Source organism: Diabrotica virgifera, chromosome 4, assembly GCF_917563875.1.
Source record: "Diabrotica virgifera virgifera chromosome 4, PGI_DIABVI_V3a".
NCBI classification, from domain to species: domain Eukaryota; kingdom Metazoa; phylum Arthropoda; class Insecta; order Coleoptera; family Chrysomelidae; genus Diabrotica; species Diabrotica virgifera.
This window is the reverse complement of record NC_065446.1, coordinates 212,875,126-213,135,050: the sequence shown is the minus strand read 5'-3', so window position 1 is coordinate 213,135,050 and position 259,925 is coordinate 212,875,126. Positions and strand designations below refer to the sequence as shown.

Below are 259,925 nucleotides of genomic sequence, written 5' to 3'. Positions count from 1 at the left end.
ATTAATGGTTCCTTTGAAAGAGGTAAATTCCCAGAGTGCCTAAAGATAGCCATTATTATTCCTCTTCATAAGGGTGGTGAAAAATCTAATGCTTGCAAGTATAGACCTATTGATTTACTACCGGCACTCTCCAAAATTATCGAGAGATTCATAAAATCCCGATGTATGTCCTTTCTCATTGATAACAACATCCTATCACAAAATGAGTTCGGCATTTTAACTAATAAATATACCACTGATGCCATGTTTTCTGTGCTTCATGAGGTTTACCAAGCACTAAACAATAATCAGTATCCTGCCACTCTTTTCTGTGACTATGCCAAAGCTTTTGATTGTGTACATCACGACGTTTTGATTAAAAAACTAAATCTCTATGGAATTCGAGATATATCTTTGAATTAGTTCCAATTTTATTTGAATAATAAGAAACAACTAGTTAGAGCAAATGATGATGACTCTAGTCGCAAAAATATAGTATCTGGAGCACCAGAAGGTTCAGTATTGGGTCCTCTACTGTTCCTTATCTTTATAAATACATCACTAATTTAAAAATTTATTGGAAAATTTTTCTTTTTGCTGATGATACCAGTATCACTTGGAGCAACTCAACTATTGCATCTCTTCATGAAACTATAACTTCTGATTTGCTTACGAAAAAAGCCTGGTCTGACTCTAATTTACTCTCTTTTAACGAGGATAAGACAGTAGCATTTTCCTATAAAAGTGTTCTTGAAACCCCGCTTGTTAATAACAGCCAGATATCTACCGTTGATTCTGTAAAATTTCCTGGTATTTTTTTAGACAGCAACCTTAAATGGTCTCTTCATATCGATTTGTTAAGTAAAAAACTCGACTCAGCCTGCTATGCTATAAGATCTGTTTTGAAAGAACTCAATTTAGCATCTTCTAAACTAACATATTTTCCTTGCTCGAGTCTCATCTTTGATATGGTCTTCCTTTTTGGGGTTCTGGTACAGCTACCCAACTAGATGTTATTTTAAATTATAAAAAAGAGCAATAAGGTACCTGTTTGGCCTCAGAAGAACAACACCTTGCAGAAATTACTTCAAAGATCACGGAATTTTAACCCTTTCATCTTTATATATTTCAGAAACTGTTTGTTTAATTCGTAAACACATGCATGTCTTTCCAGCAAGGCCTCATCATGACTACTCCACCAGAAATTCAACTTTTGATGTCTATTTACCGATCCCGTCATCGGAGTTAGTAAAGAAATCTATATTATATTCCGCAAAACAACTATACAACCATCTCCCTTTACAACTCAAATCTGCAACAGCTTTCCCCAAGTTCCGTAAAATGACAAAAGCTCATCTATCTAAAAGACCATATTATTTAGTAGAAGAGTTTCTTAATGACTAACTAAGAAATTACAGTAATGTAAAAGTAACCAAACTTATTTATATTTGGGTGTCACATGCAGCAGCTTAAACTTATTAGTTCCTATGTCTGTATTTTACTTTGTTGTATGTTCACTTTGCAATTTTTTTTAATTTTTGCAATATATCGCTTTTGTTTTTTTTCTATACTTTATTAACTTGAAATTTTTTTTATATTGACGATTTATCAAATTTCAGAAAATTGTATTTGTTATTGTTATTGTTATTATTTTTTTTTCTGACTTTATGTTAAGTTTTATCCATAAAATTTGTAAAATTTTTAGTGACAATAAAGCATTTATATTCTATTATATTCTATACAGGGCGTTTCATTAATAATTGTCCATATAATAACTGGAGAAACCTTAGCACAAAATACGAAGATTACAACTAAAACACTTTAATAAAATATGGTTCCTTGCTGAGTTACAGGGTGTTTTATTTAAAAATTTAAAAATTATTTTTGCTCAGCATTTTAAAACTATTTGACGTGTCCTTTTCATACTTAGCAGAAAGTGCGACTACTATACACCCTACTAAATTATGATAAACAAACGTTTCGAGCTACTACCAGAGACGTACGACAGCGGATAGTGAATGGATGACCCTTCTCAAATTCTACGCCACTGGAGGAATTACTATTTTAGTACCATTTTTAGATTCTCCCATACTTTCTACGTAAATAATATACTCCTCATTGGTAACGATAAAGTCATTAGTTTTCGAGATATTTGAAGTTAAATATGAAACGTCACAGTTATTTTGATTAATTTTTTATATGATTCATATGATTAAAATTTAAAAATTGTTTGTACCTAGTATTTTAAAACTATTTGGCGTATCCTTATCATACTTGGCAGAAGGTGTAGGTACTGTACACCCTACTAAATTAAGATAAATAAACGTTTCTATCTACTACCAGAGGCGTACGACAGGGGATAGTGGCTGGTTGACCCTTCCCAAATCCTACGCCACTGACGAAATTGTTATTTTAGTGTAATTTTTAAAGTTATACTCCTTTACGCGCGATATGAGGGTGAATTTTTATATGTTAAAACCTACGATCCCGGCGCATGCGCATTATAACTTTGTTCTGATTGGATGTTCGAAGGACATGTCAAAAATTATCAAATATGGCAGCTGTAGCGCAGCTGTGGTTTGGACGGTTGACGGTTTGGTTATGTACGGTTGTTGCGTTTTAAAATTTGTGGGAAGAGAACCAACAAAAGTTAGTTAATAGTTATACTGCCTTTTTAAATAGTTTTCATATTATATTTTTGAAGTTATACTTCAAAATGTTTTAATTTATGGTGTGGAAAGAATATATTAGTGTTTTTAAATATATTTTTCTACAAACGTGTTAAAAATGCAATTTTTAGGACTCCATAGGAGCGTTAAAAATGCTACTTTAAGGCACTAGTGCTTTAAAATTTTTAAGGCACTGCAGTTAAAAGTGAATTATCAAATTGTGAAGCGTCAAAATATTTATATTTCATTTATTAACATTAATATTAATAATACAACTCGCGCAATTTGAAAAAGGTGGTTTAAAAGGTTTTTTGTTATAATTTTGTGTCTTTGGATTTGTCTTCCTTGGGCGTAAAATAATAAAATATCTATTTTTATATTTCACTTGTTACCGTGATGTATAATTATGTATATCTGAAAGGTAACTAGCATGCGGCTTGATGGCCTTGTTGGTAGAGCATTGGACCAGAGATCAAAAAATAGCGAGATTGCGGGTTCAAATCCCGGACGATTCATAGTTTTCTCTTTTTTTTTTAATATTTGGCATTTCATTTTTGGTAATTATTGTTAATTTTTTGTATTGTAACTGTTAAGTAGGTATATTTATTTCGTTGAGATTATATTATAATAGAAGTATAACTTCTTACGTGCGTACAAAGTACACACACATTCTTTTTTAATTTTTCAATACTTTTTATGTAAATAATATATTCTTCATTCGTAACGATAAAACGATTAGTTGTCGAGATATTTGAAATTAAAAATGACGCGACACAATACATTAATCAAAATAACCGTGTCGTTTCATTTTTAACTTCAAAGATCTCGAAAACTAATGACTTTATTGTTACGAATGAAGAGTATATTATTTTCATAGAAAGTATTTGAGAATCCAAAAATTGAACTAAAATTGCAATTCCGCCAGTGGCGTAGAATTTGGAAAGGGTCAACCATCCACTTTCCCCCGTCGTACGCCTCTGGTAATAGACAGAAACGTTTGTTTAACATTACTTAGTAGCTTGTACAGTACCTATACTTCCTGCCAAGTATTAAAGTGATACGTCGAATAGTTTTAAAATGCTGAGCAATAATAATTTTTAAATTTTTAGATAAAACACCCTGTAACTCAGAAAGGAACCACATTTTATTTAAGTGTTTTAGGTTAAATCTTCGTATTTTGTGCTCTAGTTACTATATGGACAATTATTAATGAAACACGCTGTGTAAAACATCCAAAGTAGCCAACATATTATAATATGTAACAGACTTCAGACCATGTCCTGACATCAAATCACGAAGATGAAGAAAAAGAGCATTTCTGTAAAGAAATTAATATAACGTAATCGTAACGGACAATCTTCCTTTTGGCGTCATAACCCTGGATAGGTCTTTGCCTATCTGGCTATGTTCTTCCATGCAGATCTGTCTTGTGCCCTTCTCCCCCGTTGTCTTATATTTATGGTTTTCAGGTTCGTCTTCCACGTCATCCAACCATCTGGTTCTGGGCCTTCCTTTTTTTTTCGCCTTCCTACCGGCTTCCATTATAATATTTTCTTTGTCGTTTTTGGATCTCCTTGTCGCTGAAATTGTCCCAGACATGACAGTCTTTGACTTTTCACAAATCTTATCACAATATCGTACCCTTAAGTCAGTTCATTCACCTCGTCTTTTCTCCTGATTCTCCATGTGCCGTCTTTCGCTGGGTCTAGGACATTTCGCCGTCGCCGTTTCGCCGTCGCCATTTCGCCGTCGCCGTTTCGCCGTCGAGCCATTTCGCCGTCGCCGTTCCGCCGTCGAGCCATTTCGCCGTCGCCATTACGTTGTTAGCATTCGTACTTATAATTTCGGGATGATCATTACTTGTATATAACAGCTTCAGGCTTCAAACAGAATTAGGAGTGGACCACCCTACAATATGGAAATTTATCGACAGCCTCCGTAAGATGCAGAAGGGTAGGGACGTTCACTATGAACAATTAGTTGCTGGGAATCTGCCACCCTTGAAAAAGAAAATATATAGGGACGCGGATGAGCGAATTTTAAAATTAGTCCGAAACTTCAATGCCGATGGAGATATTTTAGAATATCTTAGAGGACTTGCCCATAATTATGAAATGTAACTTTTTAAATATTTTTAATAATGTAGATATTTTATTTTTCAGATGAAAACAATGTATAGTTGAATAAGAAAATATGACTTGGTTTTACTAGCAACATCAGCATTATATTTACACTGACATTTAGTATAAAAAAAAGTTAGTATGTTATCACGTTTTTGCGACATTTAGTATAAAAAAAGTTAGTATGTTTTCACGTTCTTTTAAACCTAACCAATGCCGGGATGGCGACAGTGAACTGGCTCGACGGCGAAACGGCCGACGGCGAAGTGGCTCGACGGCGAAACGCAGACGGCGAAATGGCGACGGTGAAACGTCCCAGTCCGTCTTTCGCTTCCACCGGGCCATACAATTTTCTTAGTATCTTTCTCTCGAATGTCCTTGAGTTGAGCTTCATCTGTTTTTGTCATTACCCAGGTTTCACCACCATAGGTTAATACAGGTCTAATCAATCTTCTGTCGAAAGTCATTTTGGCTCTGTTGTCTAATAATTTCGATATCATCAACCTTTTATTAGCATAGTATGTACGATTCCCACTGGATATACGTGCATTAATTTCGCTACGTACTTACGCAATTTTTCCAAATGATTTCTGTGCCCAAATATGTGATGGCATCCACACGTTCAATCATTGCGATATTATTTTCATTGTCAGGTGTTCTTTTGATAGGCATGTACATTGTTTTCATTTCGTTTGTTTTAAGCCCTCTTTTTTGTGCTTCAGGATAAATTTCCTTGAACTTTTTCATTAGTCGTGCCCTGCATCTACTAATAATAGCAACATCGTCTGCATATGCAGTAATTTGTACTATTTCGGTATTTATATAACCGGTTACATTGGTTTTTCTGATGACTGCCTCAAAAACTAGGTTGAACAGCATGGTTGAAAGTACGTCTTCCTCTCTCACGTCCATGTTGATGTCAAACAGGGGAGACATTTCTCCATCTACCCTAAATGCGGCTTTTGAAACCTTCAACGTCATTTTTAGCATGAGGCTGATATATTTTTTGGTATGCCTAGATTACTAAGGTCTTCCAGCATTTTGTCTCTTTTCACACTATCAAAAGCGTGTTTAAATTCTATATACATATTATATAGTTGTATATTGTATTCATATTGTTCTCACATATGGATCAGAGGCATGGATGCTAACTAGAACAGATGAATCCACCTTATCGGCTTTTGAAAGAAAGGTGCTATGCAAGATATTCGGAGCAGTTTGTGAGAACGGAATATGAAGGCGTAGATATAACTTTGAACTGCAGAATATCTACAAGCATACGTTGGTGGAAAAGGTATTATCACTCTAATTAAGCGAAACCGCCTGCAGTGGGCAGGACCTGTAGCCCGGGCCCGTGAATCGAACATGATAAAAAATATTCTAACAGCTCAACCCGTGGGAATGAGAGGACGGGGTAGACCAAAGTTGAGGTGGATGGACATGGTAACACAAGATGCCGCGAAGATCAGAGTCGGCAACTGGAAAATGCAAGCAAGGGACAGAACAGAATGGCGTAGAAAGCTTGAGCTTGAGAAAGAATGAAATAAATGAGGCCTATAGAATCAAAACCTGCTAGATCCATGTTTTAAGATTGTGTCAGGAGGCTAAAAAAACATTAAAAATGTCAATTTTCTAAATAGTTTCCGGAATTTCTCAATCAAAGGGGCATCAATAAATATCATAAAATTGTACACTAGTTTGTCATTTTCCTGAATGCCCCTTACATCTTCAGAAATTTGTATTTTAATTATGATTTAGCAGAAAGGAAAATTTAGGATTTAGCAGGTTTTGATTCTGATGGGCTCAAATATATATGGTACAAAACTGACATAACGTACTGAACTAATAAACAAAGATTTAAACCTTCAAATCCTGAATAAAATTTAACACATATGTACTATAATATCAGTAGCAAAAAGAGGAAATGGTAGAAATTTAAAAGACAACTACTATGCTACTATCATGACAGAAAACTACTACCGAAAAACACCGAAAAATAGTAAACCATGTTGGATCTGACGATAGGTACACCAGATAAAACAGTGGACAAAATAAAAAAAAACGCAATAAACTCTGCAATAAAAAGCTCCAGGTTAAGAATGATTAGTAGTAAAAATGAGAAAGTACGGAAGACACAGTTCAAATATATTATATTAATTCAGTGGTATGCCAAAAGCAGATATGTCCATTTCTGGTACTTTTCAGGAGAGCAAATTCAAATTTCCGCGACGGCCATAAAGTTATAGTTTTTTCTTTTATGCCAACTCACATAAATAGCTGTATAAACATTAAACTCAAAACCAAATATGATATAATTGATGGATTCGACCGTTACTTTTTAAGTTAAAAGCCCTTTTGTGTTCTGCTATCCGTTTGTCAAAGGTTCTGCAAGTTTGACCGATGTAAGTTTTCGGACAGTCACCACAATTTAGTTTGTACACACCACTCTGTAGTTGCTTTCTCTTTCGGCTTTTATTGTTCTTAATATATTTGCTTAAGTTATTGTTAGTTCTGAAAGCTGGTGTTATTCCTTTCTTTTTTATGTATCTGGCTGTTTTTGTTGTTATCTTGCCAGTATATGTGAGAGAGCAGAAGGCACTGGTACTAATACTAAGGTACTAATTTCAGGGCTTTCTTATGGAGTTTTTGGTTTAAAATTTTGTTAACTGTTTGTTCGTTATAGCCATTGTTTGCTGCTATTTGTTTAATGATGTTTAGTTCTATCTCGAAGTTATTTTTTGTCATGGGAATTTCTGTCAGTCTATGTAACCTACTCATACTGACACAACCATACACAATTCATCATTCCATCCTACACAACACAAATTAGCAGCCTGTCATAGCATGATACAGATAGCAGAACACAAAAGGGCTTTCAACAATAGAAAGACAGACACTTCTACATACGCACTTCACCTTCTAAATCATAATCATTCTTTCAATGAAGAGTTTCAAATTCTGCATATTCAAAATAAAGGCCTTTAGCTATCTTTTTTAGAATCTATGGAAATTAATAAATTGAAAAATACAGATATAATTCTGAATGACCAACTCGAGACAAACAGCTCCCCACTCCTCAACCTCTTCAATTAAATACTTAAAAAGGCAAACACATTGTAAACTATATCACTTGGGAAAGGCACTCTGCCGAAACTGCTGTAGTCACTTAGTTGTAATAAACTTTGTGGAAGTATAGAAAACAAACGTTTTCAGTGTTTTATTGTTAGACAAATATGATATTTCTAAAACTGTGATTTCATGGACATTGTGGACATTTGAATTTGCTCTTCTGAAAAATATCAAAAGTGGACATATCAGCTTTTGGCAAAGGGCCACTCAATTAAACATTCATAGTTCAGGACAAAACTATAAATTAAAAAAGGTATTAATATCTGTTTTTAAGTGTGCGTCTCAGAGACTCACGTCGTGACCATTTTCTACGTCTGTCATTACATAATTTACAATGGATGAATAATAGATCGAAGGAAGCGGAGGCCCGAACCGAAGACAATCTTCATGGCGAATAAAAAAAAGTGAGAAGCTGCACCGGTTTTAACTCACAATCACCAATACGCCAGAGAATAAGGCAAAAATATACCATGTTCAGGACACTTAAGCAGCCAGGTTGCAAATGGGTTTTTTGGGTACTATATACCTGATACATATTATTATAAATACCAAAATGCCCGTCACAGTTTGGACGAGAATTTTAGTTATTAACAAATAAGTGCCAGAAATGGCAGTTTTTTCCTTTAAATCGCTACAGGTAAAAATAGGGTAATTAAATATCTTATTTGTAGTATCTTTCTTTTATTAGATGAGCATTTGGTCTGATCATTTGTTGCTTCGGATATTTCAAAATAAAACTAAAATTTCGAAAATAAAAATTTTGCTATAACTTTTGAGAAATTGACCTTAAGACATTCATATTGCATGAAAAGTTGACTAAAACTGTCCATATAAGGCACAAGTTTTTTTAAGATAATTCGTCAACTAGTTTAAATTTTATTCAATCTGTTTATCCCAATGTTTGCCACTTCCCACCAATGTTTATCCCAATCCCATTGTTTATCCCATTTGTTTTTGCAATGTATTCAAAAAATAATAGTGATATAGCAATTCTGTGGAAACCAGATGAAAGAAAAATTAAACGTATTTAAAAAAAAAATCATTAAAAAGTCATTTTTATCACACCAAAAACATTTTACGAAAGAAGACTCATTTTTTTGCTTATAAACAATTTGAATAACTTTGTTAATATTGACTGTAGACTAAAAATACTTTGAGATTTGAAAAGCTGGTATTTTTACACGAATTTTCAAAAAAAAACTTTTTGCCTAGGTTAATTACGGTCAAAGTTATCTACTTTTTTTATTTATTTCACAGCTACTTTGTTTAGAACATTTAAGCAACCTAACTTAGCGCTATTTTGAAGTTGAAGATAATAAAGGTTGAAGAAAAATAAAATCCTTTATAAAAGATATATATTTAAAATCCCTAAAAAGGGCTACATCACAGAACTAGTTTTCGATTGGTTGACCAATCATCATCAGTGCTTACGTGAAATTTACATGCTAACCACCAAGATATATTTTTTACAAAAATATGTGGGTCATAGCCCTTTACAAGTGATCCGTCAAGGAAACATCGGTTAAAAATGCTAACTTAAGCATGGATGTTAGAAATATTTCGTTAATACGCTACAGGTAACATCTGAGCTATGGTTTGACTTGTTCACATAGTGACAGTATGGCAGCAAGTGACCTACTGTGACATACAAGTGCGATACTGTCACTATGTGAACAAGTCAAACCATAGCTCAGATGTTACCTGGAGCGTATTAACGAAATATTTCTAACATTCATACTTAAGTTAGTATTTTTAACCGATGTTTCCTTGACGGATCACTTGTAAAGGGCTTTGACGCACATATTTTTGTAAAACTATATCTTGGTGGTTAGCATGCAAATTTCACATAAGCACTGATGATGATTGGTCAACCAATCGAAAACTAGTTCTGTGATGTAGCCCTTTTTAGGGATATTAAATATATACCTTTTATAAAGGATTTTATTGTTTTTTGTATTACATGTTATACAGCCAACTGCAGGAAAACTTTTCCTTGTGGATTTTTAAAGGTATATACAGTGGAACCTCGATAACTCGGATTAATCGGGACCGCGGCCGATCCGGGTTATCAAAAATCCGGGTTAGCCGGAGAATATGGTAAAAATTAATTAAATACGGTATACTTGTAGATAAACTCCGTTAGAATTGAAATAACATGAAATATATATAAATATGCACAGTACCTACACATCTAAATTATTAAAAACACGCAAATATAAACGTAAGCAAACGGAAGCGAACAATACAAGACTGTACTACACACAATACAGTCACCACAATCGGAACGATGTTATGTTATTTAAGAACAGTGAAAACTAACGACCATTGTTTAAAAATAATTTTTTTAAGAGTCTTTTAGTGTTTTTTAAGCAATGCTTAATAAAACTTAATAAAATAAAACTAAAATTTCGAAAATAAAAATTTTGCTATAACTTTTGAGAAATTGACCTTAAGACATTCATATTGCATGAAAAGTTGACTAAAACTGTCCATATAAGGCACAAGTTTTTTAAGATAATTCGTCAACTAGTTTAAATTTTATTCAATTTGTTTATCCCAATGTTTGCCACTTCCCACCAATGTTTATCCCAATCCCATTGTTTATCCCATTTGTTTTTGCAATGTATTCAAAAAATAATAGTGATATAGCAATTCTGTGGAAACCAGATGAAAGAAAAATTACCAGATATTTTCAACGTATTTAAAAAAAAATCATTAAAAAGTCATTTTTATCACACCAAAAACATTTTACTAAAGAAGACTCATTTTTTTGCTTATAAACAATTTGAATAACTTTGTTAAGGTTGGCAACGTTGCTTGGCTAGATAAACAAGTTCGGAAATTTACTGTGAATAAATCGCGAAAATTCTTAAAACTGAGGTGAAAATAAAATTTAAACACCACACTAATTCGTTTCTAAGGACAACAGCGAAGTGTACAATCAAAATTCGGAGTGAAACAAACATTTTTAAGTAAATAAAACCTGCAGAGCCAGTGCTGGTCAAAAAAACAAGGTTAGCTATAGATAAACAAAACAATCAATTATTGCATTTCATAAGAAGGCAACTGCTAAACAATTTTTGGCGGTGTTGCCAAATCTGAAAAAAGCACTGAGAAATAGGGAAGAAAGAAATAAATACCCTTTTAAATAGGCCAGTCTAAGAAGGGCAAAAATCTCCGCGAGGTTGAATCGGATTTTTGCACTTACCGCGGACAGCCAAATTATACGTGTGTAAAAAATATATTTAGTATATCAAATAGTAACAATCAAATAGTAACAATCGAATAGTAACAACATGGAAGAATTCATAAAAGATTTGCGAGAAAAGTTGGACAGAATGGAAACAAGGGATACGAGGATAGAGCAAAAATTGGATGGAACCCAAGAAGAGCTTAAAGAATTAAGAAATCAAAACCAGGAGCTGAAAAGAGAAAATATGCTACTAAAGCAAGAAATTAGTGAAATAAGAGCAGAAAATAAACAAATGAAAGCTGAAATTAAAGAAGTGCGAGAAGAAATGGAAACGCTAAGCAAACTAAAATTTAAGGAGGCAGTGCCAAAAAGACTAAGCGACCTAGAGGATAGAACGGAAAGAGAGGAGAAAAAGAAAATTGAGAAAAACGTAATAGTCAGGGGAATTAAAATAGGAGAAGAAAATGTAAAAGAAGATCTAGAAAATTTACTAAAAATAAAACTCAACGTTGAAGCTAAAATAGAACAAACAGGTAATGAAATAGAACAAACAAAATGGAACAAAAGAAAATCCTCAAAGGTACAAAAATATTTATCGACGAACAAAGAACCTATGAAGAACGAAGAAAACACAGGCAAGTAAAGAAAAGAGCAGAGGTGGAAAAGGAAGCAGGGAAGAAAGTGAAGATGGGCTTCAAAAAATTGTGGATAGACGATCAACTTTGGGAATGGAATAACATAATAAAAGACTTAAAGCTGAAGTGTACTGGAAACAACAGAGAAAATCCAAAAAACTGAAAGAATCAAACCAAAGGATAGTGGAAACACACCCGGCTAAGGAAATGGATAATGATAATAATAAAACAATGTACAAGAAAAAGAGGAATAAAATTAACATGAATAAAAGAGCTAAACCCATTAAAATTGGATCATGGAATATCCAGACAATGCTAAAAGTAGGGAAAATGCAGGAAATTGCTTTAGAAATGGAAAAATACGAACTAGAAATACTAGCACTACAGGAGATACGATGGAAAAATGAAGGAACAGTTAAGAAGAAAAAATTTACTATGTATTACTCAGGAGAAGACAAACAGGGGAAAAATGGAACAGCTTTTATGGTGAGCAAAAGAATGAGAGAAAAAGTTATACATTTCAAAGCTATTAATGGAAGAATCTCCTACATCAGAATCGAAAATAAACAAGCCAATATATCTTTAGTTAACTGCTACGCACCTACCGAGGAAGCAGACCAACAAGATAAAATGGAATTCTATCAACTTTTAGAAGAAACCTGCGAAAATATTCCTAGGAACGATATCTTAATAATACTGGGAGATTTTAACGCGCAAGTGGGAAAAGAGAGTTACAACCAAAATGTAGCAGGTAAAGAAACGATCCACAATGTCACAAACGATAACGGGGCAAAAGTTTGCAATCTGGCAGCAGCAACAAATACCTACATCGTCAGTACGAAATTTATTCATAAAAGGGAACACAAGATAACCTGGATGTTACCAGGGAGATCAGATGGCAACCAAATAGATCATGTTTTGATTTCGAAAAAATGGACAAAGATAATACAAGATGTGAGATCCTTTAGAGGAGCAAACGCTGACACTGACCACATACTCTTAATAGCCAAAATGAAGATGAAAATCATCAAAGCTAATAATAAAGTAAGAAAAAGAAGGAAGTGGAACTTAACCAAATTAAAAGTGCAACAAACAAAACAAGAGTATTCAGAGGAATTAGTACAAAAACTAAAGAGGTACGATGGCACGAACGTAGAAGAGGAATGGAAAAATATACAAATGAGCATCATAGAGGCTGCGAAGCAAACCATAGGACCTCAAGAAAATAAAAAAACTAAAGAATGGTTTGACGAAGAATGTCGATACCAAAGTCAACTGAAAACGCTGGCACGAAACAAATGGCTTGAAAATAGCGGACAAGAGGAAAGAGAACAATACCAGAAAGAAAAGAGAGAAGCGGCCAAACTTTATAAAATAAATAAAGAGACATGGATCTCAGATCAGATGCAAGAGATTGAAACAAACAATAGAGACAACAAAAAATTGTTTGAATATATAAAACAACAATATAATGGTAACAAAGTGACAAGCAAAATAAGCGAGAAAGATTGGGAAAATCACTTTAAAGGTATAAATACAAGCAACCAAGCAATCGACACAGAAGAAGAAGATATAACAGATAACCGAGATGAAGAAGAAGATGCACCTACCTACCAAGAATTTATAGAAGTAGTAAAACAACTAAAATCTGACAAAACTCCAGGACCAGATGAGATTAACAATGAACTTATTGCAAATGGAGGAGATGACCTTCTAAACCGTATATATAAATTAATGGTCAGTATATGGGAAAAGGAATACATGCCTGAAGAATGGAAGAAAGGACTCATTATACCAGTTTTTAAAAAAGGAGACCCAACGCTTTGCAGCAATTATAGAGCAATTACGCTATTAAATACAACATATAAGATCATGACAACAATTATAAGAAATCGGCTAACCAGATACACAGAAAAAAACTTAGGATCATATCAACAGGGATTTAGAAAAGGGAGATCAACGATTGATGCAATCCACGTTTTAACGCAAACAATCGAAAAAAGTTACGAACATGGCATAGAATTGCACATATTGTTTATTGATTTCCAGCAGGCTTTCGACAGCATCTACAGAAAACAGCTATTAAAAGAAATGAAAAATATGAATATACCTGCAAAATTAATAAGATTGACCAGAATGACAATGATGGACACAACAGCAAAGGTCAAAACAGTGGATGGTGAAACGAAGAATATCAACATAGAACACGGGGTAAGACAAGGTGACAGCCTATCGACAACGCTCTTTAATATAGCCTTGGAGGGAGTAATTAAAAACACAGGACTAACAAAAAAGACAATAATCCAAAGTTCTACACAAATAATAGGGTATGCAGACGACCTAGGGTTGATAGCCCGTGACAAGAGAAGTCTAGAAGATGCACTGCTAACATTGACAAGAGAGGCAAAAATCAGGGGGTTAATAATTAATCAGAAAAAAACAAAATACTTAATAAGTACGAGAAATCAAGACCAAGTAAATAGAATAAAAGAGATAAGAATAAGTGATAATGTATTCCAAAGGGTTGACTGCTTTAAATACTTAGGAGTGATAGTAGATGGTCAAAACAGAAGAAGCATAGAGATAAATGAAAGAGTTAAAGCAGGGAATAGGGCATTCTGGAAATACCACAAGTTACTTAAAGATAAAAACCTAAGCAAGAAAACAAAGACAAAGATATATAGAGCGGCAATTAGACCAGTCATCACTTATGGAGCAGAAGCAATGTGCCTTACAAAAAAAGATGAAGAAAAACTGAGAATAATAGAAAGAAAAATTATTAGAAGAATACATGGCCCAATCAAAATAGATCAAGGAGAAATACGAATTCTGATGAATCACGAAATAAGAAATCTAATGGAAGGAGAAGATATAGTGAGATTCATTAAAGCACAAAGGCTAAAATGGTTTGGCCACATCCAACGAAGAGAAGCAGATGCACTAATTAGGCAGATAACAAATTGGACGCCAGTAATATAAACAGACCTAGAGGAAGACCGAAAATAAGATGGGAAGACCAACTGCGAGAGGATATATCCAATATGGAAATTACAGGCTGGAGAGAAAAAATACAGAATAGGAAAGAATGGAAACAGATTACAGAAAAAGCAAAAAAACACGAAAATCTATAAAGGATAATGAAGAGGAATTATGCGGACCAATCCACCGCATGAAATGGATTAAAAGAGCTCATGAACCTGAGCGACCTATACTCTATACTAGAGTGACCGGTCTATATATATATATATAGAATCAAAACCTGCTAGATCCATGTTTTAAGATTGTGTCAGGAGGCTAAAAAAATATTAAAAATGTCAATTTTCTAAATAGTTTCCGGAATTTCTCAATCAAAGGGGCATCAATAAATATCATAAAATTGTACACTAGTTTGTCATTTTCCTGAATGCCCTTTACATCTTCAGAAATTTGTATTTTAATTATGATTTACCAGAAAGGAAAATTTAGGATTTAGCAGGTTTTGATTCTGATGGGCTCAAATATAATTGGTACAAAACTGACATAACGTACTGAACTAATAAACAAAGATTTAAACCTTCAAATCCTGAATAAAATTTAACAAATATGTACTATAATATCGGTAGCAAAAAGAGGAAATGGTAGAAATTTAAAAGAAAACTACTATGCTACTATCATGACAGAAAACTACTACCGAAAAACACCGAAAAATAGTAAACCATGTTGGATCTGACGATAGGTACACCAGATAAAACAGTGGACAAAATAAAAAAAAAACGCAATAAACTCTGCAATAAAAAGCTCCAGGTTAAGAAAGATTAGTAGTAAAAATAAAAAAAGTACGGAAGACACAGTTCAAATATATTATATTAATTCAGTGGTATGCCAAAAGCAGATATGTCCATTTCTGGTACTTTTCAGGAGAGCAAATTCAAATTTCCGCGACGGCCATAAAGTTATAGTTTTTTCTTTTATACCAACTAACATAAATAGCTGTATAAACATTAAACTCAAAACCAAATATGATATAATTGATGGATTCGACCGTTACTTTTTAAGTTAAAAGCCCTTTTGTGTTCTGCTATCCGTTTGTCAAAGGTTCTGCCAGTTTGACCGATGTAAGTTTTCGGACAGTCACCACAATTTAGTTTGTACACACCACTCTGTAGTTGCTTTCTCTTTCGGCTTTTATTGTTCTTAATATATTTGCTTAAGTTGTTGTTAGTTCTGAAAGCTGGTGTTATTCCTTTCTTTTTTATGTATCTGGCTGTTTTTGTTGTTATCTTGCCAGTATATGTGAGAGAGCAGAAGGCACTGGTACAAATACTAAGGTACTAATTTCAGGGCTTTCTTATGGAGTTTTTGGTTTAAAATTTTGTTAACTGTTTGTTCGTTATAGCCATTGTTTGCTGCTATTTGTTTAATGATGTTTAGTTCTATCTCGAAGTTATTTTTTGTCATGGGAATTTCTGTCAGTCTATGTAACCTACCCATACTGACACAACCATACACAATTCATCATTCCATCCTACACAACACAAATTAGCAGCCTGTCATAGCATGATACAGATAGCAGAACACAAAAGGGCTTTCAACAATAGAAACACAGACACTTCTACATACGCACTTCACCTTCTAAATCATAATCATTCTTTCAATGAAGAGTTTCAAATTCTGCATATTCAAAATAAAGGCCTTTAGCTATCTTTTTTAGAATATATGGAAATTAATAAATTGAAAAATACAGATATAATTCTGAATGACCAACTCGAGACAAACAGCTCCCCACTCCTCAACCTCTTCAATTAAATACTTAAAAAGGCAAACACATTGTAAACTATATCACTTGAGAAAGGCACTCTGCCGAAACTGCTGTAGTCACTTAGTTGTAATAAACTTTGTGGAAGTATAGAAAACAAACGTTTTCAGTGTTTTATTGTTAGACAAATATGATATTTCTAAAACTGTGATTTCATGGACATTGTGGACATTTGAATTTGCTCTTCTGAAAAATATCAAAAGTGGACATATCAGCTTTTGGCAAAGGGCCACTCAATTAAACATTCATAGTTCAGGACAAAACTATAAATTAAAAAAGGTATTAATATCTGTTTTTAAGTGTGCGTCTCAGAGACTCATGTCGTGACCATTTTCTACGTCTGTCATTACATAATTTACAATGGATGAATAATAGATCGAAGGAAGCGGAGGCCCGAGCCGAAGACAATCTTCATGGCGAATAAAAAAAAGTGAGAAGCTGCACCGGTTTTAACTCACAATCACCAATACGCCAGAGAATAAGGCAAAAATATACCATGTTCAGGACACTTAAGCAGCCAGGTTGCAAATGGGTTTTTTGGGTACTATATACCTGATACATATTATTATAAATACCAAAATGCCCGTCACAGTTTGGACGAGAATTTTAGTTATTAACAAATAAGTGCCAGAAATGGCAGTTTTTTCCTTTAAATCGCTACAGGTAAAAATAGGGTAATTAAATATCTTATTTGTAGTATCTTTCTTTTATTAGATGAGCAAAGGTTTAAAATGGCAGTTTTGAATTTTGGTCTGATCATTTGTTGCTTCGGATATTTCAAAATAAAACTAAAATTTCGAAAATAAAAATTTTGCTATAACTTTTGAGAAATTGACCTTAAGACATTCATATTGCATGAAAAGTTGACTAAAACTGTCCATATAAGGCACAAGTTTTTTTAAGATAATTCGTCAACTAGTTTAAATTTTATTCAATCTGTTTATCCCAATGTTTGCCACTTCCCACCAATGTTTATCCCAATCCCATTGTTTATCCCATTTGTTTTTGCAATGTATTCAAAAAATAATAGTGATATAGCAATTCTGTGGAAACCAGATGAAAGAAAAATTAAACGTATTTAAAAAAAAATCATTAAAAAGTCATTTTTATCACACCAAAAACATTTTACTAAAGAAGACTCATTTTTTTGCTTATAAACAATTTGAATAACTTTGTTAATATTGACTGTAGACTAAAAATACTTTGAGATTTGAAAAGCTGGTATTTTTACACGAATTTTCAAAAAAAAACTTTTTGCCTAGGTTAATTACGGTCAAAGTTATCTACTTTTTTTATTTATTTCACAGCTACTTTGTTTAGAACATTTAAGCAACCTAACTTAGCGCTATTTTGAAGTTGAAGATAATAAAGGTTGAAGAAAAATAAAATCCTTTATAAAAGATATATATTTAAAATCCCTAAAAAGGGCTACATCACAGAACTAGTTTTCGATTGGTTGACCAATCATCATCAGTGCTTACGTGAAATTTACATGCTAACCACCAAGATATATTTTTTACAAAAATATGTGGGTCATAGCCCTTTACAAGTGATCCGTCAAGGAAACATCGGTTAAAAATGCTAACTTAAGCATGGATGTTAGAAATATTTCGTTAATACGCTACAGGTAACATCTGAGCTATGGTTTGACTTGTTCACATAGTGACAGTATGGCAGCAAGTGACCTACTGTGACATACAAGTGCGATACTGTCACTATGTGAACAAGTCAAACCATAGCTCAGATGTTACCTGGAGCGTATTAACGAAATATTTCTAACATCCATACTTAAGTTAGTATTTTTAACCGATGTTTCCTTGACGGATCACTTGTAAAGGGCTTTGACGCACATATTTTTGTAAAACTATATCTTGGTGGTTAGCATGCAAATTTCACATAAGCACTGATGATGATTGGTCAACCAATCGAAAACTAGTTCTGTGATGTAGCCCTTTTTAGGGATATTAAATATATACCTTTTATAAAGGATTTTATTGTTTTTTGTATTACATGTTATACAGCCAACTGCAGGAAAACTTTTCCTTGTGGATTTTTAAAGGTATATACAGTGGAACCTCGATAACTCGGATTAATCGGGACCGCGGCCGATCCGGGTTATCAAAAATCCGGGTTAGCCGGAGAATATGGTAAAAATTAATTAAATACGGTATACTTGTAGATAAACTCCGTTAGAATTGAAATAACATGAAATATATATAAATATGCACAGTACCTACACATCTAAATTATTAAAAACACGCAAATATAAACGTAAGCAAACGGAAGCGAACAATACAAGACTGTACTACACACAATACAGTCACCACAATCGGAACGATGTTATGTTATTTAAGAACAGTGAAAACTAACGACCATTGTTTAAAAATAATTTTTTTAAGAGTCTTTTAGTGTTTTTTAAGCAATGCTAAGGCAGTTTTAAATAAATATGTAAAGGAATACTACAGACAGGTGCGTGTGGTTTCTGCCAGCGTGTGCCATGAGTCATTTTTACTATCGTATAGTTCATATACACAAATACAAATTATCTCTCAAATATTATATTACATACATTTTTATTGTTAAAATGTTTATCTGATTATTAACTATTTTGATGGGAAATAAGCCACAATTAAATTGAAAAACAATTTTATTAACGTTTCTACGCCCAAATCGGGTGTCGTTGTCAAAATACAAATGTACTGAAAATCAAAATGTTTATCTGATGAAAATCGGTCCGGGTTAACCGGACTTCCGGGTTATCGGGGGCCGACTTATCGGGGTTCCACTGTAGTTTATGTGTAAAAGTTTAAGTAAACTTTGATTTTCAACAAGTGGTTAATAAAGCTTTAAAAATAACATCCTCACGAAATCGATTCGTGGTCGGTGGAGGGGAATTATTAAAAGTCGTACACTCAAAAAATGAAATTGAAATTTTGATATTTTTTTTATTTTGTATGTACTTACTTGTAGTCTTGTAGAGTACGTTATGTACACATGTCCCCACCTAACATTACAAAATTTTAGGGGGAACCCCCCTTATCACTCAAGGATATGAAAAATAGATTACGACCGATTTTAAGACCTACCGAATATACATAATATATAATTTTATAAACATCGGGTAAGCGGTCTCGGAGGAGCATGGCAACTAACACTGTGGCAGGAGAATTTTATAGACATGAATATATAGATGGCTATTAAAGAATAGGGGTGGTGATAGAAGAGTAAAAATTAAGAGTTGTATGTATTTTTTAATTATACACCATATTAAATTAAAGTAGACAATTTTGTCAAAAAAAATAAAAAAATATATATCAGGGTATGACAGATTATTATGTCATACATAAAATATGTATGATTATACATTAATATATGGGTACGAAATAATTTATAAATATTCATATAATTATAATTATAATTTATGGGATTAAAACTATTCTCAGTCCTACAGGATATACGTGTAAAATTTCATAAAAATCGGTCAAGCCGTTTAGGAGGAGTATGGTAACTAACACTGTTACAGGAGAATTTTATGTATGTAGAAGTAAACAAATGAAATAGAGAATGCGGAAAAATCCCCTTAGGAATAATTCACACATCCACTACTTCGGGCTGGGAAAATTTTTGAATAGAATCAAAGATCCAAACACCAGTTCTTAGAAATGTGTTTCGACCTCTTCAAACTCTCTGGGCTCATCAGTGAAGATGAGAGGTTGAATATCTTCAGACACATTCCAATCAAAAAACAACATTCGAGACCTAGACATAGCAGGAGCGTAAATCTACGTACGAGTGGTCGTCCAAACCAGTAACTTTGGATCTTTTGATCACTGAGTGTGTTTCAAAGATATACATCTTTTATGTAGAAGTAACTGTGAATTAAATAATAAAAGTGGCTAACTTTGACCGCAATAAACCTAGACAAAATTTTTTTTTGAAAATTCATTTTCCAAAATACCAGTTTTTGAAATGCCAAAATAGATTTACTCTACAGTCAATATTAACAAAGATATTAAAATTGTTTTTAAGCCAAAAATGACTCTACTTTAGTAAAATGTTTTCGGAATGACAAAAATATCTTAGCGTTAATTTTTTTAAATATTTTGAAAACATAAGTGTCCTTCGTTCATGCAGTTTCTACAGAATTGTTGTATCATTTTTATTTTCTGAACAATAACATTGCAAAAAAAAGCTCTTTGGAAAAACAAATTGAATAAAATTTAAACTAATCGACGGGGATTGTAGTCTGCGGTAGTTGGGACTAGTTCCCTCCTCCTGCGGATTGCAAACCCACGGGGGGTTGACCACGACCCATCTGGCGCGTCCCAATGGCTGATAGGGTGAGCCAGTGAGAGGGGGAGGTGCGACATGAAGTTCCGGACTTGTCGGAGAGCATGACGCTCCTCGCACACTCGCTGGTAAGATTGCTAAATAATGTGGGCTTCCACAGAATAGGCACCGCGGATCATGTGGTAGCACAGTTTAGGGGAGGCAGCTGACCTGTGCTTTGAGAGGATGAATGACGAGGACCCGTGTGTCGCGGGAGGAAGGACCTGGTATCAGCCCAAATCGTGCGACACATGAGCCCTTCCATGAGAGAGTGAATGACTGCTATCATACCGTGCCTGGCAGACGGGTGGTTGTTGAGGAAATGTTTGCCAGGTGTGGGGGCTTGCCTTAACCGGCCGGCCAAGTGGAAGGTAACCACAATAAAAATCCCCTCAAGCTAAGGTGGAACAGCATAAGCCGAAGGTTTGGCGTAGTAGAGGATGCTCCTACGGGACTTAGGGGTTGCTAAGCCGCTATTATGCGAACTCCGGGAAATGGGCGAATCCCTGGTTTTATTAGCCTTCCTGTGTTAATGCGGGGCTCTGGCACAGGTGACCAAAACTTCCCTAGCTACTCGTGGGATAAAACATGGACCAACAAAAACAAAATAAAAAAAAAGAGGCTGGAGTGATCTCGGACTCGGACGAGTCCTCCAGCTCAAGCACTGTCGTGGACACAATAGAACACGACAGTGAAGCATCAGCGGGAACTCAAGGAACCGCTGATACAATCACGACAGGGGCTGAAAGAATGGACCTGTCAGACAAAAAACGTTTGTCTGGGGCTCAGAAGAGGAAACAGACAAAGGAAAGAAAAATGGCAGAAGGGACGTGGGAACAACGAGCACGGAAAAGGATGCAGAGGAAAGAGGGCTCTTCTAGACCTGCTATCGGGACAGACAAAGGACCCGATAAAGAAAGTAAGAAGAGACCCCGAGAGTACTCTGCTACACCACCCCAGGTCTCCAAAAAGACGAAGCAGGCTCCCAGACCTGCTGACTCTTATACAGAGGCCGCACAAAGACTCAGGATGGCGATCGTAGATCGACGACATCCGGAGGTAACACTGGATCAGGCTCAAGCTGACCTGATCCAGAGTAGGATTGCGGATGCAATGGATGAAGCTCCTTCGGGGAGCAGTAATCCACTGCAGTTCGCCAGAACTATCTTTAGCGGAGGCGTCTTATGGATTACCCCCGCTAATGAACACACCAAAAACTGGCTGGTAGGTGCAGTGGAACGGCTGGGCCGTTTGTGGGAGAACGCGGATTTGACGGCTGTCGAATCCAAAGATCTTCCCAAAAGACCCAAAGTTCTTGTGTTTATACCAGGCCAGACACAAGAAGAGGGAGTTATCCGAACACGACTGGGGCAACAGAACCCAGAATTAAGAGTGGGAGGGTGGCTCCTTCTAAACAAAAAAGTAGAGAAGGAAGGAGTACTCCTGGCCTTCTCTATAGACGAAGTGTCCTTCAGGGCCCTCGAGAGGAACCGTTTCCGAGCTTATTACAGACTCGGAATGGTCATCTTTAGAGTCCTTGGAGCAAAAGATGGAGGGGAGAATCAGAATCCTTCAAATTAACTTGCAGCACAGTAAGGCTGCTTCGGCTGCCCTTACGGCTGCAAAAAGGGAATTCGATGTGGCCCTTATTCAGGAACCCTGGGTGAACAGGGGAAATATTATGGGGTTAGGGGGAGTTGGAGGGGAACTCATATATGACAGAACCTCCGAGGTCCCTCGAACCTGCATTATTATCAAAAAGAAATTTAACATACTGCCGTTAACAAATTTTTGTTTTAGAGACTTGACGGCAGTCAAGATAAGGCCGGGGAAGGGAAGGGCGTCAAGAGCGATTACGCTCGCATCGGCGTACCTTCCATATGATGCACCTGGTTCTCCTCCAACTAAGGAAGTGGAGCAGCTGGTAAGAGACTGCAGGAGATCCAGAACCCAGCTGATCATCGGCTGTGATGCTAATGCACATCATACAACGTGGGGAAGTACGAACACGAATGTAAGAGGTGAATCTATACTCGAATTTGTCATGGAAAACGAGCTGAACATAATAAATTCAGGTAATAAACCGACTTTTGTGACTAGGGCTCGAAAGGAGGTCATAGACATAACGATAGCCACCAACTACGTTAGCAATAAAATTACAAATTGGCGTGTGTCTGATGATGCGAGTTGCTCGGATCACAGACACATACAATTTGAAGTAGGGGAAAAAACATGTACCCTAGAAACCTATCGTAACCCTAGGAAAACTAACTGGGAGGCTTATAAAGCAGACCTGGAATATAGTTTAAAACAGACTAAGGATACGATAAGAAATACAACAGACCTCGAAATGGTTGTGGAGCAGCTGCAAGACACAATCATCTCGGCGTATAATGACAACTGTCCTTCAATCAATAAGGAATCCAACAGGAAAGTGCCCTGGTGGAATGAGGGACTTAAAGAATTAAGAAGGAAAGTTCGTAAAAAATTCAACAACGCAATGAACAAGAATATCAGTTGGGATGAATACAGAAAGGCCCTAACTGAGTACAATAAAACTCTGAGGAAGCAGAAAAGAGAATCATGGAGAAGGTACTGTGAGGATATAGAAAGAACTCCAGAATACGCCAGACTCCATAAGATTCTCTCAAAAGGACCTCAGAGCCCGATATATACTCTCCAAACAGAAAACGGAGAGTACACAGAAAGAGGGGAAGGAACTATTAGAGAACTGCTGAAAGTCCACTTCCCCGGTTCCCAAGTTACAGACTTAACTTTGGAGAACTGCCAGAAATCAGAACTAGATACCCCTCTGTGGGCATCCAAGGAGAAATGGCAGGCAGCAAAGAAAGTAGTAACTGGGGAAAAAGTAAAATGGGCACTACACTCATTCGAACCTTATAAATCGCCAGGATTAGATGGGATTTATCCAGTACTGTTGCAGAAGGGATCCGACCTTCTGGCAAATAGAATATGTACAGTGCTTCGGAGCAGTTTGGCTCTAGGATATATTCCAAAGGCATGGAGAATGATCAGAGTAACTTTTATACCAAAACCTGGAAAAACTGGACAGGATGGGGCAAAGTCTCTGAGACCAATAAGTCTTATGTCTTTTCTGCTTAAGACGCTAGAAAAACTGCTAGATAGGCATATACGGGATGGCGTATTGGAAAACAGACCGATACATAAGAACCAGTATGCATATAGAGCAGGAATGTCAACAGAGACAGCATTACATCAGCTTGTAGAAAAAGCTGAATATGCTCTCAAGCACAAAGAGGTACTATTAGCGACCTTTTTGGACATAGAAGGAGCGTTCAATAACATATCCTTAGAAACAATCTCAAGAGCATCGAGGAGAAAAGGGATCGATGAAATTTGTTGCAAGTGGATAGACCACATGCTACAACAGAGACTCGTATATACGTCCATTCTAGGGGAGAGCATTATCGCCCAGGTCCGACGAGGGTGTCCGCAGGGAGGTGTTCTGTCCCCGCTAATATGGAACCTTGTCATGGACGATTTGCTTGAGTCCCTGGAATTGAACGGCCATGAAACCCTGGGCTATGCAGACGACTTGGTAGTCCTTGTTCAGGGAAAATTCCAAAACATAGTAAGGGAACGCATGCAACAGGCCCTTAATATTGTCACCAAATGGACTGAGGAAGAAGGGCTGAGAGTCAGTCCTTCCAAAACAGTCACAATTGCGTTCACCAGAAGAAGGAAGCTGGAGGACTTAGGGCCTCTGATCCTTAATGGTGAACAATTGGAGCTGTCTAAAGAGGTAAAGTATCTAGGGGTTATACTGGACCCAGAACTTACCTGGAACCGACAGCTTGAAAGAGTAATTAAAAGAGCGGAGGCGACATTAATGCTGACCAGACGCACACATGGAAAAACATGGGGACTCTGTCCGAAAATGGCGTACTGGACATATACAACGATAGTGAGACCCATGATAACATATGCATCCTTGGTATGGTGGACAAAGATGCAGCAAAGAACCGCTATAAACAAGATAAGCAGGATACAAAGACTTGCATGCTTGGGAATAACGGGAGCAATAAAAACAACACCGACGGCGGCACTGGAAACCCTGTTAGACCTACCCCCTCTTGATATATTTATCAAAGGGGAAGCGAGGATGGGAGCATACAGGCTGCAAGGAAAACCAAGGGATAAATACGAGAACCTTGGCCATAATCAGATTTGGAACTATGGTGGGGTAAGTATATCTGATACATACACTGACCACATGGTACCAAAATACACATTTAATAGGAACTTCGGAATAGAAATCAATGACCGAAGGGAATGGAACAGCATCAGTAGCAAAATCAGAGGATCGATCTGGTATACAGACGGATCAAAAACCGATGAAGGCACTGGAGCCGGTATTTTTAGTGAAACAGAGAATGTAGGACTCAGTTTCTCACTAGGAACATACACAACTGTGTTTCAAGCGGAAATGTACGCAATTCTGCAGTGTGTCGCAATGAACAACTTGAGGGCCTATGAAAATAGACGGATCAATATACTCACAGACAGCCAAGCATCACTGAAGGCACTAATGAGCCCGAAAGTGACGTCAAGGCTGGTATGGGAATGCCGGCAAGAACTGGAAGAACTGGCCGAAAGAAATAGTGTAACTCTATTCTGGGTGCCAGGACACACCGGGATAGACGGTAATGAGAAAGCAGATGAGCTGGCAAGGAACGGTTCATCAACTTTATATTTTGGCCCAGAACCTACTCTAGGAGTACCTAAAACAATAATTAGGGGACAAGTCAGGGAATGGGTCAAAAACAAACACAAAGAATACTGGGGGAACGTACCTGGTCAGCGACACGGGAGGCCCTTAATAAGGGAACCCTCAAAACGGAGAGCTGAGGAACTAATAAAATTACATAGGAGTCAGCTCCGCATAATTTCAGGTCTTCTCACGGGTCACTGTGCCCTAAAAGGACACCTGAATAGAATTGGGCTGTACGAAGGGAACCTTAACTGCAGACTGTGCAATAGGGGAACTGAAACAGCACATCATGTACTGTACGAGTGTGAGGCTTTGGATCACAAAAGGCAGGCTATTTATGGACAACCAAAATTAAGTCCAGCAGAATATGCCACCCAACCCATGCTAGGGATGTACAATTTGGTACGTGGAACCAAGCTTGTGGATTGGGTGACATAAAAGGTAGGATGGTTGGCACAATAAGCCCATGAGGCTGCAGTGCCATCGGAGACATATGTCAGACGACCTCCAAAAAAAAAAAAAAAAAAAAAAAAAAACTAATCGACGAATGGTCTTGAAATTGTTTAAGCATGATATGTACTGGTTGTATCAACTTTTCATGCAATGTCAAAGTCCTAAGTTTCTTTTTCGCAAAAGTTATAGCAAATTTTTAATTTTTGAAATTTTAGATTTATTTTGCAATTAGCGAAGCAACAAATGATCGGACCAAAATTCAAGAACTGCCATTTTAAACCTTTGCTCATCTGCTAAAAGATGAATACTCCAAATTAGATATTTATTTACCCTATGTTTACCTGCAGCGATTTAAATGAAAAAACTGCCCTTTTTGACTCTTATTTGTTAATAACTAAAATTCTCGTCCGAAATGTGAGGGGCATTTTTGTATTCATAATGTATTAGGTAAATAGTACCCAAAAATCCATTTGCAATCTGGTTGCTCAAGTGTCCCGATAAAAACCTTATTTCTCTGGACTATAAAGGATAGCTAAAACTGGGAACTTTTCAGAATTCTTAGCGCTTTCTATATTAAAATATGGAGACATGAGTACGACCAAGTAGTACTATACGGTATTTCTTCAAACATATCGTTTTTTAAATAGTAAGATACAAAAAAAAGCACATGTCTAATATAAATAAATATGTATATAATATGGTAGATAACGCTGTATTTTAATAATTTTATTAGATGGCAAATAACTTTGATAGAGATTAAGAATTTTATTAGATGCAATTAAAAAACATTGATAATGGTACATCGAAAGAAATTATATAAAGACAATTCCGAAATTAAGTCAGTATGCTGAGAGATGCATCTCATAGCCTCATTTGTTCTTCTAGTTGGGTTAACCCTTTCGGGGGTCCATGCCGAGTTAATAGCTGTTATACAGGTATTTATTTTTGATGTAGTCTAATTTAAAATGACATAATTTTTTAACAAAGATATTCTTTTAAGAGACATGATTTAGTCATCATAAATAAGTTCGTAGTAATAATATTTTGAGGTGAAATTAAATACTTGAATCATCATAAAGGTCTTTCATTCCAGATGAAATGTTTGCCGCTCTTATTTAGAGCTCTCTGATTCGCTTATTACAGTAAATCACTTTTCATTTTTCTTGTGTATTGTCAAAGCTTGTTGTGTGACATTACTAACATTTTCTTTCACTCATTTAGATATGTGCATAGCTCCCTCCGGTTTCTCGGTTTCGGGATTTTGATATCCCTCATGACTTAGTCCTCCCATCCCTTTCTGGATCTTTCCCTTGATTCTTCAGTTTCTGGCTTTCATCTGGTGACCTTCCTAATCAGTAAGTCCCAGCGATCTTAGTCACCTCGACTTAATAAATCTAACTATATTCTCTTTCTTCATTATGTTTATTAGTTAATGGTTCATTTTTCTTCTCATTTCTCAGTTTTCCATGCTTATCGAGCCGGCAATTATTCTGAGGATTTGCCATTCGAATATTCCTAAATTGTCTTCATTTTTATCTGTGTTATTATTTCAAGTGCGTATGTAACTATTGGTCTGATCGCAACTATGTATATTTTTAGTTTTGTGTTTCTGAATGAGGTCTTGCTCTTCGTTAGCATAAGATGATATCTTCAGTATGTTTTGCTTCCTGCTATCTCAGAGTTCTCTTATTTTTTACTTCCAATTATTCAAGTTGATGAACTTTTTCAAAAGTGTAGTATTTATCTTGATTTCTCTCTTGTAGTTATCTTCTACTCCACATAGAGCAGAGCAGATATATTTTGTTTTTCCTTCTGTAATTTCTAGACCTCTTTTCCTTGCTTCATTTACCAGGATTGACAGCTTCTTTTAATCTTTCGTTGCCTCTTCCCATAAAAATATGTCATCTGCATATGCTACTGTTTGTTTTGAGAAGTAGTCTATAGTTCCTTTAGTTCCGCTGGCCTTGACTGTTTCTTCTACTGCTATGTTTAATTGTGTGGTTGACAGGGAATTGCCTTGTCGCACTCCTGTTTCTATTGCCATTAATTTTGTGCTACCTTCTTCTGTTCGTACTTGAGCTGGAGATCCATTCATAGTCATTTTTATATCAGTTTAGCTTTACCGGTATATCTTGATTTTTTCATTTCAATAAATAATCTATTTCTTATTAAGTTTATAATGCCCTTTAAGACCGATTTTTTTACCCAACATTTCGGAGCTTCATTAGTTGCAATACTTACAAGTTTATAGCAGACATATAAGAAGTGTGCACTATTGAATCTAATACATTTTTAATACCAACACTGCGGCTTTACTCTTAAAGTGCCCTATTGTGGCTCATTCCTAGGTTAAACATGTCCCTTCAGCCCAGTTTTTCTAACAAAGTCTATTGTGGTCTTTAGTGACACTTAGTTGCAGTTGTATGGCTCTAGTTCATAATGATTAAAAGTACCGATGCTTCTCTTATCGAACTCTGGACAGTTTCACAGTACGTGTTAGGCTGTCTCCTTATGAGCCTCACAGGATCTACAATAGGGTGGTTCGAAAAAAAATTTGTTTTCTTATTTCCGATCGCTATAGTGCGCAAAGGTTGCCATTGGTATAGACTTGAAAAAAGCACTAATTATTATTTTTTTATTAATTTGTCTTCCGGTCGCGCAATGCCATCGAAGTTAGCAAAAATTGTGAATAACCTTAATTTTTCAAATTTTTTTTAAACGGGCCAGATGGTTTTAATTGCGTTCCTATACCATGAATTAACTACTAAAAGTATGTAAAATCAATATAAATGCCCTTATTTTACATTTGTTTCATATGTTCCGGTCGCGCAACGTAATACAAAATGAGTAAAATTAGTAGTTTTTGCAAAATTTCAAAGTTTGACTGTTTAGTACAATTTAATCATACGACTTTTAGAGATGCTATAGTTTAATTCAATTACAATAATATATTTAAAATCCAAGCATCTAAGATACATTTTGATATTCAAGTGGAATTAGCTCGCGCAGCTTCGTCAAAAACAGCAGACTACCGAGAGGCGAGGCGAAAGTGACGAATGCCAGCGAATCTCGCGCAGCCACAAATAGCGATACATGTGGGAAGGCCTCTACAATGGAGTATTTGTCTTCTCCATTACAACGAACTGCCATTCCGCCACCTTTTTTAACACTTAGATGTAAATACAACAGGCACTATAGGATATCCGGACCGAGTGGAAAGGCCCTACCCGAGTGTGAAAGACTACCATTTGTTGTTGATTTTAATCGTTGGCATCGCTGAGCGGTGCAATATTTTGGTTCTAATATAGCCGTCTCTGGAACTGTGTCCACACACTTTACTTGAAGCTACGGTCACTAGTTTAACGCACCTTTCAACTGCCTGTGTATGGCGTGGCAAAGTATCTATACTCATAACAGGCTTGAAGTCATTGCTCACATACTCTTTTATCTCTTCATTAGTCAATGTTCTTAGCAGTAGAGGGGAGTCAGTGTACTGGTGTTCCATTTGATAATTTCGTAATACTATTTAGCTTCAAAGTTTAAGTTTGGTGGTTTAAAGATTCTGATAGAGTCACTTTCAGATATTGCTTGCTTTTCCTTCATGATACGCCTAAAGCCCAACTCTAGGATATGGTTTCTGTCATGAGTTACCATAGCCAAAAGTAAATTTTCGGGATGGGCAAAGTAAGCATTCCGAAACGGGATCAACAACTTGAAGAAGCTCTTCTGGTAGGTACCTTGAATATTCAATGATTTTGTAATCATGTCTAGGCCCATCTGTGAATTTGTGGTTTATTTTTGTGGCAAACCACATAGGCATATTATAACATTTGAGAATGAATGTGACAATCTCAGATTTTCAGAAGGGTTGGATACACTGATGTATAAATGCTAAACTCAGTTTGCAGTAGTAAGCCATCTTGAATGTGACGTTGGGATAGGATCACATACCCACTGATACGTCTTCTGAACAATGTCCTGACTTGATGACTTCTGATATCTCAAGCAAGTACAATTATTGCTGCTTGCTAAAAATACGCTTGTCAACTTTTGGAATCTCACAATCAATAGGATTAAAATCAATAAATGGTAGTCTTTCACAATCAGGTAGGGCGTTTCCAATTGATCCGGAATATCCTATTGGGACTGTTGTATTTTCATCTAAGTGTTGAAAAAGAAAAAGGTGGTGGAATGGCAGTTCGTTGTAATGGAGAAGACAAATACTCAATTGTAGAGGTATTCCTACATGTATCTTTATTTGTGGCAGCGCGCGCTTCGCTGGCATTCGTCACTTTCGCCTCGTCTCTCGGTAGTCTGCTGTTTTTGACGAAGCTGCGCGAGCGAATTCCACCTGAATATCAAAATTTATCTTATATGCTTGGATTTTAAATATATTAATTTAATTAAATTAAACTATACCATCTCTAAAAGTCGTGTGATTAAATTGTACGAAACAGTCAAATTTTGAAATTTTGCAAAAACTACTAATTTTACTCATTTTGTATTATGTTGCGCGACCGGAAGATATGAAACAAATGTATAATAAGTGCATTTATATTGATTTTACATACTTTTAGTAGTTAATTCATGGTATAGGAACGCAATTAAAACCATCTGACCTGTTAAAAAAATATATGAAATATTAAGGTTTTTCACAATTTTTGTCGCATTGCGCGACCGGAAGACAAATTAATAAAAAAATAATAATTAGTGCTTTTTTCAAGTCTATACCAATGGCAACTTTTGCGCACTACAGCGATCTGAAATAAAAAAAAAAGTTTTTTTCGAACCACCCTAATCTACAATTCGCACGTTCCTTCAGTCTCATTTTGATCATGTAGCCCGATCAATGAACAAAATTTTTTCGAAAACCTCAAAAAAAATAAAGGAAGGATGAAAATCTGGCAATTGGTAGTTGAAATTGTCTATTATTATATAAGAAAAAGTTTAAAATTCTTCATCCCCTCCATTTTACAAACATTAGGAAATACGGGGTGAAAAATATTTTGTCGGGTGTGAAAAAACTAATGTTCAAAATAAGTCAGGAATTGGATAAAATGACTAATTCTAAGCATTTTTTGTTCTATAAAGTTTTTTCACTAAGTCAATACTTTTCGAGTTATTTGCGAGTGAATACGTTCATTTTTAACAAAAATAAAACATGTTTTTGGGTGGTTTTTCACAGATAAATCAAAAAGTAATAAGTATTTTAGCGAAAAATATTCTTAGTAAAAATATAGCTAATAAAAACATGAAAAAAATGGTGTATGGATGAAGACTGTATACTTGTATACTCAGCAGAAGCAGAGTTGTAGCTAATGAAATGTAGGTTCTTATTCGTCAAATTCCAAATTGAATATTTCAACGTGAAATAACCAAAAACGACGCACTTTTCTGGGAAAACTCATTACAACTTTTTTAAAGTGTTTAAAAAAAGGTTTATTCTTATTTAAAAAAACTTCTAACATTAAAAGTAAGTGAGCTACGCTCAAAATATTGTTGGCTCCTTTTATTTTTTGGCAAAAAATCGGGAAAATCACCCCCTACTTAGCTTCCCAAATAAAATTAATCATTACCGCTTTACAAGTTACTTTATTAGGTATGTATTATTTATATGATTTATAAGTTTCATTGGTCCAACGTGCTCATTTTTGAAAAAAATTGGTTTTAAAATAAAAAATTTTTTTATTTAGAAAAAAATTTCCAATTTTTTCCAAGTTAACTTAAAAATTATTAGTAATACCAAAAATCTCAAGGAGTAAAAATGTACGTTTTGCTTTTCTGAATATTTTGGGTGTTTTTGTTTTCTTCTTAGAGAAAAATTGGTTATGCTATGGCTGTTCAAAATTGGCCTATACTCGTGATTAGTTACTCGTTCAAGCTATTTTAACTACAGCCTTTAAAAAAAAGCACTTTAAACTGATGAAACTTACAGATCATATAAAGAATACATAATCAAAGTAACTTGTGAAGCGATAATGATTAAATTTATTTGGGATGCTAGTTAGAGGGTGATTTTCGTGATTCTTTTTACCAAAAAATGAGAGGGACCAACAATATTTTGAGCTAAATTCACTTACTTTTAATGCTAGACCTTTTTTGAAAAACAAAAATAAACCTTTTTTTAAACACTTTAAAAAAGTTGTAATGAATTTACCCCGAAAAGTGCTTCGTTTTTTGGTTATTTCACATTGAAATATTCGATTTGAAATTTGACGAAGAAGAACCTTCTTTTCATTAGCTACAACTCTGCTTCTATTAGGTCTACAGACTTCATGCCTAAACCTTTTTTTTTCAATTTTTTATAAGCTATATTTTTGCTAAGAATATTTTTTTCGATAAAATACTGAACTTTTGAGGTATTTGCGAAAAACCGTCCAAAAACATGTTTTTCTTGTTAAAAATGAACATATTCACTCGCAAATAACTGGAAAAGTATTGACTTTGTGAAAAAATTCTATAGAACAAAAGTTGTTTAGAATTAGTCATTTTATCCAATTCCGGACTTATTTTGAATGTATACTTTTCACCCTCGAGAAGGGGGTATCCCTCCATTTTTGTAAAATGGAGGGGATGTAGAATTGTAAACTTTTTCTTACATAATAATAGACAATTTCAACTACATATTTCCAAATTTTCATCCTACCTTTATTTTTTTGGGGTCAGATTGTTCTTTGATCGGGCTAATGTGGCCTATGAGACAACTGTGTCCTGTTAGAAAACCTACGATAATTCGCAGATCATATATATTTATATCTAGTATAAAGCCTTCGAATATTTGAGACTGTGCTTCTTCTTACGCCAACGACATGGTCTAAGAATGTTCCTTTTTTAGGTCCTTTCGCAAGAAAGTTACATTTTTTCTCCAACAACAACATGTACCCAGAGCCCCCAGAGTAAACTAAGTTTGTGAGCCCATTATGGAAAAATCGTAACATCAATTGTATCACTTCTGGCGATTGTACACTGTTTCTTGTTTTTATACAACTTTATCTCCTTGTTGCATGGAACACGATATCTGGCTTACATTGAAGTCCCTTGTCCAATTTATTTTAAACAATGTATTTAATCAACTGTAACGCATAACTTTATCATGTTTGTTTATAACCTAAAAAGCGACATAAGAATAGAATAGTAAAATATGACTGTCTAAAATGACGTAACTGCAAAAAGCCAAATTTCCCAGGAGAACAAAAACGATTTTTAAAAATATTATTTAAAATAGGGATTAAATGAGAAGTAGTCGTCCAGGAGCATTGGTATGGCGTTTATTATTACAATGAATGCTTTTATTTTTATCCCTAATGGTTCAAATTTCATTATCTTAATTTACTTCCCCCATTTCATCCCTTTGTGTAGTTGCGTCATTCTTCATCTAAAAGTTTTTAAATATTTATATAGTGATTAAATAAAGAGTAACCGTCCGGAGTTTAATTTATCCTTACAATGATGGCCTTTAGTTTTGTCCCCATTGGTTCGAATTTCATTATTTCAATTTAATCTCCCCATTTTCAACCCCATCTACAGTTGCGTCATTCTTGATCTGAAAATTTTTCTGTACAAAAACTACTACTATTTATAAATACTTATTATGCCGTTTATTCTTACAGAGTTTATTCTTACAGATATTTTTATTCCTATTGGTCCGAATTTCATTACCTTAATTTAGTGATTCCCATTTTTAACCCTATTTAAAGTTGCGTCATTCTTTATCTGAAACAAGGTCTAAAATAGTACGTATTTCAATAACGACGCAACTATCCTGTGGTGGCTCACCACATAGCTATAGTTCTGGCGCTTTTGTGTCATCTGTGTACAGTATTTTAGAAGTTAATTACGCAATAAACAGGAATTGACAAAATTTGCAGTTACGTCATTCTTATTCCGGACCGGTGATATAATAATTAATACGATCAAATAGATTTTTAGGCATGGACAACGTACACCCATAAATTTTTACCCTAACGACCCTTATAAAGACCCGTCATACTGGGGAGGACTAGCTGGTGGACAACTAACAAATGTATGTATAATTTTAATAAAAAAAATATACGTGATACACCTACGTCTCATTTAAATGATCGATAACTAAATAATTATGTTCTTAGATACATTTAATAAAGGCTATCATATAAAGATGATAGATGAAATTTTTCAATCTTAAAAGCAACATTAATAATATTGAAAATATTAAAAATATTACTAAAAGATTTTTAAATTGAAAAACTTATTGGTACATTTTCCTGGTGACACCTCCAAGGCTTCTACAATTTGCAAGCCAAATGGATGCTGCAGTGAAGACAAAGGGAAGGAATTCTACATTGTGCAATTCACATCCCCGTCTGCAGCTTGGTAAAGTTCTAACGGAAAATGCACCTAGTTACTCTACGGAGTAATACGAATATAAAATAAAAATGTATACCATTTTTATTATTCAGTTGCAATGCGAAGGCAAAACAATCTTACTTTTCAATTATTAGAATGCGGAGTGCAATCCAGCTCTCTGAATGGCGATTTTCGATTCTTATTGGAATCCCACCGGAGAGAGCGCAGGCTTGTTCTGCTATCATATAAATTTCGTTATTCCGTGTTGTGCGAAACAAAGCAGCATTGGTATCTTGCTTCTTGCCTTTTCTATTATCTCTCTGGTGTCTGGTATTCAATATCTGCTCACACCTTCCTTTTCCTAATAGTACAAATCTGCACTGTTCTTTGGCTATCTCTGAAAGTAGAAAGCACTTTACTCGTTCATTTATTTAACTGCTGCATACAATTAGTGATATTTTTTTATGGATAGGTATCGTCCGTACCACTCACCAGGCCATTAACCTTCAGATGACAAACCTTTTTTTGTTACACGAATGACCAACGGGTGTCAAAAATGACCCCAGTCAACAAATGACAAAAAAATTAAGTTGTTTTTAGAAATAAAATAATGTGTTCATAATTTTAATATTACTATTGTATCAATAAATGATAAATACACAATAGTAAAACAATATCTTAATTATAGGGCAGACAATGAGGGTATTTGGCTCCGAATTGCATCATACTACATCGATTTACTTGATATTTTCACAGTAAGTAGGGAATAGCTCAAGAAACAAAGTCTACCCCATGCCGATGTGCGCTTTTTTCTTGGGGGTGGTTCCCACCCCTTCTCGGGGGTGAAAAATGTTTTGGTTAAAATAGCCACGGAAAAGGCTAAAAAACCTAATTTTAAGCAAAAACTCTTTTATGATTATCTTTTGAAAACTCAATATTTTTGAGTTATTCGTGGTTGAAAATTGGCAATTTTCATTGAAAAATGACACCTTTTCTGACAGATTTTTGCGAATACCTTAAAAACTATGCATCTAATAAAAACACTATATAAAATATTTCTGTAGATTATAAAAAAAAGAGATTCGTTCATTCATAAATCTTCTAGTTAAAATACAAAGAGGGATATGGTAGGTAATAAGAGTTTGTTTTTTTGCTGCAGGCTCAAATCGGTATGTTCAACTTGAAATATAAGAGAAACTGTCGATTTTAGGTGTATAATGATACTAATAACTTTTGTAGTGCTTGAAAAGACCTTTAAAATGAGCAATATTAACTAAGCGGGATATTCTGCAAAAAAGTTAATGACTAAAGTATTTTAAGTAGAAATGAGCAGTGTATTTAACTCCTCATCCATCAGAATTTAAATACATCGTTTTCCTGCTCCAATACTTTTTACTATAGTGTTACTTCTGTGTTCAAAAAGTTGGGCTGGATTAAAATGAATTGTTTTTGAAAAAAAAATAAAATCAACTTATAGAGCGCCTTTTTAAATTTTCTTAAAAATCTTCTTTTTCCTCCATGTAACTCGAAAAAGATAAGAGATGCGAAAAAAGATACCACACAGAAATGTAGGGTATTTTCAGATACAAAATTTCCTTTTGATTTTCATGACTGTATCTCTTATCATTTTCAAGTTACATGTAGAAAAAGGAAGATTTTTAAGAAAGTTTAAAAACGCGCTCTATAATTTGATCTTTTTTTTAAACCATCCATTTTAAACCCGTCCAACTTTTTGACATAGAAATAACACTATAATAAAAGATATTGTAGAAGGAAAACCATGCATTTACATTTTGGTGGATGGGGGTTAAAATTACTTCTCATTTTTTCTTAAAATACATTAGTTATCAATTTTGTTTGCAGCATATCTCGCTTAGTTTTAATGTAATAGACCTTTAATATACATAGCTCATTTTAGAGGTCTTTTTAAGCACTACAAAACGTGTTAGTACCACTATAAACCTAAAATCGACCGTGTCGCTGTTATTTCAAGTTTAATACACCAATTTGAGAATGTAGCAAAAAACAACAAAGTATTTTCACCTACCATATCTCGTTTTGTGTTATAACTAAGAAGATCTATGAAGACAAGTGTCTCTTTGTTTTTTATAACCTACAAAAATGTTTAATATCGTTTTTTTAGTTAGATGCATAGTTTTCAAGGTATTCGCAAAAAACCGTTCGAAAAAGTTTCAATTAAAATGGCCAATTTTTAACCACGAATATCTCAAAAAGTATTGAGTTTTCAAAAAAAAATTATAGAAGAGTTTTTGTTTAGAATTAGGTTCTCTAGCGAAATCCGTGACAATTTTAACCAAAAAATTTTCCACCCCTAAAAAGGGGTGAGAACCACCCCCAAGATAAAAGCACACATCGGCATAGGGTAGTCTTTGAATTAGAAGATAAGAAGAGGCTAGGCCCAAAATTTCATTAAAGTCCATGCAGTAGGATAGAATTCGGAGGTAATATCCTATTCTTGATCCCGTTGACTGGCGTATTACAACTGAATAAAAACAAGAATCATAGTTCTGAACTTCGAATGTTTCGTACATACAATTTCACATAATAGAACTCTATTTACTTATAGCCCAGTAAATGAACGGGAAATTCGGATATACCGTGTAATTTTCAGGGGCAACTCCGAATTGCATAAAAATTTGGATTTAGGTTCTGCTTACCCTCCACTTCAAAGTTGAAATTGTGCCGTTGGTTGCTTTTACTTGGAGGGTGATAGTCACCCCTTCTCGGGGGTGAAAAAACATACGTTCAAGATAAGACAGGAAATGGATAAATTGACTGATTTTATGCAACTTTTGTTCTATAGAGCTTTTTACGTAATTCAATACTTTTCGAGTTATTTGCCATTGAAAATGTTGATTTTTCGACAAAAAAACTAGGTTTTCGGACGGTTTTTCGCAAATAACTCAAAAAGTAAATATTTTATCGAAAAAAATATCCTTAGTAAAAGTATAGCTTATAAAAAACCGAAAAAAAATGTGTATCAATAAAGTTTATCAATCAAATAAAAACAAAGTTCTAGCTCATGAAAAATACGTTCTTATTCATCTAATTCCAAATCGAATATGTCGAGGTGAAATCACCGAAAAATTAAGCACTTTTCGGGAAAAACCCATTTAGATTTTTTTAAAGTGTTTATAAATTTTTTTTTTAATTGTTAACAAAAGTTTTAGCATTAAAAATAAGCGAGTTACGCTCAAAATAAAGTTGGCCGTCTTTTTTTTTGTAAAAAATCATGAAAATCTCGCCGTGTTTAGCTCCCCAAATGAAATTAGTCGCTACCGTTTTACAAACAATTTACTTACCTATCTATTTTTTTATATGATCTGTCAGTCTCACCTGTTTAAAGAGTTTATTTTTGAAAGGGATATAATTGAGAAAGCTAAGAAAGGTCACTAATCACGAGTGTATGCAAATTTTGAACAGCCATATCTTAACCAATTTTTGTCTTACAGAGAAAGAGAATGAAACTGGCATATTTATAATATCAAACCTACATTTTTTTACTCTTTAAGATTTTTTTATCGCTAATACTTTTTGAGTTATTTTGAAAAAATGAAATTTTTCAAAAATTTTTAGAAAATTTTTTTTTAATATAAAATTAAATGTTTTCAAAAATAAGCACTTCAAACCAATCAAACTTACAGATCATATAAACAATATACATACAGTTAAAATAGATGGTAAAGCTAAACGATTAATTTCATTTAGGGTGCTAAATAGAGGGAGTTTTTCAACATTTTTTTTTACCAAAAAAAGGATAAACTTTTTTTTTCAGTGTAACTCGTTTATTTTTGATGCTGTAAACTTTTGTAAACAACAAATATTAAGCTTTTTCTCGATACTTTAAAAATGTTAATAAGTTTTTCCCAAAAACGCTTCTTTCTTCGGTGATTTCGCGTTGAATTATTCGATTTGGGATTAGATGAATAAGAACGTATTTTTCATGAGCTACAACTTTGCTTCTACTCAATTTGTAGACTTTACTGGTACACCATTTTTTTCATTTTTTTATAGGCTACTCTTTTGCTGAAAATATTTTTTTCGATAAAATATTTACTTTTTGAGTTATTTGGGATAAACGGACTGAAAACGTAGTTTATTTGTCGAAAAATCAACATTTTAAATCGCGAATAACTCGAAAAGTACTGACTAACGTAAAAAACTTTATAGAACAAAAGGTGTTTAAAATAAGTCAATTTATCTATTTCCGGCCTTATTTTAAACACGCGTTTTTCACACCCTGAGAAGGGGTAAATATCACCCCCCAAGTAAAAGCAACCAACGGCACAAATTCAACTTTGAAGTGGAGGGTAAGTAGAACCTAAATCCAATTTTTCATGCAATTCGGAGTTGCCCCTGGAAATTACACTCCAAAACGGTCATTTATTGGGCTATTAATATAAAATTGGAACTTGAAAGGACAAGGGAGATCGTCTTTGACCCCAAATCCAGAAAAAATCTTTTTTTCATAAAATATAGGGAATTTTTTTTATTACAAAATATGGTGATATTAATTTATTAAATAAAAACATGCATTGTGGTCAACATTTACCCCCCTTGGTCATCCGAAGGTTAACCTCTTATGCATAGCATGTTCCACATATCGAGTATAACATAATAATTTATGCCAATTTCGTCCAGTAAAATACAGTAAAATTCTCGTGTGGCAGTGATTCCATAGTGAGGAAAACCAGGAAAAACCTCATGATACTATCCCGCCATATACGCCAGTCAATGGGAACAAGAAGAGGATATTACCTCCGAATTCTGTCTTACTGCATGGATTTTAATGAAATTTTGGGCCTAGCCTCTACTTATCTCCTAATTCAAAGTCTACCCTATGTCGATGTGAGCTTTTATCTTGGGGGTGCCCACCCCTTCTTATGGGTGGAAAAATTTTTGGTTAAAATTACCACGGAATTCGCTAGAGATCCTAATTGTAAGCAAAACCTGTTCTATAATATTTTTTGGAAACTCAATACTTTTTGAGATATTCGTGGTTTAACATTGGCCATTTTCATTGAAACCTAATAGCTTTTCGAACGGTTTTTTGCGAATATCTCAAAAACTATGCATCTAACTAAAACACCTCTTTTAACATTTTTGTAGGTTATAAAAAAAACAAAGAGACACTTGCATTCATAAATCTTCTAGTTATAATACAAAAAGAGATCTGGTAGGTGAAAATATTTTGTTTTTTGGTACAATCTTAAATTGCTGTGTTCAACTTGAAATAACAGAGACGGTTGATTTTAGATGTATAATGATACCAATACCTTTTGTAGTGCTTGAAAAGACCTTTAAAATGAACTACATTAAAGGTCCATTACATTAAAACTAAGCGAGATATGCTGCAAAAAAAATTGATAACTAATGTATTTTAAGAAAAAATGAGAAGTAATTTTAACCCCCATCCACCAAAATATAAATGCGTGGATTTACTTCTGAAATACCTTTTACTAAAGTGTTATTTCTATGTTCAAAAAGTTGGACGGGTTTAAAATGAATGGTATTTGAAAAAAAAGATCAAATTATAGAGCGCATTTTTAAGTTTTCTTAAGAATCTTCCTTTTTCTCCATGTAACTTAAAAATGACAAGAGATATAGTAATGAAATATTAAAAGGAAATTTTTATCTGAAAAAGCCCTACATTTTTGTGTGGTATCTTTTTTTCGTATCTCTTATCTTTTTCGAGTTACATGGAGGAAAAGGAAGATTTTTAAAAAAATTTAAAAATGCGGTCTATAATTTGATCTTAGTTTTTTGAAAAACCATTCATTTTAATCCAGTCCAACTTTTTGAACATAGAAATAACACTATAGTAAAAAGTTTTGGAGAAGGAAAATTATGTATTTAAATTCTGATGGATGGGGGTTTAAATAAACTTATCATTTTTTCTTAAAATACATTAGTTGATCCAAAAGATGGCATAACCCAGACATCCAAAGTGAAAGTTATCCTTCAACACCAAATTGTTCTATATGGTCCACACAATGTCCAGAAAAAAGTCACACCATTTTGAGTGTCGGGTTTTGGGGGGGAGAGGGGGGAGAAATCGGTAAATTCGTAGTTTTTTACGTTTTTTGTCAATATTTCTTAAACTATGCGGTTTAGCATGAACAACCTTCTATACAAAATTGTTTTACATTAAATTTGAAATAAAAAGGGCCCTACGCATAATCTTTCTAAAATGCATGGTTCCAAAGTTACGGAGGTAGTATTATAGTATAACTGGTCAAAAAAAGGCCTAACACAAACATCCAAAGTAAAAGTTTTCCTCCAACACCAAATTGTTCTGTATCGTCCACATATTGTGCAGAAAAAAGTTACACCATTTTGAGCGTCCGGTTTGGGGGCAGATGGGGGAGAAGTCGGTAAATTAGCAGTTTTTTTACGTTTTTCGTCAATATTTCTAAAACTATCCTTTAGCGTAAACAATGTTCTATACAGAAATGTTCTACATAAAAGTTAAAACAAAAAATCTTGTATACATAATTGTCATAACATCAACGGTTCCAGAGTTACGGAGGTGAAATATCGAGGTTTTCAGACATCCAAAGTGAAAGTTATCTTCCAACACCAAATTGTTCTATATGGTCCATATAATGTTCAGAAAAAAGTCACACCGGACGCTCAAAATGGTGTAACTTTTTACTAAACAATATGTGGACCATATAGAACAATTTGGTGTTGAAGGAAAACTTTTACTTTGGATGTCTGAGTTAGGCCTTTTTTTGGACCAATTATACTATACTACCTCCGTAACTTTGGAACCCTTCATTTTGGAAGGGTTATGCATAGGGCCTTTTTATTTCAAATTTAATGTAGAACAATTTTGTACAGAAGGTTGTTCATGCTAAACCGCATAGTTTTAAAAATATTGATGAAAAAAATAAAAAACTAAGAATTTACAGATTTCTTCCCCTCTCCCCCCCTCCCCAAACTCGACGCTCAAAATGGTGTGACTTTTTTGTGAACATTATATGGAACATATAGAACAATTTGGTGTTGGAGGATAACTTTCACTTTGGATGTCTGGGTTTGGGTCTAACTATACCATACTATTAGTCATCAATTTTTTTACAGAATATCTCGCTTAGTTTGAATGTAATTGACATTTAGTGTAGCCCATTTTAAAGGTCTTTTCAAGAACTACAAAAGTTATTAGTATCATTATACAGCTAAAATCGACAGTTTCTCTGTTATTTCAAGTTGAATATACCAATTTGAGCATGCAGCAAAAAAACAAACTTTTCTTACTTACCATATCCCTCTTTGTATTTTAACTAGAAGATTTAAAAAGGAAAGAATCTCTTTGTTTTTTTATAACCTACAGAAATATTTTAAATAGCTTTTTTTGTTAGATGCATAGTTTCGTGGTATTCGCAAAAATCAGTGCGAAAAGGTGTCATGTTGCAATGAATATGGCCAATTTTCAACCACGAATAACTCAAAAAGTATTGAGTTTTCAAGAAATAATTATAAAACAGTTTTTGCTTAAAATTAGGTTCTCTAGCCTTTTCCGTGGTTATTTTAACCAAAACATTTATTACCCCCGAGAAGGGGTGGGAACCACCCCCAAGATAAAAGCGGACATCGTCATAGGGTAGACTTTGTTTCTTGAGCTATTCCCTACTTACTATGAAAATATCAAGTAAATCGATGTAGTAGGATGGAATTCGGAGCCAAATACCCTCATTGACTACCCTAATAGTAAGTATTTGGTTTTATGTTAAGTTAATTCTGAAATTTAATACTAAACCATGATTGTATATGTATGTTATTTTAAAATATAAATAATGTATCCTCGATGTCGATAAGTAATTGACTTACTGATCGTGGTAATTTCTTTCTATCAATTTTCTCTGTTAATATTTATAGGTAACCACATCCTACTGCATTCTGCCGAGAAATTTGCTACACAATGGATTTCATTTAACATTGTTAGAACCGCTTCTTTATTTTCTTTTTTTTTATTTGTTTCTTTCAGAAATAGTTATACTTGAATCTTTCCACCGAACTCTAAGTTCATTGTCCCATGCGAGTTTATATATTTGAGATCTATAAAATTCTCTATTTTTTAAACAAGACTAATGTTCACTTATTCTAACGTTTAATGGTCTTGATGTTATACCTAAATAAAATTGTTCGCATTCATATGGTATTTTATAAAATATTATCAAGAAAGAACAAAGAACGAAGAATTGTATTTATAAGATACGTTGTAACTGTGAACATTTAAAAGGAGAAAAATAAAAGAAGCGGCTCTAATTATGTTAAATGAAACCAACTGTGTCTCAAGTTCCTTGGCAGAATACAGTAGGATGTGGTTATCCATATTAAAAGAGGAAATCAATAGAAGGAAAATATTACGATTAGTAAGTCCATACCATATCGAGGAAACCTCATTTATATTTTTTAAAATAACACACAGACTATAAAATAAGAGTTTGGTGTTAATTTTGAGAGTATGAATGTAAGACCAAATACTTACCATATTCTGATAGTATCATGAGGTTTTTTCCTGGTTTCTGCTCGTGATTTACTATGGAACCACTAACACGAGAATTCTTCATGTATTCAAATCTTTCAATAAAGTCGTCCATGGGACGCAAATCATAAATATTGGCAATATTATTTTAAAGTCTTCTGCTTTAAAAGGTATAATTATGTCTGAACAATTGTCAATGTGAATTACTCAGATAAAACTAAATTATTAGAAAAATGTTTTTACAAAGCAACAAAAACAAAATTTATTTAAAATATGTTTTGTATTTTGATAACGATCTTCGAAGTGGAAGTTGAAATGCTAAATAAATCAACTTCAAATTTTAATTGTGGCTTTATGACCTAATAAAACTAAACAATTCACAAATGTCGATTTTAATTTATTTACTAAATGTAATTTTTTGGTTGCGCGTCTAATTTTTTTTGTTGTACATATTTGTTTGAAATTATGACTACTTTTGTTTATGTACCTTTTTAAAATAGAATACCCTATATTAAGGGGAACGGAGCAAAATGCAAAATTTTGACGCATGTCAAAATTTTCAATGTGTTTTAAATGTATTAATTTTTTTCGAATCCTGAGAAAACTAATAAATATTTTTGAAAAATTTAAACGCAGAATGAAAGACGACATTATTAGCGAGGGCCGAAAGTCCCTGAAAACTTCTACAATCTTTAATATACATATTCTTCTATAAGTTACAGGGCTGAAAATAAAAGAGAATATTTAGTGTGATATTTAATTGCAAATATTTCATTAAAAAAAACTTTTTATTTATTCTAAGGGATTTTTGACCATCGGTAATAAAGTTGTCTTTCATTCTTTATTTACATTTTTCAAAAATACTTATTAGTTTTCTCAGGATTCGAAAAAAATTAATAGGTTTAAAGTCCGACTGGTATATTATTTGAGAAATAATGATATGATTTGGAAGTCAGTTAAGTATGATATAATGCCCTAGGGCGTTATTTTGAAAAATACTGTCAAATTGACAAATAACAACCTAAGTTAAACTATGGTTACCACAATTACGTTACGACTAACGCTGGTAAATATACTTATTTGAAAACTAATTAATAAAAAATCCATTCAAATTTTTTGCATATAAAGAATAATTTAGTCGGACATTAAACGTTGAAGGCAGCACGGGTATTATAAATAATAACACTTCGGTCAACGTATTTCCCTCGGGCCAAAGGCCCTCGGTAAATACACAATTGACTTCACGCGTTATCATCCTTATAATACCCTTGGTACCTTAATAACTATAAAACACATTGAAAATTTTGACATACCTCAAAATTGTGCATTTTGCTCCGTTTCTCGTAAAGAAATGAATTATCCTTTTAGAGACAAACTTAACAATAATAAATATTGCTTACCTATCCTACTCCAATTATTTTATGAAATATTAATAAGAAATATGAGAATTATGTAATATAAAATACCCAGAACAGAGGATTAATCAAACAACTCTCAGTAGAGTAATTAAGAAATTTGATACAAGTGGAAGCGTCAGAGCTTTACCTACATCAGAACAGCCACGGACGATGAGCGGAAATGATCGTCAGAATGTTATGTGAAGTGTTGTTGAACACCCTCATGCCACCGTTCAGTCTTTAGGTAACAACAATTTTGAATTTTCAAAATGTGCAGTTCACAAAACTCACCAGAAAACGAATCGTTTTATAAACAAGACCCTGTTTGTTTAACCTTAAGATGACCAAGGGGGTAAAATTTGACCCAAATGTATGTTTTTATTTATTAAATTCAGACATATTTTCAATTTCAAACTCATTATTTTTTTATGTGACTTTAATATCATTCTAGATACCCTCATAATTCGTAATTAAAAAATTCCCTATATTTTACGAAAAAAAAATATTTTCAGAATTTGGGGTCAAAGACGAACTCCCTTGGTCTTCCATGTTCCAATTTTATATTAAGTAAATACGGTCTATAATGTGGAATTGTTTGTAAGAAACGTTCCCATATTAAAAATCATTAATTATGACGTCATATACTGTATTGGGTGTGTCGAGACTTGCCCCGGCGCAAATTGATCCTAAGCCAGACACAACCTGCGTCGGCAGACTGCGTAGACCGTTCTGCGCATCCTACTATCAGTTCATGCGTTCGCAGGTCGAGCTTGGGAAGGCCTGTCGTCAACGTACAGTTTTCTGGGCCTTGAGACGGGTGACTCACCGCCAGATTTATATTTTTACGTGTTTTTGTTTGAGAGATGGAACTATCTGAAATGAATAAGCGGCGATATATTTTACACTATCTTGAATGAATAACATTTTATTGCTCTGTTGTATCAATCAGCACTACTCTACAAGTTTTGGTTTATTCGTTTTAATATTTTATTGCAATAGTAGGGAATATAATATATCTAAAAAAATTGTTTAGTATGTATTTCTAAATCCACACAATCATTGGAAAATGATTAATGGTAAAAAATATCTATTAATGACACTGTTATCGACAAAGTCGATCAATTTTAAACTTGTCATCATATATTTATTAGACTTTTGTTTATCGTTAAAAATTAAATGATGGCTGTGAATTGTATTTTTTGTGTTATTTAATATTTTAGCAAAAACATAATCAGCAAAAATCTTATTTAAAACATGCGAACCGTTTTTGCAATTACAATCAATGCAGTGTTTAACTTGTGCTTGTTATTATAAAGGTATGTCGAAATAGAATACTCAGTGTAAGATATCTTTTTATGCACCCGCTTATGATAAAATTCGATGTTTTCAAAAGTCATACCGCTACGACTACTAGGGACGTGTAATATATTTTTAAAACGTTACTAGTTACATGTACGGAACTACCGTTTTTTAGTTGCCTACTCAATTCAATACAAGGATCAGATAGATCAGTATTTTGTAATCAGTATTTGTACTCAGTACCTACCACTGAGAACCGGTATCAATAGTAACCGTTACACGTTTGCACTTATTTTGCCCGTCTCTATTCGTTACGGCGACAGCCGACGGTCGGGTTAGCTTGTGTTCAATATGCGGCACGCTAGAAAAATAACTGCACAGGTCACCCGTCCCACCGGCGCAGGTTGTGACTCGCTTAGGTTCAATATGCGCCGGGGCTTATTTCATGTAATTATTGACGAATCTCACAGATGCTAGAATCGTACTTAGCCATAGGTGAAAAGCTGGTGGAATTAAACTAATTAGTAATTTAGTATATTTGATTTTTACACAATATGTTAACATGTAGGTATTTTTTATAAAGGGGAATAAAATTAAAAAGTAAACAATATTGTTGATTAAATTTATAAATATGGAAACATTAAAAATGACACAAAACTATCCATTAATTGTGTTTTTATCTCCTTCTCTAGGTGCTGTCTCCGCTTCAAAAGTTGGCAGTCATCAGAGCGATCTTTATTTTTGAAACCGCGGCTCTAAATAATTCATTGTTATTACATCCAAACCAGTTCCTAAGGTTCTTCAGCCATGAGTTACGTCTCCTTACTATAGATCTTTTTCTTGCATAATGACCTGGAGTATTAGATATACAACTCTCATCACATGTCCCATATATCTCAGTTTTCTTCTTATTTGTTAGTTCTTCTCGTTCCTTATGCGTAAGTCTCATTACCTCCACGTTGGCTATTCTATCTACTCATGAGATATTTAGCACTCTTCGGTACATCTCAAATGTCTCTAGTCTCCTCACGCCAATGACTAACTTTTAACGAACTAAATTCTAAACCAAAACACAAAAAAATGCACAAAGAAGTTGTGAAACACAAGGGAAGTCGAATTCGAAATTTCAAAATGACAGGTACACAAAATACTGACCTGAATAATAACCGTCACTTGACTCTTTGACACTTCTAAAAAATGGCCAAAATGAACGAAGTTTTCGTCAAATGTTCGTAATACGTGTATTTGATTGGCTAGAAAAAACGCGCATTCTAAATATCAACGAATCAAACGTAGGTTAGGAATAGACATCTTATGTATATAACCATTGTAATGCTGCATTATTTTTGTGTTTAATCACGGAGCTACCGCTTTTTCCGTCTCATCTAGCTTAATGCATTAGAGAGAAATCGAAAAACTGTGACGCACTGAAAAATGATCATGAGAACAAGAATATATTTTAAAATCTCTTTAGTTCTATGTTCAGAATGGCGATCCCTGTTTTTGTTCAGTTGTAATTAGAATATGTTTTACTAATGTTTATGTATCATATATTGATACAGTAACACTAAAATTACTAATACATTATTTTATTTCTTAAAACAACTTTATTTTTTGTCAATTGTAATTTTTGACTGGGGGTCATTTTTGACCCCCGTTGGTCAACAAAAAAAGGTTGGTCATCGGAAGGTTAAACAGAACAGTAGATAATAAACAAAATAAAGAGTGATTCATTTACAGGTGTTTTTTTTTCAAAAAGAAAAAACAATGAAAAAAATGAACTTTAATTGAAAACTTTTATTGTCATACAAAAGAACCATTCTTTACCGTGGCTGCGGTTAAGATGGTTCATTCTGAAGTTCCAATTCTCGATGACTCGTTCGTGCATTTCGATTGGTATTTGACCAATGAGTCGAGTAATAGTGGCCCCTAATGCTTCAGTCGTAGCCGGTTTATTCATATAAATTTTGGGCTGCCTTACGTAGTCCCAAGGGAAAACGTCTACGCAGGTGCACTCAAAAAAATTTAGTTCGTAATATTGATTAAAAGTGATTATTGAAGAGTATTTCGTTGTAACAACAATTTAATTTTTTGTTTCAACGAACTTTTAGACATTGACGAATGTATTTGGTTATTGTCACAATGATTGAATAATAATTGTGAAAATAACTAGAGTACATTAATCAATAACACTCAATTTATTCAGCCAATAACTTACTTTCGTATATTTAATAAATAATGTTAATTCTGACTTTGATTTCGTAGATGACAAGCAATTACCTTGGTTTATCGTGAAAACGTACAGATTTCGTTAAAACAATGTTCAAATGTTGTTAATATAGAGTAATAAATGATTATTGTATATATGTAAACTGATTAATGTGACAACGAATGCATTAATCAATCTACAACTGCATTTAGTAACCACAATCAATGCGTTCATGGTGACAATAACCGTAGTTTTTAAGACAATAAATGTTTTGCTTGACCATTTGAAATGTAACGGATTTTCCTTATCGTGATACCCCTAGCTTTTCTGTGTTACCATTGTTTAAAAAATAATTCTTTGTTAAACAATGCTGTTACTCTGCCGAAATGCAGAATAATAATTTCATTTCGTTTCCAAGTGTAGTGCGTAGTAGAAGGAAGTTTTCGTGTGTCTATTATCGTGAAATTTCGGTCGAATTCTTTATAAATTTTTCTCGAATTCTGAGAAAACTAATTAGTATTTTTGAAAATTTAAACGCAGAATAAAATATAACAGTATTATCGAGGGTTTGAAGTCCCTGAGAACTTCTATAATGATTATTTTAATAAGTCACAGGGGTGAAAAAGAGAAAATTTAGTATGATTTTTAATTTCAAATATACCATTCAAAAGAAACTTTTTGTTTATTCTAAGGGACTTTCAGCCCTCGATAATAATGTATGTAATCTTTTATTCTGCGTTTAAATTTTTCAAAAATACTTATTAGTTTTCTCAGGATTCCAAAATAATGAACGCGTTTAAAAAGAATTCGATCAAAATTTTGCACCTGCGCTCTCAAAAAGGATTAAAGTGATATACATTTTTGGAATTACTATTTCAAACGCTTTTAAATAATGTACTTTCCTATTAAAAAAAAAGAATGTGTGTGTACTTTGTACGCACGTAAGAAGTTATACTTCTATTACATATTATGTGATATTAACAAAATTGATATAATGTACTTTAAACAGTTTATTTATATTTTATTTAAATATTAAACTAATTTTAATACTTACTACTTTCCAAAAAATTTTATTAACACAATACCAAAAATTTAAAAAAAATAAAAGAATAAAACGCACACAAACACATTGAAAAATGCCACAAAGAAAAAATGATTTCTGAACGATAATAATTGTTGGCAAAAATTTTAAATACGCATTTTCTGAAAAAAAAATTATATAATAAATATACTTACAATCATAAAATGCATAAAAAAATTAAAAAAAAAACTTGCATCGGGATTCGAACCCGCGAGTTTGGGGACGCTTTGATTTGTAATCGAAGCCTAGACTCACTCATCCAATTACTCATTATTTGTCATGTGGAAAAATAGGGCAACTGAACGTTTAATGTTTGACAGTTATTCTGAATTTAAATCAAATTATGTAGTTTGATTTTTGTGGAAGAAAATATTAAAATATAACAAAACAGTAAGAAAACAATGTATTAGATGAAGATTGGTAGAACTTTTGTTGGTAATCAAATTAAGCATGTAAATCAAAGCATTACCTACTAGATAAATAAATCTACGCCAAAAAATCATAATTTAATAATAAAAATCGGACTTAATTTCGAATTTCTCTCTAAAATCCCCATTCTTGAGAAAATAAATTTATTCCAACCTAATCCAAATGTATAATTACAATATGATTATAATAAAAACCACTTACCAAATTAGAATGAGTTTTCCTTTTCCAAAATAGTGCAAAAGTCCAAAAATATATATGAAAACTATTTAAAAAGGCAGTATAACTATTAACTAACTTTTGTTTGTTATTTCTTTTCACACAAATTTCAAAACGCAACAACCATAAATAATCAAACCACAGCTTTGCCACAGCCGACATATTGAATAATTTTTGACATGTCATTTGAACATCCAATCAGAACAAAGTTATAATGCGCATTCCTCCGGATCGTAGGTTTTAACATATAAAAATTCACCCTCATATCGCGCGTAAAGAAGTATAACTTCAAAAATCAAAGTTATGCCTGTCACCTGAAGAGGATCGTGTAAAGTTCGAAACATTGATGTTATAATATACTTTGATTATTTTAAAAATCGACCAGTTCGAGCGATTTGCTTATGTGCTAAAAATAAATAAGTTAATAAGTGGGGGAGTGTAACACTTATTTCAGCACACTGTATAAGTGAAATCATAATATGATTTCTCATATTATGAGAAATCACACAGTGGTTCATTAGGTTATTAGGTAAATCATTAGGTTTAGGATAAAAAAGGGGGATTTAAAAAATTATTACATATTAATCAATACCATACATGGGGCTAATGCATTCAGTAATTATTAATATAAAATACGTTCATAGTAGGAATGAACGAAACTGATTGTAAGAATGAATATAATTGCTTGTAAGAATAACCGTATCTATTGTGGGAATGAACGGAATTAATTGTTAGAATAAACGCAAATAATTGTACAAATAAACGAAATACGTTAGAAGAAATAACACTGCTATTGACACAACGAATAGTTTTCGTCGGCAATTAACGACGTTGTTGTTTCAATGAATAATGTTCGTTGACTCAATGAACAGAGTTATTAATATCAAAAAAGTGATACTATGGTATACATAATGAATGTTCATTCATTCAATAAACGTAATACATTGGCTTAACTAACGAAAATAATGAATTGATAAACATCGCTTTGTTGTTCCAATAAAACCAAGAATTGGACAAATTTTAAGTATTGCGTTTGTTGTCTTAATTAACATTTCTATTGATATTACGTACCTTTTTCGTTGAGTGTGTGATGTCACAGGATAATGGCGGCTAATTCACTGGTACAAAGCGTAAAATAAATTGCTCACCAAATTTTTTTCGCAATAAAGCCATGCTTTCATGGTCTGTATGGCAATTGGCGCCATATTTTTGGAACCCAATGTCGTTGAAACTACGAGCTTTAATTTCTGGCACCAAATAGTCCGTTACGTTATCATGGCGCAATAATGGTCTCCACTCACAGTAACATTTTGGTCTGCCTCTGTTTTAAAGACATAAAATGAACCGGCGATTCCACAGGCCCATAAACCATACCAAACAGTTATTTTTTCTGAATGTAATGGCAACTCCTGAACCCCTTCAGGTTGCTCATCAACCCAGATACGGGCTTTTTGTTTATTCACGTCCCTATTAAGCCAAAATGGGCCTTGTCGGAAAACAATTTTTTTTTTCGAAAACAGTGCAATCTTCTGCAAGTTTATCAAGAGCACTTCGACTGAAACAGTGACGACTCCGAAGGTCCATCGGCCTTAAATATTGCACTAATTGAATTTTTTAGGCTTTTAAACAAAGATCCTTACGTAATGTACGCCATATAAGTTGTTGCATACGACAAACCAAGCTGTTGGGAAAGGCGACGAATCAATTCTTCGTTATTTTTGCGTAAATCATCCGCTACCGCCGCTATGTTTTCTTCAGTACGTGCAGAATGTGGTCTAATTGGTCGCGTGTTTTCCAGTTAAGAAAGCGGGGTGTCAAACTTACTGATAGTGTAGCGAATTGTGCGTACGATCGGCATATCATGTGGACTATAAGTTGGTCTAAGCGCACGATACACGCTGACGTTGTGCCGAGCTAACTCTTTCCAGGATGAAATGTCAAACAATACATGAATAAAAATGCAACTTCATGTGATACGATTCATGCATAATCTCCTATCAAATCTCCACCAAAAAAAGTACCTCTAACTACACCCTTTCCATCCGTTTGGAGTCGGAAAATCTACATGGCTTCAAGAAGGTCATAAACAAATACCAAAAATTTGCTGAACTAGTAATACTGAAAATCGGATAGTAGATCCTCTTCAATTTTTCACATGCGAAAAACAATAATACGATGTCTATTCGTAAAATAAGTTTCCCATGAATTTTAAATATAGACAAATTTATCCACAGAGAACGGCAGTTCTCACCAGTGGCGCACAACACCCCTACATGCGACACTATATATACACGAAATTTTCGATTTTCTAAACCTGACTGAATCGAAAATTGGGCCAAATCCCATCTTAAAGTTTAGGAAAAGACTCGTCCATTCATATGTCAAACATCAATTTTGGTCCAAGGGTGTGGATTTTACGGCCCTTCCCATTTAAAGCCTCTTTTTCGTTCTCGTCCCCAAAACTCCCAAAAATTTTAAAAATTTATGCCCGACCTTTGCGGTTTCTGATAGCACAGATAATTACCTTTCCAACGCATGTTTAATTTTGAAAATCGGTTATACCATTCAAAAGTTATCGAGCTCAGAAATATGACTCAATTTTTATTTAAAAAATGGAAAATGTTTGTGGATATGTATGTATGTATGTATGTATGTATGTATGTATGTATGTATGTATGTATGTGTGTGGAAAAGTTACCCCGATCTGAATTTTTTTTCTGTGTTTCAAGAGGGTGTGAGGGCCGATTCAGAACCGGTCTCATTTTTGACTTCTGACTACCCTTAAGCCAGCCAGAGGGCTAGGTAGATACAAAATAGCATATTTTTGGGGCGTATATATCTTAGGTTCAAGGAAAGACAGGAAAACCGCAAATACACCAAATCAATAGGGTTGAGTTAAGCTTTCAAATAGCGCCTAAGCGATCAAGCTGAGACATACACACTGCTCACCATAGCCAAAAAACTGAAAAATTAAACTTTGAAAATTTTGGTTTTTCGACAATTACTCAAAATTTCAACCTACGAATTGCGCCAATAACTAAGCCTTTGTAGAAGGACTCAGGACGCGTCTAACGGTGTATACCTCATATCTGGGAAAATTCGAATTTTTAAGTTATATGCTTCATAAGTACGATCAAATCTATTTCTTATGGGAAAAACGGTTTTTCAAGCTCAATAATTCCTGTAATACGTTCAGTTATCGATATTGGATGCATCAGATACTACTTGTCAATACGTTTCAAATTCATGTCTAGTGATTAACATCAGGTAAGCCGTTCAGAGCTTATAGAGCTCCAAATATATAATTAGTCCAGGAACTGAAATTTTTCACTTCGCAATTTTTACAGATTTGCTTAAAAATTTGACAATAAGTAGTGGATAGTCCAAAGATCAAAATCTATATGATGCAGAAAGACGCTTTTACCATGGGGTGGTTGCCACCTCATCTCGAGGGTGGAAATTTTTTATTATATTTTGACCGCAAATGCTGGTAAAAACATTAATTATAAGCAAAAAATGTTCACTATACATTTTCTTGATAAAATTAATAATTTTCGATTTAGTGGTTATCGAAGCTGTTAGTTTTATATCGAAAAAATTACCAGAGAACGGCAGCTCTCGCCAGTGGCGCAGAAATACACCCCCTACACGCGACACTATTATATACACGAAATTTTCAATTTTCTAAATCTGACTGAATTGAAAATTGTGCCAACTCCCATCTTCAAGTTCAGAAAAAGACTCACCCATTCATATGCCAACCATCCACTTTGGTCCAAAGGTGTCGATTTTACGGCCCTTCCTATTTAGGGTCTGTTTTTCGTTCTGGTCCCCAAAACTCCCAAAATCTTCGAAAATTTAAGTCCGACCTTTGCGGCTTCTAACAGTACTGATCATTACCTTTCCAACGCATGTCTAATTTTGAAAATCGGTTATACCGTTCAAAAGTTATAGAGCTTAGAAATGTGACTCAATTTTTATTTAAAAAGGGGAAAATGTTTGTGGATATGTATGTATGTGTGTTTGAAAGTTAAACCGATTTGATATTTTTTCTCTGTGTTTGAAGAGGGGGTCAGGGCCGATTTAGAACCGGTGTAGTTTGTGACTTTTGACCACCCATAAGCCAGCTATAGGACTTGGTAAGTACAAAACGGCATATTTTTTGGGGGTATATATATATTCGGATCAAGAAGAGGCAGGAGAACCGCAAATACATCAAATCAATAGAGTTGACTTAAGCTTTCAAGTGGTGTCTAAGCAGTCAGGATCAGACATACATACGGCTCAGTATAGCCGAAAAACTGAAAAACTAAACTTTGAAAATTTTGGTTTTTCGATAATTACTCAACATTTTAACCTAGGAATGGCGCCAATAACTTAGCGTTTGTAGAAGGACTCAAGAAAAATCTAACGGTGTATACCTTATATCCGGTAAAGTTCGAATTTTTAGGTTATAGGCTTCATAAGTATGATAGAATCTATTTCCTGTGGGAAAAACGGTTTCTCAAGCTCAATCATTCCTGTAATAGCTTCAGTTATCATACTTGACCTTAGATCCATCAGATACTACTGGTCAATACGTTTCAAACTCATGTTTACTGATCAAAATCGGTTAAGCCGTTTAGAAGTTATTAAGCTACAAAAGTATAATCCAATTAACGATTATTCCCGAAATGGTTTATGTAGTTGTAGTGGTTACGACGCTAAATTTGATCTGGCAACAGGCAATCCGACTTCATTTACCGACCATCTCAATATTTTTGTTTCAATCTATTTCGAATAGAAAAAAGTGTAGTGTACATTCGATGGAAACTAGATCATTTGGGATATAATGCAACAAAGGTGACCATTTATAAAGCTTGACGTGTAATAGGGGAACATTGCATTCAACTTCATACATTAAATTTATAAATAACTTTGAAAAACTCCTGATACAAGAATTAAAAACCGCTAAACGCCGTAAAAATGAGTGGCGCATAAAATATTCCAGCTACAAAAGATCTGATATGAAAATTACGTGGCGCGAAAATGTATTTTCATTTTGATGCAAAACAAAATTCTAGTTTTATTTTAAAAGATTTTTCCATAATATTTGCTAAATTTGAAGTAAACGCGCCACAAAAGGGTTTCAAAATTCAAACTGTATCAAAGTTACTCCTTTGTGGCGCGTTTACTTCAAATTTAGCAAATATTATGGAAAAATCTTTTAAAATAAAACTAGAATTTTGTTTTGCATCAAAATGAAAATACATTTTCGCGCCACGTAATTTTCATATCAGATCTTTTGTAGCTGGAATATTTTATGCGCCACTCATTTTTACGGCGTTTAGCGGTTTTTTATTCTTGTTTGTGTTCTACACATCAGTGTTATATATCATTTTAAAACATAAAACTACCGCTATTTTTGTACTTTTGCCAACAATGCTCCAACTTTTCTCTCCCCATGGTATAGAATTCTACCGCCAATCCTTTAAGGAATCGCGTAAGCTCTACGTTGATTTCATCAGCGGTACTAATAGACCGGCCAGTATCGTCGCCCCCGCTAGCGAAATTATTCCGATTCGATTTTTTTGCACAAACTTACTCAAAAAGAGGTCCTTATAACATGTTCACAGGGTGCCGGGCGGTGCCGTGGTCGAAAAATTATTTAAACAATTTTTTTTAAACAAATTCACAAAAATAATTTTTTTATTTCGAGCAAAATTTTTTTAGATAATTTGGCTTATTCTGAGCAAAAAAGGTATGTTTTAATTTTTTTCTAAAATTGATTGTTGTCGAGTTCTATGCGATTAAAAATTTAAAAAATGCGAAAATGGCCATTTTCAATGTCTAATAACTCGAGTAAACATTATTATTATGAAATTCAAAAAGTGACGAAATCAAGTTTCAAACCCCTTCTTCAAGGTTCTGAAGAGATTTTTGTCATTATTTTATTACAAAGCTGTTATTTTTAATTATTAACAATTAGCGCTATAGTCCAGGATGTATCCGTCGCCCCCGTTAGTGAAATTATTCCGATCCCATTTTTTTACAGAAACTTACTCAAAACGAAGTCCTTATAACATATCCACAGGTTGCCGGGCGGTGCCGTGTTCGAAAAATTGTTTAAACAATTTTTTTAATAAATTCACAAAAATAATTTTTTATTGCGAACGATTTTTTTATTATTCTGAGCAAAAAAGGTTTCTTGTGATTTTTCTCTAAAATTGAATGTTGTCGAGTTATATGGCCGTTTTCGCATTTTTCAAATTATAAATCGCGTATAATTCGACAACAATCAATTTAAAAAAATATCACAAGAGACATTTTTTTTCTCAGAATATCCCAAATTATCTAACAAAAATTTGTTCGAAGCGAAAAAATTATTTTTGTGAGTTTGTTTAAAAAAAATTGTTTAAACAATTTTTCGACCACGTCACCGCCCGGTACTCTGTGAATATGTTATAAGGACCTCGTTTTGATAAGTTTCTTCAAAAAAATGGAATCAGAATAATTTCACGAGGGCGACGATAAATTCTGGACTATAGTGCTAATTGTTAATAATTAAAAATAACAGCTTTCTACTAAAATAATGACAAAAATCTCTTCAGGACCTTGAAGAAGGGATTTGTAACTTAATTTGGTGACTTTTTGAATTTCATAATAATAATGTCTAATCGAGTTATTAACCCGCGAGTAGTCGCGCGGTGAGATAGAATCTCAATTTTTATCCTTTTTCGCGATAACCTGATGAAACATTTTGCAATTTTGAAAAAATTTCGTAAGTGTCTCGAGGAAGGGTGTAGTAATGTGTAGGAATTTTTTTTTCTTCTTCTTCTTTTTGTGGAATTTATGGCTTTGGGGAGAGCCAATTAGCTTTAACCCGCGAGTAGTCGCGCCGTTAGATAGAATCTCACATTTCATCCTTTTTCGTAATACAGTAAAACCTGTCAGTAACGACCACTAAAAGTGAAAGAACTATTGACCGATATAGAAAGGTGGCCGCTATTGCCAGTTTTTGTAGTCTATGTACATATAATTATTTTGGGAAATTTTTAAACTGGCCGTTAGGACAGGTGGCCGATGTTGGCAGGTGGCCGTTAACACAGGTTTTACTGTACAGTAAAATTTGTCAGTAACGGCCACTAAAAATGAAAGAACTATTGGCCGATATAGAAAGGTGGACGGTATTGCCAGTGTTTGTAGTCTACATAAATATAATTGGTTTGGGAAATTTTTAAACTGGCCGTTAGGACAGATGGCCGATGTTAGCAGGTGGCCGTTACCACAGGTTTTTTTAATAAAATTGTTAGAAATATATTTTCAATATAAAAAGTAGATGAAAATAGTACAAAATAAAAATTTGTTTTAAATTCGTATTTTGAGATAGAATCTCACACGCGACTATCGACGTTACAGAAGTGAGCGCGACTACTCCCGGGTTAAGCCTTAAAAATGGCCATTTTCGCATTTTTCAAATTTTTAGTCGCATATAACTCGACAAAAATCAATTTTAGAAAAAAATGACAAGAGACCTTTTTTGCTCAGAATAAGCCAATTTATCTAAAAAACTTTTGTTCGAAATAAAAAAATTATTTTTGTGAATTTGTTTAAAAAAAAATTGTTTAAACAATTTTTCGACCACGGCACCGCCCGGCACCCTGTTGATATGTTATAAGGACCTCTTTTTGAGTAAGTTTTTGCAAAATAATCGAATCGGAATAATTTCGCTAGCGGGGGCGACGATACTGCCTGGTCTATAAAGCGTAAGCCACCCAAGTCTTCCTTTAATTTTGGGAATAAGTAATGATCACTTGGTGCTAGGTCCAGATGGTAGGGGATGGGGAACGAAAGTTTAGCGAAAATCTCTCAGCAGTTGTTCAGTTTGATGCCGAGAGATGTTATGGAGCAGCCTGAGACCACTGGACAATCGTCCTCGCCGTTGGTTCTGAATTGCACGTTAGTGTTGTTCCATGAAGCAAAAAATTTCTTAACAGTAGGCCTTTCCTGTTCAAAAAGACGTTTGTCATCACGTTCCCACATACTGCATTTGTTTACACTCCTTCGGCTTCGGCAAAGTTGAGTGGGTTCATTCACGTAATTTTTGCTTGATATCGGGGGTAAACTGAAATACTCTTGTTTCATGTAACAACGGTATAAAAATTATTCCTTGCTGTCTTCAGATTGTTGCAACAACTACTGGGCGCACTCAACACGTTGCTGTTTGTGATTTTATGTAAGAAATCGCGGTACCCTCCGTGCATAAACTTTGTGAAAGTCTTCTTCTTCACGTGCCACTCTTAGCGGAGATTGGAAATCATCATGCCCACTGCGACTTTGTTAGCAGCGCGCCTAAAAATTCAATCGAACTACACCCTGACAATTCACGTAGATTTGGAAGCCATGATATTTTTCTTCTTCCCACACTTCCTTTGCCCTGCATGTGATAGTCTAATTTTTGTTAATATCTCATGAATTGTCGTGTAGGAAGTCGCAGACCAAGTCATTATTGGTAAACCTCCGATCTTCGAGCAATATTCTTTTAACTTTCTCGACAAATTCGTCTGAAACTGAAAGTCTTCCGCTCCGATCTTAATCGTTAATTCGGCCTTCACTGAATTCTTTAAACCATTTGCGGACATTCAAAACAGATATGCACTTTTCCTGATAAACTTCGATTAACTGTTTTTCAATGTGCCTCCTTTTCAATGTCATTCGATCGTCTTTGTGGTCTTCCCACTGATCGTTTTTCTATTGGGGAACCGTCTCTAGCCGTCCTTACTACTCTATTTGTCGCCATTCGGCTTATGTGGTCGTTCCATTGTACTCTTCTGTTTTTCACCCAGTTATTAATGTTGCCCACCTTGCATCTCCGTCATATATCTGCATTTCTAGCTCTCTCCCATAGTGTCTTACCATCAACTTTTCGACGTGTTTTCATCTCTGCTGTTTCTAGCATCCTTTTTGTCCTTTCTGTATCAGGTATATGTCATTATTGGTCTCAGGACTGTTTTATAAATTCTGCCTTTCACTTCTTTTCTGATATTTTTATTTCTTTATGTTGTTTCATTCAGGCAACCTGCGGCTCTGTTTGCTTTATTCACCTGATATTCCACTTCTGTTTCGAGCTTTCCGTAGCTAGACAGTGTGATGCCTAGATTTTTAAACTTCATGACTTTTTCTATTATCACTGACCCTCCAACTCTAATCTACACCTTATTATCTATTAATTATCTATTAATTGGGTCAGTTAGTTCTTCATCTAATTTTGCTTATATTGTATTCTGTTAGATATTTTCGATCGTTTTATTTATTACTAGAGGTACCTCTCTCGCGTAAAATAAATGGATAACGTCATTTAATTTGACCCTGTCAAGTGTCTGTTTAAGGTCCACGAAACATAAGTATGCAGGTTTGTTTTATTCTAACGATTTCTCTTGAACCTGCCTCATTAGAAATATAGCGTCAGTGCATGATTTTTACGACCTAAAACCTTGTTGTTGGTCTGCTAATATTATAATTTTATTCAGTTTGTTTGTTATCAGAGGACAAAGAAAAGAGATGAACGAACTAATAAAAACGAAACATATTCAGAAGGAAATTGGGCATACTATTTTCGATCTCTGTTTGCTAAAGGTGACAATAACGAACCACCAACATTTGAACTGAACACCAACGAAAAAATAAACATTGAAGAGGCAGAGGTAACGGAAGCATTAAGGAAATTAAAAAATAGAAAATTACCAGGAGAGGCCAGAATATCGAATTAACTCCTAAAGTACGGAGGTCAAGATCTGACCAAACAACTATTAAAATTAATCCAAAAAATAATAGAATAAAACAGAATACTAAAAGAATGGAGATCAAGCATCCTAATACCTTTCTTCTAAAAGGGAAAAAATCGGACCCGGAGAATTACAGAGGAATAATTGGGTTATTAAACACAACACTAATATAACGCCCAAAGTGATAACAAACAAACTAAATAAAAAAAGTTGAATGTCAATGGGTTAAATCCATTTTGCATTTATACAACGCATCACGGCACGAGTTTCTCATCTGGCGGTAACAGTGACAGGGAGCTTTACCTTAGAAGGCTGCTAGGCCGATACTGAGCAATGTACCAAGGCGAAAGATGTTCGGCGAAAAAGAGGGGGAATTGATTTGTAAGGCAGTGTTGCCACATTTCTCCCAGCACGTCGCATTCTTTCTGAGCGGCTTCAAATAAAACAAAATATGTCAGATAATAACAACATTCACAAAATGCAAGAAAAGAAGAAAGAATATGAAACTATTAGGTCATATAAGTTGAGAAATACAGAGAATTCTGAGAAGTACCAGATGTAGCATAGTATAGTTGATCCAAAAGATGGCATAACCCAGACATCCAAAGTGAAAGTTATCCTTTAACACCAAATTGTTCTATATCGTCCACACAATATCCAGAAAAAAGTCACACCATTTTGAGCGTCGGGTTTGGGGGAGAGAGGGGGGAGAAATCGGTAAATTCGTAGTTTTTTAGGTTTTTCGTCAATATTTCTAAAACTATGCGGTTTAGCATGAACAACTTTCTATACAAAATTGTTCATTAAATTTGAAATAAAAAAGGCCCTATGCATAATCTTTCTAAAATGCATGGTTCCAAAGTTACGGAGGTAGTATAGTATAACTGGTCCAAAAAAAGGCCTAACCCAAACATCCAAAGTAAAAGGTTTCCTCCAACAGCACATTGTTCTGTATGGTCCACATATTGTTCAGTAAAAAGTTACACCATTGCATTGAGAGTCCGGTTTGGGGGGCAGATGAGGGAGAAGTCGGTAAATTAGTAGTTTTTTATGTTTTTCGTCAATATTTCTAAAACTATGCTTTAGCGTAAACAATGTTATATACAAAAATGTTCTACATGAAATTTAAAACAAAAAATCTTGTATACATAATTGTTATAACATCAACGGTTCCAGAGATACGGGGGGTGAAAAGTGTTCTCGATACTTTTTGTATTTTTTTGGGCAATGTATGGTATAACTATACCAAAAACCCAAACATCCAAAGTGAAAGTTATCCTCCAACACCAAATTGTTCTATATGGTCCACATAATGTTCAGAAAAAAGTCACACCATTTTGAGCGTCGGGTTTGGGGGGGGAAGGGGGGAGAAATCGGTAAATATAAAAAGTATCGAAAACCTCCACATTTCACCCTCCGTAACTCTGGAACCGTTGATTTTATAACAATTATGTATACAACCTTTTTTGTTTTAAATTTTATGTAGAACATTTTTCTATAGAACATTCTTTACGCTAAAGCATAGTTTTAGAAATATTGACGAAAAACTTAAAGAAACTACTTATTTACCGACTTCTCCCCCATGTCCCCCCCAAACCGGACGCTCAAAATGGTGTGACTTTTTTTTTAACATTATGTGGACCATATAGAACAATTTGGTGCTGGAGGATAACTTTCACTTTGGATGTTTGGGTTAGGCCTTTTTTTGGACCAATTATACTATACTACCTCCGTAACTTTGGAACCGTTCATTTTACAAGGGTTATGCATAGGGCCTTTTTATTTCAAATTTAATGTAGAACAATTTCGTATAGAGGGTTGTTCATGCTAAACCGCATAGTTTTAGAAATGTTGACGAAAAACCTAAAAAACTACGAATTTACAGATTTCTCCCCCTCTCCCCCCCCCCAAACCCGACGCTCAAAATGGAGTGACTTTTTTCTGAACATTATATGGACCATATAGAACAATTTGGTGTTGGAGGATAACTTTCACTTTGGATGTCTGGGTTTGGGTCTAACTATACCATGCTAATGATCGTAAATCAAAAACTAGAAAATACTAAAGAAAATAGAGAGGGTCAAAACGCTGAACAATTATGGAACTACTTCAAAGAGATAATACTAAATACAGCGACAGAAGTATGCGGAACAAGTAAAAAGAGCGATATAAGAAAGCAAATTGCATGGTGGAATAAATAAATATAACAATGGGATAAATAAATATAACAACAAATTAAAAGAAAGAAAAATGTTTGGAAAATATACTTACAAAACAAAACACCAGAAAAATATGAAGAATATAAAAAACATAGGAGACTAGTAAAAGAACTGGTTACAAAGGCAAAGAAGGACAAATGGAGAGAATTTAAAGAAAATATGGAAAAAACAGTAAAGAGAACCAAAAACTGTTTTATGGAGTATTAAAATCAATGAGAAAAGGAAAAAAACAAGAAACAAAAAACATAAAGAGTAAAACTGGCGAAATTCTTACAAAAGCAAATGGAATAATGAACAGATGGAGAGAATATTTCCAAGAGATGCTATAAACTCACTGCTATTAAGAAGAAAACAATGTAGAGAACCAGAGAATAGAAGTAGACAATGTAGACCCTATAACCATAAATGAACTGCAAGAAGTTATTGCAGAAATGAAAAACGGAAAGCACCAGGGTATGACAGAATAACCAGTGAAATGATAAAAAAAATGGGACAAAATGCAAGAGAGCTATTATTAAAAATATTTAATTCAGTTTGAAGAGAAGAACAGATACCTATGGACTGGCAGAAGGCAGAGATAGTGCCGATTTATAAAAAGGGCAATAGAACAGATTACAACAATTACAGAGGAATAACACTGTTAAGCACAGCCATGAAAATATATGAAAAAATACTGAACAAAGAAATAATCGGAAAAATTTACAGCACATTAGAGGAATCACAAAGCGGTTTCAGAAAAGGCAGAAGCACCCAGGATCATATATTTACAATCAAACAAATAATAGAAAAATAGCAGCAACAGGAGAAAAAGGTGTATATGGCTTACATAGATCTTGAAAAGGCTTTTGACACGGTACCAACGCAAAAATTATGGGAAATATTAGAGAAGAGAGGCATAAGTAACAAAATAATAAGGGTAATTTAGAACATTCACAACAACAATGCGAATTATATCATCAGCCAAAACAGAACATCAAAACCATTTACTACGAACGAGGGACTGAGACAAGGAGGAGGATTAAGTCCAACACTATTTATAATTTACATGGATGAGATAATTAAAAACTGTAAAGTAAAAGTGAAAAAAATGCATGTGGGTTATGGAAATTTAACCCTGGAAGATCACACCTATTTTTTTTTACATAAACCTCACACATGGGTGTCAGATACCCAATGATTTTTTGTGAAGAAATAAAAAAAAAGTAAATATTTTATGATTTCCAGAGACTCTCTAATCACTATTGAATACATACTAATAATTAAATCACTAATTTTATTTTCTCTCTCTTAATTATTGTAGTAACACAAAAGTACAAAATATTAAAAATACCTAAAAATAATTAAAAAATATTTTTTAAAAAACCGGAAACATAATTCAAAATATTTTAATTTAATTTAACAACAAAATGGTCTTTCTAACTAAAATATAACACCTTTTGATTATAGAACTCATATTCATTCTTAGCCAGGTATTTCAGTTTCACTCATTTTAGTAACTACACTCATAAGACAGTGTGGCTCTATGCTCCATGCATTATGCTTTATAGCAAGCCGAGCATGCACGCTTAGCTTTTCCATCTTTGCCTTTGCAGAAATAACACCTAGTTTTCTTTACTAAATTTGTGGGATGTTGTGTTGTTAGGTCATTAACTTGATGTTGTTCTGAAGCTATTTTTTTGTGGCATTTTTACAATTTTAACTATTTAGAATGGGAAATAAGCCACAATATTATTAAAAAATGATTTTTATTAACGTTTCGACGCCCAAATCGGGTGCCGTTGTCAAAATACAAAATACTATTAATATTAACAAAAATGTTGTTGCTTAGTAAAAAAATTCTTCTAATAATTTATTTAATTTGACTCATTTATATCGGCAATTCAGATACATATGATACATTTTAAAGTAGAAGACTTTAAAATGATATTGCCAATATTTATGAGTTGCGTTCCTGGGACGACTTTACTGAAAGATAGTTCATTCGATTACATGAAATCAACCCCAACTCAAGAATATCCGTCACAAAAAATCATAGCATGTGATCTGTCTTTAAAAAGACGACCACATGCAATGGTGACATTAAAATTCTCGCGTTAGAGATCTCATAGTAAATCACGAGGGAAAACCAGGAAAAACCTCGTGATACTATCCCGACATCGTAAGTATTTGGTCTTACATTTAATTTACTCTCAAAATTAATACCAAATTCTGACTTTACTATAATTTTGTTTAAATTATAAATAATATCAATAATACATGGGTATATAAGTAATACTAAAATATAAAATATGTACTAACTCGACTATTGACTTACTAATTGTGGTATTTTCTTTCTATTGACTTCCTCTTTCAGTATGGGTATCCACATCCTACTGCATTCCACCGAGGAATTTGCGACACAATTGGTTTCGTTTAGCATAATTAGAGCCGCTTCTTTGATTTTTCTCTTTTTACTATCTGTTTCTTTCAGGACTATACTTGAATCTCTCCACTGAACTCTATGTTCATTATCCCATGCGTGTTGACATATTTGAGATCTATCAAATTCTCTATTTTTAATATAAGATTGATGTTCACTTATTCTAACGTTTAATGGTCTTGATGTTTCACCTATATAAAACTGTTCGCATTCACAAGGTATTTTATAAATACAATTCTTTGTCCTTTCTTGTTCATTGTTAGGTTTAGTTTTAGATAGAATAGATCTCAATGTGTTGGTTGTTTTGAATGTTGTTGAAATGTTGAATTTATTTCCTATTGTTTTAAGTTTCTCGGATAGTCCTTTTATGTATGGTATTGATATTTTCCTCGTATTATTTCTTGTGAATGTTGTAGGATCCCGTTCTATGTTGTTCTGTTCCATTCGATCCAATCTTGACAATTCCTTATTTATAAACGATAAAGGATAATCATTTTTTAATAAAACAGATGTTAAGAATTGTTTTTCTTCTAAAAAGGAATTTTCGTTAGAACAAGTAATTTTGGCTCTATCATATAAGGATTTTATGATTCCCTTTTTAACGTTGATGTTGTGATTTGATTTGTAATTGAGATATCTGTTGGTATGTGTTGGTTTTCTATACACTTGAGTCTCATATCCAGTATCCTTCTTTAAGACTAAAACATCGAGGAAAGGCAGGGTGTTATTATATTCCTTTTCCATTGTAAATTTTATTGTCTCTTCTTGATCGTTTATAATATTCAGGAATGTATCCAACAATTCTGATCTATGAGGCCATATTGAAAACACATCATCTACATATCTCCACCATACAGTGGGTTTTTAAATTTTGTTTAGAAATGATATTAGTATCGAAATCCTCCATAAATATATTAGCCAATAATGGAGATAAAGAGGAGCCCATTGCTAGACCAAAATTTTGTTTATAAAATTCATTATTTAGTTGAAAATAGGTATTATTAGTACATAATGTCAATAACTCCATTATAGCTGATATATTTAGTTTTGTCCTAGTTGTCAATGTATCATCATTCTCTAATTTCGTTTTGATTATGTTTAAAGTTTTATCTAATGGCACATTTGTAAATAAACTGTTTATGTCAAAACTTACTAAAATATTATTTGGATTAAACTCAATAGTTGATAATTTGTTTACAAAATGTTTTGTATTTTTTATAAATGTGTCATCATTATTAGCAAATGGTTTTATAATGTTTAATAAAAATTTTGATAGTTCACTACAAGGAGAACTGATGGTACTACAAATGGGTCTAAGTGGTATGTTCGCTTTATGAATTTTCGGTACTCCATAAAAATGTGGTGACTTACTGTAATGAGGTGTAATTAATTTTCTTTGATAGTATGTTAGATCATTTTTAAATTTGAATAAAGTTCTATAGATTTTGTTTTCCAGTGTTTTCGTTGGATCCTTCGTTAATTTGGTATAAGGTCCATTTGTAATTAGATCTGTAATTTTGTCCTCGTATTGTATTTTATCCATTATTACAGTTGCATTTCCTTTATCTGCTGGTAGGATCGTTATGGAGTCATCATTTTTTAAAGTTTTTAAAGCTTTAATTTCCTCTTTACTGATGTTCTGTTCAATTTGATTTGTCTTTTCCAATTCAAATTTACATAGTACCCTATACTGTTCTTTTTCATGAGTTGGTAAACACTGTGATATTTTTTCCACTGAACTAATTATGTCTAATTTTGGAATAGATGGATGAGTAACAGCATAGTTTAAACCCTTTGACAATACCAAATTCTCCGTTGCATTTAACTGTCTATTTGATAGATTGACAACTGTCGCTAATATGTCATTATTTCTATTTAGGTTATCAAAAGTATGTATACTATTTTGTTCTAAAAGAATATTAAATTTATTTAAATGTATATTTCTTTGTTTCTGATATGAATTTTGATAAATTATGTGTAAACTAAAAATAATTCGATCAAAATCAGAATTTGATATCATTCCGAAAAGCAAATCTTTAATACTTACGATGTCTTGTTCAATAAAAAATAAATTTGACCTGTGAAATTGTAACCTTTCCCGGATCATTGACAAACTGGCTCTATGTAGAATATTTTGGAGTCTTATATAATACACAATTAGTAAGTCAATAGTCGAGTTAGTACATATTTTATATTTTAGTATTACTTATATACCCATGTATTATTGATATTATTTATAATTTAAACAAAATTATAGTAAAGTCAGAATTTGGTATTAATTTTGAGAGTAAATTAAATGTAAGACCAAATACTTACGATGTCGGGATAGTATCACGAGGTTTTTCCTGGTTTTCCCTCGTGATTTACTATGAGATCTCTAACGCGAGAATTTTAATGTCACCATTGCATGTGGTCGTCTTTTTAAAGACAGATCACATGCTATGATTTTTTGTGACGGATATTCTTGAGTTGGGGTTGATTTCATGTAATCGAATGAACTATCTTTCAGTAAAGTCGTCCCAGGAACGCAACTCATAAATATTGGCAATATCATTTTAAAGTCTTCTACTTTAAAATGTATCATATGTATCTGAATTGCCGATATAAATGAGTCAAATTAAATAAATTATTAGAAGAATTTTTTTACTAAGCAACAACATTTTTGTTAATATTAATAGTATTTTGTATTTTGACAACGGCACCCGATTTGGGCGTCGAAACGTTAATAAAAATCATTTTTTAATAATATTGTGGCTTATTTCCCATTCTAAATAGTTAAAAAAGTCATTAACTTGAACGCACACTTGATCGCAAACCTCACACATGGGTGCTACATACCCTAGCCTGTATTCAATAAATTCTCGTGATTGGAAATATTGCTCAAATGAGACCGCAACTACACACCCATCCTTGGCAGACTAGAGACTGAATTTACATAAAGCAGCATTACCATTGAAATGCAGCTGCGCAAGCTACATGCAGTTAAGTGTGGCGATGGGTATCTCACACCCAGGTGTGAGCTTCCAGGGTTAAGAAGAGTAGACATTTCAGAAGGAGCATTCGCCGATGACGTCGTCATATTGGCCGAAAATGAGAAACAACTACAAAGCAATATAGGAATATGGAATGAAACACTAAAAAAATATGGAATGACAATAAAAATAAAACAAAAGTTATGGTCATGGGGGAAAAAGAAGAAGCAGAAAAGATAAACATAAAAGTAGAAGTAAATATAGAACAATCACGAACATTCCAATACTTAGGAGTAGAATTAGAGGACAACGGAAAACAGGAAACAGAAATTAATAACAGAATTCAAAAAACAATGAACCTATACAATGAGCAATAAATTCATAAATAAAAAATAAATAACACGAAAAACAAAAATTTATGTGATCAAGTCAATATATAGACATGTATTAACATTTGGTTGCGAGTCATGGGTACTAACAGAACGACAAAAGAGTAAAATACAGGCAGTAGAAATGAAATACCTTCGAGACGAGTTCGAGGAGTTACCAAAAGGGATAGACTACGATACACTCAAATAAGAGAAGATTTGGAAATCGAGTCAACGTTAGAATTTATAGAGAGAAGGCAACTCAGTTGGTGGGGTCATCTTCAGAGAATGGATCAGACAAAACCGGTGAAAGAAATTTGGCAGGCAAAAACGCAAAGAAGAAATAATAAAGGTAGACCACGACATACATAGGATAGAACACTAGGCAAAATATTCGAGAAAAGGGGAACAACGTGGATAAAAACAAGGACACTGGCTAGAAATAAGAAGGAGTGGGTCAAATTTGTGCAATATAAATGTATAGCAGTTACTAGTTAAATTTAAGATTAAGTTGTTTTTGTATTGTATTATAATGTAACATAATGTAATGTATTGTCGCCTTACATCACTATGTGGTAAATAGTTATTTTCCTAACAAGTGCAGAAAGTCATTCTTCCCGCTTCAACTCCCGCTTCGCGTCGTTCGGCAAACTGCAGTCGCGTGCGGAAAAGAGACTTTCTGCAAGAGTTAGGAACAATATTTTTTCTAAGACTCTTTAAAAAATTACCAAATTTTAATCAATTAAATTAATTAATATGAAAATACATACACAATTTAATTCTTTGACAAGGTTGTCAAAACCAAACTTTCAATGTAATTAGTTAGCATGACGACGATCTTGGTTTTCATGACGATGATTCAAAACGACTGTTATTGTCTACCGATTTGACTTTCGAATATTATGTCAACATAATTTTATTTCATCGAATTGTCGCGTTAATTTCATTAAAACAGGAACATAATAAGATATATTTGAAATAAATTAGTAAATAATATCTAAATATTAGTTTATTGCATGTATTATAATTACTTTAAGGCCATATTAACATATCTAAATTAACACGCGTGTGGAAAAGTAAAAAACGCGTGCGGAAAAGTGAAACTTTCTAAACTAAAATGCGTCCGCGAAAGTAGACATTTTTGCACATTCGTAGAAAAAAGGTTTTTTGAAAATATATATTTTTATATATACAGTATGTCCCTGTAAGTTGTATCCATATGGAAAACTTTTTTATTATTAATTTTACGAAAAAAAGTTATTCTTTTTAAAAAGCTCTGCATGATCCAAAACCTGCGATTAAACCACCAAATGTCAAATTTTTTGAATATTATACGAGGTATGTCAAAAAGTTTGAATTTCTCTCAAGAATAAAGTAGCTTTATTTTTCACAATATTGAAAATTGCTGTTATGAAAAGTTGTTTGGAATTAAAAGCTGTATTCTAGTATGCAATTACATCCTTCTAATTGAAAACATTTTTTTTTTGAAAAATTATGGATAACTAACATTATTTTCAGTTATTTTAATTCAGATAACTCTTTTATTAGTAATTTTACGAAAAAAAGTAATTCTTAATAAAAAGTTCTACATGGTCTAAAATCTAAAATACAACCATCTTTTGTCAAATTTTATCAATTTTATACGAGGTATGTCAAAAAATATGAATTTCGCTCAAGAGTAAAATACGTTTATTTTTCACAATATCGAAAATTGTCATTACGAAAAGTTATTTAGAATTAAAAACTATGTTTCAGTATGTAATTATATCCTTCTAATTGAAATATTCTGAACTATAAAGGTACTTTACTTTTGATCTAAATTTATCTTTTTTGACATACCTCGTATAAAATTGATCAAATTTGATATAAGATTTCTGTATTTTAAGGTTTAGACCATCCAGAACTTTCTATTAAGAATCACTTTTTTTCGTAAAATTAATAATAAATGAGTTATCAGAATTGAAATAACTGAAAAAATAATGATAGTTATCCATAATTTCTCAAAAAAAAATTTTTTTCAATTAGAAGGATGTAATTGCATATTAGAATATAAATTTGATTCCAAACAACTTTTCATAATAGCAATTTCCAATATTACGAAAAATAAAGCTATTTTACTCTTGAGTGAAATTCAAACTTTTTGATATACCTCGTATAATATTCAAAAACTTTGATATTTGATGGTTAAATCTTAGGTTTTGGACCATGCAGAGCTTTTTATAAAGAATAACTTTTTTTCGTAAAATTAATAATAAAAAAGTTTTCCATATGGATACAACTTACAGGGACATACTGTATATATTTTGCATTTATACAACGCATCACGGCACGGGTTTCTCATCTGGCGGTAACAGTGACCGAGAGCTTTATCTTAGAAGGCTGCTAGACCAGGAAATGATGGTATAAATGGAGAATTGATAAAAAAAGGAGGAAACGTTTTACATCAAAAATTGTATGACATTATTCTCAGAGTATGGCAACAGCAGAAAATGCCTAGAGAATGGAATGGAATTGTTATAATACCCATACATAAGAAGGGAAATAAAGAGCAATTCCGAAACTACAAAGGCATATCGCTTATTAGTACAGCGTATAAGATTCTATCAATTATCTTACTAAAGAGAGTCACTCCTTATTCGGAAGATATTCTAGGCGACTACCAATGCGGCTTTCGAAGTGGAAGGTCAACAATAGATCAAATATTTACCATCCGACAAATATTAGAAAAAAAAACTGGGAATTCAACCGAGATGTACACCAAATCTTCGTAGATTTCCAGCAAGCATATGACTCGATAAAAAGAAGCAGACTATGGCTAGCAATGCTAGAAATGGGAATACCAAGAAAATTAGTGCAGCTCACTCAAATATGCGTGGCAGACTCATATGCACAGGTAAAGATAGGAAACAGAACATCGATGCCATTTAGTATAACATCAGGGCTTAGACAAGGAGACTCTTTATCACCATTGCTATTCAATTTGGCTTTAGAATACGCAATAAGTAAAATATCGTCTGAACTAACAGGATGATTCGCAAATCGAGGATCAAAACTATTGTTGGCCTTTGCCGATGATCTAGATGCAGTCGCTCATTCTACAAGAGACGTAAGAGAGGTGTTTTCACAGCTCGAGGAGGAAACAGGTAACCTGGACCTTCGAATAAATGAAGAGAAGACGAAATATATGCTGGTGACCAAAAATCCAAGACCAAGAGTTAGGCAGAACGTAACTATTAATGACCACAACTTTGAAGTAGTAAAAGAGTTTAAATGTCTGGGAGCAGTAATCACAGAGGACAATCACATAGAAAAAGAGGTCTCAGCAAGAATAGCTGCGGGAAATAGAGCATTATACTCCCTATCATCATTATTAAGATCTAAGCTGCTGAAAAGACAATCTAAATTAAGACTGTACATGTCAATTATTCGCCCAGTTGTTACATATGGGAGTGAAACATGGACTCTACATCAGCGAGAAATAAATAAATTGCTGATATTTGAAAGGAAAGTCCTCAGAATGATATTTGGTCCTCAAAGAGATGAATTGACAGGAGAGTGGAGAAGGCGCCGCAATGCTGAATTGGTGACTCTATATGGTACTGAAAACATCGTTAGACATATAAAAGCTAATCGGATAAGATGGGCAGGTCATGTAGTAAGATCAGAGGAAGACAGAGTGCTAAAGACAGTGTTCTTCGAGAGACCAGACGGTAGAAGATCAGTGGGCCGTCCCAGAAAAAGATGGAAGGATGATGTTGAAACCGATCTATCTAGGATTGGGGTACAACAATGGCAAATCGAAGCGCAAGATCGCAGACGATGGAGGGCCATAGTGGATGCGGCGAAAACTCACCCCGAGTTGTAAAGCCAGTCAAGAAGAAGAATTGAATTGTTGCTAAAATATTCGTTCAATTTTCACCAGCTTCTGGAACTATAATTCAAACCAAGGAGGCTTTTAAGTCACCAAATTATTTAATTATTGGTGGATAATTAGTTATCTAAAACTTTATTTGAAAATTAAAGATTTTGTTGAGAAAACCCGGATTTTCCGAGGAAACTTTTCATCGGATCAGATCGGAAAAAACATTTCTCTATGCAGAATTTAATTGCGGTGAATTTTTATTTGAGTATTTTTGTTGTAAAGTTAAAATCTTCGGAGTTATAGAGCAATAATTGAAAAAAACACGATTTTCGGGCGCCATTTTGTTTATAAAAAAAGTAGCACATTATATGCGGACTTTGCATACCTATATTATTAATATATACAGTCATAACATTCGATTCCAGCAATAAAATTGCTGGTAAATAACTTTCCCCAAAAATGGCCTATTCTCCGATAATGAGCTCAGACTAATATTAAAAAACTGAGAAAGTTTCGGTATGAAAAATAATACATTTTAGTATTGATATATTTTTTTCAAATTTCTTTTAGTTTTCAAGTAATTTTGAAAAAATGGAAAACATTTATAAAATATCAAAAAATAATTTAATACTAAATTGAAATTTTTTCCATACCTAAGCACTTTACTGGTTAAAATCTCAGAACACGTAGTTAGTTTATAAATAAACCTAATTGAGTATGGAATAATGTTAATTTTTATTTTTGTGGAAAATTCACCAATTTAAGTAATTATCCTTTTGTTCTTTCAACGACATAATCGTTTTGTTTTTGTAATAACTCGGTCATTTTTTATCCAAATCACTCTTATATTAGCTCCTTTTAAAGGTATTAGTAAAATCTTTAAAAATGTTTCCATAATTTTTTTCTAAAAATCTCTATTTTTTTCGTTATTTAATGATAAAATGTTTGATTCAAGGTTAATTCGAAAAAATCCCGATTTTATGTAGGCTGTAACTTAGGTTGTGTTATTGCTATAATAATTAAAAAAACAGCACTTCATTCATTAATTTAAAAGGTTTATTTTTGACTGTAATGACTTTTTCGTAAAAATGCATCATTTTAGAGTTATTTTTAAAAATCCACTCAAAAACATGCATTTTTCATGTAGGAAATCATCAATTTCGATCGTGAATAACTTCCTAAATATCAATTTACCGAAAAAGTCGTATAGAAGATTTTTTACTCAAATTGAAATATCTATCAATTTCCGAGGTTATTTTGAGGTTAAATATTTCCACCCCCGAGAAGGGGTGGTACCCATCCCCAGAGCAAAAGAACACATCGGCACAATATCACTCTTTTTCTTTGACATATTATGTATATGCATGCCAAATTTCAAGTCAATCCAAGCGGTTCTTTAAAATTTACCGCAAAAACCGTCAAAGAATGTACTACGTATAATATTTTATTTTTTATCTTTTCTTGTTTCCCAATTGGCTTATTTGGTTATTTGAAATCAATTAATTTTTTTATTTTTAGGAAGGAAAAAGAATGCATATGAAATTAGGTCAATACACAAGAAGTAGATATGCAAACTTTATACCCCAAAAGTACGACCCATCTTTTTTCTATGCACAAACAACAGACGTAGATCGTACTCACATGTCCGCACAGAGTAACGTTTATGGTTTATTCCCTGTAACAACAAATGACCAACGGTGGGAAAATAAAATCAATTGGCAGCCTATACCTATTCATCCTGCAAATAATATTGTTTTGTCTAATTTCGTGTATCCACCAAACTGTCCAGCATTCACGACGGAAATGCAAGCGGTACTGGCTAGCCAAGAGTTTACAACGTACGACTCAGAAAATGCTGGCCTATATGCCTACTTAACCAAACACAGTGGAATGAATATAACGGATGTTACAACCGCATTTGACATATGGGATTGTGTAAAAACTGAAGACAATGTTGGATTCAGTTTACCAGCTTGGACCAAATCTATATATCCCGAGCCTCTTCGGACCACGATTGGAAAATTTTTTGAAGTTTTTACATACACGACTAACATGAAACGAATTAGTAAGTGTACAATAAAATCTCCTCTATCTTTTTCTCTCTCCTTTTTTGTATTTCTCTATAGGTATGCTCTCGAGGGATACCCTAGGTTTTCTATTTTTTTGTTTATATGTACATATATGGTTAAAATATTTCAATATTTCAGGATTTAGTGTTCATCAGTATTCATTCATCAGTTTTTCATCACGAAAAGCATGTCACAAAGAGATGGAGAAAGTATTTTGACAGTTTATTAAATGAAGAATTTGACAGACAGCCTGTGGAGTTAACCCGCGGGTGGTCGCTATATGAGATTTTCTCTCACGGTTTCAGAAAATTGCGCACAACTTTTTTTCTGGGAAGTTATACGCGCCGTAGTTCTTTCTAGTCTCCTAACTATCCTCCCTCGACAATCTAATAGACTTGCCCGCTCAGATAGTGACTCAGTTTTCTTAGTATCACCATATTGTTGAGTCAGTGCGCTTCATGTGAGAGATTCTCTCATCAAGCGACCACCGGCGTCACTAACTGTGTATTAAAATTAATTTTATTTTTCCCCTTAAAACCTAAAATAATATCCTTTTATGATGTAATAAAAGGCGCCGTGGATGTGGGTCGATGATATGAATCTCCTATGTTCTGTTTCACGGGTTAGTTGTAGATGGTCACTTACCATATATTTTTCAATGTTAAATATTGGCGGCATCAATAGTCACATTTTATATAAAGATAATAATAATAAAACAGAAAAACGTCGTGTCTTTTTAAAGCAAATGGCTTTATCGTTGATGACACCTCATCTTTTTTGTAAAATTTTGTAAAGAAAGGCAAAAGTTGGATATGTGAGAGAAAATCTCACGCGCGCCCACTCGCGTAACAACCTACCTAGCGACCAATGCCGGGTTAACAGAGACAGTAACAGCAATGGTTACCAGAATAACAAACGAGGAAGTGGCTCAAGCGCTTCAAAAAATAAAGAAAGGAAAAGCAGTCGGACTAGATGACATTCCTGGGGAAGTATGGAGAGCATTGGGAGAGACAGAAATAAGTTGGCTAGCAGGTCTATTTAATAGAATTATGGAAGTTGGACAAATTCCAGACGAATGGAGAAGCAGTACGTTAGTACCTACCTACAAAAACAAAGAAGACATAAAACAATGTAAAAACTATAGGGCTATAAAACTACTTAGCCACACCATGAATATATGGGAGAGAGTAATTAATAGACGGATATATGAAGAAACCGAAATATCTGATAATCAATTTGGCTTTATGCAGGGCAGATCAACAACAGATGCAATTTTCATTGTAAGGCAACTGATCGAAGAATAGAGGAATAAAGAGACCAACGCTCATATAAAAATACCAAGTTTTTTGTAAAAGGAATATATTAAAATACCCTAAAAAAGGGTAACAATACAAAACGTTTTCGGATTAAGGAATCCATAATCAGTGTTTAAAAGCCAAAAATTGCATGCCTGAGGCACCAAAATGTATTGGGTAGAAACCCTTTAAATGTAAATGATATGGTTGTTTTACATATTTATATAAAGATCATCTGATGTTAAAGATATGCCTGGACGTTACCCAGGGCAAAACAGGACTCCGTTAGGGTATTTTAATATATACCTTTTACAAAAAACTTGGTATTTTTGTGATTTATGGTATACATCCAGCTACAGGAAGTTTATTTTCATCGTGGATTCAATGCTCATATGTAGTGTAACCAACTCCAATTCAGTCGAATTCGGGACAAGGCTGAAAATAATACCTGAAATCCGGGACTTTTCAATGAAAATCGGGCCATTTTTTTAAATATAGAACCAACTTTAATATCCATTTTATTGATTATTTAACTCTTTTATGTTGACAATGATATTTTTGATGGGATTAAGCCACAATTGATTGTAAGCAGAGGTGTAACCAGGATGATTCTTAAGGGGAGGGGGGTTACAACTACTTGATGGTCTCTGGGAGGTATAGAATAGTTATAGTGTTAAGCGTATAGCGCTCAAAATACATCCAAGGGTTACAACCCCCAAAACCCCCTGGTTACGCCTACGATTGTAAGGATAATGACGAGAATTAAAATACAGATACGAAAAAGTCCACAGTTAGAGTTTTTGTAAATCTATAATACCACTAAATAAAATGCATGCGTTTTGGATGTGGTATTGGTACTAGTATTACATGCTAGAACTTGTCGACTTTTTTTCGTCTCAATAATTAAATTTGATGTTAATTCTTAGAAGAATAACGTATTCAAAATTTCAAAATAGAATTTTGCCAAAACGTTGAAAATTCGGATGGCCCGGAAGCCTTGTCCGGGACGCCGGGACACTAATTCGGAATTCGGGCCATGTCCCGGATTTTTCGGACTAGTTGGTCGCACTACTCATATGGTATTCATTGATCTTGAGAGAGCATATGATAGAGTTCCTCGAGAGAATCTGTGGTGGGCACTCAATAAGAAAGGAGTCCCTGGCGAATATGTAAAAATTATGAGAGATATATATGAGGGAGTAACGACTAGTGTTAGGACAGGTGTGGGAGAGACTGATAAATTTCAGGTGAAAGTAGGATTGCACCAAGGCTCGGTGCTTAGTCCTTATTTATTCTAATTTTTTTTGGACCAGATAATAGCGAAACTACAGGGTAGCATTCCATGGTGCCTAATGTATGCTGATTATGTAGTGTTAATAGGAAATAGTGAAAGAGACTTAGAACAAAAACTGGAACAGTGGAGACAAGCTTTGGAGGAAAAAGGTTTAAAACTTAGTAGGACAGCAACAGAGTATTTGGAATGTTCATTTAAAGATGGAGGTATTACAATTAAAATGGTATATTTGGATGGTGAAATGATTGTAAAAAGCAATAGTTTAAGTACCTAAAATCGGTATTACAGAGTAATGGAGAAATAGATGGAGATCCATGCAGTAGAATTAGGGCTGGATGGATGAAGTGGAAAGAAGCGAGTGGTGTGTTGTGTGATAGAAAAATTCCAATGAAGCTGAAGGGAAAATTCTATAACACAGCCATAAGACTGGATATGATGTACGGAACTGAATGTTGGTCAGTGAAAAAGTAAGAGGAACAAAGAATGCATGTGGCGAAAATGAGAATGCTTAGATGGATGAGTGGAGTGACAAAGAAAGCTAAAATTAGAAATGAGTATATTAGGGGAAGTCTAGGTGTGGCACCAACTGATGCCAAAATAAGAGAGCATAGGTTAAGATGGTTTGGTCATTTTCAACGACGATACGTTAATCGCCCAATACGAAGAATATCTGAAGTGCAGATTCCTGGAAGGAGTAGAAGAGGAAGACCAAAGAAGACCTGGGAGGAGACGATAAGGCAGGACATGTTGGTAAAGGGATTAACATTGATATGACCCAAGATAGAATTGTGTGGAGAAATGCAATTAGGGAAGCCGACCCCGGATAGGGATAAGGCAAAGAGAATGATGATGATTAGTGTTCATCAGTTTTATCAGTTCAAGTTGTTACTCTTATTAATTTGTGAAGGACCCAGCATTCAATGTACCACCAAAACGAAAATTATAACGCGAAATACACAGTAGATACATACATAAGTAGAGGATTATTTTAATAACATATGACACTTTTTATGATATTTATTAGCGAAAATTTAATTCTGGTGCAATATAACGCTGGAGGACCCATTTTTAGAATAACTCGTAGGCACCTCCACGATGTGTAAATAATGTCAATAATGAAATGGCCACGTCTAAGATTGCATCTAAACTTAAACCTTATATTAACTCGTAAAATATGGGATCATCATCATCATCCATATTCTCGCGTTAACTGCTGAACTTGAAGCTCCTCTAGGTGCCTTCAGGACATTAAATTTTGCGCAAGTTGAATCCAGTTACTGTTCTTACTATGTTATCATCAGCCTACCGCATTGATGGTTTTTCTTGACTTATTTTATATTAACTAATTATAATATTTTATGTTATAATTAGAAGAACGCACTGATTGTAGTATATCTTTGTCTTGAGGTTCAAATGGGACACTATTGAATGTGCCTTCAATCTGCCCTATGCAACCAACTTGAGATCTATTATTCTTTGTATTTCTTGTGTTTGGTTTCTTCTGGTGACATCTGGCGGTTTTGCTTGTCTCTGGTCGTTTCTAGTGTTTGGCTGTTTCTGGAGTCTCTGGTTTGGAAGTCTCTGCTGACCTGATTTTGTCATAACTAAGATATCTGTATCGTGTAACGTTTTTCTGTATCGTCTTGTTTTCTAACTTCATTGTACCACCGATGACCAAGTTTGATTTGCACTTCCACTTCTTTATTTACCTATGAAAATTCCATTAAGCATCGCTTCTGATTTTTTAAATCATGGACAACGTGGGCACTTCCTTGTACTAATTGAGTTTGTAGAAATTACAATCTAGAATTTCTATGAGATTCTTGGGTGACACGTGTCTCTGTATTCAACACATCTATCCAATACACAGAAAAAAGGATGTGTGTGTACTTTGTACGCACGTAAGGAGTTATACTTCTATTATAATATAATTTCAACGAAATAAATATACCTACTTAACAGTTACAATACAAAAAATTAACAATAATTACCAAAAATATATGAATCGTCCGGGATTTGAACCCGCAATCTCGCGATTTTTTGATCTCTGGTCCAATGCTCTACCAACAAGGCGATCAAGCCGCATGCAACTTAACTTTCAGATATACATAATTATACATCACCGTGACAAGTGAAATATAAAAATAGATGTTTTATTATTTTACGCCCAAGGAAGACAAATCCAAAGACACAAAATTATAATAAAAAACCTTTTAAACCACCTTTTTCAAATTGCGCAAATTGTATTATTAATATTAATGTTAATAAATGAAATATAAATATTTTGACGTTTCACAATTTGACAATTCACTTTTAACTGCAGTGCATTAAAATTTTTAAAGCACTAGTGCCTTAAAGTAGCATTTTTAACGCTCCTATGGAGTCTTAAAAATTGCATTTTTAACACGTTTGTAGAAAAATATATTTAAGAACACTAATATATTCTTTCCACACCTTTTCTGGACTGATACATACATAAATTAAAACATTTTGAAGTATAACTTCAAAAATATAATATGAAAACTATTTAAAAAGGCAGTATAACTATTAACTAACCTTTGTTGTTTCTCTTCCCACAAATTTTAAAACGCAACAACCATACATAACCAAACCGTCAATCGTCCAAACCACAGCTGCGCTACAGCTGCCATATTGGATAATTTTTGACATGTCATTTGATCAGAACAAAGTTATAATGCGCATGCGCCGGGATCGTAGGTTTTAACATATAAAAATTCACCCTCATATCGCGCCTAAAGAAGTATAACTTCAATAAATAAATGATAAGAAGTTTAGAGACATTTACGAAAACAGCAAGAGAAGGAGAAAAACGGAAAGTTTTTGGGGGGAAAATAATTATGAGGAAAATACTGAAACTAAAGAATGAAAAGAAAAGAAAACAAGAGAATGGATAAATCACGTAATACAAACATAGATGGGTCAAGAGAACATAGATCAATGAAAGCACAGATAATTAAATGGTATGGACACATAGTGAGAGAAGAGAAGAGCAATATGTTGAGAGTTATAAAGGATTGAAAGGTAAAAGAATCAGTGGCAGACCTAAACTGAGATACAGACAATAAGCGGAAAAAGTCGTAAGGTGTATAACAATTAGATAAAAAGGAAGAACAATCAAAGAGAGGGAAGAATGGAGAACAGTAGTGGAAACAGCGTACTGACATCGGAAAATGTAAAACTAAATTCGGACTGGGATGGCCTCCACACAAAAAGGATATTCAGGTGAAAACAATTTCAGCTGCATCGGGAACGTATAGCTTGTATATACAGTAGAACCCCGATTATCCGTGTGCGGATTATCCTGGCTGCGGATTATCCATGCTATGATTTTCTATTACTTAAATTGCATTTTTGAGGTTTTATTAAGACAGCGTCACTGTAAATCACTCGACGGAAACTTTATACGCGGAGAGGGAGACTCATAATGAAAGATTTATTTTTTCTGTTGTCTTTTTATGGTAGGGCTATATGTATGGATATACGTACATACGTATCACAATAAGAAATAAATTTTCCGATTATTCGTGCTTTTCAATTATCCGTGCCAATGTCCGGTTCCGAGGAGCACGGATAATCGGTGTTCTACTGCGAATAAAACTCATTGGATTTTTCATGGAATTGAATACTTACTTTTGATTTCTTATAGATGTTAAAAATTAAGCGGCTACATATCCAATCCACACAATACTGGGTTAGAGCTTTGATTATTCCGGTTGATTCTATTGTATCAAAAGCCTATTATTGGAAATCAACAAAAACTAGTGTACTAGTGGACAGTTGTTGTATTCTACGGTTTTCTCTACTAACCCGCAAGTAGTCGCGCCGTTAGACATAATCTCACATTTTATCCTTTTTCGCGATAACTTCATGAAAATTTTTGCAATTTTAAAAAAATTTCGTAAGTGCCTCGAAGAAGAGTGTAGTAATGCGTAGGTATTTTTTCTTCTTCTTTTTGTGGAATTTATGGCTTTGGGGAGAGCCAATTAGCTTTAATAATTGTTAGAAATAATATTTCTAACATACACTGGGGTGCAAAATTAACCGGACACCTTAAAAATTTAAAAATTAGTAATTTTTGATGTCTCGAATTTCCTAAACCTGTTGTCCGATTTAAGTGATTTTTTAATATGTTATAGCCTTATTCGCTAACAATATCGCTGTAATAATATTGTTATTAGACGGGTAAATTTTCATTGTATACTAGGTGTACCAATAAAACTGTGTTTTTTCTCAAATTTCGCATCACCTTGTAGAATATTCTAGCATTTATAAAATACTGAAATTAAAACCCAACTGTAGATTTATGTTTTCTAAATATTATGCTTTTTTATTCATTTGCATATGTTGGACAATAAAAAAGTTAGGTACTTTAACTATTACCCATGTTTTTCATGAATACAGGGTGCTTTTAAATAAGTGTGGCAAACTTCAAGGGGCAATTCTACATGAAAAAATAATGACAGTTTGCTTTTTAAACCTACGTCCGCAAATGCTTCGTTTTTGAGATAGAGGGTGTTGAAATTTTTCTTACAAACTGACGATTTATTTATTGCTTTAAAACCGCTTGAGATATGCAAATGAAATTTGGTCGGTTTTAAGACGTAGTTATTGTACATTTTTTGACATACAAGTAGGAATTTAATATTCGCCATTGGCGCGCATACGGGTAATATGAGCGGTTATATTACCCGTATGCGCGCCAATGGTGAATATTAAATGCTTAATTGTATGTCAAAACATGTGCAATAATTACCTCTTAAAACTGACCAAATTTCATTTGCATGTCTCAACCGGTTTTAAAGTAATAAATAATTGGTCATTGTGTAATAAAAATTTTAACACCCCCTGCCCTATCTCGGAAACGAAGCATTTGCGGACATACCGTTTATAAAGCAAACTCTCATTATTTTTTATGCAGAATTTCCCCTTAAAGTTGGCCATACTTATTAAAAACACCCTGTTATGATGAAAAACATGGCTAGTTGTTAATGTACCTAACTTTTATGGTCCAATGTATGGGAATGAATCAGAAAACAAAATGTTGAAAAAACATGATGCTATAGTTGGAATTTAATTTCAGTATTTTATAAATATTAGAATATTCCACAGGGTGATGCGAACTTTGAGAAAAAAACACAGTTTGATTGGTACACCGGGTATACAATGAAAATCTAACTGTTTAGCAACAATACTATTACAGCGATATTGTTAAAGAATAATAAAAAAATCACTTAAATCGGACAACAGGTTTAGGAAATTACAGACATCAAAAATGACCCATTTTTAAGGTGTCCGGTTAATTTTGCAACCCAGTGTAGCAAGTAAATAAAAATACTATAAAATAAAAGTTTGTTGTAAATTCGTATTGTGAGATGAAACCTAACACGCGACTGTTCACGTTACAGAAGTGAGCGCGACTACCCCCGGGTTAAGGTTTTTAGCGCTGTAAGACAATCATTGGTACCGAAACTTTAGCCAAAACTGGCTTGTTCTATTGGTTGATGAAACTCAGTTTATTTTCTAGCCTTTGAGTGACCATTTTGATAAAAAACGTTTAAACAAATGGGAAAAGACGTTTACAGGTCTATAACTTTCTATTTCGGAAAGGTCTTCATTTTTAAAGATCAATATTATTCATAGGCGTAACCAGGGGGGGGGTTTTGGGGGTTGTAACCCCCCCATTGGGATGTACTTTGAGCTCTATACGCTTAACACCATAGCCCTCAGAGACCTTCCAGTAGTTGTAACCCCCCCCTTTCAGGTAGTTGTAACCCCCCCCCCTTAGGATCATCCTGGTTACGCCTATGATATTATTAAAATATTGTTCCAATCGCCAGTAATTATGAATTTTTCTTTCTAATTACAGAACTTTACCTCCAACTTTAATTTACCTCCACTACTATTTATACCTATCCGAGTGCTTTCCGATCTTTCATCTTTTTGAGCGCATGTCTTATATCGTCCTTGATAATTTTATGTGTGCCTTCTAAACCTTGGTTAACCACTCACCTTTTTTCTATCCTTAAATATTCTAAAGACAGGCATTTGTCAGAACAGTAGTTTCATACATATCTCAGTTAAAAGAGGCGTTCTTTCAAGAATGACATGCTTTTATTAAGGTAGGACATGATTTTATTGCTGCTTACATGAATCTAAAACAACGCTTAATTTAAATCTTGCCAATATTATTAAGAATTTCTTTTGATGTTGACTTGAAATATTTTTTTTATTCTTATTGTGTAGAGTTGTTAGTGGTAGGGGAGCCCAAGCGGGGATTTTTGCAGTTACTCGAGCGCGTCAGGTTATTACATGGGGAGAAACCTTGTACCCTGAAAATGTATCTCTACCATATATTGGCTCTTAAAGCAGACCAGAAAAGCGACGGGACCAGACGAAATACCGAGTGAAATAATAAAGCCCTTTGAAAGTTCAGGTAAAAGATCTCTCCTTCAGATGAGTAAAAGATCTCAATGGGCACAGACCAACTGAATTGGCCCATTGAATTGGCAAGTACCTCTAGCATCTTCGGACAGGGAAGCATGGTGCCCTTTTAGCATGTGTTCCATTATAGCTATCAACATCGACTTCTAGTCATAAAATTTTACTAAATTATATTATGTAAACCATATTTATATTATGGGGTTACCAATATACAGGGTGAGGCAGATAACTGGCCTATTAGAAATATCTCGAGAACTAAAAGCAACAGAATAATGAAAATTGGAATACAGGGGTTTTGAAGGATGATCTATTAAATGAAAATATTTTCATCTCTTTGCAACTTCCGGTTATACCGGAAGTTGCTTATAACTTCGTTTTTTTTTAATGGGACACCCTGTATATTATTACATTTTTGGATTCTCTTCGATGTCTTCTTTCTTAAAATATGAGGATTTGTAATGTTATACAGGGTATTTTAAAAGATAATTACGTTTGTTTATTAATTTCGGAGCAATATTCACACCCTGTAGAATTGTAGTAGTTTGACAACTAAAACTCTACTTACGTTCAAATGATTTTTAATATAGTGTACTATTGTTAAGAATCATTAGTATAGCTAAATTTTTAATTTTAGTATACAGGGTTGGTCGAAACTCGGAATGAGTATTTTCTGAGTTTTCTTAAATGGAACACCCTGTATTTTAGTATTGTAATGAAATGATATTTTATGGTACTTTTTTATTTCTTAAGCATTCCCTATACCTAACTGCTTTAATTTGTGCTTAATTGTTAGTCGCATCAACAATCTTAACTACGTAGCTATTTTGATAGCTAAACCATTATTGGTAATTTTAAGGATCGGTCTGGATTAATATGTATTTATTTCTGAAAAATTGTTTGTGATTGAATATTTTCATGGCCAACCTAATAAAATTTTTCGTATTTTTTGTTGCAATTAATGTTTAGCTTGAATCACCAATAACTCACAAATTAAAGCAGTTAGGTATAGGGAATACTTATAAAAGAAAAAAGGACTATGAAATATAATTTCATTACAATACTAAAATACAGGGTGTTCTATTTAAGAAAACTCAGAAAATATTCATTCCGAGTTTCGACCAACCCTGTATACTAATATTTCAAAATTAGCTATACTAATGATTCTTAACGATAGTAGAGTATATTAAAAATCACTTGAACGTAAGCAGAGTTTTTAATGTCAAACTGTTACAATTCTACAGGGTGTGAATATTTCTACGAAATTAATCAAAAAACGTAAATATCTTTTGAAATACCCTATATAATATTACAAAATCTCATATTTTAAGAAAGAAGATATTGAGGAGAATCCAAAAATGTAAAAATATACAGGGTGTCCCATTTAAAAAAACCAAGTTATAAGCAACTTCCGGTATAACCGGAAGTTGCAAAGAGATGAAAATATTTTCATTTAATAGATCATCCCTCAAAACCCCTTGATTTCAATTTTCATGATTCTGTTGCCTTTATTTCTCGAGAAATTTCTAATAGGCCAGTTATCTGCCTCACCCTAGATACAGTGTTCTAGTTTCAAACTACTCGGCAGAATGCACTGAAGATGTTCTGTATTAGAACGAAAACGTTTTGCAATCCATAACATTTTAGATAGTTTTTAAATAAACGATTTTATACCAGAATACATCTCGAAGTTTTTACTTCTGTATGAGTTTTTTAAACTATGGTATACAGCCAACTATTGGGATTTTCCCATTGAATTTTTTATTATCTGTTTCTTTCAGGACTATAATTAAATCTTTACACTGAACTCTATGTTCAGTGTCCCATGCGTATTAACATATTTGCGATTTCTTAAATTCTCTTTTTTTAATATAAGACTGATTGATGTATTTTCTATCTATCAAATCCTTTATTTTTAATACAATGAACATCAGTCTTATATTAAAAATAAAGAATTTGTCAACAAAGAAATATGTCAACATGCATGGGACAATGAACAACAAGTTCAGTGAAAAGATTTAAGTATAGTCCTGAAAGAAACAGATAGTAAAAAGAGAAAAATCAAAGAAGCGGCTACAATTAGGCTAAATGAAACCAATTGTGTCGCAAATTCCTCGGTAGAATGCAATAGGATGTGGTTACCTATACTAAAAGAGAAAGTCAATAGAAAGAAAGTACCACGATTAGTAAGTCAATAACATATCTAGGATAACACATAACTTTTATACTAAATATTATTTATATATCTATGTATTATTTTAAAGCAGAACTTCGGAGACGTATTGGTATGGCAAAAAATGCGATGAGTCGCCTAACTAAAGTTTGGAAAGACAGATCTACCTCTCAAAATATCAAGATGAGACTGGTAAATGCCCTCAAAATATCAAGATGAGACTGGTAAATGCCCTTGTATTCTCAATATTTCTATACGGAGCAGAGACTTGGACTCTTCGCGCATGCGAGCGCCAAAAAATTGATGCCTTTGAGATGTGGTGCTGGAGAAGAATGCTGCGCATACCTTGGACAGCTCATAGGACAAACGTTTCCATTCTAAACCAACTCAATATTAAAAAAAGGCTGTCCACAAAATATGTCTGCAACGAATTCTGCAATTCTTTGGTCACGTGGTTCGCAGAGGTGACGACAGTTTGGAGAGAATAATTGTTTCTGGAAACGTTCCGGGGAGAAGATCAAGAGGGAGATCACCAACTAGATGGCCTGACCAAATAAAGCATTCAGCTGGAAACTCATTCTGCGAAGCTCTTAGAGCAGCTGAAGATAGAGACCAATGGAGAAACATTGTTAGGAATATTGGAAGAAATCACGATCCTCAGTAATGGGGAAACGACAAGAGAGAGAGAGAGGCAAGAGAGAAAGTATTATTAATATTATTTATACTGTAAAATACCATAGATATAAAATTGGAGTTTGATGTTAGTTTTGAGAGTAAACTGAATGTAAGACCACATACTTACAATGCCAGGATAGTATCTTGAAGTTATTTCCTGGTTTCTCCTCGTGATTTCCTGTTGAATCTCTAACACGAGAAATTTACTGTCGCCGTTGCATGTGGTTGTCTTTCTAAAAACAGATCCCATGCTATGATTTTTGTGATGGATATTATTGAGTTACAGTTGATTTAATGTAATCAAATGAGCTATGTTTCAATAAAGTCGTCCCAGGAACACAACTTATAATAAATAATGGTAATATCTTTTTAAAATTTTCTACAAAAGTATTCTTATATCGGCAATTCAGACATATATTATACATTTTAAAGTAAAAGATTTTTTTACTAAGCAACAATATTTTTGTTTAATTTAGTAATATTTTGTATTTTGATAACGACGTTCGAGGTTAAAGTCGCAACGTCAATAAGATCATTGAAGTTAAATTGTGGCTTATATCCCAGTTGGAATAGTAGGTAAATTACATAGCTAAATGCCACAAAAAAATAGCTTCAGGACAATATAATATATTAGTTACAAGGGGGTAGCAAGCTAACATAATGTGTAGATAGATATTATATCCAATGTCATTATCCTAAAACAGGTCCACGTTCACTTAGTTGTCAGGTTGGGAATATTATTATTTGTGTATGTTTGTTTTGCTAAAATATGAATCACACTATTTTACGACTCAGGGATACCAGATATAGTGGTTGATTTTTTATGTATTTCTTTCTTGTGTTATACAGTATGTCCCTGTAAGTTGTATCCATATGGAAAAGTTATTTATTATTAATTTTACGAAAAAAAATCATTCTTCATAAAAAGCTCTGCATGGTCCAAAACCTAGGATTCAACCATCAGATATAAAATTTTATGAATATTTATGACATACGAGGTATGTCAAAAAGTTTGAATTTCACTCAGAGTAAAGTAGCTTTATTTTTCACAATATTGAAAATTGCTATTATGAAAAGTTGTTTGGAATTAAAAGCTATGTTCTAATATGCAATTACATCCTTCTAATTGAAAATTTTTTTTTTGAAAAATTATGGATAACTAACATTATTTTCAATTATTTCAATTCTGATAACTCTTTTATTATTTTTATAAAAAAAAAGTGATTCTTAATAAAAAGTTCTGCATGGTCTGAAACCTAAAATATAACCATCTTATGTCAAATTTTTTCAATTTTATACAAGGTATGTCAAAAAATATGAATTTGGCTCAAGAGCAAAATACCTTTATTTTTCACAATATCGAAAATTGTTATTATGAAAAGTTATTAAGAATTAACAACCATGTTTCAGTATACATATAATTACATCCTTGTTATTTAAATATTTTGAACTATAAAGGTACTTTACTTTTGATCTAAATTTATCTTTTTTGACATACCTCGTATAAAATTGACATAATATGGTTGTATTTTAGGTTTTAGAGTAATTTAGACCATGCAGAACTTTTTATTACGAACCACTTTTTTCGTAAAATTAATAATAAAAGAGTTATTAGAATTAAAATTACTGAAAATAATGTTAGTTATCCATAATTTTTCAAAAAAAAATTTTTTTTCTATTAGAAGGATGTAATTGAATATTAGAATATAGTTTTTAATTCCAAACAACTTTTCATAATAGCAATTTTCAATATTGTGAAAAATAAAGCTACTTTACTCTTGAGTGCAATTCAAACTTTTTGACAAACCTCGTGTAATATTCATAAAATTGTATATCTGATGGTTGAATCTTAGGTTTTGGACCATGCAGAGCTTTTTATGAAGAATAACTTTTTTCGTAAAATTAATAATAAAAAAGTTTTCCATATGGATACAACTTACAGGGACATACTGTAGCTGCTTTTATCTGGTTTTTCTTAATTCCAATGATGAAGTATAATATTGTTTTGTCAAAACGGTTTGAATTTTATAGATTTATAGGTTAATTATTCGTTTTTAATACCGACAAACAGCTGCAAATGTTTAAAAGAAAACAAATATTAACAAAACATTTATTTATTTTATTAAATTTTCTAACTTTCCATCTTATTTCAGTAATTGGGCCATTTTTAAATGAAGTTGTTGAATACTTAGAATCAATGGCTGCAAATTCTAGCTCTTCTCACAAATACAAAATGTATAGTGCGCACGAATCAAATATGGGAGCAATTTTAAATGCATTTGGTGCCTTTAACCCTAGCTCTCCTCCAGCGTTTGCATCGACAGTTTATATAGAACTACATAAGGAAAACTGGAAGTACACAGTAAAAGTGTTTAATAAAGAACTGGACAATATCAGACAGGTCAGCGTTAACGGTTGTGACTTAAATTGTCCTTTAGATAGCTTTAAAGAAAATTTAAGTGATTTTATTATTGATGCTGATACTAGGGATACGGAATGCAATAGTGTAGAGGAGAAAAAACTGCTTTTAGGAAGTGCAGCTGCTACAATTGGAAAATATTCTGCCGAAGAACTTGAACAAAAATTTGCAGGTTTTTCAACATAAAAATGTAAATTTGTATTATTTAGTTCAAACAAAAAACTAAAAAGAAAAACAAATAAATACGCTTTAGAATAAAAAATTTTAACAGAAAAATTGGTATTTTAGTACTTATCCTTTCGACACTACAATTTAATAATCGAAAGTTTTCTTTTTAATAAAATTAAAACAATATTAAAAATAAAATTCTATTGGGACCAATTTTTTGGTAACTGCGGCCCTGCATGGAGATAAGAAATGTTGTTCCTAGCACGGGCTCCGTAAAATTGTTATTTTTAAGCGATAAAACAAAGTAATAAATTGTGGATTTGTGCCGAATTTTAATCGAAACTGTAAGCGTACAAGATTTAATAAACTTCTTTGTAAAAACGTTTTGTATTTAATATATTGGAACAGTTTGTTAAAGGACCAGGCAACACTCCTTATGGAAAAGTGGTCCCGGTCAAATTTGATGAAAGTTTGGTCAATGATACTTCTTGATGTGTAGATTAAAAAAGTCCATGGCACCTGGGTCTGAATAACTACTATTCTCGAGTTACAGCCTTCTGAAGTTATTGGCTTCGGGTCCTCGGTTTACGTTAATTGCACTAATTTACGGTCAAGTGAACGAAAATATTTATTATTAGAAGAAGAGAAACTCATGTTCTTCATACATACTTGCGTGTTGTATATGAATTTGTGGTCAAAAATAGTTGGATCGTATTTTAGTCTTCAGAAAACCTCCGAAAAATCTTCAGAAAACTAAAGAAGTGCGGTATAAAATGTGCTGCTAGATCGATATAAGTATTATCATGATTTCATGAATGCTTCTCAGTTATGCAATACCAGCAAAACTGCAGTTTGGCTTTATCTTTAGAAAACTCAACAGTTCCGCAACTGAACAGTGGCGGATCTAGGAGGGGTAGGGGTAATTCGACCGGTAACATGTTCCAGAATTAATGAAATAACTTTATTTAACGAAAATGAACTAGATGGAGCCATCAAAACACATTTATAACCAAAGAGCGGATAGTGTGAGGAAAATACGTAAGCCCAGAGCACGGGCGCCCGTATAAAAATTTTTAGGGGGGTGGCAAACGTGAATATGTTGCACATTATATTTTGTATACTTTGAATAACCAATATAATTCAAAGCACCCGAAAAGCCAGGGGGTCACGGCCCCCCTGCCCATGGGCATGGGCGCCCATGGCCCAGAGTACGATTTAAGGACCAGAGAAGATGAGTTACGGGTGTTAAGAGTACGAAATTGGAAAACCAAGGCGGAGGATAGAATGGAATGGAAGCTGATTCTCGAACAGACCGAGGTCCAACAGGGATTCTACAGCCAATGATGATGAACTTTTTAATACAAAATATTATGGAGAATAATTTTGTAGGGTTATTTTTATAACAACTATAATATTCATACTTAGGTATAATCATATAGAAGAAATGGTCAATGGAGAAGGATTCATAATCATGATTTTGCTAACTTTCCTGTTTTCGACTTAGACTACCTAAAAGACCTTACGATTGGGATATATCAAATTAAACTGGCACCATCTTACATACAAGATAAAATAATAATATAAAATGACGAAGAGTTTCAAATTGATGAGAATATGGATAAAAGGGGATTCATAAGGCAACACATCAAAGAAACATGAAACGTAAATTACGTTTCATGGAAATAAACCACTGCTAAACAAATATATGTCCGGCCATTTATGAAACTCTCCGAAAATAAAAATGTGTCATGAGCATGAATCACACTCGTTTCATTGGTAGGCGGACTTTGAGATTTGTTTAGCAGTGTTTTCTTTTCATGAAACATGTTTTTCGTTTCATGTTTCATGTTTTTCGTTTCATGTTTCTTTGGTGTGCGGCTCGGCTAAGAGTTCGAATATTTTCTAGGTTTCGGCAAGCTACAAAACACCAAGTATTCATTTCCTATACGGTTGATGAAGATAATGATGAAGATGAGCCTCTAGAAGAACCGATTAACGGGTACTACTGTACCTGTCAATCTGGTGCGAGAACTGTAGGTACTTGTGCTTTTATCACCAGTGTCTTATATGGTTTTTAGGCTTTGCAAGACATCAACTCAATGTTAAGTATCCTGATAAGTCGTTAGTTAACACGACGTATGATGCATCTAACCGAAATCAGCAAAATGTTAACATACGAATAGTCGAAGATGATTTAAACCCGTTTTTTCCATAGACAATTGTAATTAATATTTAGCATTTACAAACTACCATTTACTTTGTTTTTTTTTGTATTGAAATCCAGTCCATGTTCTCTACCTGTCTTATATCTGATATGCGGGACAAGTTTCATGTCAACTAATGTATTTTTTATGTTTCAACAATTTTTTCTTTAATTATTCTGGAACATGTTACGAGTGGAATTACCCCCATCCCCCTAGATCCGCCACTGTTCAGTAGTTTTCTAAAGATAAGGCGTAACTGCAGTATTGCTGGTATTGCATAACTGAGAAGCATTCATGAAAACATGATAATGCTTATATCGATCTAGCAGCACCTTTTATACCGCACTTCTTTAGTTTTCTGAAGACTTTTCGGAGGTTTTTTGAAGACTAAAATACGATCCAACTATTTTTGACCACGAATTCATATACAACACGCAAGTATGTATGAAGAACATGAGTTTCTCTTCTTCTAATAATAAATATTTTCGTTCACTTGACCGTAAATTAGTGCACTTAACGTAAACCGAGCACCCGAATCCAATAACTTCAGAAGGCTGTAACTCGAGAATAGTAGTTATTTAGACCCAGGTGCCATGGACTTTTTTAATCTACACATCAAGAAGTATCATTGACCAAACTTTCATCAAATTTGACCGGGACCACTTTTCCATAAGGAGTGTTGCCTGGTCCTTTATTATAAACAATTTTTTGTTATCAGTGGTTTTACGTTAATTACACATGTCGTGAGACAGATCCAAATACCTGTTTTTGCAGGTGGTCAGGGTCGGATCCTTTTTATTGACAAAGAGTGTTTAATGAAATTAATTAGACATGGAAAATAATGTAACCACAATGCAATCCAATATCCAATATCAACAAAATGTCTCACAAACATATTCCTTAGCAAAATCAAAAGTTCAGTTTCCTTCTAAAGAGAACGCGATCATTTTTAATGCACTAGACAATACCAAACTTCAAGAATACCTCATTCTGCTCTCGACTGTCTAACAATCGCATCTGTATGTACCTATCTAGCAAACAACTGGTAGAAGATTTCATGACCAACAGAGGATACATTGAAATTCAAGGCGAAATTGTTCAAGCTAGGAAATTAATAACACCAGCAGAGAGAATTGTCGTCTCCAACGTACCCCTCCATACCTCATGAAATACTAATCAACGAATTACAAAATATTGGTTTAGTACCGGCTTCACCTATGACATTCCTTAAAATTAGTGCCACCTTACCTGAATATAACCATATTCTCAGCTTTAGGAGGCAAATATACATCAGTGTCCACAATTTAACACTTCCGGAGTCATTACTACTTGAGTTTGATAACACCTATCATAGGATTTTCATATCACAAGATGGCTTGGTCTGCTACAATTACAAGAAACCTGGCCGCAAAGCATCTCAGTGTTCCGAATCAACAGTTCTAGAAGATTAACATTCAAATAATGAAAAATCTTTACCCAGTCTAGGCAATGCAACTTCGCAACAAACACATACACCATCTGAAGAAATGTCAATCTCCCACGTTTCCACCAATGCAGATTCCCAACATGTACATCAGGTATTAGAAGAACCAACGTTAGCGTCAACAACTAGCTGAAGTAAAGTCCGCAATTTCGTCCCCAAAAAACCATAAAGCCCCAGGCCCAGATGGCATACAGGCGGAACTACTAAAAAAAGGGGGAGACAAACTACATCTTGAGATATATCATCTTATAAGAGAAGTCTGGGAAAGAGAAGAAATACCGAAACACTGGCATGAAAGCCATATAATACCTATTCACAAGAAGGGAGACAAACAAATATGTCGGAACTATAGAGGAATATCGTTAATTAATACAACATACAAGATTATATCCATAATACTGTTTAGAAGATTAACTCCATACGCAGAGGAAATAATAGGCGACTACCAAAGCGGATTCAGACCGGGAAGGTCGACTATAGACCAGATCTTCGTCCTACGCCAGGTGTTGGAAAAAAACTGGGAATTCAACCGCGATGTACACCAAATCTTCGTGGACTTCAAACAAGCTTACGATTCTGTTAGCAGAGAAGCATTGTGGGAGACTATGGTAGAAATGGGAGTACCTGGAAAACTGGTACGATTAGCAAAGGTGAGCACGGAGAACGCTTCCGCACGAATCAGAGTTGGCAGCAACACGTCGGAGGAATTCCTCATTGACACCGGACTTAGACAAGGAGATCCTATCGCCCCCCTGCTGTTTAACTTCGCACTGGAACATGCAGTAAGGAAAGCTCAGCCACAACTGACAAACGGATTTGCCGCCCAAGGATCAAAAATACTATTAGCCTTTGCGGATGACGTGGACACAATTGCACAATCCACCAGAGATGCAAAAGAAGTTTTCACCCTATTCGAGAACGGAGCCAAGGAAGTTGGTCTTAAGGTCAACGAGGACAAGACCAAGTACATGGTGGTTACGAAGAACCCAAGACCAAGGGTTAGACAAAACGTAACAATTAATGAATACAATTTTGAAGTCGTCAAAGATTTAAGTACTTGGGAGCGATCATAACATCTGAAAATAACTATGAAAAGGACCCTACTTAAATCAAAAATACTCTCAAGACCAGCAAAAATAAAAGTATATAAGACAATAATTCGTCCCACAATAACGTATGGAAGCGAAACCTGGACTCTGAATCAGCGGGAAACAACAAAATTACAGGTACTTGAAAGAAAGATACTGCGGACTATCTATGGGCCTTGCAGAGAAGAGACAACAGGAGAATGGAGAAAAAGACACAATGATGAACTCCAAACAGTATACGGAGATGAAAACATAGTACGCTACATTAAATCAAACAGAATACGATGGGCGGGTCACGTACTAAGATCAAGTGACGAAAGACTTCTAAACGCCACATTCTGGGAAAGGCCCGATGGAAAAAGGTCAGTTGGTCGCCCAAGAAAGAGATGGAAGGACGCAGTAGCCAGCGATCTACGCAAAATGGGAGTACAGCAATGGGAAATAGCTGCTCAGGACCGACAACAATGGAGGGAAATAGTAAACGCGGCCAAGACTCACATAGAGTTGTAGAGCCAAATGATGATGATGATGAACGTTAGCGTCCCACGATTCAAACACAACAACCCTGATAACAAACATTGTTCAAGAATCTAACTCTCATAAGCGTACCGTTGACGATATAAGTTCATCTGAAATTGAGTCTTCTTCAGCAGAATGCGAGTCGTTCCGTGAGCCTAAAATTATGCCAAAAATAAAAAAATTTAAAACTGTTTCAACGGAAAGTAGTAGTAACTCTATATTACTGCTACTAGAACCCGCAAAAACGTTCATTGAAAATCATTCTCCATCTTTCGTTCTTGATTACAACCAACTGGTTATGCTTCTAACTAATATTACCGGCTCTGCTGATCCCTTGAATATCATTCAAGAATACACAAAAGATCACTTAGTTCAAATAAGGATGTTCGAAAAAGTATATCCCCACTTAAAATACAGAAGTATAAAGCGCAAATTAACATCTAAAGAAGAAAATGTATGCTTACCTTGGTAAAGAGATTTCTGACTCTGACAGTGACATATATCAATTAAGACAAAAATAATATTCACGTCATTACTTCAATGGAATATTGATGTATTTTTCCATCACCTCGCTTTTCTCCAACTACTTATTACTGAGCAATTACTCTCCGCTATTAACCCTGCTGTCCTGTTCGGGTCTATTTGACCCAAAAAATAATTTATTTCTTATTTTACAAATTATTACGCGGCGTAACGATTTGGTGTTTCGTGACTTTATTACCTAATATGAAGTCTTTCAATTGCATGTGAGATAAACATTCAACTTCCTGATTTTTTTGATAAAAATGAAATTGTTACCTAGGGTACGTTCGGGTCAATGTGACCCGCGTATTTAAACCGTTAAAAATTACCTGTGTATGTGTGTTTAGTTGGCAGTATTCTATATTAGCAGCACCTGTGTGTTTGTCAGCCGGATACGTGTGTAAATAAACACAGGTTTCTGCAAGCTAAAACTTGTAATATAAACTGTAGTAGTATAGCTGGACGATGTTGCAAACCAAATTATAAATATGACCAACATGGAAGGACAGCATGTATTTGGAACCAACTGGAAAGACATGAATAAAGTTGGTTTCCAAGCATACATTGGTCTTTTATTTTTAGCTCGAGTTTATAAGTCGCATGGTGAATCAACTAAAAGTTTATGGAATGAAGAAACGGGTCGTACTATATTTCGATCAACAATGTCGCTTGATATATTTACAAAAAGTTTGCAAGTAATACGTTTTGATAACAAAACTACTAGACAGGATAGAAGACGTTTTAATAAACTTGCGGCAATACGTGATATTTATGAAACATGGGTAAAAAATGTAAAAAGAAATTTTAACCCTGATGAAAATGTTACCGTCGATAAGCAACTAAATGCCTTTAGAGACCGCTCTCCCTTCAAGTGGTACATTCCAGCAAGCCAGCGAAATATGGCACAAAACTTTGGGGTTTATGTAATTATGAACAGTAAAACTTCTTATGCTCTAAAATTGCAGATCTATACAGAAATGCGTGTGATGTGTGACTTGAGTAGTGATTTGGAATGCCACAATATTACGTGTATAATAACTTTTTTACATCGTAAAATTTAGGACAATTTCTCCTAAAACAAAATATGTAGATACAATGCCGGGGATAATAAGTAAAATAAACCGGAGCTTTCAGCAAAAATCGCGAATAAAGAAGTTCATAGCTCGACTTTTTTGCTTCATGAAAGATTTGGAAATATTTCCAAAAATAATAAAAATGTTGTTCTTATGAGTACTTTGCATCATGAATCGATGCATCATGCATCACTTTCATCAAATGAAAAAGCCCCAAATTATTTTAGATTACAATTCCAATAAGAGAGCACTGGATACTCTAGATTATCTTGTTGGCAAGTATACATGTGAGAAGAGATAAATCGCTGGCCAATGATTGTTTTTTATAATCTACTGGACATTTCTGCCTACAACGCGTTCGTGTTATGGGCATCAATAAATATCCAATGGAATACCAATCAATTGGGAAACGGCGAATTTTTCTTGATGAATTGGGAAAAAACTAATGAATCCAGTCATCATTTCCAGAAAAAATATACCAATAATTAAAGGCTCTTACGAACTGGTAAAAAGGACACGAGCAGGAACAAGTAGACAAGATGGAAATGCTAGTGAACCGTCTATTAAATCTAACTCCGCCTGCTAAACGAACACGCTGTAAACTTGCCGTAAAAACGATAACAAGACTAATTATTATGTGTATTATATCACAAACATATTTGTAAAATCCATTCTTTTTATTACTGTCCCAGTTGTAAACTGAATTAAATTTTTGTAGATATTTGTTACTAGGATTTTTTGAAAGAAAAAATGCCTTTTGTTTTTTTTTAATAAGGTTTAATTTACATTAACAACATAATTTTTGTTTAATTAACCATAATTTCTTGTTAATAAAGTTTTATTTATCACCATTAGCTTATTTTATTTCGATTAAGGAGCGTAAACCATAGTTGGGTCATATTGACCCGAACAGTACATTTGTGTAGTTGACTCGAACGGGACAGCAGGGTTAAAGCTATGCAAAATCTATATCCGAAATATCCCATAGAAAAAATGATAAAATTGGAACTTCAGATAGCTCAAGAAATTTCCAGAAGAGTAAATTTCTTGTAGATACCTTCGAACATTGGTATCGATGGCAACGAATTGGCAGATATAAGTGCTCGCGATGCTATTGGTAGTGACGAATCGGAGGTCAAACATCGGAGTGTGGCAAGTGATTTAAAAGCCTTCTTTAAAAATAAAGTGTTAAGTTCGTGGAACCGGGAGTGGCAAAATTCGGTTTCGAAACTAAAACTGATTAAAAGTTACATCTCTAGGTGGCAACCAACTGCAGCAAGCAGAAGATCGCAAATAATCCTAACACGTTTGAGACTGGTCCATAGTAGGTATACACACGCACACCTATTCACAAACAGCGAAGCTCCAAAGTGTTCCGTTTGTAATGTAGCACACAGTATAGTTCATTTCCTAACTGATTGTCCTAAATATAGTATTGAAAGACGTATATTATAATAATATGGCATCCCGAACAGCTTGCAATTATTGCTACTGGGAAAGAACTTTGATTACAGAAAACTTATAGGGTATTAATTTATCTTGTATCAATATGTTGTACAAAATTTAATCATGTAAGTACTAGATATCACTGTTATTTGTATATTAAAACCGTTATGTCACCTACCTATGTGTCTCAAAAAAAAGTCTTTGATCAATGTGTGTTGCCAGTACTTACCTATAGTGCAAAAACTTTAACAATAACCAAGAATAAAATTTGTGTTACCAAAAGAGCCATGGAACGCTCAAAGTTAGGCATTTCTCGTCGGGATCGAATTATGAGCAGGAAGATAAGACGGAGAACAGGAGTGACGGATGCCATAGAAAGAATTATGACCCTAAAGTGGAACTGGGCTGGAGACATAGCTAGAATGTCGGATAACAGATGGACACAGCGAATAATACACTGGAGACCAAGACAAGAAGCATATCGAAGTAGAGGTCGTCCGCCAACCAGATGGTCTGACGACATCAAACGGATCGACAGAAACTGGATGCAGACAGCACAGTGCAGAAATGCATGGAGAAGACTGAGAGAGATGATGTCGCTAATAACCTTCGGAAGGATGCGGCTTTATTTAAAAAAAAATCTGGTAACACCTTCGTGGTTTCTAAAATTTACAAACCAATGAATTGATGGAGCAAAGAAAGCTGAGGGAGGTACAAAAGTTTCAGCTCACTTCTTGCCTGTCCAGCGCGGTAAAATTCCAACAAAAATGGTCTCGCATACTCAGATAGCAGAAAAACGCGGAAAGCATAAGTAAATAATCATTTCGTTGTTAAACGAAACAAGATCGTTCTTATATTTCAGTTTGTTCAGAGAGCATCATAAGCATCTTAACCGGTTCAAAACCTTATTAGGTTATCCTCAGAGAGAGTATATATTTATGATTATCTCTGAACAAACTAGAAGTTGGGCTGGGCAAAAATTATCGATAAACGAAATATCATGATTAAATTTTTCAAAAATTCTTATTAGTTTTCTCAAAGTTCGAAAAAAATTAATGTATTTAAATAGCATTCGACTAAGATTTTGCGCCTACCCCCTTAAATGTAGATTTCAGAAAAATAAGTATGTGTTGGATTTTACAAATTATGTTCAAAATATCTTGATTAAAACTGGCTTATCTAAAAGTAGTGAGAGGCGTTTTAAAACATTCTGTTTACACTAGGGATGGGAAAAACCTACCGGTTATAACCTAAAGCCGGTTTTTTAATTCGAAACAACAGGTTTTAGCGGTTGTTTTTTTGTCCCGGTTATAACCGGTTTTTTCTTTTTAAAGTAATAACCGGTGAAAAACCGAATAAGTTACCTGTGCAAAAAAATTAATTTAGAGAAAAATGAAGAAATTTATATCTATTTTCGATCTCAATCATATGTATTATAATATGTGAAGTAATTAACCCAAACAAACATAATTCAACTACTTTTATTTACTAATAGAGAACTGAACAAAAGTGTCACATCAGCATTTATGAAACAATTTTGGGAATAGTTATTTAGATTTAGATGATAATATTTACATAAAGAAGTAAGTGATCTGCTTGAAATCGATATTCCAACCATCATCTAAAAAATTGTTTATACTTGATTATTTGAGACTCTTGTATGAAATGTGAATACCGAAATACGATTAGGAATCTCCATTATGTAATTTTTAATCAATAAATATTTCTTAAAAAATAAAAGGTAGGTATTATACAAACGTATTAATAGTTATTTAGGATATAAGTGTTAAAAGGACATGTTTAAGGCACGCATGTGAAAGTTTGCAGAATGAGCGATAGCGAGTCCTGCAATACACATGAGTGCCTTAAAAATGTACTTTTTAACACTCATAGCATACAATATTTTTTCTACAAACGTAATTACAGGACAATATCTACAAAAATTTTACTTGAACTTGACTGGCATTCTATTTTTATATTTTTTTGACATAACATCAAAATTGCATATACGGTCAATACGAACTGCAGTGCCATAAAAATTTTAAAGCACTAGTGCCTTAAAGTAGCATTTTAACGCTCGTATGGAGTGCATTTTTAACACGGTTGTAGAAAATAGTTATTTATGATATAAGTGTTAAAAGTATACGTTTAAGGCACGCATGTGAAAGTTTGCAGAATGAGCGAAAGCGAGTTCTGCAATTCACAAGTGTGCCTTAAAAATGTACCTTTTAACACGCATATCATACAATATTTTTTCTACAAACGTAATTACAGAACAATACCTACAAAAATTTTTACTTGAACTTGACTGGCATTCCATTTTTATATTTCTTTGACATCACATGAAAGTTGCCTATACGGTCAATACGAACTGCAGTGCCTTAAAAATTTTAAAGCACTAGTGCCTTAAAGTAGCATTTTTAACGCTCGTATGGAGTGCTAAAAATTGCATTTTTAACACGGTTGTAGAAAATAGTTATTTTTCTACAACCACTATTCAAAGTGCACTTTTCTGCACGGTTTTATGTTAGCAAACTTGATATTTTCTCACAGTATAAGATATTTGACATTAGTGTGCAGAAAAGTGACGTTTCTGTGCCGCAAAGTGACGTTTCTGTGCCGCAAAGTTCTTTTCTGCACAGTTGACTACCTCATTCTGAATAACGTTATATTCTGCTTACATCCGTGGTTAAATTTTAGACAAATATATAACCTATAAGAAAATTATTATATTTAACTATAGCATAGAAACTAAATTATGGATGTTACAATTGTTTTATTTTACAATTTTATTCTTATTAAACATTTTATAATTATCAAATAACCAATAAGGATTTAGCAACCTGTGCAAGAGACGTCGAAAAGAAGTAGGTTTTGTGTAAATCCGTGACTGCATAAATATAATGTCAATAATGTGTAATAATTGTTTAAATTTAAACAAACTAAGGCAGTGCATTAATTTTTTAACTGATTTCTGTGCAATTTATTTAGGTATGAGGAATTTAAATTGATTAGTAGGTACTAATTAAATACAGTTTAAAATTTATCACATAGGTACCTATTATAATTAATCGTCGTTTGGAAATTGTGATTTTTATTTTTAGGAAAAACTGTGCTTGTAGAAAAAGTATAGTGTGAAACACGTGCAGAAAGGTAATTTCTCACTCGTTTGAATTGCGGCACTCGCTTGCGCTCGTACCGCAACTTTTCAAACTCGTGAGAAATTAGTACCTTTCTGCACTTGTTGCACAATATACTATTTCCTAACAAGTGCAGAAAGTCATTCTTTTCCGCACGCGACTGCAATTTAGAGTCTTGGTTTTAGTAAAGAGTCTTTAAAAAATTACCAAATCTTAATCAATTAATTTAATTAATATGAAAATACATACACAAATTAATTCTTTGACAAGGTTGTCAAAACCAAACTTTCAATATAATTAGTTAGCATGACGACGATCTTGGTTTCCATGACGATGATTCAAAACGACTGTTATTGTCTACCGATCTGACTTTCGAATATTATGTCAAAATAATTTTATTTCATCGAATTGTCGCGTTAATTTCATTAAAACAGGAACACAATAAGATATATTTGAAATAAATTAGTAAATAATATCTAAATATTAGTTTATTGCATGTATTATAATTACTTTAAGGCCATATTAACATATCTAAATTAACACGCGTGCGGAAAAGTGAAACTTTCTAAACTAAAATGCGTGCGCGAAAGTAGACATTTTTGCACGCTCGTAGAAAAAAAATATTACCTACTGAAATTTTTTGATGGCAATAGAGAAGTAAATAATGAATTGGTTTATCGAATTTATTTTTAAGTAAGATATTTTTTTAAACTCGATAGATCCAAGGGACATTTCGGTAGATCGGTAGGATCATCACTTTTACTTTTGGGAATATCCCAATTATTGACAGCGCAATATACGCCGACGCCGTCTACAACGAGCCACGAATCAGAGATTGGGGTACTTTCGCCCATTTTTAGGGTAATTTGAAAGCGTCCGGGAAAATTTTTATAGGTTGAATTGGTTGGGTAATTTTTCGGGAAGAAAATTGTGCAAACTAAAGTGCAGTATAAATGTAACATTATAATCTATTGAGTATTTGTTTTTGATTAAAAAAAACCGAAAACCGGTTTTTGGAACAATCGGTTTTTTTAACAGGTTATAACCGCCAGGTTAAACCGTAAGTAAAAAAAAACGGTATAACCGAAAACCGGTTTTTTGTTCAAAAACCGCCATCCCTAGTTTATACCAATGATACCACAAAAATATTTTAATTGGAACGAACACAAATATTTGTGAGGGTGAGGGCTTCTATGTTTTTTTAAGATGGTTCTGCCACATTTTCAATAAAATATCTCTAGTATCTTGCGATATATTGGAAAAAATCGATTTTCATTCTGCAACTTAAAAGGACAATAACTTTTTTATGTGCACATTTGTACTAATAGGCTTGGATCCCACATACCAAAAAAAGTTTATTAATAGCAAGCTAAAAATTTGTTAAGAGCTAAACGGTGTCTAGTGGGACAAACTTTGATGTAGAGGAACACTGGGACAGGGAAAGTTTTAATTGTGGAACTTGTCATCCTTGTTTATGATTGAGAAAACTAGCAGGTTTTTTTTAAGTTTGTTCAATAGCAAACTTTATATACCGGGTGTCCACTTATATTTTCCCCCATTTTAACTGCCTATAACTTCTAAACGGCTCAGGATAGAAATATGCGGTTTTCGCTAAAAATATTTTATTTTAGTAAAAGTTTTGTCTGAATGGATTGAGTTTTTTATATCGCTTTCAAATACGAAAAAAAAATGGAGGATTTTTGAAAAAACGTTGTTGACTTTTTTTTAATGGAACACCCAGTATATTTTTTATATATTGAAATAATGGTCATTTACCTATCCATCGATATAAAGCTTTTTAAAATCGGTTGTCGAATCACTGAGTAATTAATTTTTAAAATGAGAGGTGCAGCGTGGATATCACATACCTAAATAACATAACTAAGCAAAATGATATTATGTTAAGTGATTTCCACATTGCATCTCTCATTTTAAAAATTAATTGCTCAGTCATTTCACAACCGAAAGCTGTTAGCAGGGAGTTATCGTCAGCAATGATGTTAGAGATTCCAGTGGCGTATCAACCGAGCAGGTAACATGAACAACTTTTCAACAGGCTTTTATTCCCAACCAAAATGTACAAACCATGGCTCCAATGATCCAAAATCCTATACAAATTTCGACTTGTTCCCAACAACCTAATGATTCACTACAAATAAACCAAACAAATGAACAAACAGCCAGTATTGAAGAACAGCAATGGAATGAGGTTACCGGAAAAAGATTAAGAAGCAGTGCAGAAATGCCTAGAAGTAACAAAAGACAAACAAAACTTGGTGAGTACCGGTTAAATAAACCTATAACAACACAAAATCAATTTGAAGCACTAAGTTCAGTAGATGAAAGTGACAATTTGGAGGACACAGTTAAAAATACAGATGCAAAACCAAAACCACCTCCAATATTTGTATCAGGCGTGCAGATCTGCAAGCCTCTTATCGATCTATTGCAACAAGTAGCAGAAAATGATTTTATCACTAAAGCAATCAACAGCGAACAAATAAAAATTCAACCAAAATCAGACAAAGCATACACCGCCATAATAAATGCTCTAAAAACAAAAAACACGGACTTCCACACTTATAAACCTAAAAGTGAAAGGCACTACCGAGTGGTTCTTAAAGGCATGCACCCCACGACAAATGTAGAAGAGATAAAAGAGGACCTTAAAACCAAAAACCATAATGTTATAAATATATGGAATATACTATATATCCAAACAAAAAAATCTTTGCCTATGTTCTACATTGATCTAGAAACAAAAGATAATAACAAGGACATCTATAACATTAAACAAGTAATGCATTTCATAGTAGAATTCGAAGCACCGCATGTCAAGAGAATAATTCCGCAATGTAGTAGATGTCAAAAATACAACCACACAAAAAACTTCTGCAATAAACAACCGTGCTGTGTCAAATGCGCAGAACCTCATTACACTAAAGAATGTCCAAGGAAAACCAGAGACAATAATGTTAAATGTGCTGACTGTGGTGAAAATCACCCCGCAAATTATAGAGGGTGTGAAGTTCACAAACAATTACAAAAACTTAAATTCCCTAACTTGAGACGACATAACGCGAGGACAAACCAAGATAGAACTACAACAGTCAACTATGTGCAACCTGGAATAACATATGCACAAGCAACGCAAGCAGTTAACCAGCAAGCCTCCAACCAAACTACTACACAACATATTATACCAAATCAAACTAATAACCACACAGACATGTCAGAACTGAAAGACATGTTAAAAAAACAAACGGAACAAATGAGCACTATGCTCAACCTCCTAACCATGATTCTCAACCAGAAATAAATCAGATACTAAAGCTAGTATTATGGAACGCCAATGGCTTAAGTCAACATGTAGAAGAATTAAAACTATTCATTAACACACAAAAAATTGACATAATGCTGATTACAGAAACTCATTTTACATCCAAAAACCACATTAATATTCCACGATTTACAACTTATCAACATCCCAACGAAAAAGCACATGGAGGCACTGCAATAATAGTTAGTAATAAACTAAAGCACTACGAAATACAAACACATGAATGCGACTATCTACAGGCCACCAGCATTGTTGTGGAAAATCAACTAGGCCCACTAACAGTATCAGCTATATACTGTCCGCCAAAGCACAATGACAAAACGGAACAGTTTGAAAATTTTTTTAAAACGTTAGGAAATAGATTTATAGCAGGAGGAGATTTTAATTCTAAGCATACTACCTGGGGATCCAGAATTATTACCACAAAAGGCAGAGAATTTCTTAAAGCTATAAACGCGACTAATGCAAATTATCTCGCCACAAGGAACCAACTTACTGGCCTACCGACAATGCAAAAATACCTGATCTACTCGACTTCTATATTGTTAAAGGAATTAATGTTAAATTGGCAAAAGTAGAATTTTGTTACGATCTACCCTCTGACCACTCTAGCGTAATCGCGACATGGTATGCACAAATAACAAACAGTAGTAAACAACCATCACTATACAGTAACAAAACAGACTGGAGCATTTTCAAGACTAAACTAGATGAACTAATTGACATAAACATCCCATTGAAAACAGAAAGTGACATCTACGCAGCAGTAGAAAATCTTCAGAAATCTTTACAAGAAGCTGCTTGGTATGCTACCCCTGACTGCTACCAAACAGAATTTAAAGAGCATTGCCCAACTGTAATAAAGGAAATGATTCCTAGAAAGAGAAAAATAAAGGAGGAGTGGCGAAGAAAAAGAACACCTAAGAACAAGACAAAATTAAATAAAATCACCAAGGAAATTAAACTACAATTGCATAATATCAAAAATAATAAAATATAAGAATATCTTACAGGTTTATCAGCAAACGCGGATAGTGAATATTCCCTTTGGAAGGCCACGAGAAAAATCAAACACCCGAAACAACAAATACCACCAATACGGAACCAAGAGGGAAACTGGTGTAGAAATAATAAAGAAAAAGCCGAGGCATTTGCAAATCACCTCACAAATGTATTCCAGCCACATCCCATGGAAGACGGTGACACAGAGGAAGAAATAAATGACTTCCTGGAATCGCCCTACCAGATGGACTTACCTATACAAAAAATCACCACTAAAGAAGTTAGAAATATTATCCAGCATAAAATCAGTCCAAAAAAAGCTCCAGGGTATGACCTGATCAACGTGAAAGTACTGCAGAAATTGACATGCAAAGGTCTGAAAATGATGACGCAAGTATTTAATGCAATATTTAGGCTAGGATACTACCCAGAATAATGGAAATTTGCTCAAATTATTCTCATACCTAAGCCAGGGAAAAATAAAACTCAGTTGACTTCATACAGACCAATAAGCCTGCTACCTGTTCTATCAAAAATCTTGGAAAAACTTCTCCTTAAACAATGATCCCCAGTTACAGAAGAAAGGAAACTAATTCCCCAACACCAACTTGGGTTCAGAACACAACACGGAACGATAGAACAGGTACATAGACTGGTAAAACACATCAGAAGTGATTTAGAAAATAAAAGGTATTGTTCTGCTGCATTCCTGGACATTGGTCAGGCCTTCGACAAGGTATGGCATGCTGGTATGCTCTTTAAACTAAAGAAAAACCTTCCCCATCCTTGTTATCAAATCCTAAAAAGCTATATTTCCAACCGACACTTCCTAGTCAAGCAGGATAATGAATTCACAAGCCTAAGACCAATAAAATCCGGAGTACCACAAGGAAGTGTCTTGGGACCGATATTGTACTTGCTCTACACTGCTGACCTACCCACAAGTAACAAAACAACGTGTGCAACTTTTGCTGATGATACTGCTGTACTTGCCTCTCACCATGATCCAAATACAACATCCGGAATCCTTCAGAAAGACCTTAATAATATACAAAGATGGCTTAAAAAATGGAGGATAAAGGCAAATGAGAGTAAATCCATCCATGTAACCTTCACCATGAAAAGACAAACATGTCCATCTGTAACACTAAATGAAACGCAACTCCCACAAACCGATACTGTCAAGTACCTAGGAATCCATCTTGATAGGAGATTAACTTGGCAAAAGCATATTTTTAAAAAAGAAAACAACTAGGAATAAAATTCCGAGAAATGTACTGGATCATCGGTGGTAAATCTCAACTATCTCTTGAAAACAAACTGTTGATATATAAATCTATATTAAAACCAGTGTGGACCTATGGTATTCAACTTTGGGGGACAGCCAGTCAAACTAACCTAGAAATACTGCAGAGATTCCAGAACAAAGTCCTTAGAACAATGCTGAATGCCCCTTGGTACGTGCCAAACTATGTGATAGAGCAAGACCTCAATGTGCCATCCATAAAAACAGTAATAACAGAATATTACAAAAAATATTCCAAGAGACTAGAATCTCATCCAAACGAGTTAGCCAGCAACCTCACTGATGTCCACAATGATGTACGATGCCTGAAGAGATTCAAAGTAGTGGACCTAGCAAGAAAATTCGAATAATCTGTGATAACTAAACTTTTAACTTGTTTTAATTTAAATTATGTAAAGAGGGTGATCACTGGATCTCCCTCTACAGGTCAAATTTTCAATTTTTGTCAAAGAATTTACCTATTGTCCTTATTTAAGGACAGTTTGTAAATATTACAACAATAAAAAAAAATTCACAACCGATTTTAAAAAATTTTATATCGCTGGATAGGTAAATGACCGTTTTTTCAAGTTACAAAAAAATATACTGGGTGTTTTAATAAAAAAAGTCAACAACGTTTTTTTTTAATCCGCCATTTTTTATTTAAAAGCGATATAGAAAATAGATACTTACTTAAAAACTGGAAAAAACGATCATTTACCTAACCAGCGATATAAAAATTTTTAAAATCGGTTGTCAAATGACTGAGAAATTAATTTTTAAAATGAGAGATGCAATGTGAAAATCACATAACATAATATCAATTTGCTTAGTTATGTTATTTAGGTATGCGATATCCACGTTGCACCTCTCATTTTAAAAATTAATTACTCAGTGATTTGACAACCGATTTTGAAAAACTTTCTTTCAACTTACAAAAAAAATATGCTGGGTGTTCCATTAAAAAAAGTCAACAACTTTTTTTTCAAAAATCCGCCATTTTTTTCGTATTTGGAAGCGATATAAAAAATTCAATCCATTCAGACAAAACTTTTACAAAAATAAAACATTTCAGCGAAAACCGCATATTTCTATCCTTAGCCGTTTAGAAGTTATAGGCAGTTAAAATGGGGGAAATATAAGTGGACACCCGGTATAATATGAAAAAATGTTTGTCCGACAATTATGTTGGGCATTTTAAGTCCGACACGTTTTGAGATGTTTTAAATCCGACACGTAGAACATGTTAAATGACAGGAATAATATTGATGATTAGTAGCAGTCTGATTTTTGCATGAGCGTTTAATAAAAGGGTAACAAATCAATCGGAAATTCTGTCCGACTAAATGGGACGTTTTCGTAGTCTGGCGTTTGAAACCTGTAATCTGCTTTACAATTAAAACTTTCCGTGTTCCAGTGTTCCTATATATCAAAGTTTGTCCGACTAGACACCGTTAAGCTGTTAACAAATTTTCAGCTTGCTATTAATTAACGTTTTTTGGTACGCGGGGCCCAGGCCTATAAGGTAAGTTAGGTTCAATCGAACTATTTTAGGTCCCAGAATATGTGGTTTAATTTATGCCTGCTTTTTTGTTTGCCTGTCTGCTTTCAAAAATTGCAAATGTTAGGCTGTTTTGTTAAGGTTTTATTTATGTCTATTGATACTCTAGTTAAGACCAGGTTTTCACGAGTCAGCTCTTTGTTGATCCATTTTTCTTAGTTTCCACAGTAACAGTTTAATATATTGGGTTTTACAGTATTTGACCAGGTTTAACCTTGAATCCCGGCCATTAACAATTTGACTGATTAAATAAGGTAATAATCATTTAATAAAATAAAGAATTATAATTCTTTTATATATGTCAAGGGTACCAGAAGGTTAAGTTCAATTTAATCAAGTACGTATGTTAGAAACGGAAAGAATAAATATAATATTATATTAAAACAATAATTTTTTTATGATAGAGTCGTGTAGTAAAAATCAAACAACGTGAACAATAAGTCCATAATTTACTAATTTATCTTTATTAGCTTAGTGTTATATTCGCATGTTCATAATAAAAATTAACATTAAGATATAAATAAATACTCAGAAAAATCACCAGCTCCACATCCACAATGGGTGTCCTAACTTCAGGTCTCTTCGTTAGTTTCCTGGGGATTCTTGGAGTCAGTGCTGAATTAATAGCTGTTGTACAGGTTAGTAAGTTAAACCTTGAATCATGTCCAAATTTATACAATATACACTTTATTAATGCTGATCTAGCCAGTTATTATGTTAAACTTCACTTTAAGTAATTTTTAATGTTGTTCTGAAGCTATTTTGTGGCATTTTTATTTTGTGGCATTTTTACAATTTTAACTATTTATAATGGGAAGTAAGCCACAATATTATTAAAAAATGATTTATATTAACGTTTTTCCTGGGGATTCTTGGAGTCCGTGCTGAATTAATAGCTGTTGTACAGGTTAGTAAGTTAAACCTTGAATCATGTCCAAATTTATACAATATACACTTTATTAATGCTGATCTAGCCAGTTATTATATTAAACTTCACTTTAAGTAATTTTTAGTGTTGTTCTGAAGCTAATTTCTTGTGGCATTTTTACAATTTTAACTATTTATAATGGGAAATAAGCCACAATATTATTAAAAAATTATTTGTATTAACGTTTCGACGCCCAAATCGGGTGCCGTTGTCAAAATACAAAATACTACTAACATAAACAAAAATTTCGTTGCTTAGTAAAAACAATTCTTCTAATAATTTATTTAGTTTGACTCATTTATATCGGCAATTCAGATACATATGATACATTCTAAAGTATAAGTCTTTAAAATGATATTGCCAATATTTATGTGTTGCGTTCCTGGGACGACTTTACTGAAAGATAGTTCATTCGATTATATGAAATCAACCCCAACTCAAGAATATCCGTCACAAAAAAATCATAGCATGTGATCCGTCTTTAAAAAGACAACCACATGCAACGGTGACATTAAAATACTCGCGTTAGAGATCTCATAGTAAATCACGAGGGAAAACCAGGAAAAACCTCGTGATATTATCAGTAGTAATTGCACAAGAGCTTTGAAATTATTGAATTTTTTCCGAGTGACACTTTGACAGTTTTCACGAGCCGAAGGCGAGTGAAATTATATCAAAGTGTCACGAGAGCAAAAATTCTATATTAATTTCAGAGATCGTGTGCAATTTGTTGCGATTATTTCATGAATAAAACTCTTCAAAACCAAAATTTAATTGTAATTTATTTATGTAAGTACAATGTACCATTAAACATAAATTAAAAGTTTTTATAAATATAATATGACGATTGAAAGTCATCACTTTTATAATTTTTAAAACATTAATTGTCATTAATGTCACTGAATGTATTTTTCGTAGCAACGAAGGGCATCTGACGTAATATGCTTAACGACGGGAGATTATCAAAAATTATCACCTTAATTTGCATTTCTGTAGCTTTCTATTGGTCAGAATCTCCTATGAATGAAATAATGATAATAATTTATCGTCGAAACGTTAATAAAAATCATTTTTAATAATATTGTGGCTTATTTCCCAATATAAATAGTTAAAATTTTAAGTAATTTATTTATACAACTACATGATCTTTTAGAAGAAATCTTTGTAACATTCCATAAATTCAAGTATCTATACTCAGGTACAAACAAAGGGGCGTTTTAAAATATTAACAAATTTATATATTATTATCTTCAATAATTTTTAATATTATTTGTGCTCGATATGTTCGATTGTATAAAGAAATCAAAGCTAAGGATATAAAGCGGTAATAGGGCCCACAATGACGTATGGTAGAGAAGTATGGATAACGAAAAAAGCAAATACGCAGAAATTGAAGAGATGGGCAAGGAAAATGCTCAGAGCTATACAGGGTGTTTGGTAAAGAATGGGCCATAGCTTAACCTTAGATTTCTTAGGTTCAAATAGATCGATTTAGGCTAACTTACTTTAGTACGAAAGTTGTTAATAACCGAAATACAGGGTGTCATAGTTAAACTTTTATTTTATTTATTCTTGATTATTTCCTAAGAAACATGGAATAATAACACAAAATTTGGCAAGCGGGAGTTTTTTGGGAAGAGAAATCTAAATTCGCTACCAAAAATGATTTATTACCCAGATGGCGCCACATACGCCTTTCAGCGCTTATTTAATAGGTTAAATTTTTTATTATTACCCACTCTACATACGTTTTGAATCAAAACTTTTATTCTCTTAATATTTTTACTTAAAAAAGGTATACCACATTTATCTCGATAAACTCAAGTGTTTTCGAGATAAACGTATTTTAAATCTGCGAGGCAACATAATAATTGAAATGAATTTCGACTCAATTCAAGCTCTCTGCTTAACCCAGGTATAAACATACCAAAAGGCACCGCCAGGAAAACATTCCACTTTGCGGTTCAGAGAGCCCAAAACGAGTTTTCATATGGGCTCTCTGAACCGCAAAGTGGAATGTTTTCCTGCCGGTGCCTTTTGGTATGTTTATACCTGGGTTAAGCAGAGAGCTTGAATTGAGTCGAAATTGATTTCGCTTATTCCCCGTTAGAGGGCGTTCTATCCATACTGCGATATAAATTATTTTATTTTATATCGACAGTCTACGGTCGGAAAGGTAAAAATCTGTCTTCCTTAGAGCCTACTTGAACAGGTAGACCTAGAAATAGTACTATCGGGGGATGGAGGAAGACAGATTTTAATCAAAACGAAACCGTAGATTTTCTTATTTTTTTAACATAATAATTGTTTGCATAATATCATTGTAGTTACACTCGAAAAATAACTTAAAACCATAAAAATTTACAAATTGTATCGCAAATTTCTTCAAATGGAATTTATGATGCAATGACATAAATATGAGAACTGGCACAATTATTATGGTTTCAAGTTTAGTTTTCGGGTCTAACTACAATGATATTATGCAAAAAATTATGTTGTATCGCAGAATTAAAATGCGTTTATCTCGAAAACAGTTATGTTTAGCGAGATGAATGTAGTATTGGTCTAAGAGCTGTGAGACATTTTTGAGTAGGTATTTTAGGCAACCTGAAAATTTTTCAGGTGACTCTTCCATGATAGCCTAATACAAAAATGCCGGTCTGGCTGGAGGGTAGCGGTTATTTTCCCCAAAAATCCCCCAAAGTTAAACAAAAGGGTAAAAATTATTATTACAAAAAATATCATTGACGTGACTTTAGAGAAAATTTAAATATTCAAATATAAAGAAAATAAACAGGCCATGCGATTTGAGGGCGATTTTAATTCTGTCAGATACTTGCATGGGAGCCCCAGGATTATTTTCAGGGGATGCATCTGAACTTCCGAAGATTTCATCTGAATCTGTACATACTATTAACGAGTATAAAATATACAACTATACATGCATAGCTATGTACATTCCTTCGGACAGGGAGGTGCAATATTGTTATTTTGACAGGGTATTTTTTAATATTAAAAATAAATATTCTAAAAAAGACAGGTTTTTTTGGTGAAATTTTCCAACTGCCAGGTGATCAAACAAATTACGCGTGCATATAAATGAAAACCGCTATAGGTAAGCAGTAGTGTGAGAAAGATCGTATACCGATAGCTATTCGCGTCCTCTGTTGTAGCTGAGCGAGTCCGTTCGCTAGAGAAAAATCACGTGACCTGGCGATATCCATGTTGTTGTTTCTCGAGACGTTAGAGTAATTATTATATATTATAGTTTTTTAAGTAACTTTTTCTTAATTAAAAAAAATAATACGTGCATACAATAGATTTTGCAAATATGATAGGAAAAGACAAATTTATTATTATAAATATATAGGTAGAAAAGTATAAAACTATAAAATAAATTAATTCTGTGTCCGAATCTTGTACTTCTTCGAACTCCTCATTTGGGCTTAAATATTCATTCTCTTCTTCTTCGTCAGACTCCCCTCGACACTAGATTCCTCTTTTAAATGATCTGTAAATAGTTGTAATATGTATTTAGAATTAATTAAAAATTAATTAGTGATTAATTAGTTGAGTTGCTACGTATTCTCCGTCCTTTTATACGGAGTCGAAGCCTGGACAATCATGGGCGCATCTGAAGAAAGACTTGCCGTTGTTGAGATGTGGAGTTATCGAATAATGTTAAATATATCATGGACACACGTAACAAACACGGAAATATTAAGAAAGATGAAAAAGGCAAAAGAAATACTCAACACTATGAAGGAAAGGAACATGAGATACTTTGGTCATATACTAAGAAATAAAAAACGTGATGTGATTGGTTATATAAGGAAAAGTATTAAGCATTGGTTATATAAGTAAGAATACGTAGCAACTTAATCAATTAATCACTAATTAATTTTTCATTAATCCTAAATACATATTATAACTATTTACAGATCAGGTAGAAGAATCTGAGTCTCGAGGGGAGTCTGACGAAGAAGAAGAGAATGTATATTCATTTTAGCTCATTTTTCTTTCCTTCATAATGTTGAGTATTTCTTTTGCCTTTTTCATCTTTCTTAATGTTTCCCTGTTTGTTAAGTGTTTTGTCCATGACATTTTTCGATAACACCATATCTCAAAAATGGCAAGTCTTTCTTCAGATGCGCCCGTCATTGTCCAGGCTTCGACTCCGTATAAAAGGACAGAGAATACGTAGCAACTCAATTAATTAATCACGGATTAATTTTTAATTAATTCTAAATACATATTACAACTATTTACAGATCATGTAGAAGAGGAATCTGAGTCTCGAGGGGAGTCTGATGAAGAAGAAGAGAATGAACATTTAAGCTCAGATGAGGAGTTTGAAGAATAAGTACAAGATTCGGACACAGAATTAATTTAGTTTATAGTTTTATACTTTTCTATCTAAATATTTATAATAATAAATTTGTCATTTTCTATAATATTTGCAAAATCTATTGTATAGTACGTATTATTTTCCAGTAATAAGTGTGTACGAGCATTATCCATTGTTTCTTTAGAGAATTTGGATGGAGGAGTTGCACTTCCCCTCCCGTCATCACTAATAAATCCAGATAATGAATAGCGTTTCTTTCGACAAACTAAATTAATAAAATTGTCTGTTTCACCAAATGTGTTGAGAAAACAAGTTTTGCAAGTTTGCATTCGTTTACCATCAATTTCTAAGAAATATCTGTTGGTTGTAAGTCTATATTTATGGCGATTAGGGTCTTCTGTTCGAGGTCTACTGACGGCTTTATCAACAATCTCTACCAGTGATCTAATGTACGCTGCTCTTTTATTGTAGGAATTTAATTGCCAATATTGCTTAAAAAGAATAAGTCTCTTTTCATCAAAAATTTTAACTCGGCACTGTCGTCTACAGTTTGGCAAAGGCAACATATTTCTTTCTCTTTGTCTCTTTCCACTTTTAGTGGTGAAAGGCAGTCCAGAACTTCGTTTTTCCTTTCTTTCTCGGCGAACTTTTCTAGAATCATTTTTAATTCCACGTGTTCTAATTCGACGATTAAATGCAACAGACGGTCCTGCTTTATCTTGAGAATCAGTTTGGAGAAGAGGTCTACTATTTCCATCGTCTGGCTTAATGGCACGTTAAGCATAAGTCTGACTTATGTAATTTTTTACTGCAAAATTGGTAGTGTAAAACTACATAAGTCTGACTTATGTGATTTTTCACTGCAAAATTGGTAGTGTAAAACTACATAAGTCTGACTTATATTACACCATATTTTGCCCACCCCATATTAAATCATTTCGACTAATGTGTATATACACAATCATTTTTAACCTATTTACGTTTCGTTATTGACTTATATGACTTTACACAATCATGCATTTGTAGTTATTATCGACGAATATGACTTAAAACAAAAATGCGATTTTTTGACTTATGTGCTTATTCGCACTATACGTAGATATAACGTAATACATAGTATGTACACTAAAAAACAATTTTTATTATAAAAGAAAAATCATGTTTTTAATGTTATAGAAAACGGTTATACCTGTATTCTAACAAAAACTAAAGAAGAAAATTCCAGTGTTTAGCTGGTGTATAGCTTTACACCATAAATGAAACAAATTAACAATGTTGCAAGTAAAAGCTTCTTAAGTATGATATTATATTTTTAATAAAATTTTAAAAACTGTCCAAATAATTCTAATAATAATTTTTAATAATTATCATAGAATAGAATAGAATAGAAATATGCTTTATTGTCATGAAAAATTTAACAATTTTATAGACAAAGCTTACAAGAATCATAAATAAAAACAATAACAAATACAATTTACTAAAATTATACAAATCGTCAATATAAATAAAACATAATAAAGTCAAATAAAAATCAGTAACAATCTATTGCAAAATTTAAAAAAATTGCAAATTGCGTAATCTACCTTAAGAAATTTAATAAGTAATTTATTAAGTTATGCTGCTGCATATGACACTCAAATATAGATTAAGATTCTACTTATACATAACAATACTGTAATTTCTTAGTTATTGGTTAAGAAACTCTGCTATTGAATAATATGGTCTTTCAGATAAATAGGCTTTAGTCATTTTACGGAACTTGGGGAAAGATGTTGCAGATTTAAGTTGTAGAGGGAGATGGTTGTATAGTTTTTTTGCAGAATATAATATAGATTTCTTTACTAACTCACTGGACGGGATCGGTAAATAGATGTCAAAAGTAGAATTTCTGGTGGAATAGTCATGTCTAGGTCTTTCTGGAAAAACATGTAGATGTTTACGAATTAAGCAAACAGTTTCTAAAATATATAAAGAAGGTAATGTTAGAATTCTGTGATCTTTGAAGTAGCTTCTGCAATGTGTTGTTCTTCTGACGCCAAACAGATATCTGATTGCTCTTTTTTGCAATTTAAAATAACATCGGATTGGGCAGCTGTACCAAAACCCCAAAAAGGCAGACCATATCGAAGATGGGACTCGAACAATGAAAAGTATGTTATTTTGGAAGAGGCGAAATCCATTTCCTTAGAGACAGATCTTATTGCAAAGCAAGCTGAGGATAGTTTCTTGCTTAACACATCGATATGAAGGGACCATTTAAGGTTGCTATCTAAAAAAATACCAAGGAACTTTACAGAATCAACGATACTGATCTGGCTGTTATGAAGAGGTAAGGGTTGAAGAGTTCCTTTATAGGGTAATGCTACTGTTTTGTCTACGTTAAAAGAGAGTAAATTAGAATCTGACCAGGATTTTATTGTGAGTAGATCAGAAGTTTTAGAAGCATGAAGAGTTGCGATATTTGAGTTGCTCCAAGTGATACTGGTATCGTCAGCAAAAAGAAAAACTTTTCCATCGATTTTTAAACTAGTGATGTCATTAATAAAGATAAGGAAAAGTAGAGGACCCAATACTGAACCTTGCGGTACCCCACATACAACATTTTTGAGACTAGAGTCTGTATCATTTGCTCTAACCAGCTGTTTCCTATTTTCCAAGTAAGACTGAAACCAGTTCAAAGAAATACCTCGAATTCCATAGAAATCTAGTTTTTTTATCAAAATGTCGTGATTTACACAATCAAAAGCTTTGGCATAATCACAAAAAACAGTGGCAGTTTATTGTTTAATGCTTGATAAACCTCATGTAGTACAGAAAACATGGCATCGGTGGTACATTTATTATTTAAAAATCCAAACTGATTTTGTGATAAAATCTTGTTATCAACGAGAAAGGACATAAGTCGGGCTTTTAGGAGTCTTTCAATAATTTTGGAGAGTACCGGTAGTAATGCAATAGGTCTATAATTGCAGGCAATAGATTTTTCACCACCCTTATGAAGAGGAATAATGATGGCCGTCTTTAGGCACTCTGGAAATTTACCTTTCTCAAAAGAATCATTTATTAGAGAGATGAGGACTCCCAACACATTGTCTGGGAGATTTGAGAAAATTTTTATGGATAGTCCATCGGTACTACAGGAAGATTTGCTTTTGATACTATTGATTGTTTGGATCAGTTCAGATTTACCAACCGGTCTTATAAAGAATGAATTCGAAACCTTTCCTGAATTAGGGAGATAGGAAATGGGATCTTGTTGTGACACAATAGTTGATGTTATATTTTTACTCACATTAACAAAATATTCATTTAGATTTTCTGGGTCTGGAAGGGAAAATGTTTGAGCTGTGTGAGTTTTATTTCGAAGATCGTTTATTATGGACCAAGTTTCTTTTGCAACACTTTTGGAGCTTCTGAGACGATTTTGATAATACAATTTTTTAGTCGATTTTATAAGTTTTAAATAGATTGCCCTGTACTTGGTGATATATTCAGTAACAGAGACGTTGGTAGTAAATTTCTTGATATACAGTAGTGAACGCATGTTTTTGGCTGATATGCGGACACCTTTGGTAGTCCAGGATTTGCGATGTTTTTGCTTAATTGTGATTAAAGGAAATGCTTTATTGAAGATACAGACCAGCTTATTCAAAAAATCACTGAAATTATAATCGACGTCCATGGAAGGAAAGTGCCACTATAACGATCAGATGGACACGAGGTCATGAAGGCTGAACCAGAAGGATCAGGACGATATTATCCTTAGATGGAATAAGGAATGACCGAAGATGGAAAGGTCCAATCGTTTACATTGACGAAACAAAGACCACGTTGCTCAGTCGGAAGAGATGTGGGCATGGTTCTTTGTGTTGGGCTTCTGTTACAATGAAAGGTGTTAAATGAATAAACAATGGTATGCGAATAGAGCTAATGAGACGAAGATAGATAAAAGGTAAATAGATAACATTAACTGCTGGTTTGACACTTGGACTCTAAGGAAACGGAAATACTTAATACTCAAACGAAAATATAGGGCGCCAGGTATTTTGACCAAAAAATACTCAAAGGAACAATAATTAACGAAACATAACACAACAATAACAAATTAGCAAGAATGCTACGACAAAACAACATTGTTCTTAGTCTTGAGCTGTAAATAATAAATAAAAAACGACATCGTACACTTTAACAAAACATTTATTAAAATACTCAATGAAATCTCTTAATGCTCACATAATATATGCAAATAAAACGTAAAAACGTCAACCACAAAAACAAAAATTACACAATAATTATTTAAAAATGGTTAACAAATTGCATATACGTTGGTGTATTCACCAACACCGCAAAACTAACAAAATACGAGATGTACCTATAATGTAAGTGAACGAATATAACTCTTATTAACTCAAAAAAAAATAAACTGAAGTTACTCAAAAAAATAAAAAAACGATACTCTAAATAAAACTTATTCTTACCGTTCACTTACAACAAAAAAGAAAGAGCTCTTTGTTTATATTTATACCTATCTAACAATACTTAATAACACTCTAATAATACTCAGAAAAATATCTACATAATGTAAATGTTTATAGTTTAAATGATCACCCATTTAAAAATAAAAAGATAATCATCAACTTCATACTAAAAGTATGACCTACTTTTCAGAATGTCACTATCACAAACTGGGCGAAAAATTTAGGTCATTGAACTTATTTCACGAAAGAACACAAAATTGTCCTTGCCCTGGACATAACAAAGGCGTCTCTACTAATTTCTTCAATAAGTAAAAGATGAGTGACTTACTTAAAACATCTGTTAGAGGGTAGGATGGCCCTTTGTAAGCCGGCAGGCTCTCAAGGTGTGGAAGATGGCCATGAAGAAATTCAACTTTACGACACAGTCGAAAGAATAATAGTATTTAACAGTGTTCATAAAATAGCAGCTGGACAACATAATGCGTAGGTGGAAGGTGGAAGGTGAAAGGTGGACCCTTTAAAAAATAGAAAACGCAATTGTACAATTATTGTACATACCAATAAACAATCATTAATACTCTTACCTGCCTAATCGGCGGGGCCCACAATACACGAACAAACTTGATCTCACATAATGACTATATTAACTCAACTCACAAATGATGCAGAATTTTGAGAATTTGTGGTTTTTATGAACCTTTGGCGTCCTTTGTTTGTGGTGGGGTTTTAACCAATCAAAATTATGGGAAACTGTGAAAGATATTCAAGAACAGATTTCCTTACCACTCGTAAAAGGGCTTAGCGAACCTAATACTTAAGACGAGTTATGGGATGCAAGGCCCATATCATTCACCAGAAAGCTATTAAAGTCTAATGTTCGACTCTATCGATAGCACATATGTGTTTCTAAGAAAAACAACGCCGATAGGGACTCTAAGATCTAATCAGTTAAGATAAAAGCGTGAAATGAGGGGGGCTAGACCAAAATCTACACTGGGAAAACTTAAACGTTATACAGCTTCCCCCCACGATTTAAACTGTGGTGCAATACCACTGTTTACAATCGGAGTCTGCAGTAAGCACCATATTCTGACCATCAAGCAGTAGCCTGACATAGTCGGTAGTCACCTAGACATACTAAAATAGGTTTTGGTACTTGAGGTGCTTGAACACAAGTGACCCAATCGGAAAAAGCTAATAATCAACAAAACTTAAACACCAAACTAAAAAGGGTTATCTCTATGATAAACTAAACGCAAATTAAACACAAAAACTAGGAACTATATATACAAGGATTACTCTAATTATAAACGACTAAGTCAGCAAACACCTACAGTGTTGCTTAAATCCTTAACATAAAACTAAACATTCAACTCGAAAGTCGACTCAAGGTATGGTTCGTTGACTCACAAGTACAACGACCAAAATGGCAAATATCTACACAAATGGCTCTAGCCAAACTAAAAAGGTGGAACATACCAATGTTGAAGTTTTGGACGCGAAAATAAGGGTTGCTCCAGCTCAACAAAGGCGAGTAGCCAACAAGGTAACGTAGGCAAACTTCGTTATGGTTGTCCCCTCAACCGGTAACTAGGTAAGCGTCAAGCAATGCTAAGATTTTGACTGCAAGATCAAAGCAAAAAAATGTCGAAATTTCAACAGCTGGTCGAAATTTTAAGACAGGGAAAGAAAACAAGTTGGCCAAAAGTTCCGTAAAAATCTTGTGGGGTTAACCACGGCGGAAAATTTTCAATCAAGAAACTCCCAGAAAAACAAGGAGTGTAATCACGACAAGATATGTCTGAATACATTATACGATATTATTATAAATAACTTTATTAATATTTACTCAACTAAAATAAAATCAACTCCATTGGAATTAACTCAAAACCAAACGCAAAATTAGCACAAGCAAACTCAATACAAAAATATTTGTCATAGTGCTTCCACTAACAACAAACAAACTCGAGTTCTAACAAACTCGACTAAACGCATAGGTGCCTTGGAGTCTCTCATCCAGGACTTTATGAGCTACACTCAAAAATTGCCACGAAATCTTTCATTCGGGACTTTAATAATAACAGACGCACTAGTTATTGCTAATGGTTTGCTTATTTGATTTCACTTTGCCGGTCTAGGACAAAGCATTTCGCAATCAAACGTTCTTAAAATAAGTATAATGTTCACAGAACACTGACTCAAAAAAATATTTACTGCTATCCCGATAACATGAACCGGAAGAGCCTAAACAAATTCAAACAGCAAACAGAATACAAAAGCAAATAAACACGAGTAACATATAAAATTACCAAAGCACAATTACTATCTCACGTAACGAATAAATTCGAACTCAAACAAAAGGAATAGAGAAGTTAGTAAAACATGCCAAGGAGTTCTCAACAAAGATATATAGAAAGAAATGAACAAAGGAAAGTTCAGATAATTGTCGAAATCTACCTTTAATTAGGACTGGAAGTAATTACGCATACTAGACGCCTTTCTATTAAAATATATATGATAATATATTATTATAAAGGTAATTTAGATCGTTAGGTTAAATCACAGGTAGCTCACAGGTAGGGAAGTATCACAATTTAGTAGGGACTGATGTCCTAAATAGATACGACATTTTATCGAAATAGTATTTTATGTAAGCCCCAAGAACAAAATTCATTCTGCAAACACATCTGGACCTAGTACGTGCCTGTATTTAACAAAAAAATTAAATTCTTAATAGCCGACACAAAATTGCCAAAACATTATCCTAATTCATTCAAACTAGCGACAGAACTAACAATAATTACTCGAATTCTTGTACTCTAAACAAAAATATTTGCATTATCTGCTACCTAAACATAGAAAATTTATATTCACTAGTCAAACTACTTGTGAAATATAAACAAGCAATAAGATGCTACTTTTTACATCTCATTAATACCTAAAATAGGGTCATAGCCCTTTAAAAATATCTACTATCAAAATAAGTGTATCTACAAGCTTTTGCGGTTGCAACATATGCTAAATAAAAGCTAATAAAAACATTACGCCTCTTTATCTGAAATTAGGGTCAAAAGACACACTTAAATACCTCAAGCCCTGACAGATGTTGTTATTGGGGGTGGGACAAGAATTTTGAAATGTCAACCACCTTATCGTAGGCTAGTCGAAAAATATTAAGATTACGCAACGGTAAACGAAGACTCTACACTGAAAAAAGGAATATTTTCTGGACTGGAAGTAGTTTTGTACCGAATAGATTTTAGAATGCTGATATTGGAATGGTAAAACATAATTTCTCAAACATATTTCACAACAGCATGCACCGAGGTCTTTCACTCGCGACTAATAGCTAATTGTAAAAAACAATTTCTGGAATGGACAGCTTAACTTCTTTCATTTAAGACTTAAATCACAAACCTAAAACAATAGCATGACGGAAAGCTGCAGGACTCTTTCATTCTCCAGACTAACACCACGCCATGACTAAAAACTCTCTAAAACCACTCAAAACATTCTGGTACTGAAAAACATACGATATCAACCAAATAGGATATCATCAAAAATACATAACCACATAAAAATCCAAAAATATACTGCACAGAAATCATTACAACAATACTATTCTACGAGGTCAGAAAAGATTGGTCATAAAACCGGACAGAACAATATCGTTGAACGACGAAGAAGCATGTACCTTAAAATTTTAGAAGACGACGCAATCATAATAGTGATAATTGCTACTTCTGAAAACAGTTACAAAGCATTTCATAACTCAAAAACGGTACCTAAATGCAATAAAATAAACGCAACACAGTACAAAAAAATATACCGCAACACAATACATATACAAAAAATATAAAAAGTAAAATGCACAATAAAACGATATAAAGCAAACTACAATAAATCACAAAAGTTGCAAAGTACGGCACAAAATAAACGTAAAAATCAAAAAGTTAAACAATTACAACTTCTTTGTGATTTGCTACAAAAAATACACAGCTCAAGATCTAGATACCTTTACCTTAATTAGATACATAGCAAAAGACGTATCCCTTTGACATAAGGAAAAGTAATAAAAATGCTCAAATTTACTCAAGTAAAATATATCTAAAGAAAAAAGATCGATACTATACTATATACTTCAAAAAATGATACTCTAGAATTCGAAAAGGCAGAAATGAAAGTGTAAGGTACTACACTGACATTTAAATACAATAAGCGGAAACAAACAAACTAAAATGTGTCAAACTATTATTATCTATTAGCAAATAATAACACGAAAATATATTGTCAATAAAAATAGCTGCAAATTAGCCAAACTTGAACAAAAAAAGAAAATCAGGTCTAATAGGAACATGATAAAAAAGAAAATCATGCTTCACGCATAGACAAGAAAATATATATAGCCCGTGAAAAGGCAATTGACAAAGCTCTACGAAATTATGTATAAGGCAACCATAGGTAACAGAAGAAGTCCCACGTAATTTGTATAAGGCTCCACGAGAGGGGCGCCATTTTGTATAACGATCAGATGGACACGAGGTCATGAAGGCTGAACCAGAAGGATCAGGACGATATTATCCTTAGATGGAATAAGGAATGACCGAAGATGGAAAGGTCCAATCGTTTACATTGACGAAACAAAGACCACGTTGCTCAGTCGGAAGAGATGTGGGCATGGTTCTTTGTGTTGGGCTTCTGTTACAATGAAAGGTGTTAAATGAATAAACAATGGTATGCGAATAGAGCTAATGAAACGAAGATAGATAAAAGGTAAATAGATAACATTAACTGCTGGTTTGACACTTGGACTCTAAGGAAACGGAAATACTTAATACTCAAACGAAAATATAGGGCGCCAGGTATTTTGACCAAAAAATACTCAAAGGAACAATAATTAACGAAACATAACACAACAATAACAAATTAGCAAGAATGCTACGACAAAACAACATTGTTCTTAGTCTTGAGCTGTAAATAATAAATAAAAAACGACATCGTACACTTTAACAAAACATTTATTAAAATACTCAATGAAATCTCTTAATGCTCACATAATATATGCAAATAAAACGTAAAAACGTCAACCACAAAAACAAAAATTACACAATAATTATTTAAAAATGGTTAACAAATTGCATATACGTTGGTGTATTCACCAACACCGCAAAACTAACAAAATACGAGATGTACCTATAATGTAAGTGAACGAATATAACTCTTATTAACTCAAAAAAAAATAAACTGAAGTTACTCAAAAAAATAAAAAAACGATACTCTAAATAAAACTTATTCTTACCGTTCACTTACAACAAAAAAGAAAGAGCTCTTTGTTTATATTTATACCTATCTAACAATACTTAATAACACTCTAATAATACTCAGAAAAATATCTACATAATGTAAATGTTTATAGTTTAAATGATCACCCATTTAAAAATAAAAAGATAATCATCAACTTCATACTAAAAGTATGACCTACTTTTCAGAATGTCACTATCACAAACTGGGCGAAAAATTTAGGTCATTGAACTTATTTCACGAAAGAACACAAAATTGTCCTTGCCCTGGACATAACAAAGGCGTCTCTACTAATTTCTTCAATAAGTAAAAGATGAGTGACTTACTTAAAACATCTGTTAGAGGGTAGGATGGCCCTTTGTAAGCCGGCAGGCTCTCAAGGTGTGGAAGATGGCCATGAAGAAATTCAACTTTACGACACAGTCGAAAGAATAATAGTATTTAACAGTGTTCATAAAATAGCAGCTGGACAACATAATGCGTAGGTGGAAGGTGGAAGGTGAAAGGTGGACCCTTTAAAAAATAGAAAACGCAATTGTACAATTATTGTACATACCAATAAACAATCATTAATACTCTTACCTGCCTAATCGGCGGGGCCCACAATACACGAACAAACTTGATCTCACATAATGACTATATTAACTCAACTCACAAATGATGCAGAATTTTGAGAATTTGTGGTTTTTATGAACCTTTGGCGTCCTTTGTTTGTGGTGGGGTTTTAACCAATCAAAATTATGGGAAACTGTGAAAGATATTCAAGAACAGATTTCCTTACCACTCGTAAAAGGGCTTAGCGAACCTAATACTTAAGACGAGTTATGGGATGCAAGGCCCATATCATTCACCAGAAAGCTATTAAAGTCTAATGTTCGACTCTATCGATAGCACATATGTGTTTCTAAGAAAAACAACGCCGATAGGGACTCTAAGATCTAATCAGTTAAGATAAAAGCGTGAAATGAGGGGGGCTAGACCAAAATCTACACTGGGAAAACTTAAACGTTATACCACTCAGAGGTTAAGCATAAATTTTGGAATTTACGAAAGTTCCGACCGGAAAAAATCCTGCCTAAACGTCGAGTTTTCGAGGAGGACTTGCTAAAGATGTTAAACTTCGTATAAACCGCTTCGTGATCAGGTAGTCCCGCATTAACAGTTGTAGCGCAGACATCAAGGGGTGAGAAATCTGAGACAATATAATCAATTATGGTAGATGAAGTTTTTGTAATCCTTGTAGGAGAATCAATGTGCATTGATAGACCATATGATTCAAATATGTTGACCAGGGATATTTGTGTAGCACAAGCAGAAGCATAATTGATGTTGAAGTCCCCGCATAAAATTTTTCTGCTTTTATGGGGCAGGTCATCTAACAAATTAAGCAGGTTCTGAAAAAATAGTTCCACGGAAGAGTCAGGTGATCTATAAATGCAAATAATGTAAAGATTAAGGTTCTTACTGTAAACTAAGGAAAACTCAAAGAATGCTTCACTTAACAAAAAGTCATATTTTGTTACCAGAGAAAAATCATTATTTGTAGAAAGAATTAGGGTGCCTCCATGAGCTGAACTTGGACGGTCATACCTAGCAATAGTGGAATATTTTTCTACAAAAAGAGGCTCGTTGACTTCAAGCCAGTGCTCAGTAACCGCAACTATCGGTGGAAACCCTAATTCCTCTAGAAACAGAAATAATTCATCAGTTTTATATCTTATAGAACGAATATTAATCAGAACCATGCTAAAGTTGTTATCACTAAAATAATTTGAGGATTCTAGTCCCTCAGAACACGTCGTGATGTTTAAAAATTTCGTCTTGGAGAGGCAGCGGAATAGTAGTTTTGGTGGCATTCCCTTGATTTTTGCAGGTGAATAATTCTTTCCGAAGTTAGAAAAGACCTAAAAGCAGCAAGATCAGCGTCTACCTCATCTGCACCAATTCCATAAGCATCATTAAAATCTAGAAGAATTTTTCGTAGATCTTCACTCTTTGTAGGAAGTCCTTAGGAAGCCAGAAACAATTTAACACTTGTGTTGGTATACCCATCATAAAATACTGATGCAGGTTGGTCGTGTAAATAAGCAAGATGAAGTTTAATGGCCTTTAAGATATCCGGTTCCCTTAATCTGGCTAAAAGATATCGACTATTAGAGTTATTGGTTAATCTAACTCTTGGTGGGGTCAATGGATCGAGATTAGTCGATGGTTCTATAGTATCTTTCTTAATGAAATTAATATGGGTATGGAACGGATTCCTAGTTTTGCAAATTTCGATGGCCTGTTTGTCTGTTTGTATGTTTGTGCTCTGAACTTCATCTTTGTTGTTGCATAAACTGCTATTTGAATTTTCCAGGCTAATAGGACTTCTGATATTCTTCGGATTCTTATGTGACTCAGATGAAAGCGTTGGTTCGGAATATGAAGATTCGATAGACCATTTAATGTTTACACCAAGTGGCCAAATGCCCTTATTAAATAATAGGTTAATAGATGTTCTAGATTTTATACCTATTTTGAATGAAGAACCAGTTGTTGTGTCGGCATCTTTAAGGAGGGCATAACATCTTATATATTCCTTGATACCTAGCTTCTCTTTAATATAGTGAACCACTTGTATAGGGGTGTATATTGGGCTCAAGTTACTAATAACTACAAAGTGACACTTATCTTCTGTAATTTTTTACTTTTGCTCTGCATTTGCTTCGAACTGTTGAGGCTCTTCAGTCTGGGTACTTGAGGTGGCATAACATGTATTTTTCTTCAATATCTCTTTTTTCGTTGGTATGGTAGATAGACTTTTGGTAAGATTGCTCATTTGATTCGATATTTCATTGATGTTTGAAGAGAGCCTATCTAATCCCAACTTAATATCAGTTGAATTTGATTCTTGGATTTGAACCTTAACAGTCTCATCTGAACCCCCGAAAAAAACTGACGATATATTAAAAATATCATCAAAACGTTTTCGTATCCAGTCAGATCATCATCAGTGAAACATCTTGAGAATAGTTGAAAATAGCCATAAATTTTGTTACAAATAGCTTTATATTACATGATAAATGTATTAAATTATAAAAATGTGATGACCCAAGGTTGATGTTAAAGGCTATTACTTTAACGGAACATAAATTTCTCTGCTCGAAAAATGGAGAAATCAGTCCAACGATTGATACCAGCCAACTCCGGTTGGCTGGTATCAGTCGTTATTTATTTATCGTATGGCATAGATACACTAAGAACACATAATTTAAAAAAAGTATATAAAACATTACATGAAATATCACAAACGAACATCTAAGTGTTTCCCAAACTTATTTTTCCCTGACACGGTTATTTCTGTGCTTATCCTTCGTGGCCCACTATTTTTTTGCATACCCCTTTTACTTTTGAGAAGTATGCAGTTTTTCTGGTTAACTAAAAACTTCACGTTTGGAGGAAAAGATGTTAATTTTATCCTCAGGTCCGTTTCCATTTCCAAACGGTTCCCATATTTATTTTTGAGGAGAACTAGTGTTGAGAACCCTGCTTCATCCTTATAGGTCGTAACAAAAGGAATAAGAAACTTTATCGCTTTTAAAAACATATATTTTATAAAGACAGCCAAAAACATATCAGTGGTATTTTGTCAAATATGTCTTTGAGTGCCCTAATCACAAGATAGTTCAATTACTGACTCAATAGCTAAATCTGGAAGTCCTGTTTCGGATTCTACGTCCACTATAAATGTATTTCTTATCCATGCTTTGTTGCTGTGGATGGGGAGAAAATATTCCTTCAGATTTGCCTCCAGTCCTAGCAGGTGTTCCTTGAAAGCCGCTGGAATATCACTCGGCAATGAATTCACGTTATACTCTTTTTGTAGCTTTCTAATTTTCTGCTTCCGCTCGGCGTGTCCACAAATTAAGTTTTTTTTTGTTACAGCTTCCACCTTCTCTTGTACTTTAAATAGTGTTACAGTGCTACCTAGTAAGGTCATTTTTAAATTGTTCAAGAGGTGAAAAATATCACAAAGATAGGCTGCCTTGATTAACTAATTGTCATCATGAAAACTGTTTTTAAGTTATTGAAATATTACATCCCTAGCCGTTGGTGGATGTTGTTCTAAAAACATTGAAATTTCTTCATTCAATTTAATAAGTCTTTTAAAAAACATTTTTTTTATAGTCAACGCACTTTGCAGTGTAAAGGAAGATGTTCATGTTCACTTCCCATTTCTTTGCACAAAGCAGAGAATACACAGAGAGGTCAGTGGGCAAGATTTTATGAAGATAAGTTTTAAACACTCTTGCATAGATTTGGTTAAAAACAGTGGCACTTTTTTGACAACTAATGCCTCTGTGGGTGCTAAAATGCACCCAAATACATTCTGGTGCTACAGCTTTGATCCTCGGAAAAGCCTGCGTCAGTCAGAGCGCGGTATTAAAAAGCAAGATGTGAAACGGCGAGGCGACCCGGCATTTTGCGTCCGTGGCCCGGTACCGGGTCGCGACCTACTATTTGGGAAACGCTGAATCTAATGTATTAATATAGTGTAAAACGTTTTCGGTCGCATTCAGGAACTCATCGAAAACTCCAGGGTACCGCCTTCGGGGGTATTCCTCAATAATGTGGCGGAAACGTTAAAGTCTTTAACTAACTTGTCCATTTTTCACAAAGAAATATTACAGGTATGTCCGTATGTCACGAATAAGAAAAATTTATAGGAACGCTATACATCAAAATACAGTCGGAAAAATGAAAGAATATCCATGAACGATCACATCAATCACTTATTTTGTATTTGCTGTCTTTTTTTATAACAAAAGTTTGCCATTTATAGAAAAAGACAGCAAATACAAAATAAGTGACTGACGTGATCGTTCATGGGTATTCTTTAATTTTTCCGACTGTACATAACTACGAAAACACAGAAAAATTCAGGCAAGATCGAGGAACAAGACAAAGAGACAATATTTCACCAAATTATTACATAGTTGAAATCATTTTATGGATTGCGGATGACACTGTATTATTCACATATAAGTTACAAAATGCAATTTATATGATACATTTCTTAAAACTCTGTCTAATAGAGCTGGATTTTTGCAGCATTTAATTGTTTAAATATCTTCATAACATGGACGGAACAAAGTGACGTACCTGCAAAAGATATTGTAATTCTTCGGAACATGCGAGATGTTCCGAAAATGTTTTAAAACAACGACTACAAGTTTCACAAAACTACAAAATCTAGTTGAACAAGATGACTGTTAGTTAGTGGTATTATGTTACAACTATAAAAACCGCATATAACATGAACACAAAAAATGTATACGTTGTACCTATTCCCTTTATGGCATAATATATGTCTTATTTTATTCATGGCAGATCTTGGTGAAGTTTTATTTAGGTATAGTGGAGATCTTGGTGAAGTCTCTACTTTGGTTTTTGGATTTTTATATATCCTTACCTCTACAAATCGTTGATTGGGAAGAATAGTATGATAAGCCAAAAATGGTTCATTTTTAGTTTATATCAATAAACTACTCAGAATGAATGGATCTATTATGGAGAAAAGTATTATAAGTGCAGTTTAAACGACAAGCACTAGAGAGCTCTGTGACCAACTATGGCATCTCCCACTTCCACACAACCGCTGTGGAGAAGACTCGGGTAACTCAGTTGTCTACAGTTCGTGCTAAGTTTAGGTCATATTTATTTAACCATACAGAAGTAAAAACTTCTTTTGTATATTGGTATAAAAAGTTTTATTAAAAAACAAAAAAGTCTTCCAAAAGGATTTGCAAAACGTTTTCAATCTGAATCAGATCATCCTCAGTGCCTAGAACGAAGTATTTCAACGTTAAAATGAATGCAAAAGGTTAAAATTGTGACTAGGTTAAAGAAAAATGTGGCAATACTTACGTTCTGCTTCGTAAAAGAAACTAGCAACTTTTTGAAAAAGGTTACATCGATATTAATGGTTTACATAATAATTAAGTGATATTTGTAGCGACTCCAAGTCGATGTTACAAGATGAAATGTGCTAGGAGTGCTCAAAGGGCAACATGGTTCCCTGCTCGTTAAGAACTTGTGGTTCTTGCCAGTTCAATGGACACAGACCAACAAAAGTGAAGGAGATGACAATCTAATTATCAGACCGAAGTGACATGACAAGATAGGTAGTCAATTTTTGATTATGAATTTCAAATTATTATTGTTGTTTGAAAATTTTTTTTTTGGATTATATATTAGTAACTGTATAAAATTGAAATTTAAATTATAATAATTAGATTTTATTGTAAAAGTATATAAGGCAACGCTCTACTCTCTGTTACAGAAATAACTGTTGTTAGTGTTAGGTAGATAAAATGCTAGTCAGTGACGTCATCGGTGATTAAATTTGAGAAAGAAGGCAAACAGTTTTATTTAGTTTGAAAGAAAAGGAAAATTAGTTCTATGTACACCACCTATATGGTACCAAGATAAGGTGTATGTGTATATTAATGTTGTAAAAATAGCTAGGTGATGTTGGTTGCCTATGTATATGTTTGTAATGTTTATTGACAAATTGAAAATATTATAATTTAATTGGTTGTCTGAATTAGAGAACTAAAAACTAGAAAAGATAATGGAGCAAACATACTGATATGAAAGTAATGTATATTATTGTGAAGCTTCCCACATAGGCGAGAAGATTGTTTAGCAAAATCAAGTTGAGAACGAGTGATGGTGGTTGCCTGATATTATAGGTAGAAATTAAAATTGTTTAATTAAAATTACTGAAAAAATATTAGTTATTGAATGATAATTACCTAAAAGATGTCAGAAAATTTTTTAAAAATTTTTTAAATTTTATAATTATGATTTAAAAGACTCCAGTCAAAGATGGAATAACCTGAATGATAATATCAGAAATGCAAAATGAATTATGTGTCAAAAAATTGTTATTATTAAACTGAATGGCTGAAGTTAATGAGTTATAACATAAGAGGCAACCATAGGAATTAGTTAGGGTTTGAGTGTATATTGGAATGATATTTATATGGGAAGCTTCACAATAATACACATTACTTTCATATCAGTCTGTTTGCTCCATTATCTTTTCTAGTTTTTAGTTCTCTAATTCAGACAACCAATTAAATTATAATATTTTCAATTTGTCAATAAACATTACAAACATATACATAGGCAACCAACATCACCTAGCTATTTTTACAACATTAATATACACCTTATCTTGGTACCTATCATATAGGTGGTGTACATAGAACTAATTTTCCTTTTCTTTTAAACTAAATAAAACTGTTTGCCTTCTTTCTCAAATTTAATCACCGATGACGTCACTGACTAGCATTTTATCTACCTAACACTAACAACAGTTCTTTCTGTAACAGAGAGTAGAGCGTTGCCTTATATACTTTTACAATAAAATCTAATTATTATAATTTAAATTTCAATTTTATACAGTTACTAATATATAATCCAAAAAAAAATTTTCAAACAACAATAATAATTTGAAATTGATAACCAAAAATTGACTACCTATCTTGTCATGTCACTTCGGTCGGATAATTAGATTGTCATCTCCTTCACTTTTGTTGGTCTGTGTCCATTGAACTGGCAAGAACCACAAGTTCTTAACGAGCAGGGAACCATGTTGCCCTTTGAGCACTCCTAGCACATTTCATCTTGTAACATCGACTTTGAGTCGCTACAAATATCACTTAATTATTATGTAAACCATTAATATCGATGTAACCTGTTTCAAAAAGTTGCTAGTTTCTTTTACGAAGCAGAACGTAAGTATTGCCACATTTTTCTTTAACCTAGTCACAATTTTAACCTTTTGCATTCATTTTAACGTGGAAATACTTCGTTCTAGGCACTGAGGATGATCTGATTCAGATTGAAAACGTTTTGCAAATCCATTTGGAGGACTTTTATGTTTTTTAATAAAACTTTTTATACCAATATACAAAAGAAGTATTTACTTCTGTATGGTTTTTTAACTATGGTATACAGCCAGCTACGGGGACTTTCCCATTGATTTTGTTTTCATATTTATTTAATCAATACTATTATAAGTCAAAATATTAACACTGCTTGCGTCTTATTATTGAATATTTTTAGAGCAAGAGAATTATATTTCAAAATATCATACTCTTCTTTAACAGGTAAGCATTTATTATTATTATAATTTTGGTCGGTATGATGATTACAAATAATATGATACTTTTGAATAAAATAAGTACACCTGTGGGCATTTTATCTTTATTTCATTTTGAGTTAACATAGTTTTGAATATAATTTTGCCCTAAGTATAACGTGATATTTTTAGTTAACATTGTCTTGAACATAATTTAACTCAAATCCAAGAAATTATTTCGTTTTATTATTCTATTCCTTAAAATATTTTTTTCTTACTAGATACTTAAACTAGGATTTTCATTTCTTTTAAAACTCTTTGCAGCTCGAGATTTCATAGAATTATTCGATTGCACGTGTTAAATGACTTCACTCTTCAAGAAACAACAAACTGATAAATATTCGAGTGTAAGCCGATATCTAAACTGTGGGAATTTCACCAATTAAAGATAACGTTACTTAATAGGAACAGAGGCAATAAGTACCTAATACAAACCTCTTGCGTAGGTGTAACTTGATAAAAATTGATTAGTAATTAAGTGGTTCAAATTTCCATCCAGTGTACAGAAAAGAGTTAATAAATGTGTGTGTTGATTGCACAATTCTTTATGGACCTAATAGCTTATTATAGAAAATGAGTAGGAATCGAAGTCGTATTCTACTAGACCTCGCTAGGAAAATTTGTGAAAGGGATGAAAGTAATACCAGACATTAAAGTACGGGTTCGTATTGTCATCAGCCATTTGTGACTAATGAAAGTGAAAACCATAATATTCCCATATTCAATGATTCTGTCACCAGCAAGTTACAAGAAACTACTTTTCTAAATGAAAGTTCTAAAATTGCTTCTCCTTTAGCTGAAAAACAATACGGACAATATTTTCATATGGCTGTTGATTTTGAAAACAAAGAAAACCAAAAAAGTCTAACTATCGACGAAACCACAGGTACTGAAGATGCAATAGGACCAACGTCTACCAATAATGACGTTACAATCAGAAGGGAGCGTGAAAAGGACAGTAGCAGCTCTTCGTCTTCCATATCAACCAGTTCTTCTAGTATTTCAGTCTTTGATACCACCTCGGGCGACCCAAATTATTCTTCCAGTAGCTGTTCATCATCCTCTGATGATCCTTCAAAGCAAACGACGACTTCCATCAGCACGTGCCGTTACTCTAAAACAAGCTTACAAGAAGAAGTGGGAATAAGTGAAAAAAAGAAAGCTGGTCTGCTCTCTCTTCTTGAAAAGAAAGAAAATGTAGCGGTTATGCCACAATACTTGGTCCATAATAAACGATCTAAGAAATAGAACTCACGCAGTTCAAACATTTGCCCTTCCAGACCCGGAAAATCTAAACGAATATTTCGTTAATGTGAATAAAAATATAACTTTTACTATTTTGCCACAAAAAGATCCCATTTCCTATCTCCCCAATTCAGGAGTGTTCTCGAATTCATTCTTTTTAAGACCAATCGATATATCTGAACTGATCCAAACTATCAATAGTATCAAAAGCAAATCATCCTGTAGTACTGATGGACTATCCATAAAAATCTTCTCAAATCTCACAGAAAATGTGTTGGAAAACCTCGTCTCACTAATTAATGATTCCTTTGAAAGAGGCAAATTCCCAGAGTGCCTAAAGATAGCCATTATTATTCCCCTTCATAAGGGTGGTGAAAAATCTAATGCTTGCAACTATAGACCTGTTGCCTTACTACCGGTACTTTCAAAAATTATTGAGAGACTCATAAAAACCCGGCTTATGTCCTTTCTCATTGATAAAAAATCTTATCCCAAAATCAGTTCGGCTTTATAACTAATAAATGTACCACTGATGCCATGTTTTCTGTGTTTCATGAGGTTTACCAAGCACTAAACAATAATCTTTATACTGCCACTGTTTTCTGTGACTATGCCAAAGCTTTTGATTGTGTAAATCACGACATTTTGATTAAAAAACTAAATTTCTATGGGATTCGAGGTATTTCTTTGAATTGGTTCCAATCTTACTTGAATAATACGAAACAACTAGTTAGAGCAAATGATACTGACTCTAGTCTCAAAAACATTGTATGTGGAGTACCACAAGGTTCAGTATTGGGTCCTCTACTGTTCCTTATCTTTATAAATGACATCACTAACTTAAAAATCGATGGAAAAATTTTTCTTTTTGCTGATGATACCAGTATCACTTGGAGCAACTCAACTATTACATCTCTTCATGCAACTATAACTTCTGACTTGTTTACGATAAAAACCTGGTCTGACTCTAATTTACTCTCTTTTAACGTGGATAAGACAGTAGCATTATCCTATAAAAGTGCTCTTCAACCCCTGCTTGTTAATAACAGCCAGATCTCTACCGTTGATTCTGTAAAATTTCTTGATATTTTTTTAGACAGCAACCTCAAATGATCCCTTCATATCGATGTGTTAAGTAAGAAACTCGCCTCAGCCTGCTATGCTATAAGATCTGTTTCGAAAGAGCTCAATTTAGCATCTTCTAAACTAACATATTTTTCTTTGTTCGAGTCTCATCTTCGATATGGTCTTCCTTTTTGGGGTTTAAGTATAGCTGCCCAATTAGATGTTATTTTTAAATTACAAAAAAGAGCAATAAGGTACCTGTTTGGCCTCAGAAGAACAACACATTGCAGAAGTTACTTCAAAGATCACGGCATTTTAACCCTTACATCTTTATATATTTTAGAAACTGTTTGCTTAATTCGTAAACACATGCATGTCTTTCCAGCAAGGCCTCGTCATGACTACTCCACCAGAAATTCAAATTTTGATGTCTATTTACCGATCCCGTCCTCTGAGTTAGTAAAGACATCTATATTATATTACGCAAAAAAACTATACAACCATCTTCCTTTACAACTCAAATCTGCAACATCTTTCCCCAAGTTCCGTAAAATAACAAAAGCACATCTATCTAAAAGACCATATTATTCAGTAGAAGAGTTTCTTAATGACTAACTAAGAAATTACAGTAATGTACCAGTAACCAAACTTATCTATATTTGGGTGTCACATGCAGCAGCTTAAACTTATTAGTTCCTATGTCTATAAATAGTTTACTTTGTTGTATATTCACTTTGCAATTTCTATAAATTGTTGCAATATATCGATGTTGTTTTTTTTTCTTTACTTTATTAACTTATATTTTGTATTTATGTATATTTTTTTTTATATTGACGATTTATCAAATTTCAGAAAATTGTATTTGTTATTGTTATTGTTAGATATTATTTATTTATTTTTTCTGACTTTAATTAAGCTTTGTCCATAAAATTTGTATTTTCAGTGACAATAAAGCATATTTCTACTATAGGGATTTTTACGCTAACTTGTAGAAACTTTAATTTTTTTTAATGGGGGCCCAAATTTTTTATTTTTTTATATTGGTATTGTACTATAACTGCGATTTTTTTCATTCATTGTTGTTTAAACTCTAATAAAACTTTTAGACTGTTCCGTTTTATTGTCCCTAATAACCTTATAATTGTGAAATAGTACAAAAATTTTATAGAGAAAAGTATTATAACTCAAAATGGGGATGAAACATATAAGTTGGGGGTGGTATATGGATTGGATGCAAAACCCATTTAATACTGTACGTTTTAATTATTCTGGTGAAAAAAATATTTAATATTGTATTGCTTAAGTAATCCGATCTCGTAACCCATCTCAATCTTTAATTGTCTTTTCTGTTAACCTAATGTTTTTGAAATATCATACTATTCTTCCCAATCAACGAAATATACAAATTTGTAATCAACAGTTTGAAACGTCTATTGGATAGCATTACATTGTTTTTAAACTTATATAACCTAATGGTTTCTTTTATTTTAGGTAGTTCGGCATGGTCAAAGGATACCCGTTAAATTTTTTCCAACAAGCAAATATTTAGATGGGGAATATTGGGGAAATCTTGGAGCAGGACAACTAACAAATGTAAGATATTTAAAATAATATTAGATTCTATGTTCCTCTTCTTTTGAATTTGTGTATAACCATTTTTTGTTTTTGTTAAGCTTTCCTGTTTTGAAGTTACCGTTTTAAAGCAAGTGTTAAATATTTATAATACAGGGTGTTTCATTGGGGAACGGAAATACTTTAATGATGAATAGAGGTCCCCGAGCCGGTTCTAGATATAGTATATTTTTTGCCCTACCGACTTTTATAACCGAGTTACAGGGTGTTTTATCGATTTTGCCCATTTCTTTCCTAAGCCATAACTTTAGAACCACCCTGTATATTTTTTTGATATTTGGTACACATATGTGTCATTCAAAACCCAAACGACCGACATATTAACCATAAAAAAATTCCAGGTCCGGATTAACAAAAAATTATAAAGTAATTTTGACCTTAAAACAACACCCTGTATATTGAAATTTTGAAAATCTGTTTGCATATTTGAAAAGAGCACAAAAAAGTAAGTTTAATGGTTCGCTTTAATTTTTCGGCCAGACAATTTTATGACTTTAATTTTGAAATTATATTGAATTTTTTAAGAACTTTGACATTAAAAAGGAGATATTATTAACTTTTAGTTATAAATTATTAAAGTTAATGAATAAAAACTAATTTTAAAAATAATCAATACTTATTTACCACATTGGAACGACCCAATTACTAATGACAAAAAAAATCCAGGTTCGGATTAAGAAAAAAATATAAAGTAATTGTGATCTTGAAACAACACCCTGTGTATTGAAATTTTAAAAATTTGTTTGTGTATTTTAAAAGAGCATAAAAACTGCGTTAAGAGGTGCATGTCAAATTTTTGCGCAGATAATTTAAATACGGCAATTTTGAAATCATATTGATTAATTCTGTCAAGGTCACAAGAAGCTACCAGAAAAATGAAGAACAATCCCAATATACTTAGAAAATCAATTCGAAATATTTTAAAACGAGCAAGGAAATGCATCGAACAAAGTGGCGGACATTTTGAGCAACTGTTATAGTTCAAATATTTTTAATTTATGTTAAATTGTTGAACTGTAACGAATTTTTGTTTTATTAGATATATTTGAGAATTATTAAATAATTAATTTGATAATGTCTGATAAGATTTTGGTTTGATAGTATGGTATAACTATACCCAAACCCAGACATCCAAAGTGAAAGTTATCCTCCAACACCAAATTATTCTATATGGTCCACAGAGTGGGGAGAAATCGGTAAATTCGTAATTTTTTAAGTTTTTCGTCAATATTTCTAAAACTATGCGGTTTATCATGAACAACCTTCTACACAAAAATGTTCTAAATTAAATTTAAAATAAAAAAGGCTCCATGCATAATCCTTCTAAAATGAACGGTTCCAAAGTTACGGAGGTAGAATAGTAGTATAATTGGTCCAAAAAAGGCCTAACCCATACATCCAATGTAACAGTTTTCCTCCAACACCAAATTGTTCTATATGGTCCACATATTGTTCAGTAAAAAGTTACACCATTTTGAGCGTCCGGTTTGGGGAGGAGATGGGGGGAGAAGTCGGTAAATTAGTATTTTTTTTAAGTTTTTCGTCAACATTTCTAAAACTATATTTTAGCGTAAACAACGTTCTATACAAAAATGTTTTACATAGAATTTAAAACAAAAAAGGTCCGATACATAATTGTTATCAAATCAACGGTTCTAGAGTTACAGAGGGTGAAAATGGAGGTTTTCGATATTTTTATATTTTTTACTGATGAAACAAATTTTGTATGACAGGAATGTGTTGTGTAAATAAAATTTGCTATTTTAGTAGGTGATAGTATGTTAGTGATAAGCCCTTGAAGAAACGTCAACTTCACCTCTCAAAATAACCATCTATTGCCCAAGAAATATTAAAAGTTTGACCTTTTTTATTTCAAATTTAATGTAGAACAAAAAATAAAAATGTATACCATTTTTATTCAGTTGCAATGCTAAGGCAAAACAATCTTACTTTTTAATTATAATACGGAGCGCAGTCCAGTCCTCTGAATCGCGATTTTCGGCTCTTATTGGAGCCTCATCGGAGAGAACGTAGGCATTGTTCTCCATATCCTAAATTACCAACACCGAGAGATTTTCCCACCCATTGCAACCGAAGTTAAGGTATTAGGTGACTAGAGTCACCTGGCAATTGAAAGATGAAGTAGTTTTCAATCCTAATAGCAAAATTAATAATATTGAAAATATTAAAAACATTACTAAAAGATTCTTAAATTGAAAACTTATTGGTACACTTTCCTGGTGACACCTCCAAGGCTTCTACAATTTGCAAGCACATGGATGTTGCAGTGAAGACAAAGGGAAGGAATTCTACACTATGCAATTCACATCCCCCGTCTGCAGCTTGGTAAAGCTCCAACGAAAAATGCACCTGGTTATTCTACGGAGTAATACGACTATAAAATAAAAATGTATACCATTTTTATTCAGTTGCAATGCGAAGGCAAAACAATCTTACTTTTCAATTAGAATACGGAGCGCAGTCCAGTCCTCTGAATCGCGATTTTCGGCTCTTATTGGAGCCTCATCTGAGAGAACGTAGGCACTGTTCTCCATATCCTAAATGACTAGCACCGAGAGTTTTTCCCACCCATTGCAACCGAAGTGAAGGTATTAGGTGACTAGCGTCATCTGGCAATTGAAAGATTAAGTAGTTTTCAATCCTAATAGCAAAATTAATAATATTGAAAATATTAAAAATATTACTAAAAGATTTTTAAATTGAAAACTTATTGGTACACTCTCCTGGTGACACCTCCAAGGCTTCTAAAATTTGCAAGCACATGGATGCTGCAGTGAAGACAAAGGGAAGGAATTCTACACTATGCAATTCACACCCCCGTCTGCAGCTTGGTAAAGTTCCAACGGAAAATGCACCTGGTTACTCTACTCTACAGAGTAATACGACTATAAAATAAAAATGTATACCATTTTTAATATTTTCAATATTATTAATTTTGCTATTAGGATTGAAAACTACTTCATATTAATGTATAACATTTTTGTATAGAAGGTTGTTCATGCCAAGCCGCATAGTTTTAGAAATATTGACAAAAACACTAAAAAACTACGAATTTACTGATTTCTCCCCACTCTTCCCCCCAAACCCGACTCAAAATGGTGTGACTTTTTTCTGAACATTATGTGGACCATATAAAACCATTTGGTGTTGAAGGATAACTTTCATTTTAGATGTTTGGGTTATGCCATTTTTTGGATCAATTGTATCATAGTATGATAAGATTTGATAGGATTTGAGAATTGTAATGATTTGAAAAAAATTATCGAATATATGGTCACCCGTTCTAAAAGTTTCGTCAATGAAACTCTGAGTTTCGTCTGCGAAGTCTTCTAGTTACTCATGTACCTGTGTTACTCAAAATTCTATAAGCAGCAACTTTGGTCAGGCACACACGTTCTTTCCAAATGTTTGTTTTTACAAAAATCACTACAAACTACTCGGATGATCCCACCGAACAATACTTTTTAATGTTCAAATGTCCTTTTAAAAGCCACTCTTCATTTTTAAACTATCCTACACACTTGACCCCATTGTAGCTACTATAAATAAAACGAGAGGTCCTAATAATTAATGTAAATCTATTTATCTATAAGTTTACTTATAAATAGATATTGTAACAAACTAGCCCTTTGTGCGGCGTCTATGTAAGGAATGCGACCAGAGACACACGCCTTTCCGGGAACCGATACTTAACTCGCCCTAGTGCCTTAATATGTGTGGTCTTCTCTGACCGTTGTTTATGTTTTAATGTTTTGTAGATGTAAGAAGGACACGAAGTAGGGATGGGAAAAACCTACCGGTTCAAACCTAAAACCGGTTTATTTACTTCGCAAAAACCGGTTTTACCGGTTGTTTTTTGTCCCGGTTATAATTGGTTTTTCTTTTTAAAGTAAAAACCGGTTACTAGGTTTTTAAGGTGATTAGGATTAGGTTAGGTATTATTTTGGATCTCAATCATAATTATTATTCTCAAGTAATTATTCCAAACAAAACCATAATTCAAATTTTATTTTATTTTATAAAATACAGAAGCAAACTGAAAGTGCAATCTCACATCAGCCAGAAACAATTATTAAGTTTTATTGTAATATTTCCTTAAAAAGGTATTTGTAATCATAATATTTACATAAGAAGTGATCTGGTTGAATTAGACGCAAACATCATCTATTTTCACACTTAACTCTTGACATTGAAAGTGGGTGAATGACTTTTTCTGATTACCAAAAATAATGCTCTGACTGTGAATATCGAATTACTGATTACGAAAACGAATCTCCAAGAATTTCGCTACGTTTTAAAAACGATACCCTCATACAGGAAGTATTAAATGAGTTAAAATGTACCTATTCTACAAATATACAAACGTGTTAAAAGTAATACATGTCCTTTCGATAGTACTAATTTTGACCATATTAATATCGAGTCGAATGGAGTATCGCAAACTAAAGTGTATTGTAAATGTAACTTTGTAACCTATTGGATTAAAAAAACGAAAACCGGTTTTTACAAAAACCGGTTTTTTTGGCCAGTTATAACCGCCAGGTTAAACCGTAAGCAAAAAACCGGTATAACCGAAAACCGGTGTTTTGTCAAAAACCGCCATCCCTAACACAAAGACACTATTCTTAGTTTCTGTTCTTAGTTAGTTAGCAATCAGATTTTGTATCTTAAATACGAAATACACAGCTAGATCGATTATCATGATTTTCATTGTAAACAACCCTAAGCCTGAGATTAATTATTATTAGTAACATAACATACATGTGTTCGGCTACCCAATATATTTATATAATACCCAATATATAATTATTGTGTTTCAATTTATCGATCAAAGATAGAATAAAATTTTTTTATTTTTTTTAATATAACGCGGGCACATAAATTTGATACACCCTGTATATTGATTTGTAAATATTTATTAGAAGTTAGCTTTCACGCAAGGTGGTTTCTCCTTAATGAATTTTTCCATGAAGAATATTAAAACATTTGTAAATAAAAGTGAAGTGAAAGTTATTTAGGATTATTATTTTAAACCGATTGTTTACGGGAAAAGGTAAAACCACAGTTAGATGTAATTATTAGTTTTTAGAAAAATAGACGTAAAGAGAATTGGAATTTTAAATATGTTTGTTTAATGATAGGAATATTTAGATAATTTCCGAAAAGTCATAAGTTTTGAGTAGAAGTATTGTTTGATATAATGACTGGATTTTTCGAATGAAAAAAAGAGTGGGGAAGAAGAAATATCTCTGATTGGTTTGACAATTTGGAATGGGAAGGAGAGAAGGTTGAATTTTCAGATAGTTTTGGAAAGATGAATTATTGTGTTACCGGTAGCCGAGAGGAGCAGTCATAAGTTTTCGTGAGTAGTTCAGAAGCAAGTACTAGTGTTTTGTTTTGATATTTGAGAGTAGCTGAAAAGTGGAACAAGAGACAAATCAAATCGAGAAGAAATACCTCTTTGATTCTGTAAAGTCCAAGAGAGTAAGTTACAAGAATTATCGTTATTAAAATTATTTGTGACACCAAGTACAAAAGATACTTGGGTCTCAGGAGATTATTGTTGGGAGAAAGAGAGGAGAGAGTTTTGGAGTTTATTGAACGAGCACTGGCAAAAAGAGGCCTGGCTTGTGTTTTGGAGAAATAGTTGCTGGTATGCTGCTGAGTTCTGCTGAGAACGGAGAGGGCTTCGATTGGTAGCCTAAGATAATCAACAACGAGGAGCTGTTTGGGTCAAGAGGAGACATCATTGTGTGTGAATCAAAAAGGTCAGTCAATAACCCATGTGACAGATTTTCTTTATAATCAGAAGTTATTTTTTTTACGTAAAAGCATAAGCATTAAAGATTCCAACATTTCAAAAATTTAATAGGAAGTATAAGTAATTTTGCGAATACCAAATTTGTTTGTTTAGCTTGTTCTATTTATGGTATCAAGAACAAAGCGATAAATATTTTTTTAATTAGATTAATTTATATGATAAAGGTTTCATTTGGACCATTATGCCCAAAGAATTTAATTGATAAATTTACAGAGCATTGCTTTTGATAATAAAGGTATTTGTATGTGTTTATTTATGATTTTTCTATTTATTTCCTTTTCCTATTTTATCCCGATAACGATCAACTAAGAGATACTGAAGCCACGAGAAAGGATAAGTATAACCTAAGAGAATTTAATTAAATTTTTTTTGACAAAAGGCCCCTTGAAATTTTTTCTTAATATTTTTATGTATGATTTGCGTTAATTAAATAATTGATCAAATAAATAATAATTAATATAAAAGTAATAGAAAGCAGATCATAACAATATTTATATAATAAGTTCGTCACCTATCGCGTCACTTGTACCTACCTTTAATTATCACCCATCGTGGCGCTGTACCTTCTATACCTGTGCCCCTACGTGGAGATTACCTTTTATATTGGCGCACAACGTGTACGTTTTCTTGAAAATTACGGGATAAATCGTGTGTTTCGATAGTTTAAAAGAAAAATTGCCTTAGGAAGTGTGCGTCAGCAATAATAATTATTAAAATATTTATTTTTATTGAGACCAATTATCTGGTAACCCATTCCCGGTTTCTATAATTTAAAAACCATACGAATGCTGAGGCAAAGCAGACTAGGGGATCTATGAATTGCATCTCACTTCCGGCCTGCTCATTAGGGAAATAATTCCAACGAAATGTTGATCCCACATACCTATTAGGAGTAAACTGATAGAAATAAATAATAATTCTGCTGCAAAATACAAACTAGAGACGTCTTATATTTCAATGAATTTAGAGATTTTAGAGATGAATTGAAATATAAGAAAAAAAATGTATAAACATTTTCAATTTCTTTGCAACACGAAAATGCAGCAGCTGCATAATACTCTGGTTAAATCGGAGAAAGCAGGAAGAGTCTATACCGGTTTCGGAGGTCTTTTCCCCCTTATCAGTAGTCCCATATCCTCTTCTCTCCGACTTATCCACGTATCATACTCCGAATTGCAAAGAAAGAAATGTCACGGATGAACTAGAGCTATCTACCGAAAAACAAATTAAGTTATCAATCGAAGTAGCACAGAAAACGACAGTAAATATCGTGTCCATACCACCGGATTGGCAACAGGTGCAATACTTTCTTTGGCTACACCTCCTGAGATTTTCAAAATTTATAAACCAAACAGGAGGCTGAGGAAATTAAGAACAGAGAATTTTAAATAATTCACAACTCATCTGCTCAGCGTGGTAAAGTCCAACAAGAAAGATTTCTTAATACTGCTATAAAACAGTAAATGAATTACAAATGTATAAACATTTTTAATTTCTTTGCAACACGAAAATGCAGCAGCTGTATAATACTCTAGTTAAATTGGAGAGTGCAGGAAGAGTCTATACCGGTTTCGGAGGTCTTTTCCCCCTCATCAGTAGTCTCATATCCTCTTCTCTCCGACTTATCCACGTATCATATTTTGGGCCTTTCCGAATTGCAGAGAAAGAAATATCACGGATGAACTAGAGCCATCTACCGAAAAACAAAGTAAGTTATCAATCGAAGTAGCACAGAAAACCACAATAAATATCGTCTTCATACCACCAGATTGGCAGCAAGTGGAATACTTTTTTTGGTTACACCTCCTGAGATTTTCAAAATTTATAAATCAAACAGAATGCTGAGGAAATTAGGATAAGAGGATTTTAAATAATTTACAACTCATTTGCTCAGAGTGGTAAGTTCCAACAAGAAAGATTCCTTATTACTCCTACAAAAGAGTAAATGAATTATAGTCTGGGCTGATTATCGGAGAATAGGCCATTTTTGGGAAAAGTTATTTACCAGCAATTTTATTGCTGAAATCGAATTATAAGATCCTATTTATTAATAATATAGGTATGCAAAGTCCTCATATAGTGTGCTACTTTTTTTATAAACAAAATGGCGCCCGAAAATCGTGTTTTTTTCAATTATTGCTCTATAACTCCGAAGATTTTAACTTTACAACAAAAACACCCAAATAAAAATTCACCATGATTTAATTCTTCATAGAGACGTGTTTTTCCAGATCTGCTCCGACAAAAATTTTCCTCGGAAAATGAGGGTTTTCCCAACAAAATCTTTAACTTTCAAATAAAGTATTAGATAAGTAATTATTTACCAATAATTAAATAATTTGGTGACTTAAAAGCCTTCTTGGTTTAAATTATAGTTCCAGAAGCTGGTGAAAATTAAACTAATAATTTAGCAACAATTCAATTGTTAATTAATAATTTACAGTCGCAATAATAACCAAAATAATTATGATACACTGATCAAACTTTGAAATCTTATAAAGATGAGATGCCTATTTAACATTTTGTCGACAAAATATAAATTTTTTATTTTTTTGCATAATCTTTAAATGTTAAAAAAAATAGTTATAAACAAATTAACGTTTCTCAGAAAGTTTTTATTATACATATTAAAATTTTAAAAAATAGCTAAAATGCGCATTTCAGATATCTTGAAAATGAATGCCTTAAAACTTTTTTGCAACCATTTGCAAAAATGTTATGAAACAGCAAAGTAAACATACGATTACTACGGTATTTATAATTTTTTTTACTTCTTTCAAAGCGTAGAAGTGAATATAAAATACAAGCTAATTATTTATAAAAAAATATCGATTATCAGTTTAATGGTTATATTTTAATTAAAGATTATAAATATATTTTTTTGTAATTTACACGCGCGAAAGTAGAATAATACAGTACCGTAGCTACCCGCCCACATACACAACTCGCGCGAGTTTAAGCGTGCCAGTCGCTTCGAGTGAACATTTTATCTCCGGCTCTGTATCAAGCCTACTTTCGCGCTAAAAATTACAAAAAAAAGTATTTTTAATCTTTGATTAAAATATAACCATTGCACTAATTTTTGACATTCTTTGTGAGTAATTAGATTGTACCATAGACTCATTTTTAAGCTTTGAAACAATTAAAACAAATTATAAACAACGGAGAATTCGTATATTTATTTTGCTGTTTCATAACTTTTTTGCAAATGGTTGGAAAATTTTTTTAAAGCATTCATCTTCAAGACCTATGAATTACGCATTTGAAGTATTTTTTAAAATTAGAATATAATAAACAATTTCTGAGAAATGTTAATTTGTTTATAACAATTTTTTTAAACATTTAAAGATTATGCAAAAAAATGAAAAATTTATATTTTGTCGAAAAAATATTAAATAGGCATCACAACTTTATATTCTTTCTAAGTTTGATCAATGTCTCATGATTATTTTGGTTGTTATTGCGACTGTAAATTGTTAATTAACAATTGAATTGTTGCTAAAATATTCGTTTCATTTTCACCGGCTTGTGAATTTATAATCTATAACAAGAAAGCTTATATTTCACCTAGCTATATAATTATTGATAAATAATTACTGGCCCAAAAAATTTATTTGAAATTCGAGTTTTTGTTGGGAAAACCCACATTTTCCGAGGAAAATTTTCGTCGGAGCAAATCGGGAAAAACATGCCTCTATGCAGAATTAAATTAGGGTGAATTTTTATTTGAGTGTTTTTGTGTAAAGTTAAAATCTTCGGAGTTATAGAGCAATAATGGAAAAAAAATACAATTTGTCGGCGCCATTTTGTTTATAAAAAAAGTAGCACACTATATGCGGACTTTGCATACCTATATTAATAATATATCGGATCTTATAATTCGATTCCAGCAATAAAATGGCTGGTAAATAACCTTTCTTTGTACTTTACTAATTAGACCAGCGTATTATAACTATTTTTTTTTCAAAATTTAAAGATTATGCGAAAAAAAGAAAAATTTATATTTTGTCAATAAAATATTACATAAGCATCTCATCTTTATAATCTTTATAAGTTTGATCAATGTATCATGATTATTTTGGTTATTATTGCGATCGTAATGTGTTAATTAACAATTGAATTTTTGCTAAAATATTCGTTTAATTTTCACCGGCTTCTGGAATTACAATCTATACCAAGAAAGCTTTGATGAACTAAGTTATTTAATTATTGATTAATAATTACTTACCTAAAACTTTATTTGAAAATTAGAGTTTTTGTTAGGAAAACCCGTATTTTCCGAGGAAAATTTTCGTCGGAGCAAATCGTGAAAAACCTATCTCTATGCAGAATTTAATTGCGGTGAATTTTTATGTCAGTGTTTTTGTTGTAAAGTTAATATCTTCGGAGTTATAGAGCAATAATTGAAAAAAATACGATTTGTCGGCGCCATTTTGTTTATAAAAAAAGTAGCACACTATCTGCGGACTTTGCATACCTATATTATTAATATATAGGATCTTATAATTCGATTCCAGCAATAAAATTGCTGGTAAATAACTTTTCCATGAATTTTGCTAATTAGCCCAGAGTATTAAAAATGTATAAACATTTTAAATTTCTTTGCAACACGAAAATGCAGCAGCTGCATAATACTCTGGTTAAATCGGAGAAAGCAGGAGGAGGATATGGTACTACTGATGAGGAGGAAAAGACCTTCGAAACCTGTATAGACTCTTCCTACCTTCTCCGATTTAACCAGAGTGTTATGCAGCTGCTGCATTTTCGTGTTGCAAATAAATTGAAGATATTTATACATTTTTAATTCATTTACTCTTTTGTAGGAGTATTAAGGATTTTTTTGCTGGAACTTAACACGCTAAGCAGATGAGTTGTGAATTATTTAAAATTCTCTCATCCTAATTTCCTCGACATTCTGTTTGATTTATAAATTTTGAAAATCTCAGGAGGTGTAACCAAAGAAAGTATTCCAATTGTTGTCAATCTGGAGGTATGGAGACGATATTTATGGTCGTTTTCTGTGCTACTTTGATTGATAACTTACTTTGAAATATAAGACTTCTTTAGTTTCGCTTTTGCAGCAGAATTATTATAAATTGTTATTTATAGATATTTATTAATTTATAAAAATAGATTTAGTTTTATTTATGGGAGTAAAATATTTTTTAGGAAGGAAAACGCCAACTTTTTGCTTTGGGTCAATACACAAGAAGAAGATATCCAAATTTTCTTCCCTTGAAATATAACGCGTCAAGTTTCCACGCTTATACAACAGATGTTGATCGCACCCACATGTCCGCACAAAGCAATATATACTCCCTCTTTCCAGCTACTGACGAGCAGGTGTGGCGTAGAAACTTGAATTGGCAGCCAATTCCTATTCATCCAATAAGCAGGGATGAGTTCTGGGGAGATTCAGCATGTCCTAACTTTTATATATTAAGAACTGAAGCTCTAAACGATAAGTTGTCTCAATCTATTGATGAAGAATATGCAGGTGTATATAAATATATTAGTAAATATAGTGGATTAGATATTAAAAGCTATTTCCAAATTCACACTGTTTTTGACAATTTCAAGATCCAAGAGGACGTAGGACTTCCTCTTCCAGATTGGTCTAAAGCTGTGTACCCAGAACCTATAACGTCGATCGCAGGGTGGCTTTTTGAGGTCTTTTCTAGGACAACACAAATGAAGAGACTCAGTAAGTATTTTTACCATTTAGACCTAATGTAATATTTTTTTTATTTAAAAAAGGCAACGTCGCATCCACCCGAAGGTTATTAGCGACATTTCTGTAACATTTGTAACAATATTAAATCAAAAATTGGTAAAAATGAATTACAATTTGTAGACAATTAAACATTGGAAGCAATAATTAAATTCCACGCACTAACACTTTATTTTTGAAATGAACTTTTAGATCGCTAGCGACACTCCGACACTCTCTTTCTGATGCATCATTAGTGATAGCGTTACGCGCACTAGTATAATCTGCTTGTTCATATTTCCTTCTATGCCTGTGTGGGATGGTATCCACAGGAAGTGGATTCTTCTTAAATTTTCTTGAGCTTCCATTAGTTCGGCCTTGGTTCTTTTCTCAATGGGGTGTTTATGGTATATATTTTGCATAGCTTTGACTATGCTAAGAGAGTCGGAAAGAACTGGACAACAAGGGAGGTTTTTAATATATACATGTTTGATGGCTTTAAACAAACCAAAGAGCTCTACAATATAGATGCTGGAATTCGGAGAAAGATGTAGGAGCATCGCAAGGTGATGAAAAAATCCATCGATATTCTTTTGAAGTAGAAACTTGAATCTTAATGTTGGCTTAATTGAGATGTGTCACTTTCCCAGTCCGATGCCTCACTGCCAAGATAACTATTGATTTTTTTCTTTATGGACGTGAATTTTTGTTTTATGTATCTTTCCTTTAAATGGGGGTAAACTTGATTAAGCATATGGGACAAAGCTGATAGGTCTGTGGTATATTCTTGAATTGTGGTTATAGGATCTGTTGATCCCGTGATATTCGTTAGGAGCATATTAAGTTGATCAAAGTTTAGAGGGAAAGGTAGAGGGTAATTTTCTATGCAGTTTTTAGCAGGGTCAAGTAAGAGAGAAAATGAGCATTCAGAAGTGCTTGGTGAACTAATCTTAGCTTTTTTAGATTTTGCTTGGACTTTAGGTGGTGGAAAAATGTTACATTCTTTTGAAGATGGATCTGCTTCAGGTGAAATAACTTCATCAAAGTTACATTTTGGTTGATTAATTATGTGACTGTCCTTATTTGATGCATGCATCTACTTTGTTCGGTATCTATCTCCGGGACATTAGAAATAGACATTCGTTCACACTGAGAAGGGTTTGTATCATTGGGTGCTTGCAAAGATATATTTGTTGCGCTGGATACCGATGCTTCATTATGTTGCTTGGGGTTTAGTTGAGCTAGTGGTTCGGAGCACTGTGATGCAATGTGACCTGGCTTCTTGCATCTAAAGCAAACTAAACTGTCTTGAGAAATAAATATTCTATATATCGTGTTGTCAAAAACAAGAGTAAATGACTCTGGTAGAGTTAGATTGTGAGTACTGATATAGATTTGTCTTCGAAAACTAAGGATGTGGTTGTACTCAGGCATAGAAGTACTAATTTTGAGGAAGGTCATGGGGGAGAAAGGAACTATGCCGATTTTTTGTAACTCATTGATTAGCAAGTCGTGCGGTATTGAAGGACATACATAACCTTCTTGCTCTGACAATTTCACCTTGTATTTCTATTTGACCATGATTATTCATAAAATCATCCACTATTTGTTTATTGGATAAATAAATACATTTGCGATTATAAGATAATCTAGAAGAGAAGATTATATTTTTCGGTTGAATTATATTTCCAAGTAGGAGAAGGTAGTCTTGAAGTTTGGTGCTTTCTAAGGCACTAAAGACAATTGCTTGGGCTTTAAAGGAAATTTCACTCTCGACGCTGCCAAAGAGTGTGACTGTGATGCGTTTACTTGACTTTGATGGTCTTGTATTGTAGAACTGTTGTGTGATTCCATGTTTGAATTAATTTCGATAAACGTTAAGTAAAAAGTAAGTCCGACCCTGTACACCTGCTAAAACAGGTATATCGGTCTTTACTAAAAGCGGTTATTTTGCTGGTAAAACTGGATTTGTTTATTGACAACAATAACAAATAATTGCAATTAGCTGACTTTAATGCTAACTTAACTGGATATTATGTAAAGAGTTTGTACACTTACAGTTTATTTCAATATATCATTGAGATTCACAATTTATAACTTATATTAAACTTTGTTAATGTTAAAAATATTCGGAGCCCACATTGAATACACCATTATAGTTATCGATCTAATGTAATATTTGTTGATATTTTTAGTAAAGCTATAATGTTGCTACCTTTAACTTTTGAGACTAACCTGTTGCTACCTTGAACTTTTGAGATAGTTTTTCAATAAATGCATACTTTTGACTGCTTCTACCAGTTCTACCTTCTATAAGGTTGAATAAAAATACCTTTCTTCCTGGCTACAATCTTGTACATGTACAAGTTTCTAAGGTGTCATTGTCAGTGGGGGTACAACTCTTTGTAACTCTTTGCCGCTTTTACTATGACTTCTCATGTTTGTCGGTCCTGTGCCACTATTTCCAATTGTCTCACTCTCATTTTATCCAGATCCCTTCTGACTGAATCTTTCTATCCTTTTCGACGCCATCCTACTTCCTTCTGGTCTTTCTCAAAGATATTGCTTATAAGGCGGTTGTGGTTACTGTGTCATATTATATATAATAGCACTAAAGGCCTTAGAGGCCCATGGCTTGAAAAGTTTGTTCGTTCTTCATTTTTACTTTTCTTTAGGTACCTAGATCTTCTCTGGCTTTGTATGTGATTTTTCTCCATTCCTTCCTGTTATTCATTTTTCTTCTCTGGCCTTCTAACCCCATTTTTTCCATATCTTTTTCGACCTCTTGCTTCCATCTATTTTTCGGTCTTCCTTTTCTCTTTTTTGAGGCTATGTTGTAGTTTAGTACCCTTTTTGGAGTCCTCGCGTTCGGCATCCTTTCTATGTGACCTCGCCATCTAAGTCTCTGTGCCTTTATCACTCCTATTATATTAGGTTGATTGTATAATTCCTTTAACTCATTATTTGATCTTCTTAACCATAAACCGCCCCTTATTATTCCTTCATATATCTTCCTCAGGATTTTCCGTTCCCAGATCTCCAGTAAACTTTTTTCATTTTTTGTCATTGTCCATGTCTCACTGCAGTATGTTACTATTGGTTGGATAGTTGTTTTGTATAACTGTATTTTTGCCTTTCTTGATAAAAACTTGCTTTTCAACATTCCATTAAGCGCATGTACACTTTTGTTGCCTGCCATTATTCGAGCTTGTATTTCTTCTTTAATATTCGGTTTACGTGATATTATTGCTCCTAGGTATGTAAATCTTTCTACCATTTCGAATTCGTATGATGTTCCTTCTTCTACTTCTACTTTAAGCTTTTGTCCATTCCTGAACTGACCATCTGTCCATTCCATACATTTGGTTTTAGTTTCATTTATGTGGAGTCCCATTTTCTTCGCTGCTTTTACTATTCTCTGTACTATTTCCTGTAGCTCTTTTGTTCCTCTTGCAAGCAACACCACATCATCCGCAAATGCCAAAACTTGGTGTCGTTTTTGATATAGGAGTGCTTCTCTATTGATTTTTGCTTCTCGCATTATTTTTTCTAGGCATAAGTTAAAGAGTAATGATGACAAAGGATCGCCCTGCCTTACTCCTTCATTTACTATAAATGTGTCTGATGATTGGTTGTTTATTTTGACTCTATTTTCTGTATTTTCTAACGTAATATGTATCATATTGCGTAACTTTCTGCTAACTCCCAATTCCTCAAGCGCCTGCTTTAAATTCTTCCTCTTTATTCTATCGTACGCTTGCTGGAAATCGATGAATAGCGCTATCGTTGGTAGGTTGTGTGTCATAATATGTCCTATTTATCTTGTGTCTGCGCCTTAATTCGTTTGTCACTTTATCTCTGCAAGGGTTATATATCACTCGATCATAGGCGTAACCAGGATGATCCTAAGGGGGGGGTTACAACTACCTGAAAGGGGGGGGGTTACAACTACTGGAAGGTCTCTGAAGGGTATGGTGTTAAGCGTATAGAGCTCAAAGTACATCCCAATGGGGGGGGTTATAACCCCCAAAACCCCCCCCTGGTTACGCCTATGCACTCGATAGATTTTACGTTCCCATACCAGAAATTAATTTATTTCTCTTTTTATTAGTTCGTGGAGTCCAGTTAATCTTATATATTTGGATTTTTACACCTCATGAGAGATGTTTTGACTTCATTAGATGTTGAATTGCATGAACAGGTTTGTTGCCCGCCAATAATCACGTTTTAACTTCTCGTTCTCTTTGATGTCACTGGTAATTATTGTTCCTAGATATTTAAATTCCCTAACGACTTCGAAGTTATGATCGTTTACAGTAATATTTTGGCTTATTCTCCCTCGTACTTGTTTTGAAACGACCACATATTTTGTTCTACGAGTATTTTCATTTATTTTTAGACCGATATTTAATGCAGCTTCTTAACTTCTGATGTTGTTGAGCAGCTACATATGATGTCTAGTTTGATTTTTGGATAAGTTTTTGACATTATTCTAAGTGCAGGTTAAACAACAATGGGGAGAATGGATCTCCCTGTCTTAGTCCAGACGTTACACTACAAAGAAAGCATTTAATATTTTCCCTCCTATTCTAATTTTAAACACATTTGCGTTACCGCAGCTAGTTTCTTGGGTACGCCCAGCTCGACCAATGCCTTACATAGTGTTGGACGACTAATTGAATTATAAGCCTGTTTGAAAGATAATAAAGATCTGATGCACGTCTATATTATACTCCCAATACTTTTCAAGCTTTTGTCTAATAGTAAATATTTGATTAATAATAGTAGATATCCCAGGCCTCAAACCACACTGGTAATACCAACTATTTTTTCGGCTTATATTAGTAATATTTTTAGTGAAAACGAAGCCAATATTTTTTACGTGGTATTGATTAATGAAATTTCTTTATAGTTCATACAAGATTCCTTTTTTCCATTTTTTTTTGTGTTGGTACAATAATACTTCCATACCATTCTTTCGGCAGTATTTCTTGTTATCAGGCCTTTTCTCATGACCGACGGATTTTACTGAAGAGTTTATAACAGCCTTTTTTAATTATCTGGGCATCAATAATGCACAGACCAGGAAATTTATCGTTTTAAGTGTTTTTATGGCATTTCTAATGTCTTCTAGGCTTGGTGATGATATTTCTAATTCGACCGTTTGATACTCATTTTTTACGTTGTTTCCATAATTTTCATTGTATTTACCGTTTCCTTGATTGCACTTTTAGATTCTTAGGAGCTCTTCAAAATATTCAGGCAATCTTTCTATTATTTTGTTTTCGGCTGTAGGCCTTTCTCCATGTCTCCCACTAAGTTGTAAGTTCTTACATAGAACCTCTAGTAAAAATATATTTACATTAAAATAGTATTATAAGCTGTAATAAAACTATAAAACTATACAGGGTGTCCCGAAAAGAATGGTCATAAATTATACCACACATTCTGGGGTCAAAAATAGTTCGATTGAACCTAACTTACCTTAGTACAAATGTGCTCACAAAAAAAGTTACAGCCCTTTGAATTTACAAAATGAAAATCGATTTTTTTCAATATATCGAAAACTATTAGAGATTTTTTATTGGAAATGAACATGTATAATTCTTATGTCAGGAACATCTTAAAACAAAATTATAGTGAAATTTGTCCACCCCATAAAAAATTTATGGGGATTTTGTTCCCTTAAACCCCCCCAAACTTTTGTGTACGTTCCAATTAATTCATTATTGTGGTACCATTAGTTAAGCACAACGTTTTTAAAACTTTTTTGCCTCTTAGTATTTTTTCGATAAGCCAGTTTTTATTGAGATGCGGCTTCTTTTTCAATATATTTACGTAAAAATTTTATGGGGGTTTTGTTCCTTTAAACCCCCCTAATGTTTGTGTACGTTCCAATTAAACTATTATTGTGGTACCATTAGTTAAACACAGTGTTTTTAAAACTTTTGTCTCTTAGTCTTTTGTTCATAAGTCACCTTTTATCGAGATGTAGCTTCTTTTTCAAAATATACCTAAAAATGTAAATTATAAATAAATTTTCAGATTATTAACAGGTCTCTATAACCGTACTTAACCATATACAAATATGTGGTGGATTCGACAAATATTGAAAATATCTCGATAAACACTGGCTTCTCGAAAACGTACTAAGAGGCAAAAAAGTTTTAAAAATAATGTGTTTAACTAATAGTGCCACAATAATAATTTAATTGGAACGTACACAAAAGTTTGGGGGGGTTTAAGGGAACAAAACCCCCATAAAATTTGTATGGGGTGCACAAATTTTACTTAATTTTTTTTTAAGATATTGCTGTCGTAAAAATGCCACATGTCAATTTTCAATAAAAAATCTCTGAGAGTTTTCGATATATGAAAAAAAAATCGATTTTCATTTTGTAACTTCAAAGGGCTGTAACTTTTTTTGTGTGCACTATTGTATATAGGTAAGTGAGGTTCAATCAACCTATTTTTGACCCCAGAATCTGTGGTATAATTTATGACCAATCTTTTCGGGACACCCTGTATAGTCCAGAAAGCCACTGCGCATCCTCTAGGAAAAATATTCCAATTCGGATTTTTTGCACAATCTTACTCAAAAAAGACCCCTTTTAACAAATTTGAATGTTGCCAGGACCAAAGGTGGGTCAACAATTTTTTAAACGTTTTTTTTTTATTTTTTTCCTAAAATTATTTTTTTTGCATGGAGCAAAGTTTTTTTAGGTTTTTTGGATCATTCCAAACAGAAAAGGTCTTTAATTACTTTTCTCTAAAGTTGATAGTTTTTGACATAATATAAGCGATTAAAAATTGAAAAATTGCGAAATCGGCCATTTTTAACCCTCAAAAACTATGTGAAAAACTGAAAATTTGAATGTGGCCAAGGTAGGTAGATATTCTTTAAACATCGATTGATGAAATACTGAAGTGTTTTGCAATACACTATTCAAAACTCCTTTGTTTTTTAATTGCTAATCAAGCGTGCGCGACACTATTTTCCACCGTTGCATGTGTATACAGTATGGTTCAAATGAAAGGAATAAATTCGTTATTTCGTAAACCGGCGACTTTAAGGAAAAATCCCGAAAAAGTTCAATTTTTATTTTTAAGTTATGATATTGTGAAATATATGGTATACTAGTGACGTCATCCATATGGGCGTGATGACGTAATCGATGATTTTTTAAATGAGGATAGGGGTTGTGTGCTGTGTCGATGGTTCGTGGAGAATTAAAATGAACCGTGAGCTGGATGAACTAATGCAGAGTGCAGATATTGTTAGATTTGTAAAGTCACAAAGACTAAACTGGCTCGGTAACCTAGAAAAAATGCCAGAATACCAAGGAAATAGAACAAGAGGAAGGCCCCGTAAAAGATGGATAGACGACGTAGAGGAAAATCTTAAAACCTTGAACATCAGGCAGTGGCGATGGAAAGTATCTGACAGGGCAGAATGGAAAATCATTGTTAAGCAGGCCAAGACTCACAAAGGGTTGTAGCGCAATTAGAAGAAGAAGAAGAAAAGGAAGAGGAGTCGTGTGCTAGCTCATTTGAAAGGTTTTTCAACTCTCTATTCAGTAATATAAACATTTACATAATTATTTATACAGGGTGTCAAAAAGTTTTTATTAAATTAAATTATTTGACAAAAAAGACGAATGTATGTAATTTATTTAATTCAAAATACATTTGACTGTTTTACCAAATCAGAAAACAAAGTTTATTTCACAAATAATAAACATTGCTTTTCGCTTAAATTAACTGTTCTCAAAAGAGGCAGGTGGCTGGCGGGAGCTGGCTTGAACATTGAATTTAATCGAAAAGCAATGTTTATTTGAAAAATAAACATTTTTCAGTTTTCGGGTAATAGTAAAATGTATTTTGAATTAAATAAATTACATATATATTCTTCTTTTTTTTTAAATAATTAATTTAAAAACTTTTTTGGACACCCTATATAAATAATTATGTAAATGTTTATATTACTGAATAGAGAATTGAAGAACCTTTCAAATGCGCTAGCCCACGACCCCCTATTCTCTTAAAAAAAACCATCGATTACGTCATCACGCCAGATGGATTACATCACTAGTATATCATATATGCTACAATATCATAACTTAAAACTAAAAATCGACCTGTTTCGGGATTTTTTCTTAAAGTTGCCGATTTACGAAAAAACGAATTTATTCCTTTCATTTGCACCATACTGTACACTGTACATAAAATATACACATGCAACGGTGGAAAATAGTGTCGCGCACGCTTGATTAGCAATTCAAAAACAAGGGAGTTTTGAATATTGTATTGCAAAAAACACTTCGGGATTTCATCAATCGATGTTTAAAGAATATCTGCCTTCCTTGGCAACATTCAAAGTTTTAGTTTTTCACGTAGTTTTTGAGGGTTAAAAATGGCCGATTTCGCAATTTTTCAATTTTTAATCGCTTATATGTCAAAAACTATCAACTTTAGAGAAAAGCCACTACAAATCTTTTCTGTTTGGAATGATCCAAAAAAACCTAAAAGAACTTTAATCATCATTCTCTTTACCTTATCCCTATGCGGGGTCGGCTTCCCTAATTGCATTTCTCCACACAATTCGATCTTGGGTCATATCAATGTTAATCCCCTTTACCAACATATCCTGCCCTATCGCCTCCCCCCAGGTCTTCTTTGGTCTTCCTCTCCTACTCCTTCCAGGAATCTGCACTTTAGCTATTCTTCGTATTGGGTGATTAACGTCTCGACGTTGAACATGACCAAACCATCTTAACCTATGCTCTCTCATTTTGGCATCAATTGGTGCCACACCTAGACTTCCCCTAATATACTCATTTCTAATTTTATCCTTCTTTGTCACTCCACTCATCGATCTAAGCATTCTCATTTCCGCCACATGCATTCGTTGTTCCTCTTTCTTTTTCACTGCCCAACATTCAGTTCCGTACATCATAGTCGGTCTTATGGCTGTTTTATAGAATTTTCCCTTCAGCTTCATTGGAATTTTTCTGTCACACAACACACCACTCGCTTCTTTCCACTTCATCCATCCAGCCCTAATTCTACTGCATGTATCTCCATCTATTTCTCCATTACTCTGTAATACCGATACTAGGTAGGTACTTAAAACTATTGCTTTTCACAATCATTTCACCATCCAAAGATACCATTTTATTTGTAGTAGCTCCATCTTTAAATGAACATTCCAAATACTCTGTTTTTGTCCTACTAAGTTTTAAACCTTTTTCCTCCAGAGCTTGTCTCCACTGTTCCAGTTTTTGTTCTAAGTCTCTTTCACTATTTCCTACTAACACGACATCATCAGCATACATTAAGCACCATGGAATGTTACCCTGTAGTTTCGCTGTTATCTGGTCCAAAACTAATGAGAATAAATACGGACTAAGCACAGAGCCTTGGTGCAATCCTACTTTCACATGAAATTTATCAGTCTCTCCCACACCTGTCCTAACACTAGTCGTTACTCCCTCATACATATTCCTCACAATCTTTACATATTCACCAGGGACTCCTTTCTTATTGAGTGCCCACCACAGAATCTCTCGAGGAACTCTATCATATGCTTTCTCAAGATCAATGAATACCATATGAGCGTTTGTTTCTTTACTCCTGTATTTTTCCATCAACTGTCTTATAATGAAAATTGCATCTGTTCTTGATCTACCCTGCATAAAGCCAAATTGATTCTCGGATATTTTGGTCTCTTCACGTATCCGTCTCTCAATTACTCTTTCCCATATTTTCATGGTGTGGCTAAGCAGTTTTATAGCCCTGTAGTTTGTACATTGTTGTATATCTCCCTTGTTTTTGTAAACAGGTACCAGTATACTGCTTCTCCATTCATCTGGCATTTGTCCGACTTCCATAATTCTATTAAATAGACCTGCTAGCCACCTTGTTCCTGTCTCTCCCAATGCTCTCCATACTTCCCCAGGAATATCATCTGGTCCTACTGCTTTTCCTTTCTTTATTTTTTGAAGCGCTTGAGCCACTTCCTCGTTGGTTATTTTGGTGACCATTGCTGCTACTGTCTCCGTTGACTCTACAGGCTGTGTGTCAAATTCTTCATTTAATAAGCTGTCAAAGTACTTTCTCCATCTCTTTTTGACATCCCTTTCGTGAACTAGTATTTTATTATTTTCATCTCGGATACATCTAATCTGATTAAAAACTTTTGCTTTCTTTGCTCTCTGTTTGGCTATTTTATATATCTTCGTTTCGCCTTCCCTGGTATCAAGTTGATCGTATAGGTTTGAATACGCTTCTGCTTTGTCTTTTGCTACTGCTACTTTCGCTACCTTTGTACCATGCAAAAAAATAATTTTGGGAAAAAAACAAAAAAAAAAACGTTAAAAAAATTTTTGGCCCACTTTTGGTCCTGGCAACATGCGTTAAATAGGGTCCATTTTGAGTAAGATTGTGCAAAAAATCCGAATCGGAATATTTTTCCTAGCGGATGCGCAGTGGCTTTCTGGGCTTATAATATAAAGCATAATAAAAATATTATAAAATATATATTCTACATCTGTTTTAGTTAAGGGCAGATTTTTGAACAAAGTAGTAGAATACTTCGAAAAAATGGCAGACGATCCAAAGTCTTCTGAAAAATATCAATTTTACAGTGGTCACGACAGCAACATCGCATCACTCTTAAACTCGTTTGGATCCTTCAATCCTCCTTATCCCCCAGATTTTGCAAGTACAGTTTACATCGAGCTGCATTTCGAAAGTTGGCGCCACGTTGTGAAGGTGTTTAGTAAAGATGGGGACAACGTGAAGCAAATCAGTGTTAATGGATGTTCATTAAGCTGTCCCCTGTCAAAATTTAAAGAAGTTCTCAGCGATATTTTAATCGATAAGGAGACTTATGATGAAGAATGTAGTAACATCAAAGATACTAGTGGACTGAAGAAACTGCTACTAGCAGACAGTAACACTCACAAAATCACTACAGAAGAAGTTAGGGAGACCAGTTTTATAACATAATGTTTATTTTTTATTCATGACAAAGTGGATAGATTTTGATATTGATTAAATTTCTTATTAATCGCATATAAATAAAGTAAAATAAATTATTTTTGTGTTATTTTTTTTACTGTCTATCCAACGATCAGACATTTTGCCTTGAAACAATCACATTTATGAATAGCAAATATTATGTAAATAGTACGATGGACTCCTTAGTCGTAGACAACAACTCCTCAGTATTTATCTACCTACTTAATTCTGTCTTCATTTTGTAATGAACACCACGTTGTTCAACACAGTATAATAATAATAATATCGTATGGCATTTTTGCCGGGGAGATCCTTTCGGATAGTTCCGGCGCCATTTACATCTTTAACCCTGTTTCAAGTAACTAGTGCCGATGTGCACTAGCCCAGGGGGACCGACGACGGCTTAACGTGCTCTCCGAGGCACGGTGAGAAGGCTCATGTCATTATTGGAAATGAAAATGGTTTGTCTTTGGCAGGGCTCGAACCCACGTGCACTGGCGTATGAGGCCAGCGAATATGCCGTTACTCCACGGCCGCTCACATAAATGAAACATAAACACAGAACAAAAAGAAATTAATATAGGGATCAAACTAAAGACTGACCGGATTCCACATAGTGTATTTTAAGAGCAAAGAGTAGCGATCAACAGTTAGCAACAAACGCGTTCCAAGATTGTGGCTCTACTTTTGAATATTTTGTCGAAATCTTTGGCACACATATTGGTAATATAATAAAGAATGGAGGTACAGAGCCCAATTTCAGAAATATGTTAGTATGTGGAAATTACTCTATAACTAAATAAAATATTGAAAAAAGGAGCCTGTACCGCTATTAAGAAAGACAAAAAAAGACACATTCTTCAAATAAACTTTTTTATCGCCAACCGTCACTAAAATCATTCATTATTGTAGTCATTTGCACTCATTTGAGGCAGTAAAGTAACACTTTATTGTACTGAAAGAAGAATTTTACTTTACCTGCCGCGATTAATCAAATTAACCGAGATTGAATGTAAGTGGTCGATGACAGTAATCGAATGGCGTGTATTTGAGTGGACAAAAAATTTATTTACTTTAATTATTAAAAATATTGTACGCAATTTGCGATATCATCAATTAAATTTATGTCAAAAAGTGAAATTCTGTAGTATTTTGTAATTATATTCATATAAAATAAACTAAAATTTTACCGATTTACTAATTATTCAATATTGATAACTATCGATTAAAAATCAAAAGCGGCCATCTTGCAAGGTATTTGTAATCACTGCCATGAAATTATTATGACGTTTAAAATTTAATAAGTTCTTAAATTGTAAATTGCAAGTAAGTGTTAAAACCAATATTAAATTATGTTGACAAATATTATTTCTATATCAATAAAACGTATCTTAACCGATTGTCAAATATACCAGCAAACGAGAAGTAAACTCAACCTTCCAGGGACATATCTGAGCTTCTTAGAAACACTACAAATATCAACAATATCAGTTTTTAACGGAAATAGGAATAAAATACATTTAACTGTATCACAAATTTTTCAGGTATACTTTTTGTTAGTACATTATCTACTTAATAATAGGTTTGTTCTAGCAAACAGTCAAACTAGTCAGAAACCGTCAGCAAACAGTTGGTTAGTGAGAAAACCTAATAGAGTTACCAGTGCTATCCCCTCTACTCGCGCTGGTCCACTATTCGCTGATGGTTTCAAACCGTTTGAAACTGAAGCTAGAACAAACCTATTTTAATCTCTTTTTATTTTTAATACGTATTTTCCATTGTTGTCGTTTATAACCCCAGTGGTTCGGACGATATTAAATTTAAAAAAATATGTTTGCGATACAATTTTGTATGCACCACGCCAGTAAAGACTCCTTATCGAACTCGTCTGTTAATCGCCTCGCTGGCTACGCTCGCTCTTCTCGTAATATCAGACTAGTTCGATAAAGAGTCACTTTACTGACTTGGTACATAAATAGCTATTTGTATAACAAGGGAGGAAAGTGCTACTTTTCCTCCCGAGAATGTAGTTTACTGCCCGACGCGTAGCGGAGGGCAGTAATCATTCAAGGGAGGAAAAGGCACTTTACTCCCATGTTATACATATGGTTTTTCCACCTTTCTCAAATAACAAGTCATTTTTTCATTTTTACTTAATTTATTTATGTAACTAACCAACAAAATTTATTAGAACTAAAACTAACAAGTAGGTACAATATAACTGTCAACTGTCAAATATAAGTCAAAATATTAATGTAAACATTGTTAAATCAGAATAACAATTTACTGTTATTTACCATTCTGCAAAATACAGAGTGTTTTTAAATAAACGTTAATATGTATAGATACTTACGTAATAGAAAATAGATATTTTACAGGGCGTCAATAAGTTATATTTCATGAATGAAATAGCATGACGTCACTTTTACTTTTCCTCCCTAGGGAGGAAAAATATTTTCCTCCCTAGGGAGGAAAAGTACAACTTTGCTCCCTACAATCAGGTCCGGAAAAGTATACTTTCGGTAGAGGTAGGTGGAAATAACTATTATCCCGTGCCTAGATTTTGTGTCACATTGGAACTACTAAAAATCGATTTTTTGAAGTTATACTTCTTTAGGCACGAGGGTGAAAGTTTTGACTTTACTGGGCGCATGCGCACACCGACAGTATGGTATAAACGTTATAAGGGATCTGATTGGGTGTTAAAATCATCTGTCAATAATTGTTCAATATGGAGATTTTGGACAAACAAATTAATGTTGTGTATATTCATATTAGTTTTTATTGTTTTGATGGCAGAGAAAAAAAGTTTATAATTGTAGTGACTTTTTAAATAGTTTTAAAAGCGACAGGTACGTAATAATTGTAAATGTTTCAGTATCCTAATAAAAAATTTCATAGGTACCTACCTATTTGGTAGAACCTACCAAAATAGTATGTAATGCTTTGATTTACATAATTTGATTACCATCAAAATTTCTATCAATATTCACCTAATATATTGTTTTCTTACTCTATGTTTGTTGTATTTAATATTTCAATTCTAAATAATTTCAATTCAAAATCAAAATAATTTGATTTAATTCAGAACTGTCAAAAGTTTAATCCGTTTAGTTAGTTGATCTTCGCACATGATGACCATGGTCTCCATGGGTAAAAGTTTAAGGTGAATGAATTTCAATACTAACTGCGCTGATAAGCGGGTTCGAACCCCAATAGAAACTTTATTTTTTTTATACATTTTATGATTATTTATTATATAATTTTTTTTCAGAAAAGACATATTTAGTTAAATTATCGTTCAGAAATCATTTGTGGCATTTTTCAATGTGTTTGTGTGTGTTTTATTCTTTTATTATTTTAATTTTTGGCACTGTTTTAATAAAAAATTTTAAAAAATAGTAAGTATAAGTTTAATATTTAAACGTTGAAATCATATAAGAGAAGTATAAATTCTTACGTGCGTACAAAGTACACACACATTCATTTTTTATAACAAGAAATCGAACGTCACTGTCTTGGCAACATTTCGCGCCTATGTGTATAAAAATTATTGTTTTTGATAGTATAAACGTCACTGCCAGTGTCGAATTACCGACGCACTGTTGCCTCAATTTTGAAAGTTCGCAGAACTTTCGCAATCTTGGACCGCGTTTGTCGTTACCTGTTGATCGCTACTGTGTGCTCTTAATTCGTTTCCGACAGATTCGCCATTTTAGTATGAAACTCTGATTCTTTTAAATTATATCTTTTTTTAAAAATATGCATTCTAAACCTGTCAAAATTGTTTAAATAATTATTTATGCTAATATAAAGAAGTTCTTCTAAGGATTACTATCAATTTTATTTTTTTTGGAAATGGAGTACGTTTTATTTTTCACTTTTTCCTAAAAAGTTCTAAAGGTTTCTCTTATTTTCATCATAACTTGCTTAACTGTGATGCTATTAACTTCTACTGAAACTCATTTGATATGTACTTCGAAGTACTTTGACAAGTGCTTAGCAGGTATATTTTATAAAAGGCATCGTTTTTCTGTTATTTAAGCTTGAATACTTAGATTTGATTGAGTACTCGTTGAAAAAAATATACATTCAATTACCCATAACTCACTTTGAATTATTGGCCGCATATGAAATGCCTCCCGAAAAAGGTTTTCTTGCCTGTCGCTAAAATGGTCACATACGAATTGCCTCCCAAGATTTAAATAAATTACATGCTTCTAATCTTTATGTGAACGTGAGACGTTGCCACATCTTCGTCTCTTTGTAAATTTTTGGCAAAATTGGTATTTTGTTATTTATTTTATTTTCAACCTTAATGTATTAAACATTATTGACACTTGGCGGTATTTATAAATTTCATCTAACTTATACATATGTAATTAGTTTTATAACCATTATAATATATTTTATAATAACCATTATTTTTTGTTATTAATAATTTAACAAAAAATACAAAAATGGAATAAGTATTTTATAGATTTATTAAAAATAACATCACAAAAAACTTATTTGGAAAATATTACAAAATGTGTATAGAAGTATAAAATTACAAAATATTTTTCCTAAATTTATATGATACTACTTTGACAAATTCTAATCTATTTATGTATTTTACATTCTCTTAATTCTAAAATCTTTTCATTTAGAAATTACTTTCATTTACAAATTTATTTTTGCTGTACTTAATGTAGGTATTTATTTGAAATTCTAAAATTATATCAATAAAATTATTAATGTTAGGATGAGGGCAGTAGAAAGAAGAACTATACCTGGAATGAAAACTTTTGCATGGGTTTGTGATTCTTTGTAAGGATGAAGAGTGTTCAGCCCACACTTTATCCCTTTTTCACATCCCTGGGTTTTCACAAATGCTTTGCAGGTTTTTTTTAGTTCATGTCCACCGTTTTACTGTATCTTTGGCCAACATTTGAAAACCGAATGTAAAACCATCAATTGATAATAAAGGTTTGCCCTTTTGACTCATACTTATCGTTGATTCCATTATTTCGGATGTTATGGCTTAAACACAATTTGATCTTGAAATCGACGAACTGACAAGCTTGAAATAGACAAATTGACTGATGCAAGAACTAATAAACTTTCACGTATTTATACAACATTTAGCCCATTAGCACAATTTACAAAAGATAATATAAACAAACAAAAAGATTAAGGTAAAAGTGCATATTCATGGAATCGTTAAGAAGAGATTAGAATCGGAATTGGAATTACCCAGAGAATATAAACAAACAAAAAGGTTAAGGTAAAAGTACCTATTTATGGAATTATAAAATGGAATTATGTATAAATATGGAAGAGCTTAGAATCGGAATTGGAATTACCCAGAAAAGCTAGATATTAGATTGTCGGCTAACAACTTTCTTTTCTAAAAAGAAATATGTCGTACTGTGAAATATTTATGTGAAAAAAATTTTATGTACACTGCATGAAGATTTAGAAAAATCAAAATAGATAGATACTACCTATTTAAATTATGATTTGGCAACATTGTGGCATTAAACAGAGATTAAATAGACAAAATATAAGCCTAAATGATTAACGAAACGGAGGCATTTCGTTTGTACCTGGGAGGCATTTCATGTATGAAAATATTTACCTGAAAAAGTGGGAGGCATTTCGATAACGCCGGAATTATTAGCATTAGTTTAGTTTTTTAAGTGAGGAGTGTATTTAGCTTTTTATTACATTCAATTTTGGAAATAATAACTTTTTTGTAAAAGCTTATAGTTTTTGAGTTATACGTGGAAAAGAGCTTTAAAACATGCATTTTTTACGAAAAAATAAAATCTTTGATCTTTAATAACTCAGTATTGATTGTATTGATTTATAATAATAACTTTATACATATTATAACAAATTTTGCTTAGAATTTGTCTCTCCATCGATTTATGGTCTTATTAAAAAAATAATTTTCACCCTCGAGAAGGGGTGGCATCGACCACCACGGTAAAAGCGCAAGTGGGCATCATGTCACCTTTGTTCCTTCAGGTATCCTCTAACCACTCACCAATTTTCATGAAAATCGATGGAGGTTCAACGAAATCGGAAGTGAAAACCTTCAGTGACTGCACTTAGTGGATTGAAAGATGTTTTCCCTAATTTTGACATTGATTTGCACATTTATTTGTGCACCCCAGTTGCCAACGTGTCTGCTGAAAGGTCATTTTCGAAAATTTCAAGAATTAAAAATAAAATCCACAAGGAAAAATTTCCTGTAGCTGGCTGTATACCATTATTAACAAAAATTGAAGAAAAATCTCTGCGTAAAAGGTATATATTTTTTTATAAATATATCTTTTACGCAGAAGATTTAGTAGATAGACAACCTGCGTTCTGGCACATCCCCTAAATCGCAACCCTTAAATATTAATAAATGCCAAACGGCTTAACGTAGGATGACGTGTGACGTATCGTTGGAAAGGGGATGAAAAAGGGGGTTGAACGCAGTATGTGGCGTGCGCATCGGAATATGCCAAAAGGGCATTACGTCATATCTTCTTTTCTATTGGTCCGATTTTGACGTAAGAGGGCTCGTTGGAACGTGGAGGGGGTAGCGAATAAGTTGAGACAAAAACAAAGATGGCGGCATTGCCAAAACGGCATTACAGCATATCTTCGTTGCTATTGGTCCGATTTTGACGTAAGAGGGCTCGTCAGAACGGGGAGGGGGTAACGAATAAGTTGAGACAAAAAACAAAGATGGCGGCAGTGCCAAAACGGCATTACAGCATATCTTTGTTGCTATTGGTCCGATTTTGACGTATGGGGTGTCAAATAAAAGCGGTGGTGACACAGAAGCCAACTGTCAATTCTTCTTCTTCTTTTCGTTTGTCAATTCTTCTTCGTTTCCGTATAGTGCCTAACAGAACGTGACATTCGACATCTTCGTTTCTATTGGTCCGATTTTGACGTATGGGGTGTCAAATGAAAGCGGTAACGACACAGAAGCCAACTGTCAATTCTTCTTCTTCTTTTCGTCTATCGCAAATTGTACAGGGTGTAGTCAGAAAGTCAAATCAATTCTTCTTCTTTTCAGCTGTCACAGTTATTCTTCTAGTTGTTTGTTAAATATACGTTCACAGTTCCTTCTCATCTACCAAAATGATATCTGTCACTTCACACATAGATGCAATGTCAAGGGAACATTAGGTATGTAACGACTAAACGACAACGTAGAGAGACGCACGACTCATCGCTGATAACGTACACGACGTAATAATCATTCTTTTGATATGTCCAAACCATCCCTCTCTCCTGAATTTTATCAAATACAACGCAACGGTTTCAAATAAACTAGTCAAATTTCCCCTTTTCTACAAAGATCTTTAATTCTTTCGTCTATAAGTAATTTTTGATCAACCCCCGTATATGCAATTACTAATTTTTTTCATACGTTACATTATTTCACACGTAAATTCAAATCTGGACTTCTAAAATCTTTTATTTTATAATGTTTATTTCGCTAGTAATTTTTGATCAACCTCGTATATACAAGTAGTAATATTTTTCATACATTTCAATTAAAATAGGTGAAATGTGATACCAACATAAATTTATGGTGATGACAAAAGAATAGTGGACATAGAAAAGCGGTGAAGGCATAAAAATTGTGGATATTTATCATAATTTAAGAAAATCAAATCGACGACAGCATATTTTAGGAGACGTTTCTACTGGAAACATGAAAAAATAGTGTTGATGGTGTACCAAAGATACTAAGTAAAAAAGCGTCATATCACTCACATTAAAAAAAAAATTAAGCTTTTTAACCAAAAAAAATCTCAAAAACTTACCTTAATTATAAACAATTAACTACAGTAACAAAAATCGCCGACAGTTCGAAACAATGAAAAATGGAAACATTTCTTTTTCGTTAAAGCGTAAAACACACGAATGTCCACAATGAAATCCTACGAAAAAATACATTAGGACTACGACACTAATAGTTACTGCCTTCAAGGACGTCTTTTTTTTTTAAATTATTTATTTAAAATATCAGAAATGCGAGAGATTAAATTTTATACCTTTCGTTTCTAACGATTACAATGTTATATCAGACTGAAATAATAATTAATAAAAATTAATTACATTGAAAAAAATAAATAATATTCACAATTCTGCATTTTTCGAATCAGGTCGGTTATAGTCCAAATGCTGACTCATTGGATTGAGGTTATTGTCGCAGGGGGTCAAATCAGGTCGGTTATAGTCCAAATGCAGACTCATCGGATTGAGGCTATTGTCGCATGGAGTTCAATGACTTTAAATCGCAAGTTTGTTTGATTAATTGTTTAATAGTGGTTTAATTAAAAAGAACACGCATTTGTAACAGAAGCAACGTTACCTGTAGTAAAAGGCGTACCATCCACTTGCAAAAACATCAACAATAACGGGAAAAAAACTACAAAAAACATGACATTTTTTTTGTTTAAAAATTCTGTTTCTTTTGTGTTCTCCTAGTCGGAGATGTAAACATGATAAACATGTATACTTGTAGAAAAAAATACAGAGCGCAAATGGAAACTGCTAGAAGAGCAAAGTCATTTAAATTTAAGAGTAAATTATACTTAAAAACAAAAAGCTGAACTCTCAAAGATGTGCCACTAAACTAAATGAGTTATCCACACTAATTGATTATTTTACGCATGCGGCATTAACACGGTCAAAGTTAAAAATATTGTTATCTAGACTTGTATCTAACCAATCTAATACAAAAATTTCGAACTTCTACTTACAAAATACGCTAAATACGCTTACCTAGATAAGGATAGATAGGCAGTCTCTCAGATAGGCTAACAGAAGGGCGCAAAGATATGCAGAGACACACTAAGCCAACCAAACACCATCACTGAGACGCTAACAGAAGGGCGTAAAGATGTGCAGAGACACACTAAGCCAACCAAACACCATCACTGATGCGGTAACAGAACACCAGAGAGGTATGCACAGGCTCGCTAAGCTAAGCAGACACCACAGTTGACACGCTAGCACAACGCCAGAGAGGTATGCACAGACACGCTAAGAAAAGCAGACACCACAATTGACACGCTAGCAGAATGCCAAAGAGGTCAAACTTGGAAAAAATTTAATACAAATTAAATGTGGTGAATTCTCTGTTACACATTATACAGCCTAGCTTGGACTGGACTATTCTAAATAAAATTTCAAGGATAATCCAATTCAAAAAGTGTTTTTGTGTTAGGAAATAAAATACCAAGATGTTACTTGTTATTTATTAAAGAAATTATACTGGTATCATTTACTCTTAAATGAGAGTGATTTCTCTTCTTGCATGTGCTCCTAATGTAAAATGGTATTCCATTTGCCGTTGTCATTTAGTAGCAGATGACAGAAGTACTGCACACGAACATCTCCATTCATTAATTCACTTTACAAATGGATCTACAATGTTGGCTTACAAGAAGAAAATACAACGTGCAGGGAAAAGATTACATCCAAAAACTACATTTAGAAAAATTATTTGTTTGGATCATTGTGCTGGTGTGTTAAGAAACATTGCCTGTACTGATGGTCAAAAACCCCTTGGAATTGTTGTTATTAAAAACAAGGATAATCTTTGTTTACCTCGCGCTCTTGTGGTTGCTAAAGCTCACTCTCATTACGAGAGAAGGGTATTTAAGTCAGAATGGTTACATTCGAGAGGAAAATTCATGCTTGATGTCTCAAATATCCTCGAGAATCTCTATGAATACCTGTGACTTCTAATATTTTTCATAATTGATGCTGTTAAAGCCAGTTAGGATAGGTGATGTCATAGCTCCTTTTAAAGGTAGTGACGTGTGCAACCGATGAACTGGTATGTATATAATAAAAAGTACGCTAAATAAATTCTGTAATATTTTATTTGTTAAAAATTAATACGTATAAAACACAGAACTTTTAGTATATTCATTCTTGAAGGTCGGATATGTTATCTGTTATTAAGATGAACTTAAATTCTGAAGTTTTACTTGGTTGTTCTAAAATTTCTTGTTTTCTTGAAGTATGTGTCTGTTATTAGTCAATAATATCTAGGTACCTCAGTTCTTCTATAATTTCAGCTGCTTCTTTTCCGGTTAAAGCGTCGGCTTTTGAAAGAATTTCAAGGCCTTTCACAAGCATGTTCGGGTCGCCATGTTCGCTATACAGACACCATATCTCTTCCAGTTCGTCAAGTATCTGCTTCTTTGCTATATCACAAACCCTTCTTTCAGCAGTTCTTGTGGGAACATCAACACGGTTTTTCTTTGAACCTTGCATCGGCATGTCTTTAGTTTCCTGACCATTCTGCGATATATGCCTTCTTTTTTTACACTGTTGTTGTATGCCTGATGTATCTTCTTCTTGTGTTTCGGCATTTCTTGAGGTACCATGTAAGGCCTTTGTTCTTCTTCTTCTTTTTCCTAGATACATTGGCTTAATAATTTTTTCGTATTTTGCTGTGTGAGATTGGTGGCGTAGACGCCCTCGTCCATCCTTATGTACTCCTGATACGTCTAGAAGAGTTTTGTAAATTTTTTGATCGGCTAGAGTATATTGTGTAGGTTCCTTCGAGAAAATCAGGTCGTACAGGCCAGGTGTAGCTTTAAAAATGTGTGAATCCATTTGAATGCTATCTTTACCGAACTCAATGGTGTGATTTCCAAACTCCCATTCACCCGTCTCCCAGTTATACTTGGGGCCAAATATCTGGTCAGTATTCCCTAAATTTTGCGTATATGTTTCTAAATAAGGGTTGTACGATGTTTGTATATGTAGAGGTTCGTCGTCACTGATCTGTGATGGTTGATTAATGTGTGACTCATCTTCGTTGAGATCTGGTTTAGGAACATTTTCATTCACATAATTGGTTATTTCTTTAAGAGGCGTAGTTATTGGCTTAAACGTTGTCTGTAGAACCTCTTTCTCATCAGCTTGCATTCTTCTAAGAGCTTTGTACTTTTCTCTCACTATTGCCGCAAGTTTGTTTACTTGAACCGCTCTATTTGAAGACATGTTAACAAATGACTTCTCGACTTTAAAATGCTTGTATTTATACCTCTGTGACCTTCTGTTAGCGTGTCTCTGTAGACGCTTGTACGTCTCAGGTAACCCTCTGTGATCGCCTGTATCTTCTGTTAGCGTGTCTCTGATGACGTCTGTACGTCTGAGGTACCCCCTCTGTACTTCTGAAGTACTGCAGTTAGTAATGAAAGTGGTGGGGAATAATCAAGATTTTTAGGTGTTTACATTTAAAATTTTCTATTTATACTTATTGTAAAGTGTTTGTAGTACTAATACCATTTTACATTAGGAGCACATGCAAGAAGAGAAATCACTCTCATTTAAGAGTAAATGATACCAGTATAATTTCTTTAATAAATAACAAGTAACATCTTGGTATTTTATTTCCTAACACAAAAACACTTTTTGAATTGGATTATCCTTGAAATTTTATTTAGAATAGTCCAGTCCAAGCTAGGCTGTATAATGTGTAACAGAGAATTCACCACATTTAATTTGTATTAAATTTTTTCCAAGTTTGACCTCTTTGGCATTCTGCTAGCGTGTCAATTGTGGTGTCTGCTTTTCTTAGCGTGTCTGTGCATACCTCTCTGGCGTTGTGCTAGCGTGTCAACTGTGGTGTCTGCTTAGCTTAGCGAGCCTGTGCATACCTCTCTGGTGTTCTGTTACCGTATCAGTGATGGTGTTTGGTTGGCTTAGTGTGTCTCTGCACATCTTTACGCCCTTCTGTTAGCGTCTCAGTGATGGTGTTTGGTTGGCTTAGTGTGTCTCTGCATATCTTTGCGCCCTTCTGTTAGCCTATCTGAGAGACTGCCTATCTATCCTTATCTAGGTAAGCGTATTTAGCGTATTTTGTAAGTAGAAGTTCGAAATTTTTGTATTAGATTGGTTAGATACAAGTCTAGATAACAATATTTTTAACTTTGACCGTGTTAATGCCGCATGCGTAAAATAATCAATTAGTGTGGATAACTCATTTAGTTTAGTGGCACATCTTTGAGAGTTCAGCTTTTTGTTTTTAAGTATAATTTACTCTTAAATTTAAATGACTTTGCTCTTCTAGCAGTTTCCATTTGCGCTCTGTATTTTTTTCTACAAGTATACATGTTTATCATGTTTACATCTCCGACTAGGAGAACACAAAAGAAACAGAATTTTTAAACAAAAAAAATGTCATGTTTTTTGTAGTTTTTTTCCCGTTATTGTTGATGTTTTTGCAAGTGGATGGTACGCCTTTTACTACAGGTAACGTTGCTTCTGTTACAAATGCGTGTTCTTTTTAATTAAACCACTATTAAACAATTAATCAAACAAACTTGCGATTTAAAGTCATTGAACTCCATGCGACAATAGCCTCAATCCGATGAGTCTGCATTTGGACTATAACCGACCTGATTTGACCCCCTGCGACAATAACCTCAATCCAATGAGTCAGCATTTGGACTATAACCGACCTGATTCGAAAAATGCAGAATTGTGAATATTATTTATTTTTTTCAATGTAATTAATTTTTATTAATTATTATTTCAGTCTGATATAACATTGTAATCGTTAGAAACGAAAGGTATAAAATTTAATCTCTCGCATTTCTGATATTTTAAATAAATAATTTAAAAAAAAAAGACGTCCTTGAAGGCAGTAACTATTAGTGTCGTAGTCCTAATGTATTTTTTCGTAGGATTTCATTGTGGACATTCGTGTGTTTTACGCTTTAACGAAAAAGAAATGTTTCCATTTTTCATTGTTTCGAACTGTCGGCGATTTTTGTTACTGTAGTTAATTGTTTATAATTAAGGTAAGTTTTTGAGATTTTTTTGGTTAAAAAGCTTAATTTTTTTTTTAATGTGAGTGATATGACGCTTTTTTACTTAGTATCTTTGGTACACCATCAACACTATTTTTTCATGTTTCCAGTAGAAACGTCTCCTAAAATATGCTGTCGTCGATTTGATTTTCTTAAATTATGATAAATATCCACAATTTTTATGCCTTCGCCGCTTTTCTATGTCCACTATTCTTTTGTCATCACCATAAATTTATGTTGGTATCATATTTCACCTATTTTAATTGAAATGTATGAAAAATATTACTACTTGTATATACGAGGTTGATCAAAAATTACTAGCGAAATAAACATTATAAAATAAAAGATTTTAGAAGTCCAGATTTGAATTTCCGTGTGAAATAATGTAACGTATGAAAAAAATTAGTAATTGCATATACGGGGGTTGATCAAAAATTACTTATAGACGAAAGAATTAAAGATCTTTGTAGAAAAGGGGAAATTTGACTAGTTTATTTGAAACCGTTGCGTTGTATTTGATAAAATTCAGGAGAGAGGGATGGTTTGGACATATCAAAAGAATGATTATTACGTCGTGTACGTTATCAGCGATGAGTCGTGCGTCTCTCTACGTTGTCGTTTAGTCGTTACATACCTAATGTTCCCTTGACATTGCATCTATGTGTGAAGTGACAGATATCATTTTGGTAGATGAGAAGGAACTGTGAACGTATATTTAACAAACAACTAGAAGAATAACTGTGACAGCTGAAAAGAAGAAGAATTGATTTGACTTTCTGACTACACCCTGTACAATTTGCGATAGACGAAAAGAAGAAGAAGAATTGACAGTTGGCTTCTGTGTCGTTACCGCTTTCATTTGACACCCCATACGTCAAAATCGGACCAATAGAAACGAAGATGTCGAATGTCACGTTCTGTTAGGCACTATACGGAAACGAAGAAGAATTGACAAACGAAAAGAAGAAGAAGAATTGACAGTTGGCTTCTGTGTCGTCACCGCTTTTATTTGACACCCCATACGTCAAAATCGGACCAATAGCAACAAAGATATGCTGTAATGCCGTTTTGGCACTGCCGCCATCTTTGTTTTTTGTCTCAACTTATTCGTTACCCCCTCCCCGTTCTGACGAGCCCTCTTACGTCAAAATCGGACCAATAGCAACGAAGATATGCTGTAATGCCGTTTTGGCAATGCCGCCATCTTTGTTTTTGTCTCAACTTATTCGTTACCCCCTCCCCGTTCCGACGAGCCCTCTTACGTCAAAATCGGACCAATAGAAACGAAGATATGACGTAATGCCCTTTTGGCATATTCCGATGCGCACGCCACATACTGCGTTCAACCCCCTTTTTCATCCCCTTTCCAACGATACGTCACACGTCATCCTACGTTAAGCCGTTTGGCATTTATTAATATTTAAGGGTTGCGATTTAGGGGATGTGCCAGAACGCAGGTTGTCTATCTACTAGATTTTTCTTCAATTTTTGTAATTAAAAATAATTTTCCATCAAGTATGACGCAAGAACGTGTTAACAATTTGTCGAATTTGTCAAGAAAAAAATTTTTTTTTGAAAAGAAGCCTCTGATGTAATCGAACTGGAATAACAATTTTTTCTGCTATAGATAATATATATAAACATCGTAGTTTAAATCCATTTTTAATGTATTCTTATTTAAATAAACATTTCTGCAATTTTTTTTCGCAAAAATGGTACATGTTTGAAGGGCGGCTACTAGGGAAATGCCTAGGGCGTCAATTGACCTAAACGCGGCCCTGCCTCCAAGTACATATAATATACGACCGAAAATCAAAGTGGAAAACATCAAGAACTGGGTAAGCAAGAGAAGAGTACAATGGAACGATCATTGTAAAATGAACAAATAGGCCTAAAGAAGGTTCCCCAAGAGATAAGCGATCAGTGGCAACCATGAAAATAGTGCAACGACAAGTCACAAGAGACCATGAGAACATAAAAAGAAGAGTTGTTTTATAATAGGTAAATAATCAGTTTAAACTTACCTACTGTTTTGGTATGTTAACTTAACAGACACATTATTTTGACTGCAACAAAACAATATTTTGGAAAGAAAATTGTAAATAATATCTTTAATTACGGGACATTATAAAACAAATAATAATAAAATACCAACTAATGTAATTTATGACAACTTTAGCGAAAAAATAGAAGTCTAACAAGCGAAATTAATCAAACCATAAATATCTGTCATACTTTTGCATCAACACGTCTTACAACATTACAATATAATATTTTTAACTAGATAGCTATTTTTGAGTATTTTGCGATAACAGTAGAAATTTACTTTTATAATTTCGTAAAATATGTACCTATATGTATATATTTTTTATGATTTTATTTTGTATCCTGTTTTCTAAACAATCAACAAAATAATAAATGTTTGAAACATTCCGATATATATACACGAAAAATGACAACAATATTGTTAGATTCACGATGGACTTGGTAACTTATGTTGTCTTTGTCAGTTTTCTGGGGATTATTGGAGTCACTGCCAATTTAATAGCTGTTGTACAGGTAAGTTCTGATTTAATGATTTTGTACTACTTTAAGTATTACTTATAGATATACTACTTGTGACAAGCTAAAATGTTATTTTAATTTGTTTTCTATTATTGCATACGAATCAGTCTTTAAATTATGTAATGTCTGACTGACAAAGATGTCCCTCAACCTAAGATTCACATCTTATTTAGAAATCACTTTTCTAGTTTTTAACCAAAGTTTTTCTTTATAGCCCAGTCGGGATAGAATTTGACCTTGCATTAGGAGCTGCCCCAAATTTTATTTTTCTAATCTTTAGGGAGAGTCAATATTAGTATAAATTTAAAATCTCGACTGAATTCCACCGTTTCGTTAGCCGCCATCTTGATTTTAAACGAGAACTGCTTTTGCTCAATATCTCCGCCATTTTCAATTTTTTGACAAAAAGTGTAGAAACTGAAATTGTTGAAAATGCGATTTTCTATAATTTCATTTATTATAATTTTTTTCGTGCGTTCGATATTTTCCGAGTTATGAGGGGAAAATAGTGAGAGTTGTAGCATAATTATGGAATTATTGAATTATCTCGTTTATGATTAGTTTTACAACAAATATTTACCTATACAAAAATGAAGATAATTAAATTTTGTACAATTTTAATGACGTTCATTTTCTTGATAAAATCAATATTTAAGATAGTACGTATGTGGTAAAGGTGCGATCGTAAGACCTGATTGATTTTGTAGCAATTGTTTTTGTTCAATATCTCCGCCATTTTCAACTTTTCCACAAAAAGTTTAAGAACTGAAATTGTTGCAATTACGATTTACTACATTTTTTCGAGAGAACCAGTGGCGGGTATACAAGGGGGGAATGGGAAAATTCCCCCCAACAGGGTCCAAAATTTAAAAAAAAATTGTTGAAACATCACGATATATTAGCTGACATAAAACTTAAAATATCGACAGACAAATTCAACCAATAAAACCCGCTAGTTAATAAAATTAAGTGAACTTAATGTATATAATGCCTTCTTATGTCTTTTATATACTTAGTTTTGTTGATGTTTCATTGGAAGTTTCAAAAATTGTATAAATATAATTCTCTTTATTTTTGTTTATGTACAATTATGTCGTAAAATTAATAATAAATGAGACAATTCAAAAATTATGCTTCCCATCCGCTTCCATTATTTTCCCCTTTAACTCGGAGAATATTGATCGTATATAAAAATTGTGCCAAATAAATTGTAGGAAATTGCATTTCCAACAATTTTCTTTTCCACCATTTATGTCGAAAAGTTGAAAATGGCGGAGATATTAAGCAACAACAGTTCTCATTTAAAATCAATATGGCGGCTAATGTAACCGAGGAATCCAGTCGAGATTTTAAATTTACACTACTATTGATCTCTCCTAAAGGATATAATTATATAGTATAAGAGCTGTGAGACATTTTTGAGTAGGTATTTTAGGCAACCTGAAAATTTTTCAGGTGACTCTTCCATGATAGCCTAATACAAAAATGCCGGTCTGGCTGGAGGGTAGCGGTTATTTTCCCCAAAAATCCCCCCCAAAGTTAAAAAAAGGGTAAAAATTGTTATTACAAAAAATATCATTGACGTGACTTTAAAGTAAATTTAAATATTCAAATATAAAAAAAAACTAACAGGCCAGGCGATTTGAGGGCGATTTTAACTCTGCAAGATACTTGCATGGGCGCCCCAGGATTATTTTCAGGGGATGCATCTGAACTTCAGAAGATTTCATCTGAATGTGTACATATTATTAACGAGTATAAAATATACAACTATACATGCAAAGCTATGTACATTCCTTCCGGACAGGGAAGTACAATTAATATTTTGACAGGGTTTTTTGTAATATTAAAAATAAATATTCTAAAAAAGACAGGTTTTTTTTGGTGAAATTTTCCAACTGCTATGTGATCGAACAAATTACGCGTGCACATAAATGAAAAGCGCTATAGGTAAGCAGCAGTGTGAGAAAGAGCGCATACCGATAGCTGTTTGCGTCCTCTGTTGTACCTGAGCAAGTCCGTTCGCTCGAGAAAAATCACGTGACCTGGCGATCCCATGTTGTTGTGCCTCAAAACGTCAGAGTAATTATTATATATTATAGTTTTTTAAATAAGTTTTTCTTAATTAAAGGAAAATAATACGTACTATACAATAGATTTTGAAAATATGATAAAAAAAGACAAATTTATTATTATAAAGATATAGGCAGAAACGTATAAAAGTATAAACTAAATTAATTCTGTGTCCGAATCTTGTACTTCTTCTTCAAACTCCTCATCTGAGCTTAAGTATTCACTGTCTTCTTCTTCGTCAGACTCCCCTCGAGACTCAGATTCCTTTTCTACATGATCTGTAAATAGTTGTAATATGTATTTAGAATTAATTAAAAATTAATTACTGATTAATTAATTGAGTTGCTACGTATTCTCTGTCCTTTTATACGGAGTCGAAGCCTGGACAATCACGGGCGCATCTGAAGATAGACTTGCCATTGTTGAGATGTGGTGTTATCGAATAATGTAAAAAATATCATGGACACAACCCGTAACAAACACGGAAACATTAAAAAAGATAAAAAAAGGCAAAACAAATACTCAACACTATGAAGGAAAGAAAAATGAGGTACTTTGGTCATATACTAAAAAATAAAAAACGTGATGTGATTTATAATATAAGGAAGAGTATTAAGTATTAGTTATATAAGTAAGAATACGTAGCAACTTAATTAATTAATCACTAATTAATTTTTAATTAATTCTAAATACATATTTACAACTATTTACAGATCAGGTAGAAGAGGAATCTGAGTCTCGAGGGGAGTCTGACGAAGAAGAAGAGAATGAATATTTATTTTGGCTCATTTTTCTTTCCTTTATACTGTTGAGTATTTCTTTTGCCTTTTTCATATTTCATAATGTGTCCGTGTTTGTTACGTGTTGTGTTCATGATATTTTTTACATTATTCAATAAAAGCACATCTCAAAAATGGCAAATCTTTTTTCAGATGCGCCCGTTATTGTCCAGGCTTCGACTCCGTATAAAAGGACAGAGAATACGTAGTAACTCAATTAAATTATGGCTAATTAATTTTTAATTATTTCTAAATACATATTACAACTATTTACTGATCATGTAGAAGAGGAATGTGAGTCTCGATGGGAGCCTGACGAAGAAGAAGACAGTGAATATTTAAGCTCAGATAAGGAGTTTGAAGAAGAAGTACAAGATTCGGACACAGAATTAATTTAGTTAATACTTTTATACTTCTCTACCTATATATTTATAATAATAATTCTGTCTTTTTCTATCATATTTGCAAAATCTATTGTATAGTATAGTACGTATTATTTTCCTTTAATTAAGAAAAAGTTACTTAAAAAACTATAATATATAATAATTACTCTAACGTTTCGAGGCACAACAACATGGGATCGCCAGGCCACGTGATTTTTCTCGAGCGAACGGACTCGCTCAGGTACAACAGAGGACGCAAACAGCTATTGGTATACGCTCTTTCTCACACTGCTGCTTACCTATAGCGCTTTTTATTTATACGCACGCGTAATTTGTTTGATCACATGGCAGTTGAAAAATTTCACCCAAAAAAAACCTGTCTTTTTTAGAATATTTATTTTTAATATTAAAAAACAGCCTGTCAAAATAATAATTGTACTTCCCTGTCCGGAAGGAATGTACATAGCTTTGCATGTATAGTTGTATATTTTATACTCGTTAATAGTATGTACAGATTCAGATGAAATCGTCTGAAGTTCAGATGCATCCCCTGAAAATAATCCTGGGGCGCCCATGCAAGTATCATGCAGAGTTAAAATCGCCCTCAAATAGCCTGGCCTGTTTATTTTCTTCATATTTGAATATTTAAATTTACTTTAAAGTCACGTCAATGATATTTTTTGTAATAACAATTTTTACCCTTTTTTAATTTTGGGGGGGATTTTTGGGGAAAATAACCGCTACCCTCCAGCCAGACCGGCATTTTTGTATTAGACTATCATGGAAGAGTCACCTGAACAATTTTCAGGTTGCCTAAAATACCTACTCAAAAATGTCTCACAGCTCTTGGACCAATAAAATTTGGGGCAGCTCGGATACAAAATTCAATTCAATAATTATGCTCCCCCCACCACTTTTTACTATTTTCCCATGTAACTCGGAAAATATCAACCGCATGAAAAAAATTGTTAAAAAGAAATTGTAGGAAATTATATTTTGAACAATTTTAGTTAAAAATGGCGTAGATATTGAACAAAAACCATTGCTATAAAATCAATCCGGTCTTACGCTCGCGTCATTATCGCATACGTACTACTTTAAATATTAATTTTAGCAAAAAAATTAAAGAAATCAAAATTGTGTAGAATTTAATTCTCTTCATTTTTGTACAGGCACATATTTGTTCTAAAACTAACAATAAACGAGATAATTCAATAATTCAATAATGATGCTCCAACTGTCACTATTTTCCCCTCATAACTCGGAAAATATCGACCGCACGAAAAAAATTATAATAAATGAAATTATAGAAACTCATATTTTCAACAATTTCAGTTTATACACTTTTTGTCAAAAAATTGAAAATGGCGGAGGTATTGAGCAAAAACGGTTCTCGTTTAAAATCAAGATGACGGCTAACGCAACGGTGGAATTCAGTCGAGATTTTAAATTTATACTACTATTGACCCTCCCTAAAGATTAGAAAAATAAAATTTGGGGCAGCTCCTAATGCAAGGTTAGGCCTGTTATTCGTCTAAGCCGACTGGACTATTATTATACTGATCCGATCAATCCCGTTATCGTGTGAAATTAGGTATATGATAACTGCGAGTTTCTCAATAATAAAAAAAATAAAAGACAATATTTAGAAATATTTAGAAATATTAAACCGCTGACTTTTCCGCTGTGGAGACCATCGCTATTCTGATTTGATGCGGCTGCCCTGAAAATTTCGCTAGAAAACCATCTAAATCATTCCCGTAAATTACACAGCCATGAGATTATTCTCCTTGTTGGACTTCCCTTTCCATACATCAGAATTTTTAATTGATATCTTTTTAGAAACGATACCTATACTTAGCTAACGCAATAAACCATATTAAATATTTAAATTTAAAAAAACTTAATTACTGAAAATCTTATATAAGCAAGATATTTCTTACATCTACTGCAAACAAAATACACACTTACGTAGCTATTTAACCAATAAAGCTTCGTGAAGCTTATCTTTGTATCAGTTTTGTTTATAGTTATTGATAAATACGAGCATTAGGTATAATCGGATTGTTTTTATTCTAGGTAGTTCGACATGGTCAACGGACGCCAATTACATTCTTTCCCACAAACAAATATTCTGATAGGTCGTACTGGGGAAACCTTGGTCCAGGGCAACTAACAAATGTAAGACTTTAATATTATAAGTAAAACATTAGAAATAGATAATCTATATCTAAATTTAATTTCTACCTTAACATTCAAAGTCTTAATAACGGCACTTTTGTAAACCCTTTTATTATTAAAAAAAAGACTAAGTTTTCAATCTAATAGCACATAAAACAATACCAAAAATATTATTCTACATCCTATCAGATTGAAAACAATGGGAACATTATCTGGTTACACCTCCGAGGCTTCTAAAATTTGCAAGCCAGTACGGATGCTGAGACTAAGGAAGATGAGGGAATTTTACAATTTCTAATTCACATTCCACCTGCTCAGCGCGGTAAAGTTCCAACGAGAATGGTTCCCTCCGTACTCCAATCAGAGTAAACATGTAAATCAAAAATGAATAACCATTTTCAATTTCGCTGCAACACGAAACTACAGCCGCATCATATTCTAGTTCAATGAGAGAGTGCAGCAAGCACCTCTACCGGTTTCGAAACTTATTAGTCTCTCATCAGGAGGCACATATGCTGCTCTCTCTGACCCAACCAGGACAAACCCCGGAGTGCAGTTACAGATTGCAACGAACGAAATGGCAGGGATGCCCTAGCCCTGCATCTACATTCCACCAGAATGAAAACAATGGGAACCTTCTCTGGTTACACCTCCGAGGCTTCTACAATTTGCAAGCCATACGGATGCTGAGACTAAGGAAGATGTTCCCATTGTTTTCATTCTGGTGGGATGTAGAATGGCATTATGTTGTTTTATATGCCATTAGAGTGAAAACTTAGTCTTTTTGCTAGCAGTTGCCGCTAGGGCATCTATGCCATTTCGTTCGTTGCAATCCGGGACTGCACGCTGGGGTTTGTTTTGGTTGGATCAGGGAGAGCAGCATATGTGCCTCCTGATGAGAGACTAATAAGTTTCGAAACCGGTAGGGGTGCTTGCAGCACTCTGTGATTGGACTGGAATATGGTTCGGCTGTGTTTTCGTTTTGCGGCGAAATTGGAAATGGTTATTCATTTTTGATTTACATTTACTCTGTGTAGAGTATGAAGGGAACCATTCTCGTTGGAACTTTACCGCGCTGGGCAGATGGGACGTGAATTGTAAATTGTAGAATTCTCTCATCTTCCTTAGTCTCAGCATCCGTATGGCTTGCAAATTGTAGAAGCCTCGGAGGTGTAACCAGAGAAAGTTCCCATTGTTTTCATTCTGGTGGGATGTAGAATGGCATTATGTTGTTTTATATGCCATTAGAGTGAAAACTTAGTCTTTTTTTATACTACTTAACCTTCTTATGTATTTTGATGTTTGTATAGCGTAATGCAAATTATGTTTTTATTATGTATCTACATTAATTGCAATTTAAATATACTGAAGGTGTCTTTAACGCGTCTTTAAAATATCAAATAAGTGTGAACTAACTTACAGACAAAGAGATACTGTGAATACACTAGAAAAATTGTTAGAAATGTTCACCTTGTCATTTTTGGCAACAAATTTACTTTTTTTAATTTATTTGAAGAAAACTTCGATACGCAAGCAAAATCAATATTATTTAGTAGAACTTCCAAAACCAGAATTTCCTGTGTATCTTATTCATGCTCCAACAATTTTTTTAACTGAGATCGTCTTGTAAACTTCAGTTCACTTACATAGTGATAGTCTATTATAGATAGATTCCAAAGTACCGTACCTTTAGCGTGCTACAGGGCCCTATTAGAAGTTATACTATCTTTTTGACTGTTTTCATATCTTTGTTTATTAGGTCTGTAGTAAATTCTGGCTAATGTTCTGTTTAAAAAATGTTCTATGATGAACTGTTTTACCTTTATCGGCTTTACCTGTCTATGTCTTGCTAAATTCATCCTCCACTTTATCATTTGGTCACACTTTATCTTTTTTGTTTTAAACACTCATTTTAACAGATAACTCCAATTAGTCCAGAAAGCCACTGCGCATCCGCTAGGAAAAATATTCTAATTCGGATTTTTTGCACAATCTTACTCAAAAAGGACTCCTTTTAACAAATTTGAATGTTGCCAGGACCAAAAGGTGGTCAAAAATTTTTTAAACGTTTTTTTTTGTTTTTTTCCTAAAATTATTTTTTTTGCATGGAAAAAAGTTTTTTTAGATTTTTTGGATCATTACAAACAGAAAAGGTCTTTAGTGACTTTTCTCTAAAAATGATAGTTTTTGACATATTATAAGCGATTAAAAATTGAAAAATTGCGAAATCGGCCATTTTTAACCCTCAAAAACTATGTGAAAAACTTAAAATTTGAATGTTGCCAAGGTAGGTAGATATTCCTTAAACATCGATTCATGAAATCCCGAAGAGTTTTTTGCAATACATTATTGAGAACTCCTTTGTTTTTTAATTGATAATCAAGCGTGCGCGACACTATTTTCCACCGACAGTACGGTGCAAATGAAAGGAATAAATTCGTTATTTCGTAAACCGGCGAATTTAAGGAAAAATCCCGAAACAGATCGATTTGTATTTTTAAGTTATGATATTATGGCATACATGGTATACTAGTGACGTCATCCATCTGGGCGTGATGACGTAATCGATGATTTTTTTAAATGAGAATAGGGATCGTGTGCTAGCTCATTTGAAAGGTTCTTTAATTCTCTATTCAGTAATATAAACATTTATATAATTATTTATACAGGGTGTCCTTCTACTTCTTTTTTTGTCAAATAATTTAATTTAATAAAAATTGTTTGAGCACCCTGTATAAATAATTATGTAAATGTTTATATTACTGAAGAGAGAATTGAAGAACCTTTCAAATGAGCTACCACACGACCCCTATTCTCATTTAAAAAAATAATCGATTACGTCATCACGCCCAGACGGATGACGTCACTAGTATACCATACATGCCACAATATCATAACTTAAAAATAAAAATCGACCTGTTTCGGGTTTTTTTCTTAAAGTAGCCGGTTTACGAAATAACGAATTTATTCCTTTCATTTGCACCATACTGTATACACATGCAACGGTGGAAAATAGTGTAGCACACGCGTGATTAGAAATTAAAAACAAAGGAGTTTTCAGTTTCAAATTTTCAGTTTTTCACATAGTTTTTGAGGGTTAAGAATGGCCGATTTCGCAATTTTTCAATTTTTAATCGCTTATATGTCAAAAACTATCAACTTTAGAGAAAAGTCACTAAAGACCTTTTCTGTTTGGAATGACCTAAAAAACCTAAAAAAACTTTGTTCCATGCAAAAAAAATAATTTTAAGAAAAAAAAACAAAAAAAAAACGTTTAAAAAATTTTTGACCACCTTTTGGTCCTGGCAACATGCAAATTTGTTAAACGGAGTCCTTTTTGAGTAAGATTGTGCAAAAAATCCGAATTAGAATATTTTTCCTAGCGGATGCGCAGTGGCTTTCTGGACTAAATTAATAAGAGCCATATCAAGGATCAAAACCACTTTCAGCAAGAAGGTCTAAAATAAAAATCAAACATCAGTCTTTCTTCCAACGAATTCACTTTGAAATGTGAATCAACTGCGCATTTGAAATAGTCATAATTAAATATTCCGTCACCTTTCAGCAAATCATCATACTTCCTCCTCTTTTTTGAAGGGTACTGTTCTATATTTCCTGATGCTAGATTGTGCTGAGGTTGAGTTCGTCTGTTGAAAATGGCTCTTTCCTATGCTTCCCTCTTGACAGGAAGTGGTATGGCAAAGCTAGACTGTACAACTGCAAATTATTAGATGGCAGGCACTTTTTAAAGACTAGCATAATAGCTCCAAAATGTATAGTACGTAACTTCGAGACTTCTACACATCGGTACAAGCTTTTAGAATCCTGAAATGGGTATGGCAGAGGAATTAAAGCTATAAAACAACCCATCTGGCTGCACTACAACCGTTTAAGCAGAGGGCTTCCATGGAGATAAAACCTAGTTTCTACGAAAAATGTATCTACGCACAGAGAACAAATTAAAAATTATTTTTTATCTTTTGAATAGCGTGGTAATTAAATAGAAAAAAGTCTTAATTGCAAGTGATGTACGGCTTAAAACATTCGAAAAAATTGTGAGATATCTTGGACTAGATTTTATCGACAATTTTCTGTGTAGTCCTGTTGTAATTTAGAATTTGTTAATGGTGAATATCATCAAATATAATTGATGGATTCGACCGTTACTTGATGGAAGTTCATTTTATCTAACAATAAAACACTGAAAACGTTTGTTTTCTCTACTTCCACAAAATTTATTACAACTAAGTGACTACAGCTGTTTCGGCAGAGTGCCTTTCTCAAGTGATTTAGTTTACAATGGTTTGCCTATTTAAAGTCTTTAACTGAAGAGGTTGAGGAGTGGGGAGCTGTTTGTCTCAAGTTGGTCATTCAGAATTATATCTGTATTCTTCAATTTATTAATTTCCATAGATTCTAATAAAGATAGCTTAAGGCCTTTATTTTGAATATGCAGAATTTGAAACTGTTCATTAAAAGAATGATTATGATCTAGAAGGAGAAGTGCGTATGTAGAAGTGTCTGTTTTTCTATTGTTGAAAGCCCTTTTGTGTTCTGCTATCTGTTTGTCAAAGGTTCTGCCAGTTTGACCGATGTAAGTTTTCGAACAGTCACCACAAGTCAGTTTGTACACACCACTCTGTAGTTGCTTTCTCTTTCGGCTTTTATTGTTCTTAATATATTTACTTAAGTTGTTGTTAGTTCTGAAAGCTGCTGTTATTCCTTTCTTTTTAATGTATCTGGCTATTTTTGTTGTTATCTTGCCTGTATATGTTAGAGAGCAGAGTTTTTGGTTTAAAATTTTGTTAACTGTTTGTTCGTTATAGCCATTGTTTACTGCTATTTGTTTAATGATGTTTAGTTCTATCTCGAAGTTATTTTTTGTCATGGGAATTTCTGTCGTCAGTCTATGTATCATGCTATGGTAGGCTGCTAATTTGTGTTGTGTAGGATGGGATGATGAATTGTGTATGGTTGTGTCAGTATGGGTAGGTTTATGATATACGGAGAATTCATGCTTGTTGTGTAGTCTGGTAATCGTTACATCTAGAAAGTTTATGGAATTATCCTGTTCTGTTTCTATTGTAAACTCAATATTACTATGAAGTGAATTAATGTATGATAGAAATTGGTCAAGTTGTCTGTTAGTTCCTGTAAAGCATACTAGTATATCATCTACGTATCTCCACCAATATAAGAACTGTTTAAATACAGGATATTTAGAAATTGTTGTTTCAAGTTGGTTCATAAATATATCTAAGCCCATTGCTACCAGATATTAGGCTAAGGCCTTAAGCTATCTTTATTAGAATCTATGGAAATTAATAAATTGAAAAATACAGATATACTTCTGAATGACGAACTTGAAACAAACAGCTCCCCACTCCTCAACCTCTTCAGTTAAAGACTTTAAATAGGCAAACCAGTGTAAACTAATTCACTTGAGAAAGGCACTCTGCCGAAACAGCTGTAGTCACTTAGTTGTAATAAATTTTGTGGAAGTATAGAAAACAAACGTTTTCAGTGTTTTATTGTTAGATCATCAAATATCTTTCGAATACATGAAATTTTGCGGCGTTTTTTTGTTCGTTTTAAAGACATTTTTTTAACTTTGTGTTTAGTTTAATAATTTAAATATTTTTTATAGGAAGGCAAACGCCAACACTATGAATTGGGTCAATACACACGAAAAAGATATTCAAACTTTCTTCCTCTCAAATATAATGAATCCAGTTTCGCCGCTTATACAACAGATGTTGACAGGACCCACATGTCTGCACAATGCAACGTTTATTCCCTCTTTCCAGCATTCGAAGAGCAGATGTGGCATAGAAATGTAAACTGGCAACCAATTCCCATTCATCCTATTAGCATAGATGTTTTTTCTGGCGAACCAGCTTGCCCAAATTATAATGTACTTAGGGCTGCTATGTTAGATGATGATTTATCACAATCGATAGATGCGAAATATGCAAGAGTATACAATTACATCAACAGATATACTGGATTAAAGATAAAGAGTTTTAGCGAAATTCGTACCGTTTTTGACGATTTTAAAATTCAAGTTGACGTAGGTCTTCCTCTCCCAGATTGGGCTAAAGCTGTCTATCCAGAACCTGTTACATCTATTGCAGGATGGCTTTTTGAATCATTCACCAGAACAGACGAGATGAAAAGATTCGGTAGGTGCTATTTGCAGTTTCTTAAACAGGGTGATTGGTTAAGATTGTCCAATCTCTGAGTTGTAGATTCGAGACTTCAAAATATTAAGATTTAACCCAAATCACTTAGATATAATGTGGCTCCTTACTGATGTACCGGGTGTCCCAATAAGAATGGCTCTCGGCCATATCTCAGGAACCGTTTATAGTAGAGCTTTGAAATAAAAAATTTTATAACAATAGTTGCCTCAGGAAAAGCCTGGAAATTATTTTCATCATTGTGGGTCCACCACTAGAGGGCGTAATTGAATATCAAAAATAAAAAAATCTAAATTTTACAAAATTTTCCTAATGAAGGGGCACTGGAAATCCGATTATTGTATTCTCCATCAAATTTTGCGCATATTTAATTTAACAAGTTTAACTCTACCTTTGCAAATAAGAGGTGGGGGTGAGTGGGAACCTTGTTATGAAAAAATGGCTGTAAGTCCGGTTCTGCTAAATCAAATTTTGAAAACTGGGTCTTGTTGAAGACAGATCTTTTTCTTCAATGTAAGCGTGATAATTTTGAACCATCCTAATAAGTAATAAGCCAGCTGGGAGGCGTTATTTAATTTTTTTCAGAAATCTAGTTTTCTTTGGAAAATATTAAATACAAGTATGCATTTTTAATCATACTTTATAAAATTAGATTAAATTATCAATAGAATAGCGAAAACCCTATGTCGATACCTTTTTTCTATCTCAAGATATCTCGAGAAACGTGTAAATTTTATACATAACTGTTACTATCACCGGTAAACTAAGTTAATGAAAAGTAGTGTGCTGTGGAAAAAAAACAAAATAACATTTTCCAGATGTCAACGTATAAAAATATAATTAATTAAAACAACAATATAAAGAGAAACAATACTATTAAAATTAAATATAACACAGAACAAAAAGAACTACTTAGTGACGACCTAAATATTCAAATTGTTGCCCATCATACACTACTCTAGAATACATTATCCAGAGAATACTAAACGCCATTCAAAGCATATCGAGAGCAGAAATTGAGACTGCTGTTCAATCTACTCTTGAAAGAGTAAATGCTTGCAACGAAAATGATGGGCAAAAATTTGAACGTTTATGTCATCACTAAATAGTTGTTTTTATTTCTTTTTAATAGGGCTTTTCAACGCTTCTCATTTGTTTCGAGCCTCTGTCATATGCCGTATAATCCGTGTATAATATTAATATACGAGATATGAACGAGGCTCGAAACAAATGAGAAGCGTTGAAAAGACCTAATATACGTTGACAGCTGTAAAATGTTTCTTTGTTGTTACCATAGCACACTACCTTTAATGAATTTCGTTTACCGGTGACAGTAACAGTTATGTTTTTAAATTTACACGTTTTGTAAGATATCTCGAGATAAAAAAAAAGGTATAAACATGCGGTTTTCGCTATTCGGTTGCTAATTTTGTCTAATTTTGTAATATGGTATTAAAAATGCATGTTTGCATTTAATATTTTCCAAGGAACACTAGATTTCTGAAAAAAATTAAATAACGCCTTCTAGCTGGCATATTACTCAGTAAGTTGGTTCGAAATCATAACTTTTACATTGACGAAAAAGATCTGTCTTCAACAAGACCAAGTTTGCAAAATTTGATTAAGCAGAACCGGACTCACAGCCAGTTTTTCATAACAAGGTTCCCACTCACCCTTACCTCTTATTTCCAAAGGTACACCTAAACTTGTCAAATCAAATATGCGTAGAATTTTATGAAGAATACGACGATCGGATTTCCTGTGCCCCTTCATTAGGAAAATTTTGTAAAATTTAGATTTTTTTATTTTTGATCTTCAGTTACGCCCTCTAGCGGTGGTCCCACAATTATGAAAATAATTTCCAGGCTTTTCCTGAGGCAACTTTTGTTATAAAATTTTTTATTTCAAAGCTCTACTATAAACGGTTCTTGAGATATGGCCGAGAGCCATTCTTATTGGGACATCCGGTACAGTGCTTATTATACTTAAGAAGAAAGTGTAAGTACTGTACACTCTGCTAAATTGTGATACATAAAGGTTTCTGGTTACTACCAGAGGCGAACGACAGGGGCCAATGTAAGGTTGACCCTTCTCAAATTCTACGCCACTGACGGAATTGGTATTTTAGTATAATTTATAGATTCTCCAATTAGGCCAGGAAGGATCTGTTTTTAGGTTGATGTGAGAGGTGGCATTCGGATTTTTGCGGGTAAAGTTAGGTGATAACTTCATTAATAATAATTGACTTTTATGCTCCTTCTCAAATAAGCCTGGAACATTAATAAAAAAAAAAATAAAATATTTAAAAATTTCAAAAAATTTCGTTCCTTTTCTACTTTCTTTGCTTATAACTTTAAAACGATTTATTTTGAAACAAAGTCGTATAGGAATAAAACAAAGATAATTAAATTTTCAAATAAATATATTTATATAAAATATAAATATAAAATAAATTTAAAATAAATATAAAATAAAGGGGCAAAACAAGCCTGTCTATATTCAATGTTTGCCATCACTTAGGTTACACTTGGAACCTTCCTAATTCGCTTAGAAAATTTTTGTAATATGCTAAAACCGTCCACCAAATTTTATTAAAATTGACTTACTAGATTTTGCATAATAATTTTGCAATCTAAAGTTTTTTAAAAAATAAAAATTTTTTAAAATCTTGCACAACAAAAACTATAACATACAAAGATTTGTCAATTTTCTTACATATAAATAAGCACCTATCTAATGCATTTTACAGAATTGAAATCAAATTATTTAAGCAGCCTCAGCAATGTTTTAAATTTATAAACAATTTCTTGGCTTATAAACAAATCAGTGCTGTGTCCAGGAGGGGTGCTATGGGCTCCTTTATTTAGATTGACTTACCCAAGTTTTTTTCGTGTATTTTGACCCGTAGAACACGAATTTTTTGGGTAACAGTTGATCCGGATGTCGAGAAGATTGTTATAAACAAAGAACTTAAGGAATTACATAACATCGATTTTTCGCAAAATAAAACATTTTTTTGTATTTTTTGGATAATTCTAAGCAAAAAATGTTCTTACAAGTTTTTTCGTAGGATGCATAGTTTTCTAGATAAACGCGGTGGAACATTCAACAAATCGAAAAATTGCAATTTTTGAACGAGAATAACTTTTGATTAAAAAATAAAATAGCAATTCTGCTGACAAACCCCTCCGTGGCTCAGTGGTAAGAGCGCCTAGCTTTGGATCGAAATATCCGAAAGGTCGTGAGTTCGAATCTCACCAGGGTCAGAGATTTTTCATTTATTATAAATTAAAAAATGAAAATATTTTCTGTCCTTGTGGGATCGGTACTCACCGGAGCGACCGCAGACGTTCGGATACAATTAGCGTCTCTTTGCAAAGACAGTGACGTCGACTTTGCAAAGTAAAAAGACACTTACTCAACACACACACCACACATGACACTACGTACCTAACTGTAAAAATTTACCGTACCTACCATGCCAATGGCCATTAGTTGTCGAGGCATTAGCTAAATAAAAAAAAAATTCTGCTGACAGCATTTGAAAGTTTAAGTCAAATTATACCGGTTTTAATTATTTGCATTGCTAAAAATTAATTTTTTATTAATAAACAAAGCTATTTGTTTATAAGCCAAAAAATTGTTTATAATTTAAAACATTGCTGAGGTCCCTTAAATAATCCGATGCTAATTCTGTAAAATGTATTAGATAGGTAGAGCACCTCTTTATATGTAAAAAAATTAGCCAACTTCTAAATGGTCTACTTTTTGTTCAGAAAGATTTCAAAAAATTTAAACTTGAATTTTTGAATTTTTAAAAATATTTACATTGCAAATTTATTATGCAAAATCTATTAGGTCGATTTTAATGAAATTTGGTAGACCATTTAAGTAAGCTATAAGAATTTTCTAAGCGAATTACTAAGGTTCTAAGTGTTACCAAAGTGGTTAAGAAACATTGAATAACAACAGGCGTATGTTGCCCCCTTATTTTGTATTTATTGCTATATTGCAGAAAATGTAATATTTTAAGACATTTTTGACTAGTAGTATATTATACAAAATTCAATTATCTTTATTTTATTTCTCTACGACTTTGTTCCAAAACGAAGTGTTTTAAAGTTATAAGCAAAAAAGGCAGAAAAAAATCGATGTTTTTCGAAATTTTTAAATATTTTAATTTTTTTATTAATGTTCCGGGCATATTTGAGAAGGAGCATAAGCCAATTATTATTACTGAAGGTGTCACCTAACTTTATCTGCAAAAATCCGAATGCCACCTCTCACATCCAAAAATACACGTTTTTGTACAGATTAGTCCTGGTCTAAATACTTTTGTAAATAATATACTCTTTAAATAATGTAAATAATAACCAAAATAAAGATAACATAATTATTAGTTTTCGAGATATTTGAAGTTAAAAATGAAGGGACACAATTACATTTGAAAATAACACTGCCGTCTCATATTTAACTTCAAATATCTCAAAAAATAATTTAACGTTACGAATGAAAAGCATATTATTTACATATTTAAATTATGCTAAAATAGCAATTCAGTCAGTGGCGTAGAATATGGGAAGGGTCAACTATTCACTCTCACCTGTCGTACGCCTCTGGTACTAGCCACAAACGATTATTTAACAAAATTTAGTAGGGTTTATTATATAGAAGGGATAAGAAAGCTACAAAAGGATTGCGAGGTCACTAAGAACATCAAAGCAAGAAAGCTGAAATATTTAGTCCCCATTACCAGTGTCCTAGATTTTAACAATATTTCAGATAATTTCAAATATCTTAAAATTAATCCACCCTAATATATTTAAATATATTAGTAAACAATCAAGCATGCCGAATGTTTAAGTAGTCTTGTAAACAAAACTTACACATGTAGGTATTAGTGCAAGATTGCATTTCTTTATAATAATCTTGACATACATATACGAAAGTATAACAAACATAGGTAATTAATAAGTATTTATACACAGAGATATTTGGAGCAGTCTAATATTGGGGTTACTTTAGAGAGAGTGCCACCTCGAAGAGAGGACGTTTCATTCCATCGTCAACTGGGTACTAGTAACGAGTATTAAATGTACCTATAATAATAAAGTAATTAATGGAAAATATAGTGTTTTCCAGTTAATCACCCCATCGTTAGGGTAGTAAAAACACGTTACCACCATACCAGAGGTGCGAAACATGAGATATTAAGGCTCATAATGCAAGGTAATATTAAGGGTAAAAGATCTATAGGAAGACGAAGAATTTCCTAGCTGAGAAACCTAAAAGAGTGGTATAATAGCCAGCCTCCGATAGGAAAACGACCTACAATAAGAAGTAGGGTATACGTATGCAGCACCTACACTTACTGCCAGGTATGACAAGGATATGTAAAATAGGTTTAAAGTACTAGGTACCAATATAGTCTATCCCAGTAAGCTACCAGGGCCGTAACTATCATTAAGGCCCGGGAAGTGCCCCGGGGTCCCCGCTCAAGGAGGGCCCCGCAGAGGCACCCGTTTGGTTGTCATCGCATACATTTTAACTCTTCTTCTTCAAATTCAAATCCACTAATGGATGTTGGCGATCACATTTTCCATTAACTCTCTGTTTCTTTCAATGTGTATCAGAGATTGTATGTCGTTAATCCCTGTCCATTGCCTTATGTTTCGGAGCCAGGACATTTTCTTGCGTCCTATTCCTCTCTTGCCTTCAATTTTACCCTGGATTATAAGTTGAAGGAACTGGTATTTTTCGTTTCGCATGATGTGACCCAAATACGCCGTTTTTCTTTTCTTGATGTTTTCGAAAAGCTGACGTTCTTGGTTGATTCTTTTAAGGACATCCACATTTGTGACTTTCGCCGTCCATGGTATCTTTATCAGACGGCGGTAAAGCCACTAATCTGTTTATATCCCTCGTTTTGAGTGTCCAGCCCTCTATGCCATATAGCAGCACCGACCACACGTAGCATTTAATAAACCTTAGTCTCAGTGTAAGGTCGAACTCTGAGCAGGTCAGTACCTTCCTGAATTTTACGAAAGCTTGTCGAGCTTGCTCAATGCGACATTTTACTTCCCTGTCCGATGCCCAGTCTTCAAAAAGCCACGTTCCTAGGTATTTGAATTTGCTCACTCTCTCAATAGACTTAGTATTCAGTGTTATGGTGGAGTTTTCAAATGCATCCAAGTTTCTGGAGATGATCATGAATTTGGTCTTTTTGCTATTAATCTCTAATCCCATTCGCTTACTGTATTCTCCGATTATAGTGACAAGTTGTTGAAGATCTGCTATGTTGTCGCAAATTAAGACAGCATCATTAGCATATCGTATGTTGTTGATCAATACTCCATTCACTTTGATTCATATCTCTGCATCTTCCAAAGATTCTTGAAATATGGCTTCCGAATAAATGTTAAATAAAAGAGGGGAAAGCACACATCCCTGCCGAACACCCCTTCTTATATGTATTGATTTGGATATATAATTTTCTATTTTTAATTGTGCTGCCTGAAACCAGTACAAGTTTTCAATGCATCTTATGTCTTTTTGGTCTATATCAAGCTTCTTGAGGATCTGCATTAACTTGTGATGTTGGACACGATCAAACGCTTTCTCGTAGTCTAAAAAGCACAGGAATACGTCCTTCCTCTGATTGTAACAATTTTGGACCAACACCTGTGTTGCTACTATTGCTTTTCTTGTTCCCAAACCTTGCCTAAACCCAAACTGATAATCACTGATGCCCCATTCACATTTTTTGTATAATCTTTGATGTAGTATTCTTAAGAATATTTTTAAAGTGTGACTCATCATGCTAGTGAGTCTGTGATCCTCACATATTTTTGCATTGACTTTTTTGGGTAGGGTAATAAATGTAGAGAGCAACCACTGCTGAGGATAGCAACCAGTTTCATAAATAAAATTAAATATTTTATGTAGTGCTGAAATTCCCCTTTCATCTAGTAGTTTGAGTATTTCTGAAGAGATTTCATCAGGTCCGGGTGCCTTATTTTTTTTTAATATAATGTTTCCTTTTCTATTTCCTCTTTAGTGATTAAAGGGCCAGTCAGCTGGTCGTCTGTATAAACTTCACTCATGGGTCTTTCGTTATGAAAGAGCTTCTGAATATAGTCTTCCCATAAGTATATGAATTTTCTCTTTTTCAGCTAGCACTACCTGGTTTTCCTGATTAACTATAATAGTTGGTCTTCGCTTTCTGTATATTCCAGCAGTCTCCTTAAGTTTTTTATGTAAATTCCGATCGTCGTGCTGTCGTTGTAAATGTTCTAGATCGATACATTGTTGCTTAAGCCATTCATTTTTTGCTATTCTTGTATTTGCTTTTATTTGCCTGTTAATGTTTTTATACATACTGCTGCCATCTGGGTCATTCTTGTGTCGTCGTCGTTCATCCATTAGTAATAGTATTTCTTCTGTCATCCATTTTTGCTTCTTGTTCTTTGGTTTGTACCCCAAGTTGCTTTTCATGATGTCTGTTACAGCACTTGTAATCGTATTCCATGTTGGTGTTAGATCTTCGGTAATGTTTGTCGTCAATATTTGAATTTGTGTGTTTATTTCATTACTTATTTCTGCTTGTATCATTGGACCTTTCAGTTTATCCAATGCGATCTGATGTTGAGTTTCAGGCTTGTTTTTGCATGAAAGAGCGATCTTTATGACGGCCACTAACAATATATGGTCAGAAGGCACATCTGCTCCAGGATATGTGCAAGCTCTTTTGACAGTTTTGCTGAATCTACAGTTGATAAGAATGAAGTTAACTAGGTCAAATAAACTGTTTAAAATATTTTCAGTCAAGTTCTATCTCGAGATGTCCGGTTGTAATAACTACACGGCATATTAATTCTAACAATTTCAATAATCTATTTTAACCTGGTTCACCTGCACCATTAGAAAAAAATAGTCTTAAAATATCTCCATGAAGTCACCTCATTTTCTTCGCTTTCAAACCACAAAGCAGCTCCCTGTTTTAGGCTTCTTATAATTTATTTGCAGGCTTCGAAAATCTGCGTGTTGGATTTTGTTTTTTAAGATTTTAACGAAAGGTACCGGATGTCGTTTTCTAATATCCCCGCCAAATTGGAGTCTGTTCTCATAAGAGCTGTATTACAATTGTGTGTACAATTATTTCCCGATGTTCTCATCCTTTTTGACATTTTCCTATCTCGTTCAATTTTTGTTCCACTTTTTCCATATCGAATTTTAACGTATTCTCAATATCAAGTATTTTCTTCCGCCTTTTCAATTTTTTGTATCTCCTTAGCAATCTGGTTTACCTCTTCCTGCATTTTCTCTACATAAACCTTCAAATCTTCAGATTTTTCCATTCGGTTCTGAAGTTTCAAGAAATTTTCTTCTTATTGTTCATTGTTTCGTATTGTTGTTCTTATTTCTGTTGTTCTTATTGTTTTATTATATTGTTCCATTTTGTTTTATCATGTATTCATTTTGTTGTTTTTCTTTAAAATTCTAAAGCGTTTTCTTGTCATTTAATAGCCTATTATTTTCAATTTGTCGTTTATTTTTTATTCTTCTTTCATTGCTTGTCTTTGACTTGTTTGTCTCTATAAACCCTTTTCTTGCCTATCTGTTCATAATTTATTCTATGCTGTTTGTGATTTCATCATTTAAAACAATTGTTCAAACCTTGCTTATGTTCTGAAGTGCCCTTCAAGTCTGGTTCTGACAAAGTAACAAAAGAAACTTCAGTCATGGAATTAATTAAAATGCGTTTTCAAGGGGTTAAATATCAATCATTTTTTCGGACCTCACCTACCGCAGGTGGTATACCACCAAACCCCCGATAGGGGGCCTAACGTTTTATTTAAGCGATTGGGGTTAAATTTTTGATATTTTGAGGTCTAGAATCTACAACTCAGAGAAATGACATTTTTTATGAATCACTCTGTAGGTCGTACAAACAATATAGAGCAAATAACAGTAAACAGTGAGCACAACATTGTTTACTGCTATTTGCATAATGGTAGGGGAGCCCAAGCGGGGATTTTTGCAGTTACTCGAGCGCGTCAGATTATCATATGGGGACAAATCTGGTATCCTGCAGATGTACCTCTACCATATATTGGCTCTTAACACAGGGGAGTTCGTTAAGGGGAGCCCGAAAAAAATCTATCCTTAAAAAAACTCAAAATTGTCAGACTATGATAAGGTAAGTACATGCAAGCGAGTGTATATTTAAAAATTCTGACGATTTGGGCCGAGCGTAAGGAAATGGGTGAATCCCAAAGTTTCACAGGAAAAAAACGAACATTTCGCGAAATGAATGACAGCTTGGAAAACTAAAAAGTATGTGCTCAATATTTTTTACAGATACTTGCCTATATAGTGTATTTTGCAGACAGTGAACGCGATACTAAGATATAAAATATTACCGAAGAGATGCAAAGAGGCCCATGTCATTATGATTCCAAAACCTGGCAAGAATCACACATTCTTGCAGAACTACAGGCCAACCAGCTTACTCCTAGCGATCAGCAAGGTAGTGGAAAGAATTATTCTCAGCAGACTGCAAACGGAAACAAACAGATCAGAGATAATCCCAGAAGCTCAATTCGGATTAAGAGCAGAGCACTCCAGCGAGCTACAAGTACTCAGGTTAACTGAGTACATAGCAGCTGTATTCAACGATAAGCAGTACACTGGAGCAGCATTCCTGGACGTAAGCAAAGCTTTCGACGGAGTATGGCATATGGGGCTCATATATAAAATGCGAGGTTATGGGTACAGCGGGGCGATGACGAGGCTAATCTCCTCGTACTTAGGTGGTCGGAGTTTCAGAGTTCGAATAGGACAAGTCCTGTCCGAGCTCGGAATCCCGGAGGCTGGAGTACCACAGGGAGCGGTCCTGTCACCTCTGCTGTACACAATATACACCGCTGACGTACCTAGAACACCGGGTACCCTTATGAGCCTTTACGCCGACGACACAGCGATAGCGGCCAAACATAGAAACGTACATATACCAGTGACCAACCTGCAAACAGCGTTAGAAGACATCGAGGAATGGAGTATAAAGTGGAAGATAGCCATCAACTCCGAAAAGATGCAAGCGGTACTATATAAGAAAGGAAGACAACAGCCAGAAAAACAACTGACGGTGCAGAGCAACCCCATCGAATGGAAAAATGAAGCTAAATACCTGGGAGTCATCATGAACAAAGGATTAACCTTCCAAAAACACGTAGAAGCCACAGTCTAGAAGGCCAACATGGCAAGAGCAACATTAAGAGGACTCACAGGCAGAAAACGTAAACTAAGACTAAACACGAGGTTAAGACTAATAAACAGCATAATGGGACCGGTATTAACACACGCATCTCTCGCATGGGGACAAGTATGTAAAACTCAAAAAAAAGAAGATACAAGCGGTTCACAACAGCAGCCTAAGAGAAGCAGCCAGAGCCCCGAAATATGTCGCTGAAAGATTCCTGTTCAAAGAACTACAACAGGTGAGAGTCACCGAAATGATGACAGAAAAGGCGAGGGTCAAATTCGCGGAAATTGAGCACCACCCAAGTCCCATACTGCGAGAGATGTTAGGGTATGACGCTTTCCACCGATGGAAGCACAAACATCCTAAACAACAAATAGTGGAATAAAGTAAAGTAAATAAAGTAAACAAAGAGACACATAAAGAGAAAGAGAAAGCAAAGTGATAAAGAATATAAATAAGTAATAGTAGACAGTTCGTAGCTCGAAAACACCAAGTGCTGAAGAAACACGTAACCAAAGCGTAGGTCCAACATCACGATCAGGTAAAGTCAGCCCTTAGAAAAATAGAAGGCGCAAGCCCCAAAAAAATATAAAAAACAAAAAAAGCGCAAGCCACAAAAAAAAACATAAAAAACATAAAAACAAAAAATACTTGTGCGCCAAGCCATTGGACTGAGCTCAGTGGGGATTGGTACAATGACTTGGGGCCCAAGCAAGCAATTTTAGTTCCGCGGATAAGTAATCAGAAGATAAAGGCATAGAGCGTTTTACGCTGGCCTAGTTTTGAATTCGATTAGGGCACCACATTGGTTTCTTATTACCCAGGATTCCATTGTGAAGAGCATTCGGCTACGATAGTTGTGCCCCCATCGCGCATCAGCGTGCTATGGGGGGAAAGGGATGATCCTGGGGCATTGGAGCGAGGTGGGGTGATCCCTATTTTCGCTCGGGTCAAAACACCTCGCCCCAATGAATTGCTACACCCGAATGTACTTTTTTCGATAGGGTGAACATCTCCCACAGGTCGGGTTGAATCAAATTGCTTGCTTGCTTTTTTAAAAATCTATCGAATGATACCAAACACGACTTCCCACGGAGAGGTGTGGGGGTAAATTTAATATTTGAAATACTAATCCCGCGATATCTTGCGAAATGAACATCAAATCGAAGAACTGTAAAATACACTTACTCAATATTTTTTTAAAATCTATCGAATCGCACCAAACACGACCCACCACGGAGGTGGAGTGGGGGGTTACTTTAAAATCTTAAATAGAAACCCCCATTTTTTTATTGCAGATTTGGATTCCTTACGTAAAAATAAGTAACTTTTATTCGAAACATTTTTTGGAATTATGGGGAGATGGTGTTATAATCGGAAAAAACGATTGTTGGAAATGGAAAATTAAGTTAAAAAATGGCAAGCGCCCACTAAAATGGAAAACTTTACCTAACTTTGGTTTAAGGACCTACTCTCCACAACCCAATAAGTCCCGATAACGCTCGATTGACTGCACATTTAGCACACTTTGCTCCCCTACTATAATTAATTCAATTCGATCTATAAGTTTTTTTTTTACTTTTTTACATAAGAATTTCTGTCAATTATGACATAATAATATTTCTTTTAGCTACAGGAAGATTTTTAAATAATATCTTAGAATATTTTGAAAATATGTCGGAAGATTGCACCTACTCTCAAAAATATCAATTTTATAGTGGTCATGACCTCAACATCGCCTCAATCTTGAACTCATTTGGAGCATTTAATCCACCCTACCCACCACAATTTGCGAGTACAGTATATATGGAGCTTCATTTGGAAGATTGGGAACCCGTTGTAAAAGTGTTTAGCAAAGACGGAAATAAGATAAAACAAATCAGTGTTAACGGATGTCCATTAAGCTGCCCCTTATCTGAATTTAGGGAAGTTCTGAGCCCAGTGATAGTTGATAAAATTACTCTTGATGAAGAATGCAGACAAATCATCCAAGAAGAAGAAGAAGAAGAAGAGGACGAAGAAGAAGAAGACAGAAAGTATGATTTGAAGAAGACGTTGAAATTTTCTGCGGAGGGTCTAAAAGCAAATAGCTATTTAACGTAAACTTTGGATATAGTGTATTTTTAAAATGGTAAAAAATATGTGATATTGTTTATGTATTCTTTTTCTCATAGACATCTTTCAGTGCGTCACAGTTTTTCGATTTCTTTCTAACGCATTAAATTGTATGTGACAGAAAAAAAGGCACGTCTGTGATTACAGACATTTATAATATTTATTCTAGTTGTCGATAGATTTCGCTATAATCGAAAAAAATTTATTTGTGTACCAAGTCAGTAAAATGACTCTTTATCGAACGAGTCTGATATTACGAGAAGAGTGAGCGTGGCGAGCGAGGCGAGTAATAGACGAGTTCGATAAAGAGTCTTTACTGACGTGGTGCATACAAAATTTAACGCCAATATTATTTGATTGGAAAAAAACTTGGAATTTGACTTCCGATGATTGGCACCTTAAAGTTGACTACGTAAGAGTTTGGGCTCTGTAATGATTTAAAAAATAATATAAAATTTATAAAAAAATTAATAAAAATCGGTCGGTTATTTAACTTCTTTAAAATCTCATTATAACACCACACCATTTTTTAAATTTTAGTATCTTCATTATTTCATAAAATTAATCATGTTTAATTTTAATAATCCCCGAATGAAAAACTGAAGAATGAAGTGGTGAAAACTTGACAGCTTGGACAATGCCAAAATATATTTTATCTAAAATTTCACTTTCTATAATAATTTGATATTGGTTTTAACACTTACTTGCAATTTACAATAATTTAAGAACTTTATAAATTTTAGATGTCATAATAATTTCATGACATTGATGACAGTCAACTTTCGATTTTTAATCGATAAGTAGTTATCAGTATTGAATAATTACTTAATCGGTGAAATTTTAATTTATTTTATATGAATATAATTACAAAAAAATACAGAACTTCACTTTTTGACATAAATTTAATTGATAATATCGCAAATTGTGTACGATATTTTTAATAATTAAAGTAAATAAATTTTAAGTTCACTCAAATACTCGCTATTCGATTACTGCCATCGACCAGTTACATTCAATCACGGTTAATTTGATTAATTACGGCAGGTAAAGTAAAAATATTCTTTCAGTACAATAAAGTGTTAATTTACTGCCGCAAATGAGGGCAAATGAGTACAATAATGAATGGCTTTAGTGACGGTTGGCGATAAATTTATTTACGAATTATATAATATATCTACTCATTTAATCTGTGCAATTTATAAGACTATACAAATAAAAAAAATATCATTTTATAAATGCAATAACCACAATTGATTTGTTTTTATGCAAATAAAATGTGACAACTGTCAGATTTGACTAAAATGTCATGTTAGAATAAATGTTATAAATGTATACCTATTATCACGGACTTACCTTTTTTCTATCATTTGTGACGCACTGAAAAATGCTCATGAAAAGAAGCATATAATATTAATCTATTAATAGTATAGCACCACTTGATTCATATTCCCTAATATTTATTTTTAACAAAATTTTAATTTATAATACACACCTATGTATGTAACCGATTTTAATAAAGTGACTTTACATAATTACATTAGTCTTTTTACATTCAAGGAATCTATTCGAACAATCTATTCTTAAACAACCCAAAAACGATGAGATTTGTTGAACTACTGATTGTATAATAGGTAAGTTGTAATACAAATTTTAAAGACAAATTGTGCAACGTTTTCACACAGAAACACAGATGTGAAAAAGTTCCAAGCGATCGGTTGCACTATAGTCCATTTACTCACGGTTATTTCTCGAAATTTTAAAGAAACGCTTGGATTGACATGAAATTCGGCATGCACATAGCTAATATGTCAAACAAAAAAAGTGATATTGTGATGTATGCTTTTATACTGGTGGTGAGTTTCACCCCTTGGCGGGGGTGGAAAAATACACTTTCAAAATAAGTCCGGAAGTGGAGACACTGACTAATTCTAAGCAACTTTTATTGTTTTATTGCGTTTTTTCAGTAAGTTAATAATTTCGAGTAATTTGCGAGCAAATGTGTCCATTTTTCAACAAATAAACGACGTTTTTAGACTGGTTTTCACAAATAATTCAAAAAGAAAGTACATATTTTATAAAAAAAAAATTCCAGAAAAATTTAGCTTATAAAACTCACTACAACATTTTAAAGTGTTTGTAAAAAGTTTTATTTTTGATTTTTAAAAAGTTTCTAGTCAAAAGTAAGCAAGTCAAAATTAAGTTGGTTCCTTTCTCTTGGTAAAAAAATCGGCTAAATCACATCCTAATTAGCAACTCAAATAAAATCAATCGTTACCGCTTTATAAGTCGCTTTACTTATGTATTATGTATAATATGTAAGTTTCGTTGGTTCAAAATGCTGATGCTTGAATCAATTTGGTTTTAAATTAAAAAAAAATTATTTTTAATAAAAAAATGTTTTTTTCAAAATATATAACATAAAGCGCTATTTCTAAGTCTACCTGTTATCAAGGAGGCTATGTAAGCGCAAGGTCATAGCGCTATCGGGGGATGGCAGGAGACAGATTTAAATCAAAACGAAACCGTCTATTTTTGTATTTTTACTAATGTCATACTCTGTATGAGAGTACAAAGACTCGTTTCATATAGTTTCTCTGAACCGCATTTATGGAATATTTTCCTAGCGGTGCCTTTTGATAATTTCATAACTGGGTCAACAGAAAACTAGAATCGAGTCGACGTTTATTTCACTTATTCCCTGTTAGAGAGCGTTCTATACTTACTCCGGTATAAATAGTTTTATTGTATACCGAGGACTACGGAAGTTTTGATGTAAATTTGTCTTCCTGCATAGCCTCCCTGATAACAGGTAGACCTAGAAATAGCGCTATCGGGGGATGGCAGGAGACAGATTTAAATTAAAACAAAACCAAAAATGAATAACCATTTTCAATTTCGTTGCAAAACGAAAATACAGCCGAACCATATTCTAGTCCAATCAGAGAGTGCTGCAAGCACCTCTACCGGTTTCGAAACTTATTAGTCTCTCATCAGGAGGCACATATTCTGGTGGGATTTTCATTCTGGTGGGATATTCTGTATGCCATTAGAGTGAAAACTTACGTGTTTTTGCTAGCAGTTGCCTCTAGGGCATCTATGCCATTTCGTTCGTTGCAATTCGGGACTGCACGCTGGGGTTTGTTTTGGTTGGATCAGGGAGAGCAGCATATGTGCCTCCTGATGAGAGACTAATAAGTTTCGAAACCGGTAGAGGTGCTTGCAGCACTCTCTGATTGGACTAGAATATGGTTCGGCTGTATTTTCGTTTTGCAACGAAATTGAAAATGGTTATTCATTTTTGATTTACATTTACTCTGTGTGGAGTATGAAGGGAACCATTCTCGTTGGAACTTTACCGCGCTGAGCAGATGGGACGTGAATTGTAAATTGTAGAATTCCCTCATCTTGCTTAGTCTCAGCATCCGTATGGCTTGCAAATTGTAGAAGCCTCGGAGGTGTAACCAGAGAAGGTTCCCATTGTTTTCATTCTGGTGGGATATTCTGTATGCAATTAGAGTGAAAACTTACGTCTTTTTAAAACAAAACCGTCTATTTTTGTATTTTTACTAATGCCATACTCTGTATGAGAGTACAAAGACTCGTTTCATATAGTTCCTCTGAACAGCATTTTTGGAATATTTTCCTAGCGGTGCCTTTGATATTTTCATATCTGGGTCAACAGAAAACTAGAATCGAGTCGACATTTATTTTATGATATATTTTTGTTGCAAATATGTATTATTTAAGATACTTGCACAAGAACAACTAAAAAACATGGGTTATGTCATTACCAAATTAGTAAATTAGACTTAGAATTCTATTAAAAAGACAATAAACCATAAAAACAAGTTTTAAAAACTTACCGCATCTATTGAATAAGAAGATTTATTAAAACTACCACTATTTTCGTTTTAAATTGTTCTAGCGGGAACCTGGGTTGATGACAAAAATGACCAAAGCAAAGAAATTAAAGTCCGAATTGAAATTGCAAGGCAAGCATTTATAAAAATGAAGACACTGCTTAAAAACAAAGATTTTCAGTTGCCTCTCAGATTAAGGGGTCTAAGATGCTACATATTTTCTATGTTGCTATACGGAATGGAAGCTTGGACATTGAAGAGACAACACGTAAGAAGAATAGAAGCGTTCAAAATGTGGTGTTACAGAAAAATATTGAAAATTCAGTGGGTTCAAAAGATTACCAATGTTGAAGTGCTACGACGTTTAAATAAGGAGTAAGAAATTATGAAAATATAAAAACTAAGAAACTGGAATATTTGGATCACATTACCAGAGGAGAAAAATATCAGTTGCTGAAAATTATTATGCAAGGAATGATCCAAGGAAGAAGAAGCATAGGAAGAAGACGCATCTCCTGGCTGAGGAACCTTAGAGAATGGTTTAACTGTAGTTCATTACAACTACTCAGAGCATCAGCCAACAAAGTGACCATAGCCATTATGATATCCGATCTCCGATAGGAGAGGGAACTTTAAGAAGAAGAAGCGAAATAAAATTTGCACTGACTGAGTTCTAACACATTTAAGATAACACTGAGTAATTCTCCCAAAGGTCATTTTGGTCATGTCATGGTCATGTTATGGGAAAAATAATTTTGAATCAGCTGTAAATTATTGTAAGGAACCATTTAAGATAAAAATCTCATTTTCGGAAAATTGATGCTTACGATGTTTTGTCAAAATCCCGTGGATATATTACACACATTCTTCTTTTGTCTCAATTAATTTAATTACTAAAAATTTTTTAACACCCTGTATAAATAATTATGTTAATGTTTATATCACTGAATATATAATGAAATATCCTTTTAAATGAGCTATCACATGATCCACTATTCTCATTTAAAACAGTCATGGATTATGTCATCACGCCCAATTGGATGACGTCACTACTAAGATATATATGCTAAAAAATCGTAATTTAAAAATAAAAATCGACCAGTTTCGGGTTTTTTTCTTTAAAGTCGCCTGCTTACGAAATACTGAATTTATGCGTTACTTTATGGACCCATTGTTTTACAATCTGCTTAGACCTATTGAACAGTATTTTTTTTTGGTTTACGGACATCTTTTATAGTAACTTGTCCCATGCATATTAAACAGGGTTCGTGCCAGCTTACCTCCCTGTTTTAGCGCTTTAGTTATCTGGAAGAGATCTTCTTCTTCTTCTTTAAGTACCGTGCCCAAATTTTTAGGCGTGGGTAGCTTCCATAACAATTTGCCGATATCGTTCTCGACCTTGTGCGGCATGTAACAACTGATCTACTGATAAGCCAGTCCATTGACGAAGGTTTCGGAGCCATGAATATTTCTTTCGACCAATTCCTCTTTTTCCGTCGATCTTTCCATTGAGTATCAACTGCAGCATCCTGTATATGCTACCTCTCATTATATGCCCCAGATATTTAAGTTTTCTCTTTTTTATCATCTTCATTAAGTCACCTTCGCCTTGACCAACGCTGTTTAAGACTTCTCTGTTTTAAATGTGTTGGAAGAGATCAGCCAACTGATTTTGAATTCGTACTTGCGCTTCTGTGTTAGCCATGGAGGCTTGAACTAATTTTGCAAATTTTCTTGGTATATCGAATTCTTGCATAATAAATATATTTTATCTCTATGTATGTTATTCTAGACTTGTCGAAAATCTACAAAGATTTGGTAAATGTCTATGACGTGCTCCCAGACCTTAGCTAATATTTGTTTCAGGTTGAAGAGCTGGTCAGTAGTAGACCGCCCTGGTTTAAACCTGGGCTGGTATTCTACTGATTTTTTTAGTGTAGTGACTTAATCTCCAGTTTATGATTTACGTCAACACCTTATAACTTACACAGAGTAAGGATAAGCCTCTATAGTTTTTATAGATGAGTTTGTCTCCCTTATTGTCGATTGGGTATGTAATGGCTTTTTTCCAGTCTCCTGGAATTTCTTCTGGGTTCCACATGTCTGTTGTTAGTTTATGGAATTTATTTAATTTACCCTGTGTATATATAAAAAAAAATAGAAAAAGGCTATATTGAAAATAAAACTGTTTAGAAGAAAGCACTTTGTCATTACAAAATGGACGACGTCTCATATATGCCTTGTGATTTATAACTGGAAATGCTTTCATTACTTTTATTGTTACTGTACATGAAAAGTATATTTTTACTGCAATTGCTTACAGTAAAATACACCCTTGTAGCTATTAAATTGTAACTCAGGAAGGTCTTTTATCAACTCGGCATGAAATATTTATGAGATTCAAGACAACTAAAATACTGAAGTTGAGGGAATAAAACTTTGTTTATAGATTTTTAGTACATAAACCACTTTATGCAATTAAGTGCTATTTATACGATCACGATCAACGAAGAAATCGTTATACAGCAAGTACACTGCAATGTATGCATATCGGCAAATATAATGAGTAATTTGTGTTGTATCAAAAATAAGACAAGCATTTAAATATGTATAATACTTTAAATGGAGTTACACTGGAATTAAAACCAATGAATATTCTCTAGAAGTTAAAAACACCCTCGACAGGATAAGAAACAGAGCCAATTAAAAGCACTGATGGATAAATTTGGGAACACTAACCAAGTTACTCTCCTCCATACATACGAAAAGAACAATACTCAAATACAGAGAGAGCCTACAGATAGCTACACTTAGATAAAGGACTCTCCTATATAAAAGCTCTCCTAAATAAAGGATTATTCAAACAAAAATCCTGGCAAGAAATAGGAAAATATTCAGAATTATGGGCAAAAAAATATGATTAACCCTAACAACACAAAACATTCCAGGAATGTACTATCAAAGTTATATTAATGTTTGAATGTCCTGGACATTCAAGGAACATTTGGTGAACATCTGATTAAATTATTGGTGAAATGTAACCACAAGACATTCTATGAACATACTACCAATGTCCTATAATTTAGAGAGTCCATTTACTGTTCAATTTGCGTTCATTTTCAAATTTGCCGAGCGTGTATCTATATAGGGTCGCGTCTCGCGTGGTCATCACATTTCATAACCTAAAAATTTCTGATTTGATTTTGATGGAAAATGGAATAACGGAAATTAGTGGCTTTTTTTGTTGTTTTGTCTGTTAGTTTTGCTCTGGCTCGATCTCTTTTGTTTAAACAATTATGTAAGTATTATAAAATCCGTTTTCAATTTTATTTATTCTTTATGAAACGAATAATTTACGCATATTATTACCTGTAAATAGTACCTATTTCTTTTGATTTTTAATTGTAAAAAATAGAAAAATTACCATTCATTTGAATTATTTTTAGAATCAGCTGAAAGTGGTCTACAAAAAAAAAACAGGAAGAAAACTTATAGCCTTGTGGCTATGAAAGGCAAATGAAAGATACAAAAAGTGTATTGGCTAGTGTTGAAAGAAACTCCACATTGTGGATGCATAATAAGATATTACTTTATAAACAAATGTTAAGATCTGTATGGACTTATGGATGCCCACTCTGGGGGTTTAGTAGACCAAATAATATAAAAATTATACAAAGATTCCAGAACAAAATACTGAGAAATATTGTAGATGCTCCTTGGTATGTGACAAACAGTGATCTCCACAAGGACCTAGAAATGGAACCTGGATATAATCATCAAGAAGATGGCAGGCAGTCACGAGCGACAACTTCATAAGTACAAGAACATTAGGGAAATCCAGCTCCTCGATACTACTGGGCAAATTAGAAGATTGAAGAGAACAAAGCCTTTTAAACTAGTTTGAGTGATAGGTGATAGTGAAAAGCAGAGCATAGTGCTTGTGTGCTTGTGTATGTTAGGGTGCGTTCACTACGGAGACCAAAGGATGGTATACTAGCCTAGAGCATGGTACTGTACTCTTCATTTTCGTGAATTCTTGCATTTAAAATAATATATTCATTTTACCTGGCGATCGAAACTATATTATTAATCGCTATGTAAAATAAATGCATTATTTTAAATGCGAGAATTCACGAATATGAAGAGTACGATACCATGCTCTAGGCTAGAATACCATCCTTTGGTCTCCATAGTGAACACATCCTTAGAATAATGCACGATCTTGTTAGATTAGATAAGAGAGGCTATGGGGTAAACTCTTCATTTTAAGGAACAGTAGTAATTTAGGTTAAATTAAAATTGCTCATTGGTCAGTTATGACCAGATTGTAATTGTTATGTACAATTCAATACAATGAATCATCATCGTAGTAATGATTATGGAAAAAAATATATGACAAGATTTTGTGCAATAAAATTGTTTATATTTATCAAGGATGTATTATTATTTGGTATGGCCACATATATACTTCTGGTATATCGTCGGTGATGTGACAATACCTCCTATCTGCTTTTTCATGAATTTTGTAGGAGACGAAAAACCATTTAAGGTCATCTGCTGTTTTAACGTGTAAATTTTGACATGGTTTGTAGTAAATAGTTAAATTTACTACAAAACATGTCAAAACAGGAGGTGACTGTAAAAAAAGTTTTTAGTCTCTCTTACAAAACTCATGAAAAAACAAATCGGAGGTATTATGTCACATCAGCGACTATATCCAGGGAATGTCTAAAAAATATACTGTGAATGTCCAAAAAACATTGGTAGACATTCACGGAATGTTCCAACAAGACATTCAAGGAATATTTAAAATGCTCACACAGGACTTTCCTGGGACATTAGGGGACGTTCTTGTGCTTTTGAGGACATTCCAGGAATGTTCTCAATGTCCTGTGTGTACATTATAGGAACATACATGGAATGTTTGGTGTTATTAGGGAAGTGATTACTCATCGGCACTACTCCACCAAGTAGCAAATATCCCTACTATCCGTGATAGGATAGATATTCTAAGCAAACGGTACGTTCTAAAAATAACTGAAAGCTCGAACAACAGAACTAAGGTGGTCCCGAAAACCAGATGCCACCGTAGAGGACAAGTACACACCAGACATTGCAAAACTAAATGTTCCATTCCTGCCAGTTAAACATTTAAACATACCTGTCAACGGTCTTCCTGATGAATACTGGGAAATCCTCAAAATAATCCTCCTAAAATATTGCAGACACTGGCCAAAAATACTGGTTTAAGAGCCATTCCTACCATAATAACTTGGGTAAATAGTAACTGTAGAGTACAATACGTAACTAACTAGAGTACTAGTAAAACCATACTAAGTATACTATATACTACAACACAATCATAAACTTAGCAGAAAAAAACATAAAATATAAAAATATATAATTTAAATACAATTATCGTAACTTATCAATATACCAACTTATAGACTAACTTATAAATCAAAAATGAATAACCATTTTCAATTTCGTTGCAAAACGAAAATACAGCCGCATCATATTCTAGTCCAATCAGAGAGTGCAGCAAGCACCTCTACCGGTTTCGAAACTTATTAGCCTCTCATCAGGAGGCAGATATGCTGCTCTCAGCATCCGTATGGCTTGCAAATTGTAGACGCCTCGGAGGTGTAACCAGAGAAGGTTCCCATTTTTTTCAGTCTGCTGGGATGCAGAATAACATTACGTTGTTTTATATGCCATTATAGTGAAAACTTAGTCTTTAACTTATAAAATTTATAATATACGACATACAAATGCAGAGAAAAAGTAATCAACACAAGTACAGCAACTTCTTTTCTTTCCTGAAAGCTGAAACCCACTACCTTCTTCTTCCATAAACTCTGCTCCTAACACAAATATCTTTTTATGAATCCCCCAATCCAGATCCCCGCAACAAAAGAAGGGAGCAGCCATTCCTTAAAGAGATGAAAGCCTATAACAAGGTCGTCATAACTAGTTAGTCATTAATCCAGTGCTCCTTATTATTGTCCGTAATGTAAATATATACAAACACACTTCAAACAAGTAACTCACGTGCCTTGTGGGGAGTCATAACATGCCAATGTCAATATCCACAGAGATTTTTATCCATCACTTGGATATATTAATAATAATGTAATTCTAACCTATCTGTTAACATTATAATCATTTTTACCCATGTATTTTAAGGAAATATTTTCACTTAAGGAATAATATAATAATATTCATTTTAAGGAATTACTAATTGAGCCAGTTATAAATGATGAAATAGAAGACGAGGACTAAGAAGAAACGAACACACAGGAACCAACATTAGAAGAAGTTAAAAATATTATAATGAAAGGGAATAATGGAAAGGCACCTGGGAAGGACGGAATAAATCTAGAACTAATAAAATACGGAGGGGACATATTGCATGAAAAAAATACATGAATTGATTAAGAAAATATGGAAAGAGGAGACAATGCCGAACGAGTGGGAAATTGGACAGATTAAAACGATCCATAAAAAAGGCGACCAGCATGAGTATAAGAACTACAGAGATATTACACTATTAAACGTTGCCTATAAAATATTATTGTCAATAATACAAAAAAGGTTAACAGATGAAACAAAAAATATCATAGGACAATACCAATGCGGTTTCGTAAAAGGCAGATCAACAACAGATGCAATACATACCATTAAACAAATCATGGAAAAGGCACACGAACATCAACATGAAATAAAAATATCATTTATAGACTTTGAACAAGCCTTTGACTCAATAAAGAGAAAGGAAATAATGAAAGCCTTAAAATATCAAGGAGTAAGTGAAAAACTAAGAAACCTAATAAAAATGTCTATGAATAAATCAAAAATAAGCATCCTAACACAAAAAGGGGAAACAGAAGGATTCGAAATAAATAAAGGGGTGAGACAAGATGACTCACTGTCAGCAACACTATTTAACCTGACAGTAGATTTCGTGTTAAGAAAGATCCACAAGGGAAACCTAAGAGCATCAGGTTACCAACAGTTGGTAACCTGATGCTTATGCAGATGATATAGCGATAGTAACAAAAACACGAAAAATCATGAAACAATTATTAATGGAGGTAGAAGAAGAGGGAAAGAAGATGGGACTAAGAATTAATGAAAAGAAAACAAAATTAATGAGACTCAGAAAAGCAGAACAACACAGAGAGACAAGAATAGGAAATAAAAAATTCGAGGAAGTACAGAAATTTGAATACCTGGGCGTTATGATAAATAACAAAGGGGAAAGAAAAAAGGGGTTCGAAGAAAGAATAACTGCGACAAACCGGGTATACCAAGCAAATAGAAAACTACTAAAGAGTAAAATATTGACCAAACAAACAAGAATGAATATATATAAAACAATAATAAGACCAATAACGATGTATGCAGCAGAAACCATGACTGACAAAAAAAGAAGAAGAGAAAGTAAGGATAAATGAACGAAAGATAATAAGGACAATACTGGGTCCAGTGAGAATCGAAGAACAAGACTATAGAGGAGAACGAATAAAGAAATTTTAGAAGAATTAAATGGTGAAGATATAGTAAAGAAAATAAAGGTAGAAAGAACCAAATGGCTAGGTCACATATGGAGACAAGGACCAGAATCAGTATCAAAAGCTATGATATCGTGGCAACCAGGAGGCAAAAGGAGACGTGGTCGACCCAGATCGAAATGGTTAACTGAAGTAGAAGAGGACTAGAAGAGGAACAGGAATTACAAAATGGAAAGAGAGGGCAATAGACCGGAAGAAATGGAGACATATTAGTGAATAAATACAATGATCATGGGGACTGATCCACCCCGTAAAATCGATCTAGAAAGCGAAAGCGGCTAAACCCCACATGGGGTGTTAAGCCATATACTATACTATACTCATGTATTTTTGATAATTTAGCATGTGATTTGGGATGACTTGGTCATGAGGATGGTTTTAGAAGGATGGGCAGGTGGAGTAACAGTAGCTGGTAGGAAAATCTCCAATTTAAGATTTGCTGATGACACTACGCTTATAGCAGCAAATGAGCAAGAAATATTTGATCTCCTGCGAAGAGTTGAGTACTAAAGCAATAAAGTTGGTCTAAAAATCAATAAAGTTAAGACAAAATTAATGGTGGTCGACAGATTCAACACTATTCCACTGACTAACAGGTTACAATAATACCAGATAGTAAACACCTCTGTGTATCTCGGGTCTAGTATAACTAAAGATGGTAACTGTGAAGCAGAAGTTCGGAGAGGTATTTGTATGGTAAAAAATGCGCTGAGTCGCCTAACTAAAGTTTGGAAAGACATATCTATCTCTCAAAATATCAAGAACAGACTGGTGAATGCCCTTGTATTCTCAATATTTCTATACGAAGCAGAGACTTGGATTCCTCGCGCATGCGAGAGCCAAAAAATTGATGCCTTTGAGATGTGGTGCTGGAGAAGAATGCTGCGCATACCTTGGACAGCTTATAGGACAAACGTTTCCATTCTAAACTAACTCAAGATTAAAAAAAGGCTGTCCACAATATGTCTGAAACGAATAATACAATTCTTTGGCCACGTGATTCGCAGAGGTGACGACAGTTTGGAGAGATTAATTGATTCTGGAAACGTTCCGGGGAGAAGATCAAGAGGACGATCACCAACTAGATGGTCCGACCAAATAAAGAATTCAGCTGGAAACTCATTCTGCGAAGCTCTTAGAACAGCTGAAGATAGAGACCAATCAAGAAACATTCTTAGGAATATTGGAAGATATCACGATCCTCAGTAATCGGGAAACGAAAAGAGAGAGAGAGATACCTTTATAAAGGATTTTTCAAAAAGTTATTTTTTTTTATTTATTAGAGAGGGTAGTATAAGTCCCTGAAAACTTCTATATGTAATGTTTATTTTAATAAGTTACAGGAGTGAAAAAGAAGAGAAAATTGAGTATGATTTTAAATTTAAAATATCTCGTTTTAAAGAAAGTTTGTGTTTATTCTAAGGACTTTATCTTTTTATACTCGGTTATGCTGTAATCTTTTATGCTGCGTTTAAATGTTTCAAAAATATTTATTATTCAGGATTCGAAAAAAATGAACACTATGTCCTTGGTGATATTTCCCAAATCGAATATTCGCTATCTTTGTCATACAAGGCACTCAGTCGAACAGAATGTGGTGACAATACAGTGACAAACAAGACAACTAAATATTTAACACGGCTTCAGAAATATTATTTTGAGTTGTTTACTAATAATATTGATAATATTTGATAAATAATTATAATATTTGATAAATAATTATAATTGATTTAAGACATAAAATTAATAAATATTTATTTATTGTTTATTATTTATGGAAGATCCAAGCAGATAATAAACCAGGAATAATTATATAATCCAAGTATTTTGTTGTTAAAGATGTTCAAAATAAGCGTTCCATAGTAACAATATACCTTTTATTAAAAAAGGCACTCTATCAGTTTTCCTATTTTCTCTATTAGTTATTAGTTTTTGTTGTAATATAAATTATTGTTTTCATTGAATACATAGTTAGTAAAAAAATAATCATATTAATTAACTGGATTAAAAATTTAAACGGTCATAACAGTAACGGTCATCCAAGAACTTTCAAAAGCCATATCTAAGTTAATGATGACAATGTCATTGTCAAATAATGTTTACATATCCACACCAGTGAGAATAATACCATTTTTCACGTAATTTGTCGTGTTAAGACAGAAAAAATAGGGATAGTTTATGTTTTTTGGATCATTTCAAACAGAAAAGCTCTTTTTGACATTATAAGCGATTAAAAATTAAAAAATTGCGAAATCGGCCGTTTTTAACCCTCAGAAACTATGTGAAAAACTGAAAATTTCGATGTTGCCAAGGTAAGAAGATATTCTTTGAACATCGATCGATGAAATCCCGAAGAGTTTTTTGCAATACAATATCGAAAACCCCTTTGTTTTTTAATTGCCAATCAAGCGGGCGCTTGATTGGCAACCGTTGCATGTATATGTCACATGCTTAAATACATGTGCGGAAAAATATTTCGATTTAATTTTTTTCACCATCTTTCTTGAAAATATTTCCTCCTAACAAATTTGTATGTTGCCAGGATCAAAAAGTCAAAAAAAAATTTAAACGTTTATTTTTTGTTTTTTCCTAAAACTATTTTTTTTGCATCGGACAAATTTTTTTAAGGGTTTTTGGATCATTCCACATAGAGAAGACCTTAAGTGACTTTTCTGTAAATGTGATAGTTTTCCAGATATAAAAATTGCAAAATCGGCCATTTTTAACCCTCAAAAACTATGTGAATCACCAAAAATTTCAATGATACCAAGGTACGTAGATATTTTAAGAATATCGATTGATAAAATCCCGAAGAGCAATCCCAATGCAATACAATATCGAAAACCCCTTTTTTGTTTTTCAATTGCTAATCAAGCGGGAGCTACACTATTTTCAACCGTTGCATTTGTATATGTAATCGGAGAACATTTTAAGTTTAAATAAATTAAAAAAACTAAGTTTTCAATCTAATAGCACATAAAACAACATCCAAAAATGTCATTTTACATCCTACCAGACCGAAAACAATGGGATCCTTCTCTGGTAACTACAATTTGCAAGCCATAATGTATGCTGAGACTAAGGAAGATGAAGGAATTTTACAATTTATAATTCACGTCCCATCTGCTCAGCGCGGTAAAGTTCCAACGAGAATGGTTCCCTTCGTACTCCAATGGGAGTAAACATAAATTAAAAATGAATGACCATTTTCAATTTCGTTGCAACACGAAACTACAGCCGCATCATTATTCCAGTTCAATCAGAGAGAGCAGCAAGCACCTCTACCAGTTTCGAAACTTATTAGTCTCTCATCAGGAGGCACATATGCTGCTCTCAGCATCCGTATGGCTTGCAAATTGTAGAAGCCTCGGAGGTGTAACCAGAGAAGGTTCCCATTGTTTTCAGTCTGGTGGGATATAGAGTAACATTATGTTGTTTTATATGCCATTAGAGTGAAAACTTAGTATTTTGATAGCAGTTGCCGCTAGGGCATCTATGCCTTTTCGTTCGTTGCAATTCGTGACTTCACGCTGGGGTTTGTTTTGGTTGGATCAGAGAGAACAGCATATGTGCCTCCTGATGAGAGACTAATAAGTTTCGAAACCGGTAGAGGTGCTTGCTGCACTCTCTGATTGGACTAGAATACGATGCGGCTGCATTTTCGTTTTCAAACGAAATTGAAAATGATTATTCATTTTTAAATAAATTGTTTAAAATTTTTTTTGACACATTTTTGACCCTCGCAACATGCAAATTTGTTAACAGGAAACATTTTTAAGCAAGATGGTGAAAAAAAAAATTGAATCAGAATATTTTTCCGCACATACGCAATAATACGCATATTACATACAATGCTGTATACATGCAACGGTTAAAAATAGTGTAGCGACCGCTTGAATAGCAATTAAAAAACAAAGGGGTTTTCGCTATTGTATTGCAAAAAGCTCTTCCGGACTTCATCAATAGATATTCCAGAATATCTACGTACCTTGGTATCATTGAAATTTTCGGTATTTTACATAGTTTTTGAGGGTTAAAAATGGCCGATTTTGCAATTTTTTAATTTTCAATCGCTTATGTCTCGAAAACTATCACATTTACAGAAAAATCACTTAAGGTATTTTCTACTTGAAATGATCCAGAAAACCTAAAAAAATTTGTCCGATGCAAAAATATTAGTTTTATAAAAAAAAAGACAAACGTTTAAAAAAAATTTTGACTTTTTGATCCTGGCCACATACAAATTTGTTAATAGGGGATATTTTCAAGCAAGACGGTGAAAAAAAAATTGAATCGAAATATTTTTCCTCACATATGTTTACGCATGTTACATATACATGCAACGGTTGCCCATCAAGCGCCCGCTTGATTGGCAATTAAAAAACAAAGAGGTTTTCGGTATTGTATTGCAAAAAACTCTTCGGGATTTCATCAATAGATGTTTAAAGAACATCTCGGCAACATCGAAATTTTCAGTTTTTCACATAGTTTCTGAGGGTTAAAAATGGCCGGTTTCGCAATTTTTAAATTTTTAATTGCTTATATTATGTCAAAAACTATCACCTTTAGGGAAAAGTCACTACAGACCTTTTCTGTTTGAAATGATCCAAAAAACCAAAAAAAAGTTTGTTCGATGAAAAAAAAATCATTTTAGGAAAAAAACAAAAAAAAACGTACAAAAAAACTTTGTTCCATTTTTGGAGCTGGCAACATGCAAATTTGTTAAAAGGAGTCCTTTTTGAATAAGATTGTTGAAAAAATCCGAATCGGAATATTTTTCCTAGCGGATGCCCAGTGGTTTTCTGGACTAAAAGATGCCTGAAATTCTAAATTATAAGATATTATAAACTTACTATGTTATAGTAGGCAATTAATTAGAAAAATGTTTCAAACTATTACTAATTTCAAACTTAAAATTGGCACGCCTTCTATGCATTCCTTCTGGAAAAAAGGAGATGTTCATTCTTGCACTGTCCAAAATGATGCTCAGTACATACTGTATAGTTGTCGTACTTCTAACTGACTTTAAATTTTTATATTATATTATAATTTCATACTTAAAATTGATACATTTTCTCTTGTCTTTATAAATTTCTACTATACATTTCTTTTAGGAAATAAGGAAGTGATTATTCTGGTACTGGCCTAAAATGGCGTGTCATTTACCTCAGACACTTAATTTTCAATTCTGGTTTCGTCTTTTTTTTTAGATGAGCCCTAATTTACATTCAAGACATCTCTCTTGCATTTTAGTTCGCAAAGTAATTACCTCGGTTTGGGTGAGGGAAGGAATAAGGAGGTGAAAATTTTTTATTAATATTGTTGAATCTTTGCCTCATGTTTGAACAAACTCATTGGTTTCATATGGATTTTTGGCTGCTGATTGCGAATTTCGAAGGTGGATTTCGATAAGAGTGGTCAAAAAATTTTTATGAACAATTTAATTGTTTATAAACTGTTTATAAAGCTCTGGCTCATAAACTAAAAGAGATAAAAAATAATGTTTCAAATAAAATTTGTTCTTTGATAAAAAACGAAGAAAAAACCGTTTACTAAACGTAAATCCAACAATTAGGACTCAAGATATTGTAAAATTAGTGCACAATGCAAATTGAAAGTTGCAAAATAAATATTATTCGACGCTTTATCGATTCTATCTCGATTTCTACGCAAGAAAATGAGCCTGAGAAGGTCTCATTTTTAAGCTTTATTAATGGGCTTCCAAACAGAGTTTGTTAAATTACTTGATCTTCATTTGTTTTAAAGTTATACTTATTTGAATAATAATTTTCTTATAAAAATTATACATTAATTTGTTTATAAGGGTTTCAAGCAAATTTAAGCTATAAAGATTTATACTTTAGTTAACAATAATGATAGAAGAACTCAAAAGGAATAATAATTTAAGGAGCTTAAGAAACTGTTCGTAAATTTATTTTTGGTCAAGATATCAATATTTTAATAGTGCGCTCTGAGGCTCAAGATCGTCTCACCGCGTAAAGGTTCACGCGCTAACTTCTCGATACAAATTATAACTTCTATGTATATACACATACAGCGTGTCTAGTTAAGTTGGAAACATATGGGAAACTTTTTTATTATTAATTTTACGAAAAAGAGTTATTCTTTATAAAAAGTTCTGCATGCTCCAAAACCTAAGACTCAATCATCAGATATCAAATTTTCTCAATATTATACGAGGTATGTAAAAAAAATATGAATTTCGGTCAAGGGTAAAGTACCTTTATTTCTCTCAATATCGAAAATTCTTATGATAAAAAGTTGTTTGGAATTAAAACTAAGATCAATATGCAATTACATGCTTCTAATTAAAATTTTTTTTTCAAATTTACGTATACCCAACATCGTTTTTAATTATTCCAAATATGATAACTATTTTATTATTCATTTTACGAAAAAAAGTTATTCTTCAGAAAAAGCTCTGCATGGTCTAAAATCTAAGATACAACCATGATATATCAACTTTTATTAATTTTATACGAGGTGTTTAAAAAAATATAAAATTCGCTCAAGATTATAGTAACTTTATATTTCACAATATTTCAATTAGAAGGATGTAATTGCTAATTGAAACATGGTTTTTAATTCTAAACAACTTTTTTTAATAACCATTTTCAATATTGTGAAAAATAAAGGTAGTTTACTCTTGAGTGAAATTCATATTTTTTGACATACTTCGTATAAAATTAATAAAATGTGATATCTGATGGTTGAATCTTCGGTCTTAGGACCTACAGAGCTTTTTATAAAAATACATTTTTTTCGTAAAAGTAATAATAAAAGATTTATCGTATGTGTAATAAATAAAAACGAAGTTCAATATCGAGTATCGATAAATTTGAGAAAAATTTGGAAAATATTTTTTTCCAATTAGAAGCATGTAATTGTATATTTGATCTTAGTTTTTATTTCCAAACAACTTTTCATCATAAGAATTTTCGATATTGAGAGAAATAAAGGTACTTTACTCTTGAACGAAGTTCATATTTCTTGGCATACCTCGTATCATATTGACAAAATTTGATATATGATGATTGAATCTTAGGTTTTAGAGCATGCAGAACTTTTTATAAAGAATAAATTTTTTTCGTAAAGTGAATAACAAAAAAGTTTCCCATATGTTTCCAAATTAAGTAGACACGCTGTACACGTTATCTTCATTTTTCATTTTTGAAGATCCTCATAAAATTTTATCATATAATTCTTATAATTAAATCACCATACTGTACCTCGAATTACAGCTGGTTCCAAAAAAAAACTGATACGACTCTTAAAGCGAATTTTGTTGAAAATTGAGCAGTGTATTTTGAAGGATAAATACTTATTATCTACATACTGTCACTGTCACTGCCAAATCTTAAAATTTGTCAGATAAATTATTTTGTTCAACCTCAAATAATGGCTCCACATATTAGCAAAGAACTAAATGCAATAATTGTAACGTAATTAGAAGATGGTTGGTCACTATCTGCCGTAGCAAACCATTTTAACGTAAGCAGAACAACAGTTTTTAATATTAATAAAAGATGGAGAGAACAAGAAACTCTTGAAAGAAAGCAAGGTTCTGGAAGACCAAAAATATCTACCGCTCATGAATATCGTACGCTTTTTGGGAGATTAGAAGAGAATCCTTTTAAATAAGTTAATATGTATATAATTTTAATATTATGAATTAAGATATGTAATCAGTTGTTTGTTTATTTTATTATTTGTCTGTTATAATAAATATAATGTGAGATCAATCAAATACACTGCTCAAAATGATCAAATATCTTACTAAGAGACGTATCAGTTTTTTTAGGAACCAGCTGTACCTTTCATTCTATTTACTTTGTACTAAATGAGAAAAAAAAAAACATTAAAAACTAATATTTCAAAAACAGAACTAAAAAGTATGTTGATATTATTTATTAACACTATTTTTACAAACTTTTTGTCTCATGCATCTGAATGGAGATATACAGGGAATCTCAGCTTTTTGACATCTAAATAAGTTCTTAGAGCAATTTTTACAGTAGTTACATTGTGGTACTATGTTTGTTCTCAATGATGATGCTGCAAAATACCTCGATCCATTTTTATATGGATATCACATATTGGCTCATTTTCATGCGTAGAAGCCGAGTTACGATCGATAAAGCGTCAAAAAATACTTGACTGCTTGACATAGCGCGCCATTAAAATATCGGGTGAAGTCGAGTTCGCTCCGCTTCGTTCAGGTATATTTTAGAAGGGTACGAATTGGCTCCCGCATGAATGCGGGTTGGCTCTCATATAATCGCGGAAACATTAGACATTGTTGCCAAATCGTGTAATATTTATACTGCTTAGGAAATTTACATAGTAATATAGACTTTTTATAGGAAAATTATACTTTTAGACAAATACTTTTAGAGTTTGTTTTAGTTCAACATCGGCATATGTGGCAATTTTAACACAAATTATCGGTGTCGGCCGGTATGCGCTCGACCGTTTTGCGCTCTTACCTGAAATCGGCCGGTTTGCGCTCTACACTCTAATACCCGAAAGTTAAGTTAGGACCGAAGGGTTAGGTCTTCCTCCTTTCCCATAGATATTTCTAGAAAGGTACCTCTTTCTAACAAAAAGAGAAAATTTGAAAGAAGTGACAACGCTAGGTGATATTTTCGACATGTTTAGGTAAAATAAATTTTGTCTATGGGAGCCAATTCGGACTCTACCTTTTTTAGTTCAGGTAAAATTCTTACCATTGGAAGCGAACTCGACCCCGTCCAAAATATCGATATCTTGACCAAAAATAAATTTACAATAAACGAACATTTTCTTAAGCTCAAATTATTCCTTTTAATTTAAATTCTTCTATCATTATTGTTAATTAAAGTATAAATGTTTACAGCTCAAATTTGCTTGAAACCCTTATAAACAAATTAATGTACAATTTTTTTAAGAAAATTATAAATTTAAACGGATATAACTTTAAAACAAATGAAGACAAAAAAATTTAACAAACTTTGTTTATAAGCCTATTACTAAAGCTATAAAATAAGAACTTCTCGGGCTCATTTGCGTGCGTAGTAGCCGAGTTACGATCGATAAAGCTTCGAAAAATACTCATTTTGCAATTTGCAATTTGCACTGTGCACTAATATTAAAATATATTGAGTTATAATTGTTGGATTGAAGTTTAGTAAACGTTTTTTCTTCGTTTTTTATTGACGAACAAATTTTATTTAAAACATTATTTTTTAACTCTTCTAGTTTATGAGCCAGAACCTTATAAACAATTTATAAACAATTAAATTGTTTATAACAAATTTTTGACCACTCGGATCGAAATCCACCCTCAAAATTCGTAATCATCAGCCAAAAATCTATAAGAAACCGTTGAGTTTGTCCATCAGAATTGATAAGGACACGGTGACCCCTCTGGCGCCTAGACTATCGTCTTCATTGCCTGTTCTGTAATACTTTGTGTTATTGAGAGGTGTCGAACTGGTTCAAAAGTTTAACAATGTCAATACAAAGGAGTCTGAAAACCAAACACGAACGGAGAAACCCCATTAAAACGCTTTCCAGCCCAAATTATTTTTGGGTTTCGAAGTTTTATATTCATTTCTGACTAGCGTCTACTGATAGAACTGTCAAATAAATTAATGTCACTGTCAAATAAATCTCAAATGCAGTATGCTTTTTCTCATGAGCATTTTTCAGTGCGTCACAGTTTTTCGATTTCTTTCTAACGCATTAAATTGTATATGACAGAAAAAAAGGCACGTCGGTGATTACTTTGGTAATTATTCTAGTTCGGTAATTATTCTAGTTGTCAATAGATGGGGCTATAATAGAAAAAAATTTATTTACTAATTATATAATATATCTACGAATATAATCTGTACAATTTATAAGATTATACAAATCAAAGAAAATTCCATTTTATAAACGCCATAAAGACAATTTATTTGTTTTTATGCCCAATTGCAAATAAAATTTGAAAACTGTCAGATTTAACTAAAATGTCATGTTAGAATAAATGTTATAAATAGACTTAGGCAAATATGCAAATTGCATATTTTGCATATAATGCATAAAAAATGCAAAAATGTCAAATTTTGCATATTTTTATAAAAGTGAGCATAAAGTGCATATAATTTGAAAATTTGGTGTTAACTATATATTTTTATATTCAAACTTACAGATAGCATGAAAATGCCCATATTTATTTTTGTTTTATAATCACTTGGTATTCAAATTCTTGGTATAGTAACTAATAAAAGACAGCAGCTTATAGTTTTGTCACGTTTTGTCCTGGAATCAAGGGTTTGTCTTTGCCAGTTTATATCTCTAGGTCAAAATTTTTATTTTGACGGTCAGTTTCACTTGGTTTCACTTTTGTTGTAAAATTGGAGGCGTAAACAACGTGTATTTCTAATTGTGAATAATTATTGTGCTTTGAAAATACCGAAAATAAGCAATGCTTCAACTTGAATAAAACCTTACAAAGAGCTATCTACGGATATGGATAAATTGTATTGCTCATGTTGTGGCAAAAATGTAAGTACATACTGATGTGATCTTGATTATTGATATGAGATAAGATTCTTATATGTCATTTAATTTAATCAATGCATTAATCATAATCTAATTAATTTACCAGATCACATATCAATATGTTTTCAATCTCAGGGCGAATTATAAAATTAATTACTTACTCTCGTGGCTTCTAAGTATTTCTCAATGGTTCCTAATCGGGATAGGAAAGAAAAGAGTAAAATAATACACACATATGGGTTACAATTATAATCAAAATATTGTTTATTTTATTTAAATGGCAATCACTGCTTAATATTTGCTAGATCTTATTATTCTTAAACATAACATTTACAAATGGGAATCTTATTTCCTTTTGGTTTCTAATTGAAAGTTTTTATTAACATTTAACTATTAGGATTTATTAGCAACAATTTTATTTAAGTTTGATGAAGCTTTTCTAATATTATTGATTATGTTATTCAATTTATAATGTGGTATTTAATACGAAAAACCCATACATTCATGTCCAAACAAATGAGACTGACCTTTTTCTGGTGAACTGAGAATGTCTTCACACAAGACCCGTTTCCTTCTATCCTTGGCTGCGATCAAAACCTCGTCCTGGCTTTCAGTAATGTTCTCCTTTGAAAACTAGCTCGTATAGCTCTCGTTCCTGCTTCTGTCGTGATGCTGTATTCTACTTTTTCGAAACTGCACTCAGCTACCGGGACACTCTTGGCTCAAGGAGGTTCTTTTACTCTCAACCTGGCCTACCTCTCGTTCCACGATAGATACTCCACACTCACGGAACTACACCGGCTTTCTCACTCTCCGTACACTACCGTCTACCACTGGACTTCACTTCTCGACAGGTCAAAACATCCTGATCTATCTTTTTCATTCATTCCCCTACTTTCCATATATCCCTTCCAGATTCACAAATCAACCTTCCACCACCAACTCTCATTCGCAGTATTTCTCAAAACCAATTTTTAATCTTTCTAAATATGCTTAATGGTTTTCAAAAAAGAAATAGTTAATTCCCATTCTAAAATTACTTTCTACTATTTACAAAATTTAATGACCTATTCTCTATTTCCACTAAGTCTTATTTAGCATAGGCTAATGATCGAACCTTCCGCGAACAACGATAATGACCTATTATCGATTTCACTTGAGTTTTATTTAGCATAGGCTAATGATCGAACCTTCCGCGAACAACGATAATGGTACGCGCCACTCACTTTGTTTATTCTAAGCGCATTGTCCCGAGTTTCGTTTAATCACTTCTTAAAATTAAATATAACAATTTGTTGTATACAGGTTGTTCTAAATTTATATGCCCGTGGTTGAGAAAATTGAAAATATTTTATATTAAATTGAATTCTGTTTATAATTATCAAAATTTAATTTTCATATCAAATAGAAATATAACAATACGTATTATTTTTTATTTTATGTTAAAAGTTTACACGGTGGTACAAACAAAGGTTTTAAAGTTGGAGATTATGTTTAAGAAAAGTACCGACACAAGGCTAGTAGTTCGTAATAAATCGATGTATTTTTTTTAAAGTATTTCTTAAACTCCTTGCGATAAAAAATAGGATACCTATTTAAAATTCAAATCATTCAATAGTCTACTGAAAGATCGCTAACATTTTTTTCTAACAATAGCATATAATATGCTGTAAGTATGTAGTTTGCTGTAATTTTGCTAAAAACAAAAACATATCATATATCAATTAATTAAGTGCTTTTAATTTATGCTCACAGTATTTTTTCTTTAAATGTAAACAGAAAAGACCAAGAGCCTCTTGTAAATATTTGAGGGTTCTTCCTTCCTGCACAGTCATTTCTTGACATTTTCAAGATTACTACACCGATTTTTATTTGATTTAATTTAAATATTTTAATTGTTATGCAAAAACGGTTCATTTTTAGTTTATTTCTACAATCTTAGATTTTAAAAATAGGTACAACTATCAAATATTTATATTCTTTTTTAGATTTCATCTGAAAAAAAATCAAATAAATCAGCATGTCAGAACCGCAAAACATTTAGCAAAAAAAGTAAAAACCACATCCGGTGAAAAATATCAACCTTCAGTCTCCAAGTGCTTTCAGTCAAGTTCCAAAAAACAAACCGAACAAGAAACTTTTAACGAAGACTTGTGTCGTGCATTAGTATCTTCTAATATACCGCTTTCAAAATTATCTAATGAAAACTTTAGTCCTTTTTTAAAAAAATATTGCAAACAAAACATTCCCAGTGAACGAACTCTAAAGAGAAATAATGTCAATTTGTTATACTCCTCACTCCCTCAGTTATCCACAACATATGTAAAAGCCGAAATAGGTAATAATTACTTTTACATATGTGTGGACGAGACCACTGACTCGTCAGGAAGATACATTTTTCTCTTATTGATTGGTCTACTTAGCGATGAAATCTTTCCAAAATCGTATTTAATTTCCTGTAAGCAAGTGGAAAAAACCAACGCTCTAACAATATCACGGTTTCTACAAGAAGCATTAGCAAAACTTTTTTCTTCCTGCTGCTGTGCCTATTGATAAATTATTGCTTATTTTATCTAATGTAACACCATATATGGTGAAAGCAGGACAAAATTTAAAAATATTTTATCCAAACTTAATACATGTCACTTGTTTAGCGTAAGGAATAAACAGAGTTGCAAAGGAAGTAAGAAAAAAATTTCCACTAGTTAACAGTTTAATAGCGAGCGTCAAAAAGTTATTCCTGAAATCACCTGTAAGAATACAATGTTACAGAGATATGCTTCCTGCTGTTCCAATGCCACCGCAACTTATTTTAACACGTTGGGAAGCATGGTTGGAAGCAGCCAATTTTTATGCTGATCATTTTGTTGATTTAAAAAAAATTTAACCTTTTAACGGATGATAGTTACCAATTTTTATTGGAAGCTAAGCAAGCCTTTCAAAATAACATCCTCCAACAGTAACTGTCATTCATAAAATCAAATTATAGTTTTGTCCAGAAAACTATTAGAATCCTCCAAATTATCATTGTGAGACAGTACAGTTTTAATAAAAGAATTTGAGTCATTGTGTCAAAAAGTTAAAGGTACTATTGGAAAGGAAATTTTTCAAAAATTTAAAGTAACCATGAAAAAAAAATAGTGGTTACCAGGTTCTTTCTGAAATGGTTCAAGTACTAGCTGGGACATTTTCCGAACCACTTAATTTAGACCGCCTCCGAACGACCATCTATTATAGTAAATTTGAAAAATGCCCCAGTTACATCAGTTCGTGTCGAAAGAAGATTTTCTATTTACAAATATAATATGTATTCAGTTAGAAGTTTTATTAGAAAATTTTGAACATTATTTGATAATCTATTGTTACCACAATTCAAAATAATATTTACATGGTAAAATAATTGTATATGTTTATAATATTGTAAGTATTTTTGTAAATAAAAAAATATTGTAAATATTTTTTATTACATGCATATTTTCTAGATAAATATGCATATTTTGCATAACATAATGCATATTTATGCGCATATTTCATACTTTTTTATTTGCATATTTGTCTAAGTCTAGTTATAAATGTATATTATCCTTTTTTTAACTAACCTTTTTTTCTATCATTTGTGACGCACTGAAAAATCCTCATGAAAAGAACTAAATCAAAAAATTCAATGAGAGGACTCTCAAATAAATCGGTGCAACATTACCATGATACCAAATGGGACCATTTGACTGGGAAAAGTTTTAAAATTACCGAATTTATCAAAAGATCTTCTTGTATTCTTATATATCTGGTGGTTTGATAAGTTACCTCATTCGCCAATATTAAGACCCTGTGATCTCAAAAAAAATATGTATTAGTATGTACTATTAGAAATATATTAGCCTTTTTTAGCCACACATGTGAAATTTTGATGACAGAGCCATTATTATACTATTGGCAGCTGCGTAAACTTAACGCGATTGCAAACAGGACACATCGACGCTGCCAAGCCAAAACGGCATAAACGCCAAAATGACCACTTTTTAGTTAGCTGCACTAAAAAATAGGATTTTAATTTCCGCACCAGACAGTCAACGCGGAATAACCGCAGAAAAAGTGAAATAGGTGAAATATAGGTTTATAATTTTTATAAACGCCAGTTTAGTCACGCACGTGAACACCGACGCACAGTGGTCCTTTCTGACGATCTATGGTTGCAAAAGTATTACACCACAATTAGTCGGAGAGATAGAAGCGGATTTTGTGCGTGCTAAGTAATATGGAAAAACTATACGGGAATATGTTGAATTAGTTGTGTAGATGACTTTCCCCAACGGCCGGAAACCAGAGTGGGGGACGAGGGTAGTTATAAGGGGTCAAAGACGCGGTTTTTATTGATTTTTTTTTGTGACGCTCATGATCGAGATAGTGCACCAAAATTTGGGAATAAGTAGGTCATGACGTAAATAAGTAAAATCTCCAGGGGTGGAATGCTGCTAGGCCGACAACGGGATGGGGGTAGGGGTGAATATAAAAAATATAAAGGGTTTTTTGCGATGTTCGTGACTGAGATAGTGCACCAAAATTTAGAAATAAGTAGACCATACAATAACTAAGTAGAATCCCCAGAGCCGGAAACCAGAGTAGGGGACGAGGGTAGTTATAAGGGGTCAAAGTCGCGGTTTTTATTATTTTTTTGTGACGCTCATGATCGAGAAAGTGCACCAAAATATGGTAATAAGGAGGTCATGACGTAAGTAAGTACAATCTCCCGAGGCGGAAAGTTGCGTGCCGACAAAGGGGTGGGGGCAGGGGTTAATATAAAAATTATAAGGGATTTTGTGACGTTCGTGATCGAGATAGAGAACCAAAATTTGGGAGTAAGTAGATCATGACGTAACTAAGCAAAATCTCCAGGGGCGGAATCCAGAGTTGTGGATGAGGGCAGTTTTAAGGGGTCAAAGTTATAGTTTGTATTTTTTTTTTGTGACACATCACATTTGCCCGCCACGTAGCGTTCCGCCCCTGGAGATTTTACTTAGTAATGTCATGATCTACTTATTCCCAAATTTTGGTGCACTATTTCCATCATGAGCGTCACAAAAAAATAATAAATACCGCTACTTTGACCCCTTATAACTACCCTCGTCCCCCTTCTGGTTTCCGGCTGTTGGGGAAAGTCATGTACACAACTAATTCAATAATATATAGTTTTTCCATATTACTTATTACGCAAAAAATTCCCTCCCAGCTCTTAGACTAAATACAAGGGACTGAAAATTCGTATACAGGTAAAACATTGTTGTATATGTAAAATATAAGAACCTACAAAAATTTAAAAAATATAGAAAGAGCACGTTCGAGCACACAAGAGTAACTTTTTCTGAGAGATAAATAAATAAAGTAACAATAAAAAAATAGTTTAGCAACAATCCCGAACAATCCCAAAAGTTCTACTCTATTAAAATGTTTACAAATTCTTATTTTAGTGCTAATCTGTCATCATCTTTACAATCAAATATTTTTTTTATCAACAAAGGACAAAGGTGCAACTATTGTTTTATAATATTGTAAATATACCTGTTCGCTCGACTTCTATTTCAAAAAAATATTAAAATAACAGTTTTAGGTACACTTAAATTCACTTCGAAAGGGCGCGGGCGCTGGTAAATTGCCTGAAACTACTGAACGTAAGTTCGGTAAAGAAGTACAACTTTCGGTTTCAATTGTTCACTTCGAGGTGGGAGTTGAGTTCTAACAACGATTTATTTTGTTTACCTGGTTATCTAGGTATTCAATGAGTGTCATTACAACCGATTATTTAAAGATGAATTTTATACCTTTTGCAACCATAGATTATGAAAAAGGACCACCGTGCGACGTGAACACCGATTGACATAATCGCCAGTGCCCGTAAGATTATCATTGTGTACATTTCGGTCCAGTAATAATAGTAAAGGTATGTATTTTTACAATTTTTATGGATAAGTAACATGGTATTATCTACCTTTGCAATATTTTAAAATTTGTATTGATTTTTGAAGCGTAAACACACTGAAATTCTTTAAAATCTATGAGGCGTTTATGCCAAAACTACATATTTACATCGTGGTTGACAAAAGTGCCATTCCTCAATGGTATTCTTATGCAGGTTTCTTATTTAAAAATTGCGCAAATAAAAAGTTTATTTTGAAATATTCTATTGTACCTTTGTACTAGTGTGATGAACAATTCATTTTGTATTACAGCATAGAGTTGAAATCAATTTTATATAGCTAAAAATGGCGATCGATTTTTGGCGTTTATGCCATTTTTTTGTTGCACATGAATAGCAGAAGTAAAAAGATAATGGCCTTACTAAATGAAAATAAAACATATACCGAATCAGTACAAAACGATATACTGACTGACAATAATCCCCTTATATTTCCCTTAGAGGTTTATGACATTTATAATGCCAACATTGCAGAAGCCTTTAGCAATGGCATGATCATTTTTGAGGAACCACCAGACGTTGCAGTAGAAGAAGAAATATTTAGTCACGATCTCACATCATGTTTCAACTTAGCAGCAGATAATGGTTTGGATGCCGGTATAAGTAGTGATCAAAATAAGGAAAATACAAGCAATCAAAGCAATACGGATGTTGAACCAAATATTGACAGTGATTATGAATTAGAATTCACTATTTATTATTACATTGCCGTTCAATCACTACACTGCATCACTACAATATTACATTGCAGTTTGCTGATGACCAGGTTGTTATAGCAAACGATAAAGATGATTTAGAGTACATGGCAAGGAAATTACAAGAAGAATATAGAAAGTGGGGACCAGAAATTAATACAGAAAAAACAAAATACCTGCCAATAGGTACCGAACTATCGAACATCACATTAGAAAATAATGAAATCATCATGCCCTGCGACCATTACACATATCTAGGAATCGTTTTTGACACAACGGGGAAAGATGATGAAGAAATAAAGAGAAGAATAACACAATCCAGAAAAACAATAGGTTGTCTAAACAGCGTACTGTGGAATTATGAAATAGGAAAAAGAAGAAAACACAATATCTACGAATCTCTTATTAAAAGCAGTCTATTGTACGGAGCAGAAACTTGGCGAATAACCGAAAACAACAGAAGAAAACTGGAGGCAGTAGAAATGGACGCTTTTAGGAGATCAGTAGGAGTGTCACGCAGAGAGAGAATACGTAATGATGAGATAAGACAGCGAATGGGGGTTGACGGCTCTCTAACAACAGACATAGAAAGAAAACAGCTGATATGGTACGGACACGTCCAGAGGATGGATAACTCAAGACTCCCTAAAATAATTATGCAATGGGTACCACCAAACCGCAGAAAGAGAGGAAGACCCAAGAAATCTTGGAGAGAGGGAGTAACGAAGGCGATGAGCGCAAGGGATCTTAGAGAGGGCCAATGGGATGATAGAGTGTCATGTAAATTAGGCATCGGACAACGTCGCAAGACGTTTTAAAACCGATTGATAGATAGATATTTATTATTAGATATCTATCCACTTTTAAGTATTTCATATTTACTTTTAAGTATTTCATCCTAGCACCAAAACATGTTTAAAGCATTTAAGGTTTTGTTTTTAACTTAGAATGTATTTTTGATTAATAAAAAATAAACCCTATCAAAAATCTTCGTAATTTCATCATTTTTCTTGTGTGCATAAACGACAATTTTTGATTTTCGTTTCTTTTTTCATTAATGGCATATATCCCTTTTAAGCGTCATATTGACTAACCTTACAACGATGCGATCGACACAAACGCCAGAAGTAAGTTTGGCATATTCACCAATGTTATATCTTGATTGGATATAAGCGCCATTTTATAGTTTTTAATTTATTTCAGACAGTATTTTCAGCCACATTAATGTTCACAATATATTAAAATTTGAAAAAAAAATCACCAATTTTTTTGAATCACTGTGCAGATAAGCAGAATTGGTATAAATAAAAATAATCAGTTTTTGTGTTCCCTGAAAAATCAAGTTAATGTCGTTTATGCCGTTTTGGCTTGACAGCGTCGACATATTATGAAGAAAAATGATATTCAATATTATAAAATATTAATATTTGAGCAACAAAAAGTCGAAGGATAAAACCGACAAACTAGATATTATTATATTATGAGACTAATGCTCCTTAAATATGGCATTCCAAATAATTGCCTGAAGTCTGGGCAAAATCCAAAATAACGTCAATATATAAAAAGGCAGCTTCCATAGATGCAACAATTACAGAACAATTTCTTTTATATAATATGCCAGGCCAGCAAGATAATGCTACATATTATAATCAATGAGAGACTAAAAACATTCCTTCAAAGAGAAATTCCACGAGAGCAAACTGGATTTACCAAACGTAGTTACTTAAGAACACATGTTGAATAATCGAAACATCTAGGGAATTCAATATTCCACTGTAAATAATAATATGCTTTATAGATTATCGTAAAGCGTTCGTCAGGGTCAAGTGGAGACATTTATGGAGAATACTAAAAGAAGTAGGCGTACAAAAACACATTATTTCGCTTATTACTGACCTATACGAACACACTACTAGATAAGTTAGAGCGCTTGACACACTTTCAAAGGAATTTCATCCAGAACGGGATGTCAAACAATCTCCACAATTTGTTATATCTCCTCAATGGTCATCAAATAAAAACCTAGGTTTCGCAGATAACACAGCCCTTCGTGCAAATAGTCAAGAGCTGATTAATCTTATACGACTGATCGAAAACAAAATTCAAATATTTTTTCTGCAATTAAACATATCAAAAACAAAGATCATGATAGACTACATAGCAATAATCCACACATAACCACAATTAACCGGATTGAGGTTGTGAGCTCATAATTATATCTGGGATCATTGATCACAAACACAGGGTCACTTCAGGAAGAAATAAACGTAGAGATGATCTAGCAAAAGTTGCCACAGCAAAAATGACCACAATATGGAATGACGACTATAAAATTTCAGAAGCGTCAAAGATGAGGTTGATCAGCTGCTTGATATTCCCAATACTGACCTACCGATATGATTCTTGTACCCTGAAACAATCGGAAAGATAAAAGATAGACGCTACTGAATGTTCTGTTGGAGACGAATGCTACCAATTGCATGAAAAGACCGTAGGACAAATAATTCAATTTTAGGAGAGCTAAAAGTTAGCCAATATGTTGGACATGTTATGAGAGCAAACACAGTAAACATGGAAAGACACATTATGCAAGGAAAGGTGTAAGGCCGAATATTAAGAGGAAGATCCCAACAAGATTCAGTTCAAAAGCTGCAGATGGCCGCTATGGACTATCCAAGTTTTTCACCACATTTTGCATTATACATATTCTTCTTCTTCTTCTTTTTCCATATGTACATAATATACCAAATTATCAGGATTAATAAATTTAGAGGTTAATTTTAGTTTCACAGATAAATTTCATTAAACAATCATATAGGTATATTTTTGCTGTTCAGAGACAATAGCAGGGGCGGCCCGTCGGGGTAGGCAAGGTAGGCGCCGCCTAACCTCTTCAAATGTACAATAAAATAATAAATTATTTATTAATATAAATTACTTAGTTCAACATTGTAATTTATAAATTTTGACACAATACGCAAGTATCTAAAATAAAAAAGCTACTTTTTAATTTCTCTTCGAAGTTGTAATTATTGTACGCTCCTCGTAGTAGTGCTACTCACTTCTATTATGGCACTACCCTACAGTTAGGCACTAAGGTACCTTTGGGCACAAATCCGCCCAAAAAACAAAACAGAATGATATGCATCTCTCATTCTTTACGCTAAGCACAGCGCTGTAGCTGTGGCTTGTCTAGCCGTAGTTGACGAGATTTTCGGGGAATTTTTTAGGGCTAGGTTAGGCTACATTTTTTTGCGTCTTCGTCAATGATTGTCCCGAGCTGCATCTCGGGATAGCCAATTGTATGTTTTAGGATCCTGACTACAAATACTGAAAAAACTAAAAGTTCGAATTTTGTCATGAAATTTAGTACGTGGGGTTAGAATAATATTTTGAACAACTTTTCCAAATAACTTTTTCCGATATCTCTAACGCGAAGCAAAATATCGAAAATTCACCCTGTTTGTAGATTCGCAGTAGATAGCGTTTAAAATTTAAATTTAAGTTGACTATGACTATTTTAAAAAATGTGAACCATCACACTTGCTTGACTGCAAAATTTTAAATCTGTATTTATTTTGATAGCCGCAATATAGGGGTGTCTTCATCTTAAATGCGACACATTGTGTATATAGGTATACGAGTATATTTATAATATGTAAAGTATAGTAGAGTAAAAAGTATATAAAAAGATATATGTGTCGCCTACCCGCATACTGAGGTCACGAGCCGCCACTGGACAATAGATAGGATATTATATTGAAAGGTGGAAAAACATTAAATTTTATTAAATCTTCGATTAAATTATAGCTGTGTGGAATGTATTTTGTGTACTCAAAGAAAGTGTGATTTAAATTACCCACCTTCTGACATTCAGTACAACGATTTTAATCAAAAACTTTAGCTCTTTCTAGATGTAGAAGGAAACATGCATGTCCAAACTTCATTCTAATTAATGTTGTTATATATCTTCGAGGTACTACATAATTTTTAAACCTATATATATATATATATATATATATATATATATATATATATATATATATATATATATATATATATATATATATATATATATATGTATATATATTTGGAACAGAAGGTTGAATCAGTGAATACTGAGATTTGTATTGTTTAAAAAGATCTCGCCATGATTTACTCCACTGATTTTTAACTCGATGCTTAGTAGTGTTAACTAAATCAGATATGCAAAACTTACGATTATTTGAAGTACCATACTCAATAGCTTTTTTAGCCAAACTATCAACATATTCATTATGCGTTAGTCCTATACCCATAAAAAGCTTCAGCCTTAACCCATAAAAAGTTCACTCTTCTTTTATTTTTATGAATTTCAAAAAGGATTTTCTTAATAAGTAGGATATAAATATTTAAATTTTTATTGGGGAAATCTATAGTTTGAATAGCAAGAAGAACAGAGAGTGAATCGGAAATAATTATTGTTGCAGATATATCTTCCGATTATTTAAAATATTTCAGGGCCTCATAAATTGCTATGGCTTCAGCACTGAAGATAAAAAAATCATGGCCTAACTTAAACATTTTTTCTGTTTTAGATCCCAACAAGATGTATCGATGAAATTACAGGAATATGCAAAAGACCTCTGCATAAGTAAAAAGAAAGGACCAGACCAGAAATCTTTGGAGACGGACAATACACGACATCACGTCGACCACTTCACTCCCTCCAGGAGTCAGGATTGAAGAGAGAGAAATGACTTAATTATATTTTGCATAACATCTTTCTTAAAGACGTTACACCTTTTCATGAAACTGTTCCTCTAATTTTGTTAACCACTGTTCTAATGTATCGAATATTATTTTTTTATTATTTATTTCACGTTAAGTAATTTCAGCGCGCAAGCTGTAAAAATCTCATATATCCTGATAAAAAACGCTACGATATATACTTCTATTTTTATCATCTGCAGATATATGATAGGTGTTCTATTCCAAAATATATCCCAGTAACGTTTTCTCAATGTATAAATTTACCCTAATACATAGAAACCAATATTTGACAGCAGCTCAAACTTGCATTGTGTATGAATCTGAAAAGCTGCATTTCTCAAAGTCGTAGCAGTATTCTCCCGTCGAATTTGAAACCAAAATCCGCGTGCCAACTCAGGAGTTTTAAGAAGAACATTCTGTGGATGATTTTAATAGTAAACGTAAAATCGAGGAGAGACTTTACCGAGATTTTAAAGGTTTAAAATAACATTTAATTTTTTTTCTATTAAAGAAAAATTACCGCATCCACCAACAGGTTATTAGCGACATTACTTGATAAACAAAGGTTAACAATGATTTTAACAAATAAAAAAAAGAACTACATAGATTTGATACAAAATATTGATTGAAATTAGATAGTTGAGTAAGTCTTTTACTGGACAGTTCTCTCCTAATAAAGCTGGTAGGGTGTTTGGTAGATTGTTTATTGAACATTCACTTTGATATTTTGGACACTCAATTAACAGATGGGTGACGGTAAGAGGCGTAGCACATAGGTCACACATGGGACGTTCACTGGCCGAAAGTAAATATGTGTGTGTTGTCTTGGTGTGCCCGATACGTAGGCGCGTTAGAACCGTTTGAATAAACCTCGAACTAGCACTTGTTTTCCACTGTCGTGTATCTGGTTTTACCGATTTAGAAAATTGGCAAGATTGCTCAGAATACAATTATAAATGAAATCTAAGAAGTCCTCATAAATCTGACCCGAGCTATAAAATTTACGCGGGGTCAAAGGTCACCTAATATAGGTTTTAGCGATTTTCAGCGAAACGGTAATTTATTTATGGGGACAGATTAAAGACCTTGTTTTTGCCGCTAGGCCCACTACTAGAGAAAACATTATCTAGAATCTAGAGAATACGAATCGGCATTCAAAGCATTGCGAAAGCAGAAATTGAGACTGCTGTTCAATCTACTCTTGAAAGAGTAAATACTTGTATCGAAAATGATGGGCAACAATTTAAACAATTAGGTCGTCACTAAATAAGTAGTTGCTATTATTTCTTTTCTTCTTACAAGAAAAGCTTACGACCTGGAAGAATTATATAGAAGAACTCTTTGCCGATGAAAGAGAGGATCATAATATTGGTAACATACAAGGTGAGGAAGGACCAAAAATCTCTAAAGAAGAAATATTTTATGCTATAAAAACAATGAAAAATGGCAAATCACCGGGTCCAGATGGACTTCCATCGGAACTTCTTAAGCTTGTGGAAGATGAAACTGTAAATGTTTTGGTTGACCTCTTTAACTGCATTTATAAAACATGAGAAGTACCGAAGGAATGACTTCTCTCAACTTTTGTAACTATTCCAAAGAAAACAAACGCAAAACTGTGCACCGACCATCGCACAATAAGCTTAATGGGACACACACTAACAGTATTTCTTAAAGTGATACATACAAGAATTCACAAAAAACTAGACGCTGACATCAGTGATACTCAATGCGGGTTTCGAAACGGACTTGGAACAAGGGAAGCACTATTTGCACTTAATATCATGTGCCAAAGATGCCTCCTAGATGTTAACCAAGATATATATATATATATATATATATATATATATATATATATATATATATATATATATATATATATATATATATATATATATACATATATATATATATATATATATATATATATATATATATATATACATCCTACTATCAATTTGGCATCGATACATTATGCATTTACCATCGATTTGGCATCGTCTTGCAAAGTGGCATCTGTATATCGATGCCACTTTACACTACCTTAATAACTTTATTCCTGTACTTGCTACCAGAAGTCTAATCAGCTCGGTAGTTAGAGATTTGATTCCTTGATGTTACTTTAATATATCACCTTTCCTTGTTTACCTCTTACTAAGTTATATAAGTTTATTCCATAAAATGTTTGAGTCCAAAATGATCGTACAGTGAAAATATTATATACATTTAGTTCAGTGTTTTACCGTTTTGTCGCTGCCGTTATATACATGAAAACGTATATCCCACTTTCATTATCAATCATTTTGGCATCAGAAATTTGGCATCACTGTTGAATACAATATTATTCACAACGAAAAATAGACAATTTGAGAATGTATATATTATTTTCATAAAGAAATCAGTCTGGCATCATGTTTTATTGTTTTCACCCAATTTTGAAAAAATGTGAAAACTTTGTATTATCCACGTCCGTCTGTCCGTCTGTCTGTAACCACAACTCCTCCGTCAATATACCAGCTAGAATGACAAATGAGGTATCAAATGAAAGCTGATAATCCAAGGATGGTACTAAAGGTGAGATATTTGACCTTGGCGGTCTGTCCGTCGGTCTTTACGACCGCGAATATAACTCCTCCATCATTATACCAGGTAGAATGACAAATGAGGTGTCAAATGAAAGCATATAATCCAAGGATGGTACTAACGGTGAGATATTTGACCTAGGCTGTCTTTCCGTCGGTCCCTCCGACCGCAAATATAACTCCTCCGTCATTATACCAGGTAGAATGACAAATGAGGTGTCAAAAGAAAGCTTATAATACAAGGATGGTACTAAAGGTGAGATATTTGACTTAGGCGGTCTGTGACTCGGTCCCTCCGACCGCGAATATAACTTATCCGTCATTATACCAGGTAGAATGACAAATGAGGTGTCAAATGAAAGCTGATAATCCTAGGATGGTACTAAAGGTGAGATATTTGACCTAGGCTGTCTTTCCGTCGGTCCCTCCGACCGCGAATATAACTCCTCCGTCATTATACCAGGTAGAATGACAAATGAGGTGTCAAAAGAAAGCTTATAATACAAGGATGGTACTAAAGGTGAAATATTTAACTTAGGCGATCTGTGCGCCGGTCCCTCCGACCGCCAATATAACTCCTCCATCATTATACCAGGTAGAATGACAAATGAGGTGTCAAATGAAAGCTTATATTCCAAGGATGGTAATAAAGGTGAGATATTTGACCTAGGCTGTCTTTCCGACGGTCCGTACGACCGGGAATATAACTCCTCCGTCATTATACCATGTAGAATGAGAAATGAGGTGTCAAATGAAGGCTGATATTCCAAGGATGGTACTAAAGGTGAGATATTTGACCTACATGGTCTGTCCGTCGGTCCGTCCGACCGCGAGTATAACTCCTCAATCATTATACCAGGTAGAATGATAAATGAGGTGTCAAATGAAAGCTTATAATCCAAGCATGGTACTAAAGGTGAGATATTTGGCCTAGGCAATCTTTCTGTCGGTCCGTACGACCGCGAATATAACTTCTCCGTCATTATACCAGGTAGTATGACAAATGAGGTGTCAAATGAAAGCTTATATTCCAAGGATGGTACTAAAGGTGAGATATTTAACCCAGGCTGTCTTTCCGTCGGTCCGTACGACCGCGCATATAACCCCTCCGTCGTTATACCAGGTAGAATGACAAATGAGGTGTCAAATGAAAGCTGATAATCCAATGATAGTACTACAGGTGAGCGATTTGACCTAGGCTGTCTTTCCGCCGGTCCGTACGACCGCGACTATAACTTCTGCGTCTTTATACCAAGTAGAATGACAAATGATGTGTCAAATGAAAGCTGATAATCCAATGATGGTACTACAGGTGAGCGATTTGACCTAAGCTGTCTTTCCGCCGGTCCGTACGACCGCGACTATAACTTCTGCGTCTTTATACCAAGTAGAATGATAAATAAGGTGTCAAATGAAAGCTTATAATCCAAGGATGGTACTAAAAGTGAGATATTTGGCCTAGACAATCTTTCTGTCGGTCCGTACGACCGCGAATATAACTTCTCCGTCATTATACCAGGTAGAACGACAAATAAGGTGTCAAATGTAAGCTGGTAATACAAGGATGGTACTAAAGGTGAGATATTTGACCTAGGCGGTCTGTCGGTGGGTCCGTCCGACCGCGAATGTAACTCCTCTGTCATTATACCAGCTATAATAATAAATGAGGTGTCAAATGAAAGCTTATAATCCAAGGATGGTACTAAAGGTGAGATATTTGAGCTGGGTACTCTTTCTGTCGGTCCGTACGACCGCCAATATAACTCCTCCGCCATTATACCGGGTAGAATGACAAATGAGGTGTCAAATAAAAGCTTGTGGGTGAAAACCTAGGACTTACGAAGTCCAATTTAAAAATAGGGCATATCAGAGATATGCCTTAGACATCATAGAAGACAATGACACAGAAAAATCAAACAAGCAATATGTCAAAAGGGCCTTAGTTATGTATCTTCGGTCCTGTTGGTCCAATCGTGATGTATAGCACCTCAAATGATAGGATTTGACAAACAGAATACAATGAGAGAAAAATCAAATACAACCTCATGTCAAAAGGGCCTTAGTCGCGTATCTTCGCTCCTATAAGACCAATCGTGACGTACGGCATCTCAAATAATAGGACTTGACAAATAAAATACAATGACACAGAAAAATCAAATACAGCAACAAGTCAAAAGGGCCCTAGTTATGTATATCTAGTCCTATTGGTCCAATTGTGACGTACAGCAGCTCAAATGGTAGGGTTTAATGAACAGAATACAATGACACAGAAAAATCAAATACAGCAATATGTCAAAAGGGCCTTATTTACGTATCTTCGCTCCTATTGGTCCAATCGTGGCGTACAGCACCTAAAATAACTGGATTTGACTAATATAATACAATGACGTATGAAAATCAATTACAGCATCATGTCAAAAGGGCCTTAGTCTTGTATCTACGGTTCTATTGGTTCAATCGTGACGTACAGCGTCTGAAATGATGGGATTTAACTGGCAGAATAAGATGGTGTAGACAAATGAAAATGACGGCATGTAATAACACTTTAAAATTGTAGAAATAAAATGGATTAACACACATGGTATGACATATTAGGTGAGAGTATTTAACAAATAGAATACGATTACATACGTCCAGTTTTTGACAAGCGACTTCTCTACATATGATAAACGCGAAAGGGCCCCAACGTTCACTGCTCGACATAGGCCTCCCGTTCACTGCATATACCCACTGCTTTCTGACGCTGTGACTTGAGAGGATAGGATTTAACGAATAGAACGACAAAGAAGACTAAACAAGGCAGCTCACGGGAAAAACACAACTGTCCGTTTTATACTCTACAGGGAAGCATCAAATATTCAACGTAAGAATATATTAGAGTATAACGGTATGATAAATCTTTTTCTTCTTTTTTTCATTTAGTGCATTCCGTACGTTTTTTAAACATAATCAGGAGAAGTTGTTGAATTTCTGAAGTCTATAAAAGAATTTCTTAACAAACCTTTTTTTAATTGTGTTATGGATTATTTTTAAGAATGTGTTTAAAAGGCAGTTCGCAGGCTTATTGTTCAATGGTCTTATCACTTTCAAGCGCCTGTCTTTTTTGTAGGACTATTAATTGTTACTTGTGATTTCAACCATTCTAGCGGGGCAATGCCTTTTCTATAACTGAAATGAATATTGTTATCCATTTAATTTTTTTCCTCAATTAATTGAATGCCTCCTACTGGTGTTTGGTCTAAGCTTACCGCTTTTCCCCATTTAAGCTAAACTGCTCGTCAAAAGTTAGGGATATAGAAAATTATGCTCATTTTCATAGCTAATTTTTTCGAGAACAGATTAACGGATTCCACTATTTTTTTTTAATATTTTAGATTTTTCTTTAGTATTTACACAGTTGTGCAAAGGTTTACACAAACTTCTTTTTTGTACTTATACCGAGTGGTAGGTATAAGTACAGAAAAGAAGTTTGAGTAAACCTCTTGATAGGTATTAGTTACGTATCTTCACTCCCATTGGTCCCAACGTGTCGTACGGCGGCTCAAATCATTGAAATCAGCCAACAGAATACAATGACTAGGGAGCGGATTTATATGCGATCAATTTTGATGAAATATTCGCATATATATGCGGTAAAAAATTACGAAATATGCGCAAGATATGCACAAAAATTCAAAAAATGCGCATTTCGGGAAACCACAAATTTTCTGTCTTATTTAGTAATCTTATTTATTATTTTTCAAATAAAATCATTTTTTATATATGCAATTTATTCACAGTTTTTACAAAAACTGCTACCAATAGTTACCTATTTAAAATAAAACAACAATATCACTATAAATATATCTTCGATTATAATTCACTACAATGTGTTTTTCCAAATTCTTTACGAGGAAACATATTCTTTGATCAGACAAAATATTTTTATAACTTGAAAAACTCCTTTCAACATCGATAATTGGTGCGTATTTAAAATAACTTGTTAATTTCCGTTAGAAAACCGTAAAACTTTGGCTAAAGGTGTAAATTCTCTTAACAATAGAGGATTTAAAAAATCACCAGAATTATAGGTAGGTACCTACCCTAATAGCACAAGGACGTCCAATGGACGTCCTTCACGGACTTTAGGGACGTCCATTGGACGTCCATTGGACGTCCGTTTTCGTCCGAGGAACGTCCTTTATACGTCCTATTTTGGTCCAAATGTCGCGCTACCGAACGTCCATTGGACGTCCATCTAATGTCCGAGGGGACATATATTGGATCTTAATCGGACGTAAATTGGACCTTAATCGGACGTCCTAGGGGACGTAAATTGGACCCTAATCGGACGTAAATTGGACCTTAATCGGACGTAAATTGAACCTTAATCGGACGTAAATTGGACCTTAATCGGACGTAAATTGAACCTTAATCGGACGTAAATTGGACTTTAATCGGACGTAAATTGGACCTTAATCGGACGTAAATGGGACCTTAATTGGACGTAAATTGGACCTTAATCGGAGTAAATTGGATCTTAATCGGACGTCTTAGGGGACGTGAATTGGACCTTAACAGGACGTCCAATTTTGGTCCAAATTCCACGTTGCCAAACGCCCAATGGAGGTCCACCTAACGTCCGAAGGGACGTTCGGTGGACGTCAATTGGGCCTTCATAGGACGTCCCAGTTTGGTCCAATGTATTGCTGCCGATCATCCATCTAGCGTCCTGGGAGGACGTTCGGTGGACGTCTAGAGACGATATGTATACCTGTGGAGAATGTATTGTGGGAAATAAAAAATATATTTTTTAAGGAACTTATATTACATCTTATATTAATTTACAATTATTGGATATTAGATTATTTACATTAAATTATAATTACATTTCTCCAAGAAATTAACGCACCACCTTAAAAATGGGCCATTTTTGATGTCTCGAATTTCCTAAAGCCATTGTCCCATCTAAGTGATTTTTTTAATAATATTATAGCCTAGGCTATATGGGCTACCTCCATAAGCTTGTCATGCATGGGGAGCTATACTGTAATAATATTATATCACATCGCTGAGGGAACTCTACATTACATATACTTTTCGAATCAAAACTTTTATTCTCTTAATATTATTACTTAAAAAATATATACTACATTCGTCTCGCTAAACTCGAAAAATAACTTATAAACCATAAAAATCTCCAAAAATATAAATGACATAAATGAGAATTGGCACAATTATTATTATGGTTTTAAGTTGATTTTTCGGATTTAACTACAATATTATGCAAAAAATTATGTTATATCGCAGATTTAAAATGGGTTTATCTCGAAAACAGTTATATTAAGTTTAGCGAGATGATTGTAGTACACTTTTTTTAAGTAAAAATATTAAGAGAATAAAAGTAGACTGGTACGCAGTCTGATTTTTGCATAAGAGTTTAATGAAATGGTAACAAATCAATTGGAAGTTCTGTCCGACAAAATACATGGAACGTTTTCGGTAGTCTGATGTCCCAAGTTTTTAACCTGTTCCACAATTAAAACTTCCCCGGTTCCAGTATTCCCGTACATCAAAGTTTGTCCGACTAGACACCGTGAAGCTATTAACAAATTTTCAGCTTGCTGTTAATCAACTTTTTTTATTACGCGGGATCCAGGTCTATAAATGAATACAATAAATAAGTAGGTAGGTACATATTATACACTTATTTATACGAGTACAATTAATAGTAGAGCTGGTTTTTGGGATGTTACAAGCAGCATTTGCATTTCCACAGAGATACTTATGACAGAAATAATAAAATACCGAGACGGACTATTATTATAATAATTTACAATAGGACCCGACCGACGGCCGACGCTATAGGGACAGGTAAAATTTATGACTGAACAATGCACCGAGCATCGATACAAGCAATATGTACCGGTCGAAGGTTATTTTTTATTGTGCCAAATGGACGTATATAGTACCTACCTTTAAAAATCGAATACACAAATTAAAAGATATTTAACAACCATAAAGATTTGTCAAACTCTATCACCGACTTCATGAAAACAAGTATTACTACATTCTTTGATGGTTTTTGCTGTAAATTTTAAAGGATTGACATGAAATTTGGCATACGCATAGCTAACATGCCAAAGAAAAAAAGTGATATTGTGCCAATGTGTGCTATTGCCCTGGGGTGAGTTTCACTCTTTCTCTGGGGTGAAAAACGTTCAAAATAAGTCCGGACTTCGATAAACTGATTAATATTAAGCAACCTTTATTCCATACTTACAAAGTATGTGTACTTACAAATTAGTATGTGAATTTGGGGGGTGAGTTTCACCCCGAGGAGGGGTGATATACAAAATATAGATAGATACACAAAAGATATACAAAAATGTTTCAAAACATCGAAAAAATGTGGTAAAATGCAAATATACATATCATATTATGATAAAATTGCGATTTTGGCGATTTGCCTTTTTGGATAGAATGATGATGATGTTGATTAGGATAAAACTGCGAAGAATTTTTTTATCGAAATATAGTAAAAAATATGAAAAATATACCAAAAAGCTTGAAAAAATATGTAAGTATGTAAGGAAAAACATAAATAATTAAATAAACTTTTGACAACACAACACAAAAGTTTGAAACACTCACTATTGGGATTGGTTGTCCTGGCTTGTGATTTTCTTCTTTGCAGATGACGCTCACGGATCGATGTCAATGTCCAACGGACGTCCGAGCACGGACGTCCAATGGACGTCCAAAGGACGTTCATATTTATTCAACACGTAAGTACGTCCAACGTCGGACGTCCGAAGGACGTTCATTTATAGTCCATCCGCATTAGGACTAAAACTGGACCTATTTTGGGCACACGTACGCTCAACTTCAAAAAGATGCTCTCAATATTCATCTGTAGTAAGGATACATTGATAAAAATTGTATTTTTGCTTATTAGATTTAACCACCAAACTTCTATCATCTTGGTAACGGGAATAATAAAACATTATAAAGTCCACTTTACATCAACAATAATTGAACAAGAAATTGACGACAAGTTATTCAAGGTCAAATTTGGCTTATACAAAACACAATTCTACTTCCAATTTTGCCGTGAATAAACAGAAAATAAAGAAATTTGACAAAATAAAACATATCCAATTGTTCTATTTCATCAAATTCCTTCATTTTCTTTTACAAATCATACATTTTGTACTCGTCAAATTTGGCCTTGAATAACTTAGTCAATTTCTTGTTCAATTTATTGTTGATGTAGAGTGGACATAACGAATAATTTACCGATCAGATTTTCACACTTTACATAAAAACAAAAACATGTATTAGATATTAAACTACATATACAGTTTTGAATTAAATATGATTTATAATCTTTTCCATTTAAACTATTTTATTAACATAATTAAGTTAATATTTTATTAAATAATTTTGCTGTTTAATCCCCTTATTGGTAGAATATGTCCAATATGGACGATTGGAAAAAGTCCGTATTTCGTCCGAGTACGGACGTCCAAAGGACGTTCATATTTATTCCACCCGAAGGACGTCCAACACCGGACGTCCGAAGGACGTACATATTTAGTCCACCCGAAGGACGTCCAACGCCGGACGTCCAAAGGACGTACATATTTAGTCCACCTGAAGGACGTCCAACGCCGGACGTCCAACGCCGGACGTCCAAAGGACGTACATATTTAGTACACCCGAAGTACGTCCAGCGTCGGACGTCCAAAGGACGTCCGTTTATGGTCCATGGACGTTAGGACCAAAAATTGACCTATTTTGGACGTCCAAAGGACGTCGTGTGCTATTAGGGTATTAAATATAACAAAAGTATATAAAATTCGGATTTCCGGGTAAAACATCCTTCGTCATTTTAACATCCTACAATCATTTCATAACGGCGGCGTATTATCCTATAAGTACTTTGTGTAGAGATCGTTTATTTTCTAAGAAAAAATGAAAGGCGGTTAATGAGCTGTCTCTCTTGGTTCTCGAATTAATACAGACCACAGCCTGTGCGTGGAAATATTTTATCGAATTAAAAAATTTAAATTTTGTTTTGGACTAATGAAATAAAACATTTTAGTAGTTCCAAAATGACACAAAATCTAGGCATCGGATAAAAAAGTTTATTTGAAGAAAGTGTATTTTTTTGTTCTTCTTAATGGCGGTACAGGCTCGTTTTTTTAATATTGTATTTAATTACAGAATAATTTTCAAATATTACCTAATATATTTTTCAAATTGGGCTCTGTACCGCCATTCTTTATTATATTACGGATACGTGTGCCAAATATCTTGAAAAAATATTCAAAATTACAGCCGCAATCTTGGAACGCGTTTTGGCTACCTGTTGATCGCTACTGTATCACCTTAAACAATTTTTTAAACAAATTCACAAAAATAATTTTTTCATTACGAACGATTTTTTAGATAAGTTGGGTTATTCTGAGCAAAAAAGGTATCTTGAGATTTTTCTCTAAAATTGATTTTTGTCGAGTTATATGGCCATTTTCGCATTTTTCAGGTTTTAAATCGCGTATAACTCGACAACAATCAATTTTAGAGAAAATTGACAAGAGACCTTTTTTGTTCAGAATGTCCAAAATTATCTAAAAAAAAATTGTTCAAAGTGAAAAAATTATTTTTGTGGATTTGTTTAAAAAATTGTTTAAACAATTTTTCGACCACGGCACCTTGTGAATATGTTATAAGGACCTCTTTTTGAGTAAGTTTGTGCAAAAAAATCGAATCGGAATAATTTCACTAACAGGGGCGACGATAAATCCGGGACTATAGCGCTAATTATTAATAATTAAAAATAACAGCTTTGTAATAAAATAATGACAAAAATCTCTTAAGGACCTTGAAGCAAGGGTTTGAAACTTGATCTGCTCACTTTTTAATTTCATAATAATAACTTTTAATCGAGTTATTAAGACTTAAAAATGGCCATTTTCGCATTTTTCAAATTTTTAATCGCATATAACTCGACAACAATCAATTTTAAACAAAAATGGCAAGACACCTTTTTTGCCCAGAATGACACAAGTTATCTAAAAAAAATTGTTCGAAATGAAAAAATTGTTTTTGTGAATTTGTTTCAAAAAAATTTTTTAAACAATTTTTCGACCAATGCACCGCCCGGCACCCTTTGGATATGTTATAAGGACCTCTTTTTGAGTAAGTTTGTGCAAAAAAATCGAATCGGAATAATTTCGCTAGCGGGGGCGACGATACTGCCCGGTCTACTTTTGATGCTGATGGTGATAGAATAGGTACTTTTTATATAACAAAAATAAAACTTTTTTTAAACTCTTTAAAAAATTTGTGGCGGGTTTTCCCCGAAAAGTGCGTTATTTTTTGGACATTTTACGTTGAACTAGTCGATTTGGAATTTGACGAATAAGAACCAACTTTTGATTAGCTCCAACTCTGTTTTTATTGTGTGTCCAGACTTCATACATACATCATTTTTTTTACTGTTTTATAAGCTTTATATTTGCTAGGAATAGTTTTTCGATCAAATACTTACTTTTTGATTTATTTGCGAAAAACCATCTAAAAACAAAAGTTACAAGGAATTTAATTAGTTTATCCACTTACGGACTTATTTGGACCTATATTTTTTCACACTCGAGAAGGGGGTGGTACTCATCCCCAGAAAAAAAGCACACACTGGCACTCTGATGTTCATTTCGCGAAATATCGCAGGGTTCGTATTTAAAATTTTTAATTTACTCCTCACCCCTTTCCGTGGGGGTTCGTTTTTGGTATCATTCGATAGACTTTTGAAAAATATTGAACACGCATTTTTTAGTTTTTCGATCTGACGTTCATTTCGCGAAATATTCGCTTTTTTGTGAAACTTTGTGACTCGCCCATCATTTCTTCAGATTTGGGAACACTTAATAATCGGAGGGGGCCAAGTCAGGAGAGTAAGCCGCATGAGAAAGTAATTAGAACCCCAACTCGAATTTTTGCTACTGTCACAACGCTCTTGTGAGTCGATGTATTGTCTTAGGTCTTGAGAACACTTTTTTCTTCTGCTTATGGAGTCGTTTTTCATTCATCACATACCGGAACTCACCACATAAATTTTGAAGACCCTGACATCAAAACTGTATTAAATTATATGTGATCTAAGTAAGTTAATGAAAAGTCAGAATAGATAGAGTAGAACACTTATAAAAAAAATTGTAACAAGCAATTGGACATCGTAAGTTCTAATTTTTCACAAAAAGTGACCGGAAATTGAACCGGCAGTCGATATTTGAACCCTTCGTGTAACTTTTTGTCAGCTGATATGACGGATGAATTTTGTTCACCTACAGATATGGACGAACAGACAGGCATGAAACCGGAAGTATGTATTTGTTCTGGTCTTTCTTAGTTGTGTTGACCAATAGTTTGTACTATTTCGACGAATTTAAAACAGTACTTTCGGTTGCAACTCTGGAACAGGCAGTCCGAGGTCAAACTTCTCACATGTAATATCATATTTTGGTTATATGCTTTCATTTGACACCTTATTTGTCATTCTTTCTGTCCTACTAATAGACGAGTTGTGTTTATTGACGGACAGACATGGATAATTCTAGGTTTTCACATTTAATGATAAAAACAATAATTATACAATTCAGTTAACCTGACTATATCATTGTGATAATGACTTCTTATCTAAAAGTGACAATGGCAATAATTGCCGTTGTAATAATTATTATTCCATTCACTCACGATAAAATATCGCAAAACCTCCAGATTTTAAAGAACCGCTTGGATTGACATAAAATTTGGCACACACGTAGCTAAAATGCCAAAGAAAAAAGTGAGATTATGCCGATATGTTCTCTTGTCCTGGATGTGACTTTCACCCCTTCTTGGAGGTGAAAAAACATACGTGCAAAATAAGTCGGGAAGTGGATAAACTGACTAATTCTAATTCTAAGCAAATTTTGTTCTATAAAAGTTTTAGGTCAATACTTTTCGAGGTATGTGCGAGTGAATATGTTTATTTTTCATAGAAAAACACGTTTTGGACGGATTTTCGCAAATAACTCAAAAAGTAAATATGTACATATTTTATCGAAGAAAATATTCCTAGCAATAATATAGCTTATGAAAAAGAGGTGTCAGTATAAGGTCTGTAGACCCAGTAGAAGCAGGGTTGCAGCTAATGAAAAATAGGTTCTTATTCGTCAAATACCAAATCGAATATTTCAACGTAAAATAACCAAAAAAATAAAGCACTTTTCGGGAAACACTCATCATAACTCTTTTAAAGTGTTTAAAAAAAATTTTTTTTGGTGTTTTTAAAACAGTTTCTAGCGTGAAAAGTAAGCAAGTTACGCTGAAAATAAAATCGTTCCCTTTTTTTTGGCAAAAGAAAGTCATGAAAATTAATTGTTACCGCTTCACACGTTACTTTAGATAAATGTATTGTTTATACAGGGTGTCTCCGAAAATAGTGCGTTCCTTTAAGGTGTGGATATAATACACAATTTAGAACAAAAAGGTGTTGTAACATTTTTTCCTAAAGTTAACCGTTTCAACAAAAATTACGTTGTTCTCCATAAGAGTAAATTTTTATTGTCATAAATTTATATGACCTGGCAACATGGCGTAGAAGAACCTGTGACTGTGAAATTTAATCTAATGGGACCCCTTGTTTATTTACTAATTGAGTATCAATTTGCATATCAAAATGTATTTTCGTTTTTTGGTCAAACGGCTGAATTTAGAATAAAATGTTATAAGACTTTTTTGCTCTACATTGTGCTTTCTATCTATACCTTTAAGGAACGCACTATTTTCGGGGAAACCCTGTATATGATCTGTAAGTTGCATTGGTTCAAAATGCTTATTTTTGAAAGGGGTTTTGTTGAAAGGCCTCGAACGAATCACTAGTCACGAGTATGTATATGCAAATTTTGAACAGCCATATCTTAACCAATTTTTGTCTTCCAGAAAATCAAAAAATTCCAAATATTTAAAAAAGCAACACCTACATTTTTTACTCTTTAAGATATTTGGTATCACTAATAATTTTTAAGTTATTTTGACAAAAGTCTTTTTTTCAAAATTAAAGATTTAAAAAAAATTACTTTAAAACCAAATTTTTCCACAAATAAGCACTTTGAACTGATGAAACTTACAAACACAAACAATACATAAAGTTACTTGTGAAGTGGTAACGATTAATTCCATTTGGGCTGTTAATTAGAGGGAGTTTTTAGAATATTTTTAACCAAAAAAAAAAGGAACAACTGTATTTTGAGCGTAACCTGCTTACTCTTGCTGCTGGAAACTTAAAAAAAAAATAAAAATAAACGTTTTCTTAAACACTTTAAGAAAGTTGTAATAAGTTTTCCCAGAAAAGTGTTTCATTTTTTTTATTTCACGTTAAAATATTCGATTTGGAATTTGAGATATAAGAGCTTATTTTTCACTATAGTCTGTTTTTAAACAAGAGGAGTCATTCAAATTTCCCGCGCCGTACACCTTGTTTGTAATTGGTACAACCTCAGGCAATTTTACTCATATCAAATTTTGACACTATTGGCATTTCATAGGTCAGTTTATTTATTTTATCAGCAATTTTTGTATTTTCTGCGTTCTTCCTTTTATTTTTAGATTTTTAGTCAAGATTACCGTCAAAGGCCGATATGATCAACCAAAAAAGAAGATTTATCTGATGATATTTCTAGTGACTTTCTTGGGTGTGAATCTGCCATTTAGTTTACCTACTCCTCTTGGTTTTAAAACAAAGCTTAGCAATAACTCTGCTTCTACTGGGTCTACAGACCTGACACATATACCATTTTTTCACTTTTTTATAAGCTATATTTACTATTTGCTAATTTTTTTTCAATAAAGTACCTACTTTTTGAGTTATTTGCGAAAAACCGTATAAAAACGTTTTTTTTTTGTTGAAAAATGAACATATTCACTCGCAAATATCTCTAAAAGTATTGACTTAGTGAAAAACGCTATAAAATAGAAGTTGCTTAGAATTAGTCAGTTTATCCAATTCCGGACTTATTTGAACGTATTTGTTTTCATACCCTATAACCGACGAAACTCACCTCCAGATCAAAAGCACATATCGGCACAATATCACTTTTTTTCTTTAACATATTAGCTATAGGTACGTGTCCCAAATTTTATGTCAAACCAAGCGTTTCTTCAAAATTCTGACCAAAAACCCTAAGTAAATTAAACGAAAATATAAAATGAATTTTTCAAACAAATATTTTAAGTCGGTATGAGAAATTTTAATTTAACAGATGAAATCAAATAAACACAATTCAACTCGTAAAATATTTAGACCCTTGCTTGGTAATCCAGCTGAACAGGTAAAGAACCTACCTTTTATGTAGTTTATAATCTGAGAGGATGGAATATTTTACCAAAATATTCCATCCTCTAAGTTTACAATAGACCTTTTCTACCTGTCTTCAAAAGATCGGTATTTTTAACTCGTGGCAACGTCGAAAAGCGGCAAAATGATGGGAAATACACATTTTTATGTGGTGGAAGTCAAAATGGTTATGAAGTGTAAAAATTTTTGTATATAATTTAAATTTTTAAAATTAAAATTTTAGAAAACTGAGAACGATACAGGGCGTTAAAAAATGCGCTCAACAAACATACACGAATTAAAATTCGAAAATGATAGTATTTCTTGGTGATGCCAAATGACTGCAACATGAAAAGATGACATAATGATAGCGGGATGTATATATATATATATATATATATATATATATATATATATATATATATATATAATATTATGTTGTTTAATCGAGTACAAATATAAAAATAAATAAGCAAAATCATTGGCTAATACTCGTAAAGTGAATGTGAATTTAGTTGGAAATATATAAAATGATGAAGGGTCATCATTCCATACATTTCTGTGCAACTATATACACCGGTGTTTCGGCCTATTTGGGCTTCGTTAGTATAGTGTAGCAAGTTAAAAAAGTTGTTTGTTAACTTGTAAAAGGATTACTACAGGAGCAAGGTTACCATTTTTGGTCAGATTGTTAGAAGACCTGCAGTCGCAAGGCTACAACTAACATTGCACAGAAATGTATGGAATGATGACCCTTCATCATTTTATATATTTCCAACTAAATTCACATTCACTTTACGAGTATTAGCCAATGATTTTGCTTATTTATTTTTATATTTGTACTCGATTAAACAACATCATTTTATTTAATAATGTTATGGCTTTTCATTTCCTCAGGTAGCCTTACCTCCTTGGCAATGTTAGTTGTAGCCTTGCGACTGCAGGTCTTCTAACAATCTGACCAAAAATGGTAACCTTGCTCCTGTAGTAATCCTTTTACAAGTTAACAAACAACTTTTTTAACTTGCTACACTATACTGACGAAGCCCAAATAGGCCGAAACACCGGTGTATATAGTTGCACAGAAATGTATGGAATGATGACCCTTCATCATTTTATATATTTCCAACTAAATTCACATTCACTTTACGAGTATTAGCCAATGATTTTGCTTATTTATTTATATATATATATATATATATATATATATATATATATATATATATATATATATATATATATATTGATGTGATCTTGATTATTGATATGAGATAATATTCTTATATGTCATTTAATTTAATCAATGCATTAATAATAATCTAATTAATTTACCAGATCACATATCAATATGTTTTCAATCTCAGGGCTTTTTATAAAATTAATTACTTACTTACGTGGCTTCTAAGTATTTCTCAATGGTTCCTAATCGGGATAGGAAAGAAAAGAGTAAAATAATACACACATATGGGTTACAATTATAATCAAAATATTGTTTATTTTATTTAAATGGCAATCACTGCTTAATATTTGCTAGATCTTATTATTCTTAAACATAACATTTACAAATGGGAATATTATTTCCTTTTGGTTTCCAATTGAAAGTTTTTATTAACATTTAACTATTAGGATTTATTAGCAACAATTCTATTTAAGTTTGATGAAGCTTTTCTGATATTATTTAATATGTTCTTCAATTTATAATGTGGTATTTAATACGAAAAACCCATACATTCATGTCCAAACAAATGAGACTGACCTTTTTTTGGTGAACTGAGAATGCCTTCACACAAGACCCGTTTCCTGCTATCCTTGGCTGCGATCAAAACCTCGTTCTGGCTTTCAGTAATGTTCTCCTTTGAAAACTAGCTCGTATAGCTCTCGTTCATGCTTCTGTCGTGATGCTGTATTCTACCTTTTTCGAAACTGCAATCAGCTACCGGGACACTCTTGGCTTAAGGAGGTTCTTTTACTCTCAACCTGGCCTACCTCTCGTTCCACGATAGATACTCCACACTCACGGAACTACACCGGCTTTCTCACTCTCCGTACACTACCGTCTACTACTGGACTTCACTTCTCGACAGCTCAAAACATTCTGCTCTCTATTTTTCATTCATTCCCCTACTTTCTAAATATCCCTTCCAGATTCACAAATCAACCTTCCACCACCAACTCTCATTCGCAGTATTCCTCAAAAACCAATTTTTTATCTTTCTAAATATGCTTAATGGATTTCCAAAAAAGAAATAGTTAATTCCCTAGGAAGAATTTCCTGTAGCTGGCTGTATACCATTAATTACAAGTAAAATTTAATAAAAAATTTTGGTCTTGGTAAAAGGTATATTATTTTAAAAAGCCCTATAGGGCTACAAACATCGAACAGAACGTTTTCGCTCTAAAAAGAGCATCATCAGTGTTGCCTAAAATAAGTATAACCATATTAATTATCAAAATGTTGAATTTAAAGTGATGACCAAGGTAGAATCAAAGTTTGGTTATACTTACAAGAACATGGTGAGCCAACCAAAAAATACGAAGGTCAAAGCCTTTCAAAAATGGACTAAAAGTCACATCAAAATGCTAACATAGCAAATTCCAAAGGATGGATATAATCCCTAAGGATATGGCCCTAGGATAACATATGACTCCCACACGTTGTAAGTGGGTCAAAGGTAACAAATTAGGTCATTATGTTACAAGAGCTGACAGGCAACTAAGATATGAGATATCAAAAGCGAATCTGTCTGATGTCAAGACAACAATTGTCAATGGAACTTGAAGTATCATGAAAAATTGGTTACACAGCTACTAAATTTATAGTTGTTTATAGTACAAGCAATGATAACAGCTAACATCAGTGTGTTGGAATTATAAAAATAAAGAGTTAGTGAGAATAGATTATCTAGATGTAAAATAGAAGGGGGGAATTTGAGTACCCACAATCATCAATGAAGTGTACGTAAATTGATGAAGAAAGATAGGCAAAACAACATACAGATAATGTAATGTATGGTTTATGTTTTGAAATTAGATAATTTATATTTGTGAACCAACACAAATGATGGCTGAGAGGCTGGCTGAAAAACTAGAGACAAAATAGGGGTCGTGATATCAAATGCTGAAAAAGTTGTAAATGCAAAATCTTATTTATAAATTAATAAAATATAGATGGGTTCATCAACACAAATTTACAAGACTGAAAAGGTTGTATTACAAGCTTAGTCCAAATTTCTTTATTATGTCCTTTTATGTTAAATAACATCTAGGGCAAAGAAAAATTAATAACTTGGATAAAAGTGTCTAAGCTACAACTAAAGTGGGGTCAGATGAAGATAAGTGTTGAGTAAGATTATTGACTATATGAGAAAATTAAAAATTGTGTTTATTTGAGATAGATGAGTTTGTGGTAGATAAAGTAAATTTGACATCACTATTGAGACTAATTAACATTATTGAGAGACTGGGGACTCCAGAGACCAGGCAACCAAACAAACCAAATGATGAATGAAAGGTTGGCTGAATGGAATAACTACTAGATGTGTGAAACTTGAAAGATATATTGTACAGTATTATTGGTTGATTTAGTTTAGAATGAAATAGTTATGATTGGACACTAAACGAAAAACGGTTTGAAAAGATGATGTGGAGAGAATGGGATATATATTGAATAGATATAGTTGTGTACAAGTTGTGACAAATGGATGTTGTGGATATAGTTGAAATTGCTTTGTTTGGGAGAAGAAAAATTTTTTTGTCCACATCATCTTTTCAAACCGTTTTTCGTTTAGTGTCCAATCATAACTATTTCATTCTAAACTAAATCAACCAATAATACTGTACAATATATCTTTCAAGTTTCACACATCTAGTAGTTATTCCATTCAGCCAACCTTTCATTCATCATTTGGTTTGTTTGGTTGCCTGGTCTCTGGAGTCCCCAGTCTCTCAATAATGTTAATTAGTCTCAATAGTGATGTCAAATTTACTTTATCTACCACAAACTCATCTATCTCAAATAAACACAATTTTTAATTTTCTCATATAGTCAATAATCTTACTCAACACTTATCTTCATCTGACCCCACTTTAGTTGTAGCTTAGACACTTTTATCCAAGTTATTAATTTTTCTTTGCCCTAGATGTTATTTAACATAAAAGGACATAATAAAGAAATTTGGACTAAGCTTGTAATACAACCTTTTCAGTCTTGTAAATTTGTGTTGATGAACCCATCTATATTTTATTAATTTATAAATAAGATTTTGCATTTACAACTTTTTCAGCATTTGATATCACGACCCCTATTTTGTCTCTAGTTTTTCAGCCAGCCTCTCAGCCATCATTTGTGTTGGTTCACAAATATAAATTATCTAATTTCAAAACATAAACCATACATTACATTATCTGTATGTTGTTTTGCCTATCTTTCTTCATCAATTTACGTACACTTCATTGATGATTGTGGGTACTCAAATTCCCCCCTTCTATTTTACATCTAGATAATCTATTCTCACTAACTCTTTATTTTTATAATTCCAACACACTGATGTTAGCTGTTATCATTGCTTGTACTATAAACAACTATAAATTTAGTAGCTGTGTAACCAATTTTTCATGATACTTCAAGTTCCATTGACAATTGTTGTCTTGACATCAGACAGATTCGCTTTTGATATCTCATATCTTAGTTGCCTGTCAGCTCTTGTAACATAATGACCTAATTTGTTACCTTTGACCCACTTACAACGTGTGGGAGTCATATGTTATCCTAGGGCCATATCCTTAGGGATTATATCCATCCTTTGGAATTTGCTATGTTAGCATTTTGATGTGACTTTTAGTCCATTTTTGAAAGGCTTTGACCTTCGTATTTTTTGGTTGGCTCACCATGTTCTTGTAAGTATAACCAAACTTTGATTCTACCTTGGTCATCACTTTAAATTCAACATTTTGATAATTAATATGGTTATACTTATTTTAGGCAACACTGATGATGCTCTTTTTAGAGCGAAAACGTTCTGTTCGATGTTTGTAGCCCTATAGGGCTTTTTAAAATAATATACCTTTTACCAAGACCAAAATTTTTTATTAAATTTTACTAGTTAATTCCCATTCTAAAATTACTTTCTACTATTTACAAAATTTAATGACCTATTATCTACTTCAACTGAGTCTTATTTAGCATAGGCTAATGATCGAACCTTCCGCGAACAACGATAATGACCTATTATATATTTCAACTGAGTCTTATTTAGCATAGGCTAATGATCGAACCTTCCGCGAACAACGATAATGGTACGCGCCATTCACTTTATTTATTCTCGGCGCATTGTCCCGAGTTTCGTAAGCTTTTTCTAATCACTTCTTAAAATTACATATAACAATTTGTTGTATACAGGTTGTTCTAAATTTATATGCCCGTGGTTGAGAAAATTGAAAATATTTTATATTAAATTGAATTCTGTTTATAATTATCAAAATTTAATTTTCATATCAAATAGAAATATAACAATATATATATATATATATATATATATATATATATATATATATATATATATATATATATATATATATATATAGTTTGAATATGATTCTTGAACCTTAATATATTTTTTAATTTGGGTTTCTTGGGCTTAGGTTCACATCTGAACAAATTATATTATAATCTAATTTAAAATATAATACAAAAGAAATTTCAGCACGCCTATGATGCGGAAGCAATTAGGTATTTAATTGATTGATATTTGAAACATCGATATAACATCACAATAATTCGACACAGTACCTAAATTTTAAATGTATCTACTAGTGGGTCTGTCCCTATGTTTTTAACATTGTTTTATTTTGTGACGTCTATTATTGTTATTGTTCACTGCCAACTTTACATGCAGGGTAAGTCAAAATGTTTTCTTAAATTTTGGTATTGTATCTTTGACGAAATGTTTTTTAGTCACGTAATGATCTTGAAAAAGGCAAGGATATTCCTGTCGAAACGTCGATTAAATGATATGACATAACATCATAGCCATCTCTTTTTCTTTGTGAACCTAAGCCCAAGAAACCCAAATTAAAATATATATATATATATATATATATATATATATATATATATATATATATATATATATATATATATATATATATACGTCTTCATATCAAGGCGAGATCCGACTAAATCGAGGACAACCCGAGATCCACCAATAGGAAATTAATTATTGGAGTATATTGTTCATAACTATCTTTATAATTAACATATTAATCATGGCACACTTAGAGGGGAAAAGATTTTTGTACTTAAATTTTTCTGATAAATTTACAGCGAAGCGAGATCCGTAGCTAAAAAGTAAAGGGGAGGACTTATATACGAAATTTTAGATATTTACCGGTCAACGCGAGATCACACATTGATACCAGCTCTAAAGAGTATTAGTTGAGCGATTGGAGCTCGTGTTGTATTGTATATTTCTCACGATATACAGATAGCGTTGTCTCGAATTCTTTATGTAACTTTTAGGTATCGCTTCTTTTGTGTCTTTAACGTCTGCCGTGGTTTTCTTTAAATATTTTGAATTTATTGTGTTTCAACCATATCTACTACCCACTTTAACTATAACTATTTAGATTTACCTTTCAGAAAGTCCCTTAGTTTTGTTACATACATAAGGGTGTGAAAAAAGAAAAAGAATACTTCACAAATAATAACCATTTAATAATGATAATTATTTGCAATACAATATTTTAAATCTATACATTAATATTCTTAAAAAACACTTACTACGAAACCAAAATGTAATTATTATATTCTTAAAGAATTCAAAATGTTACAAAATAATTATTTAAATGATTGCTTGTTTTAAAAATAAATTACAAAAAAGTAAAAATTTTTATAATTAATATTAAAATTTAAAAAATAACATACCTCAATATGTAATTATTATTTTATAATTAAAAAATGATTTTAAGTAAAATGATTTAAAAGATAAAAAGAAACACACATAATTTTCAGGGTCAACTCCTAATTGCATGAAAAATTGGATTTAGGTTTTACCCATCCCCCACTTCAAAGTTGAAATTGTGCCGTTGATTGCTTTTACTTGGAGGGTGAAAAATATACGTTCATAATAAGTCCGGAAACAGATCTGACTAACTTTAAGCAACTTTTGTTCTATAGAGTTTTTTTAACTTACGTACTAGGTTAATTCAGTAGTTGGTACTAGAGTCACTTGCGACTAAAAATGTTTACTTTTCAACAAAAAAAAACACGTTTTTCGGCGGTTTTTCGCAAATACTCAAAAAGTAAGTATTTTATCGAAAAAATATTCTTGGAAAAAATGTAGCATATAAAAAACGAAAAAATGGTATATTCTTAGTCTATGGAACCAGTAAAAGTAAATTTGTAGCTCATAAAAAAGATGATCTTATCCTTCAAATTCCAAATCAATTATTTTAACCTGATACATAGTACCAAAAAATGAAGCTCTTTTCGGGGAAAACCCATTAAAATTTTTTTAAAGTGTTTACAAAAAGCTTGGTTATATTTTATAAAAGTTATATACGGGTAGGAAAGACAACCGAACGAATTTTCGAACGTTTAAACAGACGACATCCCAGATTTACCAATTTCTGGACAATTGATCCAAAGGCTGGATTCTAACAACGAAACAGTTGTGGATTTTCAAGTTTTCAATGAGAGTCGGAATGAAAAAACATTAGTGACCTCGAGTATGATGGTTTGGAGAATTTGGCTGGTTATATCTGCCATAAATTGAAGGACTCCAGTATTCAATCCGAAGATGTTTCAACGTACACGTGGGTTGATCATTTGAGTAAATGTGGTTTATCTAAACCATCAGACACTCTCTTGTCATATAATAAGTAACTGGAGACAGTTTTTCCTTCCACATGAATGGTGATTCCATTTTGGTAACTAAAAATTATTTAGAAAACCTTATGTCCAAAAGTGTAACTGTAGACTGTTCTAACAAGGCGAACAAGTTATTTTTTAGGTCTCGGATGTACTTCCGAATTAAAGAATTAAACAAGTCTCTTAACAACCTGACATTACGTAAAAGAAAAATTATGAAAACTGCTACATAGTTGCTGTATGTACGTCTATTTCACATGCACAAAATTTGAATAAAGTGCATGGCATGAAAACTGTAAAACTTAAATTAAATTTATCATTAAATTTATGATTTTATTTTGGGGCTTTTCTTCCCCTTGGTAAAAATTATATTTACTAATGTGTAGGCCACTAATCAATTTTTGCCAACTAACGAAATATAATAATTTTATTAGATATCGATTATATGAACATTTTTATTTTCCGGATACCAATATAATCAAGAAACTGGGAACTTTACAAATAACTGAAAATCAATTTAAATAAAAGTAAATAGTTTAATAATTTTCCTCTAACCTATACAAATCACTTAGTTTCTTTTAGTCATAATTCATTCATTTGTACTATTCTCAAATTTCATTCGCGTTCGTATTACGAACGCATAGACGGGATTATGCTTTACTCTGTTGCTGACGTCATGCGCCAATCGGACGAGCTTACGTAACTAGAATATCAGGGTGTGCATATTTCCAGGTCCCGGTGAATTCGTATCTATTTTAATCCCCCATCCTAATTACAGGCCAACTGGCAACTCTGGTGCGCAGGTAATTTTTAGATAACCGATTAACTACCGGTGAATTGGTAACTTTCATTTTTTAAGTATTGTTGATAATCTAATATCGGTATTCCAGGTATTTAGCGCTGCACTCCTAGAAAATGGAAAAAATGGCACAGGAAGTGAAACCGATGACGAAACGAAACGCAAAAGAGAAAACTTGGATGATTGTTTTAATAGAAGTAAAATTACAAAACGGTCACCAAGCAAAGCAGGCAACGAAAACAAGGAAGACATGGAAAATGTTATGATTACAATGATGAAGGAGCTAATGAATAAAAACGATGAAATGCTTCAGGAAATAAAACAAATGAAGAAAGAACAACAACAAACCAATAAAGAGTTCGTGGATGTAAAAGCAGAAAATCGAAAACTAAAAAAAGAAGTAAAACAGCTACATGAAAGAATGGGGCAACTGGAGAAATTTAGCAAAAAGAAAAGCTTGATCGTAACTGGGTTGAAAGTAGAAACAAATGATTATAAGAATTTAAAAGAAGAAATAGAAAATTTCATAGCCCAAGAGTTGCAAACACAAATAAAACTAAGAAGTGCAACAAAAATAGGAGAAACAGTATGCGCAACAGAAACAGAAACCCTCACGGATAAAATGGAAATCCTAAACAAGCAACGTAAACTAAAACAGCATAAAGATCGTGTCTATATAAACAACGATTGGACATCGAAAGAAAAAGAAATACAAAAGGAAATAACTAAGATAGCAAAGGACGAAAGAAGCAAAGGTAAGCAAACGAAAATCGGCTACAAGAAATTAATAGTGAATGGCAAAATCTGGATATGGGACGAAGAGAGAGAACAGCTGATAGAAAATTCAAAAAACTAATAAACGAAGAACAGCGGCTGAAATATGATATTGATATGGCAAAAAAAGACTCGGCAATGCAAACGGTTAACGAAAACAAAATAACGCACACAAAATAAAGAAAGAATCTCGATAAGAAGAAAAGAACAAAACCCATTAGAATGGGATCTTGGAATATTAGAACCATGCTGGCAGTAGGTAAGATGCAAGAAACAGCTCTTGAAATGAAAAAATACCAACTAGAAATCCTAGCCCTACAGGAAATACGATGGAAGAAAGAAGGAAAAATTGAGAAGAAAAACGTTAGCATGTATTATTCGTGAGAAAACAAACAGGGAACGAATGGTACGGCATTTATGGTGAACAAAAAAATGAGGGAAAAAGTGATACAATTCAAAGCAGTTAATGAAAGGATATCTTACATAAGAAAATAAACAAGCCAACATCTCGATAGTCAATTGCTATGCACCCACCGAAGAAGCAAACCAAGAAAATAAGGCAGAATTCTACGACATCCTGGAAGAAATTAGTGAAAATATTCCGAGGAATGACATATTAATAATATTGGGTAATTTCAATGCAAATATCGGAAAGGAGGACTATAATCGTAATGTAGCTGGCAAAGAAACCATTCATGAAACTACGAATGATAATGGAGGAGAAATCTGAAACCTAGCAGCAGTAACAAACACGTATATAGTTAGTACTGGGCATAAACATAAAAAAGAACACAAAATAACATGGATGATACCAGGAAGAATGGATGGAAACCAAATAAATCATACTCTAATTTCGAAAAAGTGGACACAAATAGTACAAGACGTAAGGTCATATAGAGGGGCAAATGGAGGCACTGACCACATATTGTTGATAGCAAAACTTAAGATGAAAATAATCAAAGCAAATAATCATAAGGAAGGAAAAAGGAGGAAATGGAATATAGCCAATCTGAAAACGCAAGAAACAAAGCAACAATACACAGAACAACTGGAACAGAAATTGGGTCAGTACGAGCACATAGAAATAGAAGGAGAATGGAAAAACCTAAAGAACAGCATAATAGAGACAGAAGAACAAATAATAGGATTCCAAAAAAACAAAGAATCGAAAGAATGGTTTGATGAGTAATGTCACCAAAAAAGTCAACTGAAGCACCTCGCAAGAAACAAATGGCTACAAAGTGCCGAACAGGAACAACTGGATTAATATAGAAAAGAAAAACAAGAAGCATTGAAACTCTATAGAAGAAAGAAGAACACATAGATCTCTGAACAAATGCAAGAATTAGAAACGAATAATAAAGACAACAAGAAATTGTTCGAATAGATAAAACAACAATACAGTACTAAAAAATCTGCCCCAAAAATAAACAAAAAAGATTGGGAAAAACATTTCACGGACCTATACAAAAACGATAACAAGGCATATTCAGAGGATGAGGATATAAGAGATAACAGAGATGAAGAGGAAGGCGCACCTACTTATCAGGAATTCATGGAGGTATTAAAACAACTAAAAGTAAACAAAATGCCAGGGCCAGATGAAATCAACAACGAACTGATCATCAACGGAGGAGAGGAGCTCACGAAGCGAATGCAGAAGTTAATGGTTACAATTTGGAAGGACGAAAGCATGCCCATAGAATGGAAAAACGGACACTTCGCACCAATCTTTCAGAAAGGTGATCCAACTAAGTGCTGCAACTACAGACCAATTATGCTACTAAATACAACGTATAAGATATTGACCACAATTATAAGAAACCGACTAAATCAATACACAGAAAAAATTATAGAACCATACCAACAGGGTTTTAGAAAAGGAAGATCAACAATAGATGCAATACACGTACTGACACAAACAATTGAAAAAAGCTATGAACATGACATAGAATTACACATACTATTCATCGACTTCCAACAGGCCTTCGACAGCATATACAGTAGGGTGGTGCGAAAAAAGTCAAGTTGATAATCCAGTATCGCTATAGTGCGGAAACGTTGCGATTGGTAATTACAAGAAAAACAAAACAAAAATAATTCAAATCGGACTTTATCTTCCGATCCCGCAACGGGCCTAAAGATTATGAAAAAATGAAATTTTACCTTTTTTTTTTTTCGGAAATTTTTATTTATTCCCCCTGTACATTTTATTTATCGCTATAGTAAAATTTGTTTACAGTTTGCATGATTGAGTAATAAAAACAAGAGTTTTACGCACTTTACGAATATTTTCTGATCCCGCAAGGTCAATCAAAATCTATAAAAATTTGAAATTGTTGATGATTTTGATAAATTAAAAACATTTAGTTATCTCATTTTTCTGTTGCATTGTGAAGCTCTTCGCTTGTTTAGATACTGTATAATAATATTTAAACGACCCAAAACTCACAACAAGAAAGTGGTTGCACTTTTTACTCCACCCATACCCTTCTCTCCATAAACCAATGAGTGTGTGTTTTTTACATTATTTACATAGTACATTTCTTTTTCATTTGTTTGTGTCCAGCTTTTAAACGTCAACTTTGAATTTTGATTTGGTGGTAAAATCTGGCAGCATGGACCTTGATTTAAGGGTTGCCTTGATGAATCCATCTCTTGATTGGGTCCCACATACATTAGACGATACTTCCGTGACCAACTCTAGGTACCGCTAGACAGCTTGCGTATGGCAGGGATGGTTTTGTACATTCCAGTCTGGTGTGTTGCCTGATATAATGTAGCAACTTATATCTTCATTTGAAACGCTTTGAAGAACTGGTGGAGAAGATAGTTTTGCAACATTCCAATCTAATATTTCAGTGTAGTCCTGTGCTTCAAAATTTAAAGTAGGAGGGATGCAATTTCTAATACGTTTGTCCTTGGCTTTAATCTATCCGGCTTTTAACACTCTCCTTAGCCCTAGCTCTCTAATGTGTTTCCTTTCTCCCTAGTACTTAAAATTTTGAAGCACGGTACTAAACTGAAATAATAAACTGGAATATAATGTTGCAAAACTATTGCAGACTGTTGCAAAACTATTGCAGACTGTTGCAAAACTATCTTCTCCACCTCTTCTTCGAAGTGTCAAATGAAGATATAAGTTCTTGCATTGCATCGGGCGACATACCAGACTGGAATGTACAAAACTATCCCTGACACACGCAAGCTGATGAGAGGTGCCTAAAGTTGGTCACGGAAGCATCGTCTAATGCAGGGGAGGCAAACCCGTCGATCGCGACCCCTAGGTCAGTCGATCGATGGCAAGAAAAAAGTATCTACCTACCTACCTATTCCCGTCCTAAATATTACGAAAATTCCTAGTCGGTAGATCGCAGAGAATTAGAAAGGCAGACAGTAGATCTCGTGTCCGATTAAGTTGGTCACCCCTGGTCTAATGTATGTGGGCCCCAGTCAAGAGATGGATTCATAAGGGTAACACTTAAATCGAGGTCCATGCTGCCAGATTCTACCACCAAATCGCAATACAAAGTTGACGTTTAAAAGCTGGATACAAACATGAAAAAGAAATTTACTATGTAAATAATGTAAAAATCACACTTATTGGTTGGTTGGAGAGAAGGGTGTGTGTGGAGCTAGAAGTGCAACCACCTCCTCGTTGTGAGTTCTGGGTTGTTTAAGTATTGTCATACAATATATAAACAAGCGAAAAACTTCACAATGTAGGAGAAAAATGAGATAACTAAATGTTTTAAATTTATCAAAATCATCGAAAATTTCAAATTTTTATAGATTTTGATGGACCTTGCGGGATCGGAAGATTCGTTAGATGCGTAAAACTGTTGTTTTTATTACTCAACCGTGCAAACTGTAAATAAAATTTACTATAGCGATAAATAAAACGTACATGGAGGATTAATAAAAATTTCCGAAAAAAAGGTAAAATTTCATTTTTTTCATAATCTTTAGGCCCGTTGCGGGATCGGAAGATAAAGTCCGATTTTAATAATTTTTGTTTTGTTTTTCTTGTAATTACCATTCGCAACTTTTCCTCACTATAGCGATACGGGATTATCAATTTAACTTTTTTCGGACCACCCTAATATACAGACAACAATTATTAAAAGAAATGAAAAAAATGGAGATACCGGCAAAATTAATAAGACTAACTAGAAGGACAATAAAAGACTCAACAGCAAAAGTTAAAACAAATGAGGGCGATACAAATGACATCAAAATAGAACTTGAAGTAAGACAAGGAGACAGTCTGTCAACGACACTATTTAATATCGCTCTAGAAGGAGTAATTAGGGACACATGGCTGAAAAAGACAATTATTCAAAGCTCAACACAGATCATAGAATATGCAGATGACCTGGGACTGGTAGCACGAGATAAAAAAAGACTAGAAGAGGCACTTTTAACCCTGGTAAGAGAAGCAAAGACGAGAGGATTAATAATCAATCAGAATAAAACAAAATATCTTATAAGCACACGAGACAATGTCAACAGAATAACAGAAATAAAGATAGGTGAAAATACATTCCAGAGAGTAGACTGCTTCAAATACCTGGGGGTGATGGTGGACGGCAAAAATGGAAGGAGTATAGAGAGATAAACGAAAGAATTAAAGCAGGTAATAGAGTATATTGGAAATATCACCGACTACTCAAGGACAAAAACCTGGGCATAAAAACAAAATCAAAAATATACACAGCAGCAATCAGATCAGTGATAGCCTATGGAGCAGAAGTAATGTGCCTTACGAAAAAAGACGAAGAAAATTTAAGAATAATTGAGAGAAAAATTATGACAAGAATACATGGCCCAGTAAAGACAGAAACAGGGGAATATAGAAAGCTGATGAACCATGAAATAATAAATATAAATAAAGGAGAAGATATAGTAAAATTCATTAAAGCACAAAGGCTCAGATGGTTTGGGCACACACAAAGAAGAGGGATAGAAGAACTGATCAGGAAGATAATGAACTGGAAACCAGTAAAAAATAGACCAAGAGTAAGACCAAAAATAAGATGGGAAGATCAACTGCTAGACGATATATCAAAGATGGAAATTGCAAACTGGTGAGAAAAGATTCAGGACCGGAGAGAGTGGAAGAAGATAGTAGAGAAGGCAAAAAAACATCACGACCTATGAACTACGACCTAAAAAAGGAAAAGCGGACTAATTTACCGCGTGAAATGGATGAAAAGAGCTCATATTTGAGCGAACTATACTCTAACAAGAGTGAACGGTCCATATAATAATTCCAGGTATGTACCTGTATAAATTACCCTCTTTGAAGGTGGTGTAAAAGGTACTTATCATTTATGTATTGTCTTTTGGAAGGATTACTAGAGAAAATCCAAATAAATTTTGAAAAAATGGCTGAAATTGCTGAAATTCTTGTTACAGATTTCGTAATGAGTGAACATGGGTGCAAGTTATTGGTGGTAAATGATTTTAAATTTCACTTAAAGAAAGTTCTAAAAAGTGGAAAACATGTATGGTACTGTTCTGCATCTGGTTGCCAGGCCACCTGTTATACTGACGGTTAGGTTTTTTTTTAAATATTTTGAGTAGTAACTGTGTTGGTTATCAACAATTTGATGTCAAAAATGCACATTTTGCCATTTTTTG

At 33.4% G+C, this 259,925-nt stretch overlaps 3 protein-coding genes across 3 annotated transcripts; all 3 read left to right on the top strand.

Moving 5' to 3' along the window:
- Window positions 1-26,871: 26,871 nt before the first annotated feature.
- LOC126878428 (prostatic acid phosphatase-like) lies at window positions 26,872-87,787 on the top strand. Its single transcript, XM_028279905.2, has 4 exons — window positions 26,872-26,990; window positions 33,977-34,078; window positions 72,646-73,192; window positions 87,246-87,787. Exons 1-4 carry the CDS (start codon window positions 26,910-26,912, stop codon window positions 87,695-87,697), a joined length of 1,182 nt encoding a protein of 393 aa, XP_028135706.2. The 5' UTR covers window positions 26,872-26,909; the 3' UTR covers window positions 87,698-87,787.
- A 19,040-nt stretch (window positions 87,788-106,827) lies between these two features.
- Window positions 106,828-156,186, top strand: LOC126878426 (prostatic acid phosphatase-like). Its single transcript, XM_028279907.2, has 4 exons — window positions 106,828-106,980; window positions 133,393-133,494; window positions 144,545-145,079; window positions 155,644-156,186. The coding sequence occupies exons 1-4, from the start codon at window positions 106,900-106,902 to the stop codon at window positions 156,093-156,095; spliced, it is 1,170 nt and encodes a 389-aa protein (XP_028135708.1). The 5' UTR covers window positions 106,828-106,899; the 3' UTR covers window positions 156,096-156,186.
- A 15,028-nt stretch (window positions 156,187-171,214) lies between these two features.
- LOC114330544 (prostatic acid phosphatase) lies at window positions 171,215-197,017 on the top strand. Its single transcript, XM_028279901.2, has 4 exons — window positions 171,215-171,499; window positions 176,820-176,921; window positions 182,569-183,103; window positions 195,016-197,017. Exons 1-4 carry the CDS (start codon window positions 171,359-171,361, stop codon window positions 195,486-195,488), a joined length of 1,251 nt encoding a protein of 416 aa, XP_028135702.2. The 5' UTR covers window positions 171,215-171,358; the 3' UTR covers window positions 195,489-197,017.
- The last annotated feature ends 62,908 nt before the right edge of the window (window positions 197,018-259,925 follow it).

What these genes read in the sequence shown, in the direction of transcription:
- LOC126878426 (XM_028279907.2), top strand. Translation starts at nt 106,900, where the DNA reads ATGGGTGTCCTAACTTCAGGTCTCTTCGTTAGTTTCCTGGGGATTCTT. An exon ending in GAGCAGGACAACTAACAAAT is followed by an intron (nt 133,495 to 144,544) that starts GTAAGATATTTA and finishes AATATTTTTTAG; the next exon opens with GAAGGAAAACGCCAACTTTT. An exon ending in AACACAAATGAAGAGACTCA is followed by an intron (nt 145,080 to 155,643) that starts GTAAGTATTTTT and finishes CATCTGTTTTAG; the next exon opens with TTAAGGGCAGATTTTTGAAC.
- LOC114330544 (XM_028279901.2), top strand. Translation starts at nt 171,359, where the DNA reads ATGTTTGAAACATTCCGATATATATACACGAAAAATGACAACAATATT. An exon ending in ATTTAATAGCTGTTGTACAG is followed by an intron (nt 171,500 to 176,819) that starts GTAAGTTCTGAT and finishes TTTTTATTCTAG; the next exon opens with GTAGTTCGACATGGTCAACG. An exon ending in GTCCAGGGCAACTAACAAAT is followed by an intron (nt 176,922 to 182,568) that starts GTAAGACTTTAA and finishes TATTTTTTATAG; the next exon opens with GAAGGCAAACGCCAACACTA.
- LOC126878428 (XM_028279905.2), top strand. Translation starts at nt 26,910, where the DNA reads ATGCATCTCATAGCCTCATTTGTTCTTCTAGTTGGGTTAACCCTTTCG. An exon ending in CTGGTGGACAACTAACAAAT is followed by an intron (nt 34,079 to 72,645) that starts GTATGTATAATT and finishes TTTTATTTTTAG; the next exon opens with GAAGGAAAAAGAATGCATAT. An exon ending in GACTAACATGAAACGAATTA is followed by an intron (nt 73,193 to 87,245) that starts GTAAGTGTACAA and finishes ATCTTATTTCAG; the next exon opens with TAATTGGGCCATTTTTAAAT.